The following is a 280,113-nucleotide window of genomic DNA, read 5'->3' on the forward strand; positions in this document are numbered from 1 at the left end:
TAGGTCTTCTGACTCTAAAGTTAGTGATATTTTATAATTTTATTGCTGGCTAACTGTCTGTTGAATTTGTCAGTATGCCTGTATCAGTAACATTATTTTACCTTGTGGCCTATCTCCTGGCTTAGTTGCTTAAACAAAATCATGTCAACTTTTAGATTATGGTTTGGAAGCACCACAGTGGACATTTGCTAGGTTTGGATATCTCAACATCTATTGTCCTCTTCTTTTGGTAAACATATTCTAATTTCTCTCTGGAGAAGCCTCCCACCCCTACTTGCATTCCATGAGTTCTGGGTGGGCTCTAACTCTGGCTTCAGGATTGGAACCTATGACTCCTCCTATATCAGGTCCAATGCCGCGACCTTTAGGCTCTACAGCAGTGGTATCCTGCTAGTGGTTCTCAACCTGTGGGTCGCCCACAGGCTGAGAACCACTAGCAGGGTCGCCTAAGACCATAGGAAAACACAGATATTTACATTACGATTCATAACAGTAGCAAAATTATAGTTATGAAGTAACAATGAAAATAATTTTATGGTTGGGGGTCACCACAACATGAGGAACTATATTTAAGGGTCACGGCATTAGAAGGGTTGAGAACCACTGTCCTAAATCAGCCAATGAACCCATTTGCCCAGCCCCTGCAGTGAGGATTGGTATGGGATTAGTCAGAACCAATTAGTCTTTGGCAGTTGCTATGAGAAAAGCAAGTGCTCTTTCCCAGTTCACCCAAACCTGGGACAATGTAGATGAGAGCTGCTGTCGATATATTGCTGCTATGATTGATTGGAGAGACTGTCCAAGAATGATGCTTACACAGGAAAAAGCAGAGCCAGGAGATGACTAGGGAGAAATTGGATCCCGTTGTCTCCATCTCTTTTTATTTTTATTTTTTTGTGTTTTTTTTGCATTAGATAAGGTCATTCTTAAAGCCAAAACTACTCCCAAGAACTTTTAATTCTCTGATAATTCTGTTTGTACTTAAGGTTGTATAGGTTGTGTTTTCTGTTACTTTCAACTGAAAGAGGTTTACCTGATTCAATGGACTTCCTTAATTCAATTCAACTAGTGTTAAAAATCAATTAGGATTCAACCATAATCCCAGTGTCTCCCTAAAATTCATATGTTAAAACATACATATTTCCCCAATGTGATGGTATTAGGAGGCGGGGCCTTGAAAGGAGATTAGGCCGTGAGAGCAGAGCCCTAATGCATGGGATTAGTGCTCTTCTTAAAAACACCCAGAGAGTTCTCTAGCTCAAAAGGGTGAGAGGACTTTCTGGGACTTCAGGTGGTAGTTATATGGGTGTGGGCAATTGTTGAAACTTATTGAACTGAAAATTAAGATTGGTGCATTCCATTTAAAAAAAATATATACTATTTTTTAGCCAAAACTGGTTTGGCTCAGTTGATAGAGCGTCAGACTGCAGACTCAAGGGTCCCAAGTTCGATTCCGGTCAAGGGCATGTGCCTTGGTTGCGAGCACATCCCCAGTAGGGGGTATACAGGAGGCAGCTGATCAATGTTTCTAATTCTTTTCTGTAAAAAATCAATAAAATATATTTTAAAAATAATAATACTATTTTTAAATGTTAACTGTTTGTTTGTTTTTTCACTTCTGATGAGGAAAAACACATTAAGAGCTCTCCTATCCAGCTGAAACCGGTTTGGCTCAATGGATAGAGCATCGGCCTGTGGACTGAAAGGTCCCAGGTTCAATTCTGGTCAAGGGCACATACCTTGGTTGCAGACACATACCTGGTAGGGGGTGTGCAGGAGGCAGCTGGTCGATGTTTCTCTTTCATCAATGTTTCTAGCTCTCTATCCCTCTCCCTTCCTCTCTGTAAAAAATCAGTAAAATATATTTTAAAAAAAGAGCTCTCCTATCCAATATTTTTCCTCACCAACTTAAGAATGGACTAAATTCCCCACCCCAGCCCCCATTTAATTTCTCCTTTGACATAAAGTATTAAAATCACTAATAAAATGCTATATTAAATTTCCCTCAAAGACTATCTTAGCAAGGCATCTCAACCCTCGATGGACTAAAGTGACCAAATTGTGGAGGCCTGTCATTATCTTGTAAACCATTCATTTCCAACTTCCACTTCTCCCTTACAAACTAAATTTCTGCTTCGGGTAACTCATTCTCATTTATTCAATTCAACCCCCACTCCCCAGCCTTGTCACTTACCGCTTACCAGTTTAATGAGCTCCAGAAATGCAATGGAAATCCTAAAATGCAGAATCACTTACAAACTTTTCCCAGTATGGTTCCTGGAAACCCTGTGGGTATACCAGAATATCCATTTTGATGGCATTTTATGGATTACAGAAAGCCCGATTGCATCCTTGTTATGGACTTCTCTGTGACTTAAAATAAAGAAATAAATAAATGAGACAGCAATGTGAGCTCCTTTGGGGGAATGGACATTACAAGAGAAAAATGACATTATTTTCCAATACCCAAAAAGTTCATTAGCAAACACATTAAAATGCACTTGAGTAGTCATCACACTGAATTGTTTGGAAAAGGCCCTGCTTTGAAAAAAAAAAAAAAAGAGCAAAAACATCTTCAATCCGATAGCTTGACTCGATGAGACAGCAGGATGACTAAATGTCTTCTCATTCCCCGTGGTGCCTTAATGTTTACAGGACAGCTGTTACTATGTTCCTAACCCCTCCTAGGCACCCTGATCACAATCTAATGTTTATGTTACTGCTGTCCCCCTTCCCCACCTGTGACAGTGATAAGACACAGATGTACTCCTCCCGTGTGTGGGAAACAGATTGCTCTGAAAGTCAGGAGGCTGACCTTTTAGTCTCCACTCCTGTACTAACTCAGCAGTCTTAGGGAAAATATCTCAAATTCCCTTGGCTTCAGTGTCTTCCTATGAAAAAGAAGAAGTATAATAGACATGGTTCCAATGAAATGGAAGCTGACTTCCCGCTGGTCCTTAGGGGTTCCTCAGGCCATAGAACCAATATGTAGAGAAGGGGTGATATATCATGATTCGCAGCAATTGGCTTGCTGCTACACAGCGGGGATAGTGGAGGCAGGGCTATGTTTAGAACTCAGGGACTCAATAGACAACCTCTTACCACTCCTTGGCCAGGTCTGGTCACTGAAACAGTCCATTCACCTAATAAAAGACAAGAGTATCAATGCCTCATATCCCACAGGCATGAAGCTTAGGTTTTTCCCAACCTGTTTTAGAAAAGCAGGCAGAAGTGTCTCTGCCCCTCCCCCAAGATATTTAGAAATAGCTTTATTGAAGTATAATTGTAAACAAAGTCTACATACTTAAAGTGTACAGTTTTTAAAATATATTTTATTGATTTTTTACAGAGAGGAAGGGAGAGAGATAGAGAGCCAGAAACGTCAATGAGAGAGAAACATTGACCAGCCGCCTCCTGCACACCCCCCACCGGGAATGTGCCCGCAACCGACGGACATGCCCTTGACCGGAATTGAACCCGGGACCTTTCAGTCCGCAGACCGACACTCTACCATTGAGCCAAATCGGTTTCGGCTAAAGAGTACAATTTGACAAATTTTTAAAAAATATATTTCTACTGCTTTCAGAGAGGAAGGGAGAGGAAGAAAGAGAGAGAAATATCAATGATGAGAGTCATTGATTGGCTGCCTGCTGGATGCCCGCTACATCAAAATAAAAAGCTTCTGCACAGCAAAAGAAATCATCAACAAAACAACAAGAAAGCTCACTGCATAGGAGATCATATATTTGTCAACATAAAGGTCTAATCTCCAAAATTTACAGAGAACTCATATAACTTAACAAAAGGAAGATAAAAGATTGAATCAAAAAATGGGCCAAAGATCTAAATAGACACTTTTCGAAAGAGGACTTACAGAAGGCCCAGAGACATATGAAACATGCTCAAAGTCACAAATCATCCGAGAGATGTATATCAAAACAACAATGCGTTACCATCTCACACCTGTCAGAATGGCTATCAACAAATCAACAAACAAGTGCTGGTGAGGATGTGGAGAAAAAGGAACCCTCCTGCACTGCTGGAGGGAATGCAGACTGGTGCAGCCACTGTGGAAAAGTTTGGGGTTTTCTCAAAAAACTAAAAATGAAACTCCCATTTGACCCAGTAATCCCACCCACTTCTAGGACTATATCCCAAGAAACCAGAAACACCAATTAGAAAGGATATATGCACCCCTGTGTTCACAGCAGCACAATTTACAATAGCTAAGATTTGGAAACAGCCCAAATGCCCACCAGCAGATGAGTAGATTAAAAAACTGTGGTACATCTACACAATGGAATACTATGCTACTATAAAAAGGAAGGAACTGCCAAAACTGGTTTGGCTCAGTGGATAGAGCGTCAGCCTGTGGACTGAAAGGTCCCGGGTTCGATTCCGGTCAAGGGCATGTACCTTGGTTGCAGGCACATCCCCAGTAGGAGGTGTGCAAGAGGCAGCTGGTCGATGTTTCTCTCTATCCCTCTCAATTCCTCTCTATGTAAAATCAATAAAATATTTTTTTTTAAAGGAAGGAATTTTTAGTATTTGCAACAGCATGGATGGAACTGGAGATCATTATGCTAAGCAAAATAAGCCAGTCGCAGAAAGATAAATATCATATGATCTCACTCATATGTGGGATATAATGATCAACATAATTTGCTGAACAAGAATAGATCCAGAGACAAATGGTAGGGGAGTGGGGGAGGTTAGAGAGCAACCAAAGGACTTTGCATGCATGCTTATCAGCATAACCAATGGACAGAGACACTGGGGCAGTGGGGGCTTGCCCAGGGTGGGAATGACTAGGGCCGGGGGGGGGGGGGGTGAGGGGGGGCGGGGGTGAGGGGGAGAGGGGGTCAATTTGGGAAAAAAGAGACATATGTAAAACTTTAGACAATAAATACATTTTTTTTAAAATCCTGTTTTGAATGTCAGAAGCTTATTTTTAAACCTTTCCTTATTAATTCTTTCTTTAACAGTCCTAAGTCCCAACCTGTATAGGTAAATAGATGCTTCAGGCCAATTAAGAAAAAGATCATATGTGTGAAAAAGCAAAAGAAATATGCATATCTATATGTTTCATAAATATCCAAGTTATATACATATATATATGTATATTTTAAAATAAAAAGCACTTGTATTAATTATCTATTGCTATGTAATAAATTACACTAATATTTAGTGGCTTGAAACAATGAACATTTGTTATTTTACAGTTTCTGTAGGTCGTGAATTTTGGAATTGGCTAAGCTTGGTGATTCTGGCTCAGGGTCTCTCAGGTTACAGGCCAGATGAAAAGGGGCTACAGTCATCTGAAGGCTTGACTAAGGATGGAGGATCAATTTCCAAGTGCACTAACGTGACTATAAGCAGGATGTTTCAGTTCCTTGCTGGCTGTTGGCTGGGAGGCCTCATTTTCTCACCACATGGACCACGCTTCATGATATGGCAAATGGATTCCCTCAGAGCAAGTAATCTGGGGGAGAGAGAAAGAGAAAGGCTTATTATGTCCTAGTTTCTGAGTCACAGTGACACTTTTGCTTTATTCTATCTGTTAGAGGTGGGTTGCTAAGTCCAGTCCATATCCAAGGGAGGGGAATTAGGCTGCACTTCTTAATGACAAATAACTTGTGGATATTTTATATCACTAGAGCAGTCAAAATAACTTTTTGCTCCAATGTGCAAAAATCAACAAAACAATTGTTTGCATAATGGAGCTCACAAAGTCTAGTGCATGTATAAGCATGAAATGGGCAGTGACAGTGCACTGAGATGTATAGGTCCTAGTTTTCTTCCGTGTGACATGGGGGACAATAGGTGTTTGGGGGCACACAAGACAGTATATGTGAAAATGCTTCTGTACATGTATAGTCAAGAGGCAGAATGCCTGCATTCAAATCCCAACTCTGCCACTTAATGGTTTTGTGATCATGGGCCAGTAATTCATCTTCTCCGTGCCTCAGTTTCCTCATGACCTCACCAGTAAGATGAAAGAATAACAGTACCCAACTCACTGGGTCCTGGTGAGTATTAGATGAGTTTGCATGTGGAAAGTCTTAAAAGGTACCTGGAGCATCACAAGGGTTAATGACACCAGTTGTAAACTGCAAGCTGCTTCAGAAATGAAAAGTACTATTGTAATTTCTAAGGCAAGGTACATATTCTTATGCCTCTCTTACTGAATATGAAATCAACTTCTTATAAATTTAATTTTTACTGATATATTTAAACATTTTTCTTTTTAAATATAAGGTATCTCTAGTAAAATGAGAATGTTGCTTTTCACCTCCACTCTGCCCACTCACCAATCCCACTTCCTTCCCCAGAGGAAACCACTTTAACAGTTTCATGAATGTTTCTACAGAAATTTTTCTACCTAAAAAAAAGCTATGTTTTAAAATAATATAAATAGAATCATAGATACATATTCTGCTACTTTACTTGTCTTTATTTCTGTTCGTAATTTAACCAATATTTTCATGTTAGTGACTATCACTTTACATAATTCCTTTTAATATGATATTAAATTTTGTAGGCTAGATATACCATTGATTCTTTGACCATCATTCTATTGATAGGCATCCAGCTTGTTTTCAACTTTTCATTATTATAAACTATTGTATAGTAAACATAAGCATTTAAATAGACTTTCTGACCTTCAGAGACTTCATGAATATAAATGTGTTTTTTAATATATTTTTATTGATTTTCAGAGAGAGGGAGGGAGATGGATAGATAGAAACATCAATGATGAGAGAGATTGGTGCTCAACCATTGAGCAACACCAGCTAGACAATGAGTGTAACAGGTTTTAATTTTAAAAAAAACATTTATATTGCTCAACCAGTGTGGCACAGTGGTTGAGTGCCAACCCATGAACCAAGAAGTCACTGGTTTGATCCCCAGTCAGGGCATATGCCAGGGTTCAGGCTCGATTCCCAGTAGGGGGTGTGCAGGAAGCAGCCAATCAATGATTCTCTCCCATCCTTGATGTTTCTATATATATCTCTCCTCCCTTTCCCTCTCTCTGAAATCAATAATTAAAAAAATTTTTTTTAAAACTGTTATACTCATTGAATTTTTCAGCTTGTAGGAAACCATAAGTCTAAATCAAGATGTCAGCAGGGTTGGTTCCTCCTGAAGGCTCTAGAGCAGTGGTCCCCAACATTTTTTTGGCTGTGCCCCACCTAAGCATCTCTAAAATCCTGATGACATATAATTCTTATTGTTCAAAAAGTGAACTCCTGTTCACGTGGAGGAAGCCTCAAAGGCCATTAACTTAGTCTAAACAAGCTTCCAAAGAACATGGCATCCATGAAAGAGAAAAATAAAAGGATGAAAGGACAGTTGAAGCACTGAGGAAGAAAACACTAAGAAATTGTTAAATAATAATAATAATAATATGAACTGATATGAAAAATAGCAAATAACAATTCAAAACATATAATGGAGAACTGAAATGCATAAATATGTCACAATATATACTGTATATAAGGCCCCTAGAACCATAAGAAATGCAAAAAAATCCCTCTTAATAACTCATTTTTGAATTGCTCTTCTTAAAATTTAAATTGGCCGAAGGCTCAGTGGTAGAGCGTCGGTCTGTGGACTGAAGGGTCCCAGGTTCAATTCTGGTCAGGGCATGTACATTGGTTGCAGGCACATCCCCGGTGGGGGGTGTGCAGGAGGCAGCTGGTCGATGTCTCTCTCTCATCGATGTTTCTAGCTTTCCATCTCTCTCCCTTCCTCTCTGTAAAATATCAATAAAATATATTTTTTTAAAAATTAAATTGTCCCCCTGCAGTCATGTGCTCCTCATTGGGAACCACCGATCTAGAATCTGTTTCTCCTTTAGGTGGTCACTGCTCATCCTTGGCATTCTTTTGCTTGTAGCATCACTCCAATCTCTGCCTGTGTCATCACAGGATCTTCTTCCATGTGTGTATCCACAGTGTCTCTGTCTGCAGAATACTTAAACCTTTTAGCTGGACAGGCAGGAATTTCTCCAATGTGACCTTAAGCTATTTCTCCAATTTTAACTCTTAGTGCTTTTGTACAAACTTCATATCTAGACAAACTGTCCTACTCAGTGCTACACAACCATGCACATTTCTGCCTTCAGGCCTTTAGGAAAGGCTTCCCTGCTTTCTTTGATTTTTCTCTCCTGCCTTCGGATGGTTTGTCCATTTCATGGGGGTGGCATCCTGGTTTTCTACCTTGATTACCATTGTTTTGACCAGGAGTTGACACCAGACCAAGTTATGCTTATTATAGTCTCTTGCATGGGAACTCGGAATTGAGACCAAAGTAAAGGTTAGTCTCTTTGTAGGCAGCCAGATTTGGAGTCACCTTTGGGAGCTATGGTATGATCCATAGAGGCTGGAAATGTAGCCAAAGCTGGCTGGCAGAGACAGGAAAATGAGAGAGATCTACAGAGATGTGTTGACGGATAGGGCCTGGGTGTTTTCCCCAGATAGTACTTGGATCTTCTTCCTTCCTGGGGCCCAATTACACCCTGTCCTGGATTCTGTCCCATCCTGGGCTTGCTAAAACTGGTTTTTGCTATTTACATTTATAAAAGTGGGTCTCACTGTATGTTCCCTTCAAGGTTGATCCCCAGTTACTCTGATCTGTTAGGGATTTCTTGACCACAGCAGCCCCTGGCCTGAACCTGCATGCATTGGCCCTTGGGCCTACTCACTGGGAATTTACAAAAACTCATTTCGACCACTTTGTTTCAAAATCATGATTATCTACAATACTGTACAAAAAAAAATTTAGATAAGATAAAGACCAATATTTTTATTTTTGAAACTTCTTTTAAAAAAATCTTTATTGTTGAATGTATTACAGATATTCCCTTTTTTCATCCTATTGCCCTTCTCTGATCAGTTTCCACCCCACCCCAGGCCTTCACTACCCTATTGTTTGTGTCGATAGGCAATGAATATATGCATATAAATTCTTTGGTTAATCTCTTCCCACTCCCACCCTGCTTCCTTCTGAGATTTGTCTGTTCCATGTTTCCATGCTACAGGTTCTATTTTATTCATCAGTTTATTTTGTTCATTAGATTCCTTGTTTTTATTTTTTATTTTTAGATTCAATTGTTGATAGATATGCATTTATTGCCATTTTAGTATTCATATTTTTTTAACCTGATTTTTCTTCTTTTTTTCTTCTTAAAGAATTCCCTTCAGCCTTAGCTAATTTGGCTCAGTGGATAGAGTATCGACCTGCGGACTGAAAGTAAATTACATTACAGAAATGTAAATGCAGGAGGCAGCTGATCACTGATTCTCTCTCATCATTGATGTTTCTATCTCTCTCGCTTCTTCCTCTCTGAAATCAATTTAAATTTTTTTTTTTTTTTTTTTTTTTTTTTTTTAAAGAGAATACCTTTCAACATTGCTTTGGCGGTGATGAACTCCTTTAGCTTTTTCTTATCTGTGAAGCTCTTTATCTGTCCTTCAATTCTAAATAATAGCTTTGCTGGGAAGAGTAATCTTGGTTGTAGGTTCTTGCTCTTCATCATTTTGAATATTTCTTGCTATTCCTTTCTGGCCTGCAAAGTTTTTTTGTTGAGAAATCAGCTGACAGTCGTATGGGCACTCCCTGTAGGTAATTAACTGTTTTTCTCTTGCTGCTTTTAATATTCTCTCTTTGTCTTTAACCATTGGCACTTTAATTATGTGTCTTGGTGTGTGTCTTTTTTGGTTCCTTTTGTTTGGGACTCTATACTTCCTGAACTTGTAAGTCTATTTCACCAGATGGGGGAAGTTTTCTGTCATTTCTTCAATTAGGTTTTCAATATCTTGCTCTCTCTTATCTCCTTCTGGCACCCCCATAATGTGAATGTTGGTATGCTTGAAGTTGTCCCTAAGGCTCCTTACATTATCTTCACATTTTTGGATTCTTTTTTTTTTTTTTTTTTTTTTTTTGCTTCCTCATATTCTTAATTGTTGATTTGTTTCTCAGAATCCTCAATTCTACTGTTGAATCCCTGTAACATTCAAAATTTATAAAGAACTCACAAAATCCAACACCAAAAAACAAACAACAATCCAATTAAAAAAAAAAATGGGCAAAGGAAATATACACTTCCCCAAAGAGGATATGCAGATAGTCAATAGATATATGAAAAGATGCTCAAGACCACTAATCATTAGAGAAATGCACACCTGTCCAAATGGCTGTCATAAATAATCAACTAACAAAAAGCTTTAGTGGGGATGTGTAGAAAGGGGAAAACTTGTGCACTGTTGGTGGGACTGCAGATTGATGCATCCACTGTGGAAAGCAGTAAGGAGTTACCTCAAAAATTATAAATTGATTGCCTTATGACCCAGAGATTCCACTTTTGGGAATTTATCTGAAGAAACCCAAAACACTAATTTGAAAGAATATATGCACCCCTATGTTCATTGCAGCACTGTTTACAATAGCCAAGATCTGGAAGCAGCCCAAGCGTCATCAGTAGATGAGTGGGTAAAAAAGCAGTGGTACATTTACACAATGGAATACTACTTGGCTGTACAAAGAAGGAAATCTTACCCTTTGTGACAGCATGGATGGACCTGCAGTGTATCATGCTAAATGAAATAAGCCAGTCAAAGAAAGACAAGTACCATATGACTGCACTCATATGTGGAATCTAATGAACAAAATGTACTAATAAGCAAAATAGTGACATGCTCATAAATATTGAGCAGCCTGGCAGCTGTGAGGGGTGAGGGGACTTGGTCGGAGGTTGGATTGAGCAATAAAAAATAAAAAGAGAAATAACTCATGGACACATACCACAGTGTGGTGATTGCTGGGGTGAAGTGGGGATGAAGGAAGGTGGAGGAGGTTAAAGGGGAAATAAATGGTGATGAACAGATAGCTGACTTGAGGTGGTGAACACATAACGCAGGGTACAGATAATGCGTTGTAGAATTGTACAACTGAAACCTGTATGATTTTGTTAACCAGTTCAATAAAAAGGACAAAATAATATTGTGTTTGTGTTACCTATGTTGATGTTTGTAGTTGTTAGTTCTTTACTTTCACTGCTGTATAGTGGTCCTTTTTAAAAATATACAGTGATTAGTTATATATTCTGCCCTTCGTAGACATTTAAATTACTTTCAGATTTTTCAAATTATTAACAATTAGAGGCCCGATGCACAAAGATTTGTACAAGAATGGGTCTTCCTTCCCTTGGCTGCCCGCACTGCCTTGGCTTTAGCCAAAGTGTCTTTCTGCCTTCCCACACTCCCCAGAGGCCCAGAGCGGCTGGAGATGGTGCAAAACACCTGCATCGTCACCATGGCAATGACACAAGCATCCCACCCAGCCACCCGCTTCTTAGCACCTGCACATGCAAATTAACTCACCATCTTTGTTAGGTTAATTTGCATACTCACTCCTGATTGACTGCGGGTATCATGAAAGTACGGTCAATTAGCATGTTACTCTTTTATTAGGTAGATGCTTCTAGCTTAAGGTAAATAATTGGAAGTAGAGTCAAAGGGTCATAGGATATGTACATATGCAGTCTTAGTAGGTAATGCCAAACTGTTTTTCAAAGTGTTCAGACAAATTTAAGCTCCTATTCACAGTATATAAGGTTTTCCACTGTTGCACAGCATTTCTACATTTGAAATGATCAGATTCATTTTTATAAGTTTGGCTTGTATGTGAAAACCTTTCAATGTGGTTTTACTTTGAATTTCCTTTCTACTCATAAAATTAGGTGATTCATATTCCTTCCGAACTTCAAGATAGCAGAGGTAGAGAAGGGTGGAAAAGGCAGCAGAGTTAGAGAAGAAGATTGCCTTGTTTCAGAGTGTATCTGACTGACCTAAAAAGTTAGACATTTCATAATTTGATCTGATGTTCTGTCCATCACTGGACTCCCCCCTCCAAAATCTTCTTGGATTAGAAGTTCGTACTCACATTGAATTATCACAACTGTATCATAATCATCCTTGTGGAAAATAGTGACAGATTCATAAATACAAAGCAGGCTCACAGCTGTGGTGAGTGGGTGTTGAAGAAATAAAAGGCATTTAAATTGGAAAGGAAGAAGTAAAACTGTCAATATTTGCAGCTGACATGATACATCGAGAACACTCAAAAGAATGAAGTTTTACTCATGATTGCTATAAGGTTTTAATTCCTCTGATTTTTCTCATTTACTTGTTTGGTGACTGGTTCCTCAATTAGACATTTTGACATACTTGGTCAGCCTTGAAATTTCAAAGACAACCAGCTGTCCAGCCACCTGCAAGATTGCCATCAAAGCCCTTTGTGTTCTCATGGGTCGCAGTTGGTGTATTCTGAAAGATGAGCAACAGATCTACTTCAAACCTGAGTGAAGTACCTGGCCAGGCTCAGAGCACCCCTGCAGGCACTCATGAGGCCAGCAGTTCCCATGCAAAACACCACACACGGTACTTACCAAAGCGAAATTAACGGGAAGCTGGTGTCTTTCACATCATTTTAGAGAAGCACTTTTTTTATTTGTCTGTTTTTCTTCTTTTTAGGGGCATATTTTGTGTAATTAGGGAGTACCATTAACTTATGGGAATGGGACAAAAATGCCTTGCAAATATCTTGCTCTGTCATTGCCCAGTTTAGCCTATTAACATGCATGTAATGGTCTTGGGGTTATTGTTGTTTTATTTGTTCTCCACGGGTAGGGAGAGTGTGTGGAGTAAGGATTTGCAAAGACTATGATGGAAGGCATTTGATTTTCATAACAAGGGAAAATTCACCCACTCATGATTACAAGTATTTAGAGATAAAACGCAAACTTATAGATACAGAGAACAAACTGATGGTTGCCAGAGGGAAAAGGGTGGAGGGACAGGGTGAAAAAAGAGAAGGGAGTAAGAATTATAAATTGGAGGTTACAAAATAGGGGGATGTAAAGGACAGTATAGGGCATATAGTCAACAATCTATACTAATAAAAGAAAGGGTACTATGCTAATTAGACCAGGAGACCTTCTGGACATCCTTCCAGACAAAGTCATGGTGGTGGGGCCAGGCAGAGGCGGTTAGGGGCAACCAGGAGGGGAGGGCAGTTGGGGGTGAGCAGGCCAGCAGGGAGATGAGCAGTTAGGAGCCAGCAGTCCAGCAGTTGGACATCCCCCAAGGGGTCCCAGATTGGAGAGGGTGCAGGCTGAGCCGAGGGACACCCCCCTCCCTCGCACCAGTTTCATGCACTGAGCCACTAGTACTGTAATAACTGCATATGGTGCCAGGAGAGTACTAATGAGACTTAGGAGGGTGGTGGTGGGGGAGGTGCAGATCACTTTACAATTGGGGAAAAACACACACAGTTCTTTCTATAATGGGGGGAGGAGGGGAGAAGTGGGGAATAAGAGGTTGTGTCTCCAATACCTTTAAGCATCACTCCCATCCTCCATTAACACCAGCTCCTGAATGCCCTCCAAAAAGATTGAAACACATTTTCTGTCTGGAAATACTATGTGGCCAGTTGCATTCAGGAGCGCTAACCTAGGGCGGTGTGCCAGCGGCTCTCCGGAACTTTTCTTTCTTTATAAAGGTCAACCTCTCTACTTTAAAGGTCACCCTAAGAAACACGATTTAAAGGGCGCCTGGGGTCAAGGCGGGGCGTCCCACCCAGCCGCGTCTCTCTGGGCCGGAGGGACCTGGGAACATCTCCGGGCTCGGTCACGGTCACGCGGCCATTCCACGGCGGGATTGTGCAACGGGGACAGGCGGGCGGGCGGGCGGGCGGGGGTGGGAAGAAGTGGGAGAAGCTTGCCCTGCGCCAACTTATTTTTTCACCCCCTTCCCTCCCCCACTTTGGCCCCAGGATCTGCGAGGTTCAGGGGTGCCTCCAGGACCGCGGGGGCTCCGGATCGCCCCAAATCCGGGCCAAGGAATTCTCGCTTCGCTGCTGCGGGGTCTGCAGGTCTTGGGGGCGGAGAAGCGCGTGGGCGCCGACCCTGCTGCCGGCCAGACGCGCACCCCCCCCCCCCCCGCCCGGCTTTCCAGGCTGATGGGGGGGGGGGGGCAGGGGCCGGGAGGAGCTGGTGAGGAGGGCAACGGCGGCCAAGGCGAGGCCCAGGGGGACCAGGCTGGCCCTGGGAACTCCAGTCTTGCACTTTCCGTAAGAAGGCCGGGGCTTCCAGCCGCCGCGCCCCCGCCCCCGGCTTGCACTTTCGGACGGTGACGCAGTTGGCCGGGTACTCAGAAATCGGCGCAAAACCCGGAACCCCGCCCCTTCCCCCTCCCTCTCTCTCTCTCTCTCTCTCTCTCTCTCTCTCTCTCTCTCTCTCTCTCTCTCACACACACACACACACACACACACACACACACACACACGGTCTCCCGCGCCCCCCGGCCCGCCCCCGCGCCGCCCGGCCCAGCCCCCGGCTGGGGACGTGAGATGCGCTGCACGAGCTGAACGCAGTGAGCGGTCCCGGGTGCGGGCGAGGTGATCAGTGTTGGGGCCTATTCATCACTCACGTCACCGTCCTAGTGATTGCAGACTATTATTAGCTTCATTTCAGAGGTGAGGAAACAGGCTCAAAAATAAAGTTACTAGCTTGATGCCGAAACCGGTTTGGCTCAGTGGATAGAGCGTCGGTCTGCAGACTGAAAGGTCCCAGATTCAGTTCCGGTCAAGGGCATGTACATTGGTTGCTGGCACATCCCCAGTCGGGGGTGTGCAGGAGGCAGCTGGTCGATGTTTCTCTCTCATCGATGGTTCTAACTATCTGTCCCTCTCTCTTCCTCTCTGTAAAAAATCAATACAATATATTTTAAAAATAATAAAAATAAAATGAAGTTACCAGCTTGAAATCAACAGAAGGCAGAGCTGCGAAGGACATGCAGGGCATCTGTTGTAACCAAGGGCAACGTCCCGTCGTTCATTCCAGGGGCCAGCGGCGAACAGGGAACAGGTGGGAGCCAGAGCCCCTCTTCCCGGGGCAGTGGGCAGTTCGCTTCTGGTTGGTCTCACTCATTTGCCCAAGTGTATCACGAACAGAAACTGATGGAAAGCATTTCACAGATCATGTGCCTCTCTATTTTCAAACTGTAGATTAGGACCCAGGACACTTATCCTAAGGGATTGCGGAGGGTTGAAGAACACAGTATTTCACATGGGTGCTAGCACCTAGGGTGCCCTCCGTACATGTTAATGCTTTATTTCTGCAGCAATCCCAGGGACATCGGGGCACTCGCCCTCCTCAACACTGGAGAGGGGAACCAGTCATTCTAGGTCAGGGGTCAGCAAACTGCACTGGAGAGCCACCTGTGGCTCTTTGGTCCCTTGAGTGTGGCTCTTCCACAAAATACCACAGCCTTGGGCGAGTCTATTTTGAAGCAGTGGCATTAGAAGAAGTTTAAGTTTAAAAAATTTGGCTCTCAAAAGAATTTTCAATCATTGTACTGTTGATATTTAGCTCTGTTGACTAATGAGTTTGCCGACCTATCTGACAGATGAGAGCTAATCTACTCAGCAGGAAAATCACCCCCCACCCCTCCCTCAGCCACCTAAGTAGTGACTGACATCAAGCTTGGGGCTCTGTCTCTTGTTCCTGGACAGGGGCTCCTGCCACCTCACCCCCCTTTTCCTCCCAGAAACTTCAGAACAGCTCTGAGACTGGAACGTGACTCTCTCAGGGACCTGATGGCGGTGATGTGGGCAGGGACCTCCAGGAAAGAGAGAGGAGGAAGTGGAGTCACCAGACTTGAAGCCTGCCTGTCCCCTGCAGAGGGGAACCCCGCATCTCAGGCGTGAAGCCAGCCCTGCAGGCCTGGCCTCTTTGCTGGCAGGCGCTGGGCCCTTTTTGGTGACCAGCTGTGTGTGTGTGTGTGCAGCTGTGTGTGTGTGTGTGTGTGTGTGTGTGTCCAGCTGTGGAATGTCCAAGTAAATGAAAAAAGTAAGTGGGAATATGCTGACTTTAGCTTTCTCTCTTGGATAAGACTGAGTCCTCTCAAGGCAAATCATTGCAGGGTCAGCCCAGAAAGTGAAACAGGCCAATGGGAGTTCTCCAACATCATGAAATCTTGAGCATTTTTTTTAAAAATTTTTATTTATTTATTATGTATTTATCACTCTCTGTTTCCTGTATTTATTTTGAGGAAGTGTTTGGGTTTTAAAATCACTGCTCACGCAAGCAGCTGTTTTTCCCTTCCGAGGCTGCGTTTTGTGAAAGGAGGCTGAACTATCCATGGGGACAGCCTCCGGATGGAATGTGGGGACTATGGATGGCCTCTGAGCAGGGGCTCCGAAGAGAAGTAGGACCATGAAGGGACAAGATGCTTTCTTTTAAAAACAAAAACCTCATTTTTTTAATTACAAAAATAATTAGCACTCATTGTAGAAAAGAGATTTTTTTTCAAGATCAGAAAAAAAAAGAAAAAGAAATCTTATATCCAGAAAACCATTGTTATAGTAGGATGTATAGCATTATTTGTAATCGGAGTGGACACACTGCTGTTTTCCTTATAGTATGATATGCCACTACATATTTCCCCTCCATGTTTTAAATAGCTATTTACTATTCTGCTGTGCATTTATTTAGCCAAGGCCCAGCTGAAGGACTTAAAATTGTGTCCGGATTTTGCTTCTGAAACAGCAATGAAGAGTGAGACTTTCAGCTAAATCTTGGAGCACATTGTCAGTTATTATTTTCTTTAATATTTTCATTGATTGCAGAGAGCAAAGGGAGGGAGAGAGAGAAAGAAGCATCAAAGGTTAGAGAGAATCATTGATTGGCCGCCCCACACTGGGAATTGAGCCTGCAACCCAGGCACGTGCCCCGACCTGGATCAAACCATGACCTCCTGGTTCATAGCATGACACTCAACCACTGAATTGTCCCAGCCTAGCATCAATTATTTACATAGTTAAATTTCCTAGAAGTGGTATTTTTAGGTTCAAGGGCAATATTGCCCTTTTAAACGTAATCCCCGCCTCATCCAGTGTTTTCCCAGATTTTCTATATCATCTATTCACCAAGAATTTTTTTAAAAATATATATTTTATTGATTTTTTACAGAGAGGAAGGGAGAGAGATAGAGAGCTAGAAACGTCGATGAGAGAGAAACATCGACCAGCTGCCTCTTGCACACCCCCTACCGGGGATGTGCCCGCGACCAAGGTACATGCCCTTGTCCTGAATCCAACCCGGGACCCTTCAGTCCTCAGACCGATGCTCTACCACTGAGCCAAACCGGTTTTGGCTCACCAAGAATTTGAGCAACCATCACATGCTAGACATGCCTGAATACTGACTTGAATACTTTGTAGCACAAAGTGCCATAGATTTTTGCCAGAGAAAGCTTTGGGTAGCCAGATGCCCAGTTTGAGGAGGGCTGTGAAGAACCAGTACACTTTCTTGAGATTTTACGTGAGAGGAGATGAGCGGGAAGCATTGAAAAAGGGTTGGAAGAGCAAGAAGAGGGTTAAGTGGAATTTCCTGTGCAGAAACAGGTGGCTTAGGAGGCTGTTATGTGATCATATATTTGGCAAAACAGTGAGTTGTCTGTTGAGCTTGTACTGAAAGCAGAGCTGGGAAAGAGGGCAATGGCAGAAGGCAAAAGTAGCCTATTATGCCATGCTAACTAGATTTGGACCTCATTCACATAGTAAATAGAGACAATGATTTAAGGAACCTCCAAGGTCATAATGACATGGATCCCACCTCTTACCTCACTGAAGAGTGTCTTCAGTGGATTCCCAAAATCATTGTTGGGGAGAGAAAACAAAAGGTAGAAAGCTTTACAAAGGAAACATCTCCAAAAAATGGTGAAATGAAAATTGCAGAGAATCTACCAAATTCAGTGGTAGTAACTAACATGTCCATCACATTTAAGAAAGTGATGTACTTATCTTTAGTAAATTTGGTCATCAGAAAATTGTTTTTCTCTACTTGGCCAGCGTTGTTCAGTCTACTTGGCTAGAGCTTTAGTCCACTCATGGAAGGGTCATGGGTTCAATTCCCAATCAAGGGCATGTACTTGGGTTGCAGATTCTATCTCCTATCTCCCTTTCCCCACTATCCCCACTCAGGGAGTGTGCAGGAGGTAACCAATCAACCATGACTTCGTGGTTCACAGGTCGACGCTCAACCACTGAGCCACATCAGCTGGGCAAAATATAATACATCTATAATAATAAAAGCATAATATGCTAATTAGACTGGCTAGCCGAACAACCTTCCGGATGTCCTTCTGGACAACCTCCCAAATGAAGCCGGCGCTGCAAGAACTGAGGCAAACTGCTATGGCTGCGAGGGCCAAACCCTTTGCACAAATTTTGTGCATCTGGCCTCTAGTTTTTATATAATAATAAGAAGGGGAAAATATCCAAGTACAGTATTAGGGGAAATATTTTAACTCATATATCCATGTGTATTATCCTTTCCTACTACCTTCTCAGCATTAACGGATTGCCTTTCTTCTTTAATAAATAAAAATGTGCACAGGTACATTAAGATTTTAAAATCTCTGTAGACTGCTCATGTTGGAAAGCTCCATTAAAATAGCTCATCAATATTCTCTTAAATCAATGCTATTAGTTCATTATGGCATTTCACTGGTGTTGATTGTTTTAAGGGGCTATAGGGAAACTGATGACATTAAGTAAGATAGATTATGGATCAATTCAACACTCATCTCTCTTTGGGCCTAGCAGGCATAACTCTCCTTATTGCTAATGGGGGTTTTGAGCATAAGCCTTTGTGCACTTAAGAGTTTATCATTTAAAAAAAAAAATCTAACAATCTTGCCCTCGACAGGTGGCTCAGTTAGTTGGTTGGAGGGTTGTCCCATGCACCAAAAGGTGGCGGTCAGGCCACATTACTTAGGTTGTGGGTTTAATCCTTGGTCAGGACATTTTCAGAGACAACTGATCAATGTTTCTCTCTCTCCCTCTCTCCATTCCTCCCTAAAAGCAATTAAAAATTTAAAAAATGCCTCAGGTGAGGATTTTTAAAAAATCTATCTACCCACCCACCCCCACTCTCACCCCCCCCCCCCAAAAAAAAAAGAGGAAAAAAAAATGTAGCTTCTAATTCTCACAATAAATTGCAACTGGGCTTTGACTTTAGATGTAATTAGTCCTTTGGATAGGACAATAACCTGAATATAAGTAATTAAAACCCAACAGGTTCCCCCCCCCTTTTGTCTCTTTTTAGTTCCAGAACAAATGGGCATTTATCAACAGCCTAGAATAAAGACAACTCTAGGAAAATTGAGCTGCATATGGAGATTTAAGACATAGTGCAGGAATCCATATAGAGTTTTGTTTGCAATACTTTAGGAATTACCAAGCACATTCACACATGTGGTTTCACATTTGAATTTCATTGCTGCGATTCTGTCCTGATAGTTGGTTAGTGCCTTAATTCAGGCGACTATAACAAAGTACCATAGACTGGATGGCTTACAGACAAAGAAATTTATTTATCACAGTTCTGGAGGCTGAAAGTCCGAGATCCAGATGCTAGCATGATTGGGTTCTAGTAATAACCCTCTTCTAGGTTGCAGAGTACCTTTCTGTTCTACCTTTGCATGACTGGAAGAGGAGGAGAGAGCTTTCTGCAGTCCCTTTACTAAGGGCACTAATCTCATTCTTGAGTACTCCACCCTTCTGACCTAATTACCAGCCATAGGCTCCACCTCCTAGTACCATCACATTGGAAGTAGGATTTCAACATATGATTTTGGGGAGGGACCCAAAGAGGCATCATTCTACTGCAGTTGGACATACCTGCTAGATCAGCGCAGAGACGGACTACCAGAATTGCCTTAAAGTTTCTTGTTCCATATCACAAAACTCACACATGTGAAACCAGGACTAGAACCTAAATCATATGGCAACAAGTCCGGTGTTTATTTCCAGGGCCCCAAATTGCTTCTCAGTCATTCAGTCTAATGTGTTCCTTCAGGGCCCATTATATGTGTAAATTCTTCAGGCTCTGAGGGTGGCAAAGTGCACACCATTGCCACTGGTCTCAAAGGACTTAGAGCTGATTTGATCCAAGTTTGCATACATATAAAATGGCTACAACATGAATTGTATTTTCATAAACTGTTTTTAGGAATGCAGAAAAAGGGGAATCATCATGGGCTGTTCATTGGGGGAAATTTCATGGAGAAAGCCTGTGGGTATTCATGGATGCTAACAAAAAAGAGTAACTAAGGACCTAACCCTCTTGAGCACCCACTCTGTGTCAGGTACTGTGCTAGGTATCTCTCATACCTTCTCCTCTTTAAACCTCCCCATAATCCTCATATTCTCCACTTTACAGAGGTAGAATGCACACCTGTCCAAGCAGAACTAATGTTGAACATATGGGGACAACAATGTCTCAACTCTTAACCACTACTGCACATAATTTTGTATTGAGTATACTTTATAATATGACTTTAAAATGCATGCATAATTGTGTACAGTTTCCCTGTTGCTTGATATATGGCAAACCTGTGGAACAGAGAAAGGGAATCTGTTATGTTCCATGCTCTGACTTATAAAAGAAAGTTATGGCACCCTAGCCAGTTTGGCTCAGTGGATAGAGCATCAGCCTGGGGACTGAAGGATCCTGGGTTTGATTCCAGTCAAGGACACATACCGGTTGCAGCTTGATTCCCCAGCCCTGATCAGGGCGCATGCGGGAGGCAACCAATTGATGTATCTGTCTACATCGGTATTTCTCTCTTGTCTTTCCCCCTTCTTTCCACTCTCTCTAAAAATCAATGGAAAAATATCCTCAGGTGAGGATTAACACACACACACACACACACACACAACAAAAAATGAAAATGAAAATAGGGATGTCCACAAAAAAAATACCCTTAAGCTTCAAGATAATTGTGAAGAGTCCAAGTAGTCAACCAAACATTTTGCCAAATTTAGAATAACAAACAAGAGAGAACATAAGTGAAGAAACCCTATCTTTGCGGCCTAATACTTGGGGACAATCGTGTTAGGAGGCTGAGTTGCCACAGTTCTGTTCCCTGAACCACTGAGATAGATGATCCAGGAGAAAGCTTATCTCCCAGGACAAGTTTCTAAAGCTGTGAGGGACGCCTGGGAAGGCACATGGGCAATTTTCTTTAATTATCATCAGCTGAACTCAGGGTGTAGGCAGAGCCACGCCTTGGGAACATGCTTCCCAAAAATGGGCAACATGTTGTCAGCTTGGCCTTCATATCAGCCCAGGTGTCAGCAGGAGCAGGACTAGATATGTAAATCCAGGCATGCTAGGGCCTACTTAAGAATGCAAATAAGTTGGTGATAACTTCCTGGTATTGGGGATATAAAATAAATGCACTGGGAGGGGTTGTCAACATTGTCTTCCTGCCTCTCCAGAAGACAGTATGGTGGCCCACCTAGTTCCCAGTTTTAAATCTATTTCTGCGTCTTTTTTCTTTATTTCTAATATTTCTCAATCCCTGGCTGACTCCACTTAGAACCAGTCCATTCATCTCTCTTTAGGAGCAGGACGTGGAAAAGGGAGATCCCCACCATGTCTGGCCCCCACCGCATCAGGTCCCCACATAAAGCTATCAAATATGGTTTTCCTGTGTTTTCTAGAACCTAGAAACTACTATTCAAACTACCCTTTGCACACATATTTACAATATATGCATATTTGTATACTCTTATTATTTTAAGTTTCTCATCTCCCCCCCTCCCCCCCCCGACACACACACACACACCAATACTCTATTTTCTATGCCAACAGTTTTTGTCAACATCGTGTCAGTCGGCCAGCATATGGAGCTGGCTGATGCACCCTTCTCCACAGGTGCGGCTAAGTAAGCAACACCTTGTTTCCAAGTGTACAACAGGGAGGAGAAAGGCTTCAAGCAATTGGGAGGACAGTGGGCACCATTGGGCTTCTGGGCTCACAGGAGGAAGGTAAGGAGATGCCACAAGGGTTGACCCACAACAAGAATTTAATTAGGGTTTTTGTGTTTTTGTTTTTGTTTTGTGTGTGTGTGTATGTGTGTGGTGGTGGTAAAATATATGAAACACAAAATGTGCCATTTTAACCATAGCATACAATTTAGTGGCATTCATTATTCCCAATTTGTGTAATCCCTGCCACTGTCTATTTCCAAAACCCTTTCATTGCTTTAAACAGAAATTCTGTACCCTTCAAGCAATACCTCCCCATTACTCTTCCCTCCAGTCCCTGTTTTCTATTTTCCATCTTTATGAATTTGCCTATTCTATATATTTCATATATGCATATATTGATATTTCATACAATATTTGTCTTTATGTGTCTAGCTCATTTCAAGGTTCACCCATGTTATAACATGTATCAGAACGCCATTCCTTTTTATGGTCAAATACAGTATTATTCTATTACCAGAGGCCCGGTGTACAAAAATTCATGTACTGGAGTGTGGGGGGAGTCCCTCAGCCCAGCCTGCCCCCTCTTACAGTCTGGGAGCCCACAGGGGATGTCCCACTGACAGCTTAGGCCCACTAAGCCACAGTCTAGCCTCCCTCTGCAGGAGGCGACCTGGCCAATCAGGAAAAGGCACCACCCCCATCACCCCGCCGTGCTGTCACTGCTGGCTGCAGTGGCTGCCAGCCATTGGCCCTTGCTTCTTGGTGGGTGGTGGGCAATCTGGGGCCAGGCTGGCTTGGGGAGGAGCTGTGGGAGATTGAGACACAGCAGGTCGCGTAGCACAGGGCTGGCTCATGCTGCTGCCTCTGTGGCTGCCTCTGCAGAGGGGACAGCACTGGGACCAGGACTGCACAGCTCCTTCTCCAGCTGCCTCTGTGGAAGGGGCCACAGAGCTGGACCGGCCCATGCCATTGCCTCTCCCGCCCTGCCACCTCTCCCTCTGCTGTCACTGCCTCTCCTGTGCCACTGGCCCTCAGCCCCCGGCTTTGTCCAGAAGGACGTCCGGAAGAATATCCAGAAGACTTCCAATCTATTCTAATTAGCATATTACTCTTTTATTAGTACAGATGTGTCTATTCAGCATTTGTTTATTCATTCACCTGTTGATGAACACTTGGATTGTTTTCATTTTTGGCTATTGTGAAAAATGCTGCAATAAACATGTCTGAGTCCTTTTTTCAATTATTTTGTGTCTATTGTAGAGGTGGAATTGCTGGGTCATATGGTAATTCTAGGTTTAACTTTGTTGTTGTTAATCCTCACCCAAAGATTTTTTTTTTTCCATTGAGTTTTTTTTTTAGAGAGAGTGGAAGGGAGGAGGAGAAACAGAGGAGAGAAACATCCATGTGAGAGAGACATATTGATTGGTTGCCTCTCCAATGCTGGGTGCCAGGATTGAGCTTGTAACTCAGGTACATGCTCTTGACCGGAATCAAAACCAGGACCCTTTAGTCCACAGGCTGCCACTCTAACCACTGAGCAACCAGCTAGGGCTAAGTTTAACTTTTAGAGGAACTGCCAAGTTATTTTACCACAGGAACTGTACCATTTTACATCCCTCCATGTGTGTGGGTTCCAATTTCTCCACATCCTTGCCAACACTTATTTGCATTTTGTAAGTAGCCACGCTTGTAAGTGTGAAGTGGTATGTCCTTATGGTTCTGAGTTGCATTTCCTAATGACTAAAGATATTGAACACTTTTAATGCAATTATTGGCCATTTGTATATCTTCTTTGGATATTCAAATCATTTGCTCATTTTTTAATTGGGTTGAGTTGTAGGAGTTTTTATATATTTTGGGTATTAAACCCTTATCAGATATATGATTAGCAAATATTATCTCTCATTCTGCAGGTTGTCTTTTGCAATAATGTTTGTCTAATATTATTGTAATATTAGCAAAGTTTTGCTTCAATTTTTTTCTGCTTATAAGTAACTCTGACAAAGCTCATATGCAAGAGGCTAACACAGCTGTATGAGAGAATGTCTCTCACACAAGAGGAACTGCTCAAAATTTCCTCCATGCTGGGATCCAAGGCAGGAGGAGGAAGTAGAGCTCTGCAGGCAGGATGTATGGGCCCCACTGCGAGCCCAGGGCCCCCTCCCCCACCCCCCCTCATCCTAAGGCCTGTATGGTAGTACCGTGGTCAGCAAACTGTGGCTCTCGAGTCACATGCCGCTCTTTGGCCCCTTGAGTGTGGCTCTTCCACAAAATACCACGGCCTGGGCGAGTCTATTTTGAAGAAGTGGCGTTAGAAGAAGTTTAAGTTTAAAAAATGTGGCTCTCAAAAGAAATTTCAATCGTTGTACTGTTGACATTTGGCTCTGTGGACTGAGTTTGACAACCACTGCTGTAGTAGATCAGACTCAGCAAAGCTGGCAGCTCAAAACCCCTAAGGCTGCCTGAATGCTTGGGTGTGTTACAGGAAAATGCCAGGGTTTTAAGGTGACCCAGCTGCCAGCCCATGTGCCATCTCAGGAAGCCCCGGGCCAGCACCCACTTCCTGTTTCAGCCACAGATAGAACCAAGCTTTAGGCTGGCTTGGGCCTGCTGGGGCCTGGCATGGGAGGCAGCCTCTCACCTCCAGCAGCCCTCCCCCACAACCCCCAGGACTTTTTGGGGTTAATGGTCTCATGTAGTGTCAGGTGCTGCTGAGGCCTAGCCTGGCTCCAAGGCAGATAGTGAGGGGAAGGCAGGCAAAGGCCCCAGGTCTGTGGCTGAAGAGGCTCCTGGCCCCTCCAGCTCTGGCCTGCTTGCACATTTACGTTTGTTTCTAGACTGTGCTTTACTGTAGCAAAGGGTGGATGGAGCAGGGTGCTGGCAGCCTCGGCCTGTTTGTACAATATTTGTGTGCTGTTGGGGATAGGGACAATCATGAGGACAGGGACAGTCATGAGGACAAGGACTTACCTTGAAGGTGGCCGGCCAGAAACAAAACTGTTCCCAAGGGGACCCCTCAGGTCAGACCAGCTGGGTGACCACCAGGGGCACAGTCAGGCCAGGCTGAACCTGGAGCCACAGCATTGAAGAATGGTGGCAAGGGGAGGACTGGGTGGGGAAGGGGCATGGTGAGTATTTGGGGTGTGCCTGCTTGTCAGTGCCCAGGCATCAGGAGGCAAAGTAGCCCTCCTTCGAGTGGGCCATGAGGTCCAGGTTGGGCAGACAGGCATCCTGGCTCATGGGGAGGAGTACCAGCGGGTGGAAGGTGTTCCCGGATCATCAGCTTGTTCAGAAGTCCTGGCCGTAGTCCTGAGCTTCGGGAGCTCTTTCCACCGTGTTCCAGGGCCTGAAGCAAGCAGAATGTTTGTTCCTCAGTTCTGCCAGCTCTGGCGGCAGAAGGATGCCATCCCCAATCTGATTGGCAAAGAGCATTTGGCACCCAGTGTGGCTGTTCAGGTCCTTACATGATGGCCCAAATTAGCTGCAGCATCTGAGTGATGCCTGTTCTCCTACAATTGTGCCGGCAGACTTCCCTGTCTTGATGTTGAGGTTGGATTTCTTGTCTGGACAGATGGTAAAGTTTCCTTTATTTTCACAGACTAGCAGCCCATTAGGGCCTTGGAATTCAATGACGTCTCCTCGTTTGTGTTTTCTAGATACTGGTACTCTTTTTTTTTCCCCCAGTGCAAAACTTGGGATGGGTGTCTTGATGACCAGGTCTACTGAGCCCTTGTTGTCATGGCTGGAGCCTGGACTGGGTGGATTTGAGCTGAAAGGTAGCTATGTTAACCCCCAGTGAGACCCAGAATGTGATGGGGCCGTAGCAGGGTTAAGGAAAACCACTGGTGTTATGACTAATGATCTCCTTGTTGATGAGCCACAGTGGGTTCTTGATGTCTGGGCTTTCAAAGGTGAAGACAGAGGTCCAGTGTTGGCTAGCTGGGCAGGCTATAAAGGAGCCAGACTGGGGAGATCCCCATGTAGCCCAGAGTGCTGAGCTGGGGGGCCCTGTGGTGATGGCTAAGACAGGTGGGCCGATGCTTTGCACTTTCTTAATAATGCCCTTTGATGCACAAATACTTTATTTTGATAAAATCCCACGTATCTATTATTTTTTTTTCCTTTTGTTGCTCATGCTTTTGGTGTCATATCTAAGAATCCATTGACAAATTCAAGGTCACCAAGATTTACCCCTATATTTTCCAAGAGTTTTATGAATGAATTTTGAGTTAATTTTTGTATAGAATGTTGGGTAGGAGTCCAACTTCATTCTTTTGCATGTGGAAATCCAGTTGTGCTAGCACCACTTGTTGATCAGACTAATCTTTAACCATTGAATGAAGTTGGCAACCTTGTGGAAAATCTGTTCACCATAGATGTATGGGTTTATTTCTGGACTGCAAAGTCATTTTATGGTGCATATGTTTATCCTTATGCTGGTATCACACTATTTTGATTACTGTTGCTTTTTTTTTTTTTTTTTTAATGACTATTGCTTTTTAAAAATATATATTTTTATTGATTTCAGAGGGAAAGGGAGAGGAAGAGAGAGAGAGAAACATCAATGATGAGAGAGAATTATCGATTGGCTGCCTCCTGAAGGCCCTCTACTGGGGATCAGGCCCACATCTTGGGGATGTGCCCTGGACTGGAATAGAACCTAGGAGCCTTTAGTCCTCAGGCCCATGCTCTATCCACTGAGCCAAATCAGCTAGGGTTACTGTTGCTTTGTAGTAAGTTTTGAAATCAGGAGCTATGAAGCCTCCGCTTTTTTTTAAACATTGTTTTGGTTATTCTGGGTCCCTTGCAATCTCATATGAATTTGAGGGTAGATTTTTTTTCCATTTGTGAAAAAAAAAAAAATGCTGTTGGAATTTTGACTGAATATGTTAAATCTGTCAATTACTTTGCCATCTTAACAAATTAAGGTTATCAATTCATGAACATGGATGTCTTTCCATTTATGTAAGTCTTCCTTAATTTCTCTCAACAGTGTTCTAGAGATTTCACCTCCTTAGTTAAATTTATTTTTAGCTATTTTATTGGGGGGGGGGCATATTATTATGTTAGTGGAATTGCTTTCTTTATTTCCTTTTGAATTATTCATTGCTGGTGTTTAGAAACACAACTGAATTTGTGTGTTAATTTCCACGTGTAAATTTGCTGAATTTGCTTATTAGCTCTAGTAGCTTTCTTGTGGATTCCTTGGCAATTGCTCTATATAGGATCATGCCATTTGCAAATAGAGATAGTTCTTACTTCTTCCTCTCCAATCTGTTTGCCCTTTATTTTTCTTGTCTATTTACTCTAGCTAGACATTCCAGTACGGTGTTGAAAAGCAGAAAGAGGAATTCTTGTCTTCTTCTTGCTCTTAGAGGGCAAGTTTTCAGTGTTTTACTACTGAATATGTTAGTTGTGGTTTTTCATAAATGTCCTTTATCATGTTGGAAAAGTTCCCTTTTATTCCTAGTTTTCTGAGTGTTTTTTTTTTATTATTATGAAAGGGTGTTAGATGCTGTCAAATGCTTTTTCTGTGACTACTGAGATCATTTTTTTAAACCTTTGTTCTATTACTGAGGTTTATTACATTCATTGATTTCCTTATGTTGAACCACTCTTGAATTCTTGAGATAAGTCCCACTTGATCATGGTGAGTAATTCTTTTAATATGCTGTTAGATTTGATTTGCTAGTGTTTTGTTGAGGATTTTTGCATTTAAGGAATATTGGCTATAACTTTCTTTTCTTTAGTATCTTTATCTGCTGTTAGTGTCAGTGTAATGCTGGCCTTGGAGAATGAGTTAGAAACTGTTCCCTCCATCATGATTCAGTGCATCAACTTTGGAGAAAGATAATATGAATTTTAATTGTGCCTTGGCCACCAAAAAGTTTGTAATAAGTTACTTCATTATTAACCTCTCTAAACTTCATTTTCCCATCTGTAAAATAGGAGATTTGGAAGGATTAATTGAAATCATTCATTGTAAAGCCAATGGTGTGCTGGTAAATATTTCACAATAAGCTCTTAGGAGATATGAGGGTGGAAAATTCTGATTTGCAGGGTTTGCCAATTTTCATGGTGTAAATACTCCTGCTATGGTTGATTTTAAGATGCTAACGTGAAGTCATCTAAGATGGAGTTGATTAATAATCATAATCTGCTTTCATGAGCCAGTGGGAGTTAACTTTAGCACATCACTTTTTTAGAAAATGTACGAAGCAAATAATCAATGAATAAATATTATAATTTTCGGTTGCCTTTAACAAAAAGAATACAATAAAATGAAAAAGGGATGATTCCTGAAAAGTCAAGATATATATTTCTCTTTTATGGTCTATACCACTTCATAACCTAGGTTCTTTGAAATGTTATCCTTAAATGTTCTATCCTCTGCAGGAATCATTTTATATCCCATTTTTATCTCTAGAATTTGCATCATTGTTTACAGTGAACATAATCACAGGGAGAATGGTCCTTTCCCACAAGTCTGTCTGCCCTGCTGACAAATGACCACACCTGGAAGGACTTGTTGCTCCTAATTGCTTAATGTGTTAACCTTGAAGGCTGCTGGAAAACCGAGAGACACCACTCTGCCTCGGCTTCCTGGTTGCCAATGTGTTTTGCCTAACATGGGCCCTGCCAGCAGTTACCAGGCATGTAACTGGAAGGCATACATAAGTTGCCCAATAACTCTCCTCAGGCAATAATTCTTCAAATGTCATGTCCTCTACACTTCTGCTGAGGCCCAGGCTTAAGAAAACTTATGAAGCAAACAAAGATGGTCTTACCTTGTCCCCTGGGTACCCAATTCTAATCCCATTACCAAGTCACCATGTTTCCCCAAGTTCCTTATTCATCCATCCAAGACTTACAGCTTGTCTGTGACTGCAAATACAAAGATGCGACATGGTTCCTTCTGTCCATAAACTTACAACCTGGGCTGGTGTAGAGAGGAGGTAGATTAGATATGCAAACAAATAATAAAAATAGCGTATGATAGGAGAGAGTACAAAAGTACTTGAAAAGTACTCTGGGAAACTAAAGGAGGAATTCTATTTGCTTGGGGGAGTTAAGGACGTTTTTTGTTTTTCTGGTTTTTTTTTTTTTTTTTTTTAAGAGTGTGTGCAGGTTAACCACAAGGAAAGCAGAGGCTTGGGCCAAGGTATGTTAGACCCTGCATGCCTGCCTGTGGCATTGAACTTGATTCCCCAGCAACAAAGGACCTGTTCTTTCCTTTCCTCTTTTATTGTTCTGCATCTTAGAACTTTAAGGCCTGCCGAAACCGGTTTGGCTCAGTGGATAGAGCGTCGGCCTGCGGACTGGAAGGTCCCCGGTTCGATTCCCGTCAAGGGCATGTACCTTGGTTGTGGGCACACCCCGTTAAGGGGGTGTGCAGGAGGCAGCTGATTGATGATTCTCTCTCATCGATGTTTCTAACTCTCTATCCCTCTCTCTTCCTCTCCGTGAAAAATCAATAAAATATATTAAAAAAAAAAAAAAAAGAACATTAAGGCCCTAGACGCAGGGGTCTTCAAACTACGGCCCGCGGGCCACATGCAGCCCGCAGAGGAGTCTGATCCGGCCCGCCAGGTTTTTTGGGCAGTGAGCGCAGCCGAGGTGTTACAGTAGGAATTAGTAGTTCATATAGTCTGGCCCTCCAGCTCTCTGAGGGACCGTGATCTGGCCCCCACTTTAAAAAGTTTGAGGGCCCCTGCTAGACCCTTCTGATAATACCATAATAACCAACTGTTTTAGGGTTAACAATGTGCCAGGTGCTGTACTAAGTGCTTTGAATTCATTAATTTTTTCCTCATTATCTAACTTAATCTTCACAACAATCTTAGAAGACAAAATATTATCATCCTCATTTTACAGATGAAAAAAAAAACAGATTTAAAACTCAAAATCACACAAGCAGGACTATGCAGAGCTGCTAAAATATGCAGCTCTGATTCCCTGCCAAACTTGTGCCCTCAGAAACACAAGTCAGTGGGACTTAGCGTAGTTGAGGAACCCGGAAGAATGGTTCCATGTCCCCAAACAAGTCCCCAAACTTTTCCACATTTTGTAGTGCTCAGACCTCCTGCCTGGGCTGAGAGCAACGCTGAAGCTCTTATTTAGAAGACTGTGGCAGTTACTATAGAGACGGGCTTCAAAGGATGTGGACTGTGGTGTCGATTTACCTCCAAGGACTGTGATTACCGCTGATGGCGAGTTAATGATTAAACTGCTCTGTGTGAGTCGGCTAATGCCCCTCCCAAGTAATGTAATGTGTTAAACCCAATGTGAAAACACCTGCCCAGCTAAGCTGAATGTCAGACCTAAGTGTCAACTCCCATTGTACACTCTAAAAGGGAGCGGGAAGTCCACTTAACTCTGCTTGTCAGGCACATGTATTTAGCTTAGTGTTGACATCGACTCTGAAAAAGTGTGTGCGTACCAATAAGTAGCCTGAAGCTCAGAAAGGGGCAGCCCCATGTTCAAGTACGGTGTCAGTTTTCTTTCTACTACTCCAGGGCTCTAACGTTTGGGGTCCTCTTGCTTACTTTGTATCCTAGTGAGTAACTGCCCTTCTTTTTAATCATGAGAATGTAAATGTCTCTATGGAAGCCTTCTTATTTTAGAGACGCGGTATAGTGAAAAGAAGGGGATCTTTGAAGATAGGTGTTCCTGGGTTAAAATTCTAGTTCCTGCTCCGTGGTGGAGTGACCTTTGGCAAATCATCTCATCTCACCTCCAGAGATGACGGTGAGAATGGAAGCAGATGGCTGGTCCCCAGGGGAACCTCAGTGCGTGTTAGTCCTTTCCAGCTTCTCCTTGGTGCTCCGTGAGTGGGCACCTCCAGCCACCTCACGCAGTTGGTTAGTTAAATAAATACTCAACACGTGCTTAGAGATATTTGGATTCATTTTAATTAAAACAAACTCCTGCCATGTGGCACTTCGGAGGGGAATTTGTGAAGCTGGGCAAGTGATATAGCTCCCATTCTGTTAGGACTCAATAGACCAGTCAGTAAGGCCTATTGGCCATGAGCGTTCTGGGAGGAATGAGAAGAGCTGCTATGTTGGAATTGTGCAAAATCTGGTCCAGAAGACAAAACCTACAGACAGATGGAAAGAGAAATAGCCATAGAAGGCAGGAGAGGACAAGTTTCTATGTAGTAATTAGGCAATAAATGTAGCATGAATCTGGAAGACAGAGAGAGACCACTTACGAGCTATTTCCTGCTCTCTTTCTTCAGTATCCCCTGAGCACTTTGAGTTTCTCTTAGTCACCAGTGCACTTATCTCTTTGTCACAAAGTGGAGAAAATATCACTATCTCTTAATAGCTGCTGCTACAACTCCTCATGGGGATAGAAACGTAGATGCTTGAGAGAAAGTTGAGACCAAAAGACTTGGATGTTAGAGGAGGGGCAACTTGCCGTGCCTACGGAAGGGAGAACTTGGCATTCTTGGGGGGGGGGTAATTTTGGGTGAAAAGTGTGAGGAAGAAACAAGAGAGGTCAGAGGGAAAAGGGAGAGAGTAGCTAGCATTGAAAAAGAGCTGTGATGCCTCCCTACAATTAGCTGCATCTCCAGTGACTGCTACTGAACCCAGGCAGCTTTGTGAGTGCCTTTGATGGGAACATAAGGAAAGGGTAGAGCTTCCTTTCAACAACCGTGCAGAACAGATTATTCATGAGGAGGTGGGAGTGTCTCTCTAGAAGTGACCTAGCTCTTGAAAGAACTGTATACTTCCAGAAGCCAGGCAAAGGGTCGGGAGTTCAAGGCAACTCTGAGAGGCAAAGGGGTCTCAGCTGACTTCTGAGTTATCGCCAGTTCCTTTCTCTTCCCTCCATCACTCCACAACTTCCCCAGTAGAGTGCCTAATGTAAGCTAGGCACTTTGTAAATATCACTCGTGCTGAATCAAATATAAATATTATGCATGGTTTCTGCTGTCATTGAATGAACGCAACACAAGTGTATTCCCTCCATAAAAACAAAACTAACTTTAACAATTCTAGAAAGGATATAAACACCAACTACATATAGGCTTAACACTTTGTTTTTCAGTATCCTTCAAGGGACAGCTCACATCTCATCCTCCAGGAATCTACCTGGATTTCCAGCGATGTTTCATTTCTCTGAAATCTTATCAAATTTCCTGCCTAGATCAGCCATTTAATGGTCATTTATTTTTCAGATGGATGCCTTGCCTTTTCCACTGTATATTACCATCCCTGAGTGGCCACTCCTACTAAGGGCCTAATATAATAAGTACCCTGTACACACAGCAGTTCATTTGGTTGTTATTGATCATTTGTGTATTGCACCACATACTCCGAATTTGAGAACTTGAGCATTAAATAAATATTTGTTGAATTGAGTTGAATCATTGGGTGCCATTGACACTGAGGATATATGATTCCTACATATTACTCCCATACCAGAGCAACAGAAAATTAGAACTTGGGAAGAAATCACATCTTACTCATGTTAAGCTATAATTTATTTTCCTGCTGCATTTGGGAAGGTAATTTACAATTTCCACTTCAAAAGCAAATATGATTTCTTGGCTAATCACTTTTATATGAGTTTAAATAAAGATGCACAGAGTTTTGATGCTGATAGACATCATAAAATTATGTGACCTAACCCAGGAGAAGTGTGAGCTCAGAGAGATTGAACAGTCTGCCTTATGTCTCTTCAGTCTGTTGCAGAGCTCACCGGGCATTCAGGTCTCCTGCTTTCTGGTCCAGTGGTCTCTCCAGGGCACTAAGCTTGTTTGTCAGAATACATTTTTTCATAAAGTGTTTTTAATATTAATGCAGTATAGGTCACTGGGATAGAATAAGTTGTTATTGTTGGTGAGTCAGTCCTAAGCAGTCTGATATTCCTGCAAAACTGAGTAGATCTTGAAATAAAGTATTCTTGGGCGCACTGCCTTCTGAGGGGGGGAGGGGTAGCATCTCATTTGTTTTATATATATTCCCATAAAGAAGCCTTTCTGTATGGAAATTCATTGTAATTTAGCTTTATTGATTCTGTTATAGTGCTGTCAATTCCAGGAACCACAAAAACCTTCAATTAGATTAAAGCCATAATTGATAAGATTAGTGACACTTATTCTGCTCTGTATATTGTGTTTTTTAATAATAAACTAATTTTTGTCGTTTTAGAAATTACTACATTGACATATTATAACAAAATTAATCAGATATTTTGAGGTGTCTTGGCAAAAACATTTGAGTGTCTTCCAATAACTAATGATATTAACTATCATTATTAATTCTCCGGATGGCCCTTTGAAGTGGACATTATTAGTCATCTCACAGATGAAGAAATCAAAGCTTATAGAAGTTTGGTATCTTGCCAAGATCCCATTATAGGGGAACCATGATTAAATGAGATAATACATATGTACTTAGAGCAGTCCTGGGCAGCTAGTATATGAAATAAATGCAACGGAAAGGGTCAATATGGAGTGAAAATAAGTGCAAGGAAAGATAAAGCTGTTGTGAAGATAGTATATAAAGCATATGTTATAAGTTCCTATATGTAATACATATATGACTAAAATTTGATTGAGCTTCCTAACAAAGGGGAAATACAATCAGTTACATAAGTAACCTTGCCCAAGAGAAGTGTAACTATTTCTGGAGTTCAAATGTAAGGGTATTTAAAAAAAATCATTATTATTATTGATTTGAGAGAGAGAGAGAGAGAAAGAGAGAGAGAGAGAGAGAGAGATTGCCTTCTGTATGCCTCTGGACTGGGATTGAACCAGCAATCTGGGATGTGCCCTGACTGGGAATCAAACCCATGACTCTTCGGTGTATGGAACAACACTCCAACCAACTGAGCCCACTGGCCAGGGATGAGGGTCCTTTTTTAAGATAAAGAATTTAAAACCCTAGCAAGGACCTTAGAGGATGAGACAAATTCACTGTGGGATGGCTGTTAGAAGCCCGGAAAAAATGATGGCCAAACCTGAGTGAAGTGGAGAAGCCTGCGTTGCTCTGGCAGAAGCAGAGGAAGGATTATGAAGTTGAGGAAAGGGTATGCTAGAATGAAAATGTTATCTAAGGCCACAAAAACTACCAGAGGATTATATATCCCCTGGGAGGTCAAGCAACTCAACAAGACCATTAAGAATGCACTGGGGTACCAGCATCACCAAGAAGTGCAGACCACCTCTGAAGGCTGAGCTCAAAGTAGGAAAGTGGTCCCAAGCTGGGCTCCTTGATGGTCATGGGTATGATGGGGCTCCTCTCAAGTAATAGAGACCAATTAGCTACCAGCAGCCAAGAGGCCACCATTACCATAATAACCTGTAGGGTCAGAGGTGCAGCCAAAGGGGCTTGGTCTGCAAGAATTGTGGAAAGGGTTAATAGTCCATGGTATCCCAAGAGGTAAATGTGTAGCTAACAAAGGTACATAAAGTCTAGAAAAGTGGTCCATCACTTATTCTGAGGTCTTCTGGTGACTTACCAATATTCTTGATCTGTGAATCAAGAATCTAACAATAAGTAGGTCATTTGATGCAATAATACCATTTCTGTGAACTTCTCCTAAGTTAATTATCTAAATACTAGAAGCTGGGTGCATGAAATTTGTGCACCGGGGGAGGGGGAGTGTCCCTTAGCCCAGCCTGCACCCTCTCCAATCTGGGACCCCTGGAGGGATGTCAGACTGCTCGTTTAGGCTGGATCCCGGTGGGACAGTCGGACATCCCTCTCACAATCCAGAACTGTTGGCTCCCAACCGCTCACCTTCCTGCCTATCTGCCTGCCTGATTGCCCCTAACCACTTCTGCTGCCAACCTGATCACTCCCTAACCACTCCCCTGCCAGCCTGATTGATGCCTAACTCCTCCCCTGCCTGCCTGATTGCCCCTAACTGCCCTCCCCTCCCAGCCTGGTTGCCCCTAACTTCCTTCCCCTGAAGGCCTAATCACTCCCACCTGCCCGCTCCTGCTGGCCCAGTAACTCCTAACTGCCCTCCTTTGCCAGCCTGGTTATCCCTAACTGCCTTCCCCTGCTGGCCTGCTCCCCCTCAACTGCCCTCTCCTACAGGTCTGGTACCCTCAACTTGCTCCCCTGCAGGCCTGGTTTCCCCCAACTGTCCTCCCCTGCTGGCCTGATCACTCACAACTGCCTTCCTCTGCTGGCCATCTTGTGTCCACATGGGGGCAGCCATCTTTGACCACTGGGGGGTGGTCAGTTTGTGTGTTGGAGTGATGGTCAATTTGCATATTACTCTTTTATTAGATAGGATTACATATTTAATTAGTGTTATTTGCATGAAGAATTCATTAGGTATGAAGACTTCTGTAGTAACATGGGAAAATGTTTATAAATTAAAATAAGTATAAAAAACAATTTATAAAATTATATGTATACCATGATAATACTAATATTAAAATATGCCTAGTGAAAAAATAACTAGAAGAAAATACATAATAAAGTAAGAAATTTATAGCAGGGTTGTAAGATTACAGGTGACTTTATCTTTCTAGTTTCCAATTCATTTTTTTTTTTAAGTGTTTCTTTTGGCTTAAAAGCCAAATTTTATTTACACAGACTGTTCAGACTATTATAATTACTTGGGTGACTGCTACTTTCTTTTTATTTCTTTACTGATTAAAGTTCTTAACTGAATTTCATGATTTGTACAATGGTATTTCAATTCAGTTTTGTTTAATAGAACATTTTAAAGATAAATCTCATAGTTCGAATCTATTTTTCCTATTGTGATCTAGGCTCTTTTGATGAAGATTGATGGTGAAACTTATGTGTGTATGATTGTTGGTAAGATGGGATTTTCTAAAAGAGAAGTTCTAATAAGAAGTTCCTAATAAATTCCTTCTACTTCATTACATTTGGTGTACTTCAATTCTGATGAATATCTTTAGCAGGTTTTCAGGTTTTGTGCCACATTTTACATGTTAGAAGGAAATATTTTTTACACTGTTCTTTCTCTCTCTTTCCTGTATGTTCCCTATATAGTGACTTAAATTCCCCCCCCCCATTCTTAAATATAAAATTAAATTCCTCATCTAATTTAATTGGTGGTGACCTTGGTCAACTTGTCAGCTAATTCACACAATTTGGAAGTCACATAAAATTCCTTCCTGTGCCACAGTCATCACACACTATTTTGTCTCCTGAGGCTTTTGGCCATCCTCCTGGTATCTACCTTAGATATGTTCACTTGTAATCTATAGCTCTATAATTCTATGCCTTAAATCTCCTTATCCTCCAATCCATTTTCCACATTATCCCTACATTAGTGAATTTTGTTCCCCAGGAGAAATTTGGCAATGTCTGAAGACATTTTTGGTTATTGTAACTGGTCTAGGAGTGGGGGTGGGGTTTGGAGGGTGGGTGAAGGAGTGAGGGGATTGCTACTGGCATCTAGTAGTTAGAGGACAGAAATGCTATGCTGCTAAACATCTTACAATGCACAGGACAGCCTTCCATAATAAATTCCCAGCCCCAAATGTCAATAGTGCTGAGGTTGAGAAACCTTGCCCTAAATCGATTCTTCTAAAATAAAAACCTGTTTAAATACCTCAAAAGCACACTGTTTCTTTTAGGTAAAAGTTTTTGTATAAGGCTCATCTTTTCTTACTCCCCAGCCACAAAGCATATACACTTATTGTCTGAATATGCCACATACCCCCTAGCTCCTAGCTCCTGTGACTTGTCTGATGCTTGTAGCTTCTTTTTTTCTTCTTAATTTCCTCAGGCTGGGTTGGGTGATTCTCCTGTGTGGTCACTTTTAGAAGAGCATGAATCACGCAGAATTATTGCTTATCTGTCTCTCCCACTCTACGGTGAGGAGCGAGGTCAGGAACTGAGTCGTTTTCCCCTTAGAATTCTCAGCACCTGGTGCGATGCCTGGTGCAGGGTAATGGATAAACTCACCCATGGCCCTCTCTCTTTATTTCCTTTCATGAGTCCTGCTGAGCAGTCAGATTCATTATTTTTAAATATATTTTTGTTGATTTCAGAAAGGAAGGGAAAGAGGGAGAGAGAAACATCAATGATGAGAATCATTGATCAACTGCCTCCTACATGCCCCCTACTGGGGGTTAAGCTAAAAACCCATGCATGTGCCCTTGACCAGAATGGAACCCACCGGCTGACGCTCTATATACTGAGCCAAACTGGTTAAGGCTTAAACTTTTAAAAAGTTTTTTATATTTTTAGTGATTTGAGAGAGAGCGTGCGTGGGAGAGAGATTTGTTGTTTCACTTATTGATGCATTCATTGGTTGACTTTTGACTGGAGATGGAACCAGAACTTTGGCCTATCTGGACAATGCTCCAACCAACTGAGCTACCTGGCCGAGGCTAGATTTCAATTCTTAAAAGCTCACTGTGGAGAATTAACTAGAGCACATGTGTCAAACACAAGGCCCGAGGGCCAAATCCAGCCCGCCAGGACTTGCAATGTGGCCCGCACTGCGCTGTCATCACTGCACTCCGCTGTCAGTTTATGACATTGTCAGTTTATGACTGTTCAGTAAACCATTCGGCCCGCGATTTAGGCTGGATTTTAGATTTTGGCCCCTTCTCTGATTGAGTTCGACACCCCTAGGAGAATGCATCTAAGCCATGGTGTGACCTTCAGGTACTTAAGCCTCGTTTCTTCATGAACAACATGAGGATAATCCCTATGTTGAGGAATTCTTAGTAAAAAAAAAAAAAAAAAAAAAAATTGAAAAGTGCTGGACAAATGAAATAGCAACAAACGTTAAGTTCTTACGACTATTACAAATACGTTTTTTCTTAACTTTAAAAGAGCTCTTTACATAGGGAACAGGTTGGATCTGAAGTAACCTATCCACGTTGGAAGATTTATTTCTTAAATTCCCGTTAGCCAAGGGCTACCCACACTCGCCTCTTACTGGGTCGGGACAGAGGCGGAGGGCTCGGATGGATGCACCACCGCGCACAGAGATGCGGAGGGCACGCCATCCTTGGCCGGGGCCACCCTGAGGCTCCAACCTGACCATTTTTTTCTTCTGATCTCCCACCGCCCGGACCCGTGTTTCTAAAAGACGCTGTGAACCCCGCGGAGGTAGAGGCGGGGGCGTGAGCGCAGCCGGCTGCGGGCGTGGCTGCGAGGCTGGAGCGCCGGCGGGCGCGTCGTCGGCCCCGCAGCCACCGCGGTCCCCGCCCTCCTTTCCGGGCCGCCGCTCCGGACGTCACGAGGGGGCGGAGCCGGCGGGGAGGAGGGAGGGAGGCGAGGCCGCCGCGGGGAGGAGGAGGAGGCGGTCGCGTCGCCGAGCGCAGGCCGCGGCGGCCGCCGAGTACCCAGCAGCCGTCAGCCGCGGAGAGCGCGGGGCCTGCGCCCCCAGCCCGATCGCCCCCCTCGGCGCCCTTTGGTCCGCACGCCGGGGCCCCGCGGGCTGGCCGACGAGCAGGCCGCCGACCGACCGGACCCGCGCGGCCACCCGGAGCCCCCCGGCCCGCGCGCACACGGAAGTGGTGAGTGAGTGTCGCCGAGGGGAGGTGGGGAAGCCCGCGGCCGCGGCGGTCGGTCGGTCCGTGCGCGCCGGGTCCCCCCGCCCCGCGCCGCCGGCGAGCGCTGCGCCGGCCCGAGGCCCCGGCGGGCGGAGGTGCGGGCGGCGGACGGCGGGCGGGGGATTTCCAGGCGCGCGGAGCGGAGCGCGCCGGCGGCGGGGAGCGCGCGGGGCCGGGGCCCGCGGCGGAGAGGGGAGAGGGGGAGCCTGGCCGCCCCTCCCGGGGAGCGCACGCACCGAGTTTCCCCCGCTCGCCCGGGGCGCGCGGACATCCTGTTTATGCCGCCCGGGCTGCCGCGCGGGCGGGCGGGCTGACGTCCCCCGCCGCCCGCAGAGTGTGGCCGCCGGCTCCCCGGTAGCCTTGCCTGCGGGCGCGGGGAGGTTTCCCTCTGGCCTCGGGATGGATGGAGGCTGGGGGGCGTAGCGGTTTTCCTCCTGGGCGGGGTCGGCGAGGGAAAGTTTCTGGGATTGGGGGCCGCCTTCCGGGCGGCTGGTGGGTGTCGTCTGTGGAGGCAGAAAACGCCCCCTCCTCCTCTTTGGGGTGCTGTTAGGAACCAGGCTCCAGGCAGCTCCCCTCCCCCCCCCCCCCAAGGGCGCAAGGCACACCCGGGGGTACAGGGATAGGAAAGAGGAGGGACAGAGGGAGACAGGGAGACGGGGGGGGTGGAGGGGGAGAGAGACAGACACACACACACACACACACACACACACACACACACACACACACACACCTCGGGAGTTGCACATCCCACTGTTAAAGGACATACTGACTGAAACTCACTCCTCTGATCCCATCCGCGCGGTGGTCAGGAATGAGAGGGACATCGCATGAACAGTCAACTCCCCATCACAAGTCACTCCTCAAGATTCCAGGGATGTGGGCTCCTTGCGTGTGGGTTTACCAAGGACCGGGGAGGGGCAGGACTAGATAAAAGGTCTGATCATCGCCAGGTGTTTGTGCACATTAAAAAAAAAAAATTGGATGTCTATTCTCTGTGAACTCCTATGTGCCTCTGGGTAAGAGAACCTTGTCCTTCCTGCCGCTCCTTTTAATACGTGTCTGTGAGCTGCTTTCTCTGCCCCTGGTTGGATACATGTTATTAAGATTCTCCTTTTCTGTTTAGAATCAAGATTTCTTTTCTCTTAGTTGCAGGCGTTTTTGTTTTGTTTTTTTACAACGGTATAAAATTGTCATTCTTTTGAGTGAGGAAAGCATTAACACCCTTGCAGAGAGAGTTAAGCATACCGAGTATAATGCAGACACAATTAGATGTGATCGTGGAGTATGATTGTTGGTTGTTTTTTAAGAAAAGGATTCGAGTATGGCCATATGCGCAGTGGGGAGGGGGGGAGTGTTTAAAGCGAGCATTTTATATTGATTAAACCTTTATTCTTTGTTTTCAAAACCCCATTTTGAGTTGTTTCTTGCTTTTGCTGTTGGTGACTCTGATGTTTTCTAAGACCTGAGAGTTGTTTTCACTGAAGGATCAATGTGTTCTTTTGTACTCTGTGGTGAGGGTTAATGGAGACCAGACACTTTGGGTACAATATGCTTTGTAATATGGAGAAAATGTCTTCTATATATAGATCCAGATCACATTTAAAGTACATCATACTTGAGTATTTGTGGGCATTATGAATATGATACTCACAAATTCTTCTTAATTCTATAAGTTATATTAACTAAGCAATTTCACTGTATCTTAGTTTCAATAAATAGCTGCAAAATATATTTTTTAATACTATAGTGTGCCACTCTGCATTAAATAAAAGTCAGTTCAAATAGTTTCCCCAGTCCACAATATACTAATTATTACTGTTGGGAAATGATGATAGAGGGTGACTACATTATACATATATAGATAAAATAATTCAAACATTGCCTAAAATATAACTACATTTCAATTACATTCATACTTTGGGTAGCCTTAATATCATTTTGGCCAATGCTATACAGGTACTTGTAATTATTTCTGATTATTAGGCATCTACCCTTTACAGATTTAAGTTACTAGGGGGAATTAGATTGCAAAATCTTTTCAGTTCAGGCATGTGCTAAAAAGATGGTGAAAATAATGAATTTTGAGGGTGGAGTTGCTTTTGCAGGAATAGAGGCTCAGATTAAATAGCATGAAGAAACTTAAACTGTGTGTCTATAATAGGATTGTGAGGTTGGTCAATTTAGATTCTGGGTTCACAAATACTAGGGTCAGACAATAAATTCTAGTAATATATTCTAAAGTTATTTGATTTCTTCTGATGGCTTTAAGTAACATATATTTGGATAGAAACCCAGCTGAAGCAAGTATTGAGAACATATGTAGGTTTATATGTACTCAGTTTTATACAAGGAACAGTAGGTATAATTGCATTAATAAGGTTTATTAGCAAAGAACAAGATCTGTTTTCTAACTCCTCTGATAAGGATTTCCCCCCCTAAACACATATGTTCATTTTATATATCTTCATTATGTATATACTTATTGTTATAATGAGATGATATACTTTTAGATTTATCCTCTACTTTGTGACTATTTGTACAAGGAGATTTTCTTACTCATTTCCACATTTTAAAAAATGGTTTTAAGTGGATGGGGAATTGGTTACTGAACCAATTGCTTAATTACTTGATGAGCAAGCAGCATCTGATTCACTGTGGTTTATTGTGGCCCAGTGGTATATGGGGCCTTGTTATAGAGATGCCAGATGGAGCACAGATCCTTTTAGACCAGTGTTTCTCAACTGGCTATGATTTTTGGGTCCAATGAGATATTTGTAGTTTGTGGAGACGTTTTGTTTTGTTATAACTTGGTGGCCGTAGGGAGAGGGGACTGCAGTATTACTTCTACACAGTGGGTAGCAGAGAGGATGCTGCTGCTAAACAGGAATGGGGCCGCCCCTGACAACAGGTCATTAGTGCTGGGCTTGGGAAATCCTGTTTTGGAATGCCAGGTAGGAAACGAGAAGACCCAGGCTTCTGTCATGGGAAATTGTTGCACTTCAGACTCCTGAAAAATGGAATTAAAAATCTTCACCGTGGCCATCTCACGAATGTGTTGGCAACAATCAGATAGATAATGCATGGAAACTGAGTGCAAACACCAATTCTAACTGTTATGAAGACATGATATTTTAAAATAAATGAGTTATTACATGTACTGGTGGTTAAGGCAATATGTTGAGAAGATTGGATAGTTTGGTATTGAGCTTTTTTGCTGTTTTTTTTTTTTTTTTTTTTTTTTTTTTGGAGAAAGGATTTTTAAATGTTGTTTTCTTATCAGAGCATACACTTAGCTCAATAATCTCTTTAAACATAAAGGTGATTTCCTCATAACAAGAGGGAAAACTCACTGTAGAAAAATTAGAAAATTTAGGAAAGTTAGAGGAGAAAAGCCATTGTGGTCAACTCCCTTTCCCATTAAGCACAATGGAGCTCTTCCCAATTTCTAAGAGTCATTAAAATTGGAAAGAAAGTTAATGATGGGAAAAGGGGGAGCACTTGGTGCCCAAGGAAGGTGCTGTTTGTTTCTACGTTCTTCATTTCATCCTTCTTAATGATACCATGTACAGGTAAAATCAGTTAAAAGCGACAGAGAAATTGGCTCATTGCTTTCATACTTTGCAGGCTGCCCTCCAAGCCCTGCTCTCATTAGGCATGTTGTTTCCTCTCTGCTTCTTGTTCTCCCCTGCGCTGGGCTAGGTGTGCCACTATTGCTTCCTGTCTTGAAAACCCTATGGTAACGTGGGGTTTTAAATAGCTGCCATGTTGAAATAATCGGGTTTCAAGGGCAGGAAGCTACTTTCCTATGAGTATTCTTCATTCTGAAGTGCACTAACTTTTTTAAGTAAAAAGAGAGAATACAACATTAAGTTCATTTCTGTGATATATTTATTTGTAAGGTTTTATGATCTGTGATTCTTAACAACTGGCAGTGGCCACATATATTTTCTCTGGTGCTCTGTGAATAAATCTAAGTCAGATCTGCTTTAGAAGCAAAGTGAAAATTTCTATTGATTGATGAGAGAGAGAGAGAGAGAGAGAGAGAGAGAGAGAGAGAGAGAGAGAGAGAGAGAAACATCTTATTTGTTCCACTCATTTATACATTCATTGGTTGATTCTTGTACGTGCCCTGACCAGGGACTGACCCCACAACAATGTCGTATTGGGATAATGCTTTAAACCAACTGATCCGCCCAGCCAGGGCACAAAATGAAAATTTCTTTAAGTCTACTCTGGCCAGAAGACAGAGCTGGTCTCTGTTGGAATATGTTTATCTTTAGTAACTGAATTTACTTAACATAATATTCACACAGTACTTGGTTCATATATTCATTCAGTAAATACTGCTGTGAGTCTCAAAAGAACAAAGGCAAAAATCCTTGCCCTTTCAGAGTTTACAGTCTAGTGGAAGACCCCTGGCCTGTTCATTCAGTGTTTCTCAGTTGCAGATTTTACACATTCAACTAAGAAAATCCTACTTAGTGGTTGTACAACGTTTTCTAGAAACCTTCATGGCATTCCTTAAGTCTGAGAACTAAGAAGTAGTCTCTTCTCTTCTTCGGCCCCCCCCCCCCTTTTTTTTAAATTTTCTTTACAGACTAATTAACTCATTGTTTGTAGATACTAACATCCCTTGGGTACCTACTTAGTTCCTGGCACTGAAGAGAGTTAACTCTGCTTGGAGCAAGTGGTGGGTGGAGTAAGAAGCTGCTGTCAGGATTGCAATAGGACAAGCTCAAAGAATAGGTTTTCTTTAGAGTGAAAACCGGTGAGGAATCTGGTCCACAAAGTTATTTTTCACTTGATCTTAGCCAAAAGGCAAACTTATTTTAACCCTTCAGGGAAAGTTATTTATTAATAAGAGTGATCTGTGAGAGGAGGCTGACTCTGAGAAACCTAAAAACTGAGCTGTGGCTTGCAAAGAAGGCAGTAATAACTTGAGCCCAGTTGGGGGAGACTAAATCAGGCCAACTTATTATACCTGTAGAGAGATCAGAGATTGATCCCTTGTATTTATCCTTATTTTTCATAATCTGTGTTTTTGGAGGCTCTGGAGCCAAACTGCTAGGTTTGATCCCAGCTGTGAGAATGTGGGCAAGTAAATTTTATTTCCTTACTCATCAAATGAAGATGAAGATGGTACCCACCTCTGAGACTGAGGATTGAATGACTATACCTAGAGATTTTGGAATAGTGCTAGGCACAAAGCTAACTTGGTTGGGGGCTACTTTTTTTTTTTTTTTTTTTTTTTTTGTATTGGTGAACAGGCTGTGTATTAGAAAAAGAAAGAGCTCAAATTATATTAAGAATGCTTTTTAAGATTGTAGGGAAGTGCAACCCATAAATGCAAACAGAGTGATGGACAAATTCTCTATTAGGTAGGCTTCAATTAGAAATGGATAAATCACAAAAGTTTAGGCACTTAAAGAAGGCAGTTTCTCAAGTCTAGAAGAGTATATTATAGAGCACCTGAAGTGATAGATAAATGAGGTTTTACTTTATTTTTAAGGAACGATGAGAAACAAAGGTGCCTTTAATTCAACTTTAAATGCCATCCAAAGTATATAATTCGGTAGGAATGTACTAGAGTTTCTTGGAAAGTTAGTAGAAAGATACTGTGTTGCTGTCACTGATTCTTAGCAAGGTTGTACTGTTGGTAGGGGAGTACATGCATATCTGTTTGTAAAATGGTGTTCTTCACATTCTTATGGAAATAAAAAAAAAATCTTATAAATCAGATAATGTGCCAGGGACTCGTAAATATATAGTCAGTCTCCCCTGAATGCTGTTTGATCAGTTTCTATTTCTATTTATGTATTGTGCTTTCCTAAAGCATGGTTTACCCAGAATATAAAATTGTACAAAAAATCAGCTTTTCCTACAAATCATATTTTAAATATGTCTTTATTTCTCTGATGTTCATGTTGCACTTATTCATATTTTCTCAAGAACAGTAGTTGCCACCTGATTGAAAAAGAATTTTCCATATTTTGTTTCCTCTTCTTTGATAGCAAAGGAGTTAACTGTCTTTCCTTTGTCTTCCCATTTGAGAAAACAAAAACAAAACAGTAAAACTCCCTAATTTTTTTTTTTTTTATAAAATATGTTTTATTGATATTTTACAGAGAGGAAGGGAGAGAGATAGAGAGCTAGAAACGTCGATGAGAGAGAAACATCGACCAGCTGCCTCTTGCACACCCCCTACCGGGGATGTGCCCGCAACCAAGGCACATGCCCTTGACCAGTATCGAACCTGGGACCTTTCAGTCCTTAGACCGACGCTCTACCACTAAGTCAAACCGGTTTTGGCAAAACTCTCCAATTTGTATTTGGGGGGAGCAGTAGGCGGGGAGTTCAGTTCAAATGGTGAACAGGTTGACCTGTAGGTATTATTTAGCTTTTTAAAAAACCCTACAATAAACCCTCAGTTTTGTGGACCTCGATTTAATGAACTTCAGATTTAACGGACAAAATTTCTGGTCCGTATGTCATAGGTGAAAATTAACACCCTTTTAATTTTAAAATGCTTTTAACCAAGATTTGTTTATAATTAAATTAAAAGGTTATTTTTTTGTTATTAATTCACTATTAGTTTGGATATATAGATCTTACGTTGGAAAATAAACTAGTAAATATTACATATATACAATTATAGGCTAAGTATTTAAATCCAAGAGTCACCGCTCCTAAACAATGTTCAGCGAATGATTAGCCCCTGATCATGTTGCATCTCCAGTGGTAATTGGTTCTGGTTGTTGGTTCTGTTGTTTCCTGGTGTAACTCTGTTTGAATGGTGCCAGCTGATGTTCCCTGTGTGATGCCCCAGCCAGTGTCTGTTTCCTCGGGGTGACTGGTGAGTGAATATATTTACTAGGCCTACTCAGTATACATTTAAAATCACAGGAACACATATGGAAAACTTTTCTGCGAAATTAAACCTTTCACACAAATGTATCTACATAAGCAAAAACAGGTGAACTAATTTGTCAAACTTTTAACATGGGCATTTGGAAAACCCACTCTGTTGTATAACATACTTTCACCTTTTAACGGACACCCCTTCGATTGAATTAGTGCATTTCATCAAGGTTTTACTGGATTTTCTGGAACATTGGGTAAATCGGACACGTTTGGGAGTACGAAGCAGAAATAGATAAGAACAATTTGTAATTAATGCCGCTCTGGTGTTTAATGGTGGTTTAAAGGGCTTAAGGGGCATTAGAGCTGAAAACAGTTCACTCAGTTCAGCACAATTATATCTGCAGGCTTATTTGCACAGTTAATTGGCCCAGACTGTAGCAAGGCTGTAATTTACAGCAATTTTTTTTCAATTAGTAGAATTTAAAATAATCTTTAATGTTATGAAATAAGAGAAAAGACAAAAGAAAAGGAAATCTCAGGAGAAAACAGTGTGCCAAGTGTATATTTTCCCACTGAAAAATCTTGTTATTAAACACAGAGAGGCAGGCAGCTGTGATTCATATCATAAAGAGGCACACTTTTTTTTTTTTCCCCTGCCAAGTACACATGCAGACCTACTACCCCTGTTTCCCTGAAAATAAGACATCCTCCGAAAATAAGACCTAGCGCATGGAAAGATAAGACATCCCCTGAAAATAAGACCTAGCGCAACTTTGGGAGAAAAAATTAATATAAGACACTGTCTTATTTTCGGGGAAACAGGGTAGTATTTTAGGGCTAATTTACAAAACTGACTTAAAAAAGTAGGATGTGCATAATGCCTACATTTAAAATCTGACTGATTTTGTTTAGTTAAAACCATTTTGTAAAACTTTAGGTTAATCACTGTATATCAGCTATCTAATTGGGGAAATCATTTGACATACATACTGGTGGTGTCTCCAAAGAAACCCATCTTTTTAGAATGACCATTCATGAAGATGGATTAGAAATGGGAGGGGGGAGAGGGGAGGCCAGAGGAAACTGGACTCGCCTGAATATAAATTGTATGCTCACTCGATGTAGATTTAGAAAGTAGGCCACTTGTGATGCACAAATTGGTGGAGATAAAGACGCTGTCGTTTTTGAGTTTAACAGTTATCTACAGACCACTCTTACGTGAGCATAAGAGAGGCCTGCTTCCTGCCCTCAGGAAGCAGGAAAACACAGTAATTTAACAATTCTACACCTATTACAATTATATTAAGTACCAGGAGAGATGTTTTAGTTTGCTATAAAGCAGAGGTGTGTGTGTGGGGGGGGTCAGTAAAAAGAGGGGGTCTTTGTGGTACATTTTTTTTTACATTGAAATTTGAAAAGTGAAAGGGTTAGGATAAGAATGAGAAACTTTCCAGCCAGAAGAAACAGTATATGCAAAGGACCTGAGGCAGAAATCTTAAGGGTGAGAGTTGGCCAGACCAAGAGGGTGAGGAAGTTTTCCAGCCAGAGGAAACAGCATGCGCAGAGGACCTAAGGTGGATAACACGTTGCCACTGGAGCAGAGAGGACAAAGATGCAGGCTGCTGAGGTAGGGAGGAACTTGATCAAGCAGAGTCCTATGGACTATATTACTTTGGGCTTTATCATAATACTAGAGGCCTGATGCACAAAAATTTGTGCAAGAGTTGGCCTGCCTTCCCCTGGCTGTCAGCACTGGCTTCCCTCTGGCACCCAGGACCCAGGTCGCTTCCCTCTCTGGCCAGCTGCAGGCACCCGGGGTCTGGGCTGGCTTCCCTCGGACCCCAGCTTCATCAGGAAGGACACCTGGAATGACGTCCGGAAGAGGTCTGGACTAATTAGCATATTACCCTTTTATTATAGTTAGCAGGGGAAATTGAGGCTTTAAAACAAGGCATGACATGATGGAACTTGAGTCATTGTAGGAAAGGAAAAAGGTACCCCATTCCTATCACTACTCCCCTGGGAGCACCTTGCCCCCTTCTCGCTCCCCCCTCCCTTCCACACACACACTCCTGCCTAATGCCTTGAAAGCCTTCACTGCCTTCCACTTCACCCATTTTTTAACCTTTTAAACCTGACAGCTACTTCTATACTTTTGAGATTTCTTCGAGAGAACTTCTTGCTGTCACATTTTGACACTTTTTTTTTTTTGCACTTATTATCCAAAATATTGATACTGCTAAACACCTCCTTCCTGGAATATGTCCTGCAACCCTACTGCTGTCTGCTGTCGTCTGCTTTCAGAGACACAGTACTTCTCTCCTTCCTCTCTGTGTCTTTGCTGTCCTCTTCGGTGTATCTTCTTCTTTTCATCTCTCTCCGTTCCCCAGTGAAGACTTTCCTAAAGGTTCTGTGCGAGGCAGATCTCACTTGTTCCCAAACGGTGCAGGCTGTGACCTGCTTTCACTTGCGCTCCAGCTGTTCCTTTTATTCACATTCCTCCTTCTTCACTCCCTACCTCCGCACATACCGGTGAAGGAGCATCAGGCACTATTCAAGGCAGTGGGGACTCGGGCGGGGGGAATAAGAGGCAAGGCCTCTGTCCTCAAGGAGCCACCATTCCAAGATGTTAAACATGTCGATACATGGAGTAATTTCAGGTGGTTAGAAGTGCAACAAAGAAAAGAGTAAGGTAATGGGTAGAGAATAGTTCGGCGGGTGGGAGAATGCTCGCTCTGAGGAAGCTCAGATCTGAGTGATGATTAGGAGCCAGGTCATGTCATGATCTTTAGGAAGGGCCCAGGCAGAGGAAACAGCAGGGGCCTCAGCCCCATTTGGGGTGGGGGTGAGCTTTCCGGGTCATGCTGGACTGCCTCACCTGGATGCCTTTGGACACTGCCCATTTAACCGCTTCAAACTTGATCGATCTCTCTCTCTCTCTCTCTCTCTCTCTCTCTCTCTCTCTCTCTCTCAGCCATACCAGAGGGGGATTTCTTTGTTCCTCTTAACATCTCTGACAACCACCCTCAAAGCCTTAGATCAGTGGTCAGAAAATTTTCTCTGTACCGGGAAAAACAGTGAATATTTTCAGCTTTGAAGGTCATGCTTCTCTGCTACCTTTATGCAATTCCGCTGTTGTGGAACGAAAGCAAACACAGACAACATGTAAACAACGAGTGTGGCTGTGTTCCAACAAAACTTCAGGCACGGACACTGAAGTTTGAATTTCCCGTTGTCACAAAATATTATTTCCCCCCAGCTATTTAAAAAGGGGAACATTTGTAGAGCTTCTTGGTGGCAGGCCAGATTTGCGGCCAGAGTTTGCTGACTGGTGCCTTAGAAGCGTCTTGATCGCTCCCTTTCTTTGCCCTGCATCCCATATTCAGCAGCTGGCCATGCCTTCTCCGTTCTCCCTCCCAGCATAGTGCAGCTTTGCCTTTCCCCCTTCCCTGCCACCTATCCAGCTTTCTTTTACTTGGGTGATGGCCGTCATTTAGTCTCCCTGCTCCAGCGTTTTCAGCCTCCTCCAAACAGATGTTGACATAGAACTTCCTGACCGCCAGCCTTTGGAAGCCCCCATTGCCTACCGAAAACAGTCCAAACTCTATCTTAATGTGCTATTGAAGGCTCCATGTGCTAAGACTTCCACTTTTCAGCTTATTTTTCTATTTCTCTCCTTCTACACTGTGCCAAGATAGCTTATTTACTATTTTGCATTTGACCCACAAACATTTCTCATATTTTTCTACTTTTAAAAAAAATGTACTTTACTTATGTTCTCAATCTGTGAAAATTCTATAACGTTCAAGGCCCCTTCAAATGTCCCTGACTCCTTCCTCCTACCCCCAAAGGGAGGTCTGCTTACACATAGTACTTGGGTAGTGTGGGTCCTCTACCTGGGACATCATGTTCTGCCTGTACTTCAGTTCTTTTGTAGACTTAGTACCTCCACTGTGCAATCCCAAGGTCCTTGTGGTCAGGACTTTGTCTCATTATTATGTCCCCTTTCAATGTAGGCTCATGAGTGTCCATTGAATAAATGCTAAGTCCTCTGTGGACATGTACAGTTTGTAGAGGTTCAAAGTGGGAACATTTTGCTGAAAGGAGTTTGGTGATATTAAATCCTTGATTCTTACATAAAGTAGTATAATTTTGTGTAAAATCACCAAGTATTTGGTCCTGTCAATGGCTCAGGCAAATTATTGATGTTTTCCTTTAGAAATTTGTGTGTTTCCTTTTATTAAAAAAAGAATGCACTTGTTTTAGATTGCTTTTTCTTACAATAATCTCCCTGCCTTAGTCTCCTACCAGATCACTTGTCACATGTGTTAAGTTCTCCTTTTAATGAGTTGTTCGGTTGTATATGTCTTTTGTATTTATATAGATAACTTCAACTTTTTTGGGGTGACAGATATATGAATAAATAAATACTAATACTAGTCCCTTGATTTATTCAACTTAAGGTAACAAGATGATAAAAGGTAAATACCTTGGGAGAAACAGGAAGAAGGCTCTGGGGGCAGTGTTAGAATCATTATGTGGGTCTGGTGGGAAGTGAGAAACGTGTTTTATAAGTGTCTTGTAGTCTTGCGCTTGGGGTGTGTAGCACACCTTCCCAAATGGAAAGGACAGGGAGAAAGAGGATGAGACTCAAGGTTAGTAAGCTTTCTGTGGCCGATGATGCAGGTGCTTTGCATTTGATACTTAATTTAATCTTTGAATAGCCAGAGAGTTGCATCTTAATTGCATCATTTTCTAGATGAGCAAAGCTTAATAAATGGCAGAGCTGGAATTCAAATTTGAAGCTCTTTGACATCAAAACAGAAACAAAAACCCTTTTCACTAGTTTATTCCTTCTAGCTTTACAGAGATGTAATCGGAAAACGCTTCTATTTTTAAAAAACCTTCTTTCTACTGTCTTGTCTTTTTTTGTGTGTGTGTGTGACGTTGGGATTTAAAATGAGAACCTGTGGAATTTCTTTCTATCTTGTTTTTCAGCCTAATGCTTCTGAAACAGTTTCAGGCTCTTAAGAGAGTTACCTCTGTGCACCTGTATTGTATTTGGTATTATTAGATGCTTGCTAAGTAATAGAAAGGATCTGAGAGCATTCGTCAGGGATGAGGGGCAGTTGTGAGGGGATGGGAGGTGAAACAGGCAGTTGGGTTCATTTAGCATATTTTCTTGCGAAATATGTTTGACATTCCAAATCCAACTTGATTTATTATTTTATAATACATGGTTATTATATAACATGTCCCATATTTACCTGTTTGGGTATTAGTATAGCAGATGTGTTACGAAAGGCACGATGGACTTGGAACCAGGAAGAGCTGGGTCTGAGGCTGTTCTCTGCCACTTACTAGCTCTGTGACTTGGGGCTCATAATTGATACTCAATTTTTTTTCAACTACAAAATGGATTTTTAATACCTATCCCAAAGGTGGTTTGTGAAGGTTTATTGAGGTAGAACATTGGGAATCTTCAGACAGCTCCTGGAACTCAGCAGCATTTAGTGAATGTTGGTTCCCTACTCCCACCCTCAAATACTAACCAATGTCAGAGATCCTTTAAGTAATTATGTGGTGTGTACATGTTTATAAGTGGGAACCTTACAGATAGATATTACTCAAGGTATGAACTTCTGATGCGGGAAACGCCTTTGTACAGATGGGTTCCTACTACTACGAAAGCATCAGTATAGAACAGTGGTGAGCAAACTCATTAGTCAAATACCAATAGTACAACAACTGAAATTTCTTTTGAGAGCTGAAAACTGACTTCTGCACATGGGCCACGAAGTTTCAATCGCACTGTACGTGCACGCCTGCACGTGGTATTTTGTGGAAGAGCCACACTCAACGGGCCAAAGAGCCTCATGTGGCTCGAGAGCTGCAGTTTGCCAACCACTGGAATAGGATAGTGGTTCAGACTCCCAAATCTGGAACCCAAGTCTGTGGTTTATTCTGCTTTAGTTTACTAGCTGAATTATCTTGGGCAAGTTATTCAAACTCTTTGTGCCTTGGTTTCCTCGTTTGTAAAATGAGGATACTAGTAGTAGTATCTGCCTTATAGGGTTGTAAGGATTAAATGAGTGCTCGTGTGTTTGTACCAACATCCTGTAAAGGTTTGCCAGTCTTACTGTTATTCCTCCTGTCTTCATTCCCCTTCTTGTATAGGCAGCCCTTAAACTGTCTGGAAATTCCCTGGAATTCCCCCTCATATCTTCTCTTATCAGGAGAATCCTGTGTACCTCATATACCTGTCTCGTCCTCTCTTTTCAGTCCCTTCCTAGTCACTTCATGTTCATCCAGTCTTTTTCTCATGTCTAATACAGTCTCAACAGTTACCTTCCTTGTACATTTTTGCCACTTAAAAAAAAAAATCTGTATTTTTGTATTTTTTTTTAAATGTGGAAACTGAACATTTTCTAATTGTGACCAATAAATCCAGCTATGTGTTAAGGAAACTTTTACACCAAGGAAGACGAGATCCATATTGTCTCAAGCAGTGAAGAAAATAAAATTCTTCATTGCTTATTGAATGCTAGCTCTGTGCCAGATGTTCACATCAGTAAAATGAGACGAAGAATGGTTGAGTAACATGTTGAAAGGCACCCAGCGTGTAAGCAGGGGAACCTGGATTTGATCGAAACCAGGCCTGCCGTCTCAAAATTCTTGAGATTAGTTGCCTAAAAGCCTCCAGGCACCCCCTCATTACTCCGGCCGCACCCCTTCATAACCTATCCTCTGCTCACCCTCAATCAAGCTCCAGCGATCGAGATGACAAGTTCTCTTGCGCAGCTCTCTCTGGCTACAGAATGCTTTTTCTCTTGGCAGGACACGGATAGTGTTTCAGGTACTGTGTGTGTAACATTGTTCTTTTGTGTGTTGGTTTGAAAACATAACCACATTTATAGCAGTATGTGTTGAGGGGCGGAAAATGTGTTCCAGATCTCAACAACCAATTGGGAATGAAGGCAAAACTATGGTATACACCAGACCACCAGCGTATTGTGTGTTTGTTTTAGTGTGTTACCTGTACTGATACACTTTTAAGGGCTTATGCGTCATATCTGAATCAGGCACATTCTGGAATGTATAAACATTATCACACTTATTTGCTTAGCTGTCTGTCCTCATCTGTGGCTGACCTTTGTATCTCCAGTCACTACCATTGTGCTTGGCACATAGTAGGTAGGAGCCCTATGAAGAAATGGATTTAGTACTCTTTTAAAAATCAATGGCTTTTTATATTTTTCTGTATGCCTGATATGTTTAAAAAAAAAAAATCAATGGAGTAAGGGTCAGGCAACATCAAAAGAGGAATGTTGCCAAGCAATAACCGACCAGATGAAAATACTGCTTACACTGGGCCGAATTGAGACATTTAAAGGTATTTGGGAGCCAGGCACTTAATGAGACGATTGCTTTGATTATTGGAAGGCAAGGAAAGCAGTCAAACGAGTTTCCTTCTTGGCGTGGAGTCTTGTTTACTTTTCTCAGATTAGAACGGATAGTTCTATTGGTTTCAAGTGTTCATGGAGACCGGTTTTCCATGAACCTCAGCATATTTGGGTCCAGGTTTGTAGACATTCTCTAGTTAGTGCTGTTTAAGGATTTGTAGCACACAATGATCATAAGATCTTACAATAATTTTGAGAGTTGGAAGAAATCGAAGTTGCCCGGGTACACTTCCTTTCTCAGTTTTGTAACAGAGAAAACCAAGAATCAGAGCAATTATGTGACTTTCCAAAGACCCCGTGGGGCCACCATTTAGTGTGTGTGTGTGTGTGTAATACAGTATATGCTGGATTTGTGATTGAGTAAACAAATGATACAGAAAGTAGTCACATGCAGAATTTAGTAAACTAAATACCCACCTGTTCAAACGGTTCTGAGAAGTGTAAGATGTATTTGTGGGTAGGAGATGCTAGAGATTATCTAAGAGAAATTAGATTATGCAGGTTTCAGTCATTATCTTGGACATTTGGAAGGGCAATGTCCCCTGGGAGAAGAGAGATGGCACTGCTCTCACTAGCCTTGCCACCTGGAGGTTCCAGAAGTTAGGGACCAAGTCCCTCTTGCTTATCCTTTTAGTCCTAGTGCAGCCCCCAGGCCTGCTATCAGAGCAGAAGGTCAGTAAAATATTATTGAACACATGAATGCCAAGTATAAGACGGTAACTATGGCTTTCTCCTGTGGAGGCCTATCTGTTTGACCGGCACGGCTTTTGTTGTTGTTTCTTTAATCAGGAGAAAAGCCACTTTACACAGCACTCTTAGCTTAAGCGGACCTTAAAGAGGTCACAGTTATATTAAGAACAGCAAAAACTTAAGTTTTGAGAGCTCATTACAGATGAAAAGGTGTGCCCCCTTGTATAACTTACATGTGAGACCTAAGGCACCTGAGATTCAGAGGTGCAGCGATTTTGAGCCTGTACTCTTCCCACGGTGCCTGTGGCTGCACTTCTCTTGACTAACTGTATATAATGCCTTCCGCTATTGCACTCGGCTGCTCACTGGCCCCTCTGCTGCCACCTGGTTCCACAGAGCCTCCCAGAAGCTTAGTCTTCAGGTCTGGTCAAGGTTAAGGTCCTGACCACATACCTGGGTCAGAATTACCTGTCTTTTCTTGTTCTTGCAGCCGAGCCTGCTTTCAGCACATTCTCACCTTGTGAACCAAGCATAAGGAAACAATTCTGTCCAAGTGTTTACGACTGAAACAGGGTGCCTCAGCAGACAGTCAGCTATAACCCTGACTTGGGCCTGTGAGGAGAGAAAAGTTTTTATTTCCTCTTTTTTTTTTTTACCTTTTTTTTTTAGGTCATTAAAAAGCCATAGGCTGCAAAATTCAAAATGATTGTAACCTTTCGGTTTTATACATACATACTTTATGGGATCTCCATTATGTTTAGTTTCTATAGATGTTAAGCACTTGTGTTTTTATTTTATTTATTTTTCTAAAGAGTTACTAAGTTTATATAATTTGCTTATCCTATCTGTTCAGCAAGTAGTTACAGTTTCATATGGGATACTGTTAATCATTCTTGCATTTACTTTCAGAGAAGTCAGATGTAAGGCTAATATTGGTCCTTCCTAGGTGATCATTTGAAACTGCTATAGCTCCTAAATTCTTCTTTTAAACTTTTACTTAGCATTTTAAAGAAATTAAATAAGTAATGGATTTGTATTTTTTAAAATTAAGAACTATGAAAATCTAAGGCCTGACATTTATATGAACATTTTTGTTAGTAATGAATGTTTATTTCAGACTTTGTTTTATAGACATATAGGCCTATAAATTAAAATAAATTCAAGATCATAGAACATAATGCTATCTTGTAATCTGCCTTTTTCACCAAGTGACTGACTTCTCACAGTTTTACCCCATAAAGTAATAATTTTTGGTTAGGGTGACATAACTCTTTATGGTACATAGTTTTCCATAGTATGGATGAATGAAAGTTTATTAGCTTAATCCTCTAATATGGAACATATATATTGCTTGTTTTTCCTACTATTAATATAAAAAAAAAATCCTGTTATAAACATCTCCATGCCTCTATTTTTGCGGACTGTTCTGATTTTTTTCCTTAGGCGACTAAATGATATTGTCTGAGAGCTTTGATATTTATCTATGTCACGATTTTAAAAGCCCAAACTCTAATGGAAACATGATAGATTTGCCCAGTTGGTTTTTTAGAACAGTAAGTTCTGTAGGTCCCTGGGGACTGCAGGGTGCCCGAGCAGTGTTTCTAACAGTTAGATTTTCCCTAGCGCTCCATAAACATTCTGGGCTGTCCAATGCCAAGATTTGCTCTGGAGGTGTGAGGTGGAGGAGACAAGCTTTATCACTTTGTGTTTACCAGGTGTGCTGCGGTGAATCTTGAAAGCCCTTCCAAGTAAAATAGGACCGCGGACCCTCTCCCCCCCCACCCCCCCAACCCGTCACTATAGGTTGCTAATCTTTCGTAATAAATAAGAAGCCCAAATGCAATTTCAGAAGATGACCTTTTTCTATCAGTGGTCATAAAGATTTCACACGATAGTAATCTCAGTGTCCTGAAGTAATTTTACCGGTCAGCTTGGCTTCAGTGAAATCAGCAAGGCTAGTTTATCTTTGCAAAGACTTGTGACAACAAGCTCTATCTTCCCTCCTTAGGGAGTGCAGTTCACATTTAAGATTTTGCTTCAGGCCTCTGTGTGCAGCTGTTTGGTCTGAGTGTTTCAGATTTCCAGATATGAAACTGGTTTGACGTTAATTTTAAGCATGACAAAGTCTGCAGAGTTAGCATCATGCTGGGTACTTTGGTTACATTGCCCTTTATTTGCTTCATGCAAGAGTCCTTAGACAGTCATAAATGTTTATCGATTATATTGGTATTAATAAAAGTAAGCCTTGCCAATAATTAGTGGAAACCAAACCAAAGGAACCTAGACTTAATGGACTACTGAGCAGAACTAAGGAGTAAAGTTCTTCAAATAAGGCACAGGTAAAAGATCTTATCTGTGTATTATCCTCCTGTTCTTTGACTTTCGTGTTAGAATTTTCCACCCAAAGCCTCAGTTTCAGGCTAATACAGCACTCTCTTCTGTTAGCATTTATTTCAGGTAGTTTAGACACACTATTACCTATAAATTTGTCTGCTTCAATATAAGCCTTTTATGCACTGTATATCTCTCCTATATTTAATCTAGTGTAGATTTAGATTGATAATGACTCTTTAACATTTTTATTTTTTCTTAAGAAATGTAATAGTACTTCTGGCCTAACAATGATGTATTTACCAATCAGAAAGATTATGTTAATTTTAAATTGTATTCCCTAAATTACGGAATTGTGTACTACTATTCCAGTAAAGGTATATGATACTGCAGCTAAGATTCCAGGAGGAGCTATAGAGAGAAAATTCTTGTTCAGGAACCTTTTGACCAATGAAATTGCTTTTCTATCGCATCCCTAGATTAGCTCTCTTTTGGTGACGTAAGCAACTAACTAAAATAAAATAGAGAAAAAAGGAAAAGAAAAAGAGAGTTGGGATTTATTGGCCAACGTAACTAGAGTCTCTTACGGGGAGTGGGGAAGACTCCATGTGCTTCACTGATGTCAAACATGGTCCCTTCATTAGGACTCCTCCTTGTTTTTGCTGCTCTCTCTTTGGTCTCATTTCTTGCTACACTGAGGTTTTCTCCAAATGGCTTGAAGGAGAGAAACTGGCTGCCCCAAGATGATGCTCTTCTAGCTTCTATTTATCAAATCTCCCTGAAGGATTCTTGCTTAGGTCACTCCTTGGTCACTCATAAATAGGGGTCAGGCAGAACACTGTGACCTATCATCCTAACAGAACCACATGGAATACGAGGTTTCCAAAGACAACAGATATCTACCACAGCATCTTGACTGGCAGTTAATTTTTTTTTTTAATTGTGGTAAAATACACAACATGAATTTACCATCTTTACCATTTTAGAGTTACAGTTCAATAGTGTTAAATAAGTACATTCACACATTGGGCAGTCTATCTCCAAAAACCTTTCGTGTTGCAAAAAAGAAACTATACCCATTAAACAATCCCCTCCCACCACATATTCTCTCCTTCTTCCAGCCCCTGTCAACCACATTCTACTTTTTTTCAATATAGTTAAAAATTTATATTAAAATTTAATTATTTTATTAGAGAATACAGGTTATTAGCCTATACAATTATACCACCACTTGTGAAATTTAAAATATCTGACACAAAAAGAACGATACTAGAGGAGGTTGTATCTGATGAGCTTATGGCAAAGGTTTTCAGGAGGGTGAAGCAATGGACTTGGTAGTTTATGTCCTCAGAAGCCATCATCCTTTGGGCAGAGGTTCAAGTATTAGTTTAAGTTTCTCTTCCCCATTCCTTTTTTTCATATAAATAAATAAACAAATGTACACGCACACGCACGCGCGCATGCGCGCGCACACTCCCACACACACATACACACACACTAGCAGGGGTCTTCAAACTATGGCCTTCGGGCCACATGCGGCCCGCAGAGGAGTCTGATCCGGCCCGCCAGGTTTTTTGGGCAGTGAGCGCAGCCGAGGTGTTACACTAGGAATTAGTAGTTCATATAGTCCGGCCCTCCAGCTCTCTGAGGGACCGTGATCTGGCCCCCACTTTAAAAAGTTTGAGGACCCCTGCACTAGAGGCTCAGTGTAATAAATTTATGCATGGCGATAGGGTGGGTCCCCTCAGCCCAGCCTGCACCATCACTAATCCAGGACCCATCAGGGGATGCTCAATGCAGGAACTGCCTCCTGGTGGTCAGTGCGCCCCCCTAGCCAACCTCTTGTGTCCTGCCACCCTCCAGAAGTCCCTCCCTACTGGCCCCAGGGACGGACCTGATGGCTGGCCAAGTTGAGGAACCCTACCTGTGCACGAATTCATGCATCAGGCCTCTAGTATTAACATAAAGTCTCACAGCAAAGAAACTATTGAATATCCTTTTGAATATTGAATATAGGTTTCAGGTGTGTGGGTTTCTATGTTACAAGATCTATATATTGCACTGTGTGCCCACCACCCAAAGTCAAATCTCCTGTCTCCTTGTATTAGGACCGCTTTTTCCCTCCACTCCTTTCCCTCTGGCAATATCCATACTGCTGTTTGTGTTCACGAGTTTCACTTTTATATCCTACATATGAACATAGTTCTTAGCTTTTTCTGACTGACTTCTTTCACTTAGCATAATGTTCTCAATGTCCATCCATGTTGTTGCAAATGGAGCTATTTCATCCTTTCTTATGGCTGAGTAGTATTCCATTCTGTTTATGTACCACATCTTCTTTATTCATTTCTTTATCATAGGACATTTTGGTTGTTTCCATGTCTTTGCCACTGTGAACAATGCTGCAGTAAACATAGGGGTGCATATCTCTTTTTGAATACATGATTGAGAGTTTTTTGGGTATATATCTAGGAAAGGGATTGCTGGGTTGTATCGTAGCTCTATTCTTAATTTTCTGAGGTATCGCCAGGCTGTTTTCCATAGTGGTTGTAACAGTCTACATTCCCACCGGCAGTGAATGAGGGTTCCCCGTTTTCCACAACATTTCCGACACTTGTTATTGTTTGTCTTATTGATAATGGCCACTCTAACAGGTGTAAGGTGGTGTCTCATTGTAGTTTTGATTTTCATTTTCCTAATTGCCAGTGAGATAGAACATCTTTTTTTATTTATTATTTATTTTTATTGATTTCAGAGAGGAAGGGAGAGAGAGATAGAAACATCAACGATAAGAGAGAATCGTTGATCGGCTGCCTCCTGCTTGCCGCCCCCTATTGGGGATCAAGCCCACAACCGGGCTTGTGCGTTAGTTATTATTCCTGTATGGGAATTGAACCATGACAGCCTGGTTCATAGGTCATGCCAGACGGGTTGGACATCTTTTCATATGTCTATTGGCTGCTCATATATCTTCTTGGGAGAGGTGTGTTACATTTTTTTTTGTCTCATCAATCTATTTGGCAGTCAGCTGAAGCCTCTTTCTCTTGGAATAAGAGGATATATAATAAAATGAATAAGATTATAAATCAGCCGAAACCGGTTTGGCTCAGTGGATAGAGTGTCAGCCTACGGACTGAAGGGTCCCGGGTTCGATTCAGGTCAAGGGCATGTACAATACCTTGGTTGTGGGCACATCCCTGGTAGGGGGTGTGCAAGAGGCAGCTGATCGATGTCTCTCTCATCGAAGTTTCTAACACTCTATCCCTCTTTCTTCCTCTCTGTAAAAAATCAATAAAATATATTAAAAAAAGACTATAAATCATTCACTAAAAAAAAAAAAAGACTATAAATCATTCACTGATTTGCTAGAGAGGAGCTGTTCTCTGGTTCATCTTTAGTTGCTGCAGACTGGAAATGTTCTGTGGGGAGTGTTGTAAGGTGGGGAATGGTGTGGGCAGTGGAGTTAGGACAGTTTCTGGGGGCAAGTGCTTAATTTCTCTGTCTCAGTTTACTCATCTATAAAATGAAGGTAATAATAGTACCTATCTTATAAGGCTATTAATAGAATTTAGTCTTTATATTTAAAGCACTTAAAATAGTGACTATATAATCAGGGGTCTTCAAACTACGGCCTGCGGGCCACATGCAGCCCCCAGGGGAGTCTGATCCTGCCCGCCAGGTTTTTTGGGCAGTGAGCGCAGCCAAGGTGTTACAGTAGGAATTAGTAGTTCATATAGTCTGGCCCTCCAGCTCTCTGAGGAACCGTGATCTGGCCCCCACTTTAAAAAGTTTGAGGACCCCTGCATATAAGTGACCAGTAATGCTATCTGCTTCTCTAGTAGTATCATTTTTATCATCTTACTGCTAAAGATGATTTACAATTTCTGTGAAGTTCATTATTCAAAGATTTTGCATGCATTTTATAATTAATCTTCAATGAAGGAAAAAAAAATCACCTGACAACAGTACCCATAATTAAACTTTTTTGGTGCATAGTGCAGAATGTGGTGCATCCTTTGTTAGTGTAGATGTAGAATGTTTGCTTTATTTAGTATGCTCTTATTCTCAAAACCTAGAAAACAGAATATTAGAAGAAATGCTGTGGAAGGAAGTGTGGTTATGGGTGAATGGCTGACTTACAGGATTTTTATTTTTACTGTGACTTAAATAGTTCCTTTTGAGAGTTTTAGCAGATAAGATCACGAGTTCCAGTCACAGTCCTGTGACTTTGGGAAAATTAAAAACTTTGCCATTTAGTTGAAGCCGGTTTGGCTCAGTGGATAGAGCGTCGGCCTGCGGACTAAGGGGTCCCAGGTTCGATTCTGGTCAAGGGCATATACCTTGGTTGCAGGCACATCCCCAGTGGGGGGTGTGCAGGAGGCAGCTGATCGATGATTCTCTCTCATTGATGTTTCTAACTCTCTATCCCTCTCTCTTCCTCTCTGTAAAAAATCAATAAAATATATTTTAAAAAGTTTGTTGTTTACTTAGTTACAGAAATGGGGCTATTTAGACTACTATGCTTAATTTGAATATTGAATGAGATAACATATGCAGAGAGCATAACCTGTTATTGATGACCAGAAATGGAGAGAGAGAGAGAGAGAGAGAGAGAGAGAGAGAGAGAGAGAGAGAGAGGGAGAGGTGTCAATGATGAGAGAGAATCATTGATTGGCTGCCTCCTGCACGCCCTATAGGCTCTGGGGATGGAACCCGAAACCTGGGCATGTGTCCCCACCAAGGATTGAACCTTGACCTTCTGGTTCATATATCGATGTTCAACTACTGAGCTATATCGACAGGGCTGGTATTTCATTTTTGCATGTAGCTATTATGTTCATCCAGGCATAGTTTCTCTCTTGGATTTTGCCTAATTCTGGGTCATTCTCACATTTGTCAGCAACCTGTTTCCAGTAACAGACACCAAGCTGGCACTATTGCTCCAGGCTGAGTGGAATTCATTTGGTACCACTTCCTTTGGTCCATATACCACTCCTCCATCATCTTCTGCCCCTTGCCTGGAAAATTGCCTGCAGATCCCAGAGAGCACTGATGGGATATGGTTGACCTCGCTCTTCATTTGGTCTTTAGACTCAGATATTGTCAGTAAACTTAGAGAGTCAGGCACCTTCATGTTGGAGATCTGGTAGTAACCCTGAGACCATGATTAAGTCATTTCATGCTTTTGTGCTTTGTTTTATTTATCCATAAAATGAAGGTCCTTTGTAGGAGTTTGAATGTAATGTCTTATATCTGAGGTCCCCTTTCCAGTACTATTCAATAGTTTCTCTGAGAGGAGCAGAGGACTCTGAAAGGAGGCAAGTTTTTTTGTTTGTTTTGTGTTTTTGTTTCTTTGTATTCTAACAAAGGGAAATTTGAAATAATAGTTGACAAATTTTTTTTTTCTCCCTAAAATACAAGATATATAATCTTCATTTTACCTTTCATTTCTGACATTATCAGAGTGGTAAATATTTAAGCCTCAATGAAAGCCCCAAATGGAAGAAAGTTAAGTAATGTTGCATTTTTTTATTTTAAAATGTTTTCAGAGTAAATTTATTTCAGATGTGGCTGTAATTAAAGTATATTATTGACTCTTTTAATCTTTTAGGGATGAATCATTTTGGGAGAACCAACTTTTCTAGGTCAGTGGAAGTTATTTCTATAATTAGTGTATTTAAAAAAACTTTTACTTTGATGATAAAGTTCAAAAAATATATTTGCTATGCCTTTGCCATAAGTACAATATATTTTTATTTATTGATCAGATTTATATATGAACAAAAACAGTTATGCTGTGCTTATAGGGTCATAGCAAGGTTTGGAGTAGAAAGTCTTAAAGTCCAAACTTTAAATTTTAGTTTTGCTGCTTATTAATAACTGTTATGTTGGAACACCAAACCCCTCTTAACCTTACTTTCCTCAGTTTTAAAGAAATCGGGAGTGAGAAACTTGGTATAAAATAGAGCTTCCATGAACGATAACTCTTAAGATTATTATGATAGGGAAGTCCCCCAGGATCTAATGAGTTGTATATACACAGTGTATTTTCATATTAGTTACTTTTCAACTAAAATGCTTGTGCTTTCTGTTGTTTTTCTGTCAAGTTTCCTGTTTTCACTTTAAAAAAAAAAATTTTTTTTTTTTTTACAGAGAAGAAGGGAGAGGGATAGAGAGTTAGAAACATTGATGAGAGAGAAACATCAATCAGCTGCCTCCTGCACACCTCCTACTGGGGATATGCCCGCGACCAAGATACATGCCCTTGATGGGAATTGAACCCAGGACCTTCAGTCTGCAGGCCAACGCTCTTATCCACTGAGCCAAACCAGTTAGGGCTTTTTTTCACTTCTTGAAGCAACCAATATGCGTGTGTGGTAGGGCCACTTCCCATAGGATCTATAGGTTTGTAGGCATCTGGTCACTCTTATTTTATACACAGTTGAAAAGGCCTGTTAACGTGTAATCTTCTTGAGTATCTTTGTGAAATTTCTGCAGCATTTCCTTTGGTGAACTCTTATTTTATGTGTGTTCCAAAACAGTGAAGCTCAGCAACATTAAAATTTAAGTGTGCATTTGCATACTGGTCTTTATTTAGAAAGGAATAGCATTGAGCAACCCAGTAGGGAGACGCATAGTCCCAGGTTGTTTTTCTCTTATTTCCTCTTCTGCTTTTATTGACTCGTCATAGCACATCTGAGTTTCAGAGTAAAGATTGAAACCATGTGGTTTTTCTGAGTGTTGTTTTTTTTTTTTTAAGCCTTGAGTGGGATTATATCCATGACCTTGACTTTATAAATTACGCATCGAATGTGTGCCTAATTCTTGTGCTTTGTTTGGTAATATCTCTATTCAAACGTGAGGAAACCAAGATTTGGGGAAATTACGCATCCTATTTATTTTATAAACGAGTAACTCTTGTCTTGACTTAAAAGCTCATGCTTTTTACCACTAGACCAGCGTTTTTCAACCGCTGTTCCGCGGCACACTAGTGTGCCGCGAGATGTTGCCTGGTGTGCCGTAGGTGCAGACAAGACAAGAATTTTATAATTTTTCACTATTTTGTTTACTTAATATTTCATAATAAAGTAATTATAAAATACTTTCTTTGTGTTTATTTGATTCCTATTCAAGAGAATTACTTTATATATAGTCAATATAGGCACAGAGTTAAATTTTTTAACATTTTCTAATGGTGGTGTGCCTCGTGATTTTTTTCATGAAACAAGTGTGCCTTTGCCCAAAAAAGGTTGAAAAACACTGCACTAGACCATGCTATATGTTACTTTCAAACTAGTGACTCTTAACTTTTGCAAACTGTGAAGCTCTTGTGATCCTGGGTGGATGTGTTGGAGTTGGGATTAGGTAGATTTTTATACCGTATTTTTCGGACCATAAGACGCACCGGACCATAAGACGCACCAGTTTTTAGAGAAGGGAAATGAAGAAAAAAAGATTCTGAAACAAATAGTGTCCTAAAATATTTTATGTGCATTAAAACCCAACATCACAGTCATAAACACATGTAATCAACCCTGTAAAGTAAACAGCAGCATTTAGAACCATTTTAGAGCCGGGCAAGCACACAGAGACCACACAGAGCTGGGCAAGTAAAAAAACTTTTTTTTTACAGTATATGTGTAGGCTATATTTGGACCATAAGACGCAGGGACTTTCCCCCCCCACTTCTGGGGGGAAAAAGTGCGTCTTATGGTCCGAAAAATACGGTACTTCTTCCCTTGTCCTATGTAATGAGCCATAAGCTGCCATCTACTATCCCCAACTGCATAGCCACTGTTAGAGGTATGCTCATATGTATACAGTCATGCAAAGATCTGTTGCTTACAAATCATCTGGCATCCCCCTACCTCTAGAAAAGAGGATTGGTAGCAGCCAGAACAGTGAGCCATGAGGCAAGGTTATCTTAGAGCAAAATATGTTCTCAGATTTTCTAATAGTACTAGTAGTGCTGTAATCACATATGAGCCAACAAAGTACCTATGAAAAGAATGCTAGATGAATCTTCAGTTTCGTTAAATTAATTTCTTTAATTATTAAATAGTTAGTTATAGCATTAAGTAGGAATGCCAGGGGAGGGTAAATGCCCAGGATTCTGTTCTGGGCACTAGAAAGGATGTCCTGAGATAGGATAGTATTACCATCTACCTCTGTTCCCATCACATTCTTGTGTAGACATAAAATATTAAGAAGAGGGACTTCATGAAGCAGCATTAGTTTTTCAGTTTCTTTGGTAACAAACTCTTAATTTTAGCTGAGAAACGTGAAAGTATATGGTCTGGTGTTGAGAAAGAGTTTACTTGCTACTTCCATTCAGAGCCAATATGGTTTTGGACTTCATATAAATGGTCCAGGTGTTGAGGGAATTAGAGAAGATAGTTCTGGTGATGAGGGAAGTGGAGCAGTAATGTCCAGTTGAAATATGTCCATTAAGCTCAAACTAATCAGATCATCTGTGTGTCTTCATAAAAGGCTGATGGATGATCTTGGGCCAGGCCTTCACTTAGTTCATGTAATAACATATTTTATGTGTTCCAAAACCATGAAACCTAGCATCATTAAAACCTAAGTATGCCTGGCTGGTGTGGCTCAATGGATTAGCATCAACCTATGAACCAGGTTATGGTTTGATAACCGGTCAGGGCACATGCCTGGATTGCAGGCTTGATCCTCAGTAGGAGGCATTCAGGCGCAAACTGACCAATGATTTTCTTTCATCATTGATGTTTCTATCTCTCCCTCTCCTTTCCTCTCTGAAATCAATAAAAATATATTAAAAAAATAAAAAGATAAAAATAAAACAACAAGAAAAACGCCTAAGTGTGTATTTGCATACTGATCTTTATTTAGAAGGATTCAGATAAGCACAAGTGCTTCTGGGTTGTTTTTTTCCTAACTAGGTTTAGTTTTTAGCCAGGGAAAGATTTTGCTGCTATCGCATTATTACTAGCCAGTAGTTAAAAAGAACCTTTATGTTACTGATGGAAAGGGAAGACATAAAATCACACAATGCATCTAAAAATTTTGATTAAAATTGTTTATAAAGGGCCGTTTCTTATGTCTTTGTATATAATTGAGCTTAAATTAAAAAATAACAATTCTAGATTGACAGGATGTTGCAAAGATAGTACAGAGAGGTTCTGTGTTAATTGAACTTTACTATAAGTGTGAAGTGCTTTACTCTCTAATTTAAAAGGCTTCAGATTTATGGAAAAACTTTCCAAGAAAACTATACTCAGTGTTGAGTCACTGAAACCTCTTTTGAACTAGTTTTCTGAGTGACTACAACTGAAATAATGACTGAAATCTCAATGGTGCTAGTCAGGACAAGGACTACGACAGTGTCATAAAAATGAAGTGGTTTCATTTGAAGCCAAAAGCACCATTAGAAGGAGATGAGTGCCTGGACCCTACAGCTTGGACCTCTTGCTCTTTTGAGCTTCCTGTAGGTGCTTGAGGTTTTGCAAATGGTCCCAGTAGCTCTGAAGGGACAGTTGTCAAAGTAACAGGTGGTGGAGGCTGGAAGCCAGCTTGGCAGCCAGTCAGTTCCCCAAATAGCCAAGGTTGCTCAACCTTGACAAGGTTCTACAGACCAAACAGGGAAAGCAGGGAAAGGTGTGTGTGTGTGTGTGTGTGTGTGGGGAGGGGGGGGGGGGGCGTGCGGAGGGAGGGGGAGGGGAAAGGGGGAGGAGGGAGGGAGGGTAGGAGGATCAGCCCCATACAGATATTTGATTTTTTTTTTTTTTAAAGCAAGTCATTTAAAGGATTTTCTAAAAATGGTCTTAGGCACTTAGGATGAATTAAAATGCACTGCTAGTTTGTGTTCTTATTCATACTTATTTGAAATTGCCATCTTTGTAGGTTAAGAGCCAAGGATCAAAGGTTGGAAGTTTCATATGGTTCAACCTAATGTTTTATGCTGTCGCACTGAAAGTTCTTGTGAATGTGGAATAGCATGTTTTCAAGGTACCGGCTCTACCTCTTCATTTATGGAGGAAATATAGCACTTATTAAGTTGAGGAATTAACCTAATCCTTTGAACAATCCGGGGTAAGCCCTAGTATTTACTCTCATTTTAAGATCACAGTGAGTGAGTGTGCTGGGCTCACACCCAGGCAGTCTACCATGAAGTTGTGTTGCTTCTCAGCACTTTTATTTGGCTCCACCTGTCCAGTCATACCTGTGAAAGTCCTGGGTATCTGAGCAGCTGATGGACGAGTGATTTAGGTGTGTCTCTTTGATTTCGTGGGGGGAAAGAACTTAATTTTCCCCTAAAAATGAATGAATTTTTCCACAATACAGTTTAATGGGCTTAAGGATACTCTTGCAGTTTTTAGGCCTCTGGAGTTGGGGGAAGGTAGAGACTTGTTGGCTCTGATAATGAAAATGGAGGTGATTATGGCCTTGGAGGAGGAGGGTGAATGTTTATTTGGTAGAGTCCATTGTAACCTTGAAATACTGTGGTTATCTAATAACTCACCGCCTCTCCTCTGTGTTGTTTAACCTCGTGGATCTTGAACATGGACAGAAAGGAAGTGACTCAGCCTATAAGTGAGTTTTATTTAGAAATTGCTCATTGGCCTCTTACTTGCTGAGCCCTGTGTTGACACTGGTGTCGTAGGGCTGGGGGTTAGGAGACTGGATCCCATGGGAAGTGAAGTGGGGAGAGTCTTTGAGGCATCTGTCTTTGGGCCACTTTTCCTGGGTATTGAGACACTTAACAGTGGTCTGTTGTAGGATGGCCCTCCCGGGTCCTTTCAAGCCACACTCCAGCCTTTCCTGATTTATTTGTACATTGGTTATTGCTCCGACATTCATTGAACAAAATTGTAAAGGCTCACACGGGGACTTTTGCTAGTCTTCTCCCTTACCATCAGAAATGAGCCATTGTGGTTGCAGTTAATTCTGTCATCAGCTTCTCAAGAATTCTGTCACAGCAGGAAGGTCTGGACAGACAGCAAGTGACTGCCAGAGACCTAGATGACTGTCTGTTCAGACTGAGTAGGAGGAAAGGACAGGTTGTTGGAGACTTGGTTTAAAATGAATTATCAGTCTTCCTGGTTTCATCCTCTGATGGGCAGAGGGAGGAAAAAGTCAGAAATCAATTTTGTAAATTGAACCGGGTTCAGCACGGCCAGGGGAGAACCTGAGGAGGGGCCGTCAAGGATTGAAGAAAACAGACAAGAGAATACAGTTGGGGCTAGGTAGGATCACTGTGCCTGGATGAGGAAACAGTGACCCAGCCTGTAAGCTGAAGCTTTATTTTATATAGTCAGACCACACAAAGCAAAACAACATGTTTACAATGTTCTTGCGAGTTTCAAATCTATTTTGTTACTCAAGCCTTGTTATGGCAGCACTTGGCTGCACCTCCCACAACCCATTAGCTACCTAGGAACAAGGAAGGACTGTAAGGTCAAGCTTAATTGTGCTAGCAGGGCTCTGACTTCCCAGTTGGGACTTGTATGTGGCTCTGCCACAGGTCAGTCCCAGGCTTGACCCTGTAGCTGCCCCATATAGTGAATATTTTTAACACCCTACAATCTGATGCTGTAGTTTGATTACGGTGGATTGAAAACCAGCTTAATTTGTTTGGTGGTGTCATCCCCAAATACGCCAGCTCCCATCTGCATTTCCGTTCCTCTTTCTAGAGGCCAGACAGGGAGAAGCTCCCTCATTCCTGTGTTAGAGGATCCAGGAGGGTATTGAAAAAACACCCCCGGGGCTGGGACTATATTGGTCTTCAAGGAAGTCGATTTCATAAGTTGGTCATAAATATTTCTACAGACTGCTATGGCCTTGGGAACGCTGGATGGTCCTTCTGGGGGATAGTCATTCTTCCACTGAGTACCCACTATGTTCTAGGCACTGATTATGAGAAAAAAGAATGAATAAAACCAGCGTTCGCCCCTGGTAGATGGTATTTACAATGCAAAGAATGCTAAGGTTATAATGATGTGCTTCACAAAGTCCTGTGGAGGCACAGAGAAGAGAATGACTCCATTTGTTTGCGGAAGTCAGGAAGATCCCACAGGAAAGGTGAGAATGAAACAGTTCTCCAGGTCCGATAGGTGGGAAAGCTTTCAGGAAAGTCTCAGGAGGACAAAGCCTTGGAAACAGTCAGGGTTGAGGGGACACTCATGTGGTCCCTACACATCTCATTGGTAACTGGAATGCCAAGCCATTCATATTCTGTTTTTTAACTCATTGTTACATGAATTCATCACGATGAGTCACTGCAACTTTGTTTGCACTGATGCCAGGTACTGCTGGTGAGAAAACACCTTAGCTCTTTACTGTCTGGTTCCTTTGGGTATGGCTGCCCCTAGCCAGCCCTTTGCTTTCACTTCCTCAAAAACAGCCTCGTCTGTTGTGCCTTTGTGTATTTTATTGAGCAAGTTTCTTAGGACCAAACTCGACTTTGGAGTGCTACCTTTTGGGATCCCACTGAAAGCCTTCCTCGCTGATCTCAACCAGGGGCCAGGAACAGAGGCTGCTTTTGGCCCTTCCCCATTTCCCCGTGTGTTCTCTGGCCGCCTCAGATACCCCTGTCCTTCCTGGGGCTTGGTCAGCATTTGTCTTTCCTCCTGTTTATGACTGCTGATAGTGTCTGGGTCACTTTCTGCCAGTTCCCCAGTTCCAGAGGTGGACCTGTGAGTTAGGACCTTGCCTCCGTGCCTTGTTAATGTGTTTGTGTTAACTGAGCGTGTCCATCCTTACAGAGTAATTGTACACTCTGAAGTGCCTAGAAATTCTACAGACCGAGACCAGTTGGAATGATTCAAAGCTAGTCACTTCAGTGTGAAACCAAGTGAGCCTAAGGGTAAACCCAAGGATTCTTTGAAAGCAGAAACTTCCTTTAGACCAGCGTGTCTGATGAAGCAAATAGATCACCTTTGTGGTCTACCCTGCTCTGTTGTCAGAGACACAAGGATCCTTAGAGGTGAATTCTGGCCCCGCAGTTTTGTGGAGAAAGTGCGATAACGCAGCCTGAGAAGGAAGGGCGTCCAGCGTGCCCTGTGACTGTCTTTTGAAGAGTGAGCGTCAGTCAGCATGTTTCCCGAACAAATGGAGAGGGGAGGATGCAGGTGGGAGGTGGTAATGTCCTTTGGCATAACAGCTGTGGAAGGCCTTTGGGATCCTGCTTTTAAAGTGGCGTTGTGCAAGTCCCTCCGAAGTCTCTTCCCTTCCCCTGGCAGTAAGTACAGAGACGGATACTCACACTTACACAAAGATTACTCAGGGCTGAAAAGGGCTGCACGTGCCAGTGGTTTTGCTGAGCTGGAGATTGGTCAGAGCCCAGGTCTGGATAGCGGCCATTGTTATTAAAAGTAACTTCCTGAGACCAGGGATCTAGGAATTTAGAAGTTCAGAGCAGAGGGGTGGGAGCCCTATGTTATCCCTCTTACCAGACAAGGGAAGTGTTGCAATCGCTCCAGAACTTAGAGTAAAACTGAACTTCTTTGCACCCGGGTTTACTCTTTAATAAAATGGGGATAACGGTGGTTAAGACCTTTATGCACTGGTTCAGAATTAAACGAGTTGTTATAAGTTTTAGCATGATGCCCGATTTCCTCTAGCTAACACTGATGCACTGTTATTTGAGATTTCCCTGAGTTGCAGTATTTATTTTTAATACATAAATCCTTCTATGGCTTTAGGCTCCATCCAAAGTGGCTTAAGAATTCTTACTGGGAGGAAGAATCTTCGAACTGGGGTGTTTTTTTTTTTAATTCCCTCCCCTTGCTTCATCCTACCCTTGGTGCAGGGCAGGGAGAGGGCAGTCAAAGGTCAGTGGAGGACAGAGATGTGTAGTCAAAGGCGGAGGCATTAGCCTGAGCTACTTAACTTCCTGGCACAGAGTTGGGCCCTCAGGATTATTTGATAATGGACTCCATTATCCCATTTTTACCAATTAGAAAAATGCCACTGCGTTACTATTAGGAGAAGCTGGACACAGTTATATGAGAACTCTTTTTATATTCATTCAAAATAAAAAGTTTTTAAAATTTGGGGAAATTGGCAGTAGTTCAATGTGTTATACAGTTTCAAGATGAAAACAAGATTTATATAGTTAACAGTACTATAAATTACACTTAAAATAGTTAAGAGGGTTAATTTATGTTAAGTGTTTTTTACCATAATAAAGAAAAAGAGGGGGAAAGGCAACAAAAAGTTGAAAGAAACCCTAACAATAGAGCTGGCCTGTAGCACCATGCCAGGCACATAGTAGATGCTTAGTAAATGCTTGTTGAATACAAAAGGGAGTGAGTTAGGTTTGAACCTGACCCTCACACTTCCTAGGTAGGTGACCTTTGGCTAAATTATTTATTTTATGGTCTGCTTTGCAATAAAATGTACCTTATAGTGTGAGCATTGAGATTAAAGAACCTCACTAGCTCTGGCCAGGTAGCTCAGTTGGTTAGAGTGTTCCGATATACTAAGGTTGCACGTTCAATCCCCAGTCAGGGCACATAAGAATCAACCAGTGGATGCATGAATAAGTGGTACAAGTCAGAGCTTCTCTCTCTCTTTCAAATCGTTTTTATTTTTTTTAATTTTTAAAAAGAACTTACCAGAAGGTGAGCACACAGTGCAATATACAGATGATGTATTAAAGAATTTACACTTAAAATTCATATGTTATTATTAACCAATGTCACACCAGTAAATTAACAACAACAAAAAACCTTACCAGAGGATCCAATATATAGTAAGTGTCCCAAAATGTAGCATAATAAGTGCAAGAGAGATGATAATGTGTGTTCACCCTTTCTATTCCATTGCAAACTCTTATGAATTTGTTATTGCATAACTGACTATTCCTCTGTAATAAGAGTAGGAGCCCAGCAGCTATCCCTGAGATTTGCCTGACATTTAATCGAACATGTGTGTAGTTGTAGACTTGCTTGAGCAATTTTAAGGGAGCAAAGTATAGATAGGCCTGAATTAAAAAAAAAAAAAAAAAAAAAAAAAAAGAATTCTAGCTTCCTTCAGAATCAGTGCCTTATTTACAAGAAGTTTAATTATAAGCTCAGAATTGATGTGAGAAGGTTTATTCCAAGGTCTGCAGAAAGAAAATAAGAACACATTGATGATCTTCAGTGGGTTAAAATTTGCTATAAAATTGAATTTGTGGGGTTTGTTAAAATTTCAAAGATTGTTAAAATTTTGCTTAAAGGGGGAATTTCAGTAATTCCCCCCCCCCCCCGAATTTTATAGCATTCAGAACCTTTTAGTTACTTAGAACATTGCTTGAAAATGACATAGTTTATTTAATGTGTTACATAGTACAGCTTCATTCATTTTATAAAGAGTGAAATTGAGGCCTAGGAGGAAAAGCGACTTTTCAAAAGTCACTGCAAGTTATTGGAAAAGCTAAGAGGAATACTTGCGTCTCTTTATGCTTCTCTATGCTGTTTTTCTCTGCTGAACAGTTAGGATTTACTCAGGGGTCAGGAAGCCGGGAAACTGAAGCAGCCTTCTCTCCCTCTGTGTGTGCAAGTGTATAGATGTATGAATGCACTCCTGTGTACCCACTCACATGGAACGCTGTGAGAGCTAGCCTCAGGTAAGAGGGTGAAGTTTGGGGTCCCCAGACTGAGCTTGCCATTCCTGGCTGTATTCCTTGTTCTGAATCTTTCTCACCAGCTCTTTGCTGCACGAAAACAGTCTTCTCAGGCCTCCACTTTCAGGCTTCTCTGCTCTGACAAGAAATAGTAGCTCATCTGATAAACTAGTCTGAGTTAAAAAGTGTTAGTGACCTAACTGGCTACCCCTCCCTGCTCTTGTTATTATCAAAAGCTTCGCAGGGAATAGAATTCTTTCACCCCTTAGTGGCTGTTTCAATGGCACCTGGAGATTGGGAGGGTGTTCTTAATAGTCAGTGCCTTCTATGCCATTAAAATCCCACGGTGCAGGGGCTCAGCCTTAAGAAATAAGACTGATCTTTCTCAGGGCTGCTACTGACCTGTATGTTACCTTTTTAAAAATTAGAAAACAGCCGAAACCGGTTTGGCTCAATGGTTAGAGCGTCGGCTTGGGGACTGAAGGGTTCCGGGTTCAATTCCGATCAAGGGCATGTACCTTGGTTGCGGGCATATCCCCAGTAGGGGGTATGCAAGGGGCAGCTGATCGATGACTCTCTCTCATAGATGTTTCTAACTCTATCTCTCTTCCTTCCTCTCTGTTCAAAATCAATAAAATATATTTAAAAAAAATTAGAGAACAGTGCCTTATCTGGGTGTGGCAGCCCTGCACCAGGGAGCAAGGCCAGGCTAGCAGATGGCAGGCAGGATTTCAGCCATCACTCCCTCACTTCAGGTGGGCTCTCTTGGCACCATGCCCAGGCATATACTGTAGTCTTGATCCTGCCTACTATCTTCCATTCAAAAACAATGGCTTTATTGTTTTGCAGTATACAGAGAACATGCAGATTTGCTCACTGTGGGTGCTTAACAGATGTTTTGGTTGATTGATTATTCAGAGTTGACCAAATATGGAAAATAGCATTTTGCAGGTGGACACCTGTTTTCATAGCCGCAGTGACCATCCATGCATTAACTTAAGGATCCCATTTATTAATTCAGTAGATGCTTCTTGAGCATTTATTGTGTAGAAGGTGGCAGGTACCAGCAAATACTTATATGCCAGAATCCTGGCTAGACTGAAGGAGATACACTGATGAGAAGGGTAAGGAGCTGGTGTGTGAAGAGCAGTCAAGGCAGCTTGAACAAAGATGAGTAGTAGTTTGATATATTTAAGGACCTCAGAGTATGGACTCGGAGCAAAATGTGAATCAGGGCTTGAGGCAGCACTGACAATAACAATAGCAAACACTTATTTAGCCTATACTATATGCCAGGCACTGTGCTGAATGCCTTCCCATATATTAACTATTTTAATGCTGATGATAATGCTGTGAATTCTTATTATTATCATTGTTTCACAGATGAGGAAACTGAGGCACACAGGGCTGAGTAACGTAAACAAAATTTCACAGCTGGTATATGATAGAGCAGAGATTCAAATAAAGGCAGTCTGATTTCAGACTGTGCTTGTATCTATTATGCTATAGGGCTAGTGGAGGCTGGATCATGCCAGGCCTCGGTAGCGAAATGTAAGTAGACCTTACATTTAGTGGTGATACTGGTATTGGAAATAGTATTGTGGGAGGATACAGGAGCAAATCTATATATATAAAAGCCTAAGTGATGGTCCCATCGTTCAACCATCTGACCAGTAGCTATGACGCGCAATGACCACCAGGGGACAGACACTCTGACCAGTAGCTGTGATGTATACTGATCACTAAGGGGCAGATGCTCAACGCAGGAGCTAAGGAGCGACAGCAACTTTGCAGAGTGCTGTCTCCCACTCCGGGACCCCTCGGGATGTTGGACTGCTGGTTTCCGCCCAATCCCTGCAGGCTAGGCCGAGGGACCTCACCTGCTGGAGGTTCTCGCTCACTCCACAAATGCCCTTCAAGCCCCGGTGCTGCCCCAGGTGTGGCTGGCTAGGGAGGGATTGTGGGAGGTTGGCTCCAGGTGTGTCCAGCCCTTCTTGCCCAGTCCTGCACCGCAAGCCACCTTCTAATTAATTTCCTTTCAGTGTGCATGAATCCACGCACCGGGCCTCTAGTAAGGAACTAAAGCTCTAGGAAAGGGTCACGTGTCCTCATTACTGAGATGTAAGGAGGAGTGGGGTAAGAGGCCTGAGAAAAGTTCTTTGAAGGCTCTGAAATGGGGTCAGTCTTTTTCAGTTTGAGAATAAGGAGGGGGAGGGCAGGGGTAGGGAACTTTATTGTAGAACTTGAATTGTGAGTAGGATCCACATATAACAGAGCAGATAGGAGATGCATTTCCTCCAAGCTATCAGATGAGCAAAGATCTAATATTTGTCCAGAGGACGGAAAATAGGGGTTGGGGGCAACAGCACTGGGGATTCCTAAGAGAGAAGCAGGAACCAGGCATAGGCAGAGTGATGATAGGTTGGAGCCAGCATTCCGCAGGGTTTGATGCCATCCTAAAACTTTGAGTTATTATGCATCAGGAAAAATGTGGTATCCTGGTGTCCAAAGTTTGGTTTTGAGATCTAAATTGGGACTCCTTCCAAGCCTCAGATTGGCCACTGGCTGAGTCAGTGAGAGAGAGGAATTTTTTGTTTTGGCTTGTGTGTGACATGCTGTCTGGCTGCCCACCTGGAAGTGCCTGCCCAGCTCCTGGATCCATGCAGAGCAGTGCCACTCCAGTAGAAAGTTCTTTACCCCACTCCTTCCGACAGGGCGTTTTGCAGGTTGTGGCAGACTAAGACTAGCACAGGCTTTGGAGCTGACTACGTCATCTGAGCACTTGGGCGGGAATTAGGGCTCTGATTCCAGCTTTTGACCTTAGGCCTTGTGTTACTGTACAAGGGTCAAAAAAGCATTTAGCACTGCGTGCCTGAAGCACATAGCAAGTGCTCAGATTGCATTGTGTGGAAGGTTCTAAGCACCCACAGGAAGTCTATTTGAACCTACTGATTTCTTGTTCCCTTATTTCTGAGGCTGGGAAGTCCAAATAGTTGGCAAAACTATTAGAATCATGTTGAGATGGAATTTAAAGCTCAGTGGGCCATCATGCCATGATGTGAATTTGCTGTCCTAGTCTTAGGCTGTCATTATGGGGGCGGGAACAACAGCATCCTTTAAAGGAGTGGTCGCCAACTGGTGGTCCGTGACATCCGAAAGGTCGGTGACTGCTATTTTAAAGTGTTTCTGATCACTGTTTTAAAGTGTTTCTGATGGTGAGTGAAATGTCAGCAGTTTTACATTCCAATCCACTAGATGCCGTTTTCCTATTGACTGAAAATATTGATTCTGTTTTTCTGCTACCTAAGAATAAATGGAGGAGTTTCAGAAGAAGCTGACTTCCTCAGACTTATTGAGCACCCGTGTAGGAGCCAAGCATAGTTCTAAGGTCAGTACATGAAACAGAAAGACAATAAGACTTCCCTTGACCTCAAAGCAACACCTGTCCTAGAGCTGGCTGAGTAACTTTCTGTGGGGCTTTGTTGGTTGATGGTGGGGTGGGTACCTGTGGCACTTAGGAGGCATGGCCAGGAATACTAATTTCCTTTAATGTACACAGGGATAGTCCTGTGCAAAGCATTTTGTAATAGCCTATGTGACTTTCAAATGTGTCTCCAGGTATTCTTGTAGGGGGAAAGCCTGTTTTTAATTTTGTGAGCCTAGAACCTAATTTCGTTTTACATAAAGTAGTATTTGCTATACCCTGATTTTTTTTTTTTTTTTAAGGAATGAACTATATAATGTATATATTATATTATACTATATAAATAATATACTATTTTACTTTGTTGGAACTTTACCAAAGGCTGTTCACTATTCTTATAAATCATGCTATCAGTGTTGATATGCTTGTTTTTGTGTTGTCAATAAGAACACATCAGAATATCTGCATTTGTAGTTATTACATTCATGCTTATTCCATTTTGTTAGACTACTTGATTATGTCTTCTAGTGTACTCGTGACAGCAGTTACATGTTGAAATACAGATTCTTATAAATTTCCTTGTTTTTATTTATAGTTTGGACATTATATTGGTTATTTTGAAATTTTGCATGTAAATAGTTTATATTATCTTGGATTTTCATTTCAGGGTAGTAAAGGAAGCATTACAAAACATACCTTAAAAACAAAGAAAAAAAAAAAAAAAAAAAAAAAAAAAAAAAGGAAAGCCTTAGCTGGTTTGGCTCAGTGGATAGAGTGTCTGCCTGTGGACTGAAGGCTCCCGGATTTGGTTCCAGTCAAGGGCACATGCCCAGGTTGCGGGCTTGACCCCCAGTAGGGACATGCTGGAGGCAGACAATCAGTGATTCTTTCTTATCATTGATGTTTCTATCTCTCCCTCTCCCTTCCTCTCTGAAATCAATTAAGGAAAAAAAAAGGGGGGAGTAGACTGTTTAGAATCATTGGCCTAGTGCACATATGTCAAACACAAGGCCCGCGGGCCAAATCCAGCCCGCCAGGCCTTGCAATGTGGCTGTCATCACTGCACTCCGCTGTCAGTTTATGAATTGTCAGTTTATGACTGTTCAGTAAACCATTCGGCCCGCGATTTAGGCTGGATTTTAGATTTTGGCCCCTTCTCTGATTGAATTCGACACCCCTAGCCTAGTGCATTGGCAAGTGCAGATAAGTCTGTAGGGAGAGTTAAAACTCCGTTTTGTTTTAAGTCATGATAGATGTAGCTTCAGTTCTAAACACATTTGAAGAAAGAGTTGTTTATAGCTGGTGGTTTTGAAGTTCTAGAAAATGGGTGTATCTGAATGGATGTGCAGTGGTTACCGTGGTTTAGTCCACAGTACCCTGAGCCTGAGAATCTTAGCCTGAGGGACTCTAATTTGTGTCATAGTCACCACAGCCAACCAGTGGGCGTGTCCCCATGGGAGCTGAACCGTAGCAGTTTTAGGCAGTGCTAGAGGTTTGTTTAAAATGTTTAAGTTGTCTGACAGTGTTGCAGAGTGAGTTTTGCACTTTAAAGCTTCTGCAATTCTAATGAAATGGTATTGTGTAATTGCTTGTGGTCTCAGTGTAGTTTGTAATCAGTGAAAATAATGAATGGGCGGTGAGGCTGGAAGTTAGAGAAACAGAGAACTCTTCCCCTTAAGGTCTTAAATGTTAGGTGTTATGACCAGCCAAATAGTGATTCTGGAAACATAAACTGTTTCATAAAGTGCTAATTGTGTTGTGTCGGTCATTGTAGGCTGGAGTTGATACAGATACCCTGTTTCCCCGAAAATAAGACAGTGTCTTATATTAATTTTTGCTCCCAAAGATGAGCTAGGTCTTATTTTCAGGGGATGTCTTATTTTTCCATGAAGAAGAATACGGTACACATTTATTGTTAAATGAAAATAAAGGAAATTTATTATCTGTATACCGTACGGTAGTACGGTAGTTGTCAACGCAAACCAGACAAACTGTGAATCCTACAGTATCAAGAATTTACTCATTTATTCAATGACAATCATGTCATCATCTTCTGGAACATCATCGTAACAATCCAATTCCTGAATTTCCTGGTGAATTTCTTGTGACTCCATTTCTTTCAGAATCAGTGGACCAAATCTCTCATGTTTAGCCTAGGGGGGCCTTATTTTCGGGGGGATGCCTTATATTTCACAGAAGGAAACCTGTAAGTAGGTCTTATTTTCGGAGGATGCCTTATTTTCGGGGAAACACGGTAGATAATAGTGGAGTGGACCTTGAAGAGAGGAGAGTAGAATATGAAAAAGCTCTTAATTGTTTCTTATCCTGGATTTCCATGCCATTACTAACCAAGTGGTCACATTGGCCTATATTCTGAATTCACATTCATAATGGTTACTAGGTATCTTTTACTTAGTACCTAATGTATAGTTTCTTCTGTGCTTGGTCCTAGGTATCAGTTAGATGAGAGGGAATTGGTATTACAGATGCAGAAACTTGATCTCAGAGACTCAGGTGCCCAGGGCAACATAGCTCCTGAGTGGCAGGGCCATGACTTAAACCCAGGTTTGCGTGATGGCCAAACCACTCCTTAAGGCCTGTGTCATATTGTCATTCTGGAGTGGTGTCATGATCAGTTTGCTTAGTACTCACCATTTTGTACCCAGCCAATAAGGCAAATCTCGTTTGGCCCAACACATGGAGTGTTTTAAACAAAGTTTTTAGCATGTAATTTGTGACTGTATTACAAGTTCCAGCCCAGGTAGTAATTTAGCAACTTAAAACATTTGACAAGTATGGTTAACCAAAAACCTAAATCATACTAAATGTTTGAAGTGGTAAAGGGTAGGCGATATTTTCACATTGTTACTAGTCCTCTTTAAAAAAAAAAAAAAAAAAATGTTTGTAAACTGAGAAGCCTGAGTGGTGCATGTACTGCTGATGGTAGACTAGCTTTGGAATCCCCCTCATTGTGACTTCCTGTAAAACTGACTTAATAAACTGACGGGATTCCAACCCTTCTTGTATAATTAACTAACTGATAATAAGAATACAGAGTGAATTTCCATGTCCCCCAACTAAAATGAAGTTAATTGTAGCTGCTGATAAGACTCTCAGGTTAATGAAAAAACCTTGTTTTCAAACAGGGACGATCTGGCTAGCTATTCTCAAATGACTGACTAGGCAGGACATTTAATAGTATTTTTTCCCCTTCATATGAAACAGTGAAAATGGGACCTAACAACACCTTTGGCTGCCTAGGGAATTTTGGTCACTGAAAGGATGACTGAAAGCTCCATTTCTCAGGAAGGACTGCCAGCTGTCCACATTGCCTGCCAACATGGTGATCGGAGGACAGTCACTTAATCTCTTGCCTCCACTGCATGCTGCAGCTAGCCATTTCTGGTCTGAGGGCAGGCTTCAAAACTTGTCTCCGTAGTTAGGAATGGAAGAGGGACCACATCTGGAGTCAAGCTGACGTGGGTAGGCTGTCTCAGTCCCTAGCCTAGCTGGCCTCTCTCCCACCTCTAGAATTCCTTTTCTGGTCCCCTTTCTAGGCTTCTGAGGTCCTCCAGATCCACTTTGTGAGGAACGAGAAAGAAAGATGGGAACAAGCTTGGATGTAGCCATAGAACCGTCACTGGGCCTGGTTCTAATTTTAGCTTTGTCACCTCTTTGTTCTTTTTTGGAAATAAGGTTCACTCACTAGTGATTTTAGAGATAGGAACAAGTGAGGGATAGTAGCCGTTTTAATACTGGCTTTCTTTAGCTGACACTTTCTTAGAGATGATAACTCCAGCAACCCGAGGTATAGGGGATAAATAGGAAAGAGAGAATGAAGTTTAAGAATCATTTTTATGGTTGACTGTGTTCACAAAAGATTGAACTACTCCCATAAGTTTACAAAGGATCGAACTGCCCCCATAAGTAAAATCTCAAGGGTTTTTTAACTGATTTTATTTTGACCACTTACTTTCTTAAGCCACATCACACAGCAGTTTGGTGAGAAGAGCCCAGGTTTTGGTTTGGGATGACCTGGGCGCAAGTCTCCGTGTCACCACTTGCTAGCTGAATACCTTTGGCGAAGTCACTTAAACACTCGGAACCCTTGTTTCTTCACCTGCAAAATGGGTACAGTACCATCTGCCATAAGCACTCTAGTGGGTCGTTGGAAAGCATTGGGAATCAGCTAAGTGAAAGTGCTTTGTAAACTTAAAAGGGTTCTATAAGCCTGAAGGAGAATTATTGTTAGGGTTTCCGGCATCAAAAGTCTAGGTGTCTGTGCATGGAGAGGTGAGGGGAGTCTCATATTTTTGGCCACTGACTAGAGGTCCAGTATTCCAAAGCCCAGAGAACCTCACTTGGGTTTTTTCCTAATGCAGCAGTCGGGTGCTGGTGTTTGGAGTGTGGCCAGAAGCACACGCTGCACTTACTAAAGGGCTTTGTCACTCTGTAATGTGGGATTACTGGCACCAGAAGACGAAATGATAAAGGAACGTATCATAATATTCAGATATATGAGTCATGCACATTTATGAGTTACTTTAAAAAATGGAATCATATTAGAAATGGGCATGTGTTCAAGTTACATTATTTTTCTTAGCTTTAGCGGTTTTTCAGGCTAAAAGTCACTGCATTTAACTGTCTTAAAGCATAACATTTATAAAAAGCTTTTAAAATGTGACTCCATGTAAAAGCAACTGCATTTGAAACTCTGGCTTTTAATTTCCCCACCAGTAGGACATTAGAGACAGTTTTGATTAGATGCATACTCCTGGATTGCTCTGACTCTTCCTTAGTGAATCAGAAAGGAACATATAACTCCTACAATCCTGTTGGCCTTCAGGAGGTTTTCAAGGTCACTTGTCTTACAATGGGAAAAACTGAGGCCCAGAGGGGTGTTCCCTGACTTGTGTAAGGCCCAAAGCTAGATCATGGCAGAAGCAAGTTTAGAACTCAGTCCACATCAAGCTGCCAGCAGATAGACTCAACCAAGATTGAGTCTCCTTGTTGGGCAAGAAGGCCACCTCCACAACTACCAATTTATCCCATTTAAAATCATGGTTCACTTAGTTTAAGCCACTGTCTGCTGTTCCTGGCCACCCTTCCCCCCCAGGTTTATTCTTAATACCACATCATCTCTTTATGCTTAAAATATTTCTTGACTCATTTAATCAGTTATGATCACAGTGACTTTTATCTTCCATATGGGGCTACTTTTTCATTTATTAGTTGATTCATACTTAGTAATCCTTCTTCTTCTGATTTCATTAATTATTTATCAACAGGCATTTGAGTTCTGACTTTGTGCCAGGCTCAGTGCTAGGTAGGTACTGGGAGTGGAAGGCATTAAATGATAGAAGGACCTCATCTAAGAACTTGACTTTCTCCTGAGAGAAACTGGTGTGCCAATAAGCCCCCTTCCCATTTGACTTAGGGCCATCATTGTGTTTTATAGTAGACCAGAGGCCCAGTGCACGAAATTCATGCATGGGGGGAGGGGTCCCCTCAGCCCAACCTACAGCCTCTCCAAACCAGGACCCCTCAGGGGATGTGCTACTACTGGTTTAGGCCCAATCTCCTAAACCGGCAGTCAGACATCCCTCTCACAATCCAGGTCTGCTGGCTTCTAACTGCTCATGCCTGCCTGCCTGATCACCCCTAATTGCCCCCCGTGCTGGCCTGGTTGCCCCCAACTGCCTCTCCCCCTCCGGCCTGGTTGCCCCTGCTGTTCATTCATTTGGTTGTCCCTCACTAACCCTCCTGCCAGCCTGGTCACCCCACGCAGCCTGCTGTTTGGTTATTACTGTTACTGTGACTGCATCCCGGACAATTTGCATGTTTCTCTATTATTAATATAGATAATGGAAGGCTGAAAGAGGAAACATTCATTAGGAAAAGTAGAGATTATTTTTCTAAAAATTGTTTTCAACCTAGCTAAGGAGACATACATTATGAGTAAATAATGACACAAACTGGAAATAAAAGTCAAGGAGATTATTTTATAGGTAAGGCTTCAGAGGTTGCTGCCATTCAAGATGATCTTTAAAGAATCATAGGATTTGAATAACTAGAGAGGGTAAGTGATTAATAATTAATGGGCATCTAATAAAGATCTTTCATTTATTAGGGACTTTGATTATTTCAGTTCATTTAGTCTTTGGGGAAGCAACTTTTTAAATTGGGGGAAAAAAGAAGCCCTAGCTGGTTTTGCTCAGTGAATAGAGTGTCGACCTGTGGACTGAAGTTTTTTCCCCCTCCATTTTCTGTCTTTAGGAACTCCTTATACCCGGATGTTCAACTTTCTGGATCATAACTCTTAATTTTCTTGTGCTTCCTCTCATTTTCAAGCTGTTCTTTGCAAAGCAATTTCCCAAACTTTATACTCAAATCCTTCTATTGAAATTTTAAAAATAAAGATATAATTTATATAAAGATATAATTTACATACGCCAAGCCCAAGTGTTTATTTCACGCAGTTTTGATAATTGTATACACTCAGGCACCCACCACCCACAACAAAATATAGTAGATTTCCATCAACCTAGAGTGTTCTATTGGGCTCTTTTCCAGTCCTACTTTTCATTTTAATATTTAAGAGTTGCTTTTTCTCTGAAATTTTATTTTGAAAGAATAAAACTTAGTCTTGCTTCATAAATAAAACACATTCCTTTATCTCTCCGAAGACCTTGAAGTTCTTTTTCTCTGTGTAAATAATCTTTGTTTATTCCGAGTTGCTTTTTTTTCTGTCTCTGTCTGCGTTGGAGGCTTTCCTCAGTCATTTGTTGATCTTGGCTGTCTGTTCATGGCTAAACATGAGGGGAAAGCTGAGCGTGTGCGTGGGGCTTGTGAACTTTGAACAGGAACTCAGGGCAGACGAGTGACTTGAGTGGGCCATTTAATTGGGGGACCCCAATATCAGTATCTTTATGTTTGTTCCTGTGAGATGGTAACATTCTTCAGAAAAGAGTTTCAGTCTCTTGCTTGGAGACCGGCTGCCAGAATTTCTAGAGCCATGTGGGAAAGAGGGTGGAGGTTGCAGCATCCACGCCCTCTGCTTTCGTTGTGTGTATAGACACAGTCCGCCTGTCTGTGTGATGCAGTTCCTATGCTTTGCCTGGCATCTCTAGTCCCAGGATCCTCTATCTTATCCTCTCCAGAAAAAAAATAAAAATCTACCTGTGATGCCTTAGCAACTAGCCACATAATAGCCATTTATATTTAAATTGTTAAACATTAAAATTAAGAAGTCAGTTTCTCTTTTGGGCTAGCCACATTTTTAAGCTCTAGAAACCACATGTGACTATTGGCTACCATACATGGCTTAGCAGATAGGAAACATTTCCATTTTTGCAGAAAATTTATTGGATAGTGCTATTCTAGACTTTTGTTGGGATGGTGGAGTCGGCAGGGGAATTCTCTTCTTTTACCCCAAATGCTGGTACTCCTTCCGATTTCTGTGATGTTTGTGGCTTTAGCTTTTGCCATTGTCAGCTTGGGATTCAGTTTGCATTGGTTACTTAAGTCATTTTTCTACATATTCATCTACAATAATTGCCAGCTCCCAAAAGTTAGTTGCAGTTTTCCCCTCTCCCATTCCCCATCTATAGTTGTGATTTTGGTCTTAAAACAAATAGATATAATATATTTGCTGTTACACACATAGTTTAGTGGGGTTTCAAGGGAATGAAATTGGATACTTGTGTTCAGCCTGACATTATAACCAGGAATCCTTCATTTACTCTTCATAATACTATAGGTGTGGTTGTTCTCATTTTACATTGAAGAGGCAAGTAAGATAATTGTCTCAAGGTCATATAGCCAATAAATGAGATTTGAACTCAGGGTTTAAAATCTGTATCTTTTTCATTGACTGGTATTGTGCTTCATCGTGTACTCAGGAAAAAACTCTCCCATCACATTTGCCCCAAGTTGTACTACTTTAATTATAGTTGTGTTTTAGATATATTAGTCCAAAACCTAGTTATCCTTAAACACACTTAAGAGGTCAACCTTGAATAATTCTGTCTCAGGTTTTTTTTTTTTTTTCTACCCAGCTGTTCATTTCTCCTTGTTCACCACTTGTAAACTTTGTGGTATCATTCTCTTGAGCAGTTCTTGAAGTGTTTAGAGCTGAAAACACTCTGTTGTTTAATTTAAGCCTTTTATCAAACTATTTATAGTAATTCTCTTATATTAAATTTTCCCTTCAGTTGGGCCCCACTTTCCATAAAGCAGCAAGTAATCCTATTTATCTTTGAATCCTTAGTGCCCAGCCCTTATCTGAGGTAGGGGATGCATAAATATTTGTCACTCTTCGGTTTGACATCATTTCTTATTTGGACCATTGTATTGCATTCCGTGCATCCTAACTGCCGGTCTCTCTACCTTCTAGCTCCTGCTTGCCTGAGATGACCTATACGTATTAGTCCTTCTCAAAGGTAATATTTATTGGCTTCCTCTGGCCTTTGCTATAAACTCCTGGCTTCTCAGAATGGCATAGAGGGTTGACCATGGTCTGCCTTTCCCCGCCATTTTAGCCCCATTTCTGGCCACCCACTGCCTCATGCACTGCACCATCTTGCATTTTATGGAAGAGTCTCTGTTATGTTCTTTTGAATCTGTGCCCTCTACAAGTGCTTTTATTTCTATGTGAAAAGTGCTGGCTCCATCCCCACCTGTTTCTCCTGTTTAATACCTACTATTTTTCTGCAAATCTCCCCTATGAAACCTTGCCTGATCCACCCTTACGGAGAGCTTGAGAATTATACTTTCTGCTCCCACACCCACACTTCAGTATACTCTATCCATCCATCCATTCAGATAGGATCCTGCCATACATATTATTCTGTAATTGGATTTAGTTGTGACTGTTGACTAGTCAGTTCTTCCAGTTAGCTTCTGATTGGGAGGAATTTTATTTTCATATAACCAGTTCCTAGCATAAAGATTGGCATATAATAGGCACACAGAAAATGTTTGTTGAACCAGACTGAGCTCTTGTGTTCAGTGAATCTGTAGCAATTGATTTGTCCTTTGTTGTCTTTGAATTCTGCCATCAATAGTGTGACCATAAATTCCAGGTATGTCTCTTTACCCAGCATAACAAACACATGCATGTAGAGGATCATTCTTCTTTATCCAGTGGAGCAACTAAGGAGGAAGAAATACTTGAAGTGTGAAATTTCACGTGAAATATTAAATCCCATTTCTCTCCAACTAGGCAGAGAGGAAAATGCCAATTACACATTGGAAGAGTCACCTTTGCTGCACCTTCAAAGTCTAAATGTTTCATTTTCCAGAAGGACTGCTGATTCCTTACAGAAACACTTTTGTAAGGAACAGCTTATATTTCAGAAATGGATCTTTCCTTTTCTTTCCTGTTGTTAATGTTTACATTTCTGTTTCAGGCTAATAGAAATCCAAGAGCTTCTTCTATTAAGACCATCGTGGGGTTCTGGGCTGTGGTGTGCAGCCTGAATGTGAAGGACTCAGAACAGCTTTAGGTTAGTTGGTAGGTGTATTGAGAAGAGCATCGGACTTAGGTTCAAGTCATTTTTCTGTTATTTCCTGGTGGTATGACCTTAGCAAAGCTATTTTAACCTCTCCCATAATGTGAAATGGAGATGAGAATAGTCCCACTTTAATGTGGGTTAATGTGGAGATTGAGCTCATGCATGCAGAGCGATTAGCACAGCTATTGGCAAATAAGTGTTAAGCAAATGTTAGCTTTTATTGTCATTATGATCATGACCATTATTATCTTTTGACGTGAGCTAACTCAGAAGACGTCTGTGAGGGCGTTGGGATAAGAGCGAATAGGATCTGCCTCACAGCTTTCTGATTGCAGTGTGCAGGTCCTCAGCTGCCCATCGTGCTGCATTGCAGAGTGGGATAGACAGTTAATAGAAAGCAATTGTGTGGGTTGCTGAGGAGAGAGTAGAATGACATAACTGTGTGGCTGCTGGTTAGTCTGTAATGCCTTCATCTACCTTGGAAATCTTAGGTTGGCCAGATTTGGATTGGAATCAGAATGGCTGGGCCTGAGAATCACCTGAAAAGTTTAAACAATATTCTCTTCTAGGTTTCTGATTCAGTAGGTACAAGGTTCAGTATGGAATAGTATAGTATTTACCTTTATTTTATTTTTAACTAATAATCAGAATTTATTTGTAGCTATTACGAAATGTACTTTTAGTCATAGAAATGTGTTCAAGTTTTCTTCATAAGTAAAGCATTTGATCTGGGCATCTGGTCCTTAGCCTTTACCAAGGTCCATTTAGTTTTAGTTTACGCAGAGCTTTTAACAAATAATAAACAGATGGTGAATATTATGAAATCCAGTGTCTCCATCTGTTAAGATATATAGTGTAGTATTTTAAAAGCTCCCAGGTGATTCTGATGTACATCTATGTTGAGAATTACTACATTAGGTGACTTTATTACCCAATAATTTTATAATTCAGTAATTCTAAAACATTTTCAAATCATTTGTTACTTAATGTAGGGTAGGTGATGGCACAGCATACTCATTTTAGGATCAGAAAATAGAAACAGATTATTGTTAATGTATTAAAATGGAGAGTCTGACTACCATCAACAAATGACAAGTGCTGGCGAGGATGCGGAGAAAACGGAACCCTCTTGCACTGCTGGTGGGAATGCAGACTGGTGCAGCCACTGTGGAAAACAGGATGGAGTTTCCTCAAAAATTAAAAATGGAACTTTTATTTGACCCAATAATCCCACTTCTAGGAACATATCCCAAGAAAACAGAAACACCCATCAGAAAGGATATATGCACTCCTATGTTCATAGCAGCACGATTTACCATAGCCAAGTTTTGGAAACAGCCTAAGTGCCCATCAGCAGATGAGTAGATTACAAAACTGGGTACATCTACACAATGGAATGCTACGCTGCTATAAAAAAGAAGGAATCCTTACCATTTGCAACAGCATGGATGGAAACTGGAGATAATTATGCTAAGTGAAATCAGCCAGTCAGAGAAAGATAAATATCACTTGATCTCACTTATTTGTGGAATATAATGAACAACATTAACTGATGAACAAAAATAGAACCAGATACATAGAAGCGTTGAACAGACTGTCCAACCTCAGAGGGAAGGCAGTGGGAAGGGGGTAAGAGATCAATCAAAGGACTTGCATGCATATGAGCTTAACCAATGGACACAGATAGTAGGGGGGTAGGGGCATGTGCTAGGAGGTGGGAGTGGCCAGCCAGAGGGTCAGTGGGGGAAAAAGGAAACTCATGTAATACTTTAAACAATAATTTTTTCAAGAAAGGAAAAGAAAAAAGAATGAATAAAAAATGAAACAAGCACTTCCGAAAAATAAAATAAAATGGAGAGCCTGAATTAACTGAGTTAAGTTGAATTTAATATTATGAGATTTTTGAATTTAAGTTCATCATGCCTCTATATTATTCTTACCTAGGAGCCTTGCTTATATTTAGGTTATTTGAAATGAAGTAACAAAGAATATTGAACAATAAAATGAAATCATGAACAATAAAAAAAAAATCATGAACAATAAAGTGAAATCATGAACAATAAAAATATCCAGTTATAAATGTAATATTCTCAAAACATAAACCCAGATATATTTGCATTTAAAGCATAAAGGAAGATATTGTCTCATTAAATTTGAAAATGTCTTCAACTTTGAGCACTATTACTGAAAGAAAGAGCTTAGATAGGTTCATATCATTAATATTTGCCTGATCTGGTCTTTAGATTATTTAGTGGAAGGTATTGGGTTAACAGTAGACTTTTGCAAACTGGAGTTGGTTATTTAGTCTCTTTGGCACTTGAAAATTGGAAGTAGTATTGGCCTTCTCCATATGACATGATGTTGTTGGCGGTATAATGAAGAAATACAGTATAGTTGGTAGGAATGTAAAACCATGATGAGCTCGCAGGATGGCCCTGGTTTATGCCTGTTGTTGGGTGTAATTTTAAAAAATACATATATTTTATTGATTTTTTAAAAATTTTTATTTATTTATTTTTTTTACAGAAAGAAAGGGAGAGAGAGAGGGATAGAGAGTTTGAAACATTGATCAGCTGCCTCCTGCACACTCCCTACTGGGGATGTGCCTGCAACCAAGGTATATGCCCTTGACCAGAAACGAACCTGGGACCCTTAAGTCTGCAGGCTGACACTCTATCCACTGAGCCAAACAAGTTAAGGCAGGGTGTAATTGTTAATAGCACTCTCTTTAACTCTTAGGTAACCCAGTTGTTTTTGTTTGTTTGTTTGTTTGTTTTTGTTTTCAGTCTTTACCTGAGGATATTTTTTCTATTGATTTTTTTAGAGAGCGTGGAAGAGAGAGAAGGGATGAGGGAGGGACAGAGAAACATCAGTGTGAAAGAGATACATTGACTGTCTCTTGCTGGCACCCAGACTGGAGCTGGGACTTGAACTTGCTAACGTGCAGTCCAGGGGCTGACACTAACCACTAACCCAAACCACCAGGGTAGGTGTCCCAGTTTTGATGATAAATTACTTGGTCACCTGTCCTCAACACCTGTCCATTGTTCACTCTTAATCTGTTACAGTGGGAAGGTTTCAGGCTTTATTTCTGTAGACCCAATTCCCTCACCAAATAATCTTATATTTATTAGACATTTTCTGGTAATTTTCTTCAGTTTTATGACAATCTCATCTCTCTAACTAGATTGATCACTGGATAAGAATGGTTTGTCTCTCCACTCCTGAATAATTTTCTAGATTTGTCATGGTTTTAGCATTTTAAAATATACTTTATTGATTTTTTACAGAGAGGAAGAGAGAGAGATAGAGAGCTAGAAACGTCGATGAGAGAGAAACATCGACCAGCTGTCTCTTGCACACCCCCTACCGGGGATATGCCCGCAACCAAGGTACATGCCCTTGACCGGAATCGAACCCGGGACCCTTCAGTCCGCAGACCGACGCTCTACCACTGAGCCAAACCGGTTTCGGCAGTTTTAGCATTTTAGACACTTGAATTGCCCATTTTGACTGATGTGTCTTAAGGCAATAAATGCTAAGTGCAAGGAGAAGACAGAGAAAGCACAGAGGGGGAAGTGACAAAAAAAAAGAAAAGAAAAGAAAAAGAGAAATACAGTTTTTAGGCTAATGCCCTGCTTGATTTATATATATATATATATCCATCCTATATCTCCATCCTATGTTGATATTCCCAAGTATAGCACAAATTTCTGAGTAATTAGGAAAACAACACAAGCTTACAGAAATCACATTTCAAATGCCTGCTTCCCTCCTCAGAAAAAAATTGTTTTAGAACTAGGCCAGAAAAAGAATTTCCTTTCTTCAAAGAACTGGTGCTCTCCCCCTCTCCCTGTCCCCCCTTGGACAGTGAAAATAATGTTTTTGGTCAAGGTTTCCTTTTCCTTTTGACCCCTAGGAAACTCGGAGACAAATTGGCGGCTCGTCTGTTTAGAAAACCGTAGCTTACAATTAATATTTCCCATCTTGGGTTTCTGTTCTATGTTACGATTTTCTTGTTCCTGAAGTTTTATTATTTTAAAACATTTTAAAATACGTTTTTTATTAAATATTAAACTGCCTTCGAATCTTGTGGGTTAAGTGCGAGGTTAAATAAGTAACCAATATGAAGATAGCATTATTTTCATGGAACTGTTTGGAGTTGAGAGAGCAGGAACTTTTGTGATGAAGAGACCTGAAATGCCTTGGAGTCATAATGAGTATACATTAATGTACCATCCCACTGAAGAGAAGTCACCTCCCCACAGAATAAAGGCTAAATAAAACAGAATAGCTCCATATATTACTTATTAAAGCTCTTAGATAAGAAATCAGTAATACCAGTGTATTGAAGCATTAACGTGAGGATAAGGACTGAAAATTAAAAATTTGACCTGGATTAGAATATCCATTTTCTTCTCTCTAAACTAAAGGCTTCTCTTATACTATCTCTCCTCATTCTGAAAACACTCATTTTCATTTCTCTTTCAGTTTTCTCAACTTCAGTCTTCAACTTACCCTTTCTTGTCTATTTCTTCCCTTTCTTTCCATCCTAAAACTTTTGTATTTAATCACCTGCCAATTTCCCTTTAACATCATCTTCTCCCCTCTATTAAACAGCTCTTCACCCTCATGGGCTTTCAGATACTTCTGCCCCTGAGACCTTCTTTTCTTAATCACCTCAGACCAAGTGGTATGCATGTGCCAGCTTACTTACTAACAGCTCCCCTGTGAAGCCACTGTTGGCCAAACCAGCTGCCTTCACACCAGGAAAAGAAACACACCATGAAATACCAAGCTCCAATTTGGAGAAAAACGAAATAAGACATACAATTTAATTGGAGTGTCTTCTATTGCATTCCAGTCATTTTATTGTAGGAAGGAGAACTAAAAACATGGCAGTTGCTAGCATAACGCTGAACAGCAGTAACTGTAGAAGCTCAGTTCTTGTGTCCTCTGTCTGTTCCTTCCTTCTTTGATTGACCCAGCAACCACTTACTCTGTGTCTGTTATGTTGCCAGTAATGTTTCAGTGGTCTGGGCTTGTGATGAATCGAGTTCGATGAAGCCTGTGACCTCGGCTGGGAATTTAATACTTGCTTGATTTTTGAGCTGGAGAAAAGCCATGTCTAATTACACAGCTCCTCCTATGCATAGAGTTTTGTCTTAGTCTGTTTGGGCTGCTATAATGAAATACCAGAGACTGGGAACCTTATAAACAACAGACATTTATTTCTCACAATTCTGGAAGCTGGAAGTGCAAGGTCACAGTGCCAGAATGGTCGGGTATGGACTCTTCCTCTAGGTCACAGACTTCCTTTGTGTCTTGACTCTGCAGAAGGGGCAAGAGAGCTCTGGGGAACTCTTTTATAAACTCTTTCTACCCTCATGTGGTCATCACCTCCCAAAGGTCCTGCCTCCTGACACCATTACATGGGGTGTTGGGTTTCCAACTTGGGAATTTTTTTTTTTTGGGGGGGGGTGTGGGGTGGGGTAGGCAAACATTCAGATCTCACAAGACTATATTTACAAATACAGTGTACACTGAATATTTACACAAAGTGTGGGTGTGTATATATGCCATGAACATTTTAGCAAGTTTGGAATGAAATGCAGCAATTGGAATGTCTGATTAAAATTATTCAAATGGCATCTTGCTGCTTAAAGGAGTAAAACGGTGAAAACTCAGAAAGATATGGGCCTAAACTACCTGCTTCTGTACTGGGGCCTTTGGGGCCATCTCTCAAATGCACTAATATAAGAAAACATGATGTGTTTCTTTTTCAATCTGCACAGTAAAACTTTTACTCATAGGAACAGATGAGGAAGAAGACTTGCCTGAATGTGTTGAAAGCTTGAATAGTGGAATTCATAAAGAAGAATAAAGAGTGCCTGGAAATGTGGCTCAGTAGAAAGACCTCTACCATGTTAAAATGAATAAGGATACAGCCCAATATGATGTCATTTTGAGAAAATCACCACCCTGAGAAAAAATAATCCCCCCAAAAACTAGTCTTATATATGGCTTAATAGAGGTTTTATTTTTAAGGGTTTCATAACAATTGATTGTGATTACAGTGCATATGTTTGGTTTTTAAAAAGTATTTTTATTGATTTCAGGAAGGGAGAGGAAGAGAGAGAAGTGATGTGTGCTGTTGCAGAAATCAAGTGTTGGTTTTTATGGAGGCTTTAGATGCTCATTAGATTTCCAAGGGGAGATGTTGAAGAGGTAATTGGGTATTGGAGATGGGCATTCTGAGTTAGAAGTTGGGAAATTGTTAGCATATAAATGGTATGTAAGTCATAAAACGGGGTGCGATTGTTTTGGTGGTAAGTGTGGATAGAGAAAGGTGAAGGTCAAGGTCTGAATTCTGGAGCCCACCAACATTTAGAGATTGGAAAATGGAGGCACCTCCACCCTCCGAAACCGAGGATGCTAGAACTGGACTTCTCTCTCAAAATTATTATAAGGGCCATATAAGATATTATACATGAATAGAACTGGGAATTTCTTTATTGCTTAATTGAATAAATATGGGTGTAGGGGAAGATGGGTAAGGAATTCATTTTTCTACTTAATTTTTCTTCTGAAAATCTCTTTGCTTGCTATTGGTGAGGTATGTGTGTGTGAACTTGGTATATAGCAGAGGTTCCCAACGTGTAGGTTATGTTACTGGGATGGGGAGGCTGTTTGGGAAAATTTACAACAGGCCTACCACACAACATATGCTTTAATCCTATGCTTTTATCGGTCCAAGAAATTATACAGCAGAGGGCTCATGAGCTATTACCGTCAACAGACTTCTCATTCTCAAAAAAATTAACATTTGACACATGCATGAAAACGTTTATGTGTATTTAGTATAACTTGGATACACTTTGATGTCTGCTTTTGTGAACAGATATCTGAGTTCCCAAATGTTAGTAAGCTGTTTGAACCTGCCATCGTCTCACTCTGCCACCTCCCTTCTGTCATCTCCCGTTACTGGGAACGAGGCAGGGCTTCCGGAAAAGTGGGCTCTCTTCTGGGAAGACTTGGTGGCTGGCTGCCAGTGTGTCAAATAACTCATCCAATCACACGGTGAAAAGAGGAGACTTGCAAAAAGATTGGGTTGAAAACAGGAAAATCAAGTGGGTTGAAGGGGAAAAAGGCTAAACAGCCAAGCAAATAAAGGCAGAGGATCGTTTGGGACAGAGTTGGGAAAGGTGCCTCCACTGTTTCCTAAGTGTGCCCCTCTCTATGTCTCCCCACCTCCCCTTGGGTTATTTCTTTTTGCCCACTTGCTATTTTCAGAATCGCAATGACTTTCTCCAGGTGTTTGGTTTATTGAGAAATGGGAAAATGTAACTTTGCCCTGGTATTACCTTCCAGAACACCTGCTTGAGGTGACATTGCAAAAATGCCATGTTCTCCCCCACTTTTTGTAAAATTGATCTCCTCCTCCTCCTCTTCCTCCTCCTTCTCCTCCTCCTCCTTGGAAGGGAGAAAGGGAGGTGAGGAGGGATAGAGAACTAGAATGAGAATGAAGTGAGAGAGATTCAGGGCTTGGTTGCCTATTGCACATGTCCTGATGGGGATCGAACCGCAGCCTAGGTATATACCCTGACTGGGAATTGAACACTGGACCTTCTCCTTTGTGGGATGACGCTCCAACCAACTGAGCCACAGCGGCTAGGGCTCCCCCACTTTTATGAGTACCTTTTTAGTCTGATTTGATTATACTTGAATTTTAGATTTTATTCTTATGCTTATGTTTATTCAATTTTAGGACATGTGAGAGAAAGGGGGTTGGGGGAAGAGGGATAGGGAGAAAGAGAAAATGTGAATATAATTGAATGAATAGATTGGTAAATGAATGCCTTTTGTAAAGAATCTGGTATATTAAATTATTTTCCTAAAAAAGGGAGCTTTCTGAGGTTGATACTTATAGGTAAATTTATATAAAACTAGTGCCCTGGTGCATGGATTCATGCACATTGAAAGGAAATTAATTAGAAGGTGGCCAGTTGGGTGGGTCTGGGCAAGGTGGGCCGGACATGCCCTGGAGCAAACCTCCCACTGTCCCTCTCTAGTTGGCCACACCTGGGGTGGTGCTGTGGCTGGAAGGGCATTTGTGGAGTGAGCAGGGCCCCTCTGGCAGGTGGGGTCCCTCAGTCTGGCCTGCAGGGATTGGGCGGAAACTGGTAGTCCGACATTCCCTGAGGGGTCCTGGATTGAGAGAAGGTGGTTTTCGGGTGACACACCCCAGAATCGGGTTCCCTCCTCTCTGGTTCTGGGGTGCACCAAGAACTGCTGCTGCCAAGTCACTGCAGCTCTGCAGCTCCTGCATTGAGCATCTGCCCCCTGGTTGTCAGTGCGAGTCATAGCTACCGGTCAGAGCTTCTGCCCCCTGGTGGTCATTGTGTGTCATAGCTACCGGTCAGAGGGTCACTTAGCCATATATATATATATAATATATATATATACACACACACACACACACACACATATATATGTATATGTATATGTATATGTATATGTATATATATTTAAAAGGTGAAAGAGAGCATAAAGTTCATCTGATTCAGACTTTTCCAAATATATATTCCATTAAAAAAGAAGTTCCTAGGTCAAATAATTTTCAAAAGTTAGACACTACATTTATTAACATATTAAAGATTGAGAGTTCTTGTTAAAAATACTGTTTAGTTGTGGTTTACTAGTGTTTTCCCAATTTATTTCACTGTGGACTTTACTTTTTTCTCTTCCCATTTTCTGAGCAATATGTGTAGAGAATAATTATCATTGTTCTAGAAAAGTGGTCTCCAACCTTTTGGACCTCACGGACCACCGATTGGTGACCACTGTTCTAGAAGATAGTTTGAGAATGCTAATTTAAACTAATCCTTACATTTATTTTGAGCTTGCCACTGAACTTCTCTTCGTCCTTGTCCACATTTATATATGAATAGGTTGAATGAATTAATCATTATCACTCCTGGCTATGACATTTTCTGGTTTAGATTCGTTGACTAAATCAACATTTCAAAAAGTTATGTGTGATTCTGTATTAAAGAATCTTGTCTTTTTCTTTCCTCACTATAGCACTTAGTACAGTGCTTGGCACATAGTAGCATTTCAGTAATTTGAACAAATGCATACCTATTAGTTTTCAGAGCACTGTGCCAGCTATTCCCTGAGGCCATAGAAAAGAGAAGATCTTGTTCTTGTCCTCCAGGAACTAATAGTCAAGTTGGTGACTTTCCCAAGAGTGTGGGATGTGCCAGGGAGATAACTCAAGTTAGCTTTTGATTGCAGTAATTGGTATGATGGAGTTACATTGGACATGATTTCTGACTCTTGAGTCATATGTGTTGATTAGAGTATAAGTGGGTGGTGTTAGCATAACTTTCATGACAAAGGTGTCATTTAGAGTTATTGTCACAGAAGCAATCCTGCAGTCCTTTTATTCCTGTCATAGACTTTACTACCAGCACTAGGAGATGAGCTAGTATTACATATTCCCTTTTTAAAAAAAATTATTTATTTATTTTTAAAATCTTTATTGTTCAGATTATTACAATTGTTCCTCTTCTCCCCCCTCCAATAGATTCTCTTCACCTAGCTCCCACCCCACCCTCTGTCCTTATCCCCCTACTGTCCTCATCCATAAGTGTACAATTTTTGTCTAGTCTCTTCCCACACCCTCCACACTCCTTTCCCCCTGAGAACTGTCAGTCTACTCTCTTTCTATGCCTGTGATTCTATTATATTCACCAGTTTATTCTGTTCATCAGATTTTTAATTCACTTGATTTTTGGAGTCACTTATTGATAGATATGTATTTGTTGTTCATAATTTTTATCTTTACCTTATTCTTCTTCTTCCTCTTCTTAAAGAATACCTTTCAGCGTTTCATATAATCCTGGTTTGGTGGTGATAAACTCCTTTAGCTTTTTCTTATCTGTGAAGCTCTTTATCTGACCTACAATTCTGAATGATAGTTTTGCTGGGTAGAGTTATCTTGGCTGTAGGTTCGTGCTATTCATCACTTTGAATATTTCTTGCCACTCCCATCTGTTCTGCATAGTTTCTGTTGAGAAATCATCTGACAATCGAATGGGTGCTCCTTTTTAGGTAACTACCTGCTTTGCTCTTGCTGCTTTTAATATTCTCTCTTTGTCTTTTGCTCTTGGAATTTTAATTATGATGTGTCTTGGTGTGGTCCTCCAAGTCTTTGCCATCCCTATTCATTCTTCAATTCTTTTTTTTTTTTTTTTTTTTTTAAAGATTTTTATGGTTTCAAGTTTTATTTTTAACTATAATCTAGTTTGAGTTGATTTTTGTGTATGGTATAAGACAGTGGCTCTTTTTCATTCTTTTGTGCCTGTCCAGTTTTCCCAACACAATTTATTAAAGCCATTTTATAGATAAAGGAATTGAGGCTCAGAGATTTAGGAACATGTCTAAGTTAACATAATCTCCTGAGTGAAAAGTTAGTACCCAGGTGTATGATTTTAAACTTTGTATACTTAACCACTAAGCTTCCTGCCCTGCCACTTAATCCTTCTATCTTTCATGATCCCATTCATATTGGAAGCTCACCTTTAAGAAGTTTAGAGGCTATATACATTTCTAGAAGAGATTAAGAAAAAGGGGCAAAGTTCTATGCTAGCCTCTTGGAAAGAAGCTGCCATACAACACTTTGCTTGAATCCCCTTCACCAGAATTTACTCATATGATTTTATCTTGCTGGCATTTGTAGCCTTTATTGTGAGCATCCATGTGCACAGCTAAACATTATTGAAGAGAGGAAGAAAGGATAATGGTATACAACTAGCACCCTCCTCTTAATTGAGGGGTTCTATTGCCCATCTATCCCCATCTTCTTCTGGTTAGTAGATCATCCTTTCTCTTTCTCATAGTTTCACCTTCATCCTTTTAATTATTTCCTTTTAAATGTTCTCAAGTATCTCATTTTAACATGCTATAACACAATACACCAAAAAAGAAGAAAAATTGTAAATAAAGGCACTGTGTATCCTCCGTGTTCATGTTATATCCCTAGACCGTATGTGGGGCTTGAACAAAGGAGTTTAATTAACACTCCTATGAGCAAATGAATGAGGGGTTGGAACATTGTCATTTAGCTTTTATCAGCTTCTTAACAGGGAAATGCTCTTAGTTTTATGGGTTGCGTAAATAGTAGGACTGATTTTACTGCTGAGAGGAGAATATATTGGCTATTGTGGTTTTACCACTTGCTAGCTACACTTGGCAGTGTAATCTCTATGAGCCCCAGTTTTATCATCTGAGGAAATTACAAGGTGGTTGTTATCATGATTAAATGAGAAAACTGTGGTAAAGAATGCATACCTGATAATAATGTTTTCTGCTTTCTGTGGTGATTTTTAAAATCAAGGAGTTTCTTTACTTCTATCATTTTATTTCTCTAAAATTTAAATGCCTTCATATAATGGAATGCAGTGTAGCTGTAAAAATACTAGTACACGTTATAACATGGATGAATCTTGAAAACATTTCTAGGTGAAATAAGCCAGACATGAGGCCGTAACTTATATAATTTCTTTGATATGAAATGTCCAGAATATGCAAAAAGATTAATGATTTCCAGGGGTTGTGGTAGGGGAGAATGGAGAATGACTACTAATGGGCATGGGTTTTCTTTGAGGGTGATGAAAATGTTCCAGAATTAGATCGTGGTATAAGTTGTGCAATTTTATGAATAAATGAAAAGCCACTGAATTGTATTCTTAACAAATAAATTTAAATACTTCTTAGAGAAATCTATATATATGAAAGCCTAAGTGATGGTTATGACCAGATGACCGGTCAACCAGTAGCTATGACATGCACTGACCACCAGGGGGCAGACGCTCAATGCAGGAGCTGCCCCCTGGTGGTCAGTGCACTTCCATCCATAGCCAACCTCCATGGTGGCATCCGGCATTTGTTCCTTCTGTGCCCGGCCTGGCGACTGTCGCCTTCTCTCCCAACCCCACTGGGGCTTTAGGGCCCTGGGCTGGGACAGGGAACCGGAGTTGGTGGCGGGGATGCAGCCCCTTTCCCAGAGGGGCTGAATGAAGGCTGGCTCCCTCCTCAGGGTTGGCAGCCAACCTCCTGGGCCTGTTTCTGCCCCCAGCTGGCAGACCTGGATTGGCACGACCCTGATTGGCCTGATTGCCAGCAGGCCTAGGTACCATACCCATGCATGAATTTGTGCACTGGGCCTCTAGTATAATTATAAATAAGAGAACATTTTAAAACTATAATTTTGGCTCACAGTTTATCACTGATTATTCTGTAAGAGAAATAAACATTTGCTTAATATCTGTATCAACTTGTGTTTCTTAAACTAGATAGCCTAATTATATTGATTTGACATACTATATTAGATTTTATTATTTTAGACTAGAGGCCCAGTACATGAAAACTGGAGGGGGTTCCCTCAGCCTGTCCTGCCCCCTCTCACAGTCCGTGAGCCCTCAGGGGCTGGAAGTGACCCGGCAACCAGTGGAAGGCAACGCTCCCATCACACCTCTGCTGCTGCCACTGCTGGCAGCGCAAGGCTTCAGCAGGCCCTGGTTACCTGAGCCTCGGGTGGCCTGGGGCAGCTGGGTAGCCACCAGGTGAGGCTTGCCTGTGTGTCGGGCTGGCCCTGGGTGGCTGTGGGGCTGAGGGGACCGGGGGACTCTGGAGGCAGGTATGCAGAGCGGCTGACCTACCTGGTGACGGGCCTGTCCGTGTCACGTGCCTGCCACCCTGGCGGGGCTGAGGGGACTGGGCACTGCCATCTTTTGGCTGTGGGCGCTGCCATCTTGGAGGTGTGGCCACAATTAGCACATTCCCTCCTTATTGGCTGTGGGTGCCACCATCTTTGTGCAGGTGTGAAGGTCAATTAGCATAATCCCTCTTTATTAGATAGGATGACTCCCAGCACATTGAGAAATATTAAGGTAAGCATGTCAAACTCATGGGTCGTGGGCTGCATGGGGCCCCCAATGAATATTTTTGCAGCCCAGCTAATATAACAGGATGTAATCAACGTTTTAATACATATTTCGTAACTTGATTTTTACAATATCCTGTTATACATAATTATTAATAGCGAACTACAGTGCTCACTAATGACTGATTAGCGTATTCCCTTGAATGTAAACATGTTGCATTCATTTCCCTTACATGCTTTACATGTAGGCTCACCATTTCTCTCCACTAATACCAGCAGCGCATATTTTAGCAGTCGATTGCCACACCATTAGTCTTATACTGACTTGTTTGGTGTGCACGACAGGAAATATTTCGCTTTTGGAGAACAAGAAAAATAGGTTTATTTATGTTACGCTTATTAATTTGTGCAGTTATTCAGAGTCTAGAAAGTTAATATTCAAGAAAAAAATATTTTTATTAAGATGTTTCATTATTTTATGTTAACCATTATTCATTTACTTCAATCCTTTGTATTCAGCATGTCTCTATCGAAATAAACCTTCATTCCTATGAAAATTGAAGGTTTTTTTTTTTGTTTTTTTTTTTTTTTTTTTTTTTTGCAGCCCATATAAACTTTAACCTTGTTTATTTGGCCTGTGTTAGCCTTTGAGTTTGACATGCTTGTGTTAGGGTATGTTATTCCTTATTAGAAAAAAGGATAGGGTGTGGACTCATTCATGGGTACAATGGTGGGAGGAGATATAAAAACACAAATTTAAGTAGTTTTTCACAATTTAGTTAGGCATGCAACTACACATTTTATATATGAAACAGTTTCTGAAATACACACAGCTCTATAGTGTTCACATGGATTAGGTAAGTACTTTTGGAAGGAAGTGAGGATGGTCAGGGAAGGCAACCTGGGAAAGGAAATGTTTCACATAAGCCTTTGTCTCTTCCACAAGCATTTATTGAATACCTGCTGTCCTCTGTGCACTGTTCTATGGTGCTGCAAACCAGCCAGGTATCAGCTACAGTTCCTGGTTAGTAGATCATCCTTTCTCCTCATGGGAGAGTGGGGGCTCAAAGGGTGAGATGGTGGGGCACACAGATGGTGGAGAAGAGACACTTGTACAGGCAGTTACTGAGCAGGATTATAAGTGCTGCCTAAGCGTGGATGAGAAGATGATTCCTGAGCTGTGGATTGAAGAATGAGTGGAGATGGCAAAGAGTTGGAGGACAAAGTGTGTGCCAGATGACAGGAACTGCAAATAACTCCGTACATTTGGATTTCAGGATAGAAGGAGTGATAAGCCCTAGGAGGTATCCCTGAAGGCCATCTTTCCTAAGAGAGTAGGAAATAAAGTTTAAGATGAAAGGGTAAGATTTGAGATGTGCATGCAGTTTAGAAACATGACTGGCTGCATTGTGGAGGCTGCAGTACAAGTAGCTGACAAAGAAGGCAGGAACTTTTTAGGAGACTGTTCCCCTAATTTGAGAGAGACCATGGATGAGGGAGAGAGGTGGAAGGAGACAAATAAGTTAGAATGCTTTGGCTTACTCACCAGTTGGATGTGTGAGCAGTCTGTGACTCCCAGGACCCCTTTCCACTGCACCAACATCTCTTCTGCTCAGTCTGACTCCAGCCTACCCCCTCAATCTTGTCTCCTGCTTCTCTTGGTGAATATGCTTGTCTTCTGCTTACTATTCCCCAAACAGACTTATTGATCTTCTGTCTGGTGCCTTTGATCACATCTTTGTCTTCACTTGGAATGGGGCTCACCTCTGCTCTTACCTGTCTGACCTCTCTGTCTTCTGAATCAGAGCCCTTAATATCTCATTAGCAAATAGTTATTTTTTACTTTGTCACGTTTCTTGTTTCAGGTCACTAGTAATTAAAATGACAGCAGGCAGAGTGAGTTATTGATATGATGGCTTATATAGTGGACTAGGAATTGGCTCTTCTGAATCCCTGGGGGAATTACTCCCCCCCCCCCCCCCTTTGATTAGAGTAGTATTACACAGTTGTTGTAGAACACTTGGAAAATTTTAAAAAGCATGCAAAATGAGTAATCACGAATCCCACAAGCACCTGAGAATAATCACTGTTAACGTAGGTAATTTTTCTTATGGTATTCCCCATCCTCCATCATTTTTCTCTCTCTAGGATTATTTGCGTAATGAGGATCATCCTCTATGTGCCATTTTGTAACCTGCTTTTTTCCCATTAATATAGTTTGCAGTTGTGAAACAAAACAAGGATTTTTAAGTCCAAATTGACACGTGGAGCCAAATTGTCCTCAAGGAAGGTTGCACCAAAAAATTGAATAGTGACTATCTCTGGGGAATAGGGGGAGGAACTTTTTATGTTCAGTGATACGTACTTTTCTGTATTGAGTGCATATTGTTATTAACATGAGTCTAAATAACTTTTATACTTTGAAGATGATGGTAGTTTATACTTTACTTAATCCAGTCTTATATCTACCACCTTTACTGATTAGATACATAAAAATAGCATTTTAAAATTTTAATTTGTTAGTGAAATTTGATCTTTTCACCATGATCATTTATCTTTTTTTTTTTTTTTTTTAGTTTTTATTTTCTTTGCTTGGATTTGAGTCCCAGTTAATAAATATATTTGACCTTTCACTAGTCACTGGGTATCTTAGGTCTTAGTTTGCTTGTGAATAAAATAAGAGAAATTTTACTTAAAATTATTGAGAAGTAATAGTGCTTTGTTGTAAGCTGTAAAAAGTATATAATTTGTATTAATTTTTTATTGACTTTGAGTAGTTAATCCTTATTAATGATTTAGCCAACTTTGGTCTTTTGCTTTCATTTGGAGAAAGGCTAAAAAGGCAGAGGTTCCTTCATTTATATTTATTATTGTGCAGTTTGGGTTCTGTGAGACTTGGCATCAGAAGACCTGCATTTCTACTGTTTTATTAGCCATGTGTACAAGTGTGGCACATGGTACAAGCACAGTTCTTTTGACCAAGACCAGAAATGCTCAGGGACCACCTGGCTGGACACACATCAGAAAGCTCTGTGAACTGATCAAACACTTATGCAAGTTCATGGAGACCGTCTGTTTGAATGGATGATATACAGGGGAACTTATTTATGCAAATTCTACTAACTGGATTCTCCCACCCTCATTTCACCCCTCACAGTTTTGTGAAATGAAAATTGGTCAAAAGGCATGATTCTATGATTCGAAGGCCTGACTAAGAAGGTCTGGTACAATCTTCGGAATCATCAAAGGCAGATAAATTTCCATTCAATGTGAATTGTGGGAATTCTGCCATATTTAAATCCCTGAAAACGTGGTTAGTGCCTATATCAATTATTCAGAGCTCTGAATTCTGGATATTAGGGAAACAGGGTGGGGTAAACAACTCTACTGAGTAATACATGACCTCCTGGCCTCCTATTTCTGTCTGTGTTCCCTTTTATCCAAGGACAAGATGTTACAAAAATAATTTAGAGGGACTCCCAAGGGTAGCCCTCAGACTGCAGTCCTCCCCCAGACTCGGTGGAGGAGGATGAATCACCAGCAGAATGTGGGCCCCCCCGCCCCCTTCCTGTGCTCAGTCTTGAGGGAAAGAGCTTCGGGAAAGTTTTCTCTGACTCATTCACAGTGTAATTCGTAGAAAAAAACTAGCTTCTCATTTTTCTTTTATCTAAGAAACATGTTTCTTTGAGTGAGAGAGAGTGTGTGTGTAGTAAGGTGTGGCTAGAGTATGGAGTTCCCAAATGAATATTCAAATCAGCTCTTACTGGTAGCAAAGGGACTATTTGCTCAGTTCACTTTTATTATCCTGGGATAGTCACACTTTAAGGGAGGCAAGGAGTGAGGAGTGCAGTGTACCATGCCTACATGTCCATCAAAAACTATTTGATTCATTTAAAATACTTAAAGGATATTTGTTTTTCTACCTTTGAATATCAAGTGTCCCTAAGAACCCTCCTCCCCCCTCATCTCCTTGTGTCTGAGAGCTCTACTCCCATACGGCACACACTCCCCTCCAAGGGGAACTTTCTTGTTTCTGAAGAATTCATATGAGTCTGGGGATTTAAGTTCTCCTTGAGGGTTGTCTCTTCAAAGGAAAGTCCAGACTCCTGAGGTGTGGGCATTTGTGGTCCACTGTGAGTTGGCCTTAACTTTCTCCCTCTCCTCATTTCTTTCGGTTCCACACAAACCTTCTGTTCAGTCCAAAGGGTTTTACATCCTCTCCCCTTATTCTTTTGCTGTTTTTTTTCACATTTTCATCATATGGACGGTTTCCCTTAGTCCGTTGCTATCCTCATCCTGTTTGTATCTTCCCCATCTCCTAAAGGTCCAGTTCAAATCTCATCTCCTGCGTAATGGTCATGCTATTATATATGCCTCATGTGGCATAGGCTTATATATACTTTTTTCTCCCAGAGTTTAAAACAATCCTGTTAAAGAATTACTCTTACTCTTTTTTGTAGCTGAGAAAACAACCACAGATGATTAAAAAGTGACTTGCAACCAACTACTAAATGGCAGGGCTGGTATCCTGGCCCAGGTCTTCTTGACCTGAAGGTTGAACTCTGCCACACCGGTTTCCCCCCAAGTCTTCTGGATTGGTCTAGCTACACCAGCCCCAACCTCACACTTTCGCTGAACAAGTGCTTTTTTGCTTTGGTTGGGTGTGTCTTGTATTTGGCAGTCAATCAAACTCTTCTTTGCTGATACATCTTGTATTCTTTTCTTCCCAGCAAGCTGTGTGATGAGTTTTTGTTTATTTTACTTAGTGAGGTACCTAAGGCTTTGTCATATGGCTCATCAGCAAGAGGTTCGATGTCTTTGCACCATGACATTTTGAAAATACAAGTTAATGAAAAATTAATGTCAGGTGCAGCATAATATAGTTTCAGACATTTGTAATATATGTGGATTTTTGTCCTTTTTTTTTTTTTTTTAATCTAAAAGGTTTTTAAAGCCTTGCATTTACTCACAGGACACTGATTTCTTAATGAGCTGTGAGCTTTTTAAGTGTGTACCAGTTAAAGACTTACTTTAGAAAAAGAGGTTTAGAGAAATTTTGAACCTTTACAACAACCCTATAAAGTAGATACTTTTATTAACTCAGTTTTACAGAGGAAACAGAAAATTCAAATAGGTTGAAAGATTTGCCTAATGTCACACAGATATTAAAGCCTGGCCTGTGCCCTCTCGCAATCTGGGACCCCTCAGGGGATGTCAGAGAGCTGGTTTCTGCCCAGTACCCACAGGCCAGACCAAGGGACCCGACCAATGCATAAATCTGTGCACTGGGCCTCTAGTATACATATAAGATCTTTGGCTAATCTCTTCCCGCCCTCCCCATCCCCCTTTTCCTCTGAGATTCATCAGTCTGTTTCCTTGCCAGTGGTTTCTACTCCTGCACTGAGTGTCTGTCTCCTGGTGGTCAGTCAGCTGGTTGGCTTGTCAGCCAGTCACTTAGGCTTTTATATAGATAGATAAGTACTTTTTGTATGTAGGATTTGAGCTCAGAGAGCTTTAGAGCTTCTGTCGTCAATCTTTTGGACTTCACGGACCACTGGTTGGCGACTGCTGCTTTAGAGGCTTGGTCTAGACCAGGCAGGTCCTAGCAGAACTGGGCTAGAACTGGGCCACTTTCTGATGGGTAGTTTCTCTTGTTCCTTACAGGAGGGAGCTCGATTACCAACCCTGCCCTCCATCCACAGTCCCTCACCTTTCCACCATTGCCCTCTTTCCTGCAGGATCCCTCCTGGTCTACATATGCCATCCTGCTCATCCATCCTCATTGTTTTCCTTCCTCCTGGCCCTTTTCCAGAACCCTTGCACCTTTTCTTTCTGTCTTTTAAAATCTTCTCTGATCCTCAAAGCTGGAAACAGATTCTACTCTCCCTGGTCACTTGACTCCTGTAGTAGTTCTTTTCCTTCTTCCTTCTTCCTTCTTCTTCTTTCTTTTTAAAAAAATATATTTTATTTATTTTTTACAGAGGGGAAGGGAGAGTTAGAGGGATAGAGAGCTAGAAACATCGATAAGAGAGAGACATCGATTAGCTGCCTTTTGCACAACCCCCACTGGGGATGTGCCCGCAACCAAGGTATTGTACATACCCTTGACCGGAATCAAACCTGGGACCTTTCAGTCCGCAGGCCGACGCTCTATCCACTGAGCCAAACCACTCTTGGCAGACTCCTGCCTGACTGTCGGCATCTCTTCCACATCTGCTTTTTTGAGGTTCCCCTGTATATGTTTGTCTTGCCAGCTATTAGTATACTGCAAGGATTTGGTGAGCTTAGATTTAATCTGGGCACTTCTTTAGATCCCCCCCAAACTCCCGTGCCTTGCCTAAGGAAGTGTGCCAAACTTAAAGGGCAGGGAGGAGGAGGCTGAGAAGTGTGTTTGAGCCTGGTCTTGCCACTCGCTAGCCACTTGACCGTGGGAAAGTCTAAAGCGGAATCTTCTCATCTGTGAAAGAGGCTGTGAGACTCAAAAGTGGTTATAGATGTGAAAACCTTTTCAAGCTCTCTTAGTAAAGTGCAAGGTTTTATTGTGATGGTGCAAGTATGATTAAAAGCACGTAAGATGACAAACTGTTCCCCACCCTCCATGTTTGGTGTGTCCATTTCTGCTACCACTATTCTGTGCCCTTCAACAGCCTTATGGTTGTGTCAGTGCTAAAAGAAGAAAAAGACAAAGTAGCAAAGCTTCTTGATACAGTGCAGTTCTTAGGAAGGACACTTATTGACTTTAATTAAGCAAAGTACTAAATTTACTTTGATCAGAAACCCTCTCAGGGAGAGCAGGCTCATTGGGAGCGGCACAGAGAGCCCTGGCCCATCGAGTTGTCATTGATTGTTTGAGCATCTCTAGAAGTTTATTGTAAATGCAGCAGCACTTACGGTTCTGGGGTATTCCTGGAATTGCTGCTATAGTCATAAGTGAGTTATTCTGTGTGGCAGGAGTGGCATATAGAAAAGCCATAATCGAGACTTGCTTACGGTAAAAAGCAGCAGATTTTGTATTTACAATATATCATCTAGTTTCTCTGCTGGAATCCATCAGCTTTGCAGAGTATCTTGTGATACTTTCATCAGAACAGTTATTCTGGGTCTTGGCAAAGCATTGGGAGCAACAGACACAAGTCACGTTCAAAGCTGCCGTGGGCGTGAAGCCCGTGTGATGCGGCTGAAAGGGAAGCAAAGTCTTGGTGTGTGTGTGTGTGTGTGTGTGTGTGTGTGTGTGTGTGTGTGTTAGGAGGTTCCGTGCCCTCGTGGGGTTGGCCTGTGCCAGGGCCACCAGGATTTCTCCCCACACTTGCAGTCATGGTACCAGAGCAGCACCTTGGTTTGTGTGCTGGAGCGCAGGCAAGGCTGGGGCATTTTAATGGCTTTTTTAATGACAGTCTCTGGAAGGAAGGGCTTCAGAATGAGACCAGTCTCCTAAGTGGATGGGAGATTATCAAAAGTACAAAAAAAAGGGGGGGGGGGGGCCCGAGAAGACAATGGTGTTGGTGATGGGGCATTTTAAAGACGTTGGTTTTCCTCCTATGGGAAGAGCAAGATCCTTGGAACCAGGAGTCACATATTTGACTCCTGGCACTCCCACTGATTAGCCCAAAACCTCTCCTGGTTTTTATGGGAATTAAGTACAGGTGCCTGGCTCCATGCATAAGACGTTCGTTCTTCTTGGCTGGAACTGAATGCCATCAAGCTTTAATCAGTTTAACAGAAATTATGCCCAAAACCTGAATGCTTATTGCCTGCTAAATCTGTTAGGCGCTTTATGTGCATTAATGCATCTCTTAACAGCTCTGTGAGAGATACCCTATTTTATCCTCCACTTAAAGCTGAGAACATTGTGGTTTAGGGATGTTAAGTAACGGGCCTAAGATTACAATAGCTCGTAAGTGGGGAGCGTGGGACCCAAAACTCAGGCCTGGATGACGCCAGCTCATGCTTTTAGCTGCTGTTCTGTGTCATCTGAGACTTGTGAACAAGACTTTGATTTGTGACCTGGCTTTTGTTCAGAATTCCTATTCTTTTTTTCTGAGCAAGTGCACAGCCCACCTTCATCTTCTGCCATAAAGCCTATATTATATTGCTTTAGCACTTAAATGCCTTTCTGAACACATTCACATCTCCTGCCTTGTGTACCAAATCCTTAAGAACCCACGCACCTGGATTAGGGTGAAGTTTCCATTGCATAGGTTGCTTCGTTTGTCACCTTAATCTTTCATTGAACAACTGTTTTTACTACTTATTAATCACTTAATATATAAAGCACTAAACAAAAGAAACAAAAATCCCTGCCCTCTAGGAACTTGTATTTTATTTTATTATTTGTTTTAGGAGCTTGTATTTTTGTATTACTTTCTTCACCAACGCTAAGACTGGTGCCTGCTGAAATACTTTTTTAAGGTTTAACACTTTTATCTTTAAAATATATATACATTTTATTGATTTTTACCTAGAGGAAGGGGGAGGGATAAAGAATTAGAAACATCAGTGAGAGAGAAACATTGACCAGCTGCCTCCTGTATGCCCCCTATTGGGGATTGAGCCTGCAACCAAGGTACATGCCCTTGACTGGCATCGAACCTGGGAACCTTCAGTCTGTGGGCTGATGCTCTTATCCACTGAGCCAGACTGGTTAGGACAAGGCTTTATATCTTTAATCTTACAATTTCTTAAGGTATTAAGCAGCTGATTTCAGGACATATTCTTTTCTTTTTAAATTCTTTGTTGTTTAATAATGTAAGTCTCCTTTTTCCCCCATTGACCTCTCCCTGGCCGCCCCCACTCCCCAGCACATGCCCTTACACCCCCACACCCCTATTGTCTGTGTGCATTGGTTATGCTCATATGCAAGCATACATGTCCTTTGGTTGATCTCTTACCCCCTTACCCTCCCTCCCCCCCACCTTCCCTCATAGATTAGACTGTCTGTTCAATGCTTCTATGACTCTGGTTCTTTTCAGGATGTTTTCTAATAACATTTCTTAAAAATTTCCCCAAGTTCATACCTTAATTCTTTAACATTTTATTTGTATTTTCTACTTAAGAGATTAAAGGCTTTAATTCCTTTAATGCATATATAAAGTAATTCACTGGAAGTATAACTGTTTGTTTAGTAAAAACAGTCAGGTAACCAAAGTATTATATTTTGATGGTCATTGATTTTTAACTGTCATCTAGTCTGTTTTCATCATATAAATCTGTCAGTGGCTTTTGGTCGTATTTGTGAGTTTATATGGTCTCTTTATGTTTCTTTTCTCCACTATTACAAATTTAATTGTATATTTTTCTTTATACAGATACCTGTATTTCAGAAGATGTCCTTGAAAATATAAGAGGGCGTCAGTATTTTCAGAAGTAGATATTTTGGAATTGTGCATTTTGGAAAATAGTGATATCCCAGCTATTGCAGTTTAGTCCTTGTTCAGGCTCACCGGACTATTTTTTTTTTTCTTTTAATTTTCCCTCACTCAGAAAGTATCAGATGTACTTGTCACTCACATGAGACTTTCATAAATTAAAAAAAAAACCTCTGAGAATCTACAAAATCCCCCCCCAGTGTTAAGAAGCATCTATAAGATTGAGCCACAAAATGAGTCCTCTTTCATGGAAAGAAAAGACGTTTTCTTTTAAGTAAACTAGAGGCCCCATTCACAAATTTGTGCATGGGTGGGGTCAGGCCAGGGGGAGGGGCCGTGGGCAGTTGGTGCGTGTGTGCCCCCCCCCCCCAAAAAAAAAAAAAAAAAAACTCGTGGTGGAGGGGATAATTTGTGTATTAGCCTTTTATTATGTAGGATTAGGGTGGATGAATTCATTGCTATCATCAAAACCTTTTGATTACTCACTTTCATCCGTCCTGCTTTCTGAGCCTCATTGTTTTCATCTGCGTTGAGAATGAAACCCAGTGAATCATGTTGTTTTATAGGGCATTGTGTGATTCCATCTGGTCAGTTTTTCTACCGTTAAAAGATTCTCTTTTTGTAACCTGTAGCAAGAAGCTTGAATTGATTGCTTGGAATTATCCAAAGTATTGTATTTATAAACAGATCTTGCTCTTTTCCTACCTGTTGTAATAATTAGTAGCTAGGTCATATTGTGTGTTTTGTCTTTTGTTTTGGAAAAAAATGTTTATTTGAAAGAAGCCATTACACAAATGCTGTAGCACCAAAAACCACTTGTTATCCTGAGTGAGGACAGTTGTCATTGCACAAGAACTGGATCAGCAGACCGAGGGCTAAGCACTTAGGATGATGCGCAGCATCTCTGTTAAGTGCTTTTAACATTTTTATCATTAGAATGTCAGTTTCCTAAGAGTAGTGATTTTGTTGTTATTGAATCAGCATATAAAGCACCAGAGTAATGCATATTGTCTAGAAATTCTGTTGCTGATCTTGTTTTCTCTAAGCTAAGCATCACAAATTGATACCATTTTATCCTGTCCAGTAATACTGGCGATCAGTTTGGAAATTAGGTACAATGTGATTCCAATATAATGTTGCTTGCTGTGGAAAAAGAATAATGGAAACACCAAACTCTGCTTGATTACATGTTTTCATAGAACCCTAATTCTAGAAGAATCTTAGTGATTTTAGACTGATTCTCGAATCCTACATGAGGCCCAGAGCAACCCCACAGCTCCTAAATTCAAGTAACATGTGCTCGATCTGATGGTGCATATTAAAATGCTTCGTGAGTTCTAAAATTTTATGCTGTATCTCTTCTGAAAGAGCCTGCACCTGGTGGAACTTATAGGTCTCTTCCTGCTCTGAAAGGCTCCGATTTTGTGTCCCTTTCCTGGTTTACGATGGGCTTCTTAATGCTTGAAAGCATGGAGCTCATCTGGTTAATTTTTATTTATCCTCAGCAACAGATTACAGTGGCTCGCTACAAGAAATCTGGGGTAGAAAGTCCCCAACATGCTGTTGGCAAGCCTATAGATTAGCTAGTGCTGGTCTTTGTCCAGGTGTAAGAAGGAATATTGGAGAGATTTTTCTATTTGTGCAGCTGGAGAGACCAGACTAGTTCCTCATTTCTTACAGGGCCTTTGCACACACTAATCCTTCACCCAGACTGCTTTCTCCCCACCTCCCTAGATTCCCACTGCAACTTAGGTCAATATTACTTCCCTCTTGAACTCCATGCTATAACATATTGCTCTTACATGAGCTCTCCTTTTCCTTCAGGGCATTTTAAGCTCTTTATAATTACCCATTTCTGTGCTTTTTTGTTTGATTCCATTGGTCCTGTAGACCATAAACTCCATGTAATCAGGGACCATATCTCTCTTGTTCTTCATTGTGGCCTCTTGATATAGCTCAGTTGTTCGCACTTAGAACTGTTCAAACATTCTTGAGTGTCCTAAACGTGACATTTGAAACCCTGCTTCTGAGCAGAAGCAAGGCATTAGCATGTAGCTAATTTCAGGTTGCTGTTTTGATGCAGGGCAGGGTATCTATTCACTTAAAGTAATTGATTGTATCACATTTTAAAAGCTAAAAGTCTTGTGATCTGTTCTTTGAACCGTGTTAAAATTGTCCATGTTAAAATAGCCACGTCAAAGCTGTCACATCAAAATTCATACTTGTATTCCCTGCTTGGCCTCCTATTGTTACTTTTGCTTAAGTCTCATCCATTGCAGAAAGCATTCCCAAATTAGCTGTCACCAGTGTTAGTCCCAGAGTTAGCTAGAGGTACAGAAGATGCCATGGTGACACACACGATTGATGTTAGATTGCTTTTATGTTTTCCGTTGTGTCGCCTCCCACTTGGATTGTCAGGTCCTGTGGGAAAGGCAGCCTTGCGGCCTCACGTCATTACCTCCGGCGCCCCGCCACTCTGCCACCTCACACTGGGACAGTGCTCTTCCTCAAGATGCACGCTGATAACATGTGCTGGGTGATAGACAGGAAACTGAGGCAGTAACCTGTATTAACTTGGAAACCACTTTCAAATCACTAAGGGTGGTTGTTCCTTATTTGCAACAGTAGCTTGATTCTACTGGTAAAAAAGAGAGTTTGTGAGAAACAGCAAGGGAAGTTGTTAAAACAAAACAGAGCTGTGTGTGTGTGTGTGTGTGTGTGTGTGTGTGTGTGTCCGTCCAGGCACTTTAATTCTACAGAACCAAGCTGGTGTTCTGTTTAGTATGCTTTGAAGTAGTAAGATTGAGGAGTAGCATGGGAGCTTTATCTGCTACCTAAGCTTTCAAATAAGAATGGCTCAAAAACTACTTGGGGAACTGAAAGCATCGTCAGATTTATTCCTAGGCCTTCCCCCATCGGCATATCATATGTTGGCTCACCATTAAAATGAGGCCACGGGTAGACCGCTTTGGGAGGAGGGTAATTCTAAAGGAAATGGAAATAGGAAATAAGCGCGTGCATCTTTGGGCGTCCCAAACTATTGTTCACAGCCTCGGGAGAGAGGTTGTTGACGGAAGGTGCACAGTCTTCTCTTGCACTGGACAGGGCACTCTGCGCCAGGAAGCAAAAGTCCCTGGCTTCCGTTCTGAAGCAGCCAGAATAACATCTTCTCTGGTGTTTACACCCCAAGCTGCCTCTCTGTCCACTCGGTGTCCTCATCATTGCTTTTTGTTGTTTTCCTTCTTCCTCCCAAATGCTTTTTCCTGCCTGCTTATGGTTTGGGCTGCTCCCTTAATGAAAGTGTCCTCTTCTTTCCTGATGCAATTACCTCTGCCGCTGATCTGTTTATTTGTCCTTGTGCAGCTCAGCTTTGAACGGGCTTTGGAAAGTAGAGAAGAAAATCCAGTCTGCTTTTGGGGGACATTGGACAGTCGAATAAATGCAGGTATGTACATTTGCATGTTAAAGACAAAAAGAAAAATAGCTTTTAAAAATAATGAAACTGATCTTGAAATCCTTTAGTTCCTAAATATCGGTATTTTAACTTTTGTTCATTTCAAATGTTGAATGTTCTGCCTTAAAAAAAGCTTTTGGGGAGTAAAAAGTACAAGTTAAAGTTCTTTTGTGAACCCTCCTTGACATTCACTACTGTTATTTATATGTTTTTCCAGATTGTAGCTGTATATAACCACATATACATACTGTGCTTTTTTTTTCATTTTGTAGGATGTCATAAACACCTTTCAGTGTTGGTTCATAGAGCTTTATGTCAACTTTTCTAAGCTGCATGGTGTCTTTGTTGCTATTATTTTAAGGAATTCTCTCCTGTTGGACATTGTCGGTTGTATTTTCCCCCCCATTGCCACATCTTGTATCTATGTAATTATGTGTGCTTGCCTGATTGTCTCCTCAGGGTGAAAGGGTAACACCATCTTTGTCTTCTCCTGCCATGTCTGTATAGAACCTCCAGGACAAAGGCTTATCCACACTATGAAGCAGACTTAGCTAAAGTCTGCTCTCTATTCTCCATCTCTATTTTTCATTGTGGGGTGAATTTGGGTAATCAGGGTTCAGTTTTAGAACTTTCTTGCTTATGGTAATAGTTGATCTGAACCTCTAAGTAAGTTATGAGCTTAGTCTTTCAGCCTGGTTTCTGGGAGATTCTGGTTTTCAGGTTCATTTTAGAGATTAAATATGTAAAACTGAATGGCTCTCAGTTTGCAGCATTGAGGCACATACCTAGCTTACGCCCCTCCTATAATTGTCTTAGTTCACCGAGACAGCTAATAGACCAAGCACATGAATTTGGTGAAGACAACCATGACTGTTGTCTGTTCCATGTGACTTGTCTTGTTTTGAGGAGCCTCCTTGGATTATTCTGCAAGCATGTAAGCCTCTGTGTTAGGTACTTGGGAAACAAAGATGAATGACATAGTCCTTGTCCTAAGGGAACTCACAGCACAAGCAAGCGAGTAAGAGAGAGACAGACACATGAATGGGTGTCGTTAGTGCAGGGAGGTGAGTGTGGGAGAGAGCATCTAACTTAGGGAACAGGATGGGAGTCAGAGGTGGCTTCTTGGAGAAGTGAACATCTGAGCTGAGTTCTAAAGAAAATTGCCAGGAAAGGGATGCAGTGGAAGGTATTTTTGGTAGAGGGATCAGCATGAGCAAAGTCCGGAAGGTGAGAAAAACAGCATTGGGGTAGAGATGGGGGTGGAGGTAGTTAGCAGGAAGATGGCAGCGTTGTGGGTGTGAGGCATGAAGTAAGAGGCCGGGAGTGATAAAAGATGAGATTAGTGAGGCTAGCTGGCAGGTGACGGAGGGCTCTGTGAGGCGTTGAGATTAGTCTGCAGATAGTGGGGGCCTTTGGAGGACCTGACTTGTGTTTCAGAGACATTACTTTGGGGGCTCAGTGAAGGCTGGCTTGGCAGGCAGGAGGAAAGCTGTGACCTCAGGTCAGGGAAATTAAGCTGAAGGCCATTGGTGTTGGGGTGAGGGGAAGAAAGAATGTGTAGGGGTTTCCCTCTCCTTTCTGGCCTTGTCCAAGACTAGGTTGCTGAGGTTGGCTCTTTGACCCTAGTTGCTCTCCCTTTTTAGGAGACTCACATAAATGACTTTTTGCAAACTTCTCACCAGAGAGTTCTGACCCTTTCAAAGCAAAGCTGCCCACCCTAATTCTGCCACAGTGTGCTGCCCATCCTCCTGCCTGCCCATGAGGTGCCGGCTCCTTGGATTAATTTTCATGTGGTTTATGAACATGAATTACTTATCGTTTTGTGTGTACTATGTAAGAGCCAGCCTGGCTGAGTTCTGGGGGTTTGGGGATAGATAAACATGATCCCTGCCCTTTCTGAGCTTGCAGTTTAGTGGGAAAGAGATATAAAATTAAAAGACGTGATTCATGCCATAGCTCTATTCAAAGGTAAAATGATCCCAGTCGAGTTAGCAGCAATGCTAGTATCATTAGCATTAGTGGTTCCAGAATGAGCCACATTTTCCAATGATAGCTTGTGTGCAAATAGAGAAAATAAATTGAAACCTGTCTAAAGTTATTCTGATTTTTGAGAATATGGCCTGACAATACATGATTAATTAGAATGTGTAACAGATTATTTTTCACAGTTTCACACGTCACAAGCCCTGATGCATTTGATGTTCAGGGAGGGAAGGGGCAGAGAGAGGTACTTAACCAGCACCACAGATTTCTGCTTGCTCTCACCTTCATAACACTCTCCTTTACTGCCGGAGCTCTCAGCGCACGGAATGACCACAGCCTTATTTTCCTTACAGTATCTAAATATCAAAGAGGACTGCAATGCCATGGCTTTCTGTGCTAAAATGCGGAGCTCCAAGAAGACCGAGGTGAACCTGGAGGCCCCTGAGCCCGGGGTGGAAGTGCTCTTCTACCTGCCGGACAGGGAGCCCCTGCGGCTGGGCAGCGGGGAGTACACGGCGGAGGAGCTGTGCATCAGGGCGGCGCAGGAGTGCTGTGAGTACTGGCTGCTGCCTGGCCCGGAGCGGGTTTCGGGGGCACACCATCCCAGAAGCCCTTCCGGGTGTCTCTGTCCTGACGGCTTTGTTGAGTGGAGAGAGAGGTGTGGACTCTGGGAGTCAGGGGTTCGGCCCTGCCTCTGCCACTTACTTACCCTTGACCTCAGGCCAGTGACTTGAATTCTGAGAGTTTCACTTTCCTCGTTGCAAAGTGGTTTATTCCTGCTGTCACTAATGAGCCGTGGGATACCCAGGGACAATGCTTGCTCTCTGTGAAGACTTCGTTTTTATTTCCCCTATGTCTGTGAAATCGAAGAATATCAGCACTAAAATGAGCAAAGCTCAAACTTATTGGCTCCATAAGTAGTACCTCTTATATCATAATGTTCAGAACTTCTGACAAGTGTGATTCATCCTGCGGCTGTGGCCTGCCCCCACCCCCACCCCCACCTCCGATGTGATGCTGAGGTGAAGTGAGAAATATAGTGTCACTTTGTGGCTTGGTCAGATTGCCAAGTTGTGAAAAGGACAGTGAGGTTGTGAACATGTACACAATCCATTTTTTTTTTTTTTAAAAAGAGGCTTATATTACTAAACTTAGCCTGTTGCCTTCAGAAGGTGAAAGCCAAACTGAGTAACAAAATAAAGCCTTTTTCATTATCTTTTAGATTTGGAGTCATTGGCCGTGTTTGCCACCTGCTTTTAAATGACAAAGTCATGCCATAGAAACGTAGATATTTAAGTCCACTCTGTGGAGAATTAGCAGCCTCTATTCTAACTGACTTAGGAGAATGTTACAGAAATTTATTGATTTTGGAAATGCATGAACACGGGATGCCACATTCTTGTAGCTGTTATTATAATAAGTGGTGTTTGAGGGCAGTATTGATTTCTTCCATGTTTTTCGTTATCATTTGGCAAATTTTTATAATTTTAGTTCTCCTTATTTTACCTACTCAGTAGTTCTAGTTTGATTTGAATCCCAACTTTGCATTTTACTAACCGAATAACTTTGAATCAAACTAAATCTCAGGAGGCCACAGTATCTTTTATTTGTAAAATGGCATGCATAATATCTCATTAGGTGCTTAGGAGAATTGAAAGATAATAAATGTAGAGTGTGTTAGCCTGATGCCTGACACTGAACCCTCAGCAGTGTTAGTATTGCTATTATTCCATACTTTTATATAAAAAGATATCTTTGATTTTCCTATTTATGAATACTAATATTACTAGAACCAGATCTGTAGAGAATTACAGACTGATCCATGATTATAAATGAGTTAAGCTTAAATATGTATGTGATTGCACACTCAAATATCTGAAGAAAGGCCGGGTTTCTAGGCCAGTCCACAAAAGCCATTTTGTGAATAAAAAAATGGTATACCTGAAACAGTTCTCTTAATACTGGATCCAAAAGTCATTTGCCCTTGTTCCCGGAGAGAATGCTGTTTGCAGCTTAAACTCCCTCCTCTCTGTTACGAGGAGGAGTGTTCTGAAGGGGTAGCTCCCAAATAACTTGAGAAGCCGGAACTGAGGTGAGGGTTTAGCTGAGGCATTGAGATGTCAAGAGGTTGCAGCTTCTTAACTCAGCCTGTTCATTGGAGAGTCCCTGCCTAGGCAGGTTGGGCTGGCGAGCGTCCCCATGGCTGCCTGTCTCACTCCAGATGTCTAATTTGGGAAACAAGGACCAGATACCTCATATTCTCACATTATTTTCGGTTTAGTTCACTGTGTTTTAGTTTGAGGCCTGACTGCACATGAAATATGATTATTTGCAATCATTTTCCTTCCGTGCCCACTTACTTTTAGATTACAGGTGCGTGTAATGTTAATCTTGGACTCAGAAGTGAGCGAAAAGGTGCTTTCCTGGCTTCATATCTCCTGTATGGTCTGTCTTGTACTGAAAGAAGCAGTTGGTGGGGTGGGGAGGCAAGGGAGCTTATTGAACCACCTTTGTTAAGCATGTAGCTTCTTCTTAGTTGGCTGCATATTTATGATAATGCTGCAAAGTACTTACATATATTTATTATTAATGGTAATAGATCTTAATCACTGTCAAAAATCACTGTGGTTATTGATTCTAACACATGATTTTATCTGCTACTTCCAGAAACCTCTTTGAATGTTTAATATATATATTAGAATTGTTTAAATGTTTTCTGTAGGAGACAGATTGGGGACCTCTCAAACTCCAAGAATGTTTCCAACTGATTAGCAAGGTGAATTCAGGCAAAGGGTCTGGAAACCTCTCAGCCTTTTTTAAAGCAGGATTTGGTAAGACTGTTGTAGACACTGAGAAATATCATGAAACATCCATTTTAAATGGTTTAAATCTGGTTTGCCAGGAACTATAGTACATATTGTTGGAAACCATAGTTATTATTATAATTAAAACTGCTTGATTGAACATGCTTGGAAGTCTTATTTGCCCTCAGAGAATACAAATGTGACCTAGATTCTTTCTGGATGAGAGAATTTCCTATGTTGCATATATCATGCAAATATATCTATCTTTGACATTTAGATATGTTCTTTACTTTTCCCCAGGTATCTCTCCCCTCTGCCACAACCTCTTTGCCCTGTACGATGAGAGCACCAAGCTCTGGTATGCTCCAAATCGAAGCATTACTGTTGACGACAAGACATCGCTCCGGCTCCACTACCGGATGAGGTATGAGTGCCTGCCTGGCTTCCTCGTGTGGGAAGGGATGGCGGTTAGCCTAGAGGCCTGAGTCACTTACTAAGTAATACTGTAGTCGTTTTTGTAATTTGTAAGCCGTAAGTTTGCTTGGTATGAGAAAGGACTTTTTTCAGTTTTTGGAATACGATTCAAGATGAATTTGACCACCTTCCTCTGCCACATCCTAGAAAAGAAACCATTATGATGCAGAGGGTATTTTGAATAAAATTAGTGTCTTGTAGCAGAGTTTTTCAAATGGTGAGTCATGGTTATGAATTTAATTTAGTAAGTTGTGACCAGAATTTGTTTTAAAAAAGAAGCAGGCAAGTATAAGTAATATCAGCATTTACACTGAGTGGCCAGATTATTATAATCTCTGAATGCATAATAATCTGGTCACTCAGTGTATATCCTATATAGTAAAAGGCTAATATGCAAATTGTTCCTTCAACCAGGAGTTCGACCAGCAGGCAGGCCAGCCAACTACCCCTAGCCAGGCTGGCTGGACCCCACCCAGGCATGAATTCATACACCGGACCATATATATATAATGTACACACACACACACACACACACACACACACTGAGTGGCCAGATATTATGCATTCAGAGATCATAATAATCTGGCCTCTCAGTGTATACATATCCTAAGAATATTGTTTTTGAAAGCATTTGTTTGAGACATATAGTACATATGAGTGTATTAGGTGATCATTTGATAAAACATATTTCTTACTAAAAGTTGCAGCTAAGGAGGTTGAGAAGCACTGCCTGCAGTGGGATCTTGCACATGCTAGGTGGGCCTTGTTCCCGGGGTAGATGTTCGAATCCACCCCCTGGGCTTTGTGTAGTGGGCTGTAATTCTTCTTCAGATGGGTATTTGCCTTTTCTCCTGTATCATAGACCTTGTCAAATGTCACATAGCCTCCCAAGTGGCATATATAGTCAGTACTTCTTTGTTAATAGATTCTTGAGTTTATAAGCATATTTGTTCTGTACCTAGAATTGGGAGAATGGTGGTTAGGTTGTAGTTAAGCACAAGTGAACATGTGTATTTAGCAAAGGATCTTATAAATAGAGTGGCTACTTTTTGAAAAGGATCTTAACAAACATAGATGTGATTAAGGTTAGCTCAGGGGCTGATGGGATGCAGGCGCTTGCTAGAAAGGCCCTCGGGATCTTAGGTGCTCTCCACAGTATCTTAGCAACTATTGCCTCAGGGAAGTTCGTAGAGTTGTTTCCATTCCAGAATGGCCTGGATGTTTTCCTCAGCAGAGCTGAACCAGATTTACTTTCTTTTATAATCATCCTAGGGCTGACTTTTTCTCTTCTTTCTGTATTTACCCAAGGTCTCACCTTATGAGGAGAGAAAGAGATGTTAGCACGATTTTACGCCCCAGATTTAGGGAAACATTCACCCCACCCAGCTGAGCCTTCAGACAATATCTGGGTTTGTTTTTCAAAGTGTGATCTTGCTTTCTGTGGCCTGGGGGCTTGCTGTGTGATCCAGCATTTAAACATGTGCTTGCAGCTCCCAATCTAGGAAGAGGGCATTGTCACAGTTCCAGTTCTTTTCCTTCTAGGTTTCTCTCCTTGGTTTGAAATCTAGAATGGTAAAAGGAGAACTTGGAAGAGACCTGAGTTTACTAATTCAACTCTTCCAACTGTTTAGGGGGAAACTGGTATCCAGAAGAGAGAGTGAGTTTCCCAAAGTCACACAAGAAGTGGATCGCCTTGTTGGCACAGAGGCCTCTAGGAGGTACTCATTTTTGTCGGTTGTGTGAGTGCCTCCCTGTAGAAGCTGCCTTTGCCTGCTCCCAGCCTCTTGGCTGCCAGGAAGTGCATGGCCGCTTCATTTTTGGCACCTTGACTTTGTACCTGACATTGCACTTCAACAGGATATTGCTTTGTTACCACAGCTCTTTGAACTTGGGGCAAAAAAGATCCCACCCTAAGCTAAAACACTTGCATTATAACAAACTACAAACATTTCGAAACCTTACAATCTCACCACTAAAGAAGGTGTAATATGAAAATAAATGTTGGCAACTATTTCAGTGGAATCTCAGCTCTATTTTGGGAGATAATCTTCAATTATAGTTTTCTGTTTTTAGATAATGATTTTGATAGTTATTGTTTTATACGGTAATATATCTTCATATAAGGCAAGCATATTCTTTATTCCTTTTTAAGGAAAAAATGTTTCCTTTTCCCATCTAAATGAATTTTAGTATCCATTAGTAAACTTCTAGAGAAACCTGGAGAGAATTTGTTGTATAAAATATCTGTACATAAGCTTAGAATATGCAGTCATCTGTAATACAATTTTCTCAACAACTTGCAAGGAAGGCATATCTCTGATAATAGGTCTACCTGTCCATCTCTCTTCCCTCCCTCCCTCTCTTCCTCCTTCCCTCCCTCCCTCCCTCCCTCCCTCCCTCCCTCCCTCTCTCCCTGCTTCCCTCCCTCCCTCCATTTTTCCTCCACATCATTCTGAAAAGGAATCTGGGTAGCTGTCATACTACATTTATTTATGTTGTTCTTTATTTTTTCCCGTTAGCATGTTATAATATTAGGAATTAGTGTTTGGCCCAAGTTTGATGAACATTTTCATAATTAATTTTAAAAGGGATGTAGAATTTCTGTCCTCAGTGTAATTCTAGTTTTGTCTTATTAGAACAGAATTGGGAAGATGTTGACTTTGGTGTTACTGCTTTAACTTTTGTCTTGTTTTGTCACCTTATTAGATAGAAAGCTGACAGCCTTTGACTGGAGGCAATTTCTAGAGATTGAGCCTTGCTTTAGGCCCCCTTCAGACTTCAGTGAGGTGGAGAAGCTGCACATTGTCTTTGATCCCCTTGTCCTGTGCTGTCTGAACACCTTGCCTTAAGGCTCCCAAGCCAGAGTAGTCTCTGAGACTCACATAGCAGCCTTGGAGAATGTCCGTGTTCCCACAGTCTGCCCAGAGGAGTTTGTTGGGCCCTTGGCTCCACCTGGTCCAAGGACTCTCAGTCCCAGAGAGACTCAGTGGGATGTAGAAGACGACGACCATGGCTTGGACTGCTTTAGGGAAAATCTGTCTTCAGTGCTTCTCTTTCAAACAATTTTCTCTATCCTTGAGAACCTTTTTCCTCTTGTCGTAGGTAACCTTCCACATTGTACACAATCCTTGTTCTCTGCACTGTCAAACAGAATTTACCTGTCCTTCCAGCTCCCCTGTCAGAGCCCTGCATTGAACCTTTGTATAATAGAGTGCCGGGCACATGGTGAGCATGCACAAGCTCTTAGCCACCATCTTCATTTGTCCTGTTAGACCCTTTTACTGATCGCTTTCCGGGCAGACCCCCAGAACTTCTAGTAGATCTCTAGTTATTGTCTGAATGACCACCCAGGTTGCAGGTTCGATCCCTGTTCGGTGTGTGTGGGAAGCAACTGATTAATGTTTCACTTTCACTCAATGTTTCTCTAAATTAGGGGTGTCGAACTCAATCAGAGAAGGGGCCAAAATCTAAAATCCAGCCTAAATCGCGGGCCGAATGGTTTACTGAACAGTCATAAACTGACAATGTCATAAACTGACAGCAGAGTGCAGTGATGACAGCACGGTGCCGGCCACATTGCAAGGCCTGGCGGGCTGGATTTGGCCCGCGGGCCTTGTGTTTGACACATGTGCTCTAAATAAAAGCATGTCCCCTGGTGAGGATTAAAATAAATAAAAATGAAACTTTAATATTTTTATGTAGAGGAAAGGTAAACTGTATGTGGGGGTGGGGGTGGGGGATCCATGACAGTCATAGTGTAGTCCTGTTTATGAGATGTGTTCCCTTGTGAGTTACTTCATTGTCATTGTTGGATTGACTGATTGCCATATGAGCATGGAGTCAGGGAACCTCACTGATTCTCCTGAGAACCCTTTGCCTCACAGGGCCTGGCACGTGCCGGGCTGTGCAGCTACAGCAGTGATGGGTGTCTGAGTTTAATGGCAGCTCCTTTAAAGGTGGCTTTGGGAGGCAATGTTATTTGTTGTTTCTCCATGCTGTGTTGTTTTTCATGAGCACACGGGCATGTCAGGGAGAGAGATCCAGGCACCAGCGGAGCCTGCAGCCTAGAGGGAGCCTGGTCAGCTTGGCTCCCCCTCCCTTTCATGCATTGCAGAACTCATGCTTCTCTCAGGTGACTGAGGAACCTGGCAGCAAGAGAGCAGGCTTCTGGTCTTAGGTCACCTAGCCTTTAGAAACTTCCGTTTTCCTCCTCTGAACAGAGAAACAATGGAATCTGCCTGGTATAGTTTCTGTAGGGATTAAATAGCTTTCTGCATCTAAAGTGCTTATTAATTGAATTCGCAACACTACAAGCTGGTGCTTGTAGTAGTTAATCATCATTTATTTCTCCCATTTTAAAGCTTTATTATAAGATAAATCATCAATTTAATAACAGCAATCTGAGAAATAGGAAACACTGCCATATTAACTGTACGCCTTGGCTGTGTGATGACATTAGGTTTCAGAAATGTAAAAGTGTAAGTGAAATGTCTTGGATTCAAGGCAGGATGGTATTATTAAAGGTGAAGGGAGGCACTGGCTAGCCTCTACGTCAGCCAGCGTGTTTTCCTGTTCAGGAAGACATCATGAAAGTTGCAGGCGCTATCTGTGTGATCTTAAGGAAGTCACTTATCTCCGAGTCATATGAGGCTCTGGCAGGACGCTCTTCAGGAAGTGTTGTAAGAATGAAAAGAGAAGGACCGTATAAGCAACCAAGTGCTACAGACGACGGAAGGTCTGTCTGTCTGCTTGCTTCTCTGGAGGGTTACCCTCTAGTTCTGATAAGTCAGGTGGAACCAGGACACGACTCCCATACATTTCAAGGCCCTCGTTCCCACAACTGACACAATCTTACTGCGTTCTAGGTTCTATTTTACCAATTGGCACGGGACCAATGATAATGAGCAGTCGGTATGGCGACATTCTCCAAAGAAGCAGAAAAATGGCTACGAGAAAAAAAAAGTTCCAGATGCAACTCCTCTCCTTGACGCCAGCTCTCTGGAGTATCTGTTTGCCCAGGTAAGAAGTTTGGGGCCAGGAGCACCTAGGCTCATGGGATGGGGGAGGCGTTGTAGGGTTCAGATTCCTTGATGCAGCTGAACTTGGTGGGGGGCTAGGATACTTCCCTTTTTGGTTGTTTCACAGCCAGGAGACGTTATAGCCTCTCCCATGGACAGTGCTTGCCACCCCTGGACTTCCCCAACTGTGGAGGGAAAGGCAGCAAGTCAGTGTTCCAGGGGCTGTTTATCCCCCTGTGGGCTTCCCCCCTCACCTGTTCCCATTCCTCTCCTTCCCCCTTCGCCTCCTACCCTTTTACTTCTCATCTGCAGCCTTCCTGGAGAGCGCGGAGGGAACCTGTAGGCACGGGACGGTGTAGTGCAGTGGGTCTGATGAGGACACTTCTCAGCAGTCACAGGAACGTTTGGGAGGAAGAGCATGACCACTCCACGTCAGGGGCGGTAGAAAGATGAGACACTAGGAAAAAGCCAGGAGAGAAGTTAGGATCATCTAAAGTCACATGACCCTGAGATAGCATCTACGCGAAGCATATATTCATATAATATTTTTGTTTTTATGTTTTCTGGTTGTACCAAGCAGATATGCATTATACACTATGTAGTTTTTGAAAACGTTTTGCTGTTCATATGATTTTATAAATTTGATTTTTTTATTCATCTTATTTTTGTTCCTTCAACTTTCAATTTAAAATACAGATTTTTGTTATTTCAACGACTTCATAGTAACCAGCTTATTCAGCTCACATGTACCGGGTGTCTGCGTACTCTTTGCTGAGGCACTGCAGATACTGTGAACAAGGCAGAGGTGGTCTCTGCAAGCATCAGACATGCCATCATGTTGGGCAAACAACAAACAAACAGGCAGTTAAAATGATACCTAGGTAATACATAGACATTGTGAGCAGTGCAATGAAGGAAAAAAATAATATGCGGAGGCTTTAGCTCTGGGGAGACTAACTTACAATAGTGTGATAGAAAAGGCCTCCCTCAGGAGGTGACATTTACACTGAATTTTGAAGAATAAGAAGAGTCTGCACGTCTAAGAGAGGAGTAGGGAAAGGATCTCTTCCACGTAGAGCAAGCTTTTCAGCAGCAGCACCGCTGACATTCTGGGCCGAATAGTTTTTCATCGTGCGGGACTGCACCACCTCCAGGCATTTACCCACACTCCTGGCCTCCACTCAGGAGATGCCAGGAGCACCATCCTCCCAGTGGTGACAATTCAAACTGTCTGCAGACATTGCCAAATATCCCTCAGGGGCAAAATCTCTCCTGTTGAAAACATTTGATACAGAGAATGTGGGAAGCCCTGAGGTGGGTGAGCCCTGAGAGGAGAATCAGTGTGGCTGGAGAAGGACTGGAGGGTGACGGGAATGAGACTGGTGCAGGGGACTGGGCAGGCCACACAGAACCTTGTATGTGCTGGCGAGGGTTATCTTCCCCCCACTCCAAGTGTGATGAAGAGCTATTTGGAGGGCTTGATTTTATTGACGTTTGAAGTCGATGATGATTTTTCTTGCTACAGAGAAAAGTGGATTGTGCTGCAGCGAGAGCACACTTCAGCTGAGAAGTTGCTGTGATTGGTCCCAGGGGAGAGAATGCTCGTTTAGCTTAGTGTGGTGGCAGTGGAGTCGGAGAAAAGTGGATGGGTCTGTGATTACTTTCAGAGATAGAATTAATATGTTTGTTTTGTTTTTTTAAATACTTGTCTGATTTTTTTTTTTTTTTTTTTTTTTTTTTTTTTTTACAGAGAGGAAGGGAGAGGGATAGAAAGCTAGAAACATCAATCAGCTGCCTCCTGCACACCCCCAACTGGGGATGTGCCCACAGCCAAGGCTTGGAACCCAGGACCCTTCAGTCCGCAGGCCGATGCTCTATCCACTGAGCCAAACCGGTTTGGGCAGAATTAATATGTTTTGCTAATGGGTGGGATGTGGAAGCTGAAGGAATTTGAAGGATCCGAGATGATCTGAGATTCCTGTTTGGGCAATGCTTGATCGATAATGGGAAGACTTAGGAGGAGCAGGTTGGAGAAGGGGTGGGAATTGTACGTCTTCTTATGGAGGTGCCTGTGAGGCACCCAAGTGGAGATCTCAGGTAGGAAGTTGAGTATGAGGAGGAATTCAGGAGAAAGCCATCATTTACCTAACTAATCTCCTGTTTCTGGACACGTTTTATTTTTCTCAGGTTTTCCCTGTTATGCTGCCTGTCACTGTGATAGGCTGTGTGAGCAGCCTCAGACATACATGTTTGTGCGTAGTGTTTTATTGATTCCTTAGGATATACTTTCAAACACGTGATTTTGTCACAGTTATATTCCATGTATTTCAGCTTCAGTGCCTGGTTACACTCCATCCCCATCCCACACACAGAGAGAAGTGCACAGCCGTGGGCAAGTGCTGGACAAATGAACTGGCCGTTTTCGGATTGGTCTTTTTGAATTCAGCCTCCCAGTTCTGTTACCTCTTGGGGAGAGGAAGTGTAAAGGAAGAGGGTGCCGTTCATTGGGAGTTCGGTATAGCATTAGAACCTGACCTTTTGGAGCTTCAGCAATGATGTTTACGGAACAGAGTAGTCTCGGCGTTTGTTCTGTCTTCACACGTTGCTGGCCTAGGCGATGGTTGCCAGCACTCGGTGGCATGTGGAAGTGGTCAGTGTCCCGTTCTCACCTGGGAGAAAGAGAAGTCCTATCTTGGAGAGAAGGAGAGCTGCCTTTGTGAGAATCCTCCATCCAAAACCACTAAAGTCCCTCCAGGGAAAGTGAGTGGCTTACTTATGTGGGAACACCGCCTCCAGACCTTGTGTCTACTTCTGTTCACAGCTAGAAAAAGGCGAAAGGCTTCCAGTCCTCAGCGTACTGTATGTTTTAAGTTACAGGGATTGAGTGCGGCTGTAGCGCAGAGTTGAACAACCACAGACCTGGAGTCACATCTAAGTTAAACTCTCTTCCCCACCACTCCCTAGGTCCCTGGCCTCTGTGCCATGTTATCTTTCTAATTGACTTTGATTTTTATAACTACCTGATAATAAATATTTCTGTTGGTCTGTTCTTTGAATGGAATCTCCATGAGGTCAGGGATGTAGTTTGGTTTGCTATATCCCTAGCACCTAGAATAACATCTGGCCTATAATTGGTTCTAAGTAATTCATAGTCATCTAATGAATGAATGAAGTCATTTAACCTTTGGCACCTTAGATTCCTCATTTGTTAAGTAGTGATGATGTTAACATCTGCCTCATAGGGCTGTTGTGAAGATAAAGGAGACAGTACAGTGTCTAGCACTGAGCATAGGGTTTAATAGAGGAGAGCTAGCATTGACATCGTCTTCATCAGTCTGTACACTGCAGGTGGTGGGTTCAGCTTTTTGGTTTTATTTATGTATTTAGCCCTCATTGGCTCTTGGAATGCTGTGCACCTCCCATTAGTATTTTAGTTACTCATTTCATACTGGAAAGTTGAGCAGCAGATGTTGAAAAAACTTACAGGAGGTAATGGCGCATTGTAGAATGTGCACTTCTTCCCCTTCCTCTAAGTCTGCATCAGAATGGGGCGTGGTGCCCTGTCAGTCATACACCCAGTGCTGAGATGAGGCTATCTCAGTGCATGCTCGTGGAATTAGCATGATCAAACCCCAGCCAGCCGTCACCTTCTCATGCCCTGGTGCAATCTAAACCTAGTACGGCGCTGCTGCTCACCATTTACAGGGGAACCCCTATAAATACCTGTGCTCTTCACCAGGACCTAGCATATGCTCAGTAGCATTTGATAAATGAATGACCTTAGCCTGGGGAGAACATCTCCTGAGCCCCTTCAAACCCAGCTGTTGAGAAAGGACTTTGGTGTCAGACAAACTAACTGTTTTGTTTTTTTAATTAAAAAAGTTTTAATGTTGACATTGCAGGTGTCCCCACCACCACCCCTCCCACCTTTTGCTCTCCACCCACTCCCTTGGGTTTTACCACACTATTGTCTGTCTCCGTGGGGTATGCATGCATTTTTTTTTTTTTTTAAGCTAATCTCTTCATTTTCTTTATCCATCCAGTCACCCCTTCTTTCCTTGTCTCTGACAACCGCCAGTCTCTTCCATATATCCATGCTTCTGGTTCCATTTTGATCATCAGTTTATTTTGTTCATTAGATTCCACATATGAGTGAGATTATATGATATTTGTCTTTCTCTGACTGGCTATTTCCCTTAGCATTATAATCTCCAGGTCCATCCATGCTGTTGCAAAGGGGTCAGAGTTCCTTCTTTTTAACAGCCACATAGGATTCCATTATGTGAATGTATCACAGTGTTTTTATCCACTCATCAACGTTTTTATCTGCTAGCGCTTGGGCTGTTTCCAGATCTTGGCTATTGTAAACAATGCTGCAATGAACATAGGAGTGCATATATTCTTTCTGATGGGTGTTTCAGGATTCGTAGGATATATTACCAAAAGTGGGATCGCTGGGTCAAACAGCAGTTCTATTTTTAGTTTTTTGAGGAAAGGCCATACTGTTTTCCACAGTGGCTGCACCAGTCTGCATTCCCACCAGCAGTGCACGAGGGTTCCCTTTTCTCCACATCCTCGCCAGCACTTGTGTGTTGCAAACTATCAGGCTTGTTAGTTCATTGCTGTGCTGCTTCTCTGGGCAGCACCTCCCTGTGTGGAGAACCTGCCTCTCAAGATCAGAAACATGGATTTATGCTTGTAACTTAAGTGTGGTTCATTTCTTCTCGCCTCTGCTCAAAAGGGACAATATGATTTGGTCAAATGCCTGGCTCCCATCCGAGACCCCAAGACAGAGCAGGATGGGCACGACATTGAGAACGAGTGCCTGGGCATGGCCGTGCTGGCCATCTCGCACTACGCCATGATCAAGAAGATGCAGTTGCCAGAACTCCCCAAGGACATCAGGTAACCTTTCTCCTGGCTAACAATGGATTGTGGGGATGGTGTTATTTTTATATGTTCTCGAGAATCTCAGTTTAACCTCTGCCAACTTCTGGCTGACCTTTCCATAGGGTACAAATGTTTTTAGATTATCTATAAAAGGTAGCGCAGTGATGATCATGTCCTGATTTTAAATGTTGGCTGATGACCTCAGAATTGTGTATGAGGGTGAATGTTCTGGGCCAGGGATGCCAATCAAATTAGTGGCCCACATACCCTCCCCTTCCTCTCCGCCCATGGTGAGCATTGCCATCTGTCATTGCATTTTCTCTTTTTGTGCTGGACCCATCTTAAAATCCTTCTCAATATAGTTCTACAGGTAGTCACTACCATCCCTTAACTGAGCTAGAGTTCATTAGAGAGCTGTTAATTCTGATGTGAAGGATGGTCACTCTATTTTAAGGAAATTGTATGTCAGATGCGATCAAGTCTTTGTGAAGTAATATTCAGTCTGTATAATTTTAATTTCCACACATTTACAAAGTCCATTTTTTCCAGTGAGCTATTGTGATGTCCTAAGTGAATACAGTCTCATAATGAGAGGAAGTGATATGTAGCTGTACTATTTGTTGTAATAGTGGCATGCATTTTCTCAGAAGGTTACTTCTTGCATCTCAGTGTCTCTATCCTTGACTGGAGTCTGGAGCAGTTCATGACTGCTCCTCAGTAATACAGGCACTGATTAGATACATGCTCTGTTCCTACCTTTTTTTTTTTTTCTGTGGCTTTTGCTCTGGGCACCTCCTCTTTATTTTTTCAGGAGGCTGGCAATTCTCCTCTAGTCTTCCCCTCCATTACATTACCCTTAAAAAGTTAGGGTATTCATTGGGGATGAACTCCCAGCTGCACATTTTTCACTGTTTTGAAGCCATTCACACAGCAGGGGTTACTCTGTGCCAGGTACTGCCTCCGACCCAGAGTGATAGGAACACCAGTCTTCTCACCTGCTTGGCCCCCAGTGGACTTGTTCGTTCTTTCTCTCTTTCTCTCTTTCTCTCTTTCTCTCTTTCTCTCTTTCTCTCTTTCTCTCTTTCTTTCTCCCTCTCTCTCTCTCTCTGTCTCTCTCTCTCTCTCTCTTTCTCTCTTTCTCTCTTTCTCTCTTTCTCTCTTCTTTCTTTCATTGATTTCAGAGAGAAAGAGAGAGGGAGAGAGAGATAGAAACATCAATGATGAGAGAGAATCATTGATTGGCTGCTATGACACACACTGGTTGTTTAAAAATAAGTGCACTGTGGACCTGGCACCGACAAACCAACACTTGGCTCCCCCAGTGGGACCAGGCCCTGCCACCACCCCTGAGCAACACTCCAAATCACAGCCAATGCTGCCAAGACCCTATAATGCAAAATGCCCAGCCCAGCCCAGCCCAGAAATGGTGGCTGTGGGTACCGGGTAATGATGTCACATATTAGTGCCAGGCTTCCTCTCCCTAGCAACTAGTTTCTTCAGCCCAGGGACCCGACTTGCTTTATAGCCAGGTGCAGACATTTTATAGTTTAACCAAATATTAGTGAAGCGTTTCCCCATGCCTCATCTCATTTGATCCTCACAGAGATCCTGGAGTAGGTAGATAGGAGACTCGTTAGAATCCTATTTTTTTTTCATTAGCAAGATGCAAATAGCAACGTTAAAATATTTCTTCTATTAATTGCCTTTCTGTGTGCATGAGTCTGTGCACTGGGATGCTAGTATAGGTATTTTTTTCATTTCTAATAAAAAACAATATGTGGTCTTCATAGGAAAATTATAAAACAGGCACGCAAGTCAAACAGAAAGCACCAATAATCACTCTTGACATCTTTCTGACCACTTTCAAACCAATGCTGTATCATAGTCTGTTTATGTGAGTACCAGTATGTACAGGACAATGACACTAGCAAGCAAGAGCATAGCTAAGTCAGTTTGATGGTACTCACAGGAACTCCCATCTCAATAAGGTCTGTGGAATATGTACTTTTCTATTCTCTTTCAGTCCCTACTGACCTGTTTATCTCCTAATACTATCCTCCTCAGTGCTCACTCCATCTAATGATCTGGGAGTAGATCCTTCTTTCTCATCTGACAACATGTAGAAGGTGTAAGGGAGATTTATAGACTTAGGTTTGTTTCTAAACTATTCTCTGCTAACCTCTTTGTGAAAAAACAATGAATTTTTCTACTTTCTTTTAGCTACAAGCGATATATTCCAGAAACATTGAATAAGTCCATCAGACAGAGGAACCTTCTTACCAGGATGCGGATAAATAATGTCTTCAAGGATTTCCTAAAGGAATTTAACAACAAGACCATTTGTGACAGCAGCGTGTCCACACATGACCTGAAGGTGAAATACCTGGCGACCTTGGAAACTTTGACAAAACATTATGGTGCTGAAATATTTGAGACCACCGTGTTAATGATTTCATCAGAAAACGAGATGAATCGGTTTAATCCGAACGACAGTGGAAATGTTCTCTACTATGAAGTGATGGTGACTGGAAACCTTGGAATCCAATGGAGGCAGAAACCGAATGTAAGTGGTGATAGGTGGCTGACCAAAACAGAGCATCCAGACGCAGATCCCATTGGAGTTGCTGTTTGCATGCCCATCACCCCGTCAGCTGAGTTTGTTTAGGCAGGAGACCCATATCATTCATTCTTTTTTTTTTTTTTCTTTTCTTTTCTTTTTAAGAATTTTTAATTGATTTTTAAAGAGAGACGAAGCCGGAGAGAGAATAGAAACATTGATGTGAAAGTGATAAATCGATTGGCTGCCTTCTACACGGTCCTTACCAGGTATGGAGGCCACAACCCCAGCCTATGATCTGACCAAGAATCGAACTTGCGATCTCTTAAGTGCAGATGCCCAACCAATTGAGTCACACTGGCCAGGGCTATCATTCACCTTTTTTTTTTTTTTAATATATTTTATTGATTTTTTACAGAGAGGAAGGGAGAGAGATAGAGAGCTAGAAACGTCAATGAGAGAGAAACATCGACCAGCTGCCTCTTGCACACCCCCTACTGGGAATGTGCCCGCAACCAACATACATGCCCTTGACCGGAATCGAACCTGGGACCTTTCAGTCCGCAGACCGACGCTCTACCACTGAGCTAAACTGGTTTCGGCTATCATTCACCTTATATTGCGTCCATGTAGCAGTAGGTCTAAACATTTATTGACTATTAAGGGGAAATAGAGAAATACAATAACATATATAACATGTAGTATTATAATAACAGCAGATGTTGCTTGTGTTTACCATGTACCAAGAGTACTTTTCAAAACATTTTACATGTATTAGCTCATTTATTCCTTAAAAAGCAAAACCTTGGAAGGGAATACTGCCATTATCTCTATTTTATAGATGAACACTCAGAGACACAGAGAAGTTAAATTTGTCCAAGGTCATAACTAATAAGTGATTATGCCTCTGACTCCATGAAATAGGATAACTGATTTTTTAATTTGAAGCTTCTTTATGAAGTATTTGTTAAATGAGGCAATAGAGCAGAGGGGTTTCAAAGCATGGGTTTTAACCCTAAATGGACCTGGTTTAAATCCTAGCTTGACCTATATCAGCTACATGCTTACCATTAAAATATATGTACCTGTTAGGGTTGTTTCGAGAGGTAAATGTCACTTAGCACAGAGTCTGGCATATAATAAATGTTCAGTTAATTATTATAGTTGCTGTCATCATTATTGTGAATAAATTAAAGGTGAGATTTATTTTTCTCTAGTTTTATTGTCTTGCTTAATTAACAATCCTAACATTTACCAAGTGCTTTCTATATAGTAGGTACTGTGTTAACAGGAACTTACCTAATTCTCAAAGAACCTTGTGAAGATGTAAGATCTCTGCTTTATGGCTTGGGAAATGGAGGCACAAAGAGATGAACTAACTGGTGAAGTAGCCAGCAAAGGCAGGATCTTAACCCAGATCTCTAGCCCTCAAGACTCATGCTGCACAAAATATTTAAACTTGTGCAGAAATGTATTATTCCCCCCCTCCCCCCCCAGGTTATTCAGACATTAATACCTTCTTTTGAAAATTTTCACTTGAATATTGTAAAGCTGAGACAATGAGCGATAGATTTGAGAGCGAGAACACGCATGTTCTATCCTGTCATAGTTGGAAAGAGCATGTTCTCTGCCTTTGTTGAACATATGATTGCAGGATTGAGGGGACCTGATTGTAGATGTGTGTCTAGTACGTAGTTATTTGCCTTCCTGAGTTTACTTGTGCATCATGGATTATGTAAGGAGTTAAGCCATTGTGCTCATTAAGGTTTCCTCTAGATGTAAAAGTCCAATAGTCCCTGATAGGACCCACAACTGCCATCCTAAGCCCACGGTGCCTCTCCAATTCCTCTGAGACCCAGGCATGCTAGCTGCTTCTCCCTGGATGTAGGCTCTGCACTGGTTTCCCAGAAGCAGTGACCTTCTTCCAGTAGAAAATGAGAAAGCCCACTCAACTCTGTCACTTTTATGCACACTGTCAGGTTGTTCCTGTTGAAAAGGAAAAAAATAAATTGAAACGGAAAAAATTGGAAAATAAACACAAGAAGGACGAGGAGAAAAACAAAATCCGAGAAGAGTGGAACAATTTTTCGTACTTCCCCGAAATCACTCACATTGTAATAAAGGAGTCTGTGGTCAGCATTAATAAGCAGGACAACAAAAAGATGGTAAGTTTGCACCGAAGCTCCTCAGTCTGGGTCTGGTGGCGAGAGGGCGTCTTTGTTGAGGACAGTGGTGCAGCACATACTTTTCAGAGTTCTTGTCCCAAAGAGAAAACCTTATAACTGTCTTACTAAGTCCAAAACGTCCCTAATGCTGACACTTATATTATAATGTCAGTTGTTGTTACACCTGTACATTCCAGTGCCTTTGTTTGGTCTTGCAAATACATATCTGTTTCAGCATTCACTGCCCTCCCAAAGATACTCCAGCAGCAGTATTTATTTCACAAAATTAGTGGATTAAAAGAGAAAGATAGTGGAAGTCAGAGCTTCCCCCACCCCCACCCCAGGGCTCCTGCTCGGCCTCTGCAGAGTTGGAGGGCTGGTGGGAAGCCCCACTTTGCACTTTGGCAGATGTCGGGCTGGTGGCTGTGGTCTCCATGGCCGTCATCGTAGTGGCAGGCACACCCAGTGACTGTCGGACAGAGGAAGCGGTGCTCAGTCTCACTTCCTCTCTTCTGGTATCACTTAAGGACATGCTCTAGACAGGCAGGCCAGTTTGGCAGGGGAAGTGGGAACCCTACCAAAATATACATGTTTGTGTCAGGGAAGTCACCGCTGACAACATGTGGAGAGAACACGCTGATGAGGCAGGGTGGGTTCACAAATGAAGGTAGTCAACACCGGGGAAATAATACGTTTTGCCTAAAATTTAGCCAATACTAAGTGCTGGGAACAAATCTGGTGATATCGTTTAGGACAGATTTTTACATATAGAGCAACTTTACTTTTATTTATTTTAATCCTCACCTGAGGATATATTTTTATTGATTTTTTATTTTCATTTTTTGAGAGAAAAAGAAACAGTGATAAGAGAGAAAAACATCAATCAGTTGCCTCCCATATGATCCACAACCAGGGATAGAACCCTCAACCTAGGTATGTACCTTGACCAGGAACCTGACCGAAAACATTTTGCTGTATGGGATGACTTTCCAACTGACTGAGCCACCCAGCCAGGGGCATAACTTATCTTTTTGATATACCTTTTGGAAAGCAGTTGGCTATATGTATCGAAACTCTTGAAAATATTGATGCCCTGGCTGGTGTTGCTCAATTGTTAGAACTTCAGCCCACAGACTCAAGGGACATGGGTTTGATTCCTGATCAAGGGCATGTATCTGGATGGTAGGTTTGATCCCGAGTTCTGGTCATGGTGTGTGTGTGTGTGTGTGTGTGTGTGTGTGTCTCTCTCTCTCTCTCTCCCCCCCCCCTTTCTCTCTTTCTGTCTCTCTCTCTTCCCCCTCCCCCTGTCACTTTCCCCCTCTTTCCCCTTCCCTCTCACTTTCTTTCCTCCCCATCCCTCCCTCCCTTCCATCCATTCTAAAAATCAGTGGAAAAAAGTTCCTCAGGGGAGGATTAACCAAAAAAACACACATATTGATATGTCCCTCCATTCAGGTGCCTAGGGATCTGTCTGCAGAAACAGTGAAAAGCAGGCATTAATATGTGAGTGAGAATGTTTATCCCAAGAGCAGTTACAGTATCAAAATACTGAAAATAATCTAAATATATAATCATAAAAGAATGAGAAAATAAATTATAATTTACTTAAGTAGTGGGATCTACCTAATAAAAGAGGAACATGCTAATTGTACCTTGGTGACACCCACCAGTCTATCAGGAGTGAGTATGCAAATTACACCAACAAAGATGGCGGCTTAATTTGCATATGCAGGCACCAAGCAGCTGGGGGCGTTCTGCACCACCCCAGCTGCTCTGGGCCTCTGGGCAGCGTGGGAAGGCAGAAAGGTGGTTCTGGCCAGAGCAAAGGCGCTGCCGGCAGCCAGGGGAAGGTAGGCCTATTCTTACATGAATCTTTGTGCATTGGGCTTCTAGTATTATATAAGGTGCTGAATTTTTTTTAATACTTTGGAAAAATAACTTTCTAAATGGAAAAGAGTAGAATATAAAGCAATCAATAGTATGGTACCAGTTTTGTTCAAAAAACGTGATCTTAGAAAAATAACCAAATATTAAGTCATTATTTATAGTGGGATTCTGAGTGACTTATTCTTATTCTCACATCCCCCCCCCCCTTTTAAAAAAAATATATTTTACTGATTTTTTACAGAGAGGAGGAGAGAGGGATAGAGAGCTAGAAACATCAATGAGAGAGAAACATCGACCAGCTGCCTCTTGCACACTCCCTCCGGGGATGTGCCCGCAACCAATGTACATGCCCTTGACCGGAATCGAACCTGGGACCTTTCAGTCCGCAGACTGACGCTCTACCACTGAGCCAGACTGGTTTCGGCTCCCACCCTTTTTAAAGCAATATACGTAAATTAATTTCATCAGGAAGCCTTGGTAAAAAATGAAGTGCAGAAGAAGTGTCCAGATAGATGTTAGTGGGAAGAGGAAAAATGTAAGGAGAGAATAAAAGTAAGTGTTAGTTATCCAGCATATGATAGCTATTAGTCTGTGCTGTATGCTGTGTCTCCATTGCCTTGTGTAGTCCTCACAAGAATCTTAGATGCAGGAATTTTGGCTCTTATCTCCAGCGGGAGTCAGACCTGTGGAGAGGTGAGGAAACGTGTGCAGGGCCCACGGTGAGAGAGTGGCAGCTCCGCCTGGGCTGCTTGGTTTCCAAGGCGTTCTCTGCTCAGTGACTACTGTGAGGGGGAGGTGGGCACATCGGCGGTCTGGCTCTTCAGCGCGGCCAGACCCTGCCGGAGCATGGCAGAGGAGCAGCAGCCAGCTGCTACGGTTTTTGTGAGCCTGCCCTGCCCTGTCCTGGCTGATGGTCAAGCCTGGCACCCAGTGGCACACCTGTCATTTAAGTTAGAGCTCACTCTGACCGTGTGGGCCAGAGACTGTGCCACGCTAGTGCTGTGTAGGGAGCAGGAGGAAGAGAGGAAGAAATAAATACTTGATCTTCCCATTACTTGATTTTCTTGTACAAACATTAGCTCTTGCTGCATGCCAGATACCTCCAATTCTAAACACTTTACAAATGTCAACTCTTTCAATTTTCATATTGACCCTGTAAGGTGGGTATATTATTATCCCTGTTTTACAGAGGAGAAAACTGGGGCACAAGAAGGTTAAGTAGCTTATCATAGTCACGTAGCTACTAGACTAAACCATTTGAAATTGCCCATATTTGACAGTCTTTGGCCTACAAAAGTGATGGTTGCATGTGCTTAGACATATTAGCAAGTGGAGATAATGTGATTTGAATCCAGGTGAACTTGCTGGGGATCTGCAGGTGGATGCCAGGTCACCCCTGAGAGGAAGCACATTGAGCACAGTCTCCTGCCTAAGTTCATCCCTATGGTGGCCCTGCATTCTCTTGGCCTCCCTGGCTCACAACCCAGAGCGCTCCTCCCTGGATTACAGCTCACTGTGACTAGGCCCTTTCCTCCATCCTGTTTCATTGCTTTTATCCCCCACCTTCCCCTTCACTAGTCTGTTTTTCTCTTGTCACCGGCCTCTCCTTCAGTTCTGTGAAAAGTGATCTGTGCATGAGATCAACCATCTATGCTCTGCTTCCTTTTTTTGTAAAATAGGTGTAATGCCTGCCGAGGCAGATAATGCTTAATGCCAAGACCAAGCTACCATTACACGCACTTTGCTTTCCCGTCTCCATTCTCATGCCTCTGCCCCCTTGATTCTGGCTTGCTTTCCATCTGCACCAGGTGGCAGCTTCTTCACAGGTCTGCCTTCCACAGCTTCCCCCCTTCCTCCCTCCTCCTCCTTCCCCCCCCCCCCTCTCTCTTTCTGACACACACACACACACACACACACACACACACACACACACACTGTACCTCATCTGATAGTTTTTAGATAATAGCTGAGAAAGTGGCAAATAGTCCTATATAAATGTAAGTTATCAACAAAAGGAGTTTCCTTTTGGGTCATGCATTCTCCATTGTGTTTTAAGCATCTTCTCCCTGTGTACCTCCTGATAGGACAAGGTGCTTAAGACGGCAGGCAGATGGTATGACACGGGCATTTCTTCTTTCTCCGCAGGAACTGAAGCTCTCTTCCCACGAGGAGGCCTTGTCCTTCGTGTCCCTTGTCGATGGCTACTTTCGGCTCACAGCAGACGCCCATCATTACCTCTGCACTGACGTGGCTCCTCCATTGATTGTCCACAACATACAGAACGGCTGTCACGGCCCAATCTGGTTGGTTCTCTCACCTTTGCAGTTGCCTCTGGTGTGAAAAGAACCCACATTTTAGTGATGGGGGGAGTCTGGCCTCCTCAGACACAGGTGTCATTAGCTCCCTAGGTTGGGGCCAGTTGAGTATATTGTTTAGGGCTCCTTGTCCATCTCTATTGTCCATCGGTCAGGCTTTCCTGTCCTCTGTCATCTTGGTCCTTGCAGCAGGTGCTCAGCTCTATCCCTTACTGGGGTCTCCTCATAGTTTAACCCCTCACTTCTTCCCAGCTGACCAAGAAGTCTACACTTCCTAATCCCTTGCAGTGCCAAACAGTGCGGATGATGTAAGAAAGTAGGTTTTAACATCAGAAGAGTAGTAAGTAATGGGATCCCGAGTCAGCTTGCTGTAAAGTGTCCGATAAATGATAGTCGGGGTTACCACACCTTAGAGCTGGAAGGGGCCTTGCTGGACTCTCGTCCCTCCTGCACCTCAGAAATAGTAGCCTGTGTCCAGATAGCTGTGGTGGTGGGGCACTTAGTTCTACAGAGCAGTCAGTAGATTCCAGCTCTATCAAATACAGACATGCATGCCTCTCTGGTCTGGAACTGAATTTGCCTCTGTCACTAACTTCTGCTGCTCATTGGAGTTCGGCCATTGGAAGCAACAGGGATTCAGTTTACTTCCTCTCACACATGACTGCCCTTCAGGCTGTGTCTCTTCTTAGTCTCTCTTTCCAGACAGAAATCTATCTGGGGAAGCGTCTCTTTAGCTGCCTTCTGTGTGACATGGTTCCCACCTTCTTCCGCATCCTAGTTACCTGTGGATAGGTAGTTTGTTAGGGGGTGAACCCCGGCCTAGAGGGGCTCTCAGGGAAACAGACACACAATGGATTGCAAGGGGCTGAGCACTGTAGTGAAGCATGTCCTTCAAATATTCCAACCAGTTAGACTTCAGGGCTTGGCACTTGCTCTTCCCTTGGCCTGGAATGCCCTTCCTCCTGAATCTACATAGCACCACTTCCTTCAGGTGCTCCTCCAATGCCAGCTTATCGGTGGAGTCTTCCCTGATCACCTGCTATGATACAACAGCCCCTCTTCCCCCTCCACACCTCCACACCCCACACTTCCTGGCTCCTGCACTCTGCTTTATTTTTCTTCGGAGGCATTGCCTCTTGACATACCATGTTTATTTCCGTGTCCCTTCGTTTCCTGCCGCCCACTTTCACCATCCCGAGTATGAGCTCCACACAGGCAGGGCACTGTGTGCTTTGCTCACTGCTTTTCCTCAGTCCCCATAGCAGCGCCTGGCACATCGTAAGCATTTAGTAAGTGTTTATGGACTGAATGAATGCTCGATGTTCTGGGGGGCAGGGACCTGAAACTCATTGCCTAAAAGGCCTTCTCCGATAGGCAGCATTCCAGTTGGATTAAATCCTGAAGAATTAACAATGGTTTGCCAGGTCTAAAGAGGAGCAAGGGCCTCTCATGTGAGGAACAAGGTGTGGAGGTGTCACAGACCAGGAGCAGTTGGTCTCTGCCTTTCTCACACGTGCTGACCACATCAGCCGTCTTTTATCAGTACTTAGCAAGTACCATGCACTAGGTATAGCAACCTCATATGTGTATTTACTTAGCAGTTATCCACTGCCCTTTGTGTGCTGGGGCTGATCAGACCTGGGAATACAAAGGAGTTCAAGACAGGCATGTTCTTCCTAAAATTTTTCTAATCTTCACTGATTTCTTTATTCCATTATTCACTCATTTATTGAGCAGCTACTATGAGGCCATGGGTGCTCTAGTCATTGGGGGTACAGCAATGAACAGAATAACCCCAAAATTGCCCTTTTCTGAGGCTCCTATTCTAGTGTGCCACTTGGAAACAGTGGGAAGGACCCCCCACCACTGCATCAGGGGCAGCTCCCATCGCCAGCTTGGGGGCGTTCTTCAGGCCGGGGCTGGAGACAGCATACATGGGGCAATGGGGAGAACATGCTCAGGGCCCTGGGCAGCATGCCGAGTCCTCCTCTGGACCTCGGAGCTCGGATGATGTCTCAGGGCTCCTGAGCCTCTCTGCTTGCCTCACGTGTCATACCTGAGTGGACTTGAGGACAGGTGACGTGATGAAGCTGTAAGACTTGAGGAAACACAGGGAAATGGACGTCCCATAGGGTTCAGAGTGCTCCTGTTGGTGAGCTCTTTCTCCCTTTGTCTCCCCGCCTCCAGCACAGAGTATGCCATCAATAAACTGCGGCAAGAAGGAAGCGAGGAGGGCATGTATGTGCTGCGGTGGAGCTGCACGGACTTTGACAACATCCTCATGACGGTCACCTGTTTTGAAAGGCCTGAGGTCAGTCGAGACACTGGCTTGGGTCAGGCCATAGGGCCACAGGGGATACAGCGTGGTCCAGAAGCTGCGGTGGAGAGGACTGCTCATGCGGGGGAGGGGGGAGCAGGGGGGGGAGTAAAGGGGGTAGGAAAGTCTAGGTCTCCCGAGAAAATCCCTGGCAGTTCTCCAAAAAGAGGCTGCTCCCCAGCAGGTAGACCCCATGACCTCTTCTCTTCTCGCTTCCTTCAAGGGCCCCCGGCAGGGTCCACTGTGGCTCTGGAAAGGAACATGACCAGAAAACCAGTTCGCACCAACACTCGCCATGTTTAGTGTAATTACTTAGAGTGGTTTATTGTATACTCCGTGCCCAGGTCTGCGAAGGCCCAGAGCTGAGTGCGTTTGTGGCATTCACTGGTACAGTCAGTGCCAAGAAGGCACCTGGACTCTTGGCCTGCCACCGTTCCTGCAGATGGTAGCTGCAGACATTTGAACAGACAGGCTCTTGGCTATGTTTTGACAAGTGGAGATTTGTTGACTTGAAAATGCAGAATTGTTGACTTGATCCCACTAGACCACAGATGTCTTTGTTATTCATGTAATTGTTTTAAAAGATAATGCATTTTACAGAATTAGTCTAAGTAAATACGGGAGTGTTGAGGGGGTTTAATATGAACTAGGAGAACGGATGGGGCGGGGCCTGTGAGACAGAAGGCAGCATGTCAGCCTATTGAAGACCTCAGACACAGAGGGGAAAAGTACCGAGCACCCTGAGGACTGGACTCAGGCATGGGAGCAGGAGCTGGCAGCAGGTACCTTGCGCTGCGGTGTCCTGGCCTTGTCTCTGGGGCCCAGTGCTAGTCGGGGGAGTTTCTGCACAGCGAGGCCTCACGCTGACCTGAGTCAGGTGCAGGGGCTGAGAACTTGTCAGGCTTGTTGTCTTGGCAGGAGGCCTGTCTTCTGTAGTCATTAGTCTTTGGAGGAAGTTCAATATTTTAATCTGGATGGGTGCATGAGACTGCTCAACCTCCTCCTAAAGTAGCATCAGCCTGTACCAAGAATGTCAGTGACTCAGTGACATGGCACACGTCATGCCACCTTACCTGGGAGAAACAGGGTCACAGATATGAGGACTATTTGTTTTAGCTCTCTGGGCACTGTGCTGAGCACTTCACCCAGGTGTTCGCATGTAAGCCTCACCCAGCTCTGCGAGGTGGGTGGTATTAATCCCATCATAGAGGTTGAGGCATCGAGATGTTAAATATTTTGTCCTAATTCACAGCATAAGTAGAACTTCCTGTCTTTCATTCTTAACCACTAAAATAGTTTCCTTTGAGCCACAAGTGCCCATGAAGGAAGGCTTGTGCTTCTACTTCCTCTCCGGGACCCGTGGGACCCTGAGACTGGACCAGACAGCTGACTGCCTCTCCCGGCACGGTTCTCCTCAGACAGACATGTAGCCTGGGAGGCCCCATTTGAGGGAGTTCCTGGATACATTTGATATAGCAGTTATTATCTCACGCACGATAACGTTGGTTAACCTTCATGAAGGGCTTACTAGGTTTTCTGTATGCGCCGCGTCATGTGATCACAGCGATTGTTCTGAAAGCTCTGAGGTTGGCTTTCCCACGCATGTCATCCTGCAGGTGGAAGGAGGGCCCGGCTGCTGTCACAGGATCGCTGCTGTCACACTGCCTACCGAGTGTCAGCTGCCCTCTCAGTGCCTTCTCTTTGACTCCCTTTTACCACTTACACATGTATTGCTTTGCTTCCTTGGTTATAATAAACTTTAATTTTAAATAATTCGAGATACAGAAGTGTGACAGAGATAACACCGAGCTTTTCCTTCCCCGTGGTACATATGGCCAACTCCTTTAAAACACTGTTTCTGCTCATTTTCCTGAATGGCAGGTGTCGGGTGGCCAGAAGCAGTTCAAGAACTTTCAGATCGAGGTGCAGAAGGGTCGCTACAGCCTGCACGGCTCGGACCGCGGCTTCCCCAGCCTGGGGGAGCTCATGAACCACCTCAAGAAGCAGATCCTGCGCACGGACAACATCAGCTTCGTGCTGAAGCGCTGCTGCCAGCCCAAGCCCCGAGGTCAGTCCCCGCGCCCCAGTGCCGCCCTGCCCTTCACTGATCTCCCAGACCCACCCAGACCCACCGGCAGGCTGCTCTTGGAAGAGGCCCTCCCCGCAGTTTCTAAGTGTTTTCCTTTGCGTTCTCTTACATGTCGGTCCCCAACTCAAATCACGTCCCTCAAGGGGAGCATTTTCTATAGAAATCTTTTTTTCACATCCCTAAGCTGCAGAAAGAGGCCTCTTAGGATTCATAAGCAGAAACTTCTTTCTTCATTGAGATAAAATGTCTTGAGATGCCCTTAGAAATGACCTCGACACATCTTCTGTGGGCCAAGAATTGTTAGATGCAAGGACTCAGAAATTTCTCACACTCTGTCCCTCCACTCCAAGGGTTTCCTGTCTAGTACAGAAAGCGTTGCAGGGAAACTAGGCCACTGCAGGATAGAGCATGCGCTTTAATTAACGCACATGTGTGTCAGTCCCTGGGCTTGCAAAGAAGCGATGGTCAAAGTCCTCGAGTTACAGGAAGTGGGAGGCTGCGAGGAGGAAGTGGATCTTGAGCTGAGTGCTGGCTGAGGAGCGGGAGCTTGCCCGTTGCGGAAGGGCTTCTCCAGCAGAGCACGTGCTGGGCGGAGCAGCAGGCAAAGCCGCCGGGGATGCGGAGGGAGCTGGAGGCCAGTGCGCCTGGTGGAGTTATGAGGCAGTGGAGATGGGAGGGAGATACTTAGGATTGTGGATGCCTCGAATGCCACACAAGGAGCTGGGGCTTTATCCCCTCAGAAGTGGGAGCCATGGGAAGATCAAGGAGCAAGATGGACAGGAGAGGTGAGGGGCTTGACTGCTCTTTTGTAGGCTGTGGGAAGCTGTCATGATACACTGCAGGTGGATTCATCCCCTTTTCTAATGTGAGAACTGGATGGACACTTAGGGGTGCCACGCCAAGTGCCCCATTGTATGTATGAGAAACAGACTTGGAGAAGTGTTGAAAGTCAAGGTCAAGGAGGGGTTTGAATGGCAGGTCTACCTGGATGCCAGATCCCTTGACTATTGATTTTTGTTTGTTTGTTTTGCTTCCCACCCTGTGTCAGAGCTTTCCCTTCATGGGGGTCTTGCCTCAAAGAAAGGGAAGCACAGTTGTTTCTGAGGCCACAGGAAGAATGATTGAGGTGCCCTGAGGCGTCTGCCTGAAACACCCCCGCGTCTGGTAGGCAAGGGCAGCAAAGCAGCACCTGGCCTGGGTTCTTGGTGTGAATCAAGGCACTGTCACTGACTTTGGTGAGAGAGGAAGGACTTGTGTTCTGATTGGCCAGGTAGGGTTTCCTGCCGGCCTCACGGAATAACGGAGCCTTTGTTTTTGTGCTCAAAACAAAGAAAAAAACTCACCCGTCACTTGGCCGTGAGACCTTAGAGGGAGTTAAAACCTTAAAGCCCAACCACCCTCTTTCCTCACATAGTCTGTCCTTCCAGACACTAGAAGCGGTTTTTATTTCCTCCGAGTTATGGTCTCTGGCTGAGGTTGAGGACATGGAGAAGAACAGCCCCAGGAAGAGACAGGTGGTGGCAGAGGGAGACTGCGACATGGCTCTTTGCAGCCACCATCTGGGGAAGTCTCTGCTGTAGACGCCACGCCCAGCTGGGAGCAGCAGCTGTGCAGGGAGAAGCACAGGAAGGGAATGGACCCCGCTATCCTGGCTTTCTGTTGAGGCTCCAGGATCACTGCGTTGAATATGTCTGGTGTCCGTCTCTCCCATTTGGTGAGGACATAAATCAGGATCCGGGTCTCACTCACCACTCTGACTTCGGGAAGCTCAGCACCCAGCATAGGATCGTCATTCACTAATGCCTGTCAAGTGGTCATTACAGCCTTGCTGGTGTGGCTCAGTGATTGAGCATCGACCATGCACCAAGAGATCGCTGGTTCCACTCCCGGTCTGGGGGCATGCAGGAGGCAGCTGATAGATAGATAGATGGATGTTTCTATCTCTCTCTCCCTCTCTCTTCTCCTCTCCCTAAAGTAAATAAAAACACTTTTTTTTTTTTTAAAAAAGTGATAATTACAGCAGTAGCTACCTTATTGGTGGGTACTTACTAGTCCCAAGCAGTATAAATGCATATTTGCATTTCTTCCATCTACATCACATGTGTCAAACACAAGGCCCGCGGGCCAAATCCAGCCCGCCAGGCCTTGCAATGTGGCCCGCACCACGCTGTCATCACTGCACTCCGCTGTCAGTTTATGACATTGTCAGTTTATGACTGTTCAGTAAACCATTCGGCCCGCGATTTAGGCTGGATTTTAGATTTTGGCCCCTTCTCTGATTGAGTTCGACACCCCTAATCTACATCATAGTTCTTTGTAGATTTTATAAAGACGAGGAAATTGAGGCTCAGAGATATTCAGTGCCTTGCTGAAGGCCACACAGCCAGTAGTATCAGTAATACTTATAACAATAATAGCAGTGATGTTGGTTACAGCTGCCATCATGTAAGCAGTGCTTGCAGTTTGACAGGCAATGTTTGAAGGTCTTTCATGTTTTAAGTCATTTAATTTTCAGAACAACTCAGAATGTTGTTATCCTGATGATACTTGTCTAAGATCACTTTGGTAGTTAGAGGAAGAGTGGGGCTTTGAAGTCATGCTTTTAACTCCAAATTCAGTGATATTTCCCCTGTTGCACTATCTTTGCAAAGCTGCAGGTGCAGCCATCAGCCCAAGAGTCTGGGGCAAGGGACAATTCTGACTCGGGGTAGTGGGGAGGAGATTGCTGGGGAGGAGAAGGAGGGACTAAAGTTGGGGAAGAGAAAGAGTAAGCCTTGTGAGTGAGGCTTCCTCTTGCAGGCCCTCAGAGCCCCCTGTCTTCCTCTGCCCCCTCCAAATCAGAGAAGTGATAAAATCATGAACATTAAAGAGAATGCCATTTTGAGTTCCTCAGTGTCTCTGCCCTTCTGACCGCAAAGCTCAGATGGCCAGACCCCCATTTGGGTTTCTCACTTGAAAACACATTGGAGAAAACTCCCCGTGGGATAAATGAAAAGCAGGCAGCCACTCAGAGTGCCCTGTGTGTTGTGCAACCCCACTGGCCTTCTCCATGTCTGAGGGTGACCTTGTTAGGAGGAGATGGGGGCCCACAGGGCTCAGTGGCCCCGTCACCACTGATCCTCGCCCTCATCTGTGGGGTGCAGCGTGCTGCTGATTTCTGCACCCGTCAGCTCCGACACGGAGGACTCCTGTAGCCAGGGCCCGTGAACCCCTGGTGCCACCAGGACGATGTGGCTAACATGCAAAACTGCTCAGTCACATTGGCTACCCGTGATGAGCATTCCCTCCCTGTCAGGTCAGGCTCTGAGGTATGCCCTGCATGTGCAGTGTCTCACTCCTCTCAGCAGGGGGCATAGTCTTCTGTTTTCTAATGAGAACAGAGCTTCGTAGAGGTTAAGTGGCTTCCCCTGCTCACACGCTGGCCCGAGTGCCATGTTCCTGGAAGCAGCTGCACAAGCCATCAGCCCCCAAATGGCCCGTCCCCATCCTCCTCTAATTTCCCTGGCAGTGCGGCCGCCACCCTTCCCTGGGATACCATTCAGCAGGCCCTTCCCGGGTGTCTTGTCCGTCATGGCGTCCTGAGTTGCCTGTTTGAATCAGAGTTTACCCAGGTACCCGGGTGGAACAAAATAATAGAATGGAGGGGAGTAGACTCAGAATGATAGCAGGGGACTTGAATCTGAACCCAGTTTCTGGCACGCGGATTTGTATACCCCACTGGGGTCAGGGGGTGCTCTGGGAAGAAGGTGAGAGCCTGGAGCCAGTCACAACTTCAGGGTGATTCTTAGGTCTAGGGATTACTGGCCCTTGATGTTGGGCAAATGGTTTAATCGTTTAGAACCTCTTTTTTCTGACCTATGGAAGTGGTGGGTAAAGATACTACATACCGCATAGGATTGTGATGGGGACCAATGAGTTAGTAACGGTAAAGCTCTTAGGACCGTGGCTGACACAGGGAAAGCAGTTAGTGTCACTTGGCCTTTTTACTCAGCAGCCAGTGGATGAAAACGTAAAGATCTTGAGAGGTGCCGAAACCGGTTTGGCTCAGTGGTAGAGCGTCGGTCTGCGGACTGAAAGGTCCCAAGTTCGATTCCGGTCAAGGGCATGTACATTGGTTGCGGGCACATCCCCAGTGGGGGGTGTGCAGGAGGCAGCTGGTCGATGATTCTCTCTCATCGACGTTTCTAACTCTCTATCCCTCTCTCTTCCTCTCTGTAAAAAAAAATAAAAAATAAAAATAAAAATAAAAAATAAAAAAAGATCTTGAGAGGTTCCCAGAGCACTCTCATGTGAGACGGGCGGAATGAGGTCTCTTCCCCCACCTGTAGCTTCCCATGGCTTGGTGGTGGGAAGGTGACTTCCATGGATCATACATTCCTAATCAGTCACCTGTGCTGATCCTGGCTGGCCAGTTTGATAATGTGTTTGGTTTGCTGTTTGAATCCGTAGGGTTTTGGCGGTGGTCTGTTCTTAATCGGCAGAGTCAGCAGGTACTTAGTAAGTGCCACCTGGTATCCAGCAGTGGAGGAGTCCAGGCACAACCCTCTGCTGGGTGACCTGTCCTGTTCTGTACGAAACCCGTGTTCACCTTCCTGTCTTCCCCCTCCCTCCTCAGGCCCAGCTTACGGCTCCTACTCCTTCCTCAGCTCTTATCCTCATTCACACATTTAACAATTACTTACTGAGTGCCTACTGGGTGCCAGGCTGTGGAGGTAGAGCAGGAGATGCTGGGGGAATCTTCTCGACCTCCTGGAACAGATCCTTCTCTGTCAGCCCACAGCACTCAGGCCTGTCCTCCGAGCAGTTGCACAAGTTGTAGCTTCCTTTTGATTAGTTATTTGTTTGGGTTTGGCTCTGTGATTAGCCTGTGAGCTCTTGGAGGGCAGGAATGAAGTACTTAATAAGTATTTGTTGAATGACTGAACCAACAAATGCATAACTATATGTTCAGCAAGCCCCCTGGCTCGCTGATCGGAATCTCGGGCCTTTGCTACTCTGCTCAGTCTTCTCCTCTCTCTCCCACAGAAATCTCCAATCTGCTGGTGGCTACAAAGAAAGCCCAGGAGTGGCAGCACGTCTACCCCATGAGTCAGCTGAGTTTCGATCGGATTCTCAAGAAAGACATCATGCAAGTGAGTCGCCTTACTCTTGGGATCCGCCTTGGTCCCGCCTCCCTCCAGCAGAGCAGCCAGGGGACACGGGGGTTGGAGTTAGGGCACATCCTAGAGGAAAAGGAACAAGGAGTCTTTCCGAGTTAAAGCAGTTTAACCAGCACCCTCCCTGCCGTCCTGCCGGCCTTGCTGATGCTCCCCATAGGCGCATTCTCCGTGAAGGAGGGGATCAGTGGGGCTGTGGGTTGTCTCCGGCCCAGGGACCTTATGCCCCAGGACATGCTTTTGGCGCAGAACTTCGGAGATTCAGTGCGGACTTTTCTGATGATGCTTCCAGAAGGAGCAAAGCTGAGGGAACACAGACACAGTGAAGCTGTAGGATAGGGGTGTCGAACTCAATCAGAGAAGGGGCCAAAATCTAAAATCCAGCCTAAATCGCGGGCCGAATGGTTTACTGAACAGTCATAAACTGACAATGTCATAAACTGACAGCGGAGTGCAGTGATGACAGCGCGGTGCGGGCCACATTGCAAGGCCTGGAGGGCTGGATTTGGCCCGCGGGCCTTGTGTTTGACACATTTGCTGTAGGAGATGCAAAGTTGAGGCCTGAAGGAGAAGAACTGTCTGGAGAAACAGGTCCCAGAGCTGTGTCCCAGCCTCGGCAGGCCATTAGCCTAGTCTGCAGCCTTAGGCTGGCTGTTTCCCTCAGAGCTGCGTGCAGCCTTGGCTTGGGGTGTGAGGCCCAGGGGTATCCCCCTTTCTGTTCTGCACTCCTCTTACACAGAGCCATACGGGAGGGGAGGCTAAGGAGACAGCACCCAGCAGCCTTGCAGAGACGGAATCTGCAAAGGGCCATTTGTTACCTGGCAAAGGCTGCGACACTTTGGAGGAGTTGGAGAGCGCAATGATGGGCTCCCTGCCTTTGGGAGGTGGTGGAGGTGGCGGGCATGGGGTTGGTTTGCTAAGTTAATTCCTGAAGTTGATGGATAGGGCTTTGAGGGAGCGGAAGCCTACAGACACAGCTGCCTCCGTCACTGTAAGTTGTTTTCTGAAGGCCAGTCCTTATTGTTCTCTGTCCCGCTGGTGGTGCCAGAGCTGTGTCTAGAGATTCAAATCACCAGGGCAGGGTGCCCCGGCCTCGTTTCTGCCTAGAACGTGGTGTGTACTCGGGGCCTGCCTCCTTTCCTTCCTGGGGAGCTGCCGGATAACCGCCATCCTCCGGCCTCAAGCATTCATTCAGCCAGCAGGGATGGAGCACTGCCGAGTGCCAGGTGCAATCGCCACCCTCGGCAGGCTCACCGCTGGGGGAGGAGGCAGACCTCGTCTACCTTAAGTAGATATTTGTTATCAAGAGACAAATCCTTAGTACAGCAGGGTGGACAGCAGGATGTGGGGGGTCTCAGAAACCGTCAACCCACCTAACCTGGGGAGGACAAAGATGGCTTCCCGGGGACGTGGCATCAGAGCAGAGCCCCAGAGGGTGGCATCAGAGCAGAGCCCCAGAGGGTGGAGAGCGAGCGCCAGTAGAAGTAAAGGGAGCAGCATGGAGGAGGCTGGCATGGACGGGCAGGGCCTCGGACAGCATGGTGCTGTGACTTGGCCACTGGAATCAGTAACCCTTCTAGGGAAGAGTAATTATCCTGAAAGCATATGGCTTTTCCGGGATGTTCTGGGAACACACTTCCCATAACCTTGATGAATCGCTTCATGACAGGTGCAGCTCTAATGAGTGCTTGCAGGCCCTTGCCAGGATCCAGGAGACGGGGCAGATGTATCAACATCTGCAGTGACAGATGACAAATGGTGGTGTTTGTGCAAATTAATACACTCGATTAACGATGATGTACATTCCTGTGGGGGTCGGGAATCGGCCCACAAAGCAGCTGCCATCCATTTCTGCATTTATAGAGGGTCCCAGAACAATAGAACTTCCGTACATAGGTTTTGTCAGACCAGGGATGACTTACCCTTAACCTTCCTTCTCCCACAGGCCTTCTAATATTAGTGAGTCAACCATTCCTACGATTTATGAGTCATGTGCTGATCCCAAATATTAAGAATGTTTAGATCAGGATTATTCAAGCTTAAACTGGGAGGGTCCTTAGATACAGATCATTGTGTGCTAAGGACTTTGTTTGATGGTCTCCTTTAGTCCTAGTCCTCAGGCCATTCCTTGGGTGGGACCATCCATTCTCACCCATGAGGAAACAGGGCCTGCCCGCCAGTCTGTGCCTCTGTCCACATCACCTTCCCTGTGGGACTGCTAGGGCAAATGCATGTGTGAATTGCATTACTAATTCTAAAGCGTGCACATGTGCATTGGACACACAGATAGAGAATGAACAATTCGGGTGTGAGAAACATTGAGTGCCTGGTTTGGGCAATCAAACAAAACACACCAGCCCAATAGGTTGACTTGTACCCATCCTGTGCCAGCATCTGTACCAGGAGCCTTTGTACCTGTTTGCGCATCTGACTCTGAGACAGGTGCCATTATTATCCCTGGTTAAAGAAAGGGAGGAGACATTGAGCATGGTAAGGGAACGTCCCTGAGTTAAATGGCCAGCAAGCAGTAAAGCCAGGACTAAGAAGCCCCTTAGCAGTGTGCCCCAGCCTGTGAGCAGAGTCCCCAAGGGGGTCCTCTTTCGTCTGCTCTGGAGGCTGAGGCCAAGGCCGAAGGCGGGGCTGATGCTGTGGGCTATTGCAGCACTGTTGGAAGTTGTGTGGTGGTCAGGGTTATGTTTTGGCCACAGGCTGTTCCTTGAAGTAGAAGGAAGGAAAGGACTGTTTGGGAATAGGAGGGCTGTCTCCTTGGACCCAGGAAGTGCCACAGACTCCAGCAGTCACCCCACCTCCTGTTTCCTCCTCCAGGGCGAGCATCTTGGGAGAGGCACGCGGACACACATCTACTCTGGGACCCTGATGGATTACAAGGACGACGAAGCAACTTCTGAAGAGAAGAAAATAAAAGTGATCCTCAAAGTCTTGGACCCCAGCCACAGGGACATTTCTCTGGCAAGTGTCGTCTTGCTAACCCACCTCCCGTTTCTGGAACCTGTGGAGCACAGTCAGCTGGGAAGAACCGTGGCCCTTATTTTGGCCTTGATTATGGTTTTCAAACATGTCTTTTATGTAGTCCCATTTTTCACATGTGATCTTAGGTGAGGAAGGGAGGATTGCAGAGGAAGTAGATGGAGCAGCTCTTCCCGGCGGCCTACCTCTTCCTTGTCCTCCCATTTCCTACCTGGAGGTTCTTGTGGCCCAGGACTCCAGCCAAATGGTCTCCGAGTCCTTTATGTCGCCAGGCTGTCACTTCACAGTGTGGGAAATCAAAGCCCAGGGGAGTGGGAACGTGCCCCGGGTTCCACAGGCTGCAGAGAGATGGAGCCAGTTTGCGCCTTGGCGTCCCTTCTATTCCAACACAGTGCTGCACATCGTTATTTCCCAGTGTTCAAAGGGAGAGAGAGGGGTAGGCGCGAGTATGCAATGGGGAAATTGGTAGCTAGCTTATCTCACCAGCCTCGCTCCATGTCCTGTTTTGTTTTTCTGAATGAAGACTGAGGTCAAGGGGAAGGCCTGGCACTGCCCCTGGGAAGTCGAGGCCGGGAGCCGTCCTCAGGACCCCGGGATGAGTCCTGAGTTTTCTGGGATCTACCAACTTTGTGTCTCAGCAGAGCCTTTTCGGGGTCAGACCAGGGGAGGCTTACCCTCGACCTTCCTTCTCCCACAGGCCTTCTTCGAGGCAGCCAGCATGATGAGACAGGTCTCCCACAAACACATCGTGTATCTCTACGGTGTCTGTGTCCGTGACGTGGAGAGTAAGTGAATTCTCTCTGGGAGAGGCGGGTGGCCCTGGCTTGGGGGCAAGGGTGCTGTGAAGACACCGGGGGTGGGGGAGCTGATACCCTCTTCTTGTCCTGGCTGCTTGCCTTTCGTTCTGCAATCGAGGGATTTGAGGTATCGAGCAGGTCACGTGTTTACTTGTTTTTCACTCATTTCTTGAATGTTACTTCTTGCCAACTCTGGGCCCCGGGAGGTTGGGGTGGATAAGTGGAGCTGTTCCCCTATGAGTCGATGCATAAGGAGCTCTGGGCCAGGCTTGAACCCGGGGCTTGAACCGGCTCTGAATCGCTCTGCCGTTTGCCCCTCCCGAGGATGTTGGCATCCTCCCAGGCCGAGCACCAGCCACTAAAGGGAGCTCTCGCAGGGGAACGAGGGGAAGTACTGTCCCAGACGGACAGAAGGTTCCAGACGGGGCTCGTTTTCTGCTTGCAGATATCATGGTGGAAGAGTTTGTGGAAGGTGGGCCTCTGGATCTCTTCATGCACCGGAAAAGCGACGTCCTCACCACACCATGGAAATTCAAAGTTGCTAAACAGCTGGCCAGTGCCCTGAGTTACTTGGTAAGTATGTTCTGACTTGATGTTGGTGGCGGTCCACCAGGAACCAGAATGCCCCAGTAGGGCCGGTAGGAAGGAAGTGGTAGCCAGGGGCAGCCAAGCAGGCCTGGGTGCCCAGATGCTGCGGTTAAACACGGGCGTGCCTGCTGCCTCATGAACACGGTCATGTTGGGTCACTCTATGTGCTCCAAACGTATAAATGTTGATTAGAGGGAACGTCTGTCATGCCAGAGGACTGGCTGCTGCCTTGCAGTATACAGTAGGAGGAGAAATAGTGCAGTACCTGATGAATAAATGAAACTACCGGCATCAGTCGTAGCTCACATTTATTGAGCGCTTACCATGGTTCAGCTATTTACATGTTTTATCGGTTCTAATTCATTTAATTCCCACAAAAGCCCTATGAGGCACGTTCTACTGTTACTCAGTCTCACTGAGGCGGCCCATTCTGTAATGTGCTCTGGTCACGCGTTGGATGGGACCCCTGAGCTGCCTCGGTCTGGCTGTAGCTGGGGACCATGGAGGGGCTGACCCAAGGGGCCAGGGTTGGAAATGGAGGGAGCGCGGGAAGACAGGCAGCCAGGGCAGCCTTGTTGAGCTCACCTTCTGCCCTGCAGGAGGATAAAGACCTGGTCCACGGAAACGTGTGCACTAAGAACCTCCTCCTGGCCCGCGAAGGCATCGACAGCGAGTGTGGCCCGTTCATCAAGCTCAGCGACCCTGGCATCCCCATCACCGTGCTGTCCAGGCAAGGTGTGTCTCCTTCCCCCCATGCCTCGCCCTTCCCCTCTCCCACGCCCACCCCCCACCCCGAGGCAGAGGGGGCTGGGTTGGGGCTGTCTCCTTTTAGAAAGTGCACTTCAGCAAGTGGGTGTCTGGTGCTCCTGCTCTGCCCTGAGGGTTGGGGGAAGATACGGAGCGTAAGCGGGGCTGGTCCCCTGGCTCCTTTTAGGAGCTGACTGTAGCAGGACATACAGATGATGCATCCGAGGCACTCCTGGTCCTCGCAGTCAGGAGCTGGGTTCACGCTGTCGGGTTAGCACAAGGGGAGGCCCCTGGTCTGGAAGGGGCCGGAGAAATGTTAGGAGCTGGGTCTCCTGGGTCCTCCCTTGTTTCTTTTGAAATCCACTGTTGTAGTTGGCAGTTGGGGAGGCCCCTGAGCGATTGCATTTTCTCTTCGAATGAGGTTATCCTGAGTGTGGGCCCCGAAGGAGAGAGACCTGGGAGCTGGGACACGGAAGCCGGAGTGGGAGACCTGGCCCCGGTGCGTGCTGCTGGCCCGCGGCGGCCGGTGGTCTCAGCACTGAGCACAGCGCCCGGCACTTAGAGTTCTGCTCCGTCGAAGGGGAAGGCAAGGCGCCCTGCGGGCCGTGCAGGGGCCTGTCCTGAGCGAGGGTTTGAGGCCCGGTCATGGATGACTCTAGAGCAGTGGTTCTCAACCTTCCTAATGCCAGGACCCTTTAATACAGTTCCTCATGTGGTGGTGACCCCCAACCATAAAGTTATTTTCGGTGCTACTTCATAACTGTAATTTTGCTACTGTGAATGAATCATAATGTAAATACCTGTGTTTTCCGATGGTCTTAGGCGACCCTGCTAGCAGTTCTCAGCCTGTGGGTTGCGACAAATTAATTTTACGGTCGGGAGTCACCACAACACGAGGAACTGTATTAAAGGGTTAGCACATGTGTCAAACACAAGGCCCGCGGGCCAAATCCAGCCCGCCAGGCCTTGCAATGTGGCCCGCACCGCGCTGTCATCACTGCACTCCGCTGTCAGTTTATGACATTGTCAGTTTATGACTGTTCAGTTAACCATTCGGCCCGCGATTTAGACTGGATTTTAGATTTTGGCCCCTTCTCTGATTGAGTTCGACACCCCTAGGTTAGGGCATTAGAAAGGTTGAGAACCACTGCTCTAGAACAAGTCGAGGAGCCAAGAGAGTCCACGAGAGAGGCCAAGTGAAGTGCTGTGGGTGTTCCGGGGAGCACGGGGTGATGCAGGGAGGTGGGGGATGACGGGTCAGTGAGGCGGGCCTGCAGCAAGGTGATGGCAGATGTGTGAGCCCAGAGCACCGCCACAGGGGCCTGTGTCTGAGGACGTGAGAAGGCGGAGACGGAAGGGTGAGAGGGCCTGACCGTGAATGCCCAGCTCAGGAACCGCCTGCCTCAGGAGCCAGAGGCTGTGCCCGGAGACCACCGTGCGGGCACGTCCAGGGACATGGCAGATCACTAGCCTTAGAAGCCAGAACAGGGGCTGAGAGGTCCCCGGTATGAGAGAAGGGTGACTTCTTTACCTCAGTCTTCCCTTCCCTTGTTTTCCAAACGAAAGGTACCCATAGAAAAACAAACAAAACGTTGCTGGGTGATGGTGCAGAGTAGTTGAGAGTAGCCCGCGCCTGCGCTGTGTAATCTGGCCTCTTCTCCCTGTCCTCTCTTTCCGGAGCCTCTGTCCACACAGCCCCCTGTTCTCCCTCCTCAGAGTGTTGGCCTCCACCCTGGGTGCTGTGCTGCTTCTGAGGCCAGAGCTTCAGAAGACGGGGCCGCACACCCCTCTCCTGGTGAGTCTGATAAACAGACAGGTCTGCTGGCCCTGCTGCATCCAGTGTCCAGGAGGAGGGGCCTGGATTCATTTGGAAAACGCAACTTGAAATAAAGTTTCTTTGTGAGCTCATGGTGCTTGCTGCAACGATCGTGATTTGCTCCCCAGGTGATGGCAGAGACTGACCTGTGCATGTCCGCTGTCTTTCTGCAGAATGCATAGAGCGGATCCCATGGATTGCTCCCGAGTGTGTGGAAGATTCCAAGAACCTGAGCGTGGCTGCTGACAAATGGAGCTTTGGAACCACCCTCTGGGAAATCTGCTATAACGGCGAGATCCCCCTGAAAGACAAGACGCTGATTGAGGTGAGCTTTTGTTTTCCAGGGTGCGAGCCGAGTGGGGGCTCATGGCCGTCTCGGGAGTTAAGAGGAAGCCTCGTATTGTGGGAGGAGATGGGCCCGTCTCTTGTGACCTTGCAACTGTAACTGAACTTACCTGGGCCTCAGTTTCAGCATCTGTGCAATGGGGATACATGAGATGCACTTTGTAGGATTTCTGTGCAGACTAACTACATAATGCACATATAGTCCAGGCACACAGTACAGGTCAGCAGATCATTATAGTATTATTTATCTGAGATTTCAAGTGCCTATTAGTCAGCAAAATTAATATAGATATTTGTGGAGTTCTTTCTGTGTATCAGGCATTGACTAGGTAAAAGTTGGGGGCTCACAAGAAAAGAGACAGGCCTTGTCTTCCCTTGGGGATGTGGTAGGAGAGTTGGGCTAAAATAACAAAATAAGGATCCCACAAAAAAATACCTCATACTTTAGGAGCAAGAGCCCTGCAGTTAGGAGTGCCATTACCCTCACTGTCCACGTTACAGGTCGGGTAATTGAGGTGGAGGAGCTTAAGACAAATGCCTGTTCCCCAGCTAGACTGCGAAACAGGCGAGGCTTCAGCCTCTCTTGTTCACTTGTGGAGTGGAGACTCTTAACTCCAAAGGGATAAAGGAGTAAAAATAAAAGTAACCCCGACCCAGCGATTTGGTGATTGGAACATGCCTGTGTGTTCAGAGGGGTAGACATAACTTGTAGCTGGGAGGAGCTGCTCGAAGTCCAGGGGGAAGGTGGCACTTGAGTTGTCTGTGGGAAGCTATGAGTGGTTTCGTTGGCCTAGAGCAGTCAAACTGCGGCTCGCGAGCACTGACCTAGACTCTCGATTCCAATAATTACAGGCTGCTGCTGTTCTTGTGATTAAGTCCTATCCCAGTGGTCCCCAAACTCATTAGTCAACAGAGCTGCAAACCATATGTAGCTTGCAAACTGCAGTTTTTGCTGAAAAGTGTGGTGAGGAATGATGGCTGATAAGGTTGGAGAGGTGTCTGTGGTCAGATTGTAAAAAGCCTCAATTGCATGAATTTTACTTGGGAGTGTTGTGTGCAACATTGAAGAGTTTCGTTGAGGAGAGAGAGGGTCAGAGGTCGGCTTGGGGGCAGTTCATTGGGACACGTGGTTGGGATGGACAGGCCGAGGAGAGACCAGCAGGGACTCATGCTCCGAGGCTGTAACTGGAGTGGCAGTGGGACCCAGAGTGGAGGATGTGTACGTAGGAGATCATTGAAGAAGAGGACCTTTAACCAGCTAATGTTTTACCAAGCAAAGATGGTGCAGGACTTGGGAAAAGGGTGTCGGGGCAAAGCCAGTAGGGAAACCATCAGGTCTATAAATCTGTTTGGAATTTTCAGCCTAGGCTTTTGGGAAGATCATTTTATTTCGAACTTCCTTGGAAATGAAACAGCATACCTTTTGTTGTCTGTCAGTATTTATTGAATGCCTGCTGTGTACCCAGGGCTGAGCAGGAAATGGGGATGGTGTGAGGAAGGGTTTGATAAAAGAAGTCTGCCAGTCCCCTCCCAGGCAGCCATGATTGGGTTGGACAGCCCTGGGACAGGGAAGGGTGAGTGACCCTCAGAGGTGAGGGCAGCCTCAGCTCCTTAATCCTAATCTCTCCTCCTCCCCTGGGACCCTGACTCTCACCTCACCCTCAGGGGACAAGAAGAGGAACTAGTACCCTTGGGATTCAGAAACTGGAGCTTCACTTAGTAGTTATTTTTTAAGTGGCATCAATTATTTCTGAATTTTAAAGTAATAAACAGTTGAAGAAAATAGCAATCACCCTATTGCCGTCACTCCTGACACCATTTTACTTTGGCAGACTGTCTTCCAGTCTGTTCGTATCTCTTGCTAAAACAAAATCGGGACCATGCCAGATAGAGTTATACATGCTATATCTTTTCATTAATATTGAGTGCTTGACTAAATAAGCTTTACAATTTTACAAATTCAATGTAAAAGTTGATTGCTCTGTTAAACTCTAATTTACTTAACTAATTTTATATCTGGCATTTGGGCTGTTTTCAAACTTGTCATGTTTTATCTAAATCTGCAGGGAATACCTTGACATATAAATCTTTGTTTATATCTGATTTATTTCTGTCATGGAGTAATTAGAATTAATGAGTCAAAGGGTTCCAATGACCTGGAGATTTTATACATGTTGCCAAACTGTTTTCCAGAAAGGTTGTGTAACTTGACTGGAATGCGGCTTTTTGGGGTCCCGGTTATTTTAGAATCAGATCTCCCCACACACGCCTATGGAATCTACCTGGAAGCAGAGCTGTTGGGACATTAAATTGGGATTGATTACTCCTCCTGACCTGGGGCTGAAAGATTTGTGGGTGGTTCCTTTGGTTTCTTCCATGTTGTCTTTTTCTACACAGAAAGAGAGATTCTACGAAAGCCGGTGCAGACCAGTGACGCCATCTTGTAAGGAGCTGGCTGACCTTATGACTCGCTGCATGAACTATGACCCCAACCAGAGACCCTTTTTCCGAGCCATCATGAGAGACATCAATAAGCTGGAAGAGCAGAGTAAGACACTGCCTGGCCCTGTTGAACCAAGACTAGCCCATGCCCTGAAGAGCTGGCCTGAGGGGGGGTGGGGGGTAGGCAGGGGTAACTGATACCTGGGAGCCTGTGAGTGGCAGTCATGTCTTGTTAATGACATGTTTCCATTTTTCTTCCGTTAGATCCAGACATTGTCTCAGAAAAAAAGCCAGCAACCGAAGTGGATCCCACCCATTTTGAAAAGCGGTTCTTAAAGAGAATCCGTGACTTGGGAGAGGCAAGTTACACTCTAGTCCTCCATGACCACCTCCACCTGCACCTAAAGCTGCTCTCCGTTCTTTCCCACTTCTGGTCCAGGTTCCTAAGAGAAAGTATCTTATTGCACTTTCTTTGGGCCACTGGTATCACAGGGTTATGCCGCTCACATAGTGACAGCATGCGCACATGGCTGTATATGCACATAGGGCATGTTCTCAAAGGGGCAGTAGAGCATGCAAAGGGAGCAATATGGAGGAGTAGGTACAGATATGGTGGAAATAGGAAAATCTCTGGGCATCTGAGGCTGCTTACTAGAAAATGAAGGATGCATTTACTACACAGAATGCCACAGCAGCTTTCCTTTGGACCTCAAATCAGTTTCCTAACTGATAGAGAAGACTTGCATCTTTACACAGATTTTTCTGGAGTTCAGTTAAGTAAACAAGACCATGTCCTCCCTTGAATCTCTGTGGTGTGCCAGGGATGCTGGGTATTTTACAAGCACAGAGTCCCTAGTTCTTCACAGTATCCCTAAGGGGTTATTACTGCTGTACACATTGAGCACTCCTGGACCAGCTCAAAGATTTGGTGACTGGGCCAACATCACTATCAAGTGGCTAAGTCTTAGTTCAGTAAGAGGGGGGGTGGCATGTGAGGAAGCGGCTGCGGAGATGGTAGAACCAGCTACTGCAAGGTCAGGCTGCGCTGTGCACCCCTGGCCTTCAGGGGAACAGCACGGGGCGCAGGACTCATCTTTTTTTAAGTTGAAAAAATTTAACATGTAACATTGTATAAATTAGAGATATGTTGTGTGTGCTACAATTGATACTTATGTATTGTAATATGGCCGCCCATGTAGTGATGTCTATCACATTACTTACTTACAGTGCAGTATTATCTATGTTCAGTGTACTGTATGTTAAATCTTTTTGGCTGTTTTAGTACCTGTTACAAGTCCATACCCTTAAACACCATCTAAATCCCTGGTAACTACTGTATAACTATGGTTTGTGATTTTGAAAGAGGTTTGAATTTTTCTTTTTTCTTTTTTTAGATTTTTTGTTTGTTTTTGTCTTGCTTAGCATATTGTGCTCAAGTTATTTATGTTATTGAAAGTGGCAGGATATCACCCTTGCTCATGACTGACTGAATACTATTCCATTGTATATATGCATTATTTCTTTTTTTCTTTTTCTTTTTTTTTTTTTTTTAACCATTCATCATGGGCATTTGTGTTTTTTCTATATCTTGCCTAGTGTGAATAGTGCTGTGATAAACATAGAGTGCAAATATGTCGTTGAACTCCTTTTTTCATTTCCTTTGGGTATTCTCCAAGAAGTGCAATTGCTGGATCGTATAGATCTATTTTTAATTTTTTGAGGAAACTTCATATTGTTTTCTGTAGTAGTTGGACAAATAAACATTCCCACCAATAGGGTGTAAGGTTTCTCTTTCACATCCTCACCAGCACCTGTCATTTTACTTTCTTGATGATAACCCTTCTAGCTGATGTGAAGTGATAGCTCTTTGTGGGTTTTATTTGCATCATCTCCCTGTGAAGTTAAACATCTTGTTGTATGTCCTTTTTTTTAAAAAAAAATGTCTATAGTTCTGCCCATTTTTTATTAAATTGTTCAGGTATTGTTGTTTTTTATTAACTTACTTATGTTCTATATATTTTTTTGGATATTAAACCCTTATCCAATATATGGCTGCAAAATGTTTCTCCCATTTTGTAGGCTGTCTTTTCATTTTGTTAAGTTGTTTCTCGTGCTGTGCAGAAGCTTTTGAGTTTGAGATAGTCCCATATGTTCATTTTTTTTTTTCTTTTTTCTTTTGGGCTTTTGGCATCAGGTACAAAAAAATCATTTCCAAAACCAGTATTCCAATGAGCTGCTTCCTTATGTTTTCTTCTGGGAGTTTTACATTTCGGGTCCTTATGTTTAAGTCTTTGATCCACTTTGAGTTAATTTTTATGAGTGGTGTGAAGTAGGGTTCCAGTTTCACTGTTCTATACGTGTTTCTCCCGTTTTCCCAGCACCATTTGTTGAAGAGGTAGCCTTTCCCCATTGGGAGTTCTTGAGTGCATCTTGCCTCAACTTCTGAGCATGTTCCTGCCAGCCCAGCCTAATCCAGCACATGCTTCTTCCCTCAGGGCCACTTTGGGAAGGTGGAGCTCTGCAGGTATGACCCTGAAGGGGACAATACAGGGGAGCAGGTGGCTGTCAAATCCCTGAAGCCGGAGAGTGGAGGGAACCACATAGCTGATCTGAAGAAGGAAATTGAAATCTTAAGGAACCTCTATCACGAGAACATTGTCAAGTACAAAGGCATCTGCACGGAAGATGGTATGTTGTGCGAAGTAGGGTTGGTTTCTAAAGACTTAGCGACTGTCTGGGGTCACAAGGGCCAGTGCTGAGGCGGCAGTGCCCGCGGTTGTATGTGCGCTGGCTGGTGGCCCCCATGAGCTGTAGGGCTTGGTTGTAGGCACTGATACCCCTCAGCAGCTGCAGAGCTCCAGAGAAGCCGCGCAGCCTCCCGCCAGCCAGGGCGTGACTCCGGCATCACCTTTCCAGGCTGTTCACACACCCGCACTGGGGACTGACCGTCACCCGGCCAGATACTGGCACTTGAGGCACACAGCAATATGAAACTGGCACCCGCCCCTTGCTGCTGCTAGTCCTCTGATCCAACACTAGCCAGGGTATTTCATTTTCCAGTTGTCTAAGGCAAGGTGGCAAATGGTATTGACTAAGAAGTGTGTCTGTCTGCAAGCCAGTACTTTAAAATTGGCAGAGAACTGATGTGGTTAATTTTTTTTTTTCATTATTATTTGCCTGGTGGTGTGTAACACACTCTATTATCTCAGTGAATGCTGATGGCCCTGGGTGGGTACACGAGTGTTACTATCCTTGTCACTGCTGAGGGGCCAGAGGCTGAGGTTGGGGGACTTGCCTGTGGTTCAGAGGTGATGCTGACAGGTCTCCAGATCTTGTGCCCGTTACTCTCCCTTGGTTCCTTTCTTTGGTAACTTTGTACTGATGTTTTGTTTTTAATACAGGAGGAAATGGTATTAAACTCATCATGGAATTTCTGCCTTCTGGAAGCCTTAAGGAATATCTTCCAAAGAATAAGAACAAAATTAACCTCAAACAGCAGTTAAAATATGCCGTTCAGATTTGTAAGGTAAAGAAGAAACATGTTAAATATTACAGAAAGGGGCACTCATCCTGGATGATTGGTTTGTAATTAGACTTACCGGTAATTTTAATTTGCTCTACGTGACTTGGATGAACAATTAGCATCTACTGAGAAACTGACCTGATGGTTAAGTATAGCTGATTTACTGTGTGTTTCTTTGAGTCAGGTGGGTTTTGCTTTTTTTTTTTTTTTTTTTTTTGCATAAAGTAAAAACCTGAACAGTGATATGTGAATGAAATGACATTGCATTATGTTTTGCTATGAAATGATAGGAAATACAGTGTGAACTGACCTTCCGCATTGCCTCTGCCTTTACTTCTCTCCCCAGGGGATGGACTATTTGGGGTCACGGCAGTACGTTCACCGGGACTTAGCAGCAAGGAACGTCCTTGTAGAAAGTGAGCACCAAGTGAAAATTGGAGACTTCGGTTTAACTAAAACAATCGAAACCGACAAGGAGTACTACACAGTCAAGGATGACCGGGACAGCCCCGTGTTCTGGTAACTGCATCAAACAGACTTCGGTCTCGTCGGTATTTCATAGGGTTTCTGCTGTTTTGATAGGCCCTTTCTAGCTCTGCGATGTCTCCCATTCCTCCTACCTGAGTCAGAGTTAGAAAGGCCTTAGAACATTTGGAATTGTTTGATCTCTGTCCTCAGGAAACAGCTTTAGGCTCTTCCTCTGAAAGCAACTCAGAAATGTCTGAGCTTTGTATGGCACCATCTTCCAAAGAATGGAAAAATCTAACCAACCATCACCTTCACGGCTCCAGTTTCCCAGGAGAGGGCACTTATTTTTTAAATATGTTTTTATTGGTTTCAGAGAGGAGGGGAGAGAGGGAGAGAGAGAAACATCCATGATGAGAATCACTGATCAGCTGCCTTCTGCAAGCCCCCTACTGGGGATCGAGCCCATAACCCAGGCATGTGCCCTGACCAGGAATTAAACCATGACCTCCTGGTTCAGTGGTCGGCAAACTCATTAGTCAACAGAGCAGCAAACAGCAGCTCGCGAGCCGCATGTGACTCGTGAGCTGCAGTTTGCTGACAATTGTCCTGGTTCACAGGTCAGTGTTCAATCACTGAGTCATACCATCCAAGCAAGAGGGCATTCACCTAATATGGTTCTTAAAACTATTAGCAGTTAGAATAGGCACATCCGTGTCGAGGCAGCCTGGAGGGCAGGAAGGAGAAGGGGGCAGGAATGAGGTGACAAAGTGGACATGGAACAGATTCAAGGGGACCCTGGACAGAGCAGAGCAAAATCCATGGGAAACGTGGGCATATTCTCACGAATCACCAGACTTCCCTGATGTCCGCCTGTCAGCCCAGAACGCTGTCCAGGAGAGAGGTTGTTAAGTGTTCACTCCACACCCTACCCACCCCCATTCAACTGATGAGCACCTGGGAGGTATATCCTACACAGATCGCTCCCCTCCGTGGAGACCAAATCTTCCTTTGTTCTTTAATCAAACATGTGTCAAGACACAAGCAGACCAAGTTTAGAGTTTAATGGGTGAGGCAACCAATTCCATGATACCATAAATATGGGGGGTGGGGTATGTTCAGGCTTGGTTTTCTGTAAGTTCTAAGAAATCTTAGAAGATTCCTGGGAGGTTGTAAAGATGGTTGGAAGGCATGTGTGACTCACAAGAATGAAGCAAGAGCAGTGGTATCCTAGGAACTGACATCAGCTTGGTGTGGCTGGTAATGATGTGGGAGGTCTACCTCAGGAGCAGGGGGGGGGGGGGGGAGTGTATGTTGGGGAGGGTCCCAAGAGCTTTGGGATACTGTTGGGTGGGAATTTGTTTTTAAAAGGTCTCTGTGGAATGGAGGGGAGCCAGAGAGTCTGATTCAGCGAGAGCCAGTGATGGTGTGAATAGGACAGTGAAAGTGGGGTTTAGGAGAGGTGAGTAGGTATAAGAAGTATTTAGGAAATTAGATATGGGATGCCTTAAATTTTGGCTTAAGCAATTGGGTATCATTCATCAAAACATTGACACTGGAAGAGGACTGGGCAGGGAGGTCACTGCTGATGCATTCTGAACTTGCAGGTACATCAGATCTGGGGCCTGTCCTCATATACCTGCCTCCACGTGAAGAGCACACACTTACCTTGCTATTGTTTCGGAGGAAATACATACTGACATTAATACATACATTAAATTCTAAGAAAAATCAAAGAGGTGATTTTTCTTATTCTGTGAGGTATTTGTTGGCATAGCCTTCGCAGGAAGTGAAGTTTCACGTTTTCCTTTCTTTTAGGTACGCCCCGGAATGTCTAATTCAGTGTAAATTTTATATCGCCTCTGATGTCTGGTCCTTCGGAGTGACTCTGCACGAGCTGCTTACTTACTGTGATTCAGACTCCAGTCCCATGGCCGTAAGTTGTACTCGCCTGTTCAGTTAAGCCTAGCTCCCAATTAAAATGTGTCCCGCCCTGGCCTGCACATGCTTTCAGGGTGCATGAGGGAAGCACCCCTCTCCCCCCCCCCCCCCTCCCCACTCAGAAAAGCAGTGGAAAAAATAGCCTCGGGTGAAGATTAACAAAACAATTGTCCATCCTTCTGCTTTGTAAGTTTTATTCTGAAGTGGAATCCAGTTCGTGCATTATAATGGGAAGTGTTGCTTTCCATCTAACTTGGTTTGTTCCCTGACACTTATGTGTGGCTCTCCCACATCCTGCTTTCCCAAGGAGCCCACAGTCCCCTCAGATATTCCTGACTTTCCAGGGTCTCGTCTGTGTGAAGGAGCACTGGGTAGGAGCTTTGCTTGAGCCTCACGAATTCCTAAATGAGGTCATTCTCACTGGGAAGGTTTCCTGTGGTGGGTTGAGTCTCATCATTGAGAGCTAATAAGATTTTGGACTTGCATTTAGAGTTACTAAGGATAAAAGCCTTTTTGTTATTTTAATTTCCAGTTAATTCTAGAAATTCCACCTTAATTTGGTTTATAGAACTATGTGCACACTAAAACATTTTGTCTGGTTTTATTTTACACAGTTGTTCCTGAAAATGATAGGCCCCACTCACGGCCAGATGACGGTGACGAGACTTGTGAACACACTGAAAGAAGGAAAACGTTTGCCTTGTCCTCCTAACTGTCCAGATGAGGTATTTACGGGCCGGGCCCTTTACAGTGATATCACTTAAATCTTACTATGTTTTCACAGCTTGGCTTTATCCAGCAAGGAACAGTGTGGGGAGAGCAGGAAGGATAGACAGTCCTTTAACCCTTTGCACTCCGCTGTCCCCTCTCAGGGGACATCGGAATTCTAGCATATCACTCGGATGTCCCCTCTCAGGGGACATTGCAGTTTATTAGTTATTACGGGGAATTGAGTTAATTCAATGCACGTTTCCGCCGTTAGCGTCGAGTAGCTGGTAGCCAATGTCCAGAATGGTTCGGAGTGCAAAGGGTTAAAGTTGTTTTCTGAAGCTGAATTTCGGATATTTGAGAAATCGTCTTTGGGCCAGATGACAAGCACAAATTATGTTCAACGCAAGGATTCCCTCCGATAGTAGGCTCACCTCAGAAAGTACCATAGGACATATTTTGGTATAGCCTTACTATGAAAATACATGTATTTACATTTTGTGTAGAAGTTTGTCCTACTTACTAACAGCATTTATGACGTTCAGTTCGAGCCTGTAAGACTAATTCATTCTGTTCAGTACATCTTAGTCACAGAGTAAGGTTCCCAGAGTCTAAACTGAGATAAAACTTCACCCTTAGTTTACCATAATGACCTGGATTTTATTTATTTTTTAATTTCTTTATTGATTAAAGCATCACATATTTGTCTGCACCCCCCCCCCCCATTCCCATCTCAAACCCCTCCCTACGCATTCCCCTACCCCCCTGGATTTTTTTTTTTTTTTTTTTTTTTTTTTTTTTTTTTGTAGGTCATTTAGCCCATGAGCTTCTCAAATGTTAAAATATTATTTATGAAATATAGTTGACATTTTCTATATTAAACATTCAAATATTCTTGTTACCTAGTCTTACTAAGGAAAGTCATTTACATTTCTATACTTTTTTTTTTTTTTTACTGTTACTGTTTTTCCTTTTTACAGGTTTATCAACTTATGAGAAAATGCTGGGAATTTCAACCAAATAATCGGACAACCTTTCAGAACCTTATTGAAGGGTTTGAGGCACTTTTAAAAAGCATGAATAACATTTAAATCTCACTGTTGTATCGAGTACTCTTCCCCAACAAATACCCAAGCCATTTAAAAAAATTTTAATGGAAAAACTTTATATTCTGTTTAAAAAGATACTTGGGTATGTAATTCACATATAAGGCACGCTGTGGTGCTTAATATGTGTAAGTACTTCCTGTTTATTTGTCACTGTTACTGGTGCCAAATTTAATGACAACCAAAATATTAGTAAGCACTCCTTTTGGAACGATATGCCATCATTTCATCTGGCTAGTGTACCACCACAGTTGCGTACGATAATAGGATTTTTTTCAAAACAAAATCTCAAGATGATTGCTTTTTCCCAGTTGCCAGTTGATTTAAATGTTTTTCTGGTACATAAATCAAAAGATAAAAGGTAAATGGACTTAGTCAATACTTTAACATGCCCTAAAAATGTCATCTATATAGTGATAGAACAAGCATTCTTGAATTAGATATCAGTTAGTATACTATCATTTCTATACAAAGATGTGTGTATTCCTGTCATCAATAGGACTTAAACTTTGTTTTTCCAGTAGCTTAGCTTCTGTCCCCTTGGATGACCAGCGGTACCCACCCCCCCCCTTTCTTTTTTTTTTTTTTTTTTTAGAAAACTGGTTGTACTCGGGGGACTGCTATGAAATAGATCGTTTGCTGCATGGTGTTAATTCTTGAGTACTAAGCCTGTGCCAGTGCTTTCCCCAAAAGTATACTTTTAAACAGATTTGATTCCAAGAACCTATTAGACATGCTTTTAAGAAATGTCAGTGTATATATATCCTTTTATAACTCGACCACTTTGGGGCAAGCTATTCCAGCATTGGTTTTGGATGTAACTAGTCAGAGTATATATTGCATTGCACTGTTCTTAAAGTGTCTCAGTACTTACCCTCCATCTATAACAGTCAATCACTATTTTGACCATCGCCCTATGGCAGCAGTTTTCAACCTTTTTCATCTCATGGCACATGTAAACTAAAATTCTGCGGCATACCAAAAAAAAAAAAAAGGTATAATTTTGATTCATTCACACCAGGTGGCTATTATTATGTTAGCTGTAATTTTTTTTTTTTTTTAAACAACTTAAGGAAAAAGAGTGTGCCCCTGACCTAGTCAGGTATTGCACATTTAACAATTCTGGTGGCACACTGGTTGAAAATTGCTGCCCACTGGTATAAAACTTGAAAGAAAGGACCCGCTAGAAGCACTATGGAGTTCAGGATCCACTAGACAGTTTTGAGGTAGCTGGGTAATCAAAATGTCTACTCTCTGATTCAATGTGAACTATGTGACCAAGAGTATGAAATTTTTTTTTTTTTTTAACCTTTTGAGCCTGAAGCGAGTTCTGGATTGATTCATTTAAATTTGTTCAATGACCCTCCATCACCAAGATGTCTGTCTGTTCAAACCTGTGGCCACTCTATATGCACTTTGTTTACTCTTTATACAAATAAATAATACAAGACTTCACATGCAAATGCCTTTTAATATTAAGACTCCATTTTCAAAGCATTTCAAACAATTGGTTTACTTAGAAAAATATATTACAACAACACTTGATTTGTACTTATGTCTAATGTTAGTGGTGCCTAAGCCAGGACAGAGGGCAGATCCACATGTGCTGTACATGGCTTTTCATTTCACAGCCTGATTTAAAATTCATCATCTTCTGTCTGCACTATCACAGAGGTGACTAAGCATTGAAGCTTAATGCAGCAGGAGAAGTGCAGAGCTTGGAGACCCCATTATTCGTCTGCTGAGTCATGCCTATCCTGATCGTTATTCATAGGTAGTATCCTTGTATCCTTCTTAGAAATTATCTTAGTTTAGCTTTCTAGCTGTCATTTTCCAAAAGAAGTTAATATATGCAATAAATTATACCAAGTAATGTTCTTTACAACATATGCACCAATTTTTTTAACTTCATAATTAAGACAGGATAGATACCTCATCCTGCTAAAAAATAATTAAGTCCCCCAAATTACAAGATATTTAACAATCTGAATTCAAAAAGACTAGGATTGTTGAGATACCTAAATTCCATATCAATTACAGTCTCGTAACAAGAAACAGACTTTGCTATTTCCAGATGGCAAAGGGTTTCTCATGCGTTTAATACCAATGTCAGAAGTTATATGCAATAAAAGAATTTTTAGCCTACCATACTACAACAGAATAAGAGAAAGTGGAGTAAAGCTTATTAGTTCAAAATGGTGGTAGATACTGTCACTCCATAAGACTCCTAAAGAAAGGATAGCATTGACTGCTTTACTGTCATACTGTGAAATAACGCATTTAATGATCCAAATATGTCCTGTTCCAGTAATGATCAAATTACTAGTCGATATGTTATGGAATGAGACAGAAACCTAAGTTCCTTGCCACTTACAAGTCAGCTGCAAAAGTTAAAATTCTTTCTTCGGGTGAAGTAAAAGGATTAGAAAATCAATACTACTAGATCAGGGGTCAGCAAACTTCCTTGATCAAAGGCCAGATGGTAAATATATTTGAGACTTTGCAGGTCTCTGTCCAGTTACTCGGCTCTGCCATTGTAGCACAAAAGTAACCTTAGGGTGTGAGTAAGCATGGTTGTGTTCCAATAAAATTTTATGTATGGACACAATTTCATAAAATTTTCATTTTTCCTCCATTTAAAAATGTAAACATCATTCTTAGCTTGTAGTCTCTACAAAAACAGGTGGAGGACTGAAATTAATCCCAGGGGATGGTTTGCCACTCCCTTAAGTAAGATCATCAAAGCTACTTTTCTTAAAAAACCTTATTTTTTCACAAAAGGCATACATGGTTAATAACACATTAGAAGTAAGGAATCTGTGGGAGTGTATACCTGGACATCACTCTATGTGGGGGTCTTACAATACATGGCTGGTGTGTGTGGCTAATAATTTAGTTTGCATGTAGAGTATCTTTTTTCAATATTGCTGCATTTTGTACTTGTACTCTTGTAATTCTGTAATTCTAAAAGTCTATAAATAAGATTACTTCTAGGGAAGGTAAATAGAAATGCACATTGGCATGTAAGAAACTCATTTTTCTAAGGCCCAGGAAACGACTGTTTCCCATTTATTGCTTCAAATTTTTATGTATGGTATCAAAATTATCCCCAGTCCTAAAACAAGGAATATTGTTAATTTCTGCACTGGACTATAAGTTAATACCACATTGATTAAGATGCATCTACTTCTATTGGAAAATGTCCCTTATTGCTACTTACTTTTTATTTGGCAATTCTGCCTGCTGCACAACACATTTCCTTCTGGGAAATTATAAACCCGTATTTAAAGGATATGGCTAGTATGAATGTAGTTAAGGCAGCGATGAATAGCGGAGATACTCAAAGAACCGTAGGAGGTTATATAAGGAGAGAACTTAGCTCAGTACACACGCTTCTTTTTTAAGTAGGTCTCCATGTAATATGCTCCTGTGCCCTGAGAATGCTGGTCAACAAATTCCACTGAACCACCTTCTTGGGCAGAGATGAGATAAGATGAGCCTCGCTTTTCATTTCTTAAAGATGACACCTATGAGGAAAAGAAATCATGACTAATGCTGAAATCTAAATTACAATCGGTTTGTTAAAGATGTGTACGAGAAAATCCATTCTACTTCCGATTTGGTGTAAAAACAGAATATCAGGATAAATAACAATCAAAATCACTTGTGCAAAATACAACCCAGCCTCTGAATGCCCGTTCTTCCCCAACCCCCACATTTTTGGGAAAGAAACAAAAAAGACATTGCAATTACAGTTGCTTTTGCTGATTACCTATGTCCACCCCTCTGAATCAGAAATCAATACCTGATGTGAGTATTCCTCTGAGGAAGGAGAGTGGCTAAGAAACTTGAGCTGCATATCAAATGAGAGGTTACGTTTGTATAGCAAGAGAAGAACCTAGCAGATGTAAAAACTGGCAGAAGACGTCAGTGAAAATAATTCTAAAAAGGAATGTGAATTCAAACTTTAGAAATTGTTAGAATGCAGGTTTCCAGGCTGCATCACAGATTCTGATGAAGTGTTTACCATAAGGGCAAAATGTTCTTCACAAATAAGACAAGAAATCAGACTGTGCAACACAACCCTGTGAGCTCCTAACTTTTCTTAGATTTAGCCTTTACAGACACTACATGTGAAAATCATGTAGATGTGACTCATAAGGAAAACTTGCAGCAACGCAGGAGAGGCTTCTCACATTAAAATTACAAAGGTCACAATTTTCAAAATGAGGGTTAACTTCATAGGGGACAGATGATGAGTCTGTCACCACAACTTGTAAAAAAGAGCTCTCGTTCATGTGAAGGAGAGGATTCAGAAGAGTTGGCCAACACTAAGATGACACAGGAGGTTACTGAGTGCCCTCCTTCCATGGCCTCACCAAATGCACAGCTGCACATTGGTAATTCCCTCTCAGAGACCCAGAAACCGCACAAAGAGAAAATGCCCTCATAGAAATGGGGAGGAAAGGCTGAGAGACACTTGCCATAAACCCCAGCATAGCACCATACAGTTCGGAGGGAACCCCAACTTCTAGTTCTGAGGAGTGAAGGGTTTGGATTTCACATCCAGTGCCTCAACTTTTTAAAGGCTTTCATTGGAGTGAGGAGCTCCCAAAACATCCAGCTCTGAAAACCAGCAGGTGTCCATGAGAGCCATAAGAATATGGCAAACAAAGAAGCAATTAGCAGGTGAACGAACTCCTTCAGCTGTTTTTAGTCTGGATAGCTTTGTCTCCAAATCTGAAGGACAACTTTGCTGAGTACAGTATTCCATACAAATAAACATCAAAGAAAAGCAAAGGAAACTGTACTTACTCAAGACAAAATAAACTTTAAACCAAAGAATGTAATAAGAGAAAGGTGATTTAAGAGAGACCAATCAAAAATCATTAGGAATATTTATGAACCCAAAATAGGTGCACCTAATATATAACACAAATATTAATCATTCAAATGTGAGAAATCTGTAGCAATGCAGGGAAGTGCATACTCCACTTTATACAGGAAGAAAATAATTAAGGAGACATTGGCTTTAAACTACACATTAAACCAGATGGACCTTACAGACGTATACGGAATGTACTATCCCAAAGCTACCAAATACACATTCTCAGCACATGGAACATTCTCCAACATAGACTGCATATTAAGCCACAAAACAAGTCTCAATAAATTTAAGATGATCAAAATCCAAATCAAGCATTTTTTTCAGACCACAATGTTATGAGATTAGAAAACAGCTACAAGAAAAAAACTGGATTAAACAACAAGTTTCTGAACAATGAAAGAAGAAATTTTAAAAAGTAATTGTGAGAAAAGTGAAAAACAATTTATCAAGACTTATGGAATGAAGTAAAAACAGTTAAGGGAAGTTTATAGTGATAAATGCCTACATGAAGAAGAAAAGTGATCTCAACATAACACCTCAAGGAGCTAAATACATACTAAGCCCAAAGTGGGTAGAAAGGAGGAAATAACAAAGATCAAACAAATAAATAGAAATTAAAAAGACAATAGAAAAAGATAAATGAAACTAAGCTGGTTCTCTGAAAAAATAAAATTAACAAAACTTTAGTTAGCCTCATTAAGAAAAGGAGGACTTACAGTTATGATGAAAGAGGAGTTGTTACAACTTAGATCAGAGAGATCACTAAGAATAATTATAGGCAAACAAGGTGAATAATTTAGAAATGGATAAATTCATAGAAACAACTTAATATGACTGAATTATGAAGACACAAGAAATCTGAATAGACTAATTAGTAGTAAGAAGATTGAACCAGTAATCAAAAACCTCTTAAGAAACAAAATTCCAGGACCAGATGGCTTCACTGATAAGTTCTACCAAACATTTAAAGAATTAATACCAATCCTTATTTTTTTCTAAAATATATAGACAAGGAGGCAACACTTCAAAACTCATTTTACAAGGCTAGCATTACCCTGGTACCAAAACCAGACAAGAGCATTACAAGAAAAGAAAATTAAAGGCAAATATCCTTAATAAACACAGATGCAAAAGTCCTTAACGAAATATTACCAAACTAAATTCATCACTACATTAAAAGGAATCATGCACCATGATCACATTGGATTTATTCCAGGGGTACCCGAATGGTTCAGCAGCTACAAATCAATGTGCTATACCCCATTAATAAATAATAAAACTCATCTCAAATCATCTGACAAAATTCATTGTCCTTTCATGATAGAAACTCTCAACAAACTGGGTATAGAGAAAGGTCCTATATGACAAGTCCACAGGTAACATAAGGTATCCAAATCATAAAGGAAGTTACTGTCTATTTTCATATGACATGATACTATATATTTCTGCCTTAAAAGCTCTATGAAAAGACTTAGCTCTAATAAACAATTTCAGTAAAGTTGCAAGATACAGGTGCATTACTATGAACAATGAACTTTAAAAAAGAAAAATTTATATATATATAATCAAAACCAATATAATACATCAGAGGTGAGAAATCTATACACTGAAAACAGTAACATTGATGAAAGAAATTAAAGAGGACACAATAAATGGCAAACCATTTCGTGTTCAGCCCTGGCCGGTGTGGCTCAGTTGGAGCATTGTCCCATAAGGTGGCAGGTTCGATTCCCAGTGAGGGCACATACCCAAGTTGTGGGTTCAATCCCTGGTCAGGCGTGTGTAGGAGGCAACTGATTGATGTTTCCCTCTCTTTACCTTCCTCTCTCTAAAATCAATTTAAAAATATTCAGTGTTCATTAATTGGAGGAATTCATATTAACATGTCTAAACTACCATAGCAACCCCTATGAAATTTCAAATGGCATTTTTTTTACAGCAGTGGAATTGTCCTAAAATATGGAACCCCAAAAGACTCCAAACTTGAAAAAAATCCAAAGCCCATAGCTGGAGACATTCCTCTTTCAGATTGCAAACTATTACAAAGCAATAGTAATCAAAAACAGTATGGTATTTGCATAAAAACATACAAAAACCAATGGAACAGAATAGAGAAACCAGAAATAACAATTGCATCTATACTCAATTTATGACAAAGGAGCCAAGAATATACAATAAGAAAAGGACAGTTTCTTCAATAAATGGTGGAAAAACTGGATAACCCCATGCAAAAGAATAAAATTGGATCACTATCTTACAACATACACAAAAATTAACTCAATGAATTAAACACCTAAATGTAAATTCTTAAACCATAAAACAGAAGAAAACCATACAACTACTAGACCAAAACTTGGTCTTGGCAATGATTTTTTTAGATTTAACCAAAAGCATAGGCAACAGAAGCAAAAATACAGGGGAGATTACATAAAATCAAATAGCTTCTGCATAGCAAAAGGATCCCATCAACAAAATGAAAAGTCCACTTAAAGGGTGGGAGAAAATATAAAATATCTGCAAACCACATAAGGGGATAATATCCAGAAAATACAGGGAACATACATAACTCACACAACTCAATAGCAAAAAACAAAACAAAAAAACCCAACAAAACAAAAAAACACACACAAATTAACCTGATTTTAAAATGGGAAAAGATCCTAAATACACATTTTTTCCAAAGATGACATACAAATGGCCAACAGGACTAGGTACATGAAAAGGTCTCAGTATCACTAATCATCAGGGAAATACAAATCAAAATCACCTCACCCCTGTTAGGAAGTCTATTATAAAAAAGACAGATAAAGGCTGGTGAGTACGGCGTGAAAAAGAACCTTTGTACACTTGGTTAGAATGTAAACTTATACCAACACTATGGAGGTTCCTCAAGAAATTAAAAGTGATACTCTATGACCCAACAATCCCACACTGAGTATACCGTTTTCCTTTGAAAACAAAATCATTATCTTGCAGAGATACCTGTACACCAACATTCATATCAGTATTATTTACAGTAGCCAAGATATAGAAACAACCTAAGTGCCCACTGTCACCTAAATGCATAAAGTAAATATTATATACATACAAACACAGGAATATTGTTTAATCTTCAAAAAGAAGGAAATTTTGTACTTGAGACAACATAGATGAAATTTGAGGGAATTCAGTTTAATAAGCCACACAGAGAAAAGACAGCACACAGAATCACTTATATGTAGAATAAGAAGAAAGTCAGCTCCATAGAAACAGAGTAGAAAAGTGGTTGCCAAAGGCTGGGGAGTGAGGGAAATAGGGAAAGGTGGGTAAAAGGCTGTAAACTTTCAGCTCGCAGGGGTCTTCAAACTACGGCCCGCGGGCCACATGCGGCCCGCAGAGGAGTCTGATCCGGCCCGCCAGGTTTTTTGGGCAGTGAGCGCAGCCGAGGTGTTACAGTAGGAATTAGTAGTTCATATAGTCCGGCCCTCCAGCTCTCTGAGGGACTGTGATCTGGCCCCCACTTTAAAAAGTTTGAGGACCCCTGAGCTATAGGATGAATAAGCTCTGGGGATCTAATGTATAACCTGGTGACCACTGGTGGTAACATTGTATTGTATAAAAAAAAAAAGTATAGAAGGTGATAAGGAGACTTCTTTCACAAGGCATACATATATCAAATCATTATGTTGCACACTTTCAGTATCTTACAATTTTGTCAAATATACCTCAATAAAGCTGAGAAAAATAGTAAAAACTTTTTTAAAAAAAAACGTGGGATGACAGATGACTGAAAGTAAGAAATCTATTTTGGTATAGTCTACTGTTGTGACAGTTGAATAAAATCCTTTTTCCCATAAAGGTTTGTATAGAAATGTCTCACAAAAGGAAACCCAGATTAACAAAGAACTTGGCTTTGATGTCTGTCTCAATTCTTTTCCTGGGAATAAAGTGTGTAAATATACCTGAGGTTTGCTCTGAAATAATGAGGAAAGGACAGGTGGGAGTATAGAGGAAAGGATCCTGGCCAGGAGGTGGTAACTGTTGAAACTGAGTTGATGGGTACAAGAGACTCCTTGTGGTTCTAGTCCAAGATGGTGACGTAGGAAGATCTTCACCTCACCTCCAGTCATGGGCAAATCAAGCCTACAGCTACAGATGGAGGCACTGCCTCTGAAAGAAACCCAAGAACTAGATAGGACAGTCCTACATATTAGGCAAATGAGAAAAACATCTACATCAGGATGTGCAAAGAGACTGTGACACAATCTCACCATAAACCCCACCTTCAGTGTGACAACCCATAACTAGGAAGGAACTCACAACCCAGAGTTTCTCCCTGAGAAGCAAAGGGTTTGGACACCACATCTGCACCTGAGAGGTGAGCTTGGAAAGTCCTGGGGCATGCATCCACAGGAAAGCCTGGGGGCTAGGCATCTGCTTTAACATACATCTACAAAACGACTGAAATGATCTCCGAAGATGGAGGTGGCAAGCACATCTTCACGCTCTCCATCGGCATCCCTGGAAAGGGATGTCTCGGGAAAGGAGCTTGTGTACATATCTGGGTTTGGCAGCTGCCACCCAAAGGACACCTCTTGGTCACCTGGCTCTGGTGGCTAGCAGAGCTTGTGTTCATGGGTTCAACCGGACAGTAGCAAATAAACAGTTCTTAACTGGCCATCACCTCAGGGCTCAGTGCAGAGGGGGCACACAGACATGCGCATCTCCCAGGCTTCCCCTGAAATAGGTATGTTCTAATACTCTAAAAGTTACTGCTTGAGTGTCTGTATATAGGTGCTGAATGAGACTTTCCCCTTTGGGAAACTGACAGGTCTTGGCACAACTTCAACCACTGGGAGCATGAAGAATAAAATAGGCTACTTGGATAATCACAGAGCTTTGAAGACAAGAAAGAGCTAGGGTAGGGTTGAATGATAAGGTTCATTTTCAACACAAGGTCACTCCTTCAAGATTGGGAGAGGTGACTGTTTTATGTAATGCATAGAAACCAACACAGAGAATCAAGGAAAATAGAGGAATCAATTCCAATGAAAGAACAATATAAAAAAGACCTTAATAAAATAGAGATTAAGTGAATTACCTGAAAAGGATTCAAAATAACAGTCATAAAGATGTTCACCAAACTCGGAAGGAAAAATAGATGAACCATGTTGGTATTTTAAAGAGAAAATATAAGAAAGTACTGAACACAAATCACAGAGCTGAAGAATACAGTACCGGTATATGAACTGAAAAATTCAATAGCAGAGTTCAACACAGACCACATAAAGCAGAAGAAAGGAACAGTGAACCTGAAAAGGGCAGTGGAACTCATCCAATCAGAGTAGCAAAATGAAAAAAAGTGAAGAAAGCTTAAGTGGGTTATGGAGCAACATCAGGTGGATCAACATTCGCATTATACGGGCTCCAGAGGAGAAAAAAGGGGAAAGAAGAAGAAAACTTAATTTGAAGAAATACTGTCTGAAAACGTTTCTAACCTGTGGAAGAAAACAGATACCCAGATCTTCCTAGCACAGACATTTCAAAACAAGATAAACACAGAGATCCACACCAAGATATTATAATTCAAGTGTGAAAGGTAAAGACAAGGAGAGCATTTTATGAGCACCAAGAGAAAAACAACATACTAATTACAAGGCAACCCCCATTAGACTGTTAACAGATTTTCAGCAGAAATGTGGGGAAATAGTAGACAATAATAGCAGGGAACTTTAGCTCCCATATTTCATTTCTGGATAGATCATCCAAAAGGAAAATAAAAAATAAATTGGCCTTAAACTGCCCATTAAAATGGATGGCCCTGACAGACATATACAGAATGTTCCACCCCACAGCAACCTAATACATGTTCTTCCCAAGTGCACACAGAACATTCCCCAGGACAGATCATATGTTAGGCCACAAAACAAGTCTCAATACATTTAGGATGACTGAAATCATATCAGGCATATTTTCTGAACTCAATGGTAGGAAGTTAGAAACAATTACAAAAAAGAAAACTAAAAATTTAAAAATATGTGAAAAGAAACAACATGCTCCTGAACAACCAATGACTAAAAAAATTAAAGGAATATTTAGAAAATACCTTGTGACAAATGAAAATGGAAATGCAATCTACCAAAACTTATGAGACACAAGCACGTGGCTCCCAGTAGTTGAAGTTGTGCCAAGCCCCAGCTGGGTGGCTCAGTTGATGTCAGGAAACATCGTCCCATCCACCAAAAGGCTGTGGGTTTGATTGCCAATCAAGGGCACGTACGTAGGTTGTGGGTTCGGTCTCTAGTCAAGGTGCATATGGGAGGCAACCAATCGATGTTTCTGGCTCACATGAATGTTTCTCCCCTCTTTTTCTCTCCCTTCTCTAAAATGAATAATTAAAAGTTCACAGTAATAAGTGCTTACATTAAGAAAAAAGAAATATCTCACATAAACACTCAAACTTTATACTTCAGGGAATAAAGCAAAAGAACAAACAAAGTCCAAAGTAGAAGGAAAAAAAAAACAAAGACCATAGCAGAAATAGAGACTAAAAATATAACAGAAAAGATTAATGAAACTAAGCTGGTTTTTTTTTAAAAAATAAAATAGGCAAACTGCTAGACTATAAAAAACAAAAACAAAAAAACAATAACTGAGGACTGAAATAAAATCAGAACCAAAACAGATGTTACAAGTGATACAAAAGAAATATAAGGGATCATAAGAGACTACTATGAATACTCATAGGCCAACAAAATGGACAACCTAGAAGAAATGGATATATTCCTAGACTTAATCATGAAGCGATAGAAAATAGGAACAGAATGAGATTAAATAAAAAGCTCCCAACAAACAAAAGTCCAGAACCAGATGACTTCACTGGTAAATGTTACCAAGTATTTAGAGAATTGATACCAAGCCTTCAAAAAGTCTTCCAAAAATAAACAAGGAGGCAATACCTCAAATCTCATTTTATGAGGCTAGCAAAACCAAACAAAGACATTACAAGAACAGAAAGTTATAGGCAAATATCCTTGATGAACACAGATGCAAACTCTTCAACAAAAATAATTAGGAAGCTGAATTCAACAATACATTAAAAGGATCATATACCAGGATCACGTAGGCTTTTACTCCAGGGATAGTACAAGAATGGTTCAACATTCACGAATCAATCAATGTGATACACTCCATTAACAAAACCATGATCATCCCAATAGGTGCAGAAAAAGCATTTGAAAAAGTTCACCATCCTTTCATGATTAAAAGCCCTCAACAAAGTGAGTATAAAGGGAATGTACTTCAACATGATACAGGCCATATGTGGCCAGTCCACAAATAACATCTGACTCAATAGTGAAAAGCTTTTCTTCCAAGAGTAGGAACAAGTCAAGGATGCACACTTTTATTCAACATAGGTTTGGAAGCCCTAGTTAGAGCATTTAAGCTAATAAATAAATGCATCCAAATTGGAGAGAAAGAAGTAAAACTGTCATTATTTGTAGATAACAGTATTATACAAAGAAAATCCTAAAGACTCCATCAAAAAACTGTTAGAATAAATGATTTCAGTAAAGTTACAAGATAGTAAATGAGTATATGAAAATCAGTTGCTTTTCTATGCACTAATAATGAATATCAGAATGAGAAACTAAGAAAACTCCATTTATGATACCATCGAGAATAAAAATCAAGTATAAATTTAACTAAGGAGGTAAAAGGTCTGTACACTGAAAAGTGTAAGACATTGATGAAATAAACTGAAGGCAACACAAATAAATGAAAAGAAAGTCTGTCCTCATGGATTTGAAAAATTAATACTAAAATGTCCATGTTATCTAAAGTATTCTGCAGATGCAATTCAATCCCTATCAAAATTCTAAAGGCATTTTTCCAAGTACTAAAACAAATAATCCTAAAATATGTGTGGAACTACAGAACACTTCAAATAGCCAAAGCAATTTTGAGAAACAATGAATTTGGAGGCATCCTGCATCCTTATTTCAAACTGACAAAGCTACAGTAATCAAAACAGTATGGCATAAAAAATATAGACACATGGAACAGAATAAAATGGCCAGAAATAAATCCATACATAAATGGTTAATTAATTTATGATAAAGGAGCCAGGAATGTACAATCTCTTCAATAGGGGAAGGACAGTCTCTTCAATAAATGATGCTGGGAAAGCTGAACAACCACACGCAAAAGAATGAAACTGACCCTCACCTGACACCATACATCAACTCAAAATGGTTTAAATACTCGAGCATAATGAGAATTGAAAACACAGATGTGTGTGTATACATATACATAGAAGAAAATTTTTGTTATTAATATCACAAAATGAAGCATGTTGGTTTAAAAACATTTTAACATTGGGAAAATTATATCCTGTATAATAAAAGGCTAATATGCAAATTGACTGAATGGTGGAAGGGCCAGTTGCTATGATGTGCATTGACCACCAGGGGGCACAGTGGTGGTCAATGTGCCCTCACAGGGGGAGCACTGCTCAGCCCGAAACCGGGCTCATGGCTGGTGAGCGCAGTGGCAGTGGAGGGAGCCTCTCCTGCCTCCACTGGAGGCTGGTGGTAAGTAATGAGGAGCCCTAGACTGTGAGAGGGATGTCTGCTGGGCTGAGCGGACCTCCCCTCCCACCTCCTCAGTGCACGAATATTATGCACTGGGCCTCTAGTTTAAATATAATTTTAGAAATGAACTGTGCCTAATAATGCAGAAATGACAAAAGCTGAACTTGGAGCTATAAGAAAGGGATATTAAGAGTTCGATTGAGATTCTAGAAAAATTGGTGTTCTTTTTAGGTTCTCCATCAGATACAACTCCACTAAAGAGACAAAACTTAGAAAAGGTAAAATGGGGCTAAAGATCATGTCTCATAGAAATGTGCACTTGAAACCTATATGATCCTATTAAACAATTTCACCCGAATAAATTTAATTAAAGAATAAACTTAGGCCCTAGCTGATTTGGCGCAGTGAATAGAATGTCAGCCCTTAGACTAAAGGATGCCGGGTTTGATTCTGGGTCAAGGACACATACCTCGGTTGCAAGCTCCAATCCCAGCCCTGGTCGGGTGCAGGAGGCAACCAACTGATGTGTCTTTATCACATAGATGTTTCTCTGTCTCTTCCCCCTTCCTTCTCTCTCTCTAAAAAAAAAAAAAAAGAAAAAAAAAGGAAAATATTCTCGGGTGAGGATTAACAAAAATAAACTATAAATAAACTTGGTGGTGAACACAATATTGTTCTATAAATTAAAAATAAGGTTAAGTTAAAATAAATTTCAAAAGTTTGCTTTTCTTAATTATAATTTTTAGCAAAAAATCATTTTTTAAAAGTGCTTTCCAAGTTGTTATCTAGGATTAATATAAAAATAATCTGTGGTTTCACAATTATTGTTTAAAGTGGGTTTCGGTTTTTAAAAATACTTTATATAGTTAGTGTTTGTCACAAGGTTGAGATCTCTCACAGTCCACACAAAAATCTTTTGGGCAAGGTTCACTGCATTATTTTCCCACTAGATGGCAGCATTAGGCAATAAATGACGGGACTTGGCATCCTACACGCCTTTCCCTTTCTGTTTCCTCTTCCCTCACACACCATCTTTTCACACAGTCCATGGCTAATTCACTGGAAAAGGCAGCCAGCTTCCTGGCAGGAAAGATGCCTTGTTGACTAAGAGTAACAAAAGATTACAACTCCCAGGTAAGTACTATTCTCCTAATGTACAGCATAGCAAAGAGCAACCCAGTATGCCAGCATTAAATGAAAAACAACAAAATAACAAACGGCCCTAACTGGCTTGGCACAGTGGATAGAGTGGCAGCCGGTGGACCAAAGGTTTGATTCCAGCCAAGCGCAGGTACAGTAGTTGCAGTTGGGGCTCATACAGAAGACAACCAAGGATGTTTTTCTCACACGGAGTGTTTCTCTGTCTTTCCCTCTCTCTTCCACTCTCTCTAAAAAAAATAAATAAATGGAAAAATATCCTCCAGTGAGGGTTAACAAACAAAACAAAAAAGCCCACAGTGTAAGCAGTCATATGAAACAGCTGAGATAATTCTTATGTTATTCTTTACATCAGCAATTTTCAAACAGTGTGCTACAAGAATTTTAAAAACACGCAATACCTGACTATGTGGTCAGGGTATTGACTTCTATCCTCTTACATTGAAATTTAAAAAATGACAACAGCCAACATAACAATAGTCACAAGGTGTAAATGAATCAAAATCAACCTGTTTTTATTGAGGAGGGGGGGTTGAGAGAGACAAAATATACTTTTTTGTGTGTGTGTGCCAGACTTTTAGTATTTAGTTTATGTGTGCCATGACATGAAGAAGATTGAAAATCACTGCTTACATTATTGAAACTAATGACCAAGTCAAAATGAAAAGTTGCTTAAAATTTTTTGACTTATTTTACCTATTTACTAAAAGAAGGGGGGAATGTTGGTGACATTATCATTAGATATTAGATTTAGGTATTTAAAAATATTCAATAAATTTGCTCCCTGCAAGTGAGCTTCTTCCAACCATCTCACGTAGATGTACCTTTTTACCTATATCTCAAAACCTGGCATGTCGAACTCCACTTGCACATTCAAACTAACAGGATTATATAGGTGGCTATACTACTATTATCACTGCTAGAGCAAGTACGATAAATTTTAAACTTTTAAAAAATCTATTTCTGAGATTTTTTTCAGTAACAGTTCAAATATTTAAGAAATGCAGTTTTTGAGAAAATAACTGAAGCTTAATGGCAATCATCTATACTAATAAAAGGGTAATATGCTAATTAGACTGGGAGACCTTCTGGACGTCCTTCTGGACAAAGCCATGGTGGTGGGGCTGAGGCAGAGGTCATTAGGGGCGATTAGGCCAGCAGCGGAGGGCAGTTAGGGGCCAGCAGGCTGGTGTGTGTGTGGGGGCAGTTGGGAGCAAGCAGTCTGGCGGGGAATGGCAGTTGGGGGTGAGCAGGCTGATGGGGGGGCAGTTTGGGGCGAGCAGACCAGCAGGAGGGGGCAGTTGGGAGTAGCAAGCCAGCAGCGGGGGGGGAGTTGGGGTGAGTAGGCTGATGGAGGGGGTAGGAGGGGGACGAATAGACTGGCGTGGGGCAGTTGGGGGCGAGCAGGCCAGCAGGGATAGGGTAGTTAGGGGTAGCAGGCTGGTGGTGGGGTGGGGCAATCAGTCTAGCAGGGGCTGGAAGGGGGGGCATTGGGGTTGATCAGGCCAGCAGGCAGAATGGTTAGGGGTAATCAGGCAGGCAGGCAGGTGAGCGGTTAGGAGCCAGTGGTACCGGATTGAGAGAGATATGTCTGACTGCCGGTTTAGGGTTGGACATCCCCTGAGGGGTCCAGATTGGAGAGAGTACAGGCTGGGCTGAGAGACACCCCTCCCCCTGTGCACAAATTTCGTGCACCAGGCCACTAGTCACTAATTCTAATCAACTAGAGAAATAGGAAGGGTAGCCATTTTAGTTTCTGATAACTAGATCTGGAATAAATGATTTCACTTGTTTGCTTATCAATAGATACTTTCAGGATCTCTTGATTTTGTTTTTTTTAGGGTCCTATATTTGTTAATATTGACAAAGTTGTCCAACCATCACCACAACCTAATTCCAGGTATTTTTAAACACCTAGCTCTAATATCTAATCTGCCATCACTCCAAAGAGACAGCTATACCTATTGGTAGTCACTCAACTCCCAATTCCTCTGACCCCTAGTCACCACCATCTGTTTCCTTTCTCTATAGATCTGTGTTATTCCAGACATTTCATATACATGGAATCACAGAATAGTTGAACTTTCATAATCTGGCTTACTTCACTTAGCATCATGTTTTCAAGGCTCAACCATGCTGTGACAAGGATCAGAACTCCAATTCCTTTGATGGCTCGATAAAATAATTCCATTTATGATTATACCACATTTGTTTATTCATCAATTGATGCACACGAGTTGTTTCCCTTTTGGCTATTATGAATAATGCTATGAAAATTCATGTACAATTTGGTGCGTGGGCAGTTCTCTTGGGAATATACCTAGCTAATGTGGTAACGCTGCATTGAACATTTTCAGTAACTGCTAAACTGTTTTCCAAAGCACCACTGCATTTTACATTTCCCCCAGCAACATATGAGGGTAACAATTTCTCCACATCCTCACCAACACTTGTTATTGTTCATTTTTCATGTCTTTATCTATTCTTCAGACTGAATAATTTCAATTGACCTCTCTTCCAAACATGTTGATTCCTTCTTTTGCCTGCTCAAATCTGCTGCTGTGCCCTAGAAAACTTTTTCATTTCAGCTATCGTACATTTCAAATCCAGAATTTCTATTGGATCCTTTTTAAATAATTTGTCTCAATGAAATTTTCTATTTTGTGAGACATTTATTCTCATACTTTCATTTAGTTCCTTAGATATGGTTTCCTTTCATTCTTTGAATATTCTTAAAATGATTTAAGAATCAACCATGCTGTGACAAGGATCAGAACTCTAGTCTTTGTCTAGTAAGTACAATGTTTGGGCTTCCTTTGGAAGAGTTTCTCTCAATTGCTTTTCCCATATATGGGTCATACATTTTTACTTGTCTCAGGTTTTCTTGTTGAAACTGGCCACCTAAAATAATATAAGGTGGCAACTCAGGAAATCAGATAGCACTCCCTCTTCAAAATTTGTTATTGTTCTTTGTTGTTTTAGTGACTTTTCTAAACTAATTATATAAAGTCTGTTTTGTTGTGTGTGGTTACTTAAGACTGTACTGTTAGCTTGGTGGCCAGATAATGACTGGGCAGAGATTCCCTTTAACACCTGGAGCCAATAAGGCTCCCAGACTCTTTGTGGAGGGGCTGTGCGTGTGCGTGCGTGCGTGCGTGCGTGCGTGTGTGTGTGTGTGTTGAGTCATGCCTTCAACCCAGCCAGACAGCTGACAATTTTGTCATTTTAGGGTCTTTCTCACGCATGTGCAATCCTACACATGTCCATAGCTTTGTAAGAGTCCCAGAGAAATACAATTCATTTTTTTCATATTGCCCTTCTATCTTGTGACTTTGCAAAGTTTACTTATTAGTCTGATTGTTTTTCAGATTCTTAACATTTTTTTAATGTAAAGAATCATGTCATATGCAAAGAGACATTTTCACTTTTTCTTTCTTATTTTATACTTTTAAAAACCTTTTTACACTAAAACCTTAGGTAAAAGGTTGAATAGAAGTGGTAAAAATGTACAATTTTGCTTTGTTCTGACAACTTCTTTGTTTTAATTGGACAGAGTCCATTTTCATTTAACTATTATCATCATTCAATTGAAGTTTATCACTTAGTTGTTTTCTATTCATCCTATTTTTTTCTCCTCTCCTGATATTTTTGATTTAATCAAATGTTTTTAAAATTCCATGATGATAAAATTATTGACATTTTAGCTATACTTCTTTGTAATTTTTAACAACTGCTTTCTGGATTACAGTATGTATTCCACAATTGATCACAGCCTACTTAGAGTTAATATTTTAAAAAATATATATTTTATTGATGTTTTACAGAGAGGGATGGAGAGGGATAGAAAGCTAGAAACATCAATGAGAGAGAAACATCAACCAGCTGCCTCCTGCACACCCCTTACCGGGGATGTGCCCGAAACCTTTCGGTCTGCAGGCCAATGCTCTATCCACTGAAATAAACTGGTTTCGGCTAGAGTTAATATTGTTCTAATGTAATAACCCCACAAACATAATTTCATTCACCCTATTTTTTCCTTTGTACTATTGTCAAATATATTAAATCTACAAACATTATAAAACCCACAATATTTGATCATAATATTGCTTTTTAAATAAATTTTAAAAGAGAAAAAAATATTTTTTATTTACCCACATTAATCGGTTGTTTTAACAAGTGGTTCTCAGTTGGGGGATGCGGGATCTGATGGGTAGAAGACAAGAATGCTGCTAAACATCCAACATTGTACAAGACAGCCCTGCACAACAGAAGTACCCAGCCCAGAATGTCAACAGTGCCAAGGTTGAGAAATTCTAGCTCAAGAAAATGTGTTACTACTATTTTGTAGTTGCTTTCATGATAATTGCATTATAACTTTGGTTTTCAGCATATTAACTAATGTGCTTAAATAAAAAATGCTGCTTTTCTTTATTCCATTTTGCAGAGGAGGTCTCTGAATTTCTCAGATCTGTAAGTCTTTTTTAAACAAAAAAAAAATTTTTTTTTTTTTTTATCATTTTTTCTTCAAATATTTTATGCCCATTTATCTTTCTCCTCTCCTCCTGAGACTCCAATTATACTTATGTTAGACTGCTTGATATTGCCCCTCTGGTCCCTGAGGGTCTGTTCATTGTTTTGTTTTTTGTTTTTAAATGTCCTTATTGATTAAGATATTATATATGTGACCTCATCCCCCATTCCCTCCTAACCCCTGCCCCTGCCCCCACTCATGCCCTCACCCCCCTGTTGTCTGCATCCATTGGTTAGGCTTATATGTATGCATTCAAGTCCTTTGGTTGATCTCTGCCCTTTACCCCCACCTCCCCCTACTTTCTCTCGAGGTTTGACAGTCTGATCGATAATTCTCTGTCTCTGGGTCTGTTTTTGTTCATCAGTTTATGTTGTTCTTTATATTCCATAAATGAGTGAGATCATGTGATATTTAACTTTCTCTGACTGGCTTATTTCACTTAGCATAATGCTCTCCAGTTCCATACATGCTGTTGCAAATGGTAAGAATTCCTTCTTCTTCTTCTTCTTCTTTTTTTTTTTTTTTTACTGCAGAATAGTATTCCATTGTGTAGATGTACCAGTTTTGTCAACCTCTTTCTGTTCTTCATACCAAATTATTTCTTTTGATTTGTCTATGTTAACGGAACATTTTCCCCCTCATTTCTCTAATCTTCCTCTGAGACCAACCAGTGTATTTTTTTTTTTCAGATACCGTATGTTTCAATTCTAGAGATTCTATACTTCTTTTTTAGAATATATGTTTTTCCTGAAATTCCATACCTGTTCATTTGGCCTTATTTTTTTTTAAAGTTCTTAAACATATTTACAGTAGCTGTTTTAGATATGACTGTTTACTAAGACCAACATCTGGATCTCCTTGGAGTCCTTTCTTCTTAATGGCAGGTCACATTCCGTTTTTTCAGTTATCTAGTGATTTTTGTTTACTGAGCACTGTAGACGATGTATCATAGAGACTGTGGATTGTGCGATCTTCCTCTGAAGACTGCTGGTTTTTGTTGTAAGGAGTTAACTTTTCTGAACTCAAACACAAATTGTCCCCTTTGTGCTGGGAGGAGCTGCATCTCTTCACGGGTCTTCTTTCCTATCTGTGCTTTCCACCAGGTCCTCTGGAGTCTCCCTCACACAAACACAGTTCCAGTCAGTCAAGTGCACTTGGGCTGAGTTCACACAGAGATTTTGAGGCTCCTTCTTATGAAACCCCTTTTCCCAAAATTACTACTCCCTTACTTCTCAGTCTTCAGCTGGCAAGACTGCACCTTTCTGCATTAATTGAGGGGGGGGGGGGGGGGTAATCAGTGCCGGTTCCCTCTTTCAAGGATGGACTCCCCTTCCATTTCTGCCTGCTATTGATCACTCTCCAGAGCCGACAAAGAGTTGTTTTTCTTTCATATTGAATACAATTTAATAACAATTATCTGCAGGAGGAATAATAGGACACAAACAACTTCACCAATACTGGGATGCCAACTGGGATTTTTAAATGTGATAGTTTTATTGGAAAGTCCTTTCTTCTTAATGGCAGGTCACATTCCATTTTTTCCGTTATCTATTGTAGTAATTTTTGTTTACTGGGCACTATAGATGATACATCACAGAGACTGTGGGCTGCGTGATCTTCCTCTGAAGACTGCTGGTTTTTGTTGTAAGGAGTTAACTTTTCTGAACTCAAATACCAAATTGTCCCCTCTGTGCTGGGGAGGAGCTGCATCTCTTCACAGGTCTTCCTTCTCATCTGTGACATAGCCTTTTCTCCTAATGCTTACACACGGCTGCCAGCGCACAACCACGAACCAACCAACCAACCAACCAACCAACCAGTCTCTATGAAACACCACTCCTGTGCCTGCAGAAACTTCTCCCTGGTATAATGGATATAGTGTGGGCTTTGGAATCAGAGAAGTCACTTCCTAACTGCATGAAGTTGGAAAGATTATTTATCCCTTTATGCTCTCCACTTGTATTATGCAGGCGGTCATTTAAATCGCACAAGATGGTTAGAAATACTTAATGCTTTGATTGCAGAGCATGTAGCAAGTGTTCCAAACAAAGCAAAACTGTTGGTTTCCTTCCCTTAGACCTCTTCCTCCATTTCAGCAATGTTAATAGGAGAATTCCTAAAACATGACCACCTTTTACTACTTACTTTATTCCATTAGTAACTTTTAATTAAGTTTACTCTATGAGTACGAAAGGACATGAGAGAGAAGAACAAATCTCACTTTATGAACAAGCCTGAGGAAACAGCAGGGACTGCCCCAGGGAACAGGGAATCCAGGGAGGACCCACCCTCACAGGACCTCTGGGAAAGCAAGGGAGAGGCAGGAAGAGGGCGGGAATGCAAGAGGCATCTTTATCACAGAACGTCTCCACGTGTAAATGGCCAAGTGACTTTCTGTGGATATAAATATTCACAAACCACAGTAATCTAATAAAACTATTAATGAGAAAAGCAAGACCAATTTCAAAAGTGAAATAAAAGGTAAATAGAAAAAATGATTTTTAAAACTTAAATCATACATTTAACTACATCTTAAAATAATTATTGTGCTTCTTCCTGTTTATAAAAATAAATTTTGTTCCTTATAAAGAAACAAATAAATTTGCACAGGGACTATATTTTATAATTTTTTTAAATTAACAATTGATTTATAAAATGTTTTATAATGTGTTTACATATTGCTTTATATAATTTTTAATATTTGCATTGTTTCCTGGTATAAATATGACATAATTTATATTTTCAGTCCTATAAATTATTGGAAACTTAGGTTGTTTCTCATTTTTACAGCTATACTAGGTGTACTGGTTAATAATGTGGATTTTTTTCAACAGATAAGAGTTACACATATTTTATTTTGTATGTATGCTAATTTGTTGTATTGACAACAAGCTTCAAAACTTCATATGTCAAATTTGCTGAAGGCGTTAACATCATAGATATTTTTATCCTTAAAAATGTTGAATTTCATGCCAAAAAAAAAAAAAAAAGCATTCGTGGGAAGTTTTAATTCATTACTTTACTTTGAAGAAAAAGTTATCATATACTTAAGAAAGCTTATTGGTGAACATGCTCCATCTCAAGATACCTGTAAACGCTGCTTTAAATGCTTTAAAAGTGATGATTTTGATGTGAAAGTCAAAGAACATCCAGGGCAACCAAAAAAGTTTGAAGTCCAACAATTACAAGCATTATTGGATGAAGATGTGTGTCAAACTCAAAAACAACTTGCAGAAAATTAAACGTTGCTCAGCAAACAATTTCCAATCTTTTACAAGCAATGGGAAAGATTTTAAAGGAAGTAAAATGGGTACCACATCAACTGAACGGAAGACAAATATTATAGAAAACCAAAAAGTCATCAATGAAATGTTGCTTCAAGGGCACGAAAGAAAGTCTTTTTTGCATCAAATTGTGACTAGCGATGAAAAGTGGATTTATTTTGAGAATCCCAAATGCACCAAATCATGGGTTGATCCAGGTCAACCATCAATATCAATTGCAAGGCCAAATCACTTCGGAAAGAAGACAATGCTCTGCCTTTGGTGGGATCAGGAAGGTGTGGTGTATTACGAGCTTCTAAAACCAGGTGAAACTGTTAATACTGATCACTACTGACAACAAATAATCAATTTGAACCACACTTTGATCATGAAACAACCAGAATGTGCCGGAAAAGTAATTTTGCTTCATGATCACACACATCAAAACCAGTCAAAAATATGTTAAACGATCTTGCCTGGGAAGTATTAACCCACCCACAGTATTCACCAGACCTGGCTCCTTCAGATTACCACTTGTTCCGATCGATGGCACACACACTTTCTGAGTAGCCCTTCAAAACATACGAAAAGTGGCAAGTTGGGTCTCTAAATGGTTTGCCTCAAAACAAGAAAAGTTCTATTGGGACGGTATCCACAAATTATCTGAAAGATGGGGAAATGTGTAGCTAGCGGTGGACATCACTTTGAATAAAGCACTTTTGATGTTTCTCTTAAAATTATCGTGTTTTATTACAAAATCCGCCATTATTAACTGTAAACTATTCATAAAAGATTTTATACATCCCTGATTATTTCCTTGGCTTTTGTCACCTAGAAATATAACCTGCATACACCCAATGTCCTTACCCATGTCATTATTTAAAATGTTAATTAGGGAACAAAGGTGAAGTTTTATGAAACATATAAGAGAATGCCTTCCGGGTTGTGTCCGTTCATGACTGTTGTCTCTTAAATATAAGTATGCTGCCACCTAATTACATCATCTTCCAACCGAGGTCTCTCCCTCTTTTCCATGGGTACACAAGAGACCCTGATTATACATTTTGCTAATATCCAGCTGCACCATTTTTACAGCCTATTTGACCTGCATTTCTGGTACCCTATCATAAAAGCATATTTAGGCATCAATTGTTCTAAAGGAATTCCCATTGGTTTCCTTTTCTAAGTTTATCAGAGACAGGGGAGACACACACAGAGTTGCTCCCAGGAATCCAAGTGGAAGCGCTGCTCCCGCGGAGAGGACAGAGGCGGGAAGAAGCTGACTGCTCTGGACAATGCGAAGGAATCATCGTAAGACCCTCATGATTACATATCATCTACTGCTAACATGACATACATTCTCAGGGTAAGCCACTAAGAATAAACTGAAGGGGGAAAAAGCAAATCAAAACTGACATAAGTAGGTAATGGTATGGCACATCTAATGAATATAACCCTTTCCCTATTATTGACTGTTTGGTTTAAAAGTTAGCCGTCTAGTGCCTGCAATTATCATGTTTCTACATAAATGAGCAATGGTGAGCAACAGAGGCATTTCCTTGGGGTTCTTAGCCAGGTCTATACTGGGGTTAGTCAGAGGTCAGCAGCATTTTTCTCTAAAGAGCTACATTGTAAAAATTTAACCCTCCAGCCATCAAGTCTCTATTGGAACTACTCAACTCTCTGCTGTGGCACCACAGCACTGCAGATAAGGTTTAAATGAATGAATCCGGCCGTATTCCAATAAAACTTTATTTACCAAACAAACGGTGGGCTGGAGTTGTTCTATAGTTTGCCAACCAATACTGTAAACAATGTCAGGTCAATAGTGCAAAATGATACTTAGCAATTTCTTGAATATGTCCTAACGTATTCCAATAAAACTTTATTTACCAAACAAACAGTGGGCTGGAGTTGTTCTATAATTTGCCAACCAATACTGTAAACAATGTCAGGTCAATAGTGCAAAATGATACTTAGCAATTTCTTGAATCTGTCCTAAAATTCCAAATGGCGAGCAAAAAAATATTGTGTAGATCAGTGCAATTTTAATTTCCTCTGATAGTATGGGTAGGAATCACAATTTCACATTCAGTGAACTCAATATGTAGTTGAATCAATTTTTCTACAGGTCATCAAACTCTGAGACTCATTTACCTGTGCATAATCACCAAAAGGCTGAGAATAAGCAATGCACTTTTCCAAGGTATGTTGTGATTCGTTTTCCTGAGAGACTGCCTCCAGAACGTTGCTCGCAATTCCAGTCTTCTGTAGAGTGGTTTTACTTGCTAAAGGCAAAATCAATACATATATTTTAGTAAGGTTTCTTTATTGTTAATTATAAATAGAGTACAAACTCATTAATTCGACATAGTTTCAAATAGAACACCAATTTTAGCTTGCCAGGATATATTTCTACATTATCCCCAGGAGAAAAAAAAATACATATATAGTATATGATGTCTTATTCATTTAAAAGAACTGAAAATAAAAGTTTGCCCTATGATAAATAATTTTGGTGGAAACATATATGTCTAGCCCTGGCTAGTTTGGCTCAGTGAATAGAGCATTGACCTGCGGATTAAAGGGTCCCGGGTTTGATTCCAGTCAAGGGCATATGCTCGGGTTGCAGGCTCGATCCCCAATAGGGAGTCTGCAGGAGGCAGCAAATCAATGATTCTTTCTCACCATTGATGTTTCTCTCTCCCTCTTCCTCTCTGAAATCAATAAAAACATATTTTTAAAAAAATACATATATGTGTATAATCTCCAAAACAAGACATACAAAATGTAAACTAACCATTCTTGTTAATGTAACAGTTGTAACTATTAATTTTTAGACCAGTTAAAAATATAGTAGATATACTAAAAGCATATTAAATTTTTTTCTGGCTTTTAAAAAATTAGAAATTAATGTTTAGATTTAAGAGGATACTCCATAAAATAAAGATAATGCACATTAAAAACGAAATTCATCTTTCATCTCTTCTCAACCAATCCTATTCTTTTACCCAGAGGTGACAGTTTAGAATTTATTTTCCCAGATTTACTTTACCTATTTACACATTCAAACGTGTACATGTAAGAATATATAGCTTTAACTAAACATGGAATCACTTTATACATACATTTGCTTTTCCCATTTAATTTGTCTTAGAGATAATATTACATGATTATCTACCTACATGATTATATAAGAGAAGTTGCGTAGTATTCCATTTTAAGACAAACTATTTATTCCTGTCAATGGACCTTACGGCACTTTCTAGTTTTTACTGTTAACAACCAATGTTCTCATGAATATCCTAATATATGTACAGCATAAACCACAGTTGTGATTTTTCTCTTAAAACTGTAAATTTACACTAACTGAAGGCCGGAGGAGATCCTCTAAGAAAGTACACATGAGAATTCCACTTCTGCCAATGAGTAGTTCACAGGTTTTTGGTGTATTTGACTAATACTCCAGATACATTAAATTACTTAGAAGTTTAAGCCTCTATTTTAGAAATACGATTCTATCTGTAAAGAATTATTGTGCCAAGTAATTCTTCTGCCCCATTGTTTTTAATGATTCAATAATTCAATAAGTTAATTATATTTTTAATAAATTACAAAAGATGCCTTCCTTAACGTAAAATGCATTTTAAGGGTTAATTTTAGTTGTTCTTTCATTTTAAAGAACAGGTTCATAATTTAAGCTTTAATTGGTCAATAGGCATGATTTGTTTCTATCAAATTAAAAACTGAAGTAAAACTCATTATGGAAAGTATTCAATAAAACTTCAAAGTATTGATACTGAGTTCTCACTTACATGATAAACACACACTGGGCAACACGCTTGCCAAGTTCAGGTACGGGTTTTTACTAAGCCGTATTTCCTTTGGCGGTTCTCCCAAGAGTGAAGTCTGATTCTTAGAGGCAGCCTATTTATCAAAAACAAAAGAGTAAAAACTTAATAAGAGGTACAAGAAAATAAAAAGAAGTAATGAAGAAATACTTATTCTTCAATGAATCTAGTATGGTAAAAATTTGTAGAAACTAATGCTTCTACCTATGAAGATATAAAGTTATGAAATATTTCTGGATATTGATTAAAATGATCACATTTCATCTACTATTATTTTTTCAGTAAGTTTTTTAAAAAAAAACTATTCTGGAACCATTGAATTTTAGAACTGAAAGAAAATTAAAAGCCATCTTGTACAACCTTCTCTTTTGAACCAGGAGAGAATTTATCTTCACATGAAAAAACAAATTTCATAACTTACTTCCAGAAACAAAGTTATCAACATTATTTTTAAAAAGAACAACTAGTATGTGTTTGAGCCAGGCCTGAAACCCTTTCTTTATTAAGAGTTATATTACATTAGCCAGAATAATGCTAATGAACCAAATGGCTTCCCTGGAGAATTCTACCAAACATCTAAAGAAACATGAAACAAACACATAATCATCTTAATTGATAAAGAAAATGCATCTGACAAAATCCAATACCCTCAGCAAATTAGAAATAGAAGGAAACTACCATAACAAAAGTCATGTATGAAAAAGCCAATATTATACTCAATGGGAAAAGACTGAAGATCAAGAATAAGATGAAGATGCCTTCACCACTTCTGTACAACACAGTACTGGAAGTTCTAGCCAAAGCAATTAAGCAGGAAAAAGATATAAAAGGCATCCAAATTAGAAACAAAAAAGTAAAATTATCTCTTTTTGCAGCTAACATAAAAAAGATTACACAGTCCTAGCCAGTTTGGCTCAGTGGAGCGTCGGCCTGCGGACTGAAGAGTCCCGGGTTCGATTCTGGTCAAGGGCACATGCCCAGGTTGTGGGCTCAGTCCCCAGTGGGGGGTGTGCATGGAGCAGCCAATCCATGATTCTCTATCATCATTGATGTTTCTGTCTCTCTTTCCCTCTCTGAAATAAATAAAAATATATATTTTAAAAAATATTACACAAATACTGTTAGAATTAATAAATGAATTTCAGGATAAAAAATCAACATGCAAATAACAGTTGTGTTTGTATATACTAACAAAGAACAATACAAAAAGAAAATCATTCCAGTAGGATAAAATACTTAGGAATTAACTGAACCAAGGATAAGTACTTGTATACTGAAAAACTACAAAACACTGTTGAAAAACATTAAAGATGAAAATAAATGAAAATGCATCCCATGTTCATGAATTGGAAACAGTATTGTTAAAGTGTCAATACTATCCCAAATAACCTACAGATTCAATAATCCCAATTAATATTCCAACTTTTTTGCAGAAAATGAAAAACCCATCCTAAGTGTCATATGGAATATTAAGGGACCGCCCAAAAGTTGCTGGAAGGTGAAAAAGAAACAAGAATAGAGGTCCCCACTTTTATGATTTCAAAACTTACTACAAAGCTATAGTAATCTTAACAGTGAGGTACTGGCCTAAAAACAGACACACAAGTGAATGGAATAGAATAGAGATCCCAGAAATAAATCCCCACATATGCACATGGTTAAATGATTTTTAACAAGTGTCAAGATTATTCAATGGGGAATGGACAGTCTTTTCACAAAAATACTGAGAAACTTGGATATCCACATGTAAAAGAATGAAGTAGATCCTTATCTAACACCTATATAAAAATTAACTCAAAATGATCAGACATAAATATAAAAGCTAAAACTATAAATCTCTAAGTTAAAGCTTAGAGGGAAAGCTTCATGATATTAAATTTGGCAATTATTTATTGGAAATAACACCAAAAGCAGAATCAAAAAAAAAAAAAAAAAAAAAAAAGTTGAGTGACAAAACCAGTCATAACAAATTTAAGAACACTGAAACAATATCAAGTATTATTCTGACCACAGGAGTATAAAGGTAGATTAACAGTAACAGGGGGAAAAATAGAAAGTTCACAGATATGTAGAAATTAAACATCACAATCCTAATGGGTTAAAGAAGAAATGAAAGGGAAATTTAAAAAAAAATCTCGAGACAAATGAAAATGGAAAACAACATACTCAGAAGTTATGGGATGCTACAAAAGCAGTTCTAAGATGAAATTGTATTGTGGAAAATGCCTATATGAAGAAAAAAAATAAACCTACCTTTGCACCTCAATGGATTAGAAAAAGCCTAAAATTAACCAAAATAAGGAAATATTATTTACTAGAGTTGAAATAAATAAAATAGACAAGAGAATGGAAGATCAATTGATGTTTTGAAAAGGTAAACTAAATAGACTAACGTTTAGCTAGACTAACCAAGAGTAAAAGAGAAAAGACTCAAAATTATAAATGAAAGAGGATACATTATAGCTGATACCACAGAAATACAAAGGATCATGATGGACTATTATCAAGAAACATATGCCAACAAATTGGATAAACTACAAGAAATGGATAATTTTTTGGAAACATTCTACAAAGATTGAATCAAAGAAATTTGAACAGACCAATAATGAGTAAGGATTAATCAAAAATTTCCCAACAACCAAGAAGCAAAGAGAGAGGACCCAAATAAAATCAGAAATGAAAGAGGTGAAGTAACAACCGATCCCACAGAAATACAGAGGATTATGAAAAAAATACTATGAACAACCCTACTCCAAAAAATTGGACAACATAGATGAAAAGGACATATTCTTAGAGAAATACAAGCTTCCACAACTCAATAAGGAATAAAAAAAAACAAAACAAAAATAAACAACCCTGAATAGGCCGATAACTACCAAAGAAATTGAAACAGTAATAAAAAATCTCCTGACAAACAAAAGCTCTGGTCCTGACGGCTTTACAGGGGAGTTCTGCCAAGCATTCAAAGAAGAACCGAAACCCATCCTCCTTACACTATTCCAAAAAAATTCAAGAGGAAGAAAGACTTACCAGCTCTTTCTATGAAGTCAACATTACCCTAATTCCAAAACCAGATAAAGACACCACAAAGAAAGAGAATTACAGGTCAATATGCATGATGAACATAGATGCTAAAGTCCTCAACAAAATTCTAGCAAACAGGATCTAGCATTACATTATGAAGATCATACACCATGACCAAGTGGGATTTATTCCAGGGATGCAAGGATGGTACAATATCCACAAATTAATGTGATACATCACATACATAAATTGAGAGACAAAAATCACACAATCATATCAATTGATGCAGAAATAGCATTTGATAAAATCCAACACCTTTTATTGATAAAAACTCTCTGCAAAGTAGTAATAAAGGGGTCATACCTCAAAATAATAAAAGCCTTATATGACAAACCTACAGCCAACATCATACCCAATCAAAAACTAAACTCATTTCCCCTAAGAATAAGAACAAGACAAGGATGCCCACTTTCATCGCTCCTGTTTGATATAGTACTAGAAGTGCTAGCCATAGCGACCAGACAAGAAGAAGAAATAAAAGGCATCCAAATTGGAAAAGAAGAAGTAAAACTGTCATTATTCACAGATGACATGATACTGTACATAGAAAACCCCAAAGACTCCATCAAAAAACTACTAGATTTAATAAATGAATTCGGCAATGTAGCAAGATACAAAATTAACACCCAGAAACCTATGGCTTTTTTATACACCAATAATGAACTCACAGAAAGAGAAATGGGAAAAAAAAAAATCCCATTTACCATTACATCAAAGAATTAAGATACCTAGGAATAAACTTAACTAAGGAGGTAAAAGACCTGTACACTGAAAACTACAAGCACAATGAAAAAAGAGATAGAGGAAGAGCATACCGTGTTCATGGATTAGTAGAATCAACACCATTAAAGTCACTCGAGGGAAAAAGAAAACATGCAATACTTTAAACAATAAAAATAACTAAATTAATTTAAAAATAAATAAATCCCCAACAATGAAAAGCTCAGGACCAAATGGCTTAATTGGTGAATTCTACCAAACATTTAAATAAGAATTAATGCCAGTGCTTCAGAAACTCTTCCATAAACACTTCCTAATTTATTTTACAAGGCCAGCACTGCCCTCATACCGAAACTAGACAAGGACACTACAAGAAAAAAATTTAGGCCAATATCCCTGATGAATATAGGTGCAAAAATCCTAATCAAAACATTAGCAACCCTAAACAAAATATAAGCAACCTGAATTCAACAACCCATTAAAAGAATTATGCACCATAATCCACTGAAATTTAACCTTGGGATGTAAGAATGGTTCAACATATACAAATCAATAAATGTGATACACCACATTAAATATAATAAAGGAAAATAAACATATAGTGGTTTCGATAGATACAGAGAACACGTTAGTAAAAATTGAACATCCTTTTATAATAAAAGCTACAAATAGACATCAAGATAATAAAAGCCATACATAAAAGACATCCCCACAGAGAACATCATATTCAATGGTGAAAAGCTGAATGTTTTTCCTTTAAGATCAGGAATAAGACACTTGACTAAATGGATGCCCGTTTTATTCAACGGAGTACTGGCAGGCCTAGTCAGAGAACAATCAGGCAAGAAAAAAGATAAAAAGGCATTCAAATCAGAAAGGAAGAAGTTAAATAATCTCTTTATATCAGTGGCATTTCTATATACTAACAATATACTATTAATAAATTATTTTTAATTAAGAAAAATCTCGCTGAAACCGGTTTGGCTTAGTGGTAGAGCGTCAGTCTGCGGACTGGGGGGTCCCGGGTTCGATTCCAGTCAGGGGCATGTATGTTGGTTGCAGGCACATCCCCAGTAAGGGGGTGTGCAAGAGGCAGCTGGTCGATGTTTCTCTCTCATCAACGTTTCTAGCTCTCTGTCTCTCTCCCTTCCTCTCTGTAAAAATCAATAAAATATAAAAAAAGAAAAATCTCATTTACAATATCATCAAGAATAATAAAATATTTAGGAATAAATTTAACTAAGAAGGTGAAAGATCTGTACACTGAAAAGCGTAAGACATTGATAAAAGAAATAAAAAACAATACAACTGGAAAGATAGCCTTCTTAACAGAATATCATGAAAGAAATTGTATTTTTTTTAAATTAAATTATCTCTGTACATATACCATTGCCCTCTCCCCTCCCATACATGCCCTCCCTCCCCAGAGTTTTGTGTCCATTGGTTGTACTTATATGCATGTATACAAGTTCTTCGGTTGATCTCTTATCTTCCTCAGATCTCCCTACCCTCCTCGCTGTAATTTGACAGTCTGCTTGTTGCTTTACTGTCTCTAGGAGGCAGCTGATCGATGAAGTTTCTCTCTCATGGAAGTTTCTATCTCTCTATCCCTCTCCCTTCCTCTCTCTCTAAAAAAATAAATTAAAACATTTTTTTTTTTGGGGGGGGGGATGTCTATACTACCAAAAGCAACGTACAAATTTAATAAATTCCAGTCAAAATTTCAATGGCACTTTTTACAGTAATCCTATAATTTGTATGGAACCCCCAAACCCCCAAGTGTTCTGGGATATCTTGAGAAAGAACACATCTGGAGGCCTACCCCAATGGGGGCCCATCAAACGGGCTGGCAGGGGACGAGGGCGGGGGGACAGAGGTTGAGGCGGAGGGACATTGCTGAGGGCGGTTGGCTGGCTGGCCCCACTTCCAATCGGGGTGTTGGGGGCAATTGGGGTTCAGTCTGGCCAGGGGTAGGGGACAATCAGGGCCCAGATCAGGCAGGTCGGCTGCCATAGTGCATGTCATAGCCACCAGTCGTTCTGGTCATTCTGAATCGCTGGGCTTTTATATAGATTTGAATATAGCCAACTAGGTAATTTTCTCATATTCTCCTTATAGCCTGAGTTTTACATCGCTGGGCTTTTATATAGATTTGAATATAGCCAACTAGGTAATTTTCTCATATTCTCCTTATAGCCTGAGTTTTACACCACTTGCAAACCAAAAGGAATTTTAGAGTACAAATAAAGTAAAAATTAAATATATTGTATTCTACCCACCAATTTATAAATGTCAGAGGTTTATAACCATTAAAATGACTGGGGCACTAGTCAGTTTGGCTTAGTGGATACAGTGTTGGCCTGCGACCAAAGGGTCCCAGGTTCAATTCCGATCAAGGGTAGGTACCTGGGTTGTAGGCTCCTCCTGGGCCCTGGTGAGGGATTGCGGTGGGGGTGGGGGAAAGGGAAGGGTGAGGGGATTCGTGCAGGAGGCAACCAATTGATTTGTTTCACTCACACTGATGTTTCTCTCTGTCTCTCCCTCTTTCTTCCACTCTCCCTAAAAATCAATGGAAAAATATCCTTGGGTGAGGATTAACAACAACAACAAAATTTACTGGGTAAAACTTCCACAATTAAAACAGAGTTTAGAGTCTTTTAGACAAACCAAAGTGTAATAACTGACTGACATCTTTAATAAAATAAAACTGATTCTTGCTCTAAATATTAAAATAATACCTGAACTAACTACACAATACATTTAAAATAGAAAAAATGAGTATATCTCAAAGAGCTGCTCTATTATTTACTTACAAAGTCTTATAAACATCACTATATAATTAATAAATATGAATGACATCATAAGGTTTTCAAAACTACAAAATTTGAACTTAATTTATATTTTATTTTTTAATATCAAATATCTATGTAAACCATGCATATCTCAAACTTTTTAAAGGCAAAAATTTATAGTACAAAATTAAAATTAAAAAGTAACAGACTTAAAAACCTCATTTTACACAAAATAAAATAATTTTATTTACTAACAAACCGGCAAGTAATTAAGCATAGTCCCAAACATCAGCTGATATCACTTATCAAAAGATGGATTTTTGTTTATAGTAAGTTTCTCTTAAGAGTCCAATATTTCTTCTATTTTGAGAAGTGTACACTATAAAAAAGCCATCATGTCTTTGATATATATTAGCAATGATCTAGTTTGTAATCGATATTTCATACTTTACATTAACTTCCTTTGAAATAAAAAATAGTTAAGATTGCTTTGATATTTCATAAATTATATCACCTGTAAAATAAGCAAAAATTAGAATATTATGGAATTAGAATAATCTCATTTAAGATAAAATTTAAAAGAACATCTATATACATATACAATTTATATAATGCACATGTACTTGTAGCATACACCTGCATTGTTTGTGTAGGTGTGTGTATGCGTATGCACACACAGAGTTTTCTTACCCCTGAACTCATCTCTGTGCTTTTTGGCTGACTCTGCTGTTGCTTATGGTGTCCTGCCAGCAAACCTCCAGCAGTAAGGTTCGGAAAGCTCTGAAGATAAGCCTGTGACCCTGAGAAATTTCCTTCTGCTATTCCCACGGAGGCTGGCTGTTTCTCCTGAGTGTTCCCAAGCCCTGGCCCAGCTTGTCCAGCAATGTGCTGATTTGCAAAGAACGGCAATAAGCCCATTCCAGCTGTTAGAGTTGTTTGAGTTGGAATCAGATTAGATGCTGTAGGGAACCACAAATGCCAAAAACTTTTGGTTAGACAAGCCTTATTCATAATAGTCCTTTTGATTTTGTTAAATGATAGGCAAAATGCAAACAAACATCGTTTAACCTATTAGAGAACAGTTACATTCCAAAGGGGTGGTTAGAAGTTGTAAATTAGCAGGTTCCTAGGAAAACAAAAACCTGTAACAGGAATCATGCATTTCCTAAACAACTTCCAGTATAGTCTCAAGATTATTACATATTTTAAGTCTAAGTTTTAACTGTGTATTTTAAAATCTGAGTGCAAAATGGATGCACTTTTTGGCATTTGAGTGGCATCGGTGCCTTTTTTTTATTTTAAAAAAAGCCCAATCATTGTAATTTTTCTGCTTGCATATCTGAAGGAATAATCAGTCTTCGGTTTAAAAAGTTCTCTGACACTTGAACACTGGTAAAATTAGATTAACTCCAACAACAAATTTGGTCAGCTTTCTTTACCAGCTCATCTCTTCCCTGCTCTCCAGTTCAATGTCTTCACACTATCAACCTGAATCGAGCATGGTTGGAGTGTCTACACACAGGAATCACAAAGCCTACAAACCAAGATGTTTTTACTCTGGAGAACTGGTTTTTAAACATCAGCACACCACTATTTAAAACACATCAATATTTGTGAATAGATCACCAAATTTAACATGAAAGCTTTACATTTTTATTTATAGGGCATAATAAGAAATTCTGGGAGAGGAAAAAAATGGAAGTTTTAATAGGCAAATTCTGAACCATTCCACTTTTTAAAAAAATCTATAGATTAAAATTAAATGAAAAGAGCTAATTTTGATAACTACTTTAAGTCAAATTTATAATTTACAAACTCACTAAACAAATTTCTTAAATTATATTCAGTATTATGTACTTAAGAGATGGTTTTATCTCTTAGTGATATATTTATTTCAACAATGAATTTCCAGTGTTCTTAATACAGCACATGCAAAGGAAAATAGCTTATTATTTAATCCAACACAACTAATAAACATTTGCATAAGCTTTTAGGCATACAGAATTTATTTTTCAGGACAGATCCCATCAAACAATAAAAATTTCTAAACTTATGTAATGGTTTACCTTTTGCCCAGTCAATACTAACAGTCAGAATTGATTGAGTTATCTGATCATCTGACTTGTTGGTTTAATGTACAAGATATATAGGTTAACCATATATATTTTAATTTTATTAATGGTGGCCCTTTTTCCTCCCAGTGTCTTTCAAAATCATATTCAAGTAAGAAATCACATTAATCACCATGTTCCTGTATTTCTTTTAATAAGAACTGCACACATTATTATTTTTCTTCTAATACTAATATGGAGGTCACATTTAAAAAATGATATCCTATATAATAAAGCCTAATACAGGCAGACCTCGGGTTACGTCGGACTCGATGTGTGTTATTCATGGTTACATCATCCTCTCCCATTTATTTATTTTTTTAAAAAGTTCCGTCATTTCAACATATGTACATGTGTGCTTTATGTTTTTTTATTATTTATTTACCACAAGTAAAGGTAAGGAATTATCTTTATTTTATTTTTTAGTTTTTTTTACTATTTCACTTCATTACTGCTGTGTATGTGCTCCATGTGAGTGACGAAGGTGCTTATGTAGGTGGGTTCTGACTTATGGCAAAAATCACGTTATATTGTGCCATAGGAACGGATCTCCAACATAACCCGAGGACCTACGCTAAGTGTCCAGTTGTCCATTCAACCAATCAAAGGGTAATATGCTAATGATATGCTAAGTCCGCTCAATCACTTGCACTAACCACCAGGGAGACAGTCAAATGGTGAACCAGACGCTATGATGTGCACTGACCACCAGGGGACACTCTGACGGGTAGGTCAGCTTGCTGCTGGGGTCCATCTGATTGGGACTGAGCTACACAGGCCAAACATACCCTGGAGCCCTCCCACAGTCCCTCCCTAGCTGGCCAACCTCCTGCATCCCTCCACGGCCCTGATCGGGTACCAGTGGGGTCCCTCGGCCTGGCCTGAGCCCTCTCACAATCCAGGACCCCTTGGGGAATATCAGAGAGCCGGTTTCAGCCCGATCCCGCAGGCCAGGCAGAGGAACCCCACTGGTGCTGGAATTCGTGCACCAGGCCTTTAGTAAGTAAGTAAACAATCTTTAAATTAACAAACACCAGCTATCCTCTATATAAAAAGGCTAATATGCAAATTGACCAGATGGCAAAATAACCGGTGGACATGCACTGACCACCAGGGGGCAGGCACTAAATGCAGGAGATGCCTCTAGTGGTCAGTGCACTCACACAGGGGCAGCGCCGCTCATCCAGAAGCTGGATTCATGGCTGGCAAGCGCAGCAGCGGTGGTGCAGGCCGGGCTGAGGGGACCCCCTTTCCCCCCGGATGCACGAATTTCATGCACCGGGCCTCTAGTTTCTTTATAATAGCTAAGGTTTTCTTATCCAGGCAGAAGTTCAATGAATGCCTGCGTGATGTGTTGTCAGCCCAGTGGACAGCATGTCACTCTCAAATGGACCTATGTTATTACCTCGCATTGCTGCAAACCTTTACCAAACATTAAAGCTTATCCCACAGGGACAGTCTTATCTTGGCACAGAAGCAAGTCCATCAGTAACATCAATAATTTTCCAATATTAAAAACAGAAAGGCCAAAAGGGCCCTGGAAATTTTAAATGACTAAAAACTCAAATTTGACCTTCCTGTAAAAAAGTAGGATGTAGATAAATTATCTTTAGATCTCAAACATGTTGACTGACTTTTCAGTAAGTACACATCATTTACTTTTATGTGCTTCTCCATGATGACCCAACTCTGTTTTCAAGGGAAGTGCTGACCCTATTCCTACTGCGGCCTGAAGCACCATCACGGGGGGATCTCCAAGCAAGCCTGGTTTCTGCAAAAGAAGAAAAGAAGGTAAGACCTTTGCCAGTGGCAGCAGGATATAACTGAATTAAGAGGCTACACAAGTGAAAAATTCAATCTGACCAATAGCCTGATTACAGGGGGGGGGGGGGGGGGGGAAATGAACTCATTGCAAAGAAAAAATAATTCCATACTTACATTATTAGTATGAATATTCTCAAACTTCATTAATTGTTGCTGGGCCAGTGATATTTGGGAGAGATTCTGAAGGAATAAATTAGAAGCATTACCCATAATTGAGCTCTGTGAAAAACGTAAAACATTAAGTTAGTTTAATTTTTAAAAGCTGCTGTGTATAACCTAATTCACATGGTTCAATTCTCTAGCTGATCTTTGTATCTCACATTCTAACTGCAGGCAACAGCAATTAATTCTTGTAAAGATAGACAAGATGTGACTTTAATGTCAGCATCACTCAATCATTTATTTATTAATTTAATCATCCAACAAAGGCGTATTACTGAGCACTTCCTACGTGTCAGTCACTGTGCTCCATGGTGAGAAATACAACACTACGATCTGCCCGCATGGATCTAATTGTTCCCTGAAGACATAAGGCATTAACTAATTATAAAAACATAAATACAAATGGTAATGGGCACATGAAGAGAAAATACAGGGAGCTGTGAGAACAGACAGTGAGGGAACTGAGTGAGATTGTTAAATTCAAAGGTTTTCCTGAGGAACTAACTACGGCGCAGAGATTGGACGGCCGCGGGGAATAACTAGGCGAAATCTGAGTGTGATGCTGCAGTGGCGACCATTCCAGGCAGAAGGAGCAGCAGGAGCAAAGACCTCGGGAGAAGGAACAGGGCCCTCTGAGGACCACAGCAGGCCACCGTAGCTGAGACAGCGATGCCCTGAGCATGGCAGGCAGGTGAGCCCAGCTTGGACAGGACTTCAAGGCAAAATCAAGCATTTTGATGTTTATTCTAAAATACAGAGAATATTGTCTATTCTCTGAATACCCTTCTTGTATCAGTCTTCACACCTTATTATAATAAATTATTTAAGTTTTTCCCCCCTCTATTTTGTAAAAACAGGGGCAATGAATGTGCGTTCAATGCTATAGCCTCAATGGTCAGCAGAGCATCCAGTACATGTGAGATTCTCATTAAAACACGTTGAGTAAATTAATGAACAAAGGCCCTATAATGTACAAGGTCCTAGGTTAGATTCTAAGAATAAAACATAAAAGGTAGGCCTTTCCCTTAAAAAGCCAGGCATAGGACCGGATATTCATTCACCCCATCTATAATCACCTGCGATGTATTAGGTTTGATTTGTAACTGGGCTCCTATATAGATGCAGCCTTAACGCTACCAGAAATTAATGTTCATCTCCAGTATGATGGTTATATATACAAACACGTTTTAAAATACTTATCTGAAAAGGTAAAACTAATTTTTACTCTAATATATGTGTTATTTTTATAACATCAATTAAAATTTAAGAATAAGAGTTACTGTCCATTCATTTGTTGTTTTTCTTTCTGTAAATACTCTTTCGAGTTCAGACCACCGAAGAGGACTTGTTTTGAGCTGCAGTCATGCACCACACAATAAGCTGGTCAATGATGGACCAAACATACGCCAGTGGTAGGAAATCACAGCTCCACGCCCTAAGACCTTCCCGTGGGAAAGATGTGGAGGTGAAAGGCAGTGATATGGGTGATCCTGAGCAAATGTGTGTTCGTGTCTTAGTTTTTAACAAAAAAATTTAAAAGTAAAAATAATAAATTTTTAAAATAAAAAAATAGCTTAGAGAATAATGATATAAAGAGAAGTATTTTTGTTTAAATGTATAATGTGTGTTTTAAGCTAAATGTTTTTACGAGAGTTGAAAAGTTAAAAGAATTTAAGCTTATAAAGTAAAAAAGTTAAAGATTTACTTATCATTCTCTAACAAATTAAAATATTAAACTTTTATGTTAACATATTGCTTATGTAAACATGAAAGCAAAAAAAAGATTTACTTATTGTTGAAGAAAAATAATTTTTATAAATTTACTGTAGCCTGAGTGAACAGTGTTTGTAAAGACTATGCTGTGTACAGTAATGTCCTCGGCCTTCACCACTTACTCACTGATTCGCCCAAGCAATTTCCATTCCTGCCAGTGCCCAAATACAGGTGTACCAACACAGGTGAGTTCATACATAATGAAATCGCCCAACTATGCATTTCTTGGAACATATCCCCCTATTGTTAATAAATGAATGACTGTACTGATTTAGTACATTTAGAAAAATGTACCACACAAAATAATACCCTTCCTTTCTTAATGCCTTAAAAATAGAAATCCATAAATATGTAGTAACTATGCTGCTTTGATTAGCTTAATTTGATCTGATGGTCTCATTATGTTTTTGCATTTATTGTTTTAATCCTCACCCGAGAATATTTTTTTCTATTGTTTTTCAGAGACAATGGAAAGAAGGGATGCAAAGAGGGAAGAGAGGGAGTGAGGAAGTGTGAGAGAGAAACATCAAATGGTTGCTTGGCTGGGGGGCAGGGAGGGAACCCACAACCCAGGTATGTGCCCTTGACCGGGATTTGAACCCTCAACCCTTCAGTGCATGGGCCAACATTTTAACCACTAACCAGCACCGGCCATAGCTAAATTATGTTTTTACGTACTTATACTTATAAGTATTTTTTAAAATACTTATTTAACTTGAGAACTTTGTTAAGAACAAACAAAATATTCACTATAAATTTTTGATGTTTCAATATTCAATGCCGTTTATATACCTGATGTGCTTTAGTCAAATGTAAAAATGCAGGGGAGATGGATGGATTCATCAGATGTGGCAAGCTGTGAGGTGTTCCAAGAACTGCTTTAAGAAAATAAAAATAAAAATTTAACTTTATGATATATATGGAATTTAAAAATAAATAAAACAAACTTCAAACAGGATAAATGAATATTTCTTTAAACTTTTGACACATTAATTGAAGTTCACTTATATACTGACCTTGTGATTGCACAAAAAGGACAGGATTCTTCCCATGTGATATTTAGAATTCGCACACCTTCTGTCATAATGGTAAATCACCAAACCTACCCTTTCTCTTCTCTAGTGCTTTGGTGCAACAAAACCAATTCCATCTTTTAACAGGTATACTACTAGTTGAATCCATGCTATTTGGTCAGTGTTTTTGTTAGGTTTGGGGATATTTTGGCAAGGAGTGGGAGGAAAGGACTTAATACAAACCTGTCTTTGAAAACTATACAGGACAATTGTGAAGAAAATATATATACTGAAAAATATTTACATAATAAAGTCAAAAGAAACAAAAGTACTGTACACAGTGATAAAAGAAATAAATGGTAACCATACTCTATCAAATTTGTCTAAAACACAAATGCCAGAGTACACATCAGGAGATGTTTTTCACAATGAACAACATAAATGAAGCAATTTCATATTATTATTATAAAGCAACTGGGAATAGTCATAATATACACATTTCTCTAGCAATACAACAATTAGAACCAGTGGAGGTCAGATGTAAAAAGCACTTCGAAAGCATATAATCCAATCACAAAAAAACATTTGGAACTTTCATATATAACATCCCTACAAGTTCATCCCTTGCTTTAAAAACCATTTCAAAATTTCATTACTTGCAGAGGCAGCCCATTACATTTTTGAAAAAATGACCATTAGAAAATGCTTTCTTTAGAATGAGCTAGTTTCAATATAGGCGGTGGGAAGGTTAGATCATTAGGACGAATTGCTGAAGGAAAGACACTGTTTATTAGGAAAGATGGATAAAAAATGGTCATTTCATAGAGAAAAAGAAGTCAGTTCATTCAGAGGATGAAACAAGCTTAAATGTCTCTACACCAAATATCAAAGGTTCAAAATATATAAAGCAAAAAATTCTAGAACAGGAAAAGTAGACAATACCACAATTATAGTTAGAAATTATAAACTACTTCCTTTTTTTCAGAGAGTCACTGTATTTTGTTATAAGACAGTAAAATATATTTCACAGCTTTTAGTGAAAACAGTATTTCTCAGTTTAAAACAAGAACTAGAATCAAAACACTGAAAATGTCCACAATCTCACATCTATTATAGTTGCTTTTACCCTAACCTATTGGCTAGGCCTCCCACTATGTTCCATCCTTCCCTCATAGAATAAGTTAACAGAAAATTAGTAAAGATATAAGAGATCTGAGCAGCACGATTGTTACCATAGCTAGCTAAATATTAATAAGAATAAAGCAAGAGGGATTGGACATTGCTAAACCTAATGGGCTGAGACACTGAGCCTGTTTGCTCTACCAGGAAGCTATAGCTTAACAACCCTCCCTTCCCCCATGTAGAGGGCAGCCCACCCTCCACCAACAATATGCACAAAGAATTATAACACAACATGACCAAGTGAGGTTCACTGTAGGAAGGAAAGGTTGGTTTAATATTAAAAAATCAGTTAATGTAATTCATCATGTCAATAGGCAACAACAACAAAACTCAAACCTAGACATCATTTCAACTAGCAGAAAAAAATTTAAATCATGATATAATTTCTCAGCAAGAGAGGAATAAAAGATAGTTTTCAGGTTGGAAAACAAAACCTGTGGGGAAACACACACACAATAGCTTACATAATACCTAATAATAAAACAAGAATGCTTTCTTTGTAAGATGAGGAACAAGACAAGAATGTCCACTCTCACCAGTTGAATGCACAAATTATGCTGAAATTTCTACCTATTCCATTAAAACAAGGGGGAAAAAAATAAAAGGTGTAGATATTAGAAATGAAGAAGTAAAACTATGTTAATCTGTAGATGACATGATTGTCTATATAGAAAATCCTTAGAAAAAAACATACTAGAAATAATAAGGTTGCAAGATACAAGATAAATATACAAAATCAACTCAACTTGCATATACTAGCAACAAGCAATAGGAAATTGAAGTTTAAAAAGCAATCTTACTTAAAATTATAGAAAAAATATAAAATCCTATGGAAAAATCTGACAAAATCAGTGTGAGATTTGTACCCTGAAAAAAAAAATATTTGAGAGAAATGAAAAAAGAGCTAAATAAATTCAGATGTGTGTATATATATATATATATATATATATATATATATATGTATGTATATATACCATATTTATGGCTTGGCTTCAAATTTGTCAATTCTGCCCGTTCAACTCAGTATCAATCAAATTCCAGCAGATAATTGTTCTTAGAAATTGACAGGCTGGTTATAAAATGTATTTGTAACTGCAAAGAATCTCAACTAGACAAAAGAAATGGAAAAAGAAGAATAAAGTTGGAGGACTTACTTTAACTGATTTTGAGGTTTATTATAAAGTTACACTTATCAAGACAAAGTACTATTGGTATAAAGAAGACATTTAGGTCAATGCAATATAATACAGAGTCCAGAAGAAGAGACACAGATACAGAGCCAATTGATTTTTGAAAAAGGTATAAAAAAAATTCAGTGGAAAAGGATAATCTTTTTAAACAAATGATGTTGAACAACTGTAAAGAAAATTAACCTGTACTCTTACCTCACACCATAAGCAAAAATTAACTCAAAATGGATAATAGATCTAAAGGTAAGAGGTAAAATTATAGAACTTCTTGAAAAAAACACGGACCTTGAATTTGGCAGATTTATTAAAAATGACATAAGAAGTACCAACTGTAAAAGAAAAATATAATACACTGAATCAAGATGCTTTATCTTTCCTGAATACCAAGAAGCTTTTCATACATTCTCCATTAGTCTGGCAATGTTTTTAAGTGAGGTACATTTAATCATCTTCCCTTGCCACTCTACACAAAGAATTATTTCACCATGCTTGGTGAAATAATTTCTCCATCAGTGTAATGTTAAAATATCTTAGTTAAAACTGTGAAAGTACAGCTAAAATAAAGAAGCATAATCTCATATGCCCATATATCCATGTGAAAAGAAAGGAGAGTAGAGAATATATAGTCTTAGATTAAAAACAAAAACAAATAATGTTGGAGAGGAGTTACTAAAAATAGTCCAGAGTCCAAAGGTGTGAACAACACTTTCTAAAAGACCCAAGAGGGTGACATACTTCTTTGAACACTAATATAATCTCGGAATGCAATAATAGAAATTCAATGCCCTTTGTGCTAATCAGATCTCATCTATAGGACAGGTCCATGTCTGTGAACACCAGATTTCAGGACAACCCAGAAACTCGAGGCTTTACCTACCATGTTTCCCCAAAAATAAGACATCCTCCGAAAATAAGACCTGCTTACAGGTTTCCTTCTGAGTGAAATATAAGGCATCCCCCCCCCCCCCAAATGAGGCCCCCCCTAGGCTCTGTCTCAGAATGCTATTGCTAAACATGAGAGATTTGGTTCACTGATTCTGAAAGAAATGGAGTCACAAGAAATTCACCAGGAAATTCAGGAATTGGATTGTTATGATGATGTTCCAGAAGATGATAACATGATTGTCATTGAATAAATGAGTAAATTCTTGATACTGTAGGATTCACAGTTTGTCTGGTTTGTGTTGACAACTACCGTACTACCGAACCATATACAGGTAATAAATTTCCTTTATTTTCATTTTACAATAAATGTATATCGTATTCTTCTTCATGGAAAAATAAGACATCCCCTGAAAATAAGACCTAGCGCATCTTTGGGAGCAAAAATTAATATAAGACACTGTCTTATTTTCGGGGAAACAGGGTACTTGCAGAGAGCATCTAGAGAGCATACCCTGACATGTTGTGGAAGGTCAAATATAGAATTGTAGTCTCCAAAGAGGTATAAGAGGTGTAAAAAAAATATTAGAACCATTACTTATATTTAATTTCTTCTTAAAAATTAAATTAAGTTTAAGATGTCTTTCTATATGAGTTGACAAGAGTGCATTTCTATATTTGACATGTATGTGATATATATACTGTATATATTGGGGCTCTGTTCAAATTTCACTGATAGGGGTCCATAATCCAAAAGTAAATATATAAAAGAAGACCATTGGTCTGGAGAATAGAAGACAGGAAAAAACAAAGATGACTAAGATTTCATGTTACTTATCTTCAAATATTAGAAGGCTTATCTTATGGGAAAATGGATTTATTCTGTGTCTCTTCACAGGGAAAACTAGAATAAGTGACTAAAGGATGTGGGATTTACCATCTAATATAAAAAAAAAAAACTAAAAAAAAAAACCTTCTAGTAATTAAATTTGTCAAACCAGGGAATAGACTGCCTTGGGAAATAGTGAGCTTCTTAGGCTTCAATTAGCCAAGACATAACAAGGATATCTCTACACCATTAAAATTGCAGAAGACTGCATAATGGATGGAGCCAGAAAACCTCTAAAGCTGCTGCTTACACATATAGAGTTGATGAGAATAGGAAGTACTTAACACGAATATCTATACTAATAAAAAGGAATACGCTAATTAGGCCGGGAGACCTTCTGGATGTCCTTCTGGACAAAAACATGGTGGCGAGGCCGAGGCAGAGGCAGTTAGGGACGACCAGGCCAGGAGGGGAGGGCAGTTGGAGGTTAACAGGCCAGTGGGGGGTGTAGCTGGAGGCGATCAGGCCAGCAGGGGAGCAGTTGGGGGCAAGCAGGCTGGTGTGATCAGGCTAGAGTGGTGGTACAATTGGGGGCGATCAGGCCGGCAGGCAGAGTGGTTAGGGGTGATCAGGCAGGCAGGCAGGTAGGTAGGTAAACGGTTAGGAGCCAGCGGTCCGGATTGCAAAAGCATGTCTGACTGCTGGTTTAGGCGAAATCCCACAGGGGGAATCCTCTGAGGGGTCGCAGATTGGAGAAGGTGCAGGCTGGGCTGAGGGACCACTAGTTTTTGTATAATGAAGAATAACTGGTCCTCATGCCTGGTTCTTGAGAGAAAAATTCAATCTTTGGAATGTTCCCAGTGACAAGAGTATCTGTGTTATGCTAATGAGGTGACTGTAGGTGGGCATCTAAATAGTTTCAGAATAGGGGCTGGTCATACCCAAGACCAACCAGTGATGAGAGGTCTGGGTCTTTACTCAGTGATATCAGCCAGACCTCCTGACCTCCAGACAGGATTGGGTTCAATAAGATGGCCAAATATCATACCTACAAATGAGACTCCAATAAAAACCCTGGACATCAGACTTAGTTCAGTAGAGATCCTTGGTTGGTGAACAGATGGAAGTGCTGGGGGAGTAATGTGCCCTGATTCCATGAAAGCTGTATTCAAGACCTTCCCGGAGCTGGTCCTAGGTATTCTCTTCATCTGGCTGTTCCTGAGTTGCATCCTTGATAACAAAACTGTAATCATGAGTTCTGTGAGTTGTTCTAGCAATTTATCAAACCTGAGGGGTCATAGGAACACCCAAATATGTAGTCACTTGGTCAGAAGTGCAGAGCCTGGGGACCCCCTGAGGTTGTGGCTGGAATGTGGAGTTTCGGGCAGATGTTTTGGGGATAAAGCCCTTAACTTACAGGGTTTAGGTGAACTCTGGGTAGTCAGTGCTAGAAATGAATTGCAGTCCACTAGTTGGTGTAAGACCAGTGAAGGGTTAAAATTGAATAAACATATTTACTCTAAATATTTTACTCTAAAAATTAGCGTTGAATAAAGGAATTTACTCCCTCAAACTGCTCAAATACACATTTGTGTATGTAGTTGTTCATTTCAGAAGGTAAGCAAACTCTTATCAGAGAAAGAATACTAAATAAGTACTAGTAGATATTCCGTGTGTATGATAATGATTTAAGATTTCCATATTGCTTAGAAAATAATGTTTTTTGTCATTTTCTCAAAATGAAACAGTTTCACAAAAACAAAGCACAAAGAAGAAACAGACCTTTAATACTTCTCAATAAAGTAATTCTGCTAGAAATATTACAAAGAAGAATATCATATCCTTTATTGATATAGTTGATAACAATGTAGTATATTAATATCCGGTCTATAAATTCATGTCAACTGGGAGCTAAACTGAAGATTTAATCTTTAACATTTGTTAATGGTTAAAAGAAATTAGGAACGCATAAGCAGACTGTATCCACCAAAAAGAGCCAACATATATTATCACCTCAGATCATTAATTAAAATTCATTGAAAAGTCCTAGAAAATTAATTATTTCTGGAGTAATTTAAATGTATTTTTCCATGTAAAACAGCACAATTAACTTCGTGCCATCATTCTAGCTTTTTTTTTTTTTTAATATATATTTTATTGATTTTTTACAGAGAGGAAGAGAGAGAGATAGAGAGTTAGAAACATTGATGAGAGAGAGTCATCGATCAGCTGCCTCTTACACACCTCCTACTGGGGATATGCTCACAACCAAGGTACATGCCCTTGACCGGAATCGAACCCGGGACCCTTCAGTCCCCAAGCCGACGCTCTATCCATTGAGCCAAACCGGTTTCGGCTCATTCTAGCTTTAATCAGCACAAGGTGCTTACCTGGTTTAACAGCTCGCCCGCAGAGCTGGGGTTGGAGAAGAACCTGTAACATGGCAGGATTGTTTAAACTCTTCATAATCTGTACAGGATTTGGCTCTGGGAGTAAGCCCTTCTGATTACTGTGCATCTTCAATGAATACAGAAATAGGAAACATCAGAACAAGGATAAGTAAAAAAGGTGACAGTTTAAAGGCCTTCTTCCAGAAATTCTCATTCATCTGATAAGATTTATTTTGTGATAAGCACAATTTGCTTTGTATTATACATTTGTTGTATACATTCAACCACAGTTCGTGATTATATTACACTCTACTACACAGCTCATACTAACATCCTCACGGAATGTCTTAGTTAAATACAAATTAGCTTTAAGAAGACCAACCATTTAGTAAGATAAATCTCTTTACAAGTAGAAGGATGCCAAGGAGATCTGAATTTATTTATTTATTTATTTATTTATTTATTTATTTATTTATTTTGAGATCTGAATTTATAACAGGAAGATAACTTGTTGACAAAATATGGATGTTTTGATACCAGAGAAGAGCTTCACTATAATGTTGATCAAAAGTGTAATAATGTGGGTTGCTTTACATAACAACATTTCTTATAATAAAGGTCTTGATTTCCTTATTTAATCCTCTAATAAGAGAAAAAAAGATGGGATGGCCTTACATATATGTAATTGGGTGGCTTCCTAATAACATGAAATTGTTCTTGGTTTTAAAAGCCAGCCTGATATCTTTATTGGTATTTTGTTACAAAAGGAAAATTGTTAACCATCAGAAAATAGAAAATGACACTGACAGCTGGAATCCCTCTTCAAACACTTAAAAGCATAACAGATTTTAATTGGCAACATGAAGCAGGGACAAGTAGTTACAAAGAATAACCAATAAGAAATACTGGGTATGAAAACATGACTGTAAAAAAAAAAAAAAAAAGGCAGCCCTCGCTTACTATATACGTGTCATTATTCTAGTATTTTACATGGATTATATCACTTAATCTTGCAAAACAATTCTACAGGGTTGGCATTACAAACCCTATTATATAGATGAGGATAACAAAGAAACTCATAAAGCATTATCCTTAACCTCTGTCCTGTGCTGTAATAGATAGGTAATCAGGTTAAATAGAATGCATGTGACTATAAAACAAAACAGTGACCTGAAAGATCAGTTCAAAGAATGTTTCCAAAGACATCAGCAAAGAATAAAAAAGGGGAAAAAATGCAAACAAGTAAGACAAACCATGGGAATGGAAAATGGAAACAAAACAAAAGCAAAAAACACAAGTCAATGAAGAGGCTGGAAGTGCCCACCTACATAAAACAAATCTCTGAAGGAGACAACAAAGAAGGAAATCTTTGAAAATGTAACGGCTGAAAATTTCCCATTATTAAAAAAAATTAAAGATCACAGATGAAAGGAGGTACACATAGTGTTCCAAATCCTATATAATAAACGTGCAGTATGCAAATTGTCCCCTCGACAAGGAGTTTGTCCAGGAGTTCAGCCAGGGGGCAGGGCCAGCCAGGGTAAGGGAGAGAGGCCCAGCCGGCAGCTGGCAGCCACTAGGGACCCTATCAGTGCACGGATTTCATGCACTGAGCCTCTAGTATGATATATAAGAAGAAAACACATCTAGTCACGCTTTTTTATGTAAAACTTAAAAACATTAAAGTCCAAAAAAAAAAAAAAAATGCTAAAAGCTTTCTGTAAGAAAGACATTTTTCCAAGAAACAAGAAGTAGATTAGTATCTTCTCTCTCAAAGCAATAGCCCTGGATTCAAGAAGGCAATAAATTAATATTTTCAAAATGCTTTAGGAAAAGAAATTTAAATCTATATTTTTATATCCAGCTGAGTTATTTCTTTCTTAAATATGTGAAAAAATAAGAATATTCACAGCCACACAAATTTTCAAAAGTTTTATTCTCTGAAAATGAAAACTGAGAAGCAATAAACACAAGGCGATATTGCAAAATGGATGGAAATTAAGGTATGGTGTGCAATATCATCATTAACAAGTTAAGCACCATGTCAGTCACCGGTGACTGAAATGGAAAGGAAGACAAAACAGGCTTGGTGTTTAACATGTTAATTTCAATCCTGCATACAAAAACCAGGTCCATGAAAACAAAACAAAACAAAAAAACAAATGTATGGAACAATGACTGACAAAATAAGGAGGAAGAAAAATCAACAACTATCTATGTATATATAAGGAGACAGTTACAATAGAGGTAGCTACAATGTGCTGTGTGAGCACACCGGAAGCACACATCTTCTACTCTTTGTACTCTGGATACTTATGAACACTTTGGGGGGGGGGAGGGGGGGAAGAGGCACGTTATACTGAAAATTTGGAGCAGAACAGGAACTCAAATATTTGCTGAATGAATTATATGCCTTAAAAAAAGTCCTAAGATGAGTACACTTGACAAAACAACTTCTTCTTTTGTAATGACGCTTGGCTTGATTACACAGATTCCATTCACCACTTTTTAAAAAGGAATATCTTTATATAGTAGAAAGATAATAAAGGTCAAATCAGTGGTAGTTTGGATAGATTTTAAAAATGTTGGAATTGTTATTGTGTTTAATAAAGAACGACAAACTTACCACGCGCTGGGCTGCTATCAAGGCGGCCAGCGTACTCCGCCCCGGGGCTCCGGGGGCACAGAAGGAAACTTGCACTTTGCTCCCCTTGATGGTCATGCCGTCGGCGGCTTGCTGAACCTCCTCGGCCTGCTCCGCAGTGTTATATTCCACCACTGCAAAGCCGCCCACGTAATTACCTTCATCCTGTGCAAGCTGACGCAACACATTTTATTAGAAGGGAATTCTATCAGTTAGTTAGAAATCGTTCTTTACAGGATATAACTTTCAAATTCAAGAACAAATGTACCAGAGCATGATACTGGTGAGAAAATGTGTTCTTGCAAAAAAATAAAATAATAATAATTAAAAAAAATTACTAGTTGATTAGATGCAATACTTCTGGAAGATAGGATAATAAACAAGATTCTGTCATTTCTTTTGAATTCTTTCAATTTCTAATTTATTTTACAAGTCAAAGTCCAAATGATAATATTCCCTATATATTAAGAAATGTATACAACTGATAACTTATAAGAAAACATGAGGACACAATAATATAAACCTCCTTTAAATAAATTCACCAAATACATAAATAATGAAACATACTAAAACAATTACTGAACTACATAGCTATGTAAAATAAAGTTTGTACCACCAAGAGAAGAAAAGTAGGAGGAACCACATTCAACTTTTATATCAATATTTTAGTCAAATCCCAGAAATTTGGTCAAGTATACCAAAACAAATCTTATTTGCAAAAACTATGCCCCAGATTTATTAAAAGTAACATATGCAACATATAATCTTTACTTCTGAGTGGGCCCTAACTAAGACTCCTAAAATGCAGAACTTAATTTGTTTCCAGTCACCCACCTGTAAGAGTGTAAAGGAAGATACTAAAGTCCTGGATCTGTAAAGACTGGTACAAAGAGCAAAAATAAGAGCAAAATACAGCCGGGACCGGTTTGGCTCAGTGGATAGAGCGTCGGCTTGCGGACTGAAAGGTCCCGGGTTCGATTCCGGGCAAGGGCATGTACCTTGGTTGCGGGCACATCCCCTGTAGGGGGTGTGCAAGAGGCAGCTGATCGATGATTCTCTCTCATCAATGTTTCTAACTCTCTATCCCTCTCTCTTCCTCTCTGTGAAAAATCAATAAAATATATTTTTTTAAAAAAGAGCAAAATACAACACTAAAAAGTTTATAAGTTTTAAATTTTCTGAATTATCTTCACATTCACAAGAGAAAGTAATCAATGAGCTTTAATTCCGCTGGGTGTGTCTTTGAGAAGACACGTGAACCACACTTTTATGTGGATTTGGCACCTCATAAGTTCATATCGCAATTAAATAATTTTTAGTTTCTTTTCTCTTATTTTTGAAGCTTAACTTCTACTTTCTTGCATAGTACACAAATTTTTTTATTTTTCCTTCATATTCTCCCTTTTTAATTTTTTCCCCATTGATTTTTAGAGAGTAGAAGGGAGATGGGAGGTGGGGCAGAAAGGGAGGAGAGAAAGAAAGAGACAGAGAGAGGAGGGAGGAATGGAGGGAAGAAGGGAGGAAGAGAGAAGGGGAGAGAGAGAGAACCATCAATGTGAGAGAGATACAGTGTTTGGTTGCCTCCTGAACATACCAAGACCAGGGCCAGGATCATTGCTACAACCCAGGTATGTGCCCCTGACTGGAAATCAAATCCACTACCCACCGGTGCTCAGGCCAACACTAACAACTGAGCAAGCAATACTGGCCAGGGCTCTTCCTTCCTTTTAAAATTGTCCACTTATGTTTTCTTCTCTGTAAAAATGTTTCCTAGTCTCGTGGGAGGAAGGGAAAAAAACTCTACCTCTTCCAAACATTTCTCCTACAACCCCTTTCCTCTTACAATCCAAACCAGATCTCAAAATCAGATCTGTGAAAGCCATTAGTCTCTTTGTTTTCTTTTGATTACAAGGTAAGAGACTGTGTCTTCAATATAATCCGTGTCAACCTACCACTAAAGGAGCTTGAATTGAACAGATCCACTGATAAAAGCATCATAAAGTTGTTTTTATTAATCTCTTGAAAACTTTAAAAACATTTTGGACTATTCCTGGTTTATTATGATAACCGTCATGCCTACACAAATTATACCATTTTAAATCTTTCCAAAGACAAAAATCACCCAAGTCCACGGCACAGGTAATTTTAGAGGAGAATATGAGAGCCATTCAAATGTACAAATGGTCTGACTTCTGATCTAGTTAATTTTTCATTACCTTGAAACATTTTAACAGAAGCTAAGTGGTCATGCACAAATATTATAACAAATGTTTTTCTACAAGATGGCAAGCTAGACCAGATAACCTCTCAGGTCACTCTGACTTTGGAATTTGTAACTCAAATGCATTTTGTGATAAATGGCTTTTCCCCCTCATTTGTAGAAAAGGCCTCAACTTAAGCTACAAAGAATTATGTATGGCCACAGGATATTACTATACAATTCTTAGTATCAAGATTAGTAAATCCATAAGACAACTTTTCATAACTGGTCAGAGATTTAATTAAAATTTTGTCACAGAATTTTATAAAGCTCTTGGGGTGCTTTCTTTGCTATTTATTATATTGGGATTGGGGGATTAGAAATTTAACTAGGATGGTAGTATGAATCATATATTTGTGTGTATACACACACACACACACACACACACACACACACACACATATGCATTATGTATATACTAGAGGCCCGGTACACAAAATTCGTGTACAGAAGCGGGGTGTCCCTCAGCCCAGCCTGCACCTTCTCCAATCTGGGATTGCACTCAGACATCCCTCTCACAATCTGGGACTGCAGGCTCCTAACCACTCACCTGCCTGCCTGATAGCCCTCTAACCTTTCCCCTGCTGGCCTGATTGATGTCTAACTGCTCCCCTGCTGGCATGATCATCCCCAACTGCCCTCCCCTACCAGCCCGATCGCCCCCAACTGCCTTCCCCTGAAGGGCTGTGGGGTCTGGGAAACTCCAGCTGGATAAGGTGGGGCTGAGGGGACTAAGGTACTTAGGCTAGATGAGGCAGGACTGAGGGGACTGGGGAACTGAGGCTGGATGAGGCAGGACTGAGGAGACTGGGGAACTGAGGCTGGATGAGGCAGGGTGAGGGGACTGGGGGACTCTGGCTGGATGAGGCACATGGCGTCTGCTGTCCCCCAGTGGGGCTGAGGGGACTGGACACTGTCATCTTGTGGCTATGGGCGCCACCATTTTGTGAGAGCATGGAAGTCAATTAGCATATTCCCTCTATTGGCTGCAGGCACTGCCATCTTGTGAGGGTGTGGCGGCAATTAGCATATTCCCTCTTTTTTAGATAGGAAGCCTTTATGCATATATATGATTATACAATAACAGACTTTAAACTTCCTACTGCAATTATAGAGACTCAACAAATACATGACTAAAGAAAAAGGGGAGGATAAGAAAAGAAGGGAAAAGTTCATCAGCTGCTATCTTACATGTGTGAGGAAAGAAGTTATATATAGCATACATTTTTTTCTATTTAGTCTAACATATTTAATTTTATTATGATAAGGAGCTTGAAAATTTTACCAGTAGTTGTCAGTTTTCAGGATCTTTTCTAAATGGCTCACTTACAATGACCCCATTAAGACAAAATTATATGTTCTCTTTAAACCTCATTATACTTTTCTAGCTTCCATTATATCCCTTTTCATACAAGATTTACAATGATTAGATAACTTGTCAGTTTCTTCTACAAAATTGTGAGATATTGAAAGCATATCTTTCTATTATCTATATTTCTGACATTTTGCAATATAGTGTCTGGCATAGAGAAGGTGATAAATAACATTTGGATGGAGGAATGAATCAATGGATGAATGGTGTAATGAACAGATGACATGAGGTGAGTAAGTGATGGATTTGCTAATACATACTTAGCTATATAACAGTATAGTTTGCCCATCAACCAAAGGAATTGATTTAAGATTTACCATGACATTAAAATCTTCATTATAGACTAAAGTAGAATTAGATTATCCATTGTGATATTCACATAGGTATAATAAATTTGTGAGTGCATGCAGAGTGGATACAAAACAGATACTTAAAAACATTTCTAATGTCATCTTAAGACTACATACCTGGCAAAACACAGGTTTATGGGTACCGGAGAAAAATTGCAACAGCTCCTCGGAATCTCTGTAGTCAGGAGGGAGTTTATCTATACAAAGGCACTTAGAATGAATGAGCTCTGCAGCCAATAGATTAACATCCATCCATTGTGCAAAGAGAGCTGATGCCCCCAACTGTTTGCCCAATAGCTCCAATCTAGCCTTTGCAGCAAAGTCCTTTTTCATGTATTCCACGAATCCATAGCCCTTGGAATGGCCAGTGACTTCACTGTAGACCAGAAAACACCTCTCAATGTTTCCATACGCACGAACAAGTTCTTCAAACTCTTCTAATGTAAAAGAAGTGGGCAAGTTGGTGATACACAGCAAAGCATCTGTTGGCTGGAGCTGGACTATCAGGTCTTTTCCTCGAAAAGAATATTGATGAAACATCCGAATTGCATTCTGGGCTTGTTCCCCATTCAATAAGGTAACAAATGCTGGAAGATAAAATAAATGAGTTTTCTAAGCTTGTGTTTTCAAACTTTTGTGACTATGACTAACAGTAAGAAATACATTTTATGCTTGTGACTCAGTAAACACATACATATATATTTCTAAAACAAAAGTATCAGGAGGTAATACTATGATCATATGCAAAGCACTCAAACATTTTCTATTTCATTGTATTTTTTAATGCTGACACCCCCATTAAACTAATATCATAACCAGTAACTCAAGTTAAAAAATATGATGCACCCTCCTACAAAAATCCCCTTTCAGAGACTTCAATCACTCTACTATTAAGGATTTTTGAAGTTGTTCAATAGCTCGCTGGTACTTGGTTCATGTTTTATAGCCTTCTTCTGGCTCTCTTTTTCATTTAGAGAGTTCTTATCTCTATGAATTCAGATTCAGTAATCTTTTCTTCTGCAACATCTTTTCTGCTGTTAATCCCACCTACTGTGTGTGTGTGTGTGTGTGTGTGTGTGTGTGTATATTTTAACTCCAACATTGTAGTTTTCATCTCTAGGAATCTGACTTGGTATTTTTCAGTGTTTTCCATATCTCCACTAAATATATTCAATCTTTACTATAATTTCTTGTACAGGTAGAACATTGTTATAAAAACTGTTTTCCATTTTCATTAATTCTTTTGTTTAAATTCTATCATTTTGATTGATTTTTGTCCTTATTCTGGGTTGTATTTTCCTGCTCATTTGCTATGTTTGGTAACTTTTTATTTCATGCCAGACACTATAAAGGTTACTTAGTTGGGTGCTGGATGTTTTTGCCTTTCTATAAATATTCTTAAGTTTTGTTCTAGGGGTGACTGAGTTACTAGGAAATAGTTTGATCTTTTCAGATCTCACTTTTAAATTTTATTAGGTAAGATTAGAGTTGATTTTCTTGACTCTTGAGACAGGACCCTTCTGAATATTCCTCCTGATGCACCTTGAATTATGAGGATGGGAATAGCAGTATTCCTGGCCCTGTGTGAGCTGTGAAGACTGTTACCACTAATCTCTTTGTCAATACTTAGTAACAATGGAATTGTACATAACATATGGCCCAGAAATTTACTTGTGGAGAAATAGTTGCAATGTATATTAGAAGACAAAAATAAGGATTTTCATTGCAGCATTATTCGAAATACTGGAAAGTTAAAGCTTCTAAATGCCTACCAGTAATGAATAGATTGATCAATGGTGATAAATTCACAAGACAGAATAATATATAGTAGTTTATTTATTTATTTTTTAAAAAAATATATTTTATTGATTTTGTACAGAGAGGAAGGGAGAGGGACAGAGAGTTAGAAACATCGATGAGAGAGAGTCATCGATCAGCTGCCTCTTGCACATCCCCCCACTGGGGATATGCCCGCAACCAAGGTACATGCCCTTGACCAGAATCGAACCCAGGACCCTTCAGTCCCCAAGCCGATGCTCTATCCATTGAGCCAAACTGGTCTCGGCAATATATAGCAGTTTAAATGAATGAACTAGAACTATAAGTATCAACATAGAAAGATCCGAAACCAAGGTTGAGTTTTTGTTTTTTGTATTTTTAAAAAGCAAGTAAATAAATGAAACATATATAAAACCATTTATGTGAAGTTTTTAAAAACACCAAGAACAGCACTATTAATTATACATATTATAAAATTACAGGCATTAGTTGCGGTATTATGGTAACAAATAGCTCCACAATCTCAATGGCTTAACAAAGTGAAAGGGATTTTGTTGTTGTTGCTGTTGCGTATCCCACCCTGGAAGGAAGGAGGGTTTGCTCCTCACTGTTACCCTGGGAGCTGAGCTGGAAGAAGTGCTGCAATCTTCCTCAGCCTCTTACAGGGAGAGGGCGAGCAGTGAACCACAGGCTGGCTCTAAAACCTTCACCCAGAAGGGATATGTTCATTTCCATACACATTCATTCACCAAGAAGCAAATCACATGTCCACTTGAGACAGAGAACTATCTCACCTCATGCCCAGAAGAAAAAGAGTAAGGATCTGTGAACAGCTCTCATGACTGCCACAATATGACAGCCAGGTGTAGAAAGTATGTACCAAATTCATAAATGCTTCTCCCCCAGGGAAGTAGGGAGGGAAAGAATGGAATCAGAGAAAAGGAGACACTGGATTTCATTTTTACCTATAATATTCCTATTTTCAATTTTTTTTTCTTTAAATATATTTTTATTGATTTTGTACAGAGAGGAAGGGAGAGAAATAGAGAGCTAGAAACATCGATGAGAGAGAGTCATCGATCAGCTGCCTCTTGCACACCCCCTACTGGGGATATGCCCGCAACCAAGGTACATGCCCTTGACCGGAATCGAACCCGGGACCTCTCAGTCCCCAAACCGACGTTCTATCCATTGAGCCAAACCGGTTTCGGCCCTATTTTCAAATTTTTAAAGTCAGGGGAAAAAACACAGAATTCTGACCGTACTACCAGAGATTTTTACTCAATAGATCTACATTACCGTTCTAATACATACATATATATATGTGTGTGTGTGTATATATGATCAATGGTGATATATATATGACAAAAATTTTTAACATTTAAAAATATTTTTATAGACATTTGCTAATATGGGAATGGATGTGTACACAGTGGTTATGTCATCCTCCATAATTTCCTTTACTGTTCATCAACTAAAAAAAGAGATGTTTTAGACATTTACATATCATATAATGGGACTAATCTAGTACAGTCTTTTAATATTACAGATATAAAACTAATACCTAGAAAAGTTAAGCAAATTTCCCAATTTGCCCAGCTAAGGTCAAATCATACAGTTTATTCAACAAGTCCAGTTTAATAAATTATTAAAACTAAAGAATACAAAGCCTATAAGGAAAATTCATTATAACATTAAAACCTATAACATAAGCCCTAGCTGGTTTTGCTCAATGGATAGAGCATCAGCCTGCAGACTTTAGGGTCCCAGGTTTGAGTCCAGTCAAGGGCACATGCCTGGATTGCAGGCTTGATCCCCAGTAGGAGCATGCAGGAGATAGCTGATCAATGACTCTCACTCATCATTGATGTTTCTCTCTCTCTCTCCCTTTCTCTCTGAAATCAATAAAAATATATTAAAACAAACAAAAAACCTATAACATGAGGAAGATCCAAGATGGCTGCACAGGTAAACACCTAAACGCAGCCGCACACAACAATTTCAATAAAATACAACTAAAATATAAAATGGACATTGCCCAGAGCTACAGGAAGTCGACTGACTGAAAATTCTACAAGAAGGAAAGAGAAAACAAGAAGGAAAATCAGAGGAGCTGTAAAAGCCTAAGGTACAAAGACATGCTACGCGCGCACGCAGAGAAGACAGAGCTGGAGAGGAGGGGGAGGCTGAGTACCTGGCTGGCGTTCCCTAGCAGGAAGGAAATAAAAGCCCCGGACTGGGCTGAACCCCAGACCCGACAGCGCTGAACCCCAGTTCTAGGCCAGACCCTGGGGACCCAGGCTTAAACAGAGGGAGCCTGGGCTGTGAGGCAGAATCCCAGGGGAGCGGCGAAAGGCAGAGCCCCGGGAATCTTCCACATTATGCGTAGAGGAAGGTCTGTTGACTCTGATGCTAGGCTGCCCTAGCAGGAAGGAGACAAAAGCTCCAGACTGGGAAGAACGCGATGAGGAGCAGGAGCCGCCGTCGGGCACCGGCAAGCCGGGCACTGGCAAGCCCGGCACTGGCAAGGAGCCGGCCGACAGGGCCCCCAGGGGGGAGGTGCAGCTGGGCCCTCGACCGCTGATCGCGGGCCATGGAGCCGAGGCCGGGAGCTGCTTCCTGGGCGGCGCTGACCCCAGCAACAGGCTGAAGCTGCGCAGGAAGCTGCGGAGAACAAAGGGGTGCTGCAGGCCAGCCTGCTGAGCTTCCAGAACGAGGAGGAAGAAACCGAAGAAGTTTTCAATGTGAAGAAATCAAGTTATAGCAAAAGACAGTAAAATTACTTAAGAAAGAATACAAAGAAGATCTTGAAAAATCGAGGAATAAGACAGAACTCAACTCAGCAGCCAACATTGCAACATAAATGCGTTAAAAAAAAAAAAAAAAAAGACAGACTGTTGGAGCGCCGGTGGCTAGGCCCAGAGTGGCCAGGCCCAGGGCAGTGGCAGCTGGGTGCGGAGCAGCAGCAGCCAGGCCTGGAGCAGCCAGGCCTGGGGCAGTGGCAACCAGGCCTGGGGCTGAGGCGGCCAAGCCCAGGGCGGCCAGGCCCGGAGCAGCCAGACCCAGAGCAGCCGGGCCCAGAGCAGCCAGGTCCGGAGCAGCCAGGTCCAGAGTAGCCAGGCCCGGAGCAGCAGCAGCCAGGCCGGGAGCGGCCAGGCCCAGAGCAGCCGGGCCCAGAGCAGCCAGGCCGGGAGTGGCCAGGCCTGGAGCGGCTGGGCCTGGAACAGCCGGGCCCAGAGCAACAGAAGCCAGGCTCAGAGAAGCTGGATTGGGAGCAGCCATGCCCGGAGCAGCAGCCGGGCCCCAAGCAGCAGCGGCCAGACCCGGAGCTGCTGGTTGTGGAGCAGACTGGAGCAACAGAGGCCAGGCCCCGGAGCAACAGAGGCCAGGCCCGGAGCAGCTCGCTCCTCACCTGCCCATGCCCCAGCGCTGCTTCTCAGACATGGCTGGAAACTTTTGGGGGAACTTGAGGGTCTGCTGAATCAAGTGATGAAGGCTTAGATCTGAATGTGTTGAGTTATTGTAGCACTGGGGTGTTGATCTGTGAGTGCCGTGTGTGGGGTCTGGATGAGGTTGGTTGATCTATCTGGAAGTGTCTTTTGTGTGAAGTGTATTCTTGGGCATGTGGAGGTATTATTGATTTGAGAAAATGCTAAGTAACTGATTTACTACCTGAAAAATTTAAAGTTCTGAAAATTTAAGGTCTCTTGCTAAAAAGAGGTTTTAAAGCTAACACCTTAATTTTAATGGAGAAAGGGGAGGACAATTCTCGGGGAAAAGGGGAGTGGTGGGTGCGGGAAGAGACTGAACATAAACTGTGCACCTATGGATGAGGACAATGGGGGGTGGGGAAAGGGCAGAGGGTGGGGTGGGAACCTGGTGGAGGGGGGAAGAATTGAGGAACCTTTGTAATAATATGAACAATAAAGATTGATTTAAAAAACACACACAAAAAAAAACACAAACCTATAACATTAGAACAGTCATCATAAAAAGTCATAAGGTTCCAGTAACTCCATATTAACTTATGTGATTAAAATTTAGGATACTAATATTATCTTTAGAAAAATGTATTTTAATTGTAACATTTATATGACTTAATGCTTAAGAATTTCAGTGATTAACTTAAGAATGAAAAGACATTACACATTTTTATTTTACAAGGACTCTAAGTATGATCAAAACAAAATTAGATGCTTAGAAGTGAAATCTTACCTGTTCGCTTATTTCTGTCCACATAACAGTACTTTAACTCATAGTCTTGTAATAAATCGTGAACTTCCTAAAAGTGACAAAACATGAATTCAATTAATTCACAAATGCAGTTAGTAGATAATCCAGCTGATTAGCCTACCACCATTACCACTACCCTCTCCCATGTAAAACATCTTCCATGGATCTCTATTCCTTATTTAAATTAAAGGGCTCATCAAACACAGCCTTTACCATCAATTTACCTCTCCAAATATAACCCCAATATCCCCCTGACACACACACCACTTCCATGTTCCTACTCAAAGGACTGTTCACTGCCTCATGAGGACACCAGGCACAGTCCTTACTCTGAATGTCTGTTTACGCTGATACCTTTGACCTAAGATGGGGCAAACATCGCACTAAATATCTCAACCTTTACTGAAATCAATGTATCCTTTGAAATCCCATCTCAAATGTTCTTCCAAGCACCTTTTCCCAATTCTTTTCCACAGAACATGACCTCTCCCAAATCTAAACTAACATTGGTCATACTTTATTTGTGCCTGTCTCTCTTATAGAAAAAAGACTAAACATTTCGATTTCTATACTACATGCTAAATTTTTAACAAGTAATAAACGTGTAGTTACTTGTAATCCCCGCATGGAGAATAAATAAATGTAGACTGCAAACCTAACTTTCAGATCCCTGGGTATGAAAACAAGGAAGGAAATTCACAGCATTCTAGGCCTAGTGAAAGAAACAAGAAAAATGTCAAGTACACAGCCTAACTTTACACTTAAAGGAACTTGAAAAAGAACAACAAGCAAAGTACAAAGAGAAAAGGAAGGAAGGAAATAATAATGATCAGAGCAGAAATAAACAAAATGAAGTCTTAAAAAAATACAAAAGATCAATGAAACCAAGAGCTGGTTCTTTGAAAAGATAAAAAAGGCTGACAAACCTTTAACCAGACCCATCAAGAAAAACAGAGGACCCAATTAATAAAGTCAGAAGTGAAAGAGGAGAAGTAACAACTGGCACCAAAGAAAAACAAAGGATTGTAAAAACATATTACAAACAACTATGTGCCAAAATATTGGACAGTCTGGAATAAATGGATAAATTCACAGAAACATATGTCTGCCAAAACCAAATCAAGAAGAAACAGAAAATCTGAATAGACGGATTACAACTAATGAAATTGAAGTAGTAATAAAATAAAATAAAATAAAATAACCTCCCAGCAAACTCAAATCCTGTACTGAATGGTTTCACGGGTGAATTGTACCAAACATTCAAAGAAGAATTAACACCAATCCTTCTCAAACTATTCTAAACAGTTTGAGGATAGAAGACTTCTAAGCTCATTTTATGTATTGATGTTTCTCTCAGTATTTTCCTGATTATAAAACCAGGTGAAGAAAGAAATTTATAGCCCAGTATCCCTGGTGACCATAGGTGCAAAAATCCTCAACAAAACATGAGTGAACAGAGTCCAACATTACATTAAACAGTTCATACACCACAATCAAGTGGGATCTATTCCTGGGATGCAAGGTTGGTACAATACCCCCAAATCAATTAACATTACATACCACATTAACAAAATGAAAGATAAAAATAATATGATCATGTCAACAGATGCAGAAAAAAATCATTTGGCAAAATCCAGCACCATTTTATGATAAAAACTCTCAGCAAAGTAGGACTAAAAGGAACATACCTCAACATAATAAAGGCGATATATGTCAAACCCACAACCAACATCATAGATCAATGAATGGGCAGAAAATAAAAGTATTTCTGCGAAGATCAGGAACAATACAGGGATATCCACTTTTACCACTCTTATTCAACATAGTACCGGAAATCCTCGCCACAGCAATCAGACAAGAAATGGAGGAGGAGGAGAAGGAAGAGGAGGAAGAGGGGGAGGAGGAGGAGGAGGAGGGAAGGAGGGGAAGAAGAAGAAGGAGGAGAAGGAGGAGGAGGAGGAGGAGGAGGAGGAGGAGGAGGAGGAGGACTGTCAATATTTCAATATTTGCAAGATTCCAACAAAAAATTACTGGATTTGCCGAAACCAGTTTGGCTCAGTGGATAGAGCGTCGGCCTGCAGACTGAAAGGTCCCAGGTTAGATTCCGGTCAAGGGCATGTACCTTGGTTGCAGGCACATTCCCAGTAGGGGGTGTGCAGGAGGCAGCTAATCAATATTTCTCTCTCATCGATGTTTCTTTTCTAACTCTCTACCCCTCTCCCTTCCTCTCTGTTAAAAAAAAAAAAATCAATAAAATATATATATTTAAAAAACAAAACAAAAAACTACTGGATCTGATAAATGAATTCAGTAATCTAGCAGGGCACAAAATGAATATTAAGAAAGCAGTTATATTTCTATACACTAACAATGAACTATTCAAAAAGGAAACAAAAAAACAACAACAATTATCTCAATTACAATTGCATTAAAATAAAATAAAATACCTTGGAATATATTTAAACAAGGAGATAAAAAAAACAAAACAAAACACTGTATTGGAAAAACTATAAAATACTAAAAAAGGAAACTGAAAGGGATACAAATAAATGAAAGCATATACCATGTTCACATACAGGAAGAATTATAATAACATAGTTAAAATGTCCATACTTGCCAAATCTTTACATTCAATGCAATTCCTAGCAAAATACCAATGGTGTTATTTCACAGAACTAGAACAAATAATCTAAAAATTTATATGGAACCACAGAAGACCACAAATAGCCTCAGGATATTCATTGCAGCACATCTGCCAGTGGCTGGAGGGAAGCCTGGGTCCCGGGTGCCAGAGGGAAGTCGGTGCTGGCAACGGGGGGGAAGGAAGGCCGACTCTTGCACAAATTTCATGCATCAGCCTCTAGTATCATAATAATATGGATGGGGCCAGATGGTTCTTGAAATTTCAGGGGACCACTCTGTAAAGTACCGTATTTTTCGGACCATAAGACGCACTTTTTTCCCCCCAGAAGTGTGGGGGGGGGAAGTCCCTGCGTCTTATGGTCCAAATATAGCCTACACATATACTGTAAAAAAAAAAGTTTTTTTACTTGCCCGGCTCTGTGTGGTCTCTGTGTGCTTGCCTGGCTCTAAAATGGTTCTAAATGCTGCTGTTTACTTTACAGGGTTGATTACATGTGTTTATGACTGTGATGTTGGGTTTTAATGCACATAAAATATTTTAGGACACTATTTGTTTCAGAATCTTTTTTTCTTCATTTCCCTTCTCTAAAAACTGGTGCGTCTTATGGTCCGGTGCGTCTTATCGTCCGAAAAATACGGTACATGATTGTCCAACCACTATGCTGTACATCTGAAACTGACACAGAACAATCCTATCTAATAAAGAGGGAACAGGCTAATTGACCCTCATGCTGTCGCAAAGATGGCGGCACCCATAGCCAATAAAGAGGGAATATGTTAATTGACTGCCCCGCCCTCAAAGATGGCAGCGCCCACAGCCACAAAATGGCAGCGCCCAGTCCCCTCAGCTCCGCCAGGGTGGCAGGCATGCATCAAGGCCGTTCCAGGTGCCTGCCTTTGGAGTCCCTCAGGCCCCTCAGCCCCGCAGCTGTCCAGGGCCAGCCTGAGGCTCAGGTAACCAGGGCCGGCTGAGGCTTGCGCTGCCGCAGTGGTAACAGCAGAGATGTGATGGGGCGTCACCTTCCCCTGATCGCCAGGTCGCCTCCCACCCCTGAGGGCTCCAGGACTGTGAGAGGGGGCAGGCTGGGCTGAGGGACACCCCCACCCCCTCCAGTGCATGAATTTTCATGCATCTGGCCTCTAGTAGTGAATAGAAACTATAATTTTAAAATAACATATTCTTCACTAAGAAAAGATAACTCAATAGCACAACATATACATCTTGCCAATCGGCTAATTCAATATTTTATGGGGACAGTGACATGGTTTTGTTTGAAGGGATCCAGTGTATGCTTTCAGTTGCACAGACTCTAATCTCTCATTTCACTAGTTAACAGCTGTCAAATGCCAGATAAAGAAAACATGATAGGCTCTTCACATCATCAAGTATCAGTAAACAAATGACACGCTGTGTTCCTAATTCAGCTGACAGATTTACCTGAGAGATCTCAAGTATTTAAAGACGCATTTCACAACTTAGAAATTTTATTTTTAAAATACCTATGTTTCAATTCATGGCTTTTAAATGACTCAGATGTGGGATGTTGATTGTGCCAACTTGGAAACCTTACAAAGCTTCCTGCAAAAAAATTAAAACGATTATTTTTCTCCGTGCCCTGATTATTTTGACCCAGGCAAAAGTGGGTCACACCTCAATTTGATCCCCAGAAAGGTAGCCAAAAGAAAAACTTAAAACCTGAAAGAGAGTCCTAACAACCATTTGCCAAAATTCTATCATGCTCCACAACACAAAGCCAAAAGGACTAAAATTATTATCTCCCTCTACTAATCCAGCTTTATGACATTTCTATTAACTTGCAAGCAAATTTTAAGGAACAAATCAGCACCTGTAATGAAAATGCTTTGCCCTCTGACCAGCAATATCACTTACAAATATCTTATAGTTAGGTGAACTCGCCAAAATTGAAAGTATTTGATGGCTTGAGTAACCTATTTCCAGACCAGATTCACTATCATTCCTGGAATTAAATGTGAAATTCTGCACATAGGAAAAGTCTCCTGGGCAGAGGACCAATAGCTTTCAAAGCAGTTAGTCAATGACTCCCAAAAGCTAAACAACTAATGTTCCAGTTGGTCTGGACTTCTTCCTGAATGAGACCAGCCATAGTTTTAAACCTGAATCACAGTATCTTCTAGGGCCCTTCCCAGAACTACTTTCATGAAAGCATTATTTTTTTCTTTGTAAGAAAGGGTATCATAGATTAAAATGCTCTACTCTTAAATTCCATTTTTATGGAATTAAAAAAAAAAAAAGAAACCAAGAATCTTTGTTGGTTTGCTTCAAGTTTTGTGGGATTTCATAATATGAGAAGATGATCTGTTACAGATATTAAGTTATAAGGCATAATAATGAAATAAACACCCTGGAACTCACCACCAAACTTAACGATTAGAACATTAGCAACACTGTTCAGACGACTTCCACACTGTTTTGTAGTCCGTTCTGCCACTTTCACTCAGGTAAGGATGGGGTCCCTCCTGTAGCTATGTATCCCCAAACAGTATAGTGTTCTACTTGTTTCTCAGCTTTATAAAAATGGTATTATGCTAGTCTTAATCTTTTGTGCCTTGCTTTTTATACTCAATACTGGAGGCCTGTTGCAAGATATTCGTGAAAGAATAGGCCTTCCTTCCCCTGGCTTCACTCCCAGCCACCTGGAAGCCAACAAGTCCCCACTCCCCTGGCCCTTCCCTCCTCCCCCACTCCGCCCTTGGAAGCCAGCAAGTCCTTGCTTCTGTCCAGAGCACTGCTCCTGTAGCTCCTTCTGCCATTCCCCCTCCCCCTCACAGCAGGTGTCCCACCCCTCCAGGCCGCTCTGTGTCTGCATATGCAAATGAACCCACCAACTTTGTTGGGTAATTTGCATATTCACTCTGATTGGCTGTGGGCACAGCGGAGGTATGGCCAATTTACATGTTTGTCTATTATTAGGTAAGATTATGTTTTGAAAATTCACTCATATTACACATGAGAGTTAATTTATTCACTACTGCTTGCTATTCCGTTTTGTAACTATAGTATGATTTATGTTTCCATTTTTCTATCAATGAATATTTGATTTGTTTCTAGGTTATTATTTTTGTTTGGCTACTCACATACTTTTTAAAAACTGCTGTCACAATCTTATAAATTTTACATACATATTTTCTGGTGCACAGAATTTCTGAAGGAATGAAATTCCGGGGCTGTGCACATACAAATTATCATCTTTACAGAAGTGCCAACTTGTTGCTAAAATGGCTGTACCTGTTTACATTCCTATCAACAGTAGAATCTCACTAATCCAATCCCCACCATGCTTGATGTTATCAGATACTTCAATTTTGTCAATTTCATGGATATAAAATGTTTGCATTTCCTTGATTAATAAGGAAGGGCATGTCCATTTATTTAATTCAATGCTAATTAAGTTCTTCTGTGAAGGCATTTGATAAAGTTTATATCTACAGTCAGTTTACTCTAAGTAAAGACCTTAGATGATGTGGATGGTACTCACCTAATTTGCTTAAGAACAAAAACTGAGGTTTCCTGGGAAGGAAGAAATCCTGTCTAAGACCTTCCCGAGTTTCTAGCCTCCTGGTATGCCTTAGAGATTTTGGACTTGCAAGCCTTTACAGTCAGTCAGTTGGTCAATCAATTAATCAATATGTGTGTGTGTAATACAAATGCATATAAATATTACAGATAAGCTGTTTCTCTGAAGAACTCTGATGCAGCCATCTTTCTATGCTAAGCTACCATTTACTTATTTTCCTCTCACTCCCACCCCCCCTTCTTTTAAAAAATATATATTTTATTGATTTTTTTTACAGAGAGGAAGGGAAAAGAATACTTAGAAACATCAATGAGAGAGAAACATCGATCAGCTGCCTCCTGCATCCCCCCTACTGGGGATGTGCCCGAAACCAAGGTACATGCCCTTGACCAGAATTGAACCTGGGACCTTTCAGTCTGCAGGCTGACGCTCTATCCACTGAGGCAAACCGGTTAGGGCTCCCTCTCCCCTTATGCCTAAGAGATTCAGACTGAGAAACCTGCTTCAGGAAGGATAATTTAGTATGTTGTCTTAGCCTAATTTGAATTAAGTATGGTAAATAGGAGGGCTTCAGGAACAGGTCTGTTAGCTAGATACCCTGTGTCCCGTTATTTCTGAGCCTTCCAGCAAGGATTTTTCTGTCAGGCATGTTCTTTTCTTCCTCAACTACCTGAAGTCACCAACTCTCACTTCTGAAACCTAAGACTCTATACCCACCTTCTTTCCCCTTTGTCCAAAATTGTCTTAGATGTACAATGTTTGCCTCGCCGTCCTTGGGATTTTCATACCTATGTGAATTCCCCTGCACATACACTAAGTGGCCAGATTATTATGATCTCTGAACACATAATAATCTGGCCAATCAGTGTATATCCTATGTAATAAAAGGATAATAAGCAAATTGTCCCCTCGACCAGGAGTTCCACCAGCAGGTAGGCTGGCCAACTGCCCATGTCCCCTCCCCCTGGCCAGCCTGGCTGGACCCCACCCATGCACGAATTCATGCACCGGGCCTCTAATATACACTGAGTGGCCAGATTATTATGCGTTCATAATAATCTGGCCACTCAGTGTATATTAAAAATTTTATTTTCTCCTGTTAATCTGTCTGTTAATTTGATTATTAGCCCAGCTAGAATGAGAAAATGTGTTAATATTTTTTTAGCACCCACAATATGTCCCCTTTTGGTTTTTCTAAATACTCTTAAGTTTGAGGAAGTTCTATTCCTGTGTGCTGTACGTTTTTATTATGAATAGGGGTTAAATTTTATCAAACACCTTTTCTGCATCTATGGAGACGACTTCAGGCCCACCTTCAGTCCAGTGATCTCCAAATTCTTATTTCCACCTCCAACTTCTCTCCAAGGCTCCAAACCTGTACACGCTATTGCTTGCTTGGAACTGCATCTGGAAATTCCAACACCAGATAATACTTTTGGGGGATCCAGCAAAGGGCCTAGCATATAATACTTTTCATGATGTTAGCTGAGTAAATGTAGCGTCAGATTTAACTTGGCTAAATTTTAACAGCTTTAGGTGCAGCTGTTTTACTGGAAAGTTCATTTGAATACCAACTTTTTGGCAAGGGAACATTCTTGGACGAAAAAAAAATAATAAACGTTCCGCTCTTTTATTAGCAGTATAATAACAATAATTTACTGAGTGCTTACTTTATCCCAGGCACTTTATATACATTAACCCATTTAATCCTAACAGCCGGAGGAGCTGAATTTTAAAGCAAAACTTGAATAGCCAGATTTTAAAGATGAGGACGCTGAGGTCTAGAAAAGTTATGTGACTTGCACAGTGTGTGATGGCTCTGGGATTCAAAGCCCAATCAACAGACTCTAGAGCAAACACAAGGAAGCGTCACCACAACAAAAACAAAATCTATGAAACATTCATTTCCATCACATTCCTTAAGCTCACTACATCACGGACTTCCTGACCTCAGAATGGGGATCAGAGAGAGAAAAAAAAGTTTGGGAGATAAAAAACAAAAGCAACATATTGTCATTTTTGACAACTAGAAAGAAATCTGTTTGCATCATTCCCTTATTTAACTATTTCAGTGAATCCTCATTTCCCCTAAAATGAAATCCAAACTGCCTAATATGGTTTCTAAGTTTATAATCATTTAGTCCAGCCTCCTGTGCCGGCCTCATATGAAATCACTCTCTATCTCAGATTCTATGCCACCACCACAATGAATGAGTGTGGGCCATGCTTTTTCCGTTCTTTAGGATCCAGTATGTCTTGTTACCACTGCCACAAACAGTCCATACTTCTCTCTTTCCCTCCTTCCGCTAGCTACCTTCTCTCCCTGGGACTCAGCTTAGAGTTTCTCTAAGGAGTCTTTCTGAATCTCTCAGATACGGATTAGATATGTTTCCCTTGTGCTTCAACAGCAGTTTTCCCTCTCCCCCTCACAATATTTATAGCACCTATGAACCGTATTTTAATTGCTTACGCATTTGCTATTTTCATTAGATTGTAGGCTTTGCAAGAGCAAATAGCACACATGTGCTTTGTTCATAAAAGTCTCTCATATCCAGCACAATATCTAGTGAAAAGCAGACCTTCGATATTTGTTAAATGCATGAATGTTTGTTTCCACAGAGTGCCTTTTTCAACTCCAATGCAGTGTTATTTCTTTTGAGATTCTTGTTTAAAGTGCTGAAAAAAACTGAAAATATACTTCTTTAACCTGACCTAATGCATAGCTCACTTTTTAAAAAGAAAATATTTTCAAATTAATTAATATTATATACCTAGAAACAAGAGGCTCTCCTTGAGCACCTTTTGTTTGCAGTTGTCCCAAAGAAGAAGACTTTAATCTCCAGGAGATACATTTAGATAATCGTGCCTCCCAAAGAATAACCATATGTAAATCACAATCTCATCTTCTCCAGTGCACAAAATGTTTTCTTTTTCCCTTCGAATATCACCTGGCTGTACTATGTTATTAGTTTTCTATTCCTGTGCAACAAATAACCACAAATTAAACTTAAATGGGTGCTTAAAACAACACCTATTTATTATCACTCAGCTCTGAAGGTCAAAAGTCCAGGCAGGCTCAAATGGGTCCTCTTCTTAGGGTCTCTTCAAAGCCAAAATCAAGGTGATGCACCCTTTTCCTAGAGGCTTGAAGGAAACCTGCATTTCCTCTCATTAAGGGGTTATGCAGAATTCCTTGTGGTTGTGGGACTGAAGTCCCTGTTTCTTGCCGCCTGTCAGCTGGGGACCACTCTCTCAGCTCATAGAGACTGCCCTAAAGTCTCTGTATGCAGCCCACTTCATCTTCAAACCCAGCAACAGTGCACCAAAGCCTTCTGGCGATTCAAACCATTTGGTTTCTCCTTTTACTGTTAGCCTGAGAGAACTCGCTGCTTTTAAATAGCTGGTAAGATTAGAATGGGCCCACCCGCAGAATCTAGCTTTTATAAGTCAACTGATTAGTAACCTTAATTATATCTGCAAAAAATTCTTTTTACCGTGTAACATAAAAATTACACATATGAGACCCTGTCACACTCACAATCCCATGGAAATCTTGGGGTCACTTTTTAAAATTCTGCACACCACAATTTTCACTAATAGATATAATTTACTGCGCGCTTACACTCCCTTTACACAAAATATCTTAATATGTCAGCTTTCAGAATTCAAGCAAAGTGAAGGGACATCGCACAGAAGACAAACCCAGCACAGAGTGTCAGAGCGCAGGCGATGTGAGGGCCTCTGGCCAGGGGAGCAGCTCAGTTCAGAGGATGAAGCCTCTGCTGCATGAGGTGGGCATCTGCATGGGGGAGGGAGGCGGCAGCCATCTGCAGTGGTGATGGGAGATTTCTTACATAAAGAGGTATTTTCAGCCGAAGCCGGTTTGGCTCAGTGGTAGAGTGTCGGTCTGCAGACTGAAAGGTCCCAGGTTTGATTCCGGCCACAGGCATGTACATTGGGAACATCCCCGGTAGGGGGTGTGCAAGAGGCAGCTGGTCGATGTTTCTCTCTCATCAACATTTTTAGCTCTCTATCTCTATCCCTTCCTCTCTGTAAAAAAAAAAATCAATAAAATATATTTTAAAAAAAAACATAAAGAGGGGTTTTCAAATAAGTAGATATACTAAGGATAACAAATGCAGGTCACTCTGTCAGAAAAAGGAGTAACAAATATGGAAAGAGAAAACTAGATTGCACTCTACAGTGTTAGACTACAACTTGCTATATCAATGTGAACTCATTATTTAGATAGATAGATAGATAGATAGATGTGTATATATATTCATGTATTTTTTAGTACTGTCTACTAAGAGGACCTGAAAGCAGTGGCATCTCAATAAGTATATAGATTCTGGCTTCTTAATAGTGTTTTCCTCTGAAAGAAACCAGGCACTATATTAGTCAGCTCAAGCAGCCATAACAAAATACCATAGGTTGGGTGGCTTAAATAACACAAACTTGTTTTCTCAGTACTGTAAGCTAGAATTCCAAGATCACAGTTCTAGTTGATTTGGTTTCTGGTGAGGTCTCTCTTCCTGGCTTGTAGACAGCCACCTTCTGATTATGCCTTTGCTCAGTGCTTTTGCACGTGGAAGTAGGGGGAAGATCAGGCACACAGCAGAGAGCGAGTTCTCTGGTGTCTTTTCTTGTGAGGAGACTAATTCTATCTGGTCAGGGCTCCACTCTTATAACCTCATTTAATTACTTGCATATAGTCCCCATCTCCAAATATAGCCGCACTGAAGAGTTAGGGCCTGACCACTCCAAGAGCCTGCCTCCAGAGTCCCAAGTCCCCAAGCCCCACAGCCGCCAGGGCCAGCCTGAGGCGCAGGCAAGCCTCGAATGGTGGCTGCCCAGCTGACACCCAAGGTGCAGGCAAGCCTTGGATGTCGGCTACCCAGCCTTCCAGGGCCGCCCGAGGCTCAGGTAACCAGGGCCAGCTGAGGCTTGTGCTACCAGCAGTGGCAGCAGCAGAGGTGTGATGGGGGCATTGCCCTCCCTGATCACCAGGTCGCCTCCCACCCCTGAGAGCTCCCAGACTATGAGAGGCTGGGCTGAGGGCCACCCCCGCTTCTAGTGCATGAATTTTCATGTACCAGGCCTCTAGTATATGTATAAAAGGCTAATATGCAGTATCCCCGTGGGAGTTCGACCGGGAGTTCTATAACTCGCTATGATGTGCACTGACCATCAGGGGACAGCGTGGAACAAAGGAAGGCCCCAGCTAGTGGCCGAAAGGCCCCTATTAGCCCTGATTGCCGGCCAGGCCTAGGGACCCTATCTGTGCATGAATTTTGTGCACCAGGCCTCTAGTAAGATTATAATGGAGCTAGAACATTCCTATCACCTAATGATGCTGTACCTATCCTAACATCACAATGCTATTCATTACTCCTGTGTTGGTGGCGATGTTGGTGCAAACAAACACACTGTAACACCAGTCATATAAAAGTGCTGCACATATAACTGTGCACAGTATTTAGTACTTGATGATAATAAATGACTGTCACTGGCTTATATATTTACTAGAGGCCCAGTGCACGAATTCATGCACAGGGTCCCTCAGCCTGGCCAATGATCAGGGCCTATCGGGGATGTGGGGGGGGGGGGGGGCTGCCTGGCAAGGGGGAGGAGCTGCAGGAAGTTGGCTGGATACCCCCTCATCAGGGGGAGGGGCTGCAGGATCTAGGCCTGCCAGGGGGAGGGGCCATGGGACATTGGCAGCTGCCACCCCCACAATTGGGGCTGATTGAAGGTAGGGGCCAGCCAGAGGGAGGGGCAGTGGGAGGTTGGCTATGGAAGCGCAATGACCACCAGGGGGCAGCCCTGCATTGAGCATCTGCCCCCTGGTGGTCAGTGCACATCACAGCAACTGGTTGAGCGGTCATTCCAGTCGTTTGGTTGTAATGGTCGCTTATGCTTTTATATATATATGGATATAGATTGCCCCACTATGCTTTTTTTTTAATCATTATTTTAGAGACTACTCTTTCTACCTATAAGAAAGTTTTCAGTAAAAGAGTATGCCATGTTATACCTGCAGGAGCCTCATACATCTTGCTTATCATGCTCTTGATTGTATCATTTTCTATTGTGCTTAATGTAATCTTGTGTTGTTTGGTACAGGAACACACTATACAAGTTTGTAGCTGAGGAGCAGTAGGCTATACCATCCAGGTTTGTGAAAGTGCACTCCATGACGTTCCACAATGACCAAATCATTTCTCAGGATGGATCCTCATCGTTAAGTGGAGCATGGCTGTACTTAAGAACTTTTCCGTAAGCTTATTAGATTATTTCAAAATGTAAAACTTCCCTAATTCACATATTCTTCTTGTTTACTGCCATTACCTCAACTCTAGATCAGGTGGCACAATACTCACAAGGGACAGAGTTAGAGAACTGGAGGCTAATGTGGAATCAGAAACAAACAGTGAAATTTGCAGGTAATCAAGGATCCAAAGTCCAGGAAGTAAAGGCAAACTGGGAACTAAGAGCAGAAAATCCCTGTAGTGGGTGAGGAACGATAGAGACAACTAAGTAGGGGGGCCGGGAAGAGTGGAGCTGAGTGGTGGGGGTGGCCGGACGATAGCTAACAACTATGCTGGCAAATGCAGGTTAAAACTAATTCAATGAGTTCTAAATGCTATTTTGGCATTCAGGTGGTAACAACCATTTAACAGAAAGCTTCAAACACAGAGAAAATGTCCAAGCCCAGGGAAGAGGGAAATAAATTCACAAATCTGAAGATAATGGTAGTAAATGAGCACAAAATTAAGCACCAAATGCCTAAAAAACAAGTGAAGGGACTCAATGAGTTAGGGACTCACAAATCTAGCAAGAGAGAGAAACATTCTTTTTCTAAGTAGCAACACGCACTTATTGTGAAGAACACTGAACACCACAATGAATGATAGTCTTGACATGTAACAAGAAACATTCTTTGTATCAATCTTTGACTTCTAACGAATGTCAAGGAGGAAATAGTAAACATGGCTCCTTGTAAAGCTCTTCCAAGTTTTTCAGGCATCTCTCTTTCCAGGCACAGTACCTAAAGCCAGCTGTGTGTACTGGTGACCAGAGAACAGGGAGCTTTTACATAAAAGGCGACCTTTTAAGAAAGAAAATTAAGGAGCCTGATTTATATTCTCAGCGAGGTGGAGGATCAGCCACCGATGCCGAAAACTGCCCACCGCAGCTTTTGGTAAAGCTCTTCCCAAGCAGCAGCTCTGCATCTGCTCACCTGGTCCGTACACAGGGGAGTGCCAAACACCGGACAAAGCCCACAATGGCCCAGAATGCACTTCTCAGCCTGATCCACAATCCCAGTGAGGTCCGGGAGGAGGTACAAGAGGTCCATAATCCCTTGGAATGACTTGGGAAATGTTATATGCCTATGAATATTAGCATTTTTTTTTATTTATTTTTTTTTTTTTTGAGAGAGAAGGCTTATAGCTTTCAATTTACAAGCCATAAACATTTGGCTGAATAACTGTAAGTGAATGGAGTAACTCACTGCCAAAAAAGAACAAAGGCTTCCAATGCAAAATTCGTTCATTCTACCAACCAATCCTGAGAGTGTGCGGTGTGTCAGACAAGAGGAACGGAGTAAAGCATTTTAGAACAAAAAGGTGAGCGTCCTCTGCGGTTTTAGATTCCCTTGGAACAATGTGTCGGGTTCTAAGTTTAATACTGGTGGCATTACAGCGTGTGTGAAGGGGAATTGCATTGCAGGGTAAGTATATGAGCTCTGAAATCAAGCAGACATTATTTCTTCTCTGCTCTACCACTAATCAGCTGAATGACCTTGGACAAACAGCCGGACATTAATTTTGCATTTCTGTGTCTCTATCAATCAAACAGCCTTGAAATGAAGATTAAATCTACCGGTAATATAAACAAAATACAATCTACAGTGCCTGGCAACAGTAGGGACCGAATAAACAAAGGTTTGTTATTTTTATGGTAGCTAGCCAGAGGAAAAGTAATTTGTTCCACTGAGGGGTTACTGGAAGATCTCAACTAGACAACCATGATCAATTTGGGTGCCACCTTTTAAGAGATACACTAACAAAGTGATTGTGATGTGTGTTCAGAGAAAAATTCAGGGTGGGGAAAAAGTAAATTTACAGTTGTTCATATGGAAAAAAATACAGTAATAAAAAAAATGAACTCTGCATTTCATGTACTCACAACTATAAACCTACTTTTGCCCATTCCGTTAATATGTTGGTGAGGAAACTTAGACTCAAGTCCTAAAAACTAATAACTGAAGTTATAAGTAAAAAAAGAAACTACCACACAGCCTCTATATTACTGGAGGGGAGAAATTGAATCAAGAAATCAACATTTCAGGGAACTAAGTTTTACATATTCAATATAAACAAGGAATTTATAAGATAGCTGTCTGAAGATGGAGTAGGATACCTTACAAAACAGAAATTGATTTGAAACTCAAGGCGTTAAAATGTTCTAGAATTCAACGTGTTAAGAACTCTGTAAGTTGGATTTGTATATTAAGCAAAGGGATTAGATGAAATGTCTTCTAATCGCTTCCAACACTGAAATTTATTTTAAAATTAAAGTTATCTATTATTTGGGATACTATTGGTTGGTAGAAACAAGACCCAACTTGAAATAAATGAACCAATAAAGGGAATTTACTGGCTTGCCTAATTAAGAAATCTGAAGGTAGGGCAAGCTTCAGATATAGTTTGATCAAGGCTCCATCTCAGCTTACCTACTTTTCCTCCCCCAGTTGGAAGTCTACTTTGTCCTCAGACTGCCAGCTGCAACCAGGGCATGACGTCTCTGCACTAATCTCCAGTGGGAAGAAAGAGAATCACTTACCCTAACAGCCAAACCAAAGTCCTGGCTTCTCTGTGATACCAGGCTGAAACGGTCAGTATGGCCAAGGGACTACCATGTATTCAGTGGCTCAGTTCCCAGCTACTGCCCATCTTTTTACCAATTCCAATGGCAGAAGGAAAAAAATCTTGTTTGTTCCTTTAAGTCAACCCCTACAGATGGGGAGAGAAATCAAAACCCACACAAATCATTTACGTTAGGGGTGTCGAACTCAATCAGAGAAGGGGCCAAAATCTGAAATCCAGCCTAAATCGCTGGCCGAATGGTTTACTGAACAGTCATAAACTGACAATGTCATAAACTGACAGCGGAGTGCAGTGATGACAGCGCGGTGCGGGCCACATTGCAAGGCCTGGCGGGCTGGATTTGGCCCGCGGGCCTTGTGTTTGACACATGTGATTCACGTAGTTGCTAAGGACGGAGGGGTGTGTCCTCAAAGGAAAATCTGGGTGCTGTTAGGAAAAACAAGAGAAGAATGGAGACCGGATAGGGCCCCGTGGTCGGCAAACTGTGGCTCTCGAGCCACATGTGGCTCTTTGGCCCCTTGAGTGTGGCTCTTCCACAAAATACCACGGCCGGGGCGAGTCTACTTTGAAGTGACGTTAGAAGTTTAAGTTTAAAAAATTTGGCTCTCAAAAGAAATGTCAATTGTACTGTTGATATTTGGCTCTGTGGACTAATGAGTTTGCCAACCACTGGGATAGGCAACAGTATCAGTCTCAGCAAGATACAGATGGCACACCCAAAAACTAAGTAATTGAAGAGAATTTTTAAAAGAGACTATTTACAAAGGCTTAAAGAAATCCTATTACTAGCAACAGACCCCTACAAACCCTAGGCCTAAGGCGGCAAGTGGAATGATTCCTTTCCCCGGGGAGCGTGGCTGCACAGAAAGCACCGCTGGAAAGAAACCACGAGAGCCCTCTGAAAGTGGAAACAGCCAAGTCACAGTCACCTGGTAGAGAGAGCTGGGCGAATAAACACTCTCCTCTGCCCTCGCATCTCCCACCAGTGGCTCTGGCCAAATGAAACCAGAAACCACAGGAAGAGAAAAGCCTGGTTAGTGCGATCCCCAGCACCAGCTAGCCGCGCAGGACACAGAACAGGTGAGGAGGGTAAAGATAGATCTGGAGGAACAAATGGAAGACAGTCCGCACAGCAACCAAGGAGAATTCCCTTCAGATTAACATGAGGCAGAAATATAGAGTCCAGACACGTGTTCAAGATGGTCTCACCTCCCACTTCTCATTTAGTACCTTTCTCCGGGACCATACTGACCGTTTCTCAGAGTAAGGCGACTGCCTCCTGAAGGCAACTGAAATACAAACAGAGCCAGCGTCCCTGGTAAGCAATTTTACAATCTTTACACTTAGACACTTATGTTTTCTTTATTTACATTGCTTCGTTTGCCTACATCCGCTGGGCTAGGTACTGCTCAGCAATAAAGAAAAGAAAGAAGCCTGGAAGCCCACAAGGGCCAACAGCTACCAGGTGGGCAGGATCAGAATGGAGAGACGAGACTCAGGGGGTTAGTGAGAGGGCCCCCTTTTGCAGAGCAGCCTTCCATCCAAGTTGATCTCACCGAATGCTCTCCTCACCTTCTGAATCTTGCTTATTAAAAAAGCAATTTCCTTGCCGAAACCAGTTTGGCTCAATGGATAAAGTGGCAGCCTGCGGACTGAAAGGTCTCAGGTTCGATTCCGGTCAAGGGCATGTGCCTTGGTTGTGGGCACATCCCCAGTGGCGGGTGTGCAGGAGGCAGCTGATCGATGTTTCTCTCTCATCAATGTTTCTCACTCTCTCTCCCTCTCCCTTCCTCTCTGTAAAAAACCAATAAGATATATTAAAAGAAAAAGAAGAAGAAGAAGAAGAAGAAGAAGAAGAAGAAGAAGAAGCAGCAGCAGCAGCAATTCCCTTAAATACAGCTCCTGCCTGAGCCTCTGACATAAGACGCAGGTGCGCCCATCAACAATTTGAATAAAGCTGGGCGAGTCTCCCCTCAGGTGTAAAGCCGGTTAGATGTCTCTCACTCTGTAGAGTAATCGTACACTTCGGAAGCATCATAGCTTAAGTAGATGTTAAAATGCTAGCAGGCAAAACTAAACGCCACCTACCTGTTCTTTCTGAGGGAAAACGAGTAGCAAGTCTAAAAATAATTAGTAAGCATTAGGAAATGGCCTATAAATCACCTGAGACTTCTTCGGACTGCTCGTTAACACCGAGTGTGGAGATGCTAACCACAAAGGACTCCTCTTCTGGAATGTTTTCAGAGCCCAGAACAGGCCCGGCTAGAACACAGCAGGCATTTCTGCCAGGACTGAAAGCTCACAGCGCCGGGTGTCCCAGAAAGCTGCAAACAGTCCGCTAGCAGCTCTCAGTGTCCCTGTCACGTCGGAAGGAGGATAACAAAACACACAGAAAAGAAGCAGAGCCCACAGTCAACTCTGATTAACTACATTAGAAAAAAAAAATATGACCCATAACCTTCAGTAGTACGAACTACACTAAGAAAAGTAACTTTTGGAAGCAAAATAGCATTCTCAATGAAAGAATAATTTCAAAGTGTGAAAACATCCAAGTATTGTCAGAAGAAGTGGTGATTCATAACCCTCCTTTAAAGAGAGGCAATAATTACTGAACACAGTGTTAGACAAAACAAATAAGTATATTTTAAAAAAAATTAATTGACTTTAGAGAGTGAGAGGAAGGCAGAGGGAGAGAAAGATAGAAACATTAATGAGAAAGACATTGACTGGCCTGCAACTCGGGCATGTGCTCTGACTGGGGATCGAACCGGGGCCTCTTGGTTCATGGGTTGACACTCAACCACTGAGCAACACTGGCCGGGCAAAGCATATTTTTAAATTCCTTTCCTATCCTTCCCCCCTTAAAGAACACAAAGCATGTGAGAAAATTATTATTATCATTATTATTTACCCATAGAAAAGAAAAATGGGAATAAGCAGCTTTTAAAAAGACAATCAATCAATTTCCTACATTTGGTGGTTTGTTATTCTAAAAGGTTCTTGGTTGATAATACTATGCTTTCACATTGTATTGAAACTGATCATCAAGCTTCTCAATTAATTACCATAATAGAGTGCTTTGAAATGAAAGTTAATAATACACACAGTGAGACAATAGAAGGCTGCTTCTATTACTGATCTTGGCTGTTAGCCCTAAGCACTTTACATTTTTTTTTCTAATTGCACAATAAAATCCCTTGTAGATTTAAAAATAAACACAATAAAAGCAAAACACATGTACACACACGCAGCATGTAAGAAAAAAGTGAGTGAACTCAAGTGATATAGGACATGATACCACTGTTCTCTCCATTTTGAAACCCCAGTTACAATGCTGTTTTTGAAGGCTAACCATAAAAATAAACAATTTAGAGAAATGCAATAAAACCCACATATTAAGGTAACCCAAATTCTAAATTCAGAGTTGCAAAAGACGACTTGCACACGTACGCAATGGCTGTTCTGAGTATTCAGAACAGTATTCACAACACTGTTATTCATTATAATTAGAATAATGATAAACATTATTCACAAGAAACTAATCACTATAATTACATTCCAAAACACTAGCATTCAAAGACAATACCAACAATATGAAAATCACAATGGGATGAAAGATTAGGGGTCTAGGCATCTTGATAAAACTACAGTAGAATTCAATGCAGGACTAATAAGAAACAAGACTTAAAATATGGGCAAGAGCCAAATCACAAAATGCCTACAATCTTAGATTTCTATCCTATCATGTCATGCCTTTCAAACTGAGTCCTGAGTACTTCATGGTAATACAGGAATATAAACAACCATAGAATAAATATGGTGCATCTCCCATAAGTCTCAAGTTTATGTGGGGGGGGGGAGGGGGAACTGGAGGGGAGAGTATAAGTCACTGTTTTTATATTAAGTCCCATTTTACTAGAGCATAAAATTATGTGTTGTTTTCAGACAGAATATGAATCTTAAAACAATTTCTTTCTTGCAGAAAGCCAATCCAGATTCACTATTCCTTACAACTTAGGCAAGAGAGACAAATTGATGGAACAACCTGAGAAAAAGGTTGAGAAGTGGTGCCAAGAATGTGAAGTCAAAGGATTTTTTGTTTGTGTTTTAAAGCAGGAGTGTGACATCAGATGTGTGCTTGGAGAAGCTCTCTGGCAGCTGTGAGCAGGAGGGGCTAACACCAAAGAGACAGACCATTAATGAGGGTAGCTGACAAACAGAACATCTGGAACAGTCTGTGTAAGAGATGAAAAGGACATGAACTAAAAGTTCAGGCTACAAGAACACAAAGGATCCGAGAGAGCAGAGGAAGCTGACCAGATAGCGCCTAACTGACTGCACCTAATCAATGAGACAGCTTTTAAGAACTTATTAGATAAAGGTGTTCATTTTCTTTTTTTAGAGCTAGTATTTCTGTAAGTTTCTGATATATGTATCTTTAAAGGCTCCCACTTAAAAATTCTAAGTTTAGTGTGCCTTTTAATCACAGGAAGTGTAAAGTTTGAGATGCTACTGTAAATCTGTCATACAAAAATTAAAATTTGAGCCGAAACCGGTTTGGCTCAGTGGTAGAGCGTCGGTCTGCAGACTGAAAGGTCCCGGGTTCAATTCCGGACAAGGGCATGTACATTGGTTGTGGGCACATCCCCGGTAGGGGGTGTGCAAGAGGCAGCTGGTCGATGTTTCTCTCTCATCGACGTTTCTAGCTCTCTCTCTCCCTTCCTCTCTGTAAAAAATCAATAAAATATATTTTAAAAAAATTAAAATTTGAGTAAGGTTTATAAAAACTACATTTAATAAAGGCAATACCCATATTTTTAAAAAAGTTAAGTTATCCTATACTAATCAGTTACCACTGTAGCTTTTCTGCAGCTTTACTACACAGTATGAGAGCTAGAGTTAGGAATGGCTTTGATCCTTTGTGATATTGTAGAATAAATGAGTGAATAAACATAGATTCTTCTTAAGAACATGAAATTGATTATTTAAAATATCTGATTACCTAATAACTAAACAAAAAGTAATAGCTTGTCCTAATTGGTTTGGCTCAGTGGATAGAATCGCCCTGCAGACTGAAGGGTCCCAGGTTCGATTCTGGTCAAGGGCATGGGCAGGTACCTTGGTTGCAGGCACATCCACAGTGGGGGGTGTGCAGGAGGCAGCTGATTGATGTTTCTCTCTCATCGAAGTTTCTAACACTCTATCCCTCTCCTTTCTTCTCTGTGAAAAATCAATAAAAAAATTTTTTTTAAGTAATAGCTTAAAAAAAACATTATTAGTTTATAAGAAGTAAATATATAGTTTAGCCAGGTGATATTGGCTAAACAGCACCAAATAAAGTTAAATTTTCATTAGTAAGTTGACAGTAAAATACAGCCACTAAGAAAAAAAAGACATAGAATTGTTAAAGTAAAACATAAAATACCAAAATTCTTGCAGAATATATTCAGAAAAAGTATGTAAAATAAACATTAATTTTATTGGGCCAATTAAAAAAACAGCAATTCTCAACCTACAGAATTTAAAGAAAAGACTATTTTCATTCCTTTTAGAAAACTAGAATATTTTGATTTATTCTACTTATTTATGTAACACAGATCACTGACAGGTGTAATAAATGATTTTGATCACAAAAATTAGAAAGGTGCAAGTACAAAAGATGATGGAAAAATAAACACTTTTCAAAAATACTGTTTGTAATCAAACATTGCTCTGTTTAGCTTTTAAAACTACGTATCAGAAACATTAAAATAATTACAGAAAAAAAAATGCTAGGACAAATCCAGACAAGCCTGTAAGTCATAAATAAATAAATAAATAAATAAATAAATAAATAAATAAATAAAACACCCCCCAAAAAAACAACAACAAAAACATGGCATAAGAATTTAACTTAACGTAAAAATTTAAAATATTCCCAGTGCTGGTTTGATTTAGTGGACAGAACATCAGACTGCGGACTGAAGGGTCCTGGGTTTGATTCTGGTTAAGGGCACATACCGGTTTGTGGGCTCCATCCCCAGTGTGAGGTGTGCAGGAGGCAGCCAATCAATTATTCTCTCTCATCACTGATGCTTCTGTCTCTCTTTCCTTCTTCCTTCCTCTCTCTGGAATCAATTATATATATATATATATATATATAAAAATATATATATATATATATATATATATATATATATAAATATAAATGTGTGTGTGTGTTAAAGAAAAATTAAGATACTTTAGTTGGCAGTAAAATGTTATCTAGACATACAGATCTTATACCAATTTTATTCCATAGTTTATGCTTGCTACCTTAAGAGAAAATCCTAAGAGTTAGACTAAACATACATTGGTAATAGAGAAGGGTTATCTCAAAAAATACTAATCGGTGTAATTCTTATAAAACATCTCTCCATCACTGACACCAGGTAATTAAAATTGTTCCTTTTATTAGACCCTTTGATCTATTTTTTATTATTGTCTCTTGCGAAGAGACATGAAAAAGATACCAACAACAAAGTAAGATGAGATAAAAATGTCTAAAATTTGGGGTCTAACTATTTTCAGATTGCAAGGACATATGATAAAAGGACATGACATTCTACAAAGGAAATCAAGATACTTCTGCATCTCTCTTCTCCTAGTTTAACTACACGCATGCTATTTCTTCGATTTGCTTTTTTAAAACTGCCATCTGCCTCTCCCATGCCTCCCTCTGTCTGAGCTCCTTTGCTCTCCTGTTTGCATGGCGAGGGGAAAGTTGCCTCTATGAAGTCAGTCCATTACAGGTGTCCTTAAAGGTCGCAACACAAAACGTTACCTGTCTGATAGGAAGTGGACAATGACAGAATATTTGAAAGGGATAAGATACAAGGCTGACAGACTTGTTTGTTTTTGTTTTTTTACCTTGCTTTTGGAAACAAAATAACCCTTTATGCGTGTGGGTTATCAGGTGATATGCTCACATTTATTATGAGTGGCTATGGAAGGTCTAATCACATAGTGATGAGGCACTAATCTTGTTATTTCATGGCTTTGCAATTCCATGTGTCCCCGTACAGGGGGAACCACACGAAATCTGCAACTAACTACCAGGACAGCCCACCCTCCCCACCCACACAAAATACACAAATTCAAGTTATACGTGAAAGAAACCATAGAAACCATAAAGACTCAAAGATAGGATCTCTCTCTCTCCCTCTCTGGTAAAACAAAAATACATAGGTAGACGTAAGCACAGGAAAAGAGAGCTCACTGCGGTTATCTTGAAGTATCAGAAATATGAGTGGTTTCCATTTCCCCACTTTTTGCTTCCCTGTATGTTCTTGCTTTCCTACAAGGAGTAGAACCTTGGCAAACAAGAATGGGGGTATAGTTAAATAATCACAGAACTTCAAACCTGAAAGCAACAGTTAAACCGGATCAAAGACAGAAAGGAGCCTATCTTTAAGCTTCCTCCGAGCCCCTGAGGGATAAACCCTCCACCACTTGGGGTGCAGAAGACGGATGCACAAGGCCCCCCAAGACCAGCGATAACCTCTCCATTGCTTGGCCTTCAACGGAAGGGACAGGGTTGGTCTACTACAAACTTGGTCAAGTGCTTCTGCAACAACAAAACTCGCTCCCAGCTCGCTCACGCGCCCTCCCCGCCAGGCACACCCAAGTCCCCAGGACCCCAGGCGGGACCTCCGGCCCTCTCTATGTGCTCCCAAAGACCTGGCACCCCCAAACTGAGCTCCATGGCTTACCTCCACTCTCCTTCAACTCCTTGTTGCCCTCTCCCTGCCCCCAGGCACACCCGAGGGGCCAGAGGGAAAGGAGAACGCAAACCTGACTTGCAGGCAGATGCTCCTGATTTCCTCCCGTGACCTTGGACAAGCCGCCTGGCCTCTCGGAGCCTCAGTTTCCAAATCTGCACCCTCGCAGGGTGGCCTCAGGCTCAGAAACCCGGGGGTGGGGTGCACACTCGACGGACCGTTCTCCTAACTCTACACAGACCCCCTCCTCCCCCGACCTCTCCGAGGCGCCGAGCACCATCCTGGACCCCCACCCCCCACCCCGAGGGGGCAGCTTCTCTCCGGAGCCCCCTCCCGCCCAGCCCCGTCCCCGCACCTGGCAGCTGCTGTCCTGGGGCAGGTTTTTGACCAGGATTTTCCTGCGGTTGCTCAGCTCCCGGTGCATCCGCTGCAGCCGCGCGGCCACCTCCTCCGGGTGCAGCGCGGGGGGCGCGGGGCCGCGGGCGCCCTCGCCCGTCTCGGCGGAGGGGCCCGGCCCGCAGCGCCCCGGCCCCGCCGCGCCCCCCGCGCCCGCGCCGCCTCCCGCCGTCGCCATCTTCCCGGCCCCGCGGCGGCGGCTCCTGGGCGGCTGGAGGCGCAGCGGCCGGAGAAGCGGGAGGAGGCCGGCGCGCGGGGCCAGGCGGGCGGAGGCCGCGGAGGGGGCCCCGGGGAGGGGGCGGGGCGGGCGGAGGGGAAACCTGAGCGCGAGGAGGAGCGAGCACCACCGCGCGGACCTCCCCCTCCGGCCCCGGCCCCGGCCCCGCGCGCGGGGGCGCCCGCCCCTCTGCCCGCCCGCCCGCCCCCCTAGCCCGCGGGCCCGGGCGCCGCCGCCGGGACACCTGTGCGGGCTCAGGGGGGGCTGCGATCCCCCGTCCCTGAAGGGCCTTTGTGATCGGCCAGGTTGGGGCTCCGGGGCTGCCCCCCCCCCCTGCAGCTCCCGGGAAACTGGGACTCCAGACGCTGCCCCCCCCCTCCTCCCCCCTGCGAGGCCTCCCCACGGGACCGACCGCGGGGCCCCCGGCTCCCCGCAGAGCCCCCGCGCCGGCCCTGCCCCGGGGTAACTGGGACTCCAGACGCTGCCCCCCCTCCTCCCCCCTGCGAGGCCTCCCCACGGGACCGACCGCGCGGCCCCCGGCTCCCCGCAGAGCCCCCGCGCCGGCCCTGCCCAGGGGCTGCAAAGCGAACTCCCCCCAAACCCGGGGAGGCGCCCTGTGGCCTCCCGACCGCGACCCTTCTGCTGCGCAGAGTTGGAGAAAAAGTCTTCTTGTAGTTCACATTGGAAAACAAAATTTGAGATTTCCTAGGGAGCACAGGAGAGATTCCGGAGGAAGTTTTATTCGGGGAAACGCCTCATCGCGAAGAGTTTTCCTCGCTGTGTAACCGAAAGCCAGTGCCCGGCCCCCCGCCCCCCGCCCCGTTTGTCCAGCTACTGAGATGTGCAACCTGGAGGGCTGCACGTGCAACAATCCAAGCAATGCTGAAACAAAGACCAAGATGGGAGCGGAGCTTTGCCGGAGGGCTGGGGAGTAGGCGAGTGGAGTATCGTTTTAATTGAAACTTGGAGGGAGAGTTGCATTGTAGCGCCATGTACTTATTCCAAGTGGTGTTATCGGCTCAAGCAATGGGGCAGCCTTCGACTGGCACCAGCCCAAATGACTACCAGCAAAGAAGAACATGCACTTTAATAAGTGTAGCATGCAAGTACACGTGCAAGCACACACACACACACACCAAAAAACAAAAACAAAAAAACACACACACAAAACACCATAAAACACGCTTAACAAATCTAATCTGTTAGAAAACTTTTATATAAATGTAGCAAAAATAAAGTATTTGAAAAATACTATATATTCAGTACTCACACTGTGCCCCCACGTCTTTCTAAGTACTTTAGATATATTACATTTACTCTTCACAATAATCCAGTTTTATTTAACATTCTTTTTTTTTTTTTTTCATTTTACATGTGAAGAAATTGAGTCTGGTCTGTTTACTTCTAAAGCCCAAAGCTCTTAACAATATAAAAAACTTATCTGTAGTCCCCCTCCCAAAAATGACTGCTGGTATCCCTGAATTTATTCTCTGCCAATAGATACTTGTATCATTAAAATGTTTCTGTAGTACGCCTATGTACACAGCAACACCAATCCCAATAGCCAAAGAGTGGAAACAACCTAAATATCCACTGACCAATGAACAGATAAACTGCTGCAGAGACATACAATGGAATATTATTCAGGCATAAAAAATAAAGTATTGCTACCAGGCAGATGAACCTTCGAAGCATTATGCAAAGAAACCAGACACAAAAGGTCACATATTGTATGAGTCCTTTTATATGAAGTATCCTGAGTACGTAAGTCATAGAGACAGAGCACAGATGGGAAAGGAGGGGGTGGGAAACAGCTGCTTTACTGTGTGCAACAGTTTTCCTTTTGCCCAATGAAAATGTTTAGGAAGTAGACAGAGGGGGCAGTGGGCCAATAAGGTGACCAATAAGATACTAACTAGCCATTGAACTGCTCACTTTAATCCTTATGTTATGTGAACTTCACCTCACCAAAAAGTTTATATTGTATTCTGCTGTTCACAGCATCATTACCTGCTTTTGGAAGTATATTTCCTAAGCCCTTTTCTATGCCAACATAATTGAACATTGTTATTTTTCCTGGCTGCATACTTTCTATTGCTAGAATCACCATAATTTCCATCACTAATCTTCCAGTATTATACATTTTTTATTTATTGTAAACAGCACTAAGATTCATATCCTTGTGTCCAGTTTTTGCAGTCTTAATTTTTCCATAGAACAAGGAACTAGAAGCAAAATTTCTTCATAAAAGAATAAGTATATGTAACAATTTTTTATATGTATTTCCAAACTATCTTCTTTGGTTTTCCCAATCACAAGCATTGTTTGGCAGTGTTCATTTTCCTGCTTGCATCTAAAAATGTATGATAATTTGGTGTCAAAATAACACCTCATTTTGTTTTAAATTGCAATGCTTTGATTAAAAAAGTTAAGAATTTTAAATTTCCAATAAGGTTCTGTTTTGTAGGTTGACACTTCTCTTTGAGAAGTATGTTCTTTAAAGTGGACAGGAAACATGAATGGCCTTGGCATGTGCTCTGCCCTGGAGTCACTCATTAAGTTTCAGGACATGTATTTATTCAAATGAGTACTGTCTTCTTGACAAACATTTATTAAATGTCTCTATGTGCTAGACAATATATGCAAAGGCACCAATTACCCAGAAATAATAAAGTACGATAAGGGTCTCAGTTTCACTGAGAGAAAGTTATATGATTAAGTATAAGCCAGTGGGATAAGTGTGTGAACAGAAGTACCAGGAGCATCCCTGGAAAATAGTGATCTGAGTCCAATTTTAGTGATTGCTTTTGCTAAGAATAATTTTCAAACTACTCTTTTTTGTTATTGACTTCAGACTACAGCCAATTCTTCTGCAAAGTTTCTGTGGTAGTGAATGTGCATCTCTTAGAGACAGGTGTGGCTTTTGGAAATAATTAAATGTTATTTAAAGCCAAGTCTAGTGAATGAATAAGGTGTTTATTATGCTTTGGGGATTATGATTATGTAATTGGGGTTTGGGGCTCCAAGTGGGACATGATTACAATGTTATCAAGTTATTAAACCAGTTTTTATTAAGTGGCTACTTATACTGGATCCCACTTGCTCTGTGTCCTGTAGAGTGGTAGCTTTCCAACTTTTGACCCAATCCAGTGGGAAATATACACCACAGTGGGAAATAGATTTTACATCACAACCCTGTAAACACACACACATACCACACACACGTACAGTTGAAACAAAAGATTTCACAAAACAACATATTCTTACCTGATACAAGACACTCTAGTATTTTTTAATTGTATCTATTCCTTCTTTTAAATTGCTGGAGTGATGCTAAATTGATTTCATGTGCCACTCATAAGTCATTATGTTTTAATAATCACTGCTCTAGGTTTCAAATCAACTATCTTTCCTTATTAGTTTGGCCCAACTGTTTTTCAAAGAGTTCAGGAAGATAATAGAACCTGTTGATTTTAAATTATTTAACTGAATTGAATATTATTGCCACATGAAAGAATGGGTGGAAAATGGACTTGGAAACGCTACCATAATTCCTAAGATTTTCTTTGATTCCAGGTTTTAGCCTGACTCTCTAAATAGCAGCTTGTGTGGCAAATTAAAGAAGCTTTCTAATCTGAATCTGGCATACAATTATCAAGCGGCAATGTATTTACCGATAACCACAGGTAATTATCATGAGAGAAAGGGAGAGAGATAGAGAGCTAGAAACGTCGATGAGAGAGAAATATCGCCCAGCTGCCTCCTGCACACCCCCTACGGGGGATGTGCCCACAACCAAGGTACATGCTCTTGACCGGAATCGAACCTGGGACCTTTCAGTCCGCAGACCGACGCTCTACCACTGAGCCAAACCGGCTTCGGCAATTGCCTTGTTCTTAAAACATGAGCCATGTACTCACTCTTGCCGTTATTTTTTTTTAAATATTGATGGTTATTTTTGTGTATTTGAAAGCTCTGCAATTGGGTAAAATGTTGGAGAATTTAGTAAGTTTTAGTTTATAACAGTAATTAATAATAATAATACAACCTCTTGTATCCAATCCTAAACTTACATATTATGAAAACGTAATGAAATTAAGTTAAGTGTGTGAAAAGACCTTGTCAGTTGTAAGAAGGATACTTTTGGTTATCATTTATTCATTCAATGATATGTATTGAGTACATACAATGTGCCAGGTACTGGATAACACACCAAATTTGATTGATTTCTATTCAGAAATGATCCTTCCCCTGGAGAAAGTAACTGCAACTCAGTAATTTCAAACTTGACATGAAATTACATAGTGACATAGTAAGAGAACTATGAATACAGTTCTCTTACTAGCATAGAGGAGTATTTGATTTTGACTTTGGGAAGGTGTCGAGAGGAGGTCGGTCTCAAAGGGCCAGGAGATTTCCAGATGACAAGGAGCACGTGCTTCAGCGGGGTGCAGACAGACCTGGAGGCTGGCCCATGACATAACAAGTACGGTATTAATTAAAGCTGTGCTACTTTGAGGAGAGCGGCAGGAAACAAACGAGAAAGGTAGCAGATGTTATTCTGTGTGAGAAGTTGATTCTATTTTAAGTCCATACGTTAGTGTGGCATAAACGGCAATTCCATAGAGAAAAGAAATATTAGAGGCCCTTAGGCAGGGACAGGACATCATCAGATATAGATTTTTAAAAATAATTCTAACAATAACAGAGAAAATGAATTTAGCAGATCTGATGTCAGGGAGACTCATTGGGAATTTTTTTGAAACAAAGTAAAAACATTTGAGGGCTTGTATTGGAGTAGGATAAGTGCATCAAGCCTTACACAGGTTACCTAAGCAACCTACTTATTCAGTGTACACAGCTTTCCATAGGTTACCTAAGCTTTTATTCTTCCTTTTTGCTGTTGTTGTTTATATTATTTAAGTTTAAGCCCTATAATCAACCTGTGATGTAACTAGTACTTACCTGTTTTCCAGTGAGGAACCAAGGCAGAGAGGGTAACCAGTCCAGCCACATAGCAGGCAGGGGCCTCTGGATTCCAGAGCAAATCCATCTGATTTGGGAGCCCAGGAATGTGAACTTGTGTAACTTGCAGCTGGAGGAGGGGCTGGCATTGTGAGATTTTTCTGAGAGAAAACAGTAGAGCAAAGTGGAAGCAGGACACAACGATGGAGAGAGCAGGATAGGGCGTTTAAATACCTCCACTCAATTCTGTGTCACTGAAGCAAGCTGGGTAAAGCCCGAGAGAGAATTATTCACATACGCGGAGCCTCAGACACTTCATCCCTAAAACGGAGATAATGACAGCACCCATAGGCTGTCATTAACGGCTCTTAGGAGGATTAGATGAGGTAATGTGTATAAAGGGCTTTTGTAGAGTGCTTAGCTCTAGGGCTGGATAAAAAGGCTGTCATAATAATACAAATAGTTATAATAATAAACATGTATTAATTATTTTTTCAAAGTCTTGGTGACTTAGTGGCTGGCAGCACAGAGTAAGAAGAGAATGGTACCATGGCTTCTGAGTGATGGGAGGGAACGCAGCAGCTTAGATAGGGAACGATTTCAGCAGCTGAGCTTCAAAGGGGGACATCTAGACAAAACACCCAGCAGACAGTCTAAAACCCGCTAGAGAACCAGGTAGTTAAAAAACGAGACTGGATGAGATCATTCGGACTGAGTGTGTAGACTGAACGAGAAGGCCAAGAAATAGGACTGCAAGAACATTTAAAGGCCAAGGAGGAAAAAAAGTGGAAGGTACAGTCCTTGGCAGTCCCGTGAAGACTCTGCTTCTACTACTTAGGTGCCCGGCCCATAGAAAGAGAGCCAGGTCCCATTGAAAAGGGTATCTGGCAGACATTGATGGATTCTATCAGGTATTGTTCCCAATATTCTTTAAAAAAAAAAAAAAAAAAATATATATATATATATATATATATATATATATATATTATTGACTTTTTACAGAGAGGAAGGGAGAAAAGAGAGATAGAAAGCTAGAAACATCGATGAGAGACATTGACCAGCTGCCTCCTGTACACCCCACACCAGGGATGTGCCCGCAACCAATGTACATGCCCTTGACCGGAATCGAACCTGGGACCTTTCAGTCCGCAGGCCGACGCTCTATCCACTGAGCCAAACCGGTTTCAGTGTTCCCAATATTCTTATCTTCCATGACCTTAGTGGCGGCTCCAGCTCTGAGGCCTTGGGTCCTTCTCTGTTATCAGTTCTGGCACATCCGCTTCTTGGTTTTGGAATCTTCACAGTATTGACTTTGGTTGTTTTTTTTACTTGTTTTTTGGATCATTAGCTGAACCGACTCACCACTCATGGCTTCCTGCTACTGGCCTTGCATGCCATGACACACCGGCTACAAAAGAAACTGAAATCAGAAAGAAAAAAAGAAGATTGGAAATGAACTAGAAGGAGTGGCTTCCAAGATGCCAAGGAAGGAAAATGTTTCAGGAAGGAGAACGGTCAAGTTGTCAACCCCGGAAAGAGGATAGACAGAATGAGGGCGGAAAGGCGGGCTTGGATTTGGCAGCGAGGAAGTTCCCCGGGCTTTGAATGAGAGCAACTTAAAGAAAGCGGTAGGGGCAGAGAGTTTTTAAAAATGAATTGGTGAGGTAAACTATATGCCCTCTCGTGTTCTCTGTGTAGCAGAAAGATCATCCTCTGGTAGATCTTAACAGGAAATTAAAATTTGTAGTCCACATAGGTAATTCATATATATATATATATTTCTCACAACCACCATCTGGGAAGGATATTATTATCCCCAGGTTAGACATTAGACAATTGACAGAATGAAGTCATACAGCTAGCTTGAAGCAGGTTTAGAACTCAAACCCAGGTCTGTCCCCTAATTCATTCTCTCTCTCTCTCTCTCTCTCTCTCTCTCTCTCTCTCTCTCCCTCTCTCTTTCTCTCTCTCTCTCCCTCTCTCCTGCATTCAGATTTAGAGCAGCCACCGAATGTGTATTGATGTAGCAATAACAGAGGTAGTATTACAAACATTATTACTTAATGTAAGTATATCACAGTGGTAATGCGGTGAATAAAATGAATCAGATAATAACAAAGAGATGAATGCTTCTGCTGCTTAAAGTTTAACTGCAAGAAGAGCCTCATCTCTAACTGTATGCCATAAGACACAGTGCCCATGAGCACCTACAACTAAATGATGCTACTTAATACATGTGACTCTTCTTAGTTTCAATTTAGCTGCAAAGCATCATTTATAGACGTTCCTTTGTTGTGTTCTAAATATATCTTTAAAATATTTATAAGCTCTGAATAATTCAGATGTGTTTTTATTTCTAAAGCCATGAGAGATATTTTGAAAGTTGTAAATATATAAACTACAACCATTTCCCTTGAACCTTGGATTGCATGATATAAAAAGAGTTTTACTTGTTAGATTAGTCCTGCTTCCTGAATTACAGAAGTCTAAGAAAGTAGTACACTTTCTATCAAAAATGTAATTTTTAAAAGAGGTAGCTATAAAATTATAGAAAAAGCCATGGAGCAGGCAGCGTGAATATTTGAAAGATAATAAAGTATAACCCAGCTGTAGAGCAGGGAAGTAAATATTTTTAAATGATAGTTTTTATGTGGAATGGAGGGGCTTACATTTAAGGAAATGGTATTTAAAAATCATTTTGTTGAAATTGTTTTTAAAGTACATATTTACTTCATAAAACAGATGATACTCAACCTGAACTATATTTTAGTGATGAGTGCAATAATATTGGGCATATTGAGGGTTAAAGAATGACTTCCTCCTACATTAAATGGCTCTGTAAGGTGGTCATTATGAGGCTGTGCTAGACATGAAGCCATTTATAGGTATTTTAGTCTCCTTTCTTATAAATGCTCATATCTCATGGCAGGCCATGTATTCACACAGACTCATTTGTGCCTGTTGTAACATTAAACCAGCCAATCGAACCCAAACACAGGTAAATAAGGTAAAATTTGCATATGCCCGAGCTTATGACACACGTGTTCCTTGGCAGGCATCCAGAGAATGGACACGCGCAGCAGTGTTGGCCTAGGAAGGTACTGGTTGCCAAGGAAGAAGGTTCCTCAGGAACAAGGGTCTGAGTCACATCGCTGGGATGACAGAGGAGAGAGTTGAAGGGGAGGAGGATTTAGAAGGACAGTGGAGGAGCGAGGCAGCGAATACCAACCAGTTCCAGTTCTGAGACCAGCTGCCGCACCTGAGTGTATAGTTTCTCCCATTAACCTCTCTCTTCGAAGTTTCCTCTCAGGAAAAGAGGCTCACAGGAACCATGGAAGAGCAACTCCCCAAACATAGGTGGCTGTGTGCATCGGGGAGGCACAAAGCGGTGGGCCAGAGCAGCCATGCAGGTGTGCCACTCAGATCTGCAAAGAAATTGCCGTGAAGGGTGGAGTTAACTGACCATCTTCAGCTGCTGCATTTTGTCAGCAGGCATAGCATTCATGCTGATGCCAAAACTCCCACCTCCCTACTCCCAGCTAATCACTAAACACAATGGGGCTGCTAGAGCTGGGCCATTTCTCCCTAATGCATGACCACTCCAGCAATCTTGGTAGGGCCCTGTGCCATTGACCTTACTGCACTGCAGTCAGAGGCTCTTTCTACTAGACCCTCCTTTCCTTCCCCTCTCCTTTCACAGGGGTCAGACTTTTATTGTGATTTGAGAGGCCCCCATCCCCCTACTCCTGCTCCCACCTTCTTTACCCTTCAAAGGCATTTCTGTCAGTAAATTTCCTGCCCCTATCATTCCGTGTTGATGTTTTGCTTCTTGGAGGACCTTACCTGGGACAGATTGTTTTTTCCAAGTTTGATATTTAGGACACCTTACAAAATGTGATACATGTTTATCTTTCCGTCTTATCCCTCTGCCATCTTATAGGATCCACCTCAGTTTTGTCCCTTTCGTCTTCACCCTCTGGCACATTTCCATGCTGTGTTTGTCAATCTATGCTGGAATCTGACACGTCAAGCACACTTTTAAGACCATATCTAATTAGCTCAGTCTTGACAACAGTCTTATCATTGATCAGTTATGGATTATAGTCCTTGGGCAATTATTGCTTTTGAAGCCAACTAACAGGTGCTTCGCATAAATTATCTTGTCTCATTTAGCAGAAAGTTAAAAAAAACAAAACACCAACACAGCATTAAACTTCCCTTCACAGATTCAACATTTCCACCTCCTTTCGAAGCCAGCTGAGGTGCGAGTTTTCTAGTTAATTCTCCCCATGCCTTCCCAAACATATGGCTGGCTCTACATTCTTAGGATTCTCTAGCTTAAGCCTGAATTTCTTGTATAGAATCATTAGCATTCAGGCTGCCCACTCAGAGGGAGTGTTCCTACAACTGCCTGCTTTCAGCTAATTTTACATCCCTCCGTTCTGCTGTATTCCAGGTCCTCTGCCAGCTCTTCCATTTCTTTTTTTGGGTTGTAATATTCCATTACCCCTTCTGCCTTTGCATTTAGTCGTCCATTTACGGGCAGCTTTTTGCTTTTATTCATCCAGTAAGAAAAACCAAACCTTTGAAGTTGTACCATTCTGGAATAGTTTTCACATGAGCACAGGTCTTTTTCCTAATATACTTTTCAGCTGGTGCACTTATTTCTAACTGAAAAAAAAAAAAAAAAAAAAAAAAAAAAAGATTCCAGGACAGACCATGGCAAAGAAAACCTGAGTAAAGTAAGTAGGTTAGCACCAGTGCAATATGGGTATCCTGCTGAAGTCCCCCCGGTGACCATCCTTATAGGATCCTGTATCTTTGATGCGGATGCACATGTAGTGCAACTATAAATATTTCCCTTGCAGAGCATCCACTCACAAAGTTCACCTGAGTTTTCATTGAAGTGAGCCTAACACAGTCCGAGCATGTCTAGCACAGCCTCATAATGACCACCTTAGAGAGCCATATGCCCGAGGGAGGCTTGGGAAACCAGCTCTGCTGTCTCCTCCTGCCTCTAGGCAGAATTGTTCATAATACAACCCACACAGCAGGAGAAGCTTCTCAGGGAAGAGTCCGTAACCGCACTCCAGAGTTTAACAGAGAGTGCAGAGAGGAATTTCTCTTGTGACTATAGAAGTCCCTCTGTTGGAGCTCAAATCCATTTTTTTTTTATTGTAAGTCTGATACAGAGGTTCGAAATTTCTTATTGTTTCTTAAACACAAGAGCGAGCATAGTCCCCAAGTTGCTACTGTTTACTTCCCAGAGTAGACATTTTCACGTAAATGACCATATTTCTCTTTGAATAAAAATACGACTTAGTCATTCATTAAACGAATAAATATTTGTTATACTCAAACCTTTTCTATTTATTACTCAAAGCCGCTTAGCAATTTTAAAAATCGCTTCTACCTTTTGAAAAGCACCACGTGCTCCTGGCCACTTGACAGACTCCGGATTTTCCGATGACTGGGATCCCTTCAAATGTCACCCTTTGCCCAGTGACTAATCTTTCCTGTCTGCATTGTCTCTAACATCTCAGACACTTAGGAAAACACCTTTTGTTTTTGACAACAACAAGGTGTGTTTGGCTCCTCTTGCTCTCTCTTCCCCTAAGTTCTGGTACCGTCTACCTTCCAAGGAGCCCTAGTGCCCTTACCAAAGAATTTTGAAAGGAGGAAACTTATGAGTACCTATTTTCCCTTATGACTATTAAGCAGTTTGTTAAGACCTATAGGATAAGTAGGAGTTAGCCAGTGTGTTTTAGGCCAGGGGGGGTGGGGGGTGGGGTCGATGGGCATCTAATGAGGCAAGACAACAATTAGTCAAGAAGTAAAATAATGTATGCAAGTTGATAGGAACAAGGACATAAAGGGACGATGGAAGCACATCACAGCAACGTCTCACCTGGGGTCTGGCAAGTGCGGGTGAGAAAAAAGGTGCTGCAGCCTCTAGCTGTTAAAATAAGTGGCAGAGCCTTAGCAGGCCCTCCTAATCTGCGTTGTCAAATACCCACTCTTGGTTTATCTCAATGGTATGGCTATAAAAATGCACACAATTTGCAATCTATTTTAGTGCTGTCTGTGTTTTTCTTTATCAGCCCAAACCCATAAAATTAATTCTCCCAAATCCGTGAAGTAAATACATCACCTTTCTCTCAAAGTAAAACAGGAAAGTTCCAAGTATACTTAACTGCATAATTACAGCTCTTAAAATCTTGACAGCCCAGCTGCTGTGGCTCCGTGGTTGAGCGTTGACCTATGAACTAGAAGGTCTGGGATCAATTCCGGGTCAGGGGCATATGCCCAGTTGTGGGCAGGCTCTATTCCCAGTGTGGGGTGTGCAGGAGGCAGCCGATCAATAATTCTCTCTCATCATTGATGTTTCTATCTCTCCCTCTCCCTTCCTCTGAAATCAATAAATATATATTTAAAAAATAAATAACATGTACCTTCTTCCCATTAAAAGGTAAACTCCGTGAGGGTGAGGATGGTTTTGTGTGCTCCTCCCATCCCCAATGCTTAGCACAGGTCGGGGCACGCGGCGGGCATGCAATACCTATTTGTAGAGTGAATCCTTTGGCTGCAATGAAGAGAACGGATCGGAGTTCAGTGAGACTGGAAGCAGAGACTCCAGGTGGAGACCACCCTGGTTCTTCACATGAGAGATGAGGATGATCAGACCAGTGTGATCACAGGGGGGATGGAGAGAAATGGACAGATCTGAGACAACTTTAGAGGGCAAAGTAGAAAGGATTTGGCGATTGATTGGGTGTAAGGAGCTGTGCGGGAGCCAAAATCAAGATTTTTCACCTTGGGCGGTGGGATGAGAAGGGGAACCCTGAGGAGGAGTGGGTTGGGCAGGCACACAGGTGAGTGATAATGAGTCTAGTTGCTGTGGTTTCCCAGGAGCTATACAAGTACGAAGGCCCAGGAAGAAATTGCGTATATCCAATTCTATAATTTAGAAGAGGCCTGTGCTTGAAAAACAGGTTTGGGGGAAAGCATAGCCATAGAGATGCTCAGCCAGTAAACATATGAAAGTAAGTGAGAGGACTTAGAGTAAACCCTGAGGATCACCCACATTTAAGATTTTCTTTTTTGAGGAATCAGAGTTTGTTTATTGAATCGGTTGGACTTGGCAGGGTGCACAGAAAATGGCTTCACTTCTCTCCCATCAGTGCCTTCAAACCATCCCCTCTGGATGATATTATGAGCATGTTCTGTTCATTTTTGCCAACTTCTCACTATTCGAGTCGCCCTATTTTTATGCACTAAAATGTTCCCACCAATCTACATGAAACTTCCATCTAGAGCCTCCACCAGTTTGTGCTTCCTTCCCTCCTCCAGCTCCAGCCCCATGCGGTCCCAGTCCCGGAGTGGAGGGAGGGTGCGGTCTGTTTTTTCTCTCTATTTGTGCTGTATTTATCCCTCCTCTGGCTCTTGGTTTCTTCCAGGCTAATGTAAGAAGGTGTGATAAAAGAAAAGTGGCAAAAGGTCGGTTGGCTGTCAAATCCCTTTTCCGTGACAGATGTTAATGCTCTTCTGTGGGGGCTTTTGAACTCTCTAAAAGGGCACCTACTTATCTCTCATCCTCCCCTAAACATCCGGGGACTTTTACAGTATACTCTTCCTTGACTCAGAAAATCCAGTACCCAACTGACCTCTCACTATTTCCCTTAACCTCCATCTTATTTATTTATGTATTTATGCATTTATGTATTTACTAGAGGCCTGGTGCATGAAATTTGTGCACATTAAAAGGGGATTAATTAGAGGAAATATTTTAATATTGCTATTTGCATTCTCTCTATAATAGAAGTGTCAGAGATGAAAGAAAATTAGTAAAATGTATACGAAAATCTTCCTCCTGTCAGAGTCTGGGGTGCACCTCGGGACCCAGAGTAAATTCCCTCAAAATCACGGGAGATCCAGGCCTGGCTGGCCCCACCCCCATCAAGCCCTGCCGGGTTGGGGGCATGGCCTGAGGTCCCCCAGCCTGGTGCTGGGGGTGGGGAGTGCTGTCTGAGATCCCCTGTCAAGCCTTACCAGGTGGGGGTGGGGGGTGCAGGCACAGGTCCCTTGCCCCAGCCCAGCACCACGCAGACTCAGACCCCTGCTGATTGCTCCTTATGGGAACTTGGCCTCTTGTGTTATGGAAACCCCACCTCTGCTGTGGTTGCCAATATCTTTGTGATGGTATGATGGTTAATTTTCATATTCCCTCTTTATTAGATAGAATGAGAGAGAGAAGGTGGGGGAGAGAGATTTGTTGTTTCACTTATTTATGCATTCATTAGTTGATTCTTGTATGAGCCCTGACTAGGAATCAAACCTGTAACCTTGGTGTATGGGGATGGCACTCTAACCATCCAACTGAGCTACCCAGCCGATCTTTTTGTTGTTGTTTTTCTGTTGAAGTAACCACTCCTACACAGCCAACTTCTTGAGTTGGACCCTTGCAAGATAGTGCTGACTACCTGTATTAATCAAGGAAGCCTCAGTTATGCTAGAACAGTTCCCAAAGGGACTCAGGCTCTGCATCCATTGCGGGTTAGCAGGGGACTCTACTTACTTTCAGGAACCCCGTCTGAGCGTTACTCCCTCTTGACTCATGTTTCTGTGCTCACCACGGCAGGTGGAAAACAACAAAAGACACAAGACACAGTGAATTCTGTGCTGACTCTTTAAGCTCCTACTCAGAAGTGACAGGAGACACCTCTCTTCTGCCCACATTTCTGGGCCGAAGCAGGAGACATTCCCAACTCTCACTTGAAGGAGGGTGAGGAAGTACAGTCACGTGCTCAGATAAAGAGAACTGGGGTATTTTTAACTGTCCAGTTGGCCTGCAGGAACCATTCCAAACCTTGGTAGTAAGGCAGCTCCCCTGTCTCTCCCTATCCTCCCCACTCCTTCCAGACAGGGCCTTTCCAGCCAGCTTCTGTCTTTATCACATAGACCATTCAATTCTTTGAAGTCCATGTCAGACTTTCAAAAAGCCGTGCTTGGCTCCGGGACCGGTTGGAAGTGGAACAAGGAGTTTCTGCATGCCAGTGAGCATCCAGCTGCGAGTGAGAAGCCAGTGTTCATTTCTGGAAAGCACTCACCCTACATTTCCCTGAGTGTTCACAAACTGCCTCCCTTACTTGGCTGGAGATGAGGCAGCGTGCCCTCATCTCTGTGGGAGGAGAGAAAATGCCTCAGCACTCTCAACTTGGTCAGCCACTCCCTTCTAAGAAATCCTCTAGACCAGTGGTTCTCAATCTTTCTAATGCCGCGACCCTTTAATACAGTTCCTCATGTTGTGGTGACCCCCAACCGTACAATTATTGTCGTTGCTACTTCATAACTTTAATTTTGCTAATGAATTGTAATGTAAATATCTGTCTTAGGCTCTACAGGTCATGACCCACAGGTTGAGAACTGCTGTTGTAAAGCCTAAGACCATCGGAAAACACAGATATTTACATTACGATTCATAACAGTAGCAAAATTACAGTAATGAAGTAGCAACAATAATAATTTTATGGTTGGGGGTCACCACAACACAAGGAACTGTATTAAAGGGTCAAGGCATTAGAAAGGTTGAGAACCACTGCTCTAGACTCTAGAGGAGTCAAAGGGACACAAGACAAGATCTGTCCATGCTTCGCAAGTTATAAAGCAATCTTTTGAACCCAGGGGTGCACGCCGTTTGTTTTCAGCTTTGGGTTACAGTGGAAACTGGAGACATCAGGCAGAGTCCCATTTGGCGTTTTATTCCATCTGTTATGTGGGCCAGGGACAAGCTACCAAAGAAGTAGAAAGAAAACCAGGAGCACATATGGCCTTGGAGTCAAAGAGTGTTTCCAAAGGACAGAAGGGCTCAACAGTCTTTTAACCCCTTGAGAGACCAAGAAAAATAAGGACATGAAAGTGTCCATTGGGTTTGGAAGAAAATGTGATGACCTCACTAAGGGTGGGAAGGAGCTCGGAACAGGGGCTGAGGAGAGAGAGGGAGGTGAGGAGGTGGGGACATCCATCCCAGAAAGCACACAGCAGGAAGTGCGGCTGTGAAGGGAAGAGGGCTCAGGTGGCCTTGGGGGAGACCTGGGGATAAAAGGAGCATTTTTTTGTTTGTTTGTTTGTTTGTTTTTAAATGAGGGACTTGATCATGTGTAAGTGCTAATAAAAAAGGAGCTAGTTGGGAATGAGAGATTAAATGGATGATGAAATGGTTTTCAGTCAGTAACTTCTCACCTCCAAGAAATGCGTTCTCCACAGAGTTGCTGAAGGAGTGGGTGCTGCTGGCTGTATTGGTAGGGGGTTGGGGGAGGGGAAGAGGAGCTGGAATACTGTCTCTGGGTGAATAGCAATGATGCTTGGACAGCTGCGGTTTTCACTCAACAGAATAGCTATGTTCACAGAGCTCTAAAACGCATAAACCTCTTTGAATCCTCAGGTGCATACTTTTATTTTCCCCATGGTAAATAAGAGTCCTAGCCTGTTCCCCTGGTGCTGTTTACCCAGCTCATGAAAGTAAATTTTGATTTATTTTATTTTATTGCTCATCATAGGAAAACCCCTCTAGGCACCAGTTAGCATCTGTGAGGAACTGATCTGCTAAGTGCGTTTTGTTTTCCTACTCCCACTCCATTTTCTCTCTCCCTCCTGGAGGTGGGAACTTTTTGCACATTTTAAAATTATTTAGTTTGGGATGACTTTTTAAAAAAGCCTGTGCTATGTGTAAAGGAGAGGTGTTTCTGCAGCTCCGTTTCCAACTGAGTTGTGTGGGTTGCTCACTTGGTTCTTAAAATATTCATAGATCATCATAAAAAACCAGGTTAGTATTTTCATTTCAGCCCCTGCTGTGCCCTCCAATGTCCTTCCACGAAGACCATCTAATCCTGTGCCTAGAAATAGTAGGGTTTAATCAGGGTCAGATGAAAAGATGAATGGGGGACTGCATGGATGAATAAATGAGTAGTGTATGTGCCGCAGGTAATACAGAAAGTCTCACTCAGCTCCATTCCTATCCCCTTGTAACGTGCTCTGTTGAGCAGCCACGCCTGGACAGCTCAAAGCTACCTGTTTCAGACTTTCTTATGTCATTCTCCTCACACAACCTCACTCCCACCCAATAGGGACATCTAAGTAGAGTCGTCAGAGAGAAGTGACTGCTGAGAGGTGAGAGGCATGAGTGGCCAGTTCCTTCTGGAGCAGTGGTTCTTAACCTTTCTAATGCCTCGACCCTTTAATACAGTTCCTCATGTTGTGGTGACCCCCAACCATAAAATTATTTTCGTTGCTATTTCATTACTGTAATTTTGCTATTGTTAATTGAAATATAGTGGCAACCATACTTTGGTAAAAACTGCTATTTGATTTTAACCCTTCTAGTTTGGCCCCTGCATCTGATTAAAACACTGGGTACTTACCTCAGCTTCCAGGTGAAGACCTGGAGGCTAAGGCAATTTTCCCTTGCCTGGGACCAGGACCACAGGAGGATGATTCCCACTGACTCAGTAGCTTCAGGGATAGAAACTGTAGATAACCTTTAGAGTCTAACCGCTGAGCTCTGCTTCTGTGTTATCACTATTGCAAGATAGGGCCACATTCCAATGTCCAGCAGGATGTGACTGGGAACCAACCCTGTGGGCTGTCCCCAGTCTTTAGAATTTAGTCTTTAAGATTTAGAATTTATAACAAAGGAAAATTCCTGTGGTTTGATCCTTTAAAAGGGACTGCCTACCCCTGAAATGGTGCAGTCATTTGGAGACCACCTGCGTGTGGTGCTCTTGTGGCTGTCCTGGCCAGTTCAATAAATCCTTGCTTGCTTTTTTAAATTAATTAACCAGCCTCCGGTGGTCTATTTTGAACCCAGGGTTCGATCCCACAACATTAATGAATCGAAATGCAAATATCTGTGTTTTCCAATAGTCTTAGGCTCTACAGCAGCAGTTCTCAACCTGTGGGTCATGACCCACAGGTTGAGAACCGCTAGCAGGGTCGCCTAAGACTGAGAGACTGCATAAACCCGGAAGCTTGCTGTCCGCTTTTGTTTCCTTTGAAAAAGTAAAAATGCAGGGCGTGTCAGGCAGGGCTCCTGAGGGTGGGGTAGGGTTTTTTTCTTTACCTGCCCTTTGTCCACAGCTCTCTCCTTGCACCAAAGCCCTGGATGAGTAACTGCAGATGAAAACTCCTGTGCTCTGGGTTTAGAGAAACAAAACAAAACAAAACAAAACAAAACAAAACAAAACTGTGGCTTTCTCTCCCACCAGCTGTGGTCTATGGGCTCCAGACTCTGCTGTGGCCAGCAGCCTTGTGATCCTTCACGGCTGGGTGTTGCATAGGCTGCGGGTCTTGGCTCTGGTCCTTGGGCTGTGGGCCCAGCCTGCGTTCCAGGCCTCTGTCTTCTGAGGGAACAGCCCCTCCTGTAGCTCAGGCTCCCTCCTCTCTCTGGGCCTGCAGGCCTGCCGCCCCTGGGAACTGGGTCAGCTCCTCTGGACCTCACCTTCCTACCCGTCTCCACGTGTTTTCTGTTCTTCCTTTCCGTGTCTCCAGCTCAGCTGGTAATTCCCAAGGAATGTTCTCCAATTTAGTTGTATTTCCAGTCTGGCCCTGGGAAGAGGTGCACCACAGGGCTGCCTATTCGGCCACCATTTCCCCCCTGCCTTTGTTGGTTTATAACATTGAGATTTGGGGGCAGTGGGTTACTCAGCACAAACCAGGCCATCCTGTTGACCCAGTGAGTCAATCCTTTCTTCTTAAATGATTCTGTCATTTCTTTCTTTCTTTCTTTCTTTCTTTCTTTCTTTCTTTCTTTCTTTCTTTATTTTTTACAGAGAGGAAGGAACAGGGAAAGAGAGTTAAAAACATAGATGAGAGAGAATCATCGGTCAGCTGCCTCCTGCACACCCCCTACTGGGGATGTGCCCACAACCAAGGTACATGCCCTTGACTGGAATCAAACCTGAGACCCTTCAGTCTGCAGGCGGACGCTCTATCCACTGAGCCAAACCGAACAAGGTGAATTCTGTCATCGTTGATTGAGCCCTGAGCATGCACTTTCAGGAACACAACACTGACTTACAGTTTAAAGACTAAACACTGCCAAGCTTATGAGATCATTATTACTCCTCAAATGAGGGGAGCCATCTTCTACTTCTCTCATTTCCCTCCTATACCTGGCACCCCGCAGCAGGCCCACCATTCTGCACACCCCCGGGGGGCACTGTTCATAGTGCAGTGGCACCCTGAGGAGACTATATTGCGGGCGATTCTCCACCCAGGCAATGCCATAGCCCAGCTGGGCAGCGTGCGGCAGGCACAGCAGAAAATCACCTCATTTGCTTGGACTCATTAGAAGGAAGTTAGGGAGTAAACAAAACCGATAACCATAACATAATGTTTTGCTAAATTATTAACTAGATTAATATAGTTATCATGACAATAGCTCCCTGAAAGGGAGAATGAGTGATCTGGAACTACCAAACTTTTTATTAAAATGCTCAATACATTTTGGCTTTTATGCTGAGGTCTTAAACCTCAAATCCATCACATGAGAGCAGGCAGATGGTGTACTTGCTGGGATTAGGTCCAGCGCCCTGGAGCAAAGTAACCCCAAATTTCTGTGCAAGACAGAAATTTCTTTCTGTGTTACTCGGAAGCTCAAGGAGAGACAGTCCAGGTTAGAGCAGTTTCGTGAAGTTGTCAGGGACCCGCGCTCTTATCCCCCTCAACATGTGTCTTCTATGTTCTAGTCCGAATGGCTGCTCAAGTCAAGGCACCACATCTGCATTCAGGGACCAAAGAGGGAGGAGGAAAGAAGAGCATGTGCCTTCCCTTGAAGAAGTCACTTCACACGTCCGACTAACCAGAACTTAGTCCCAGGATCCCACTTCCAGCCACAGGACTAGGAAAGGAAGCTTTTTTTAAAATCCTGAATGGCCCTGTGGCTAATGAAAAATAGAGGTTTACCGGTATTATGCAAAAGAAGAAAGAATAATTTGGAGGATATCTATATCACAGATGGTTACTGTCCCTCCAAAATTTATGTGTGTGTCCACCATTCCTTCTGAACCCCAGAATGAGACCTTATTTGGAAATACAGCCTTTGCAGGTGTAACTAGCTAAGGACCTCAGGATGGAATTATCCTAAACGTAGGACAAGTCCTAAATGCTCTGACTGGTGTCCTTATTAGAAGAGGAGAGGACACAGGGCACAAAGCCGAGAGAAGACAGAAGCAGAGAGTGGAGTTAGGCTGCCACACGCCAAGGAACACCAGAAGCTGGATGAGTCCAGAAAATATCCTCCCCCCTCATCTCGCCCGCCACGCTCACCGGATGGGTGGCCCTTCCGACGCCTTTCGTTCAGACTTCTGGCCTCGGAACTGTGAGAGAGTACCTTCCTGTTGTTTCAAGATCACCGAGTTTGTGATATTATGTTACAGCAGACTGAGGAGACTAGTGCTGTGCGTCCAGTTTTGCTTGTAGCTATTATTGGCCTTGAGGGCTATGAGAGCATAGCTATAATAATAATGGCGCTAATTCATTTTAATGATGATACCTCGAGTATTCCAGAGCCTGGGTGGCCTTTCACTTTGGTAGCGTACCTGTGGTAGAGAATCTGGCCCCTCACTATTCTTATCATAGAACCATGATTTTCAGCTCCACACAGAAGGAAATGGAGAAACAGCACAAGCAATTTACATTCATGCAGCACCTTTTATGGCAAGCACCCAACATCCATTTTCTTACTTAATCCTGACAACTATCCTGCATTTTTAAAACAATATATTTTATTGATTTTTTTACAGAGAGGAAGAGAGAGTTAGAAACATCGATGAGAGAGAATCATTGATCAGCTGCCTCTTGCACATCCCCAGTAGGTACAATACATGCCCTTGACTGGAATCAAACCTGGGACCTTTCAGTCCCCAGTCCGACACTCTATCCACTGAGCCAAACCGGTTTCAGCCTATCCTGTATTTTTAGTGTTATACCCACTTAACAGCGAGGACATGGGGTGATCGAGGTGAAGCATGTGGTGTCCATGTAGTCAAGGGCAGAATCAATGCTCACACCCAGTCTGTCTGACTCTCAAACACAGGCTCTTTCCCGAAGGGGTGATAAGGCTGGGGAACATCTGACTCACCGACCTGTGAGAACGCTTTGTGCCCAAGGCCAGTGGATTTGCCGAGGGGATAAAGCTCTCCAGTGTTTATGTGTTCACGCCTAGGCATAACTCTCTTGCCAAAGCAACTCAACTCAAATAAAGTCAGCAAATCTTTTATGTGCTGGGCACTGGAGGGGATATAATGATCAGGACGATAATCCTTCTTGTAAAGTTCTTACAATCTTAGCAGTGGTTAGGGACTAGACGTCTATAATAGGACTCTGTGGATGTCTCTGTACACTGGCACTTATGATGGTTACACACCAGAATCAGGTGGGCACAATTTTAGAAATTAGGATTCTCAGGCCCCACCCTAGCCTTTGGAATCAGAATGTTTGGTTCTGGACTCAGCATTTTAAAAAATCTCCAGGAGATTCTTATCTGGCCAGTCTAGCCCCATTTTAAGAATAAACAGTTTCCTTATACAGTATCTAAAATATTAGTGATAAATAGAAATGCTAGCTATAGCTGGGATGGCTCAGTGGTTGAGCATCGACCTATGAACCACCAGGCCATGGTTTGATTCTGGGTCCTGACACATGCCCAGGTTGTGGGCTTGATCCCCAGTGGGATCAGCTGATCAGTGATTCTCTCTCATCATTGATATTTCTCCTTTTCTTTCCCTCTACCTTCCTCTGAAAGCAATAAAAAATATTTTTAAAATGCTAGCTATATATGATGAAATATATTATCATTTTTCTTAGTAGTCATTGAATACTACTTATATATCCGAGGAGCTAAATTTAGGAGCACGCTTCAGACAACCTTTAATGTATTTACAGTGTCCCCTGAAGAAGGAACAGCATTTTTTATTCCTCTGATAAATACAAAAATAGATTACAAGGAGGTCAGATAGCCTTATTCACATGCCACCAACAGCATCAAGCAATAGGCTCGCTCTATGCCATCAAGATATTTCACGTGGACCAAACACTGAGGCAATGGCGTTTCCCCCTTTAAACATGCCCACTGTGAATTCTGAATTTGGAGAGACAGAAAGACCGGTACGTCAACTGCTATCATAGTTGGATTCTTCACAAAGACATTTGAATCACCAAGTTATAATTAGACTTGAAGTTCTTGCCTATGACAATATTATCTATTCACAACGAATCCAATGGCTATTACTTTCGCTTGAATTATGTGTAACCTCTTCATTTCCCAGGCACTTGGATTGGTTTCCTTTAAAATCCTTTCCACTTAGCAGTGAATAGAATGCTCTAAAGATGCACTCTATTTAATCGGCACAACAGCTGCCAGACAGGCCCACTGGCAAGCTTATTTAAATTTTTAATCATCGTGGAAGAAGAACGCAGAAGGAAAGAGCTATGTAAATTCTCCCACTAGGGTAGCAATAAAAATATATAAATAGTACCAGAAAGGCCAATTTCACCAATTTCCATTTTGTAGAAACAAGTTTTGCTGGGTACATTGCACCACTTTTTTTTCTCATTCAGAAACTACTTGTAAAGCGTATATATTCAATTTGGTATCACGGTTACGTATTCAATTTGGTTTATTATTAGCAAGAATATCAGTTTTCTCTTAAAAACCATTCTTCCATTAATTCAAAAATGATTAAAATAAAGCAAGAATTTGATTTGGGAAAGTCAGTCATTGAGAGAAATACATGAATAATAGATAAATGCTGGGAAAAATATGGTATTCTCCATCCCGCGCCCCCCTCCCCCCCAATACACACGCACTAAGAAAAAGCAAGGAAATGTTAATGTGTGAAACAAATCTTTACTGATTTGATCTTTTAAAATTGCACAAATGAAAAAAAAATCCTATATAATAAAGAGCTAATATGCTAATTAGACTGGACGGTGGAATGACCTTCTGAAACAACCTTCCATAATGACCTTCTGACATGACCAGTGGGTAGTGCTGCAGGGCAGCCGGGGCTGCAAGGCAGCCAGGGCTGAGAGGGCTGAGCCCCTTGCATGAATTTCATGCATCGGGCTTCTAGTTTCTAATGACATTTAATATAGTGATGATAGTGCCAAGAGGAGGCCATGTCCACCTCCAGCAAACATTGGCCCTGCTACATCTACCATCGACAGCCTGTAGGGGCTTTGTGCCCAGAAAGCGTGTGCTTCTGAGAGTGTGGAGAGTAGTCATGAGGACAACAGATTGTCTGGGTTTCAATGCTGACTCTGCTTCTGTGTGTGACAGTGGTCATCATCCTTAACCTTCCTCCTTTATAATGAAGACAATGATAGCACCCACCCAGAGGGTTGTTGTGAGAGTGAAATGACCTACTGCACGGGATGCCCTCAGAACAGTGTCTAGCCCAGAGTGAGCACCCAATAAATCTTAGCTGTAGTATTTCTATCCTAACTTATCTAAGGGTTATTATCTCCTTCCTAGTGCACCAGAAGAACAGGGGTCAGCATGTAATTGATGAGCTGCTATAGGACCTGGATAAAATGTACCCTATAATAATGGGGTAATTCAATAGTAAATACTATAAGCTGGCACTGTTGTGGGTGCCCAGAATATATCAGTGAACAAAAATAAAAATCTGTGCTCTTGTGGGGCTTATTTTCTGGTAGGGGCAGATGAAAGATCTATCCTAATATATAAAAAGTCAAGGGCCATCATGACCTAAAGACCAGACAGATAACCAAAGAGCAGGCTGCATGGGGCGACCAGACTGGCAGCGGGGTTAGTGAGGAATGACCAAATGACTGAACAGCATGCTGTGTGGGGTGACCAGGCTGGTGGGGAAGGGCAGTTGGGGACAACCAGGCCAGCAGGTGGTGCAGTTAAGGGCGACCAGGCCAGCAGAGGGGAGCAGTTGGGTGTGCCCAGGCCAAGAGGAGGAGCAGTAAGGGGCAACCAGACTGGTGGGGGGAGCAGTTAGGGGCAACCAGGCCAGTAGGGGGGGGCAGTTAGGGGCAACCAAGCCGGTAGGCAGAGGTGGTTAGAGATGATCAGACTGTCAGGGAGGGGCAGTTAGGGACGATCAGGCAGGCAGACAGGCAGATAAGCAGTTAGGAGCCAGCTGTCCCAGATTTTTGAGAGGGATGTCTCGGATTGGAGAGGGTGCAGGCTGGGCTGAGGAGACTCCCCCCATGCATGAATTTTGTGCACTGGACCTCTAGTATATATATATTTATATATGAAAGGCAGAACAACCATCGACCATCTGGCCAGCCAGTAGGTATAATGTGTACTGACCACCATGGGACAGACACTCAATGCAGGAGCTACCAAACTGAGGTGATTTGGCAGCGGCAGTTCTCAGGTGACACATCCTGGAACCAGAGAGGAGGGAGCCTGATTTTGGGGTGCATCACCTGAGAACCACCTTCTCACAATCCAGGACCCCTTGGGGGATGTTGGAGAGTTGGTTTCAGCCCAATCCCCGCAGGCCAGGCTAAGGGACCACACCTGGAGAGACCCTGCTCACTCCACAGATGCCCTTCGAGCCACGGCACCGCCCTAGATGTGGCCAGCCAGGGAGAGACCCCGGGAGGTTGGCTACAGGCCATGTCTGGCCCATCTCACCCAGTCCCGTCCCACCAGCCACCTTCTAATTAGTTTCCTCTCAATGTGCATGAATCCATGCACCAGCGCACTAGTAAATGAGTAAATTATATCTTATATTAGAAGAGGATAAGTGTTTGGTGAACAAAATAGAGTAGGATATAGGGAATTTAGGGTTCAGGTGGAGTAGACCAGCTGCATTGAGAAGGTGACATTTGAGCAAAGGCATGAAAGGGATAAGCGGAATTGACACTGCATCAGTATCAGAATTGTATCAGGAGGAAAAGCGTTCATCAGAGGGACCAACCTGTGTAACGACCTTAAGAGCGTAGAACAGGCCTGGCATGTCCAAGCCACCACTTTGTGTTTCAGAGTAAAAGCCAAAGTCCTCCAAATGGGGCACAAGGCTACACACTCTGCCCTCTTTGCACCTCCTACTTATAACCTCAACCTTGTCACTCCTCTAACTGGGTCAGTTTTCCACTCTCATTCACTTTACTCTAGCCACACTGCCCTAGCCTTGCTGCTCCATTACAGAGCCATCCAGTATCCCCTCTTAGGACCGTTCATTTGCTATATCATCTGCCCAGAAGGCTCTTCCCTTATGACCCTCATCTCCTCCAAGTCTTTGATTAAATCTCACCTTCTCAATGAGGCCTACCCTGACTATCCCATTCCTCCTGCAAATTTCTTTTCCTTAGCACACCATGTTTTTATATATGCATACTTTAAGGTGTGTATGTGTGTCTTAATCCTCACCTGAGGATACTTTTTCTATTGATTTTTAGAGAAAGTGGAAGGGAGGGGGGGGGAACAGAAAGAGAAGAGAGAGAGAGAGAGAGAGAGAGAGAGAGAGAGAGAGAAACATTGATGAGAGAGAAACATTCATCAGTTGCCTCCCACATGTACCCCTTCGGTGTGAGGGCCCACACTCTAATCACAGAACCATGGCAGCCAGGGCTATATATACTTTATGTTGTTAAAAAAATTTATTTCACCCTGTCAGTGCTGCTCAGTGGTTAAACATTGACCTATAAACCAGGAGGTCACAGGTTCATTCCTCGTCAGGGAACATGCCTGGGTGGTAGGCTCAATTCCCAGCAGGGGGAATGCAGGAGGCAGCTGATCAACGATTCTCTCTTATTAGTGATGTTGCGATTGCTCTCTCCCTTCCTCTCTAAAAGTAATAAAGATATATTTTAAAAATTTATTTCTTCCCTGCTAGAATATAATCTGTACAGTTTTGAGATCTTCATTTTGTTAGGTTCCTAGCACAGTGCCTGGCACATAGCACGCTCAACAAATATGTGTGGAATAAACGAGTGCCACATGCTCTAGCTCTATTTTGTATAACATTTTTACGAGAAAATTGTTTCAGTTTTGCATTCACAGTATTCATAGTAGTAGACATACTAATATTTCTCTTGGCAGCATTTATCCTGATGACATTTTCTCAGTTTTGGTTAATTTTTGACACTATGTGAGTTAGGTACTGCTTTAATAGGTACCAGGGATTTTGTTTTTATTCAGGTGAGGCCAACAGATTAAGAGATGAGTACTATTGAAAAGACAGTTGATGGATGTTAACTAAAGTTACTGTGGTATAATCATTTTACAACATGTACATATATCAAATCATCATGTGGTACAACTAAAACTAATGTTATATAATGACTATGTCATGTGTCAATTATATCTCAGTAAAACTGGGGGAAATATAATCTGTTACTCACAGTTGCCCAGAGTAGGGGGCCTGCCATTTCATGCAAGGCCACTTGGGGAAACTCTAGGGTCGGGTAGGAGGTAGATGGGATGTTGGCAGACATGAGCACCAGCCCATGTTGTGGTTTCTGTGGGAAAGGCAATGCAAGGCAGGGTAAGCAGATTTAGGGTTGGCTAGCTGAGTAATTTTAGTGGGCTCTGGGCCACAAGGGTGATCCTTCATTGTATCTGGCCTGAGGGTGGCTTAGGGCAAGGGCATAGTGTCCTGGACTGCAGGAGCCTGATAAAAGGAGGCAGGTACTGGTATGGACTCCAGTTTGGTTGGCTTACAATCTGTAGGAATTAGCAAACCCTGGGAGGGGCAGTCTCCATGGCCCCAAGATGTCACAGCGTCATAAAATACAGAGAATTTTTAAAAAAAACTTGATTAATATAGGCACATGTTAAAAACTGTAACTCAAGAAGCTTTCTGTTTTATTCAGGCCTTCTAATATACTCTTCCTTTGCCTGAAACACCTCCCCTTTCCCTGTTCACATGTCTATTACTCCTCTTTCAGATCCTAACTTGAAGGTCATTTATCAGGATGAGCACACAAGAGCAGAACTTGTCCTATGCATTCATCACCATGTCACCAGTGCAAAGCACAGAGCCTGTGTGAAGGACATCTTCATGATTCTAGAGAGAAACTTAAAGAATTATCCCTCAAATTATCAGGCTTTGTTTGGGTGAAAATGACACGTCTATTTCCCAGTGAAAGCTAATGCATTTAAAATATTGGCATGGCTGTGAATCACAGAGTTTTCTTTTTCTTGCTATTGGTCCTGCCAATTTCTCCCTTCAGGTTTATATAATTGTATAAGCCAGTGGTCGGCAAACTCGGCTTGTGAGCCACAGGCGACTCTTGGGCCCCTTGAGTGTTCTAACGCCACTTCTTCAAAATAAACTCCCCCAGGCTGAAAACCGAAGTCTGCGCATGGGCCATGAAGTTTCAATCACATTGTACGTGTGTGCTTGTACGTGATATTTTGTGGAAGAGCCACACTCCAGAGGCCAAAGAGCCGCATGTGGCTCACAAATCGCAGTTTGCTGACCACTGGTATAAGCCATTGGTGTGTTAGAAAAGTTTTAAATTAGCAGTTGGCTTCATGAATTAATAGCCTGACATTGTGACTCCAAGGTAGCACATCACACAATTTTCAGAGCCTGGAAACCGCCTATTTAAATTTATAGGTCAGTTAACTTCCTAAGGATTTCACACTGTTAACAACATTCACTAATGCTGCTGCTAATGCAAGTGGTTTCTCAACTTTGAAACATAGGCATCTGTTTCCAAAGTAAGATTTTGGAGTTGTTGGGAACTTTAGAAAGTTGACCTAGTTTTTATCATTTCAAAAAACCCCAGGCTTTTATGTTACCCTACTTATGTACCATACACATTTTGTCCTGTTGCCTTGAGAGAAAAGATCCAATTCAAGTGATTCTGCACTTTCTCCCTGTAACTCGCCATGGTGTTTAAAACAGAGAATGGGCAGGCAGCAAGAGACACACTGTGGCTGCCCTTGACTGTCCGACAAAGGAATAATAAGTTGTAGAAAGTGCCATTTGATTTCTACATTACTTTGCATTTTTTTCCTTTGATGAGAAACTTGCTGTATTTTCCAAATGAAGCTTTTTGCCCAAAGCAGTTAAGGAGAGGTTTGCAGCTTTGCCCAACCTTTGATTACAAATGAAGTTTGAGAGCCAAATAAGTGAAATTTAACAAAAGATGACATTTCCCAGGCCACATATATTGAGTATTTTCCATTAGAAGAAGAGAGGCTCAGAAATGTCCTTTTCACGACCCCCTCGTACAGTAATTAAATGAAGAGCAAGTAAAGTAAAAACAAAGCAATACATCATCACTAGAGGCCCAGTGCATAAAATTCATGCATGGGTAAGGTCCCTAGGCCTGGTCAGCCATCAGGGCCAATCAGGTTCCCCACCTCCTGCTTCCCTGCCTCCTCCTTCCTGCAGTGCCCTGCGGCCACTGGTCACCCACCATGTTCTGTGCCTCCCCCCCCTGGTGGTCAGCACATGTCATATCAAGAGATCGAACTCTCGTTCTCCCAAACTACTGAGGAGACACTTTGCATATTAGCCTTTCATATATATAGATTCTTCCAGGTTTTCAGACAGTCAAGCACCAACCATATGCCCAACACTGAGCTATATAATGGAAACCTGAGTTGAGAAATGTAGTCAGTCCTTGCCCTTACAGAAGCTGTTAATAAGCTTGGTTTCACTCCTTATGCTACCAAAGATATTTGTATTAGAGACACCTTTGAGTTTCAAGCAATAGGAGGTAAGTCGATTCAGATTAAGCATAAAAGGGCAATTTCTTATAAGGTGCATGGTTACCTTATGGAATTTCAGGGTGGCACCAAGGACCTCAGGAAGGGTGGGAAGTGGGGTCGCCTGTGTCTTGGGGATTTGGCAACACTTGGTTGTCATCTGTTCCCCCTCTCTGCACATAACCTGCTTTTCTCTCCTCCTTGGTCCATAAAGCCGAAAAATGGTCACCCGCAAGCAACGAAGTTTATATATCTTCCATTAGAAAAGACACTTGCCTTGAGGATCCCTTTACTCTCTAAATCTTCAGGAAATATAATCTGATTAACCTCGCATGCATCAGATGCCCACTTATGGACCCATTGGCTGTAGGTGAGGGGACGGCGACATTTTGTACATGTGGGTCCATGACCTTTCACATTTAGAGTGGGAGTTTGGGAACACGTCTCAGACAAGTTGTCTAGCTAGACAAATAACTTATGTGTCCAAAATAACATTGCAAATTAACTTTAAAAAAGTAATAGTCATTGTGAAAGTTTGGAAAATAAAGAAAAAATGTAAATATTTATATTTATGACACTAAAAAGCCACAGTAAACATTTTAGTATATGTATCTATGCAAACTAATCTCTATCTATCTATCTATCTATATATATATAATACAATTTTGTATTCTTTTCAAAACTTAACATTACATTTTGTACATTTTCCCATGTAACCATATATTTTTTAAACACAATTATAAATGACTGTAAGGTATTCTGTTGCATAATTTTTAATCAATTCTCTGGTTTCTCATTTCTGATTTTTTACTATTAAAATAATATAATAAATATCCTTGTAAACAAATCTTCATATACTTCTATAGCTATTACCTTTAGTCATTAAGAAGGGGACAAGAACATAAGGATTTAAGGAGAACTGTAGTTTTGGGGAAGTACACTAAAAACTAAAATGTCAATTGAACAAATAGGCTTACCACCATTCATTAGCAGCATTCCTAATATAGACACAAGGAGTGTAGAACTGCAGAGAATTAATCACCATGTATCTAATCACCTCCTTTTTTTTTCAAACTCCATTTGTAGCCTGTCACTGGTAAGCCTTTTCTCCAGCCCTCCTACCTGTGCACTTGCATTCCACATGCACTGGGTATTCTCCTCTGACAACAGTTATGACCTGTGTTATAGTTGTTTTCATGAGCTGATGAGTTCCTGGAGGGCAAGGGCTGTGCATTTCTGTCCTTTGTCTATCCAGTAACTAGCACAGAGCCTGGTACACAGTATATGATCAAGGAATTTGTGAATCAATAAAGCAACGAGTGAAGAAGAAAATAATTTCCTAACTTCCCAGCAAACACAAGGATCTTTTTTTTATAGGCTTTTCTTGAATCCCCCCAGTGTTCTAGCCTGTGGGGAAAATGTGATGGAGTGGATGCATGGGGCATTTATTCACTTATCCAATAAACATCAACCCTGTGTCTATTACATGCTATCTGGACTCTTATTTCTCTCATGACTTGTACACAACACACCTTGCTTTCTGCAGCCATGGAGCTCTGAATAATGTCTATGACTTCCAAACATGTTTTTATTTCTCCCACATAATCTTATATAATGAAAGGCTAATATGCAAATTGACTGAATGGCAGAACGGCTGGCCACTATGATGTACACTGACCACCAGGGGGCAGACACTCAGTGCAGGAGCCCTGGTGATCAGTGCCCTTCCACAGGGGGAGTGCCACTCAGCCAGAAGCCCTGAGCTGGGCTCATGGCTGGCGAGTGCAGCAGTAGTGGCAGGAGCTTCTCCCTCCACCACGGCAATGCTGAGGATGTCTGAAGGGGAGTGGACCTAAGCAGTCAGTTGGACATTCCCTGAGGGCTCCTGGACTGCAAGAGGGCACAGGCCAGGCTGAGGAACCCCCTACCTCCGAGTGCATGAATTTCATGAACTGAGCTTCTAGTGTTTAATAGTAAAACATCTCACATAAAAATCTAAATTTTTGGCTTTTCTTTTAAAAATTGGCCATCTGTATGGCAATAATGTTAAAGTTGGCTGCCCTTGTGTTGCTGGGGGGATTTTTTAATTGACATATCCAAGAAACACCTCTTCAGTGTCTGTCTTGTGCCTGTAGGCCTTTGACATTATGACCTCTGCAACAGACTAATTAATCTAGGTAGCTAGAAAGAGCTGACACAAAACAGGGTTTATGATGGACACAATTCCAGGACGACTGAGCTCGTGATTAGACATCAAGAAGTGTGGGTTTGCGCTCCAGCTCCACCCTCACCTAGCCCTGTGGCCTGGAATAAAACTTTTATGAGGATCAGTTTCCTTTTCTGTACACATGAAGTGATGGGAGGTAATCTCCAAGGTCCCTTTGGCTGTCACATTAGATTATGGAATTATCATTTGGCGAGTCAGGGGAGGCAAAAATCACCAACATATTTGGGGTGATGACGAGTTTTGGAAACAGTGGTGACAGTTGCACCACATTGCTGATGTCCTTAATGCCACCGAATTGTACACTTACAAATGGTTAAGACGGCAAATTTTATGTTATTTTATCATCATACCAATTATTTTTATTAAAAAAAGAAAAGTATCCACATAGGTTTGGGCCCAGTCCTTCAACACCGAGGACCAGCCAGTTGGTTCCTTAATGGATGAAGGTTAGAAGACAGTGGGGAGGGGAGAGAACCTGCAGCGCAGCTGAGGCCTGAAACCTGGCCTGCTCTGTGCATGCGCTCTGGCTTCCCGCTTCCCTCGGCTGTCTTGGCTGGATGCTACTTCACTGCTTCCCACAGGGACACTTCCCACTGCGGCTTCCAGGCTGTCTACACCTTCCCCCCCCCCCCCCCCCAACCCCGCGGAGGAAACTACCGTCTCCCCTACCAATCTGGACTAAATTGTAAAATTGTTCTACTTCCTCTTTGCTTTTCTTCCCGCTGAGATAGGCTGGGTTACAACCCACAACCTACAGTGAACTAAGAAATGTCTGCAAAAAAAGCCAACATAGTCTGAGTTTTCATTTGCTTCAAAGCATTACTGCTCTGGCTGTGGCTGCTACAGCTAGATAACGTTTATGAGTGCTATTTAATGCCAGGAGTTCTTTCTAATGCAATGATTTATTTAATCTGCATGCCGACTCCCCATTATTTTACATTTTAAATCTTGTCATTCACTTGGTTGACAGTTGGTATCCGTAGTTAGGAATCCATCAGCCTGCGAGGAGAGTATCCGTCCGGTTCTCTCCCCACCCTCCCAGCGTAGGTCCCATCTTTGCTGAAATGGCAACTTAACACCCCAGTTCCTATAAAATGTGAAGAAAGGGCTCAATCTGAAAGGCTATGGCCCTGTGGAGGCCAGCAAAGAGTTCTAAGGCTGCCTCTTCCCCTCCAGGCTTGCTGCCCGTTTGCTCTGTTTCTTTGCCCTTTCCAACTTTTCCATAATTAAAAGGCTCGGGCGGTGTCCTTTTCCTATTCATCTAGGCTGCTTCCCATCTCTGTAAACTGATTCCTGAGCACGGAACACAGGCTGATCAGTTAGCCCAGTAAGTGACTCACAGTGCCTCTCCTGGGTCCCCGTCGTGGGACTGGCCACGCAACACTCACAGCACACATTCTGTGCAGATAAAAACACCTGCCACCCACCCGCAGTTCACACGTGTGACACCTTCCTCCCCTCGTTACACCATGCTCCTGCATGTGGCCGGTCATCGTCCTGTGGGGTCTGAGCTGAGCTCGGGTGACATAATCAGTGAGAGGGTGGCAGAGAAGGGAACTAGAGGCTGAGCATGTCTGAGGAAGGGCTGGTTCATTTGGGGCAAAATGAAAATGTAAACATTGTACCAGGACAGAAAATTAGACAGTTTTTGAGGTCAACTTTACATACATTGAAATGGACATACCACGGCTGCCATTTTAACAAGTGGATTTACCCACATGAACCACCTTTCCATCACTCTAGTGCCCCTCACCAGTCAGTCTTCCCACCCTCAGAAGAAACCACAGCTTTGATTTTTTTGGATGCAGATTAGCTTTGTCTGTTCTAGAACTTGATCTCCATGGACTTACTCAGAATGCAGTCTCATGTCTGGCTTCTTTGCTTAGCCCCGTGGTCGGCAAACTCATTAGTCAACAGAGTCGAATATCAACAGTACAACGATTGAAATTTCTTTTGAGAGCCAAATATTTTAAACTTAAACTTCTTTTAACACCACTTCTTCAAAATAGACTCGCCCAGGCCATGGTATTTTGTGGAAGAGTCACATTCAAGGGGACAAAGAGCCGCATGTGGCTCTCGGGCTGCAGTTTGCTGACCACGGGCTTAGCCTATTGTCTGTGAGATTCATCCAAGAAGTTTTGTGCATCAGTAGTTCATTTCTTTGTATCGCTGTGTAGCCTTACTGTGGTGCATCTAATTTTAAATTATTTTAATGATACAAACAGTATAGGTTTAGATTTTGCCTTGCAAAACCTTTAAACATCATTCATCAGAAGTCTACTACCCTTGGGCCACTCTGCCCTTCATTCTTACCTCCTGGAGATAATTACTGGGATCTGTAGGTGCAGGTCCTTTGAGTCTTTCTCTCCCCTTCCTACGCTCTCACATACCCACATATCGCAGATATCCCATTCTCCGTATCTCTATGCAACTGGTTTATTTTACTTTATTTTATTGATTTCAGAGAGAAAAGGAGAGGGAGAGATAGAAACATCAACGATGAGAGAGAATCATTGATTGGCTGCCTTCTGCAGGCCCCTCACTGGGGATCGAGCCTGCAACCCAGGCATGTGCCCTGACCAGGAATTGAACTGTGAACTCCTGGATCATAGGTTAATGCTCTACCACTGCGCCATGCCAGCTGGGCTGCAACTGGCTTTTTAAACTCAACAGTATGTCTTTACAGATACGACTGTGTTTGTGCACAGAGATCCACCTTCTTCGTAGAGCCGCTGCATGATTCATTACATGGATAGTCCCCATTTTAGTTAGTCATTACTGAGGTGGTATCCAAACCATCCATTTCAACAACTGCTGCAGTAACCACATTTGCCATGCCGCCTTGTGCACACAGGCATTTCTGTAGGGTACATGTGCAGAAGGGAACTTCTGAGTCAGCCTGTTGGGCATTTAAGTGTCCGTAGATTTGCCAATGTACCAATATTAATTTACGTGCCCCCACTATTGCTTAGAGTGTTATAAAACTATTGGGGAAAATCTTATCCATTCTTATTTGTGCTTTGTTAATTCTAAGAAGGGTGAACATTTTTTCATATACTTATTGTCTGTTTGTTGCTTTCTTTTCACTAAAAAGCTCTTGGCCTGGGTTTTTTTTTAATTGGGTAATTCCTCTTTTATGTGATAGTTTTATTAGGTTATTATTATTAATAGCTCAGTTTTACTATGTGTTCTTATTGGCAGTGCCAAGCCTTTGTTCTATTTTTGCAATTAAATTTTTGTTGGTTATTTTCGTAGTACAGAGATTTGAGTTATGACTTTTGCTTTCTTAGATTGAAGAAAATCTTCCTTCCTCTAAGGTCATAAGCAGAGAGATTAATTTCCTTCTGGCATTTTTATAGTCGATGGGCTGATTTTGATGTGCTCATGGGACATTCTGATAAGGAAATCCCAGTCTCCTCCTATCTTTCAGCAAGTAAACTTATTCCTATCACTTTAGGCATCTTGAATTTTCAACGATTCCCATTTGGGGGGACAGGGTGCTAAGTAAAAAACACGAAGTTATCCCATTTTAGTATCTTTTATCCCTTTTTTAATCCTCCTTAAGTTCTGGTCAGAAAAAAAAGTCTATTCACTCAGCAGGTATCTGTAAGTGCTTGCTTGTGGGAGGCACCAGGCCACTGTGTAAGATAAGACAGAGGCCGGGTGCGAGCTTGGTCTGGCCTGGAAGGCAGACATACAACAAGAACTGAGATGTGACGGCAGCGAGCGAGGCGGTATCCCCTATAGAGTGCTGCTATGTCAGCGGAATTTTATGTCCATAAAATCCCCTTGGACCTTTTGTCCCATGTCCTGTGGGAAATGCAATGTCCTTCCCAAGATTGCTGGGAATCCCTCGGGCTCTTGTGCCTCTGAGTGCCTCTGAGTCTTTGCTTCATTCCACTGTTTCATTGGCCTCTCACCTCTGCAACTGCTCTCTGCTCTCCTGTTCTGTCCTGTCCTGTCCTGTCTTGTCCTGTCCTGTCCTAACTTGGTTCATTCTCCTCCATTTCCCCTGAAGCCACTCACTGATGCTGTGGGGAGAGGGGTGTAAGTGCAATAGCCAGGCAGACTGAAACCCGACACCCTCTCGCCTCCTCGCCAGCTGGTGCCTTGTAGGACTTTCGCTGGTCACCTTTCTCTGTGGGGACCAGAGCCTTCACCTGCGGTGTCTTCTTTCTGCCTCCAGACTTCCCAGGTATCTTGTTTTCTTGGTCCTTTTGGAAGCTCCATTTACCCCTGTTTATCATGCAGATCAATTTCACAGCCTACTCTCATCTGTTCTCGGCACAGAAAAACTGGCGGAGGATTCAGAGTTTCCGCCGTTGTCTTCCTTCTGTATGTGTAAGATGAAGTTTCCCATTAAGGATTATGCTACCCACTCTGTTAGCAGGCAGCAGCAGCCATAGTCAGTTTTGGGTTTAAATAACTTTTTCCCCCCTAACAGAGGGATGTAGCTGACACCATGTGGGTAGTCACTGAGGAAATGGCACTGAAGCTGAGATCTAAGGAAGACCATGTGAGGGCTGGGCTGGGAGGGGTGGGCTGGGAGAGAAAGTATTCCAGGCAGAGTGAACAGCACATGCAAAGGCCCTGAAGTAGACTTGAACAAGGCTTATTCAAGAAATTAAGAAAAGACAGCAGGAATGAAGAGACTGAGGTTAGCCCAGCTGGCATGGCTCAGTGTTTGAGCATCAACCTATGAACCAAGTGGTCACAGGTTCAATTCTCAGTCAGGGCACATGCCTGGGTTGCAGGCTTGATCCCCAGTAGGGGGTGTGCAGGAGACAGCTGATCAGCAGTGATTTTCTCTTATCATTGATGTTCCTATCTTTTGCTTTCTCTGCCCTTTCTCTTTGAAATCAATAAAAATATATTTTAAAAGAAGAGAGAGATTGAGGGTAAAACGGGGTTATGTTGACTTAATCCTAAGGGCAAAGTGAGGGTGAGGACAATAATAAAATATTTAAGCACTAGAGGCTGGGTGCATGACATTTGTGAATTGGGGATGGGGTCCCCCTCAGCCTGGCCTGTGCCCTCTCGTAGTCCAGGACTCCTTGGGGGATGTCCACCTGCCGGCTTAGGCCCCATCCCTCAGGGGATCGCTGCACTAGCCAGCCATGAACCTGCTGAGCAGCGCTCCTCCTGTGGGAGCGCAGTGATCACCAGGGGGCAGCTCCTGCATTGAGCATCAGCCCCCTGATGGTCAGTGCTTGTCATAGCAACCAGTCATTTCTCCATTTGGTTAATTTGCATATTAGCCTTTTATTATATAGGATGGTAAGCAAGTAATAGGTTTTAATTTTACATTAAAAAAAATTGCTCTGTCAGATATAATCTTCACCCATCAGGATGACTATACTATTTTTTTTTTTTTTTTTTTTTAAGGAAAGTAAGTGTTGGCAATGACATAGAGAAACTGGAATTCTTGGACATTTTTGGTGAGAATGCAAAATGGTGCAGCCACTCTAGAAAACAGTCTGGCAGATCTTTTCTTTTTCTTTAAAAAAATATTTTTATTGATTTAAGAGAAGAAGGGAGAGGGAGAGAGAGAAACATCAATGATGAGAGAGAATCATTGATCGGCTGCCTTCTGCACACCCCATATAAGGGATCAAGCCCACAACCCGGACATGTGCCCTTGACTGGAATCGAACTGGGACCCTTCAGTCCACAGGCCTACACTCTATCTACAGAGACAAACCAGCTAGGGCCTGGCAGTTCTTCAAAATGTTAAACATAGAATTATCACGTGACCAAGCAATTTAGTTCCTAGCAACATAGCCAAAGAAATTAAAAATTGGCATTCAAACTAATACTTGTACACAAATGCTCAAAGCAATTGTCCAAAGATGGCAACAACCCCAATGACCATCAAATGATGAATGGATAAACAAAACGAGGTATGTCTATATAATAGGATATTCTACAGCCAGAACAAGGAGTCAAGCACTGAAACACGCTATAATATTGATGGTGCTAAGTGAAAGATGCCAGACACAAAATGTCACATATTGTATTATATTTACATGAAATGTTCAGATCAAGCAAAGCCATAGAAGCAGGCAGTAAATTTGTGGTTTTTAGGGGATAGGGAAAAGGGGAGTGGACTCCTTTTGGGGCACAGACGTTCCCTTGGGGATAGCAAAACTCTTTCAGAACTAGACGGAGGTGATGGCTGTATAACATTTTGAATGCACTAAATACCACTGAATTGAATATTTAAAAATGGTAAGTTTTTTGGTATGTGACATTTACGTCAATAAAAATAAGAATATTTCACTGAAACCAGTTTGGCTCAGTGGATAGAGCGTCAGCCTGCAGACTGAAAGGTCCCGGGTTTGATTCCGGTCAAGGGCATGTACCTTGGTTGCGGGCACATCCCCAGTAGGGGGTGTGCAAGAGACAGCTGATCGATGACTCTCTCTCATTGATGTTTCTAACTCTCCATCCCTCTCTCTTCCTCTCTGTAAAAAATCAATAAAATATAAAAAAATAAGATTATTTGGAGAATGAGTTGGAGGCAGCAAGAATGGAGGTGGGAGGACAATGGACATGCTACTGCATCGGTCCAGGTTAGACTTGATAGTGACTCAGAGTAGGGCAGGGACGATGGCATCTCTGGTGCTGGGCCACCAGGGAAATGTCCGCATACATGAGGCAAGGGGTCAGGAATTTAGGAAAAGGAGAGGGAGCACCAAGAGTCAGGGTGCATCCTCGGGAGGAAGAGCACTTCTCCAGCCTGTAGCTGAAGTCACGCAAAGGATGAGCACATGGGGAGAGCAAGCAGGCAAGGAG

General features: G+C 41.8%; 2 protein-coding genes and 1 long non-coding RNA gene across 8 annotated transcripts; 2 read left to right on the top strand and 1 right to left on the bottom strand.

Annotated features, from left to right (window-relative positions):
- Positions 1-38,065: 38,065 nt before the first annotated feature.
- Positions 38,066-162,576, top strand: JAK1 (Janus kinase 1). 3 transcript variants are annotated; one of them, XM_084871360.1, is made up of 26 exons: positions 38,066-38,326; positions 83,113-83,158; positions 109,910-109,991; positions 112,337-112,535; positions 115,088-115,211; positions 120,127-120,280; positions 125,021-125,184; positions 127,390-127,732; positions 129,706-129,891; positions 133,924-134,081; positions 136,281-136,404; positions 138,292-138,478; positions 143,525-143,631; positions 146,482-146,625; positions 147,341-147,428; positions 147,886-148,013; positions 148,628-148,763; positions 150,765-150,916; positions 153,334-153,484; positions 153,643-153,737; positions 155,874-156,066; positions 156,780-156,904; positions 157,248-157,420; positions 159,185-159,302; positions 159,922-160,032; positions 160,996-162,576. In XM_084871360.1, exons 3-26 carry the CDS (start codon positions 109,986-109,988, stop codon positions 161,104-161,106), a joined length of 3,477 nt encoding a protein of 1,158 aa, XP_084727486.1. In that variant the 5' UTR covers positions 38,066-38,326; positions 83,113-83,158; positions 109,910-109,985; the 3' UTR covers positions 161,107-162,576. The 3 variants fall into 3 exon arrangements, with proteins under 3 accessions (XP_084727486.1, XP_084727485.1, XP_084727487.1); XM_084871361.1 differs by lacking the exon at positions 38,066-38,326 and adding an exon at positions 74,606-74,681; XM_084871359.1 differs by lacking the exon at positions 83,113-83,158.
- Positions 162,380-243,486, bottom strand: RAVER2 (ribonucleoprotein, PTB binding 2). Of its 4 annotated transcripts, none has more exons than XM_084871384.1 (12): positions 243,164-243,486; positions 219,958-220,024; positions 214,081-214,550; positions 209,964-210,155; positions 207,338-207,464; positions 200,644-200,726; positions 198,031-198,096; positions 197,752-197,863; positions 194,672-194,940; positions 187,350-187,461; positions 185,692-185,822; positions 162,380-164,648 (listed from the first exon to the last, which is right to left on the bottom strand). In XM_084871384.1, the coding sequence occupies exons 1-12, from the start codon at positions 243,380-243,382 to the stop codon at positions 164,502-164,504; spliced, it is 1,995 nt and encodes a 664-aa protein (XP_084727510.1). In that variant the 5' UTR covers positions 243,383-243,486; the 3' UTR covers positions 162,380-164,501. The 4 variants fall into 4 exon arrangements, with proteins under 4 accessions (XP_084727510.1, XP_084727508.1, XP_084727509.1 ...); XM_084871382.1 differs by having other exon boundaries at positions 198,031-198,135; XM_084871383.1 differs by having other exon boundaries at positions 200,644-200,729.
- On the top strand, positions 197,844-199,530 carry LOC311616268. Its single transcript, XR_014793867.1, has 3 exons — positions 197,844-197,883; positions 198,565-198,769; positions 199,409-199,530. It is a non-coding gene; the product is annotated as an uncharacterized lncRNA (long non-coding RNA).
- Positions 243,487-280,113: the final 36,627 nt, after the last annotated feature.

The sequence above is a fragment of the Pipistrellus hanaki genome (assembly GCF_964339955.1).
Source record: "Pipistrellus hanaki genome assembly, chromosome: 2".
Classification (NCBI taxonomy): Eukaryota; Metazoa; Chordata; class Mammalia; order Chiroptera; family Vespertilionidae; genus Pipistrellus; species Pipistrellus hanaki.

Coding starts and splice junctions, on each gene's coding strand:
- RAVER2 (XM_084871381.1), bottom strand. CDS start 243,382: ATGGCGACGGCGGGAGGCGGCGCGGGCGCGGGGGGCGCGGCGGGGCCG. Junction 220,025..243,163: donor CCCAGGACAGCAGCTGCCAG/GTGCGGGGACGG, acceptor TGTCACTTTTAG/GAAGTTCACGATTTATTACA. Junction 187,462..194,671: donor GCACAGAGATGAGTTCAGGG/GTAAGAAAACTC, acceptor TTTGATAAATAG/GCTGCCTCTAAGAATCAGAC.
- JAK1 (XM_084871360.1), top strand. Junction 157,421..159,184: donor CGGGACAGCCCCGTGTTCTG/GTAACTGCATCA, acceptor CCTTTCTTTTAG/GTACGCCCCGGAATGTCTAA. Junction 159,303..159,921: donor CAGACTCCAGTCCCATGGCC/GTAAGTTGTACT, acceptor TATTTTACACAG/TTGTTCCTGAAAATGATAGG.